We start from the raw sequence: 268227 nt of genomic DNA, 5'->3' as shown, positions 1-268227 counted from the left end.
GGTTTGCAGCTACTGTCGAGCTGACATGGTTAGTGCAATTAACTGAAATGTCAGGCACTTCTAATTCAGGCTATTTCGTCTGTCTGTTGTGGAAAGGCTGCCTTAATGGATCATTGGTTACCAATTCCACATGGAGATTGACATCCATTTATCCTCATTTTCTCTGCAGAGAGTTCTTCATTCCCGTCTTCCTCCTCTGCTCACGTCCACTGTTTGAGTCTCTCACTCATGCACCCTCCCAGACTTCAGTAAATATCACTGTCACGCTGTAGCATTATGTGAAGATTATTCGAAACTTCTGTGTGTGTGTGAGTGAGTGTGTGTGTGTGAGTGACTGTGTGTGGGTGAGTGTGTGGGTGTACTTGTAGGGAAATTTGTTTTTACGTCAATATGAGTTTAGAAAAAAAGGAAAACAGCAGATCATGAGTTTAATTCAAGCGCAAAGCACAGACGGTGTCTCAGGAGAGCAGATTTGTCCACTCAACCAGTGCAGGACTTCACTGAACACCTTTCTCTGAAACTCACATCTTTATCCTGATATTACAAAGATCTGTCAGTGCCGGGAGACCCTCTTTTCCATTTGTATTTAAAAAGCAGAGTTTAACAGCCTCACGCTGTTTTTCCTGTAATAATTGTTAACTCTAATTGAATTAACGCAACATCTTATATTTTTCTATGCTACATTTCGTGTATCAGCATAAGTTAATTTACTCCACAGCAATTGTTTAACATGATTATTGTTTAATAGAAATGCAGTGTGCTTATGCATGCACTTCTCCTCACTCTAGACTTATAAAAACAGACCAGTCCTGCAGTCGTCTGCATGTGGATTACAATCTATTTGCTCACTCTACCTTTGCAAATAGATACATTTGCCTCCTCAAGACTTCAACTATTGGATTTTAAGCACTGCACTCAGCAGAATTGGCCTCAGAACCTTTGAAATGAAGAAGTTACATTTTCTGAGATTATGCCTATTAGAGATTTTTCCAAGGTTCATTAAGGACGACATTTTCTAAGTAAAATTCACCATGAAAAGCATGCATCATTAAATATGGAAATCCAGAGTTACATTAGCAATATGCACATAGCCAGTGCCAATTAAATTAGAGAAAGATATCATTTATATTATTAAGGTAGAGTTCATATTGAATTTATTAGAAAATGCTGTTTTTTCCCACTTTGATTTATAGCATACAGTGCATTGTTCACAGACCCGTGTTAGACTGTGTTTTAATACAGAGGTTGTTTATATTGAAATGTAAAAAGCTGTAAGCACATCGCACTGTGGCTAAATTTAATTGTAAGGAGGCTCACAAAGAAACTCATAAGCAGGAATATTCCTATATTTCACTTTCAAATATGACTTTACACATACTGTGTGCAATACAGCCCTTTAATCATCTTTAATGGTCCCCTTTGTTCTTCGCTTCAGATGGTTTGAATTTCTGCTGCTTTTAGAAGTGGAGGCATAGACTAAAAATATGTAAAATCTGAATAAAATAAGTATGAATGGAATTTAAGTCATTATGAAACATGAAGAAATATTTTCTTTGCTTATTTTAAAAGTGGAACAGCAGATTTTTATCCATTAGAAAGAATTTGTAGTATATTCAAGAGAGCAGATTCATATTGATGCTGATTTCATTTACAGCAGATGAAGATGTTTTTGTACTAACCAGAGTAAACAGAGTGATCAGGAACATTATGCTGGCCCTATAACACACACACTATCTCATTCACAGAGCAAAAGTCACAACAACACCCGAAGAAGAAAGAAACTGGTAGAGGACCAGACCCACAGATATTGATACATTTCACAAAAGATTTAACATCAAAATGTAACAATTAAGGCTTCATGAAATTAAATAGTATTAACAGGAGGTTTCAACAAACTGCCACGGGCTACAGATGTGGGTTTATGTCACACCTAAAAGGCATTTATAGATTATTTTGAGGAAAGTGTTAATTGAAAATGACAAGATCCAGTTGACAGATGTTAAAACACTCATATACACTACTATAAAGGTTATACTTGACTTTACTCTAACCTTTTGAGTATGTATAAATTAAGATTTTTATTAAAGTATTGTTACACAATATAATTTAGTTTTATATACTCAAAAAACATTTTCACTTTTGTTGAAAATTCTGATATTTCTCCTCATTCTTCTTCATTTTTTTTTTTAAATAACATCATCATGAGCACATGTTTCATAAACCTAGCAGTCTGTCCCCTGTCCCAGTTGATGATGGCATGCACAGTGTTTGAATCATAGACTGTGAGAAACGAGAAAGTGAGGTCACTACAAAAACTGCTCCCCCTGGTGACTGGCTGCAGTACAGGTCAAAAACTCTGTCTTCCCTGTTCACGGTAATGGGCCGGTGGTCAAACTTTAAAATATAAATACAGCTCGTAGAAATGTTTCTCACTCTCCATTTGCTGTAGTGATGTTAAACTATTACTGACCTGCACTGTGTTTAAGTCTTATTTTTACCAAAATGTTTATTTCATTAGTTATTAGTTATTACTTAAAAAATAGGGTTTTACGTTACATTTCAGATTGACTGACGGCTGCTCAAGTGTAGGTCTTTTGGGAATAGTAAGATACATCAGGTATAGGAGAGCCAAGAAGACATCTGACTTTTGTCGTTGGTTTATATCTTGTATTTTAATAGAAATTGAGTTGTTCCTTTTGCTTTATACACTTTATAAGAACTGAGTGGGAAGGAGGAATGTTTATGTGCGTAAAGGGGCTACGTGAGGATGGTACGCTATGTGGGTACCACATATTCTCTACTCCACAGATTCTAGCTACAAATTTACAAGATGGCAGAGCTTCAGACAGGAGGGTATTTCAGCATCAAAACCATATCATGGTTTAATACAGAGTCTGTGGTTTGAATCAAGGTAACACACAGGGGGGTATCCTGATGAATAGCATAGGGTGGGATGGGCCCTTCTAGGGATCTGTCTGGCCACCACTCCACCCCAGAATCCTGTACTCTGATTGGCTGCAACCTTGTCATCAATGGCAAAACTTTTTGAATGTGCTGAAACAGGCTGCAGGTGACTGTTACATTTTTTCATGAGCACTTAACATAGTTAAAAAAAATAAATAAATACTCATTCTCAACTTTTTCACGGTGGTCAAGGGGTGTCCTCTAATTTTTAGGTTCCTCAAGATTTGTGAACCTATTTTGTGTCACTTTTAAAAGAACATCTGCATGACATTTCATTGTAGGCCATTTAAGAAGTTACTATTTGTAGAAGCAGACAGGTTATATAAGTGTTAATTAGCTAAGTGTGTTTATGAGCATGTTTAGACCCCCAGCCCAAGAGTCACTTCTCCAGCCAGGCTTCACAATCTAATGAAGTCTGGACACTTCTCTGGTTACAAGTAAACATGATGTTCATCTTAAAATATACATTTCTATGAGGTTTAAATTATTAAAATGTATTTTAAGTCCACTAATGTGCTTTGTAAAGGCATTACACTGTTAAAACAGTGCATTACAACAGACCTGCATAGCACACTGTTTTGTTTCCTCTTTATAATCTCTGCCAGGTAATGATTTCCTTTGTTAGAGCTCTCTCCATGAGATGCTCTTACAGGCTGAGGCCTGAGCCTGAGCGTACACTACAGTAGTTTGATTTAGTGAGCGGCAGTATAACGGAGCAGAGACTTCCTGTACTGATCTCTGCAGCAGCTCTCACTGCTATTAAGAGATGAGTCCTGAGTGGCCTTTGAGCTTAAAACAGTGGAGTTAATTAACATTTGATCCGAGCTCTCCTTACATCTTTGCAAGTTCATTTTCAATTTCATTTCCCCCCATTTTGGTGCCAGAAGATTGCTTTAGTATCACAATGTAGCCTCATCTCTGAACCGACGCTGGCTTATCATAGCTTGTTGGGCAGAAGCAGGCATGTGAAGGCTTGTGACAGGAGACAGATGTTTGCCTTACCTCTTAGCAGACGCGTGTCAGCAAGCAAGGGCTGCTTTTGTGCTGCTCAAATACACTGACACCAAATCTGAAAAAAAAAGAAACAGAAAAAAAGCTGTAAATGTCTGTCTCTGCATCTTTTCCTCTTTTTTTTAAAGGAGTACAAAAACTGCAAGAAAATACTTCAATATGCACAGTGCTTTATTAAATCAATTAGTGCACTTGGTCGTGATTCGAGCTCTTGTCATTTATTCTACACACTTCATAACAAAGTCTGTTCAATTTGCAATGCAAGCCACCACAGCAAACAAAGATCTAACTTGCAGGATGCAGCATGGCTCCATATAAAGCACTGAAAGGTTCAAAGTACCTTTATATCAAACTGATGTGATGAGAGCTCTTACATGTATCTGTTTACACGAGGTCCCTGTGGAGTTATTCTTTCTTACAGCTTGTTTTTTGAGGAATAAACATGTTTATCTGTGTGTCGTTCTGACAAAACAAACTAATAATGGAAGTGTGTTTTGGAGGCAGGGGTATTAAAACATGCAAACATGGCACCTGGCGCCCTGAATATGTGCCACAGGGCTGGAAAGTGGATCATGTGCCAGTTTCACTTAACACTCAGACTAATGTTTCCATCCCGCTGTGTCTGGAATAACAGGGAAGTTTACCACATGAAGAGGCTCCACTGACAGCACAGTTTTCAGGCATTGTGTTACAGTGATTGTCTGACAGCTTAATAACTTTAAAAGATGTGAAAATATACCAATGTAACTTCTCATACATGTGTCTCCATAATCTGATGGTTTTATTTAAAGAGGAGAATGCAACACATGATATGATGTCTCACACTGACTGATCCATTCATCAGTAACTGGGCAGGATAGTCACCCGGTCTCACAAAATATCCTTCTGTCAATTGTGGCTTTAACCCTTTGAAAACTACTGTTTTTCTTACATTTTTACACACTGTAGTGCAATTTTTGGAGTGTTTTTATTTGAGCTGCATCAATATAACCCTAATATCCAAGTTTTAATAATATGTATTGACTTATGTCTTAACAACTACAATAAGTTGCTTAAAACGGTAAACAAACAAAATCATTCTTTGTTTCTTTGGAACCACAGGAAATTTGTTTAGAGTCTGTACACAAGTTGCTTTTTGAAATATAGACAGTTTTGTAACCCGGCTGGTACATTCACTGCAGTTTCAGTTCAACTCTCCCCTTGTTGGTTTGTACACAGTGTGTTTAACAGGACATGATGTGCTGTTGTCATGAACCAGTGGTGGTACTCATTGTGCGTCCTTGAGTCAAATTGCTTCCTGACTGGTTATTGTTTGGTCATATGAGACATGAAATATCTTAAATATGGTTGATTATTAATTTTGTGATTCCGCACCAATCTTCTTTTAAACTGATCGGGGGAGTAAATTAACAAACCTAATACCACAGAAAAATCTGGCAAAATTAAGGACTACCAGAAAATCATGCTTTTCAAAATTTTTGCCAAGAGTCAGAAAAAAAATAGCCTGATTTTTTTTAAAATCATGTTTACCCCACTCGAGAAAGAAGGGTTTTAAGCACCTTTGTTGTGGGTTTCTGTAAGACACCCTGAGGTTTTATGCTATAAGGCGAAAAAGAACATTACAGTATGCTTGCAAAGACCGTGTTTTTATGTTTCATGAACAAAGAAATGCGTTCAGAGCAGATATGTTGAGTTGTAAATGCTCTTGATGAATTCTGAACAGTTAATTCTGGCTGATTGAAGGAGTCAGTTTTTCAACAGGTTTATGTTCCTTCCTTCAAGCTGCAGCAGCAGTCTGTCAACAAACAGCATAGAGAGAAGTGAAAACTCATCCAGGCTGGCTGCCACTGACTTTTTAAATGACTCTCTCTGCTACTGTGTGGTGGTGTTATATAGTAAATACAGTAAATTTTTCCTTTGTACTTGTTTTATTTTTTAGTGGACTTTTATCTATTTAGTGTCATCTTTGTTGTATCTATTGTTTACCCCTCACAGATAATAAAGGTGAGACATTTAATTTAAATCTTAGTTATTTTTAGCACATATGGATTAAGCAACAAAGCCTCGTATTTTCATCCCCATTAGCACAGTGGACTGAAAAGATGTTGGTGTGTTTGGTCTGTACAAAAGGAACAAGTATCTTTAAATCCTGAACAACCTTAACATGTACAAGTTTTTCTATCAAAAATAAAAAAGTCAAAAACAACAAAAAATGTGCTGAATTCAGTGTAAAATTATTAAACTGAGTCTGTTTACACTGGACAAACACATCACGCGTCAGAAAAGGTGCTCAGGAAATCAAGATCCATCTGATATAAGTCCTGGATATGTCTTCCTTTCCTCTTAGGACTAAGGTGTAATGTCAGGACAAATATTTGACTTCCCTTATGTTCAGGGTGGGTCATACGTTTCCATACATAGGAAAAAATAAACATTTAATGTTGGACAACCATTTTTAGTTATTTAATGTGCTCTATATGAAAACAGTTGTTTGGAAAACACATGTTCGTTAAAGCCATTGTGTATCAGTTGAAGAAGACATGAATCGTCTCAAGGACTGTATCACCAACACCATTACAAGCATAACTTCAACTGTGCAAATGCAAGTTCATCAACAGGGGAAAACGGATATTAATATGTGTTTTACAAACAATGATAATCATACAGAGCACATTAGATAAATAGAAGCATTTTTCCAGCATAAAATGTTTATGTTTCCTATGTATGGGCCCACTCTGTATTCATCAAAAACATCTAAGATGCTGACATGCATTGATTGCATGATCTTTTTCTTGTGGCTTCCATATTTTTATTATTAATGTAAATGAAATGTTCTGTCCTCCAAAGAGCTCCAGGTTTTCTTCTTTTCCTCACTGTCTAATGTGAGTCTCACTCTCTTGCTTTTTCCAAGATATATATCCTGACATCCCAAACAAATGATCCTGTTGTCAACTTCTGGAAAAAAGATAAAGCAGCTGAACCAATTTGTTATCCAAGATTAGGCATGCAGGTCATTGAATGAGTATCCCAGACAACAGTCGAAATCCATTCAAAGGCTTCAGAAAAGGTGTAAAGTGACAGGTCCATCTTAAGTGACAACATGTTTGTGACTGCACTCCTCTGATGTTTTTTCTAACTAAACATAAAACGGCTTGTTAAGTACCGTTTGTTACACTCTCTCGTGCAGGAGGATTTAAAGAAGGACGACGACATGCTGAGAAAGATTATCAAAAGCTTCTGCGAATAGAGCCGTTTAGAGCTACTGAGGAAGCTGTGCAGTCAGAGTTATATCTGAGGTGGATAACCTGAATGAACCTGACTGTAAAACCTCATCACTGTTTACCGCTTCGATAGCTCTGAACCTCAGAGAGGATACAGAGAGAGTTCAGGAGTTATTTCTATATCTTAGCACCTTTTTTTCCAGCTGTACACATATCCAGATCACTGCTCAGATGTTTCTGTATGTTCTGTATGTTCTGTATGTGATAACCTGTCTCTTTGTCTCTGGGAACCATCTGCTGGCTGCGTTTGCTTCTTTGTGTTGCAGTGTGTGCACTGTGCAGGAATAATGAACTAAGAACATGGCCTTCCCAAGCTGCTTCCTCTGTTTGACTGATCTCAGCCAGTTTTTAATCAAATAAGACTATGAAATGTTTCAGACGTCAAACCAAAGCTCAGAACCATGTGCTCTTACAGTATGGTCTGATTGTCAACAGGGGATGAAGCTTCCTCTGAAAAATTTCCACAGATGGAAAATGAAACCAGAGAAGACAACTTGGACCTGAAACATACAGTACAGCTACCATCTTTCTGAAGTGTCAGCAAAACTGAAAATGCAGGAGCTTCAGTATTAATGCTGATTTTTAAAACTGCATCAGAATTAGCTTCACTGGAAATATCATTGACAGTGATACTGTTACGTTTCATCATCAACAACTCAAGTTAAGTCTATTTTACAGTCACAAAGGAAGAGTCAGGAAAGGAGAGTGTGTCAAAAAAATTCAGGACAAAATATTGTCCCAAAAATGTTGCTGATAAACGATATTATTGTCAACATTATTTTGAGATCAGATTAAGTGCTAATATAGCCTAATGTTAATATATCATAGTAATGCAAGCACACCCTTTAAAATGTTTTAACTTTTATTTCTCATTAGTTTTTTTTACCACTATAATTGGAATGTCAATAACTATTAAATTTCCTGATAAATAATAATAATAATAATAATAATAATAATAATAATAATAATAATAATAATAATAATAATAATAATAATAATAATCTGTTGTAATAAAATAAAAATGGACTTTCTCTGTTAGAAAAAATTGCCCTTAAATTTAAAAAAAATGTTCCAAAGGGCAACATTTCTTTTTCAATGTAGTGAACTACACTTTCTGTGTCCATGGACATTCTCACTAATCCAGGTCGGAGTTATTCTGAACGTTCAAAACCAGGCAACTGGACTGTTTACAGTGTGGGAAGACGTTTCACTTCTCATCCAAGACACTTCAATCAGTTTCTGATGTTCCCCAAAACTGCAACCCTCACTTTAAATGCCTTACGTGGCAGTGCCAAATTTACGACCAAATTATTCCATTGTTCATGACTGCCAAACTTACACCAATATTATGAGTTTTATTTAAAGGCATGAGTGATTTCACTTATGGGTGAGCACCCAGGCCAAAAAGCTCCCTCTTTGCCTCATCCAAACTTGACCAAAGTTGAGTTTAATATTACCAGTACAGCCCCTGTTGACAATAGGCTTCAAAACTCTGCATCAGAAACAAATGGACGTCTTCACAGAGACTACACCTATATATTGAAAGGTATAGTCCCTCTGTACTCCTGCCCTGTTTTCTGTGTTATCCACTGCCCTGTCCTGTCTGAATAAAGACATAAAAGGACAGAAAGTTAATTCAAAGGTGCTACTGACAGTAGGGCTAGGATGGTATGGTATTGTCGCATTTGATTCTTGGGGTATCTACGTTTTTTGTGATTTTCAGATTGCTTTTTGAACACCAGACCATGGGAAAAAGTTGACTGATGATGACGATGTCTATAGACTATATCAGGAGTCATCTTTTTCCATAAAATGCACATCATGTGAGTCAGAGAGAAACATTTCACCCTGTGCTGGAGAAAAGTGGTAACTTTTTTCTAATCCAGTTTATAAACAAAGACTGAAATTAAGAATTTGAGAAAAAAAAAAAAAGATTTTTGACAAAGAATCACAATTTTAATATTGTCAAACAAAAAATCCAAATCTATCGATTTTTGATTTTTTCTCCCAGCTGTAGCTGACAGCCTCACCTGAAGAATAGTACAGTAGGCTAGCAAAGACTGCTGTGCTCAGCACTTCTACAACTACACACTCACACACACAAACACAAACACACAATACTCTTCTTAGCACAATATACTCAACACAATATCCAAACTTTTTTAGACGCTCTACATCAAGTGAGTGGAACTGGCAAATTACTTGGTTTAAAGTGAGAATGAATCCAAAAAATCAGCAAAAAATCATCATCAGAAGAGGCTGATGTTTCCTTAGTGATAACTTTGGACAAATCATGAAACAACATGATTTCCACAGAAGCAAATGATGTCCAATTATCTGTTTTTCAGATCACCAATCAGCTCTACTGCAGAAGTTCAGTAATAAAGATGAAGTCAACAATATGACACCAACGACTCTACCACTGTTTAGCATGTAACAATTTCAACACTTTAACAATGATTTCAGTGATTCCCATCAAATCTTGTGACTGGTTTAAACGTCTGTTAAGACTGACCCTATGAATGTGCTACCTTTAGGGTCACATTCACAGTATCATTGCTAAGTGAAGCTAGCAAAGAGCTGAATAAGTGTAAACCGAGAGGACAGTTATTAAGTGTTATAAACAAAAAGAGTCTTGTGTTTATTCAGTGAACACAGCATAGTGTAAAGATACACGATGAGGCAGTGACAGCATCTCACTGTATTTCACAACAATAAAAATGTTCATTTTACTGAAATATCTCTGTACCTAAAATTTAGCACCCAGCTGCTTTAATTCTGGTAATTACTTAAAATAATGGCTAATTTTTGCAGCACATCCTCCCTCCTCCATGCACTGTCTTGTGCAGTGTGGTTGGAGGCTACATTGTGTAATGGGAAGTCATTAGCTTTTGGTCTGATGCAGTTTGTTCTCAGTCCCTCGCTGCTGCATTTATATTTCATATCTTATGTTTCACACTGTATTAACAGCTGTGGCTTGTTTTTGCCATCTGCAGACAATTACTTTAGTTTACTCGGCTTTGTAATAATAACATGTTTTCTCCTTGCTACTCTCTCAATAGACAACATACTGCAAATTCTTGACAGGTGCTGAGGCATTTGCTCAGGAGACACGGTGAGGAGGATTATTACTGCATTATTTAGTTCTCCTGAAATAAACAAACACATTCCCTTTCTGGCATCATGTGCGACTACACCACGTCAGCATTGTGTTATGTTGCATCGCTCCGGCTCGGAGCAGCCAATTATGATTTACGTCGACTACCGAGGAGAACCTCAGTGCCCCTTTTCACTACCAACAAGAGCCACTTAGTGTCGCATATTTTCCCTCCCTAACCCTCTCATTTGCTCAGTGTCTCCTCCTTTTATGACCTTTTTACATTCACCTTGCCTTGTTTCACCTACTTGCTATCACGGCAGTGGCTCAGGTTCCGCTCCACAGTCTAGTTTCAGTATAATAACTTGACACTTCACATTGCATTAGTCTTAGTCCCGACAACAAGGTTATGTGACCTATAGTGTCAGGGAGCATACACCATACTTGCCTGGAGTAGCTATTTATCAAGACAGCTTTGGGCCACCTATGATTCAGAGCAGAACAAATACAGATGTGAGGCGCTTGTACGGAGGACATATTTGTCCAGCAACCACAGTTTTAGCCGAAGCATCATCACAGTTTTCTCTTACAGGGACCTGAATGCAACAATTAATCCTTGGACGCTACCAGGATGCATAATCAATGCACTGTTGATATTTTTGATTAACTCGATCGTGGTGAAAACTCTTGAATCTAAGGAGAAAACAAGTATTTTTTCATAAATACAAACTTTTATTTTTTTCACTCTATCGATTAAAGCCGTATTGATTAGTAACACTGTGGAGAAAGGCTACTGCTAAGTGTTGACAGCCATGTACAGAGAGGATGGGGAGACTTCAGGCTGCAGAGAAAAGAGGCCGGCTCCGGACCCCGAGGAAGTCATTAGGAGACCAGTGACCTCACTGGTGCAGCGCTCAAAAAAGCTGCCCACTGGCATGATGTCATATTTAACATGCCATCAGTCATCCTAGCACCCCTGGCCATCAAACCTGACGAGCATAAAGATATTGACCACTCGAGATCACAAAGAGGAAACGTGTTAAGGCGAGCTTGCATTTATTGTTTCATTACAACAGATTTACGATCACGACTTCCAGACTTCTTGTCACTGTTAATGCAGTGATGTGCAAAAATCAAGCCCTAGGCAGCTTCACAGTACACATCTGGCCTTCATAATAATCCCTTACACACGTCAGTGAAGTAACAGGCATGTAAACTGATTTTAGACGTGACAAAGTGCCTCTATACACCCAAGATGGTGGACCACACCTTAACCCAGTGCTTGGTTCTACTTAATAGAGTTAGTTTGTTTTGTCAGGAAATATCACTTCTGAATACATTAATTATAGAGACATACAATACATTATTATATATTACATGATATTCAGCATTTTGACCCATAATGACATCTGCCTTTTTTTTTTTTTTTTAATCTGACAGTGGATAATAAAAAAATGGAATATTTTGTTGAAAAAGTTTTGCTGAGTGGAGAAGCTCCAAAGAGCAGATACATGTTTCAAAGGTAAGTTTAGGCAGCAGATTCTTCCCGAACTGAAACAAACACCTCAGTCTTCAATAATTCACAAGTACAAGTAACGTAATATAAAAATAAGCGCTGCTCTCTCGCAGTCCTTCAAGATAAGTCTGTCAATCACTTAAAACAAGGTTGCTGGGAAGCACGTTGAGGTGCGCTGTTTAGCTTTTAGCGTAACGTTAGCCCACTGGTCTGCTGTTCCTCCTCTGGCTCTAGATGCTCAGCAGGATGGGGAATGCAACCATGGGAACTGTAAAATAAAATTTCAGTTACATTGAAATGCTGAAAAACTTGAGGTAGCTATCAATCTTTTTGAGTTTTCATTCATTCATTTCAATTTATAAGTTGAGTAAATTTCTGCTGAGCCTTTAAGTAAAAACAACAAAAACAACAACCACATATGCTGAAAGGCATTGAAATGAAGTAAGAGGAGTTTATATTGTTCAAAATTTTGATGCCAATATTTTCACTTTTGCTGCAAATGAATATCAGCTCCAAATATGGGTAATCAGCCTCCTTGACTGGTAATCCTCTATAACTGTATGTGCCCTGAAAAAAACATATCAGCCTATCTCTAATTAATATAGCTTATCATCAATGGATGTTTGATGAGACCCACGCACGAACCTTTAAGCTGTAGCTTAAAGCTACATTTTTCTTATTGTCCACTTGAGATTAGCCCCAAAAACCAGAGAATCCCAACCAGAGCTCATATTCTAAGACTCGTCTTTACAGCTGAAGTAAACATGTCTACATTTGGTACAAAAATGGTCTTTCGGCCTCATTTCTTAATTTGCAACAACTGCACAGAGACATGTATTCTTGTCTAACTCATCAGTTTTGATTACACTTAGGTGAAGAGTTATGTTTAATCAAGTTTAATTAGGTGTCAGATTTGACTGACAGGTGGAAGCACAGCTGTTTACTGAGCATCTCACAGTTATGGCCTCAGCCACCTCTTAGCAGCTTCCTTGATTAGCCAGAATAAAAGTCAACAATTCAAATATAGAAACCACCATCTTTGTGCTTCACAATGACACACATGTTTTAAACAATCTGTTACTTTGCCCATTTTAAAGCCAGAAGACATTTTGGGCTTTTGAGCCATTACAACAGGTAGATGCAATTTTACTCTCACATTTTCCAATATCTATGTTGTATTTCTATAAGTCTCATAGCACAACACACTGTTGACCTCATACAGATGATGTCTGAATTATAAGATAACCACTCTGATGAAATTTGATGCAAAGTACATGCAGGCTGAAAACATAGGTAGAATGGAAATGATGATCTAAAGTGAATTTTTAAGGGCTTTTAATATGATAAGGAGTATTATACTTGCACCAAGTTGGGGTGTATTGAGTTGTAGGTTAAAACCCAGCATTAAAGTAAACATGATGCAACCAAAAACTGCAGATCCTCGAGTGACCACTCGAGGCTCACTGTGAAAGTCTAGGAGATCTAATCGGAGCCCTTATTAAACATTTTTACAGCAGAAATGAACAATAACAGGCTTGTTAGAGCCCAAAACCAAGAACAACCTAAAATTTAATAAAAAGAAATGTAATAAAACATGAATTGTAAATCTGGCCCAAAATGTAGCAATAGTACTGAGCCAAAAATGTAATTAAAATATGTGACAAACCCCAAAATGTAACAGCTGACCCAAAATATCTTAACACTTTGTCCAAAACTTAACAACTTTTTTTTTTAAATTACATTTCAGCTTGTTGTTACGTTTCAGGCTCTAACAAGGCTGACTCAAAAAAGATTTCGGTGAGAACACACAATAAAGAGAGAATGCTATTCATAATTCATACATAGTAAAGAAACTGAATCAGGATTAATTAGAGGTGTGGCTGACTTGACTGAGGGACAAGCAGTTTGATGCAAGAAGCTCAAAAGCACACTTGGGCTCTACCTCTTAGTCTTTAATGTAGTCTGTTAAAATGTGTGAGCATGTCCAATTTGGCGGCAACTGTATTTGGACTTCAGAGCCTTTTCGGAAAACAATATGTGCCATCACTGTTTTCTACATTTCATGTAACTTTGTGTGTACAATGTGTCTATTAACTAAATATTTCCTAAAGTTAAAAATCCCAGTAAAAAGTGACTTACTCAAATTTTCTGATGCAAATGTTAATAGATTGTTTGACTCAGATTTTATTTGCTGAAGTTCCTTCACAGTCAAACACCAGCTTCTTTCCATTGTGAACAGCACCACACTAAAATACAGCCACCTTTTTGTGGTCAAACATTGGCTTTGAGGGTCAGAGATTAAAAATTAACTGTTAGCTTTACAACAAACCAGGAGGTGGCACACAGAAAAAAAAAAAATCTGTACATTCACGTTTACAAAAACCCCTGAGACATTTTCACATTCCACTGCAATAAGCCTCAAAGTGCTCAAAGAATCACCTCAGAGAGCATTTTAACCTGAGTGGAAACCGTGTTGATCTGTGCTACAATCTGCACCACTGTGCTGCATAATTTATTTTATTGCAGGAGGAGTAAAGCCCGATCACTCTCCCACACAATCACAGCCTTAGTAAATGTGTTTATCTTGTTTATTCCCCTCCCTCCCTCTGTCTCCCTCTCCCTCCCTCTGTCTCAGGGTCTCTGGGGTCCGTGTGGCCCCTGTCTGCTTCCTGGTGGTGTCTGGGAGCCCAGGTCTGTGAGGCACCAGGATCATTTTCCCTCTGTAGCTGTTGTCACTAGCGTGGACCCAGCTAATTCATCTTGCTAATGGCAGGTGGGTCAGTTGAGCGCTATAATTGTGATTTCCTCTTCTCTCTTTCTCTCTTTTTCAAGGCTGTTGTTCCTTGATCTAATAAAAATAGCAGAACCAGCTTTTAAAGACATGTTGATGCTGTCATTTTACCAAATCATTTGGAGGATATGTAAATTTAGCTGCGCTTTCAGTTAAAAGCAGGGATCGCAAACTGTCAACAGATGCCATGCGTGTTTGGAGGAACCTGTTTCGGATGAACTGCATTTTTTTATTTATCTTTTTACAAGTCATGCTACACCAAACTGTGGAAGGATTTAAGGTAATTTAAGACTTTGCATTCTCCTTAGATTGTTTCTGCATGCTGCTGGTTATGAGCAGCATACAGCAGTTTTTTTTTTTTTGTTTTTTTTTTTTTTCAGACTAAATATAATGAACTCTCTGCTTTCTAAAGAGTGAAGCTTTTTTTTTCCTCCCCAGAATGAAGTCAGCAGTCAGTTGGAGTCACTGGGGCATGAATCTCCAGAGAGCTGCGGACATGGAATGAGCCGAGGCTGATTTCAGTCAGGAGGAAGGTCGTCACCACACAAATGAAAAACATGAGAAGTGGTTCAAGGTCTAATCAAGTCCTCAGACTGCACTCGCTGGGAGCAATTAAGTTCCTCTCTCTGCCTCAACATAGGTAACCAGATCCTCCTATTGACATTCTCAATAAAAGGTCATTTACTGTATGGATAGGATGATCACCTTCCATTGCCTTAGAACTTTATCTGCAGAAAATGGGCTTGAAAATTGTGGTCAAAGCTGCAACCAAAAATAGCATGATACTGACCAAATTGATACAGGCATAAAATCGAAGGGGGATTCACATAGAGGAAATAAGCTTATGAAATAAATTCATCCGCTGTGTTCAGAATCTACACGCAGGATCTTCACTGCATGAATTTCAAGATCTTGGCACTGAGTCCGACCAAACCGCAGGAATTCATTACCATCACTGCAACTCTGACACAAATGAAGTCCTGCTACTTTCCGTAGTGCCTCTCTGACCACAATGCTTCATCATAAGTCATCTTTAATTTGTATGGCCGTCGCCAGCACTTGTTGTCAAGTCTGTTAGCTTGCAGCTCTCTTTGTCAAACCTGTCAGGACGGCAACGACTGGCAGGAAGACAGTGACGGGATTTCCACACTCTGATCCCTCCAAGAAAATCCAGCTATGAGCCAAAATGTAAAATATGGTCCAAAGACTTGTGTTCGGTCTCCATTCATAACATCTGTAATAAACTACACAATGAGGCTCTTGTGTGAGTGAGACCCTGCTGCAAACAGGATTTTACTGAGAGTGAGAGCATGTTTCTCTCTCCATTTTTCTCTCCCCCCTGGAGGTATCAACCTGTCTCTGTTTCTTCTCCGAGCATCTGGTTTTTACAACACATCACCGTTCAAATTAAATGCAACGTTGATGCTAACCAAGTAGAACTGAGAAAGAGCAGTGAGCATGCTAAACGAGAATAAAAGAGCTGTGATTACGCTTTTACACAAAAAGTATCACTCATCAGGTCTGTCTCTTTCTTTAGATGGGAGATCTAACAGAGTGAAAGAGTCAAACAACCAGGCATGACTTCATTTCTTGTGGGCAGCTTTCAGGGTTAACGTCCTAGGGAGGAATATTAGAAACAGGGACAGAAAGGGAAAAAGATTCACCCCTTCTGCATCCTAACCACGCCATATGTGGGGATGAACATACTATCCGCAGAGTCCCATGTGATCTGTACTAAAGGATATCGTAAGAGAAAACAAAAACGAGAAGAAAACAAAACAAAAAAAATCTCTGATACTGGAGAGTCAGACATCATTTTCACTTGATGATTTTGTGCTGCCACTCCTCAATCTCTGTTAATTACTTTCACAGCAATTCACAACTTCCCCCAGGCTCTCTACCAAAAAGCAATAAACAGGGGATCACACTGGTTCACCAATTGGCAAACAACTGCAACAGACACAAGAACAGAATTAACCAATTAGAGAAGGAAGCATCCGCCCTGAGTGGTAACATCCTAGCTTCAGAGTCAGAGTCAGATACAGGTTTATGGTCATGTACATTTTTCCCATCCTGCTGTTTTAGTCAATCAGACAAAAAGACAAGGAACAAGTTTCTTCTGAGAGTCTTATAATGTCTAAGGTGCAAATAGAACGATGTCAAGTACTGACTATCAATCAATCTATTAAATGAAGTAGACAGAGGGCCTGGTTCACTCAAGGATGCATAAATTTTGTGCCCACAAAATGTGTGAAAAAACATGCAGACTGTAATTTCCTTATTAACAAAGTACATACATAGGATCAAATACTCAACAAACTGCGCTGCAGAGAAAACTGCACCTCTATTCGTCAGTGTTTCTTGCAGTTTCAGAGTGCGCCCCATGTACGGGGGCTGTGGTTTACTCCAAACTCTTGCATTTGTTTCCTGTATCTCTGCTCTACACATTTTCTGTCTCTCTTTGGGGGTCCTTTCCAAAAAAAAGGTAAAAAAAAAAAAAAAAAGCTACAAAAATAACTTAAAAAGAAAAAATAGCTCTCATAGGTGCAGGCTATGTGAGATCATTGAAAGCTGTTTATTAGCTCAGCCTAACACATAAAAGAAAACAGGGTAAAACAAGTTTGTCCTTTTTTTTTTTTTTAGAAAATGAAAGAATGATTTCGATATCCAACAAAATTAATTTTGAGGTTCCATTGAGGTTGACATCAGACAGCTGATGGGGAAACAAATAATGAACGTACAACCAAACTAAATGCTTCTTATTGTTTTGACCCAACAAGCAGTTTCTCTGAATTTAACGCAAAAAATAAATCTATTTTATTTCCTTTCTTGGTTTGAAATTGCTCCATAATGTTGCTATTACAGTCAGAAACAGATTGAACAGTTTCTTCTGTTAGTTCTCTGGTCATTGTTTTAGGCTACGATAACTACTGTAGCCTTACATTTAGCAGATAAACATGCGTGAAGCATCGCTCTAATATCAACTCATAACAGGAATGTTTTAAGGTGTTAACATTTTGTTTTTGTATTTATTCAACGTGAAAAAATGGCGTCTCTACAGTTTATCAAAGGCTCTTTTTTCTCCTGCAGTAACTGTGTCTGCCTTTAGCAGCTGTTAGCAGCTGTTAGCAGTCTGAAGTTAGCTTATTTGGCTTGAAACCAAATCTAAAGTCCACAGAGGACAATTATCATGTTTTCTATACTGAGTTTCCTCAGCAGCTAGTTTTGAATTATTCAGTTTTTCCACATTCAGTGGTTTCTGTTTTGTCTTAGATTTAGGTAATTTAATAAAGAAGCAATAAAGAAAACATGAGAGCATTTTTTTTACAGAGCACAACACTTTTTGGCACTCTGACTTACAGTGTGCCAAATCACACTGAGCAGTTATTACATTACAGACAAAATGTTTTCCAGAGCAATAAAACAAATTCACTTTTCCATCTACAGTGTGTTCCTTTATTTGCTGATTAATTGTTTACCTGTTTGCAAATTGATCTACAAGCAGGTTTTGTCTAATGCACTAAGTGAAGCAGAGAAGCAGCCGCATACAATGAGAACACAAGCCGGGGCCAAGAGGAAATTTCTATTTTCTTCATTGTTTCCTATCATTTTAAAACCCAGCCAGCTGCCCAGCAGGCATTGTGAGAGCTAACACAGAGGATATTGTGTACTTTACACAGTAAGTGAATCTGGTCCAACTTTACCGTGAAGCAGACAGTGCTCTGGCTGAGTTTGCGTTAGTAACACAGTAGCAGACACATGAAAGCCAAGTTGTCTGTTTACAAGTTAGCACTCACGTCCTCACGTTACCATCCAGTTTGACCACCATTTCAAACTATGAGCATTGTGTTTTTGTTGGGCTGTGGGAACAGGGTTATAATAAAGCCATGGAGGGGCAATAGCCTCCCGTAACAGCTCCGTGACAACAAAAGAACACTTTGAGAAAAGGCTGTTCGCTGGTTAAAGATTTGGCTTAAATTTTTTCAAACAGTTGTCGCAATAATCCTTTTTAAAACCTAACGCATTGTTTATTGTTGTTCAAAGTTTATTTTTGTGCATTTCTTGTATCTTTATTTAGAGAAATAGGACAGTGGATAGAGTAGGGAACAGGGAAGAGAGTGATGACTGGCATCCAGCAAAGGGCAACAGGCCTGACTAGAAACCTGGAAGCTCTGAGGACTGAAGCCTTTACAAACAGGGAACATACCAAACCACCAAGCCAAACCAGCAAACCTAGCTACTGCACTGCTACAATGTTTAGGAAATGCTGTCTTTCTTTCAAAGATGAAGAGACAATACCAATTTTGATGGCAGAGTGGTCTGGTAAATAAACCTTAGGCGAGTGATGCTGATTTTGCCAGTTCATACAGAGTAACATTTGCTGTTTCCTCCTGTTTCTACTTTTGCTATAAGCTGAACTAGAAATTAGCTTGGCTCAGGGGAACACCACAGCTTTAAGTTGAGCTGGGTTTGGATTCATGACATCATAAAAAAAAGAAATAAGAAAAAACAAACCCTATCTTGTTTTGGTGCCACCTATGGAGAAGATTTCTCTAAACAGATATGCTAAAAAACACTGCATTCTGCATGCTAGGCCTGTAGTTAGCACTATAACTGTCTTGTCCAGAAGCTGCTTGGTAGACCTCCACCAAAGTAGAATTGTGGCCGATCATCTGGTGTATTGGTGAATGCTAATTCCAGAAATGGTGCAACAGATGCACATTTTGTTGAAAGACAGTCAGCAGATAGAGCAGATTGAGCAGCACAAGCAGGACACGGTAGTCTCTGACGATCGTAACGACAGTACTGTTGTTCTGTTGTATGCGCATGCACAAGTGGTCAGCGTTTCCACTGAAGACTCCGGCTTGCTGTTAACACGAAAACGGTGGCTGCAGTGTTTCAGAAAAATTCCACTCTGAAGGCCGTTTTCAAAAGTTTCCATATAAGGTCGGCTAGAACACTGTTTCCATGTAAACGAGAGACTGAAATGCAACATACTTATGCGTTTTATCCTAAAACTATTGTTGTGTTAACAGCCCCCAAGAGAATTCCAATCTGGCTGAGGTGCACCCGTTCATCTCTTCAGAGAGTCTCAGTTTCACAGTAAATAATAAGTTACACAGAGACTGCACTTTGGCTTACAAGAGCAACATATTCAAGACCAATCGACAGTAACTAACTTCTTTTTGAGTAATTGTCCAGGTAATAATTCTGGATGCATTCCAGGAAGTGTTGGAAATTGCACCTAACATTGTTTGTCACTGATCGTTTTTCTGAGAGCATAAAGTTAATCTGTCGCACCAGACAATTTGAACCCATGGAGTACATGGAAAGCAAGTATTTTTGCTTCTTTGAGTCAGTTGTACTGCATCGTTTATGACACATTCTGGTTCCATGCTTTAAGGACTCAGGATTCTAGTTTCTATTGAATCTTGCGGTGGCTTAATTTTGTGTTCGGTCTAAACACACTAAAATATCCAGCAAGAACACACAAAAACCTGTTTCCAAATTATATATTGGTGAAAATGCCTTGTTTAGAATGGTACACCATTGGTATTACCATAATGTCTGTAGTATTCAGCAGAGGAAACAGCTTGGCCTTTTAAATTTAGAGACACTTTTGCTAACAAGCTTAGGTTGGCACTTTCCACTGTGAATCATGGAAGTGAAGAATGGGGAGTAAAATGAGTTCACAAATCCAGTGAGATGAACGATAAAGACGTAAGAACAGGAGCAGCAGCTAGTTAGAAGTGTTTGAAAAATCGTCCTCCTCTAATTATTTATGGAATAAAGCATTCAGAGTAATTGCTGAGGTGTGGCCACAAAACAAGGGAGCGAGGTTTTTTATGAATTTATCGTCCATGAGGACTGGTTCCTTTTGAAGGGCTTCAATGGAAATGTGCATTTCAGCAGAAGGTGTCACCTCATACATCTTGTTATGCGGTCATAGTGCTTAGTTGCAAAGTGCCATTCTTATTCATGTCTGAGTGGGCATATGCCACACAAAGGGCACCTCACACAGTGGGTTCTGGTGACTGTGAGCACTCACTGTAAGCAGCACCGACGAAGTCGTCCTGATGCATTGACATGACATCAAAGCAAACATCAACACTGGCTATCTTTGGAAAGTGATGATGATCTTAGCTGTGCCTCTCATCAACCCTGAGAAAGATTGCAATGTACAGCTGTCTGCACGCTGCATCCATTTGACATGTTGACACAGTGGGTCCTTAAAAGTGCATGTGTCAGGAACTCGGAACTAATAGTGCAACGTCTAACTTCAGAAGATTAGCCAAGCAACGACATAAGCTGTGGCTGCTCTGGTGTTTAGGAGCCGCTTTTGAAAAATGTGTGTGGCACTCGTACGTGAGGTGAGAGAAATGAAGGAGACGGAGGGAAAAGGCTGTGCAAGAGTGGAAAATAAGTGAAATGTAAGTCACAGGTAGCAATATTTTGATAAAGTAATCACGCTTCAGGAGCAAAGCTCGGACGCTGATATCAGCCTTTGGTGATTCCACGGAGCTCCTCTGAACGTGGCAGCATCAGATTTACAAATTGAAAATCATTAATAATTCTAACCAGGATGTGATAAATCTGGAATCACTCCCGATGAACCTGGACACACTTTCATAAATCAAAAAGATTACTTGGAAATTTTTTAAAATCTGATGTCAAAGTGTCAGGCTTACTAATGGTTTTTGTAGATCTCTCGCCGTGATATATCATTAATCTGGGATACATTTGAAGTGTGTCACCGGAGCGGTATGTGATCCCTCTAATATTTGGAATATGCTGGTCTGTGTCAATACAGCAGATAGGGAGGATAAAAGCAGGAGGGGAGAAAGTTGCCGTGGGTTACATTCTGATAAGGTGATGCAATGAATATTTCAACTGACCTTAGAGGCGCTGGGGTATGAGCAGTTTCTGCTGGTGGTGGTGTATCATGATAATCAGGATGATAATTATGATCAGCAATCCAAACAGATTAGCTACAGTAGAAAGGAGAAAGGAAGCTCTGCAGTGTGTTTCCCTCCTAAATCCTGAGAATCTCCACTCTGTAAAACGCCCAAACACCTCCTTTATTCTGAAAGCAGTGTTGCTGAGACTTAGGAGTGCTATTGTGAAGAAGGAGGTATTGACCGTGATGGTGAACAGGGCACCTCTGTAATCTAAATGTCATTCCCTGAAAAGCATCTCCCACACAGCCAATGGCTTTCATCTGAATGTGCCTCCAAAAGATTCAATTACTTTTTCTCTCCTTCTATTTCTTTCACCCTCTGATCTGCACCCTCCTTCCCATGCACTAGTTGCTTATCTGCTGTGATTATAGTCATTATGAAGCGGCCGTGTCTGCGGTGAGATTTCATCAGGAGCAGACATGCTCAGCCAGCTGCCTCTGCAACCAGCTCCTGTTTAGTAAAGGAGCTGTATAAAGGATGTTATACTCCATCTTTCTACTACAGTCCTGGGTTCGCTGGAGACTTTTCTTGTTGTGGCACAACATATGAATGAATCTCTAATCAGAATGTATTCTACGCCTTATATTCTGTAAACATTCTTCACATAAACACGAGCGGGAATGCTCATCTGACTGTATTTCCTATTCTGTCGAGGCGAGGAGAAGTACGGCAGCCCGAGGATAAAGGGCCGTATCAGACAACACAGCTGCTCTTTTCATGTTCAAAAATCTGTTTCTCGCACGTCTCCGTCTAGGTTTCAGCCGAGGGGGTGGAGTTTAAACGCAATGGAACAAAACTCATTTTTTGACAATGACATCAAAGGCGACGGCTGCTTTTGTGTTTGAAGTGGAGCATGTTTGAAGTGTTCTGAAGACAGTGGAGTGGTAGGGCAAGTTCATTGTTGCTTCGCTCCAGGGATGATTATCAGCTGCTATCGGCGCGAATCTCTGAAACAACTGTCAGCGTGACATGTGAATAATGATCTCCCTTTTTCACCTGCTGACGTCTAACCGACTCTGACACCCAAATACCTACAGTACTACTTCAGTTCAGACATCTGTTTCTTCTTCTTTTCTCTGGCTGCTGCTTCAGACAACTCTTCAAAATTACTGAAATTACAGCCACCCTGCTTTGTACTCATGTTCACTTTATAATCAGTGAGTTAATGCTTTTATTACAGTCATCACAATGAAGGTATAAGTTGATGTAAGGAAAGTAGTATGAGTTTATTGAAGTCCCATGACCATAGTTATCATTCCTGTATGAGGTATTTCTAACTGGAGCATGAACACTCAATGAGCACTGGCAGTAACAGAGCTGTAAACACTGATAATCATTAGGGGTGGGAGGAAAAAAAATCAATGTATCAAAGTATCACAATTTTTTATTTAACGATTTAAATAGCGATTTTTTTGTTCAAAAATCTTTTTTGTGGGTGTTTTTTAAATTTAAATCATTCATCTTAGTCTTTGTTTATAAGCTGGGTTGGAAAAAGTTGAGATGTCAGATCCCCTGAATAAATCTTAAAAACTGGCTCACATGTGATATGCAATTTTGGGGAAAATATGGCTCCTGATATAGTATGTAGAAGGGCCTGACCAATTAATAGGGCCGATTATGCCTGTCACCAATCAACATCGGCCAAAATGTAGCCGATTATAAAAATTTTTGCTCCACGTAGATTCTGTTGCTCCTGCTCCTGTGTGTCTGTGTGTTGGGCTGCACACTGCCCCAAGTGCCCGCACCCCTTCGTCCACCATCGGATAATGTAGGACTCTAGAATGACGTTTTAACATCGTGTTACTTGCTTTTATGTGAGAAAAACAGAGATAAATGCTACTGATAATTCACACGTCCACCATCATCTAATGTAAGACTATAATACAGCGTTTTAATGTTGTGCAAGTTCCTCATTGTGTGTTTACATTTTTATTTTTTTTCTCTACTTACTGTGTTTAAAGTTTGACTTATTTATTTAAAGTGTTTACAGTTTGACTTCTTTATTTATTATTGTGTTTACAGCTTGTTCTTATTTATCATTGGTTAACACTACAGTTCTTATGTTGACAGTTTTATAATTAAAGTTCCTCGTTTTAATCTAATAGTGTTCTGTCTCTGTCTTGAATCATATGGGTATCATAATGATTTGTGATTATATACAGTATATGCCCTGTGTATATCAATGATTATTTTATATATATCAGCCGATACATGGTATATCAGCCTACATATTGGATATCGCCTTTTTTTTTGCCCTAAGTATTGGTATCGGCATCAGCCCCAAAAATCCCATATCGGTCCGGCTCTAGTATGTAGACATCATCATCATCATCATCATTCAACTTTTTCACATGGTCTGGTGTTAAAAAAGCAAACTAAAAGTCGCAAAAAAAGGGAATTATCCAAGAATCACAATTTATATTGAATCGACACCTCAAAAACTTTTAAAAAAAAAAAGGTCGAGGAGAAAAGCATATTGTCCCAGCCCTAATAATCATGGTATAAGCTGTTCCTCTCTAAATGAATATTAAACATTTTGTTAGTAAGGCATTTTTCAGTGTATTGATATTTGCTTATGATGAGTAAATGTCTGAGACAGACTTAAGCCCAACTTGTTTATGAGCTTCTAACTTTAGAAAAGTGTCTTTTTTAGTATGCATGCTTTATAAATGATAAAAAAAAGTGATTTGAAAGAACTAGTGAGCATCCTTTATGTCTTGTCTTGGATGTACCAATGTATCCATTAAACATCTGCGTTAGCCATTATTTGCCAAATGTGACCAACAACAGGCCACTGGCAACCACTGATGCCAATATCTAATGTTTCTCTGTATCTTCTTGCATCTTACCTTTACTTTATCAATTCAAAGCTAGCACACCTGTCTGCCGAATTGAGGAAGATTTTTGTGTAAGAAGTCACCTGATGGACAAACTGGGATTCATTTTAATGGTCAAATGTTAAGAAAACTTTGTCACAGAGGCAGTTACATAGTCTCTAAGAAAGAACAGCAACATACAGTTTGCAACACTTCCCCCAGCGACAATTCAAGAGATAGGTCAACATTTTGAAAACATCAAATGAGACAGGCATTAATACTTTAAGAGATGTAATGCAAAAAGCTTTGGTATTGCAATCAGTGATTGGTTAAATTCTTAATTTTAACTTTTTTTTTATTTTCCCTAGATTTTAACAGTTGGTGTATCTCTAGCTTTATCCTACATTTGTATTTGTACAAGTCTTGTTTTCCTCTCCTGTGTTACAAAACTAAAGTCAAAGATCTTTTTTTATTTTGTACGTTAAAAGGAAACTGTGGATCTAACTGCATAACTTTCCAACTGGTTTGATTTTCTGCATCATAAATAACGTATGACAAATTTTGAGTTTGTTAATGCTGAATTAAGTTTAGATGTTAGAACATACATATATAAAGCTTGTAAAAAAAATAAATAAACGTAATTAAAGACTGTAGTAAAATAAATGCCCATATGTCTGAAATGTTCTTATAGATAAAAGTTTAATTTTACAGTTGGACTACATCAGTATTACATTGTTCAGCTCTAAGATGTCTTTAAATTTGCTTGTATGCTGACATGACCCAAGACACAAACAGATAAGTGTTTGTCTTAATTCACTAGGTATAACTGCAAACTTAATCATTGTGTGATAGAAATTGTCATCTAAATCACTAACTATCTAAAATTTCAGTCAAACCATAAAAAATCATGTCACAGTCACAGACTGTTGAAAGTTTCATTTTTTCCCTGTGGCTCTCTCTCATAACGGGTTAAGCCAGAGAGTAATAGCTGACTCTGCCCTTGGATATAAAGCAGTCTGTAATATTAGCCATCATATAACTGTGTGCCCTTAATGGTTACATTAACCTAGTAAAACAGACAAGTTAACAGTCCTCCCAATACACGTAGTGAGCTTTAGATTTAGCTGGGCCTCTAAAATCCTCCTCCGCTAACTATTATTGTACATGGGTTGGCAGTCTATAGTCCAGCCTGTAAAATCTTTCAGGAAGGGTCATTAAGGATATTTCATTATCTCCATATTGCCAAGGTCAGGTTGTCCATATATCCACTTTACGGCTGCTAGGGGAATATGCTGCGACTGTAGTATAATAGACCAGAAAATGTCCACACCAGGAATGATGGGAAATCAATATTGGGCCCAGCTCATCAATACAAACCCCATTTTCACAAGCAGGAAGAAGGTACTCTGGAAAAAAATGTGGAGGGAAATAGATTGAATCAGAGCGAGAAAATGAAATAAAGCAATGTTTTATTGTTAATAAAATGTTTGTTTTTCGGTGCACAATATGCTGCGAGAGTCGTCACAGAAGAGGTTTAAACCGGTTTGGCTTGATTTTGTTTTAATCTGCCAGCAGTGGATCAGGCAGTCCATAAATGTCCCGGCACAGTGGTGTAACCACGTTAAAGCAGAAAGAAACATGGGTTGTGACAATGATTTGCCCCATTTGTTACAGCGGTGGCGGGGGCCCCAATCTGCCTTTGGTTTGTTAGAGGGATGTTGATGCGTTTGGTTTATTGCAGGGAAATGGCAGAGGAAGAAATGTAAGATGCCGACAAACAAAGGAACATTTCTATCCTCACAACTCAGAGCGGGAACATCCAATCAAACGATCCCGCTATCACACTTGACAGATTTCTTTTTATTTGCACAGTTTGATCAATTATTTAAAGCTTGAAACATAATAACAAACACAATACTCTTCTGAGGTAAATATTATAAGGTGAAATATTCATTCCATGTAGGCTATTTGTTGAATAAACCTAGCAGAGCATGTTGTGGCCCAACAAGGAATTTACAATGTGCTCTGGTGGAGAAAAGAGAAAACAGCCTGTGGTTGTTTAACCAGCCAGTGGTAGCCTTGGGCGTTGTTTGTTTATGCAGCACAGCTTCCAACAAATGAATATCACACTGGCAAACTGATGTTGGGAAAAAAAAAGGACTGTGCATACAAAAGCTTCACCGTTTCTTTCCAAATGAATTCTGGCATCAAAAAAAGCCAAAATAGTCCAAGTGATGCCTCGTACTTCTTCTTCTCTGGATCCTAAAAGCGAGTGTTTGCTCGAGAGTTACTGTATGGCTCAGTGCCGTTACTGTACACTAGACACATTGTCTTTGTGTGAACATTATATTGTCTGCTGCATGTTAATGGCTTATTGACCATGTATGGCGTAATGAGACCTTGGGTGCAGGGGCAGCCATGATGTATGAGGGTGAAAATTGGCCTCTGCTGCACTGATGACCTAATTTCAATATTCAGGGACTTGGGGATGGAAATGACACTTTTCACATTTAAGTGCTTTGTATTAGCCCCTGGCTTTACTGTACCTCTGTCTAATCCCAGTCCACAGACACAACCTGCACACAGAGAAGACAAGAGAGAGAAACCCGCCAAATTACGACCATTCATTGCAGACACAGCAAGGTGCACGGCGTGCAAAGAGAGAGAGAGAGGGAAGGAGGCTTCGACTCGCTCTAAGAGTCACCTTCATCTTTTCCGTTCAGCTGACTTGATGCATGCATTGAAGAAAATAAAGCAGAGGCAGATTCCAAAAGGGCTCTGTCTTCAGAGATAACCTTGAGGATGTATGGCATTTAGCATTCCGCTCAACCCCGGTCATGGCTTCCTGAGAGCGGTCACGGCTTCCCTTAAGCACACATCCTGATCCCCAGCCTTACGTGGGGGAACATTAATACCTTTTCATGCTAAATGGGAGACTTTCCTTATATTTCTCTTCTTAGGGAAGTGGCTTCAAAGGGGAATTTAAAGACTGTCATCGCATGTTAGGGCAAAAGGGGGATGAAGCTCAATGACCTATTTGCATTTCTGTCTAGGAGAGGAGGAGAGCAGGAGGGTGAGGTGTACAGCAGAAAGGCTGTAAAAAAAAAAAAGGTGCAGACTTATTTATCATTCAGCCTTTATTTCACTTGTATTAGTGAGTGGAGGTGTCATGTTTGGCACGTCCAAACTCTGTGTTCTGCCAAAGAGATGTGACGCCAAGAGAAATAGGTGTTGTTTTAACCTTGAGCCTGATTTAAGCAAACATGAATATATTACTTGCTGTATCCCTCATCCCCCGGCTGACGTGCTCACACTGTATTCTTGCTCTGCTACTGTATATTAAGAGCAGTTTTTACTGCAGACAGGAATCTGAGGTGTCAGGTGCTGCACAAAGGACAGGTGAACCACAGCATGACAGCTTTGCTTTCTTCACTGACGAGAGAAAATAATCCAGAAAGATGCTCCATAAGCTATAAGGACGGTAGATATACATAAATACAGAGAGAGATTAAAAGAGAGATGGATTGAGAAAAGCAGGAAGAAGAAGAAGAAGGTAAATAAATAAAATAAAGGGAAGAGAGGAGAAGTGGAAAGTACAGAGAGATTAGAGTAAGGAAAAATGGAAGGAGAGAAGAAGTTAGGGTAAGCAATCAGGAGAAAGATGAGTGAAGAGATAAAGAGGAATTTAGAAAATAGAGATGAAGGAAAAGAATAAGAAAGGAGATAGAGGTATAGTATAGAGATGTTAAAGAAAAGGAAGAGTGATAAAAAAAAAGATAGAGATTGGGTGAAGATATAAAGATGACTAGAGTGTTCATTAAAGACTGACACGGAGCACCACAGAGAGGTAAAGAGATGTAGTTCTAGGATAAAAAAACAACAACTAAGCGATGGATTAAAAAAGAGGTAAAGGAAAAAAAAATGAAAATGAAGATTCAGGAACTAAGTGAAGAGAAATATTTTTCCATGGAGAGGTGGAAAGAGATACAAAGTGCAAAAAAAGATAAAAAATAGAGAGAGAAAATAAAAAAAACGTGTTAAGATAAAAAAGAGAAATAAATACGGAAAGAGAAAAACAGGAAAAAATACACAGATATGAAGAAGCAGGATAAAGAAAAACCCTGAGATTTGACACCAATACAGGCAAAGAGGCAGATACAAAGATATGAATCAGAAGATGAATATAAATTCGAAATAAAGAGACAAATTGAGATAAAAAAACAAAAACAAACAAAAAAAAAAACAGGAAAACTATACCCAGATAGAAAGAAACAATAAAATTAGATAGAAATAGAATAAGGGGTGGAGTCAGAAAGTAAGTGAAAGGAAAGACAAATGGAGAAAAAAGTTTTAAATAAGCAAAAGAGAGAAAAAAGGAGAAAGTTAGCATAAAGACGGAGTGCTAAAATGTATAGAAAGATGTTCTTAGACAGTTTAAAATACAAGGAACCAAAAGGGTGGATTTATTCTACTCTTGGATAGATTGACAGAGAAAAAGATCATGTTCAAATACATAAAAAGAGAAAGGGACAGGATTTAAGTAAAGGGAAGAAGAAATTGACACTGAAATATGAAAAGAGGATATACAGAGCGAAACAACAGAAAAATAGAGTGAAATAAAGAGAGACAAGATATAGAAAGAAAGAAAGAAAGAAAGAAAGAAAGAAAGAGAGTAGCAGCATATGCATAGACATAAGAAGGAAAATAGATACTAAAGATAAAAGAGAGGCAGATTAAATACAGAAAAAGAAGTAAATTGTAAACATCAATAGATACACCAAGATAGACGGAAAAGAAAGAAAACAAAGTGAGAAAGGAAAAAAAGTTGAGAAGCGATAGATAGATAGATAGATAGATAGATAGATAGATAGATAGATAGATAGATAGATAGATAGATAGATAGATAGATAGATAGATAGATAGATAGATAGATAGATAGATAGATCGATAGATAGATTTGCTCTCCTGAGATGCCTTGTGAGAGTACTCTTCATGCCACAGTTTGTGTTTTCAGTGTTTATGATTTGTCTTTGTGTGGTTGTGGTTGTGTGTGGCTGTGTGTGTGGTTGTGTGTGTGTGTTTCTCTGTGCCATAGGGACAGCGCAGTAGCTCACACAGCTCCGACAGGTCCACTGTGTGTGGCGTTCTGCAGCATCAGCAGCCGGACAGGGGCCAGACGGTGGATTTATGATGCCAGCGAGCGGAAATGACCTGCTTCTGTCATTGGGTGTGTGCCCCATCACGAGAGGCCCTAAACTATATTGGCACAGCGCTGACAGACATGTTTGTCATCCAGTCACTTTTGAAGATACCAAGCAAGGGGTATTAGTCGTTTGACAAGCCCTTCCACTCAATCTGAGTTTGAGTATGTGTGCAGGTGTGTGTACGTGCTCAATTCTGTGTTGTCTGTCTTTTCTGCTCTGTCTGCGTTTTACCCTAAGAGAATATTTTGTTTCTTACATAACAATGAACAGATAACTGATCCATATCCTAATAGCTTCCACAAGTTGCATTATAGTCCTTACTATCATGGATCAAATCAGATTCAGCCACAGTCTTTTCAAACTGTATGAGGAGGTTGCTTTCCAGGAAGTGTTGCGTGAACAGTGACACCTTCTGGTACTCTGAAAGGCCAAGTGTGACTGGATGTAAAACTTCTCACATTGTCTGTTTCATCTGCATAACACAAAATAATACACACAGTCTCTAAACAAGGACAAAGTAATGCTAAGGAAAAATACTGACTGTATTTTAGAAAGTCAATAACATCAGGACTCAGAGTTCATTGTTTGAAACAGAGGCAGGAATTTCTTCACATGGAGGGGTTTTGTATTATGTAAAAGCGAGGTGGTATTAGTTTGTTGAACATTTTATGACAAGATTTTGGCTGGTTATGAATCAGACTAACATCAATACTGAGAGCATTGTCTCCAGGTTAAAGAATAAACAGCTTTAAGATGAGAAGGTCATGTCATTTGCCAAATTTGACCTTCAGTTGCAGCTGTCCCTGTCAGCTAGGTTAGTATTTACCTGAACAACCTTACAATAATAACTCAGTGACCAAAACCCCACTGCACCTGACACTGAATCTTTAAGTTCCGAAGCATTGTTTTTGGTGTTTTTGGTATTTAAAAACTTAATAGTTAAAATGAATATCAACTTCAGTAATTCCATATGTACTCATTTTTAGTCTTTTACTCAAAACATTACCAGCCTCATGCCACAGTAGGACATAGGTTATCATCTGACACTGGTATCAGATCAGTATTGGTATCAGTCGGTTCCTATAGCACAGGACCATAAACTGTATATAGAGTGGACAACGTGACACCGCCATTTACCTTTGTACAGTTTTTAAGCCAAAATTCCTCCGTCACAGGCGCAGCCAGAGTCTGTGTAGTAGAGACTGTGAGGGATTCTGGGAGAATCTGAGTGGAGCTAGATGACAAAAACAATATATTTTTTTTCTTTTGAGAGTCCTATCAGTTCTTGGCTTTACCTCCTGATATGTGTTACAATCCTGGGAAAAAAATACACAAGAACGGCAGCTGTCAATCATCGTTAAACCTTATGTAAAGCCTCGTTTTTAACTTCGGAAAACTAATGAAATGAAACTTTTCAGAAAAAAAGAGGGCCTGAATAAAAGACAGCCAAATGATATCTTCAAATCACCTCAACAATCAGACGTGAGGAACATTTCTACGAGGTGTATTAATTCTTTAAACTTTGACCACAGCCCATCTGGAATGGCTGGAAAGACAGATTTTTTAACCTATAGTGCAGCCAGCCTCAAGGGGGAGCAGTTTTTGTGGCAACCTCACGTCCGACCGAGCAAGATGACGTCCACTTATTTTACAGTCTATGATCAGGACCAGGAAAGTTGGATTAATGTATCCCTACTTTATACCATCCCTCTGGTACCCCCGTAATAGCTTTCCATAAATAACTGCTGAAAAAATTTCTTTATGTTTCTAGCGATGGTGTTTTCTGTTATTGTTTTGTTGTTGTTGTTGTTGTTGTTGTTTTTGTTGAATTTTTTGGAAAAGAACAACAGCCTCAAGCCTGTCTGAAATGGAATAGAATATTTCTTTATTGTCTATCAAAGTGGGAAATCGACTTTGCTGTCTTTTTAGCTGCTGTCTCTTTAAGGCTCTCAAAGGCCTCCTGCTCTATAACCCCCGCCCCTCTGATTGGCCAGCCCTCTAATTGGAGGCCTGTCAGGAACAGAGCTAAGGGCAAGTCTTGGTGTTTCAGGCCAGCCCTTCTAATGTGTCGAATGTGTCATGATCTAATCAGGAGATCTTTCTGCAGTGATCTCATCATGTCAACAAATCTTGAGAATTTTATTTTAGAACTGACCAAATAGGTGGTTTATACAGAGATTCAGGGATTTGCCTGTGGACATACATTGGTGTGAAGAATTTAGACTGAAATGATGTTTTCAGGTGGTCACAGTCATACCAACTTTTGCCGTGTCATTTGTGGTCACTGTAAAAAAAAGAAAAAGAAAGAAATCTCTTCTGCAATAAAAGTGTCAGACTTGATGGAATTTCATAATTTGTGTGTAGCTCCCATAATCCTGCAAAAAATGGAGGTCCTGAGCTGTTCACTGTTTTTGATTGCAATATGTAATTGACTAAGATCAACTCAGGAAATACTGACCTTTCTATGGAGACATTATCTGTTCTAGCTTAGAAATAATAATAGTTATAGTCAACTTTACCACAGACAAAGGTACATTTATGTTAAAGATCATACCTTTTCTGAAACGTTATGTTTCAGGCTTGTTTTGTTAGGACTAAGGACAAAATTCTTTGCTGTGAAGATATAAATCTTTAAAATGAGCTTTGTTTTGTATTCATAGGTTGGTTTCACAAAAGGCTGTGTTGTTTGTTCTAACACACATCAGCTATGATTTGATTTGATGCTAACTCTGAGCTGTCCATATCTACAGTTTTTAGCAGAGACATCCTGCGCCTGCATCTCCATGCCAAAAAACAATTACCACCATGGACTCCTGAGGACACTAGCTAATTGCCTTCGCGTTTGTGTTTTAAAACCTCATTACTCACCATTCATTTTGTCTGCCAATTATCGGATCAACAACACATTTTGATCCCAATTTGGTAATGTGCTTTTGTTGTTTATGTTTTTCTAGTCAAACAGATTCAAGACAGGCTTATAGAGGTCTGCTGGAGGAGGTAAAAACACAGATTTAAGAGGTGAATTTAAACGTCTGATCATTGGGATGATTTTGCAATGTGGCTGAAGAGCTGTTTAAAGAAAGCCCTAAATAAAGCAAGCAACACAGACCACAGACTGCCAAGTGTGTAATAAAGGATCCAGCTGTAATTGAATCACGATCATATCTTAAATCAATCTTTTGTCAGTGTGAAATGGATGAAAGATGCCGTAACAAAAGCCATCTCACAACACTAAATCACTTGATCAGCTCATTTACTTGATGCACACCATTTATTAAGGGACTAAAAAAAGCCTTTGTTAAATACTTTAGTCCAAATCTTTGACGGCAGAACAAAAGTCGAACTGATTTTCAGCAGTTCTGGCCTTGGATGTCTGACCTACTTATGTGATTTACACAGCAGACAACAAATTCTTTCTCTATCCACTTGAACTTCCAAAGATTTCCTCCATCACCAAGCAACCATCTACAGAGCTTTGCCTCAGCCATCCACTCCAATGAATATTTTATAAAGATGCAAAGATTTCCTCCTTCTCACTGTGTAATCAAATGCACACAGTGCTGCAGGGATTTAAAGAAGAGATATAAAGTCACATCTCCAGGAAGAAATCCATTTTTCTCTAGCCTTGCATTCATTTAGGAATCAATGCGCCTCTCAAGAGACTGGCTATTTGAATTACACACACACACACACACACACACACACACACACACACACACACACACACACACACACACACACACACACACACACACACACACACACACACACACACAACCTAAACTTTTGTGGATATTATTCTGATCTTCTGGGCTTTATATGCTTTTAGATGCAAAGGATGAATGGACTGCAGATATTTTGTAAACAGATGCTATAACACTTAACACTATCACGTTCTGGTGCTTAACTTGAAGCTTATGACACAGAAAATAAGGTCAAAACAGTGAACTAAGCATGATACTCAAAGCTGTATAGTTATTCAGCCTTTTCAAACACACACACACACACACACACACACACACACACACACACACACACACACACACACACACACACACACACACACACACACATATATATATATATATATATATTACACATCATAGTCACTCTGCCGTTAAATCCAAAATGAAACACCTACTGTTTATGACTTTTTTTTTTTTTTTTAGTAAATTAACAAAAGTATAAATAAAACAGTTTCACTGTTAACTCTCCCTGGTTCATTCATGTTGTCTGAAGAGGACCTGATGCATATTTGCCATGGTGCTAAAGCTCAACAAGTAGTGGCAACTACTGGCGAGGAGGACTCACTCAACACAGGACTTTTTTGCCTTAAGTATCGGCTGCTGGTACCGGCTGTATTCATGAGTACTGATACCTTGTAAAAAGGCTGGTATTGGCCCGATACCAGTCCTAGCCCATCCCTTATAAATAAATACATATGTATAGATTATGCAACTTTATATGTATAACAGTATCTTTATTTAAATAGGAATAAGTCATTATCGATAAAATTGTAAATCTTTGCAGTGTTCAGACAAAAATGATCCCTGCTGTGTTGGGGCAAATTAGGCACCAGTGATACTTGATATTTTATTTATCAATGACTAGTGACTCTACAGTGCTGTGCTTGGTTTTTACAGATAAAACAAGTGACGACATGACACAATTGCATAATAAGCATAAAAGTTATTTGCATATACTTGCTGTAAAGGCTGAAGAAGAGGAACAATATCCTATGAGAGACAAAGCTCGTAAAAGAAATGAACTTTCTTTGGTTGTTTTTTGTTTTTTTTTATATCAAAATAACAACCCTTCTCCACTATATTTGAATGCAGTTTCCTGCTCTTGCTGCCACTGAGAGAGAATCACAATCACAAAATCACAATGGCCTTTATTCACCAAGTATCTTCAAGAATACAAAGAATTTGACTCCGGTTTGAACTGGACTCTCTCTATACAATTATTGTGAATAGACACTTAAGTTACAAAAATTGAAAAAATAGAGTTTAAGAAGTACAAAAAAAAAAATGATGGTGATAATTAAAAATATGGATAGGAGAGTGGCTCAGCACCCGCTGCTTGTTGAAAAGCAGCAGGTGCTGGAGATCAATACATGCTTTCACGTCAGTCTCCGAATTCCAGAAAGGCTGAGATTTGTCGCTAGCAGTTTAAAAAAAAAAAAAAAAAAATGTCATCAGAGAGGTCTGAAAGGTCTCTAAATACAGCAACAAACACTGCTTGTGTGTGTGATGTCAGCACTATGTGTCACGTTAAAAGTAGTCCTGGTGGAATACCATTCTTTGAGCTTTAAACTAATACTCAAGGTGGAGGAAATTCCTTAATCATTTTTTGTATTCAAGGTACTTCAATTATTTGGAGAATCGTTTCAGCCCTAGTTATGAGAAACAGAATAACCACTGGGAGGGACCCTATTGTCCAGCTTCAAAATATGATAAAACAAGCTGACACTTGTCAGCAAAGCTGTGTTCTTATCAGTCAACTTGTGGGTGAAGCTCCCATCAAACGTGTCAATTCATTTTCTTTTTGCATATCAGGTGCAGGAAATAACAACAAGTCCTGTGTAACGTTGATTGATTAGTCTAAAACAACCAATCCAGTTGTTCACCCAAACAAAATTGAACATAACAGTAAACATATAACTCAAATTGTTTACTGATGCTTAGAAAGATAACATTTTTGCCACAAAATCAACAGAAATAGGAAATGTCATAAACTATGTGTGCTTAACTTTTTCTGCTGACTGGTTTGATACGAGGAGTGGAAGGTGGTTGTCCCTGATGTCGCTCTTCCTATTTAAAAATACTTATCATCGTTGTGGAGTTTTGAAAAATCAGCACCAAGCCGTAAACAGTTAGTGAGAAAGCTGGATAAGAAAGTTGGTGCTATGTTTGAAAGCAGACAGCTCTCACTTTATAAACTGAGTTTGTGATTGATCCAAAATATGTTGTTTGATTTTACAGCCATTCCAGAAACTAAACCACAGGATAATACTAAAAAGAGATGGATTCTATTCATATACATTTTTTTATTTTATAACTGCATTTTTTTCTGCTTTGCCACATTTTCATTATAGAGAACACAAAGCTCTCTGCATATCTGATACAGTGTTTTCCCTGCAACTATTGGCACAGTGTGCAATCCATTTGGGTCCTCTTGTTATTTTTATTGTCATGTTTGAAATGCTGTAAAGCTGAACTGTTTTAATTAGTACTCTGCACTTTATGGAGATCATTGTTCACGCTTGCCTAATTATGTTTGGATGGCCCAAATCTCCATCAAAGGAAGCCATTATCCTACATCGATGGTAAAGCGACGGGATTCCATCTTCACCCCCTCGACAAGGCTATTACTGCTCTGCCTGGGCTTGGACACGCTAAATAAACACATCAATTTCATAGGTCTGGAAAGTTAGAGATTGTTGTTATCAGCTGCTTATGGTTGATGATAGAGATAGGGTACTGTACATCACAAGTGTTTTTCACTGAGTGGATCGACTGCTGCAGGAAGGTCTGAGATTCCTCTGAACGCTGTGAGACCACAGAGCTGTTTTCTGAAGGGAAACTGAGAGAAAGAAATGAAAACCTAATATATTCCTTTGTAATGTCTTCCTAATGGTGGTATTTAAGAGCAGCGGGGGAGGGGTATGATTGGCGCTGTAGTCTTTTTTCCCTTTTTTTAACATGCATCCTCGCCTGAGAGCCTAGCGAATGTGATGGTTTCAGATTTGATTAGGCAGCCCAGGGGCCTCAGCAGTCCAGCCCTGCAATAGGCCAGCAGGGGCCTTGTACAGGCGTCTCATTGCTCACCATGCCTCAGTGGTGATGTACACATCGAGTGTGACCGCCCGCTTGATTTAAACAGCAGTCCAGCCTCGGTGTGGGAGTGCACTCACTCAGTGCAATATTGTGGCCCATTCATCCAGTAACCACCGGACATTGGTCTCTGCCAAATGCAGCAGGCTTGCCACCACATTTGTGTTTGGAGTGAGAGAATCGATGGAGTACGAGCGCCTTGAGACTCTGTGCTTGTGTGCCATGTTCCCTTAACACAGCACGAAACAAATCTCAGCACATGTATTGACAAGGGCAGATTCAGTGCAGTGTCACTCTGTTAAAGCCAATGAATTCAAACTGGACTGGGAAAGAAACTGCTCCCTGGTTCTCTTTTGGGTTTTCTCTGAGTTTTTCTCTTTAAAGCTCCAACCTAATTTGCTTTTAAGATGGAAATGCAAAAGAATACTAGCTTGGGGGAATCATCCTTTCTATTCAAACAATATAAAGTAGCATTCTTAAGAGTTAAAGCACATGTTGGTTGACTTCAGTAAGTCAGGTTGTTTAATTTAAAGTCATATCTCCTGTAACAGACTGTAACAATAAGCTACAATGCATTTCTCTCTTGTTAAGCTCACCTCTGTACTGCAAAATTACAAGTTTTTGCACCTTTACAGGTTATGCAATTAGGGATGGGTACTGAATTAGGTACTTTTATAGGTACCAATTGAATTCTGTCTGTAGTACTCAGTACCGATTCACATGGAATCAAAAGGTACCATGTTCAGGTACCTAAATGCACATTTGTGACTATGAGAGAGTGAAAGAGTGGGCATGTTTCCATGCTGGACATAAATAAAGCATTGCAAGTTTATAAATTGAGAAATAAATTTGTACAATTGAATAACTATGAGTTATATCATTAAACAAATTAATATTTACTACCACACTAACACACAAAAAAGTACAGCAAATTGGTACCGTTGAGTACCGCTACCAATTGCCAGGTAGCAGGCATCAGTACCGTATCGTGTTAAATATGAAAGCGACCCACATGCAATACAACAGACCTCATGCTTTCTATCCAAACAGCACACTTTCAGGGTTTTCGCTGCCTGACATGTCGTGGGGGGACTTATGACATCACTGATAGCGAGTACTCATACTTGAAAATGCTCCATCTAGACCAGTTTACTGCTGAGGATTTCAAGGATTAGCCGAATCTCAGACAATTGTGGGTGGCTTAGAGATACACAAACAAAAAGAGCATTATTTTGTGATGTGAATTTATGAAAAATCCAGCAGCACCTTGGCAAATATGGAGGTCAAGCTCTGCAAACTCGCATAAGAAAGTCTGTTTTCCTGTCCCTTCTCTATAGCCTCTTTTATCGTTATACCTCACTGTCTCTATGAAGGCACAGACTGAAGGTGGAGCCTAAAGGTTGAAGTTATTATGGTGGTGTGGTTTAGGGTACAGAGGCAGAGTGAGTTTTGTTATATCCCCACGGTATAGTCTTTGCAAATACATCTGAGCTGTACAAGTAGTACAACTACACACATGAACATAAAATTCATATTGTTACTTCAACTTCAACGTAGACTCATTAAGCACACTCACTCACGTCCCCTCTGAACAGTAGCTCACTACAAGCTTGACTTTCTGATGGAGGTGGTGTCAGAGTGAAGAATGCTAAAGAATATTGTGAAAAGAACAACTCGTTTCAAACTAACCGCCAGCAAAACGTTCAAGAAAAGATGTGAACGGGCCTTTAGGTAATGAAAACTTTGAGTTAAACTTTAAAAAAGGACATCCTCCATTTAATCTGGTTAATATGTAACAGGTTGGTAACCTGGCTGAGTATAAAAAGGGCTTCCCAGAGAGTAATGGTGTACCTCTTCCCACTTTTTCTTCTAACGTGTCTCGTCAGAACAAATTCCTCGGTGAAGAACTGCAAAAACTCTGTGATTTTATCCCCTTTAGTTTGTGACTTTACCAAAGATACAGAGAATCTGGAGAAATTATCCACAACAGTGGTGAGGGGCAAAACCAGAACTGGATGACCCTGGTCATCAAAAACAGATATGACTCTGTAGTGGAAATCACTGCATTGGCTCAAGTCTGTAAACAAAATTTATTGCTTCATCCACAAATGGAGGTTAAAACTGTATCATGGAGACGGAAACCAAGTGTAAGCCTGATCAGGAAACACCAGTGACTTTTCTGGGCCCATAAAATGTGATGAAACAGAACACAATCATGAGATCTGTGGAAACAACACACAGGTCTGTTGGACGCAGACCTCCCAGACTGTAACTTAAGTCTTTACATACATCTTTTCGACTCTTGTAGATGTTGTTCTCCATGGCGGTGGCTTGTACTCAGGCTTGACAAATGTCATCAGTTCTCTGAAACCTTGACCTTCCACAATACTTAATGGGAGTATCTCCAGTTACCATTTTAGTTATTTGTAGGCAAATTTTCTCTGCTCTGGTTTTGTCAAAATGACATGCTAACAGGGCTAGAAATCGACATGATGCGAGACTGCCTGTCTTTCCTGTTTTCTCCTTGTGCTTTGAGTGCATGTGGTTAAGCATAAGTAGTCAATCTGTGGCATGGAAGTTGAACGCCACACATCTTGTACTGCACATCAACTTCATGATTTTGTCAAAGTCCAGACATTGCTTTTCTTGACCAACGTGTCGCAGGTGTAGCAGATAGTTCTGCGTTTGTTATGCTTCTTTTTTTGGTGTGATAACATGTTCTGAGAGAGTTGCTGGAGCTGCCGTAAAACAGTTGTTTTAGCTGAAATCTGGCTCAAGTGCTGAAGCTGTGGCCGGAACAGTCACACGTTTGTATATTCCGTTTGGCTAAGACAAAAAGGTGAGTCACACATGTAATGCTGTGTGTGTTAAAGTTATGTCGCCAAAAGCAGCGATTGCACAGGTGTGCAAATAACAAAATGATACTCAAATAATGGGGTCGACGGCGAAAACCCCATTATTGGTACCCATCCCTAATTAATACCTAACATATTTCAGCAAGACAGTGTTTGCATTACAACAGCATGGATCTGAGTGGAGACTGGGCTAAACTGGCCTGCCTTTAGTCCTGACTTGTCATTTAAAAAAATTCTTGGCATCATTAAAAACAACAACAACAGCAACAACAAAGGAGACCCTAAACTAAAGAGCAGCTTATATCCAGTCTCAGTCAAAAATGGGATAGATAATATTTAAGTTTAGTTTAGTTTGAACATTCTTGTGTATTGTCTTCCACTCTCAGTTAACCATAGGCTTAAATGTCCTGCCAACCAATAACGTTTTTCACAGCATCCTAACTTTCGGGGGACTGTGCCGTTCATTTAAAGTTATCCACCATGGCTGCTCACAAGCTTTATCCACCAGGCTAAAAACAACTGGGACCATTTTTGCCTCAGATTACCCATAATTCTCTCTCACTTAGGTAGTCACGCACAGTAGGGTTTGTTTTGCCTGTGAAAAGGAAAGAGGCATTATGTATTTCTATTTTTCATACTTAGATTTAAATCTCTTATTTATTGCTTTGGACAAAACAATTATTCTATTTGCAATTTAGGCCCCTTGTAAACTAGCCCATCACACTATTTCTTTATGTGGGAGCGAAGCAGCCTGTGAGCACTGAAGTTATATTTAGAAATTCAATTCTTTACACAGACCCTCAGCCTAAAGGCCTCTGCTTTCCACAAAATGAGCAAAGTTATTTTCATTTCCTAATGGTCACCACAGCCCAGCAGTAATGAGCAGGACCGAGGAGGATTGTTATTTTCTTAAGGAGCAAATTAAAAAAAAAAGAAAAGACAGAAAGAAAGAAAAGAGAAAACCCTGAGTAGTTCCATCATTACAAAGGGAAGCCTGGAGGAGTGTTTGCAGTTCATTAGTCTCCACGCTTGGTCCTCCTGGTCCTACAGGGTGAGGGAGTATGGGTGATAAATTGTGCATCCATTCACTTCCACTGTGTAAGTTGTCATTAAAGGCCCAATCTGGAATTGGAGTATAGTGCCACCTCTGTGATCCACCTGCTGCTATAGCTGTGTTTGTATTTATTTTGTAAGGCTGGAGACTTTTATAACTCCCACAGAGAACAGCTGAGTCTCTGAAATAAAGACTACCAGGTATGTAATAGCCTTTAAAAGTGTTTTGAAGCTCGAATGATTTAGCTTTGTAAGTTTTATAAACACTAAGAAAAATAGATTTTTTTTCTACTTCTGCTGTTTATAGCTGAGTAACAGGCAAATTTCTTTATATCACCCATAAAACCTGGTGCATAGCATTTATACAGCCTAAGACACTGGATACACTTTACATTACTGGCCCTGGTTCAGCTCAGTGGCTGTCATTGTTACAGGATAAACCACCACAGGTGACGCTCTTCTGTTGGAGGTACAGCTGCCAGGTGCCTGCTGTAGTTTTTACACTTTCAGACCCTTCACTGCATGGCTGTGATGAGGGTTGACATGTGAAGTATGACATCATGCCAGTGGGCAGCTTTTTTTCAGCTCTGCACCAGTGAGGTCACTGGTCTGCTAATGACTTCCTCAGGGTTCAACCCCGGCCTCCTTCTCTGCAGCCCATGGGGTCTCCCCTGCCCACCCTCCACCCGGCGCACAGCTCACCCAACACAGGCAGCTTGACGCTTGGCTAGCCTCCCCGCTCATTGTTCTTAATCAAGAAATGTGAGGCATAAAGACGCAGCAAGTCAGTCCATGCATGCCCAGTGGGGTCCTTCTCTGTCAGATGGTCAGATGAAGCAGAGCAGAAAAAACTCTTATACTGCTCAAACATTCACAGACAGAGGGATTGTGAAAGGAAATGATGGTTTCCTCTGGGTGCAGAATGTGAAATTATCACATGCTCAGTTTACATGAATGTCCGCGTTTTCACATTAATGCGTATTGCTAACAGTTGTACATTGTGAGATTACACCAGTGTGTCCCCAGATCTTCAAAGCAAAGAATTTCCAGCACACTGTGTGTTATTCTTTGGTCCAAGTAATGGACCACAGGCCTGGAGTGATTTTTTTTCCAGCTACTTGTGCAACCAAAGGCAGGATGAGAGGCATGTAAATCAGGCAGCCCATGTACTTCTTTAATATTTAACATAGGTTATTAGACAGGGCAAAGATTTGACCCCCAAGCGCTTCTGCACATCACATGAATAACTAATGTTGGCTGATTATGTTAATCAGCAGTACTAGGCAGTGATGACCAGGAACGCAGCAGCACTGCTGCAGGAGAGAGCTATAATCTCAGACGCATCACCAAAACAGAGCCTGAGCCCATCATTAGCTCAGAAACACAGCCGCTGCATACTGTGTTCAGCACGGGGTGATTTACACTTCACATGCTCAGCTGGAATTTTCCTTTAATATGTATACTGGAGATAAACATGCAGCAGTTGTGAAGCTACTAGCTGTGATGTTCCTTAACAGAAAATCAAATATTTGCATAATGATAAGGACAGTGAAGCTACACCAGGGACTCCGACAGAAAAAGAAGACACAAACTGAAAATGTTTCACTTTCTGGAGATCATGTGATGTGATTGCAACTCAGACCCTGTACTTATAATTGTAGATGAATCATGTGAGCGTGTGTAACTCAACTTGAGTTTTTGGAACCAAAAACAACAGATCAGCAGAAAAACATCCTACACATTTAGCATCACTCACCTCTGTTCTTTAACCTATTAATTACTACAACTGAAGGGAGGTTTCTGCAGTAAAATGTCCTGCGTGCATTCAACAGATCTCACATTTTCTCTGTGAGTCACTGTGTGAACTTTAGCCGAGCTCTTCAAAAACGCCTACAATTTTATATTTTTTTTGTCCAAAGACGACTGCTGATTTTAAAAGCTTATTGCTGCGTCATAAAGCAAGCGCCTGTCTGCTCTCCTGTTTGTTTTGAGCCAAAGATAAAAACATACTCTTGGAAAGCCATTTAGAGGTAGAAGCGGCGTGATCGTGGCTATATTCCATCCCCATCACCAGAGTTCTTTGGCCTCCACCATAAAGAATTCCAACGAGACAATTTTGCGCAGTGTGGGGTGAGCTGACAGGGAGTGTTATTAAAGCGCAGGGTGCTGACCGCTCTCAAAGTTATTAAAGTGCTGTGAGATTGTGTCTGTGATAGCCCTGCCGGTCGGGGTGTCCTTCACACACACAGGTACATTACGGCGGGGATGCGGTCATCGCAGGGAGAGAGGGGCGGGGAGGATGAGGGGGGGGGTATAGATAGACACAACAGGACCCACTATGGAGTGCTGTCACTGCATTCAGTTGTCCATTAACGATAAGATTCCCACTATTGTCAGTGTAAATAACTTGGACTGATAGCCTCCTGACATGATCAGGGTTTGCACCAAAAAGAAAGCAGAGGACAGTTAACAACATGATCACTGTCTTTGGATGAGGCATGCATTATGAATCAAACGGTCTTAACTTGCCACATTTTTAATGCATTGAATAAATGTTACCTGGGAGCTTTCAACTCGACACCACCACCCATAAAAAGTTCAATGTAAGACACACCTTTTGGTTTTAGGATGAATAGAATAAAATAGTAAAGAAAAACTTAAATTTTCATTAATCTAATGAGAGATAATTAATAATACTCACGCTAGTATGCTAATTTCAGGGCTACAGCTCTTAGTTGGAACAATGAGTAAAAACAGACTATAAACAGATGGAAACAGTTAGCAAAGCACAGCCAAGAGTTCAAAAGAATAAAAAACAACAATAATGAATACTAAATAAGTTGCAACTATTATTTGTTTGTGCAGTGGATATAAAAACATAATGTTTTTTTTTTTTTACAGTGTGTCTGACCAGTTCTGGTCATTCCCTTAGATAAGCATACATAAAGATGGCTCAGCTAATAAAAGAGGTGTCATATGAAATTCCAAAAAAGTGAATATCATTCATTTGTGGTTCAACCTTTTATAGTATAATTCAGCAGGTAGACTCTAGCTACAGACATAACTACTAAACCCTAGTTTAACATGAGAAACTAGGATTCAGTCGTTATATCTGTAGCAAGGGTCAAACTTCCAAATCTTAACCCTAATTCACACATAAAACATCTACAGTCCAGGTCTCATATGATTGGCTATGGTCTTTTGGCCACAGGAAGTAAACAACTAAAGGCAGTGAAACCTTAAATTCTTCTCAAAGATGAAAAAAGAATGGCAATGGTTGTTGAAACGCCTCACATAAGTTGTTTTGTTTTACTAGTTTCCTCATGGGAACGTACCTTTACATTTTGCTAAAAACTACAAAAGAAACAATCTGCATTATTAGTCGGTACAAGCGCACATTTTCAAAAGTTATGTTCTCGATAACTATTGATGATACAGTCTAAGAGTCACTTCTTCATACAGCCGCATCCAGTATGAATTGGTGCACACCTAAAAACCCTGGCACTGCAATCACGTATAAAAAATCAAAGGTATTATGATAGTTGTAGAGGCAAAGTCACTGCTTTATGCCACTGAGGCGCTACACCTGGATAATACCTGACGAGTTGAATTTTGCCGTTAGATGAACAGAACTCCACGTTTTGTTTGCTTTTTCAGTGATCAATCGATTTCTTTTACATAACAAACATTCAACGCGTGAAATGCAATTACCACTGTTTGATCACCCTCCCACAGCACCATGCTGCCTCAGCAGCATGAAACACCTACCCACACCAACAAGGCTCTGACCCTATAAAGAATTTCACCCTTAATTACCTCAATTACAAACAAACACAAATATAAACAACCCCATTCATAATCTGCTCCTACAATACTGTATCCTTCAATTAATCAGATATATTCAAGAAAAAGACCTGTAACAAAAAATAGTACAAAAAAGTTTTAAGACAAGTGAAGGATGACAGAAGCACAAGTTGCAATTATTGTAAATGAAACCAGTGAAAAAATATATGAAAACGTCCAGTCATGATTAGTAAATGTATAAATCAGGCTAACAAATAAAGCCTTAACTGGTACACTGGATGAGTTTAAGATCTGAACGTGGGGGCAGCTGCCTGTGTAAAATGATAGTCAAATGGGAGGAGGGCTAATGGACTGATTCTGTGGGTTTTAGAGGAGAGACAAGAAGCCTGCGACATCAATCTGCTGTCAGCTCCCTCTCAATCTGTTTCAGCTCCACTCTGACATGACAGCATGGGGGACTCCAGCCCGCGATTCATCACAGGGTCTGGAAATAACAGGACACCTCCAGTTTGTCATAGTAGATTAGTCTGTGGCCCGTAACCACTGTCCTTAATAGAGTCTCCAGCGTTTCATCTGAGGTGTCCACTAGACCACCACTGTAGACCTCAGGGGGAACACAGAAGCTGTATCGACATCCCCTGTTCTGGCTTACATGTACAGACTGGTGCAGTGTTTTTCACCTCTACTGGATGACTGGACAGGGGGAACCATTTCCAGCCTCTGCCATTAAAAAATGTAATTCTTTGGATGAGGATTTGAATGGATCATATCAAAACTGACCTGCATGAAACAGCCTATATCTCAACTCAGTAGCCTAACGAACAACGCTCCAGAGTCCATACCCTGCACATAAAATCAATTGATTGTGATCCATAATATTTCTTAATTGGCGATTATCTGTTACTTGGTGGAGCACAGGTCCTGGCAGTGGAATTAGCCTCAGTCTTTAATATGTGCTTGACCAGCTGATGGGGGATATAATGGACAGTACAGGGTTAGACCAGGACGGTGATACAGTAGCTCCTCACTGCTTCCCCCTCTGACCTTGACTGGCAGTATAGCTCTTTGAAAATCTAAGTGCCCATCTTACAATATGCCTGAAGCAATCTAGAAGTCCATACACATTCATATAAGTCCCATTTATTGATTCTTTTGCTGCTGTTCACACACAGTCTGGCAATGTAGAGTTTCAATTATCAGGATGTGACCTGCCATTGTCCGGGAAAATGTGATCTATAGGCAGGGGATGTGAAAGTCTGCAGGAAAAAAAAGGATTTCTATAGCATCAAAAGCACCAGCATGTATTCAACAAATAGGTGTTTTTTATCTTGTATATATGATGTAAAGCCATGGACCTAGTCTCTAGTTTGGCCACTTTAAGTCTTTCATGTAGAATGAGCTACAAATGCTCATTCTATTGATCATTTTGCAGGACGGACTCCGAAGGTTGTGCACAAGTATGTTAACACCAAACTCAATACTTATGAAGAGATTTTAGTGTAAGAATACACACTTTGTCACAGAAGTGATCGGTTTCTTTGTGATAGAAGATTTTTACAAAATAAAACAGTCTGTATGAGGGGACGAGAGGCAGAATCAAGAAGCTACTTTCAGGGTTAAAAAAATGAAGCCAGGGCTGAAATGAAAAAATCTGCAGTTCCTCAAGTGTCCACTTGAGGCTGACCCCAAATGCCAGTGTTACTTCATTAACAGTCATATTAGAATTACCATTTTCACAGCAGAAAAAAAACATGTTTACAAGTTAGTTAGGTCTGAGGTTTGAGATAGTATTGTTAATACTGCCTGCAATATGTGTAACACATACAGAGAAGTAAAATTATGATGCTCAGAAGTCTAAGATGCTACAGTAAACATCAGTAATAAGAAAAGAGAGTATAGTATAAAAAGTATACTACACAACTGTGAAAGTAGAGACTCTTTTGTGAGTTCTCACACATACCAGTGGAGAATATTCCTACTAACAACATATAGGGCTGCAAGTCTACTGGAATGAACCGGGCAACAGAACTTCATATTTTTACATTTGCCTACAATCATCAGGGATTTTATAAAGAGGTTAAGTGAGATAGTGTGCTGGTGGTGGTCCCTGTTTTACTTCTTTAAACACCTAGAAGAATGTAAGATCAGAGATTTGAAGTGTCCTCCAAGTTAATAACTCTCACTGGAGTGAGCTGAACTGAATATGTGATACATTATGTTAGTTCTTATTTTTTTGTTTTTTTATTTTGTTGCGTTATTTCTTGCTGCTCTATTAACATATCTTTATCGATGGTTGCTAATGTTAGCAGCAAAACAGGCTAGCCAGGACTGACACTCCTCTTACTGCAACTGTGACCAAAAGCCGCAGAAGCTAAAAAAAAAATAAACAACTAAAAAAAATATCTTTCTAAAAGGTTTCAAATCTATTACAAGTTGTAAAACTTAAAAGCTATGATTCCAGAGGGAATCATTTTCCCCCTTATTAATAGATTCCTAAATTGCACAAAAAAAAAAAAAAAAGCTTCCCAGTTGATATACTATCAAACCAAACATTTTTCAACAGGTTCAAAGTCTCATTTGCTAGTTCCAGGTCTTCTTTAAGATAGCATGATGTCCACTTTGTAAACTATGGCCCCATTTGGAGTTAAAGCTACAGAATGCTTCAGGGTGTGGTGAGCTGTGACTGAGAGGCTGCGATCATGGCAGCCTGTTACCAAGGTTAGGGATACAACAGCAATCAGTCATAACGTCCATATATGGTCACTTCATGTCACTTCTGGCTCAGAAATATTCAAGATGGTGTCAATTGATGAAAAACTTGAGGGTCCACACAATATTTGGCGACATCCTGGTGGCTGCTTATTTATCCTTACAAACCATATGTATATAATATGGTTAACTAGCCATTCAACATGTATTATATTGAGGCTGACCAACAATTGAAGCACCCATTGTTTGAAAAATTCAAAATAAGATAGACACAAAGACCAGTTTTTATTTCACCAAGGACTAAATCCTTCCTCCACATATCTACTGTCAGTATTGTCTGCAGATGTATTCAGGCAGCACAGTCAGGGCCCCTGATGGATTCAGGACTGTGGAGGGGCTTGCTTATTTGGTCTGGGATGATGCGTGCTGTCTGCTGCTCCAGAGGCCGCCCTCTTCCTGTTTACCTGGGAGTCCTTTGGGGTGAGGCTTGAGCTGAAAAGCCCAGTCGCAGCCAGTCAAAGGGAGCGTGGCGCAGTCTTGACCCTGGCGCTCCACTCATTGTGTAGTGCAGCGGTGTAATGAGGCCCTGTGTGGATATTGATATGACAGAACAAAAGGCCAAGGTGCAGTAAGGACAGCAATCCACACGTTTCACACCATTTGTTTTTCACACCGTATCCATCACATTAATGGGTCACCTTTCTGTGACAGCTCATGATTACCTGCTTACCCATGGAGAGAAAAGGGGGAGAGAGAGCCCGGTTGGAGCAGAGAGGGAGAGAGATAGGCAGGAAGATAGGGAGCGAGGGTGCTCCAGTGCTGAGGGTAAAGGGTGAGTTGGGGTTGGACGGGGGCTCAGAGAGTGTGGGGGGGATGGGGACCTGGTGCCATTTTTTTTTTCTTTCATGAAGATTGGCTCCGGCCCTGTCATCATCCCCACAGAGTGAATTTATGACAGGTCAGCTCTCCATGTAGTCAACTGATGGATGGAGAACATCCAAGTTTATTTGGGGCATAGTGGAAACGGCCAAACAATTCCCCAAAGCATACACAGATTTCTTTCTCCTCTTTGAGTGAGGGGAACACTTGACAAGGAGAGTTAACAAAAATTCATCAACATTTCTATCATATATATCTTCTTCTTTGCATTTATAGTCTTGCTTCCTAAAGCACCTTCTTTAATTGTCCACTTTATAAGGAATCATGCGAGCATAATGCATCTATAATGTCTGGTAAGTGAATCATTATTAGCAATAAAATAGTGGAGAGCAAAGCTTTTTCTCCCATTGATCACATTTCTTGATATGAAGTTTCATAAAATATGAATGTTTGCTTTGTTTTTATCCGTCTCTCTGTTGATTATTGCCCATGCATGGCTCGTTTGTTGTAATGTCCAGCAATTCCAAATGCTGAAACTCTCAGACTCTTGATGTTTTATTGCCGTAACAATGAGTCTGCTGCTGATACTTTAGGAGGAAGAATCAAACAAAATATTTCTTTTTTTCTAATGAAAGCTGTTCTGACACTCACACTGGCCTCACTTGGATGTTACAATCGAATGCAGAAGTGTACTTAGGTTTGGTTTTTAAGGAATCAGAGCAATGTTTGGCTTCAGAGAGCCAGAGGAGTAAAATGAATACAAAGCAGCTTTTCCCCCGCTCTCATTATTTGATTGTGTTTTCATCTGTTGTTTTACTTGCATCTTGTAAAACACAATTTATTCTGCTTAGCCCAACAGCTATCGATGCCTTCCATTCCCAAAGCACCGCCACCAGTGTCATCTATGAAATCTAAGTCACTTAAGACAAGCACTCAAACATCCAGTCATCGCTTTGAAATGGCAAGATCCCATTTTATGATAAAATAAGACTACAGCCATGTATCTTTGGAAAGGCCTGAGCTCAGCACATCAGGTGAGGCAGGGGAGAATGAAAGAGGAAGAGAGATCACTTTGTCCCAAATTAAAAGTCAGAGTGTCATCTCTCCGTCTAATTGCCTGGAACCATTATTGGACACTGCAAAAAATAGTGTCTGCATATGCATTTATTTTGTAATCCATTGATGTACTTCACTCTGAGGGTGGTCTACGGGGGCCAGAGGCCCCAGCATGCAAACAAGCTCTTTTTGTATGAATGAGGGAAGGATTGCGGTGCGTGCTGCAGAGAGACAGTTTGCCATATGTCATAGCACCCAGCAGATATGAGGTGATGGTGTCAATACATCTTGCGTCTGCCCAGTGGAGGCTCACTCTGCATTACACTAAAACATGAGTTATACGAGTGGAACAACGCTGTGTTGGGCCGCCACGTAAATCAGAAGGGAGAGAAATTGCTGACAAGTTTTGCTATTAAAAGATAATTGTAATCAAGGTGCAAGACGAGCAATGAAGTGGTGATAGCAGATAGATAGACAGCTGCGAAAGATGGATTGTTTTAATTTGCACCAATTAAATTGAAGTTCACTGGATCATCTTCCTCAATCTTCATGAATACTTGATTTTCTGGCCGCTACAAAGCTATTAAAAAGAGTGATTGGACTCTAACACTTGCTATACCATATTTTATGCTATACTTTCATTAACCCTTTGTAATAATACTCTTTTTAATAAGTGGAACTAGCAGACATACTGCTAAGCACACTATAACATGCTTATTATGTGGGGATTATTGCCTTGTCTATTAATGTGTCATGCCATGAGAAACAGTGATGACTGACAGATCTCCAAATGATCACTCTCTGTGTTGGAAAATATTTTTTTTCTTTTAAATAACATCTTTACATCCTCATTTATCTTTAGAAAATATTAAAGAATACATGTATAGAAACAGAAGCGTAATGTTCTGTGTTTTGGACTCATAACTGATCACCAAGCTCTCAGGTCTCAGAAGATGAAGGGTGAAGTTTTATTTCCATGTAAGGCTGAATGGATCAAAAAGTAACTTTGTGCTTTGGTTTATTTTAGCTATCAGCATCAAACTTGGAGAGGCAGAAGAACATTGGTCTGAGACCATATTTGATTGCAAATTTAATACATTTTGGGCAGACTAATTCTTGACTAATTGGATTAATGTTACACTTCTTTAAAGCAGGATCAGTCCACTGTAAGACTGGGTCTCGTGAAAGTATTATACATTATTGTAATGTGGAAATGTGTCTAAATGTTTAAGAGGTCACTGTTGAATATGAACGACAGGAGAAGTGGCTGTACCTCATTAGAACATACATATATAAAACGTGATTTTATTTGGTGAGATGAAAATTAAATTGTGATACCCTTCTTAAACAGCAGAGGGCCCCACCTGCTTTTGACGTCTCTTGATTGACAACATTATGTTTCTTACATCTGTAGCTAATGAGAGACGTACAGACAAGGATGGCAGTGGATGAAGACCTCAGAGCTGATGATCCATGTCCAGTTTCCAACATAAATACAGATTCTTTTTTTTTTCTTTTTTATGTCTCCATTCCATTAAAGTTGACAATTCAGTATCAATGAACTCCACAACTCCTGCAGGTAACAGGAGAAGGAGACGTCCCAGATAACTTTATGACATTTAACTACAACATGGGGGCTGATGGCTCTCCTGAGGATGCTTTTATGTTCAACACTTTTCACTAGTGATGATACCTGAAGGGCCAATTCCAATTGTCACCCTGTACCCTTCCCCTTCGTCTTACCTCTTCTCCTTGACCTTCTGTTTATAGGGCCAAGATAAAGAGGTGAAAAATAGTCGTCGCTTAGAAACGAGACACCACTCAATCTCTGCTACGTCATCACCCCCCCAGACACTCGCTGGCTGTCGTAGGCAGAGCGACTGTTTGTTCACTTCCGAACCGAACACATTTTTAGTAAGTGATGATAAAACCATGTTTGATTAAGGTGATTAACTCACAGCAAACAGGCTTCACAATGATGTACTGCATTACATAAGTGATAAGACAGCTAAGCCACGAAAAGTGAAGGTTTGGCTAACTTACAGTATTCAGGAGCTATATTATGTAGCTTCTGAAAACTGTAACATTCGCCTTTCATAGCTTTTGTAGCTAATGCAGCTCCTGAATGCAGCTTATCTTTCTAATTATTCATGAAATGCAGTTCACTGTAGTGAAGTCCGTTAGCTGTGAATTTGTCATCCTGCTCTGACACTGGTGTAGCTACTATTAGCTATAGCTGTAGCTAAAGCAGCATTAACTAGATCAATATAATGAGTGATTACTGACGCAATCTTAAAATACAACTAGCAAAACATGGCAAATATTTACGTGGAGCAGCAAAAGATTGGATATCTGATAAGGAAATATTGATATCACAGGAAATTCGTCATACCCCTTGGTTTCAAGTGAGGTCCTGGTTTGTATTTGTTTTGAAGGGATGTGCAGCTCTTCCCCTTCCAATTTACTAGATATGCATGCGCAAAACCAAGGGCTAAAGGGTTGAATTGGGATTGGCCCTAAGTCCTCTACCTTTGTCATCTGGCTGTAATGTTTGTTTTTTTTGTTTTGTTTTTGCATATTGTTGTAATAAAAGCAGCTTTGTTGAATGAAAAACAAAAATTTTATTATGTAAAGGTTGAACATGAACTGGGTCCCTACACCAAAATTACTTAAAAGGTGTGTTATGAAGCCAGCATTTTGAGTCTTATCAAAGCTTATGGTCTCGTGTTGCATGGTATCGTAGCGTATGGTGTCCTATTGTATCATAAACCCCCCAGATTTTACAATATTATGCACAAGCGTTATCAATGATCTCCTCCTCTTGTTTCCTGTTTGGAGCAGGACAGTGACAGTAACAGTATCATTGGATCATATTTAGGTATAAGGTAAATTGCCATCACTTTCTTTAAGGAAAGCAGTTAACTGCACTGCTTCTTACTTTTCTGTATGGTCAACTAAAAAAGTCCTACTAGTGAAGAACGGCAAAATTTGACACGAGAAATCTAAAAAGGTATCAAAGGTTATAAGAACATACAAACTTTATTATGTGTTGGCATTATGTTATTGAAGATGCATGAAAAACATAATGGTTCAGGCTGAATTGTCCTAGGACTTGAATCAAATACAGTTCCCTTTCTGGGACATGAACCGTATTCTATGACAATCCAGTTGCTGAATTTCATCTTTTGATGGAATCTGGTGGTAATCTACAAACCACCCTTACTACAAAAAAGAAGGTTATGTGTGCCAGGTTTGACTTTTTTACTGCTTCACAACATATTGAAGAAATTATAAACTTCATCACAGCTAGTGAGTGAAACCCGGAAAAACATTGTATTACTTTCTCTGTTATTATTTCACAGGTTAGGAGAGAGCAATGTATACACATAGTCACAGACAAACACTTAGGATAAAACTCTCTGCATAGATTATTTGCACATTACATATCTGAGAATATATGTCAGATTTTAATATGTTGTTACTGCCCTCTTTGAACCTGTCAAAAACAGTACAACTTGAGTTAGTTAGTTTTTTCTTTTCTAAATGTCAATCCTTTTCTCATGGATGACAACATTTTCACTGTTTTTCACACTCAATTTAAAACGAATCAGAACACAGACACAGATCTGAGCACATTTCCCCATCTGAAATGGATCAGATATAGTTTACAGTGATCCTCTTATGATGGTAATGCTGCAGTTTATAAAGGTCAGCGATCTAAATGTTCAAATCTTATATATGTATAGTATGTGCAGTGTATACGGTTTCTCATAACCTCAGAGAGAGCGAGCACGGACCCTCTGGAGTGGAAATTTGATGTATTTAAGGAAAAGTTATTCCGTATTGGCAGATGAAAATTGACGTTGTAAATCACAATTTCATACACAGGAAAGGCGCAGAGTGCATGTGTGTGTGTATGCGTGTGTGTGTGAGTGGCGAGGCGTTCAGCGGGGGCTGGGAGCAATGTTCCACAGTGTTTGCTTCTGAGCCAGACTTGCTCCAAGGCAGGGGTGATTAGTGCTCGTTGGTAATTTGGCAACCTTGACCATGTAACCTTGCTAAAGCGGGATTAACATTTTAGCCTGGAAAAGCCAGAGATGCCTTAAAACATGTTCCCTTTTTTCCTGCTGCTTATTATGAGACAACAGCCCACAGAGGCTATTCAAATAAGTGCCCACAGTGCACTGCATGGGCACTCAAGGAGAAACTCTTATTAGACTTAAGCATGCTAAGTGTCAAAAAAATGTTGACATATCCATCTGATCACTCACTGAAAACATCACATCCAGATCACTTTACATACTGTGAGCACGTGAGTTACAAGGGTTAACGGCAGGGACGAATACACACAGTTTAAACATGAATCCAGTCCTGACCAGGATGGAATAAACACTCAGTGTTCTTCTAAAAGATAGCAGCAGGGTATTTGACACACTTTAACTGCAGTCATTTTTCATTAGAGGTTGTAAAAAATATTGTCATTGAGAGGGGGTCAGAAGTCCAAAACTGTAACAAATAATAATAGTTTAAAAAGATTACTGTTATTAAAGCTAAAGTAAGAAACTTTTGGCATGAGGCCATTTTGGCCTTTCCTTTAGTCATATCAGTATCTTTTTGTCCATCACATGTGTTACAGACCATTTTAAATGACAATCTTCCATTGATGTTTTTAACACTGTAAAACTTTACACCAAAGTTTATCGATAATATCTTTCTTTGAAGCATGCTGTTAATACTACCATCTGACGCCTCATAAGGATGCACTGATCCCAATCCTGGTATCAGGTACTGGCCTGGTCCACACCCTCTAAGCTGGATCATGTATTGAAGGTGAATGATCTAAACTAGGCACTAAGGCTGAATCATGACTCAGTTTGCAGGGTATAAAATTTAACAACTGAATACTAACAACTGTAAGTTCTGACACATTGTTTACACCAAACTAAACATCAACACTTTATAGTTTAAATGAATATCAACTTCAGTAATTCCATATGTGCTCATTTTTTTTAACCTTTTACTCAAAACATCACCAGTCTTATCCCAAAGTAGGGCATGCAGGTTATTATTTAATAGAGGTCGACCGATATGGGTTTTTTGGGGGCGGATGCCGATGCCGATGCTTTCCAAATTTGGGCAGCCGATGTATATGCATAGCCGATTTTTCCAATTTGATATTCAGGCCGATTGTTAAATAAATATATATTTATCACATTTTTGTGAAACGCAGCAATTTCTGAGCAACTAAAAGAAATCTATTACAACAAGCCATGTCCAGTCTTCTGAACATTTATTCAGCTTTCAAAACAATGAAATATTTTGTCTGAATAAACACACAATGTAACAAGCAGTAGTAAACATTCACACTCTTCTTAAAATGTCAAAAAAGAAATTTAAACTTATTAATATAATTTGAACAAAAGTATATAATGTATCCAAGTGGTTCCACAAGTTTGAAGTGCTCATCTTTTTTGTGCCTGATCAAAAATTGCGTCATTTTATACAACGGATCAAAAATCGTCTTTTTAAAAGAAAATATGGCCGATGGCCTTTAGAGATAAATGTCCAAATATCGGCCCGATATATTGGTCTAACTCTATTATTTAACACTGATATCAGATCAGTATCCGTATCAGTTGATACCCAAAACCCAGGTATTAGTATCAGGACAAGAAATGCTGAATTGGTGCATCCCCAATGCCTACCCCATTGCAGTGATTCCAGGTAGTGAAAGAAAGAAAGAAAGAAAGAAAGAAAGAAAGAAAGAAAGAAAGAAAGAAAGGGTAACACGTAACAATAAGGGTCCCTTAATTAACACAAGTTAAGGCATTATTAAGCATTATTTCTAGGTTCATTAAGCATTAAAATGTTACCCATCATTAATTAACACATCAGTTAAGCATTAACAAGTAGTTAATTAATGTCTACTGTTCAGTGATAACTTATACATTATTAAGCATTAAAAGTTATATTATGTATTTAGTTATCCTTTAACATCAGTAAGCTGACATAAACATCAGTAAATGTATAGGAGTGCCATAAAAGCATTACTTAACCACAGTTAACCATTACTGAGTGCTTTATGGACCCCTATTGTTGGGTGTAGCACATCTTTCCCTTAGGTAACACCCACGCTTGTTACACTTTTAATAACTACATACTATTTAGCATTTATTCAGCATTATTTAAGTATTAGTGCTTAAATCATCGTCTGTAAAGCATGAGTAACAAAAGCTAATGAGGACTTGAATCAACTGCAGTTCCCTTCCTGGGCTATGAACCATATTCTATGACAACCCAGTTGCTGAATTTTATCTTTTGATAGAATCTGGTGGTTATCTACAAACCACCCTTACTACAAAAATAGAAGGTTATGTGTGTCAGGTTTGACTTTTTTTTTACTGCTTCAAGACACATTGAAGAAATTATAACACATCTTTCCCTTTGGTAACAGCCATGCTATACAGCATGAGTTACAAAAGCATTTATTTAGAGATTTAACAAGACATATATTTTGTATTTATGTGCAATACATTTCATATTTTTGTGTGAAATAAATAAGCTCACCTTAAAACAACTCCAAAAGAATTCCTATTTATTTGTTCTGTTAAAATTGAATTAATGAAGGACTGGATAACTTATAGTGTATCTTAATGTGAAGCCAAAAGGATTTCATGAATTGTTAGCTGACAGACAGATGAGCAGAGACACACACGGCAAGCGGTATGAGGAGCGGGAACACACATCACCTTGTTCTGAGAGCTATGGACATGTTAACCAGTTTTTCAGATGAGAAGCCAAATTCAAATGAGGTGTTTACTTGTATTCTGCATTATCCCAGATAAAAGTAGTTGTGGACTCTGCTAAAGGGGAGTAACAAATGACGAGGTTTAGACTGTGTTCAATCCGACCTTCGCCAACTACCCCCCAAAATAAGATTACCCTCCTGTAATACTTCACAGACCCTCCCTTTAGTAACAGTCTTTTTGGTATTAATTGTTCTCTATTTTGCTTAAAGCTCTTCTTTTTCATTAAAATACAAGGTTGTTTGCTAATTTTTGAGTCCACCCCCTGTTTTTAGTGACATTGGTGTATCTTTGGTAGGTGGTACATTGCCCTCCTACCAAAAGCTCAGGCTTATTATTGAGCCTCTTTATCTTTACTGTAGCTAAGTTGTTAATTAGCTAGACCTTGAATTAGATTATTTGCATGTCTGAACAAGGGCTAAGGTATTAATGCTCCCTAAGGACAAACTGTAATAACCTCTTCGGTGGCTCTGAGCTCCCTGTGGAGGGGGCTGCATGGACGCCGGGCCCTGGAAGGAGGGAGAGAGCACAGCCATTTCATCCAATTAGCTGTGGATTATACTGCTCCTCTCCCTTTGAATCCTATTTGCTGTGATAAGGTGTTCTCCTACAGGGACAGAGCTGAGCTTCACTATCAGGAAAAAAATGATTAATTCACAACCCAATATTAAAATGCAGTGCCTTCCATTTCACACTGTCTGACATAGGAGGAAGAAACAGCTCAGAAATCAATACAGGCACTAAACAACCGCACAGGAGAAGGAGAGGTTGGACATGAAAGAAAATTCCCCCCAAGAATCTCCAAAGAAGAAAGCTGCATTTCATTCTACACATCACACTTATACGGCTCTCCATGGTGTGGTGTGTCCTTGAATTATTCAGAAGCTGCTAAAGCGTGGGAATGGTTTTAAGACTAATGTGGCACAATATCATGGTGGCTATTGTTATTGCATTGTACTGTGCAATTCTCACAAATATTTATCTCTTTCCTCTGATCTTCCCAAGGGCATGCGTTTTAATCCTACAATCCTCTGTTTCCTGCACCTCTTTGAATAACCAACATGGCCGCATATTGGAGGGAATCAAAGGGACATTTTACAAGGTTTCCATGTCTTTTCTGCTCCTCATGTGGGATAAGTGTGGAGAATCCAGAGTCCAGATTTTTATTTTCCAAGCCCTCCGACGCCGCACAAATGATGTTTAAACACCCAGCACCTAGGGTTTAATTAAGTCCCTCTAATCGTGTTCCAATCAGAAGCTTGGACTGATGGGCTGGAATTCCTGATGTGCATTTCTGTCAGTCTTAATTGGATAATTGATTGCCAATTTGAACCTGGCCACACACTGCATACACAATAAAGCGCCTGGCCATGTTCCTTGAGGATTCATTTTCCATCCGAATAAAGATGCTGCTTCGATAGGCACAACTCCAACTATTGGTCTCTCTGAAAAATAAGCCCTTGCTGCTGATGGAGATTGGGAGTCCACTTATGAATGCCTTTTGAATTTTTAGTGTATGAACAGGCTTTTTGTTTGCGTCAGTGCTTTTGTATTGTCTTCTGGCTCTTTGTATTTACACTCACACAGCAAACAAAGACTCAGAGGAGCAAACTCTATCAGTTCCTGTTTGGTAACAGTGATGAACACAAAACATTCACCTATTATCTTCTTTATGTAATCGGAAACAGTCTGTATACTTGATCCAAACACAGTGTGGTGACTTTCTGACTGGTTATGAAACAGGCTTGAATTTTTAATACTAAAATCTTTAGACTTTTTTTTATCTTGACACAGTCAAGAGTGGGCTTAAATTTTCTTTGTTGTTTTTTCCAAAGCCTTTTATCAATATGGTTGCTATGGTTATTTATTTACTTTTTGTGAAATCTTGCGATCAAGAGATTGAATTTTCATAATGAAACACCTCCACTCATTCCAGTGCAAAATCAGCGTGAAGTTAGACATATCCTTTAACAATGTCGAATCAACAGTCACAGCTGCTTTATCTCAACTATTTTAAAATAGTTGGTCTCGCCTTTTCTTTAGCATGTTTTAGCACCTTTACCATAACTATTAACTTGTATCACTTGCAATGTCCACTTCAACTTGTATTTGAAATGAAATGAACAAGTTACAATCCTTGATGAGCCTAAAAAAGGAGTACTGCTATTTTTTCTTTCTTTCTTTTTAAATCAATTAATTGATTTTCTTTTTTTTGTTTTTTCAGGCTTCTTAATGTCCCCTTGGTACTATTTTTCTCACAATGGTGTTTCGAAAAACGCCTATTTCAGCATCTGTCTAAAATGCTTTGATTGTTGCTGTTGTCTCTTTAAGGCTCCTTGCTCCACAAACCCCCTTCCCTCTGACTGGCCTGTCAGGGGCTGGGCTATGGGCAGACCCTGGTGTTTGAGGCCCGACTCTCCAACATGTCATAAACGAGTTAGGAGATCCTTTTGTGATGACTAGGGATGGGCGAGTACTGATCCCAGGTACTGGCACTCGAGCCGATATCAGCAGCCAATACTTGAGGCATGAAAGAGTTACCAGTTAACTGTTTTATTTTGCACTTTTGTTTTTTTTAAAATTACTTAGATTCTGACAGGTGTTGGTTTTATTTTGCACTTGTGTTAATTTATTAACAACAGGTTGTAAACTCAGAGAGGGTTGTTTGTGGTTTTTTTGGCCTTGATGGCAGTCTGACTGAGCTGTCTCTGTTCAAAATGATCAGCCAGTTAATTGAAATTTTATGTATCAAAAGTACAAGTGGTATTGGTACTCGGCATCAGAAAGTACACAAAAGGGAGTACTGGTGTTGGTCTAAGAACAAGAGTTATTGAACACCCCTCGTGATGACACAATTTTAGCTTGAAGATCTTATGACGATCTCACAAAGATCTCATGAAGAACTTGTGTTTTTATATTTGGGACTAACTGTTTTGAGCAGTTTACAGACAGATTGAGGGATGTCTACATCACATGAATATGCGGTGGTTTGAACATTTGCACATGTTTACAATGGACATTCAGCTTTGTAACCTAATATTCATAGTAAAGGCACAATGCCTCCTCTTTTAGAAAGGTGGGCACAAGACTCATACAGGAAGGTATTGTTTTATAGGTATTTCAGGTCCTAAATCACTGCTTGCCCAGAGACACATTTCTGTGGCATCCAAGGACAAAAGAAAGAAAGTTGAGCACTGATATTTTCTTAACACAAACTTGAGTGTTTGGGGAAAGTTTCTTAAATTAGATAAATTAAGTGGTAAAGTTGTCTCCATCTGTAGCAGTTGGTTGCCTAGCTTTTGCTCTGATTCTGTGGTTGCTGTATTAACGAAGGGGCCGAGCTGACCAGCATCCCCATCAGGTAATACACTTTCTACTGACAAGTACCACACACAGCCTTATTTAAAAGAAACAAATCATAATTTTAAAGCATCTCCTCTACCAGCAAAGCAACAGTGTTTATTGCAACTGTCCTATCTAATGAAGGTGATAAAGCCCTCCAGTTATGATAATAATAATAGAATTTATTTTCACAAACATATGAAGAATGAAGAAGTATAAAAAGCTCTGTCACAAAGTGTTGCCTGAGTAGACTAGAGTCCCTCCACACTCTATTAAAGTGTGGAAGTATTCACTGCAGGACTTCTGGATTGCACTGCGTTGCATCATAACAGGTGTTTCTGTTTTTTTTTGCTCAGTGTGTTTTGTCGCTGTATTTGTGTGTTTTGTTAATGCAGCAATAGCTAGGACACAGTCTAAAGGTGACGCTGAAAGGGGAAAAGGTGATAAAGACAAAAAAGAAGAATATTAATATTTATTAGAGGGAATACGAGATGGCAGTGAAGGGCTTTGAGGAAAAACATGGATAAAGTGTAAACAGTTAATTCTCTATGCAGGCTTTCATCACCTCTTATATACATCTACTGTTTATATGCACTTGGATATGATGTTTTTTTTCTAACTGTACTTTGGTATTTAAGTAGGATATCTAGTTACATTACTTCACAGAAGTCACATTTTTTAATAACTATATGTTTTTGCCAAAGAAGTCCATGTTTTCCTTAAAAAGAGTGTGATGAGTTATGTTGAAATCCTGCTGAGCTGTTGGCTGTTGAGGCTATTTTTTCAATGAAACACAAAGCTTACATTACAGTCATCATATTTGCGCCAGAGAGAAATTTCTAAGGGGTTTATGATTGTGTGAAAATTACAGTGCATGGAGCTCTAAGCATAAACCATGACACATCCGTGAGTCATGTCCCACCATGATTTCACGCTTTGATAATGGTGAGCAGATTTCTAAATTTCTCTCTGCAGTTAGGCACATTTTCCTTGTCAGTGAAAATGTCTCTGGAGATTCTGGAGCACAATGGTTTGATGGGAAACAGATTTGAGGAGTCTCCTCTGATCTCTCTCATCAGTGACCACATCGCTCTCTTTTGGGACATTTGCAGCATTTGGTTCCATTTAACCTTCCCTGCTGAAGTGCGCGTTGGACGGTGTCCTTCGCCATCAAAATGCCACCAAACGCAGCTCGATTTAATAATTTCTAAGAATAACATTTTCTCATCTTTGTTCTGCCCAGTGAAATTCTTGAAGCTGAAGGTGCCAAAATGTTTTGACATGTCAAGGCCGAAAGCTCTGGAGGCTTAATTTTGTTTGGACAGCCATGCTGGCCTGTGGGTCCCGGTCTGGGTGGGCTTCACTGACTTATTCCAGTCTCCCTCATCTACTCTACATTTTCAGCTCTGTTTTCTCACAAGAAATTGCTTTTTCTTTCTAAATAAGAATTCTTCCAAGGAGCCAAATGGCAAAGAGAGAATTCTCCTTTTATAAATGGCCTTTCTCAGCTCTGTAACCCCGCTCCAAGTTTTAGCTCGAAAGTGCAGCCCTTGGTGGGATTGGATATTTTGGCCACCATTTGTACAGAGTGAAGTTTCTTTGGAGTCTCCTTGAGACAAGTGACCAGTGCAGGGCTAAGTGAAGGCCTTATCAGTCACCCCACAATGGTGCCACCCCATGAATTATATTAGGGACGGATGTGGCTCGCCAAGCCACTGCATTGTGGACCATCTGGGTGACAATAAACATGTCGCCACATGGTTTCCTCCATCACTCAAGTCCAGATAGCAGATCTGGACCTTAACTATAGCTCACTATCTCCTGGATCTCGGCGTGACCTGTTAGAGAGATGGAGGTGAGGCTCAAGGATATCTCTCAGAGAGTCTGCTCCAACACCAGGAGGTTATTATAGCCATGCTGGGGGGAGGCAGTCCGTCTGTCTACTGTGCTGCTGCTGCACTCTCTTTCTCTCTCTATATCACACAAAGAGAGGAAGATAGTAAAAGAAAAATGTTATGGCACCACCACATATTCAGGAGAAAAGAGTATTGGCAGTTTATAAGGGTTTGAGGGGGTCAAAGTTCCTGTTGGCCTTTGGTGAACGCAAAATTATTTGTTGATATAAGTTATTTATGATTTCTTTAGTACTTAGGAAGCCATTTTTTCTTTTTAATTAATGCAGCAAATAATCTAAGTGCAAACAGTATAACATTATAATATTATAACCAATTCAATACGTAAGAACATTTTTTTAGCCACTGGGGGCAGCATTGGGGCTTGCAAACCAGCAAAGACAACCTCAAGCTCTGCCTAGATCTATAGCTGTAGAAAATATGGCTATAGAAGAACATGTTGACCTACTGACCATTCAGATTAGTTTGTGGTTTCCACCAAGCTTTAAATGAACAGTGTTTACAAGCCAGTTGTCAACTGTTACTGTTAGTTGCAAGCTACTTGTCAGGTATAAAACAGTTAGATTTTACAGATCTTTCCAAAGCAAAATAAATCACCCTAGAGAATGGTCAGAGAGAATAAATATGGGTTAGGTTAAGGCCAGGAGTGGCCAACCAGTCACAGACCAAGAGCCACAAAAATGACTTTCAAAGCAGGATTTATTGTGTTTGTAAGTGCGTTAAAATTCGTACTAGAGAAGAGAAACTGAAACTTAAGTATCAATCTGTATACCCAAACATTGATCAACACTGATCACAGCGTTTCCATCAATATATCAATATTTTAGATTGATCGGCACACCACTACTCTTGACTCTATATATATGTTTATCAAATAGCCGCACGCTTAAAGGCAAAGAGCCACATGCTGCTCCTGAGCCGCAGGTTGGCCACCCCTGGTTTAGGCTAACTTGGCTTAAGAATTATAAATAAGAAAAATTAGCTAAAGGATGCTCAAACAGTAATCAGCAGATAAAATTCTGTCTGTTGTTTCCAACAGCCCCTCGACAAACTCTACAAAAAGTCATGCTATCTACTGTTCACATATAGGCCTGTGACAATCTCATAGTAATCTCAAATTACTACCATTTCACTTTCACAATAAACCAGATATTACTGCACATGTATCATGTGTACACTGTTCACTCAGATATCTTTAAATGGGAGATGTTATTAGAAAAGATGTTGGCTTGCTACAGCTCTGACAATTTCTTTTCTTTTACAAATATGTGCATAATGTCTGTACTATGGTTGTTTTTAAAGTGACTTATTTCCCAGTTGGTGTATCATTTATTCAAACACGGACAAACAAACTTGTCTAAAAGCAAGAAAACACACAAAAAATGTTTAAAATTACATAAAAAATAGTATGATGTGGCTTAACACAACATCACAGAGTCTGCATGTAAACAACGTTGAATTGGCTCATCAAGTTTGGCTAACATTAGCCAGCACTAAGTCCTCCATACCAGTTACAGTCCACATACCTCTGTTGTTTAAGCGTTGCTTAAGTGCAGCAGTTATATGTCAGTTTTAACCAGACACAGTAAACACAACTTAGGCCCCGTTAACATGATGTGTCACCCCAAAATGCAAAAAAAAAAAAGAAAAAAAAATCAAAGTTTACATGGAAACACCGAGGGGCTGAAAACGCTGTAGTTAGCATGCCAGGCCTGTAGTTGGAACTGTGGCTGTTATATCTCAGAAGTGGCTTTTGGTAGATCCCTGATGAAGTAGAGTTGAGCTGATCATTTGGTGTATTGGTGAAACCTGAGGGCATATGTGGTGCAAAAGATGCACATTTTGTATAAAGACAGTCAGCATACTTAACAGATTGAGCAGCACAAGCACAACATGGTAGTCCGTGCCGATCATAACAACATAACTCTTGTATGCATGAAGTGCAGCGTGACATCAGCGTTTCCACTGAAAACCTGCCGTTTCTGTGTAAATGAGAGGCCAAAATGCAATGCAATACTTTTGCAAATAATCCTAAAACCATTGTTGTGTGAATGACGCCTTAATCTCTGATTAACTTGTACTGCACTACTAGAAGCCAATAGTCTGCGCTTTATTAAATCTGGGTTTTAGAGCTGTGTGGCTGTGACCACTAACTGGAGGTAACCCACCTAGTGGCAAATGGTTGCAAAGCTTTAACACAGACCCTAAACATTAATACCCAGTTTGACCCACTAGAAGTTCTTGTGCAGGCTGAGGATGAAATTTGACTGATGAGTTGACCAACTGTGCAAAACTCGAGTCTAAAAGTCATTATTATAGAGCTTTTAATGTTAGTTTGATCAAGTCTTTGAAAAACTATAAACCCCCTTCATCAGCCCTCCACTGAACCACACATTAACTACAGAGTTTAAGTCCCCTTTTTCTCTCTACTTTTGAAGCTTGTCAACAGCAAGCCAACAATTGGATTGTTCTGCAGGCTTAGACGCCGGGAACTTTAAAGTACAAGTTTTTGGTGTGGTTAATCCACCTGCCTGAGCTCACGGTTTACTGAAACTATTTCTGTTCTGCTTTTACTGATAGAGAACCCACAAATTAATCACACACAAGCAAAAAGGATTCAGCGCAGGCGGAGAGAACTTGAGGTTCCACGCATGTGGCATGAGGAAAAATTGCTTAATTTGACTTAACATGCTAACGCCTCAGTGATGAAACCTGAAGTGAGACTTAAATGAAGCGTGCTGAGGGCAGGCAATGGGGAAAAAAACACAGGAAAAGACCAATGAGGAAGTGAAAAGTGAGGCATAAACAATGGCATTTAATACGATTTCATAAAAGCACTTATAGCACATGACAGGGGCTCACATGTAATCACTGTAAGTGGGGACGAGGACGGGGGCCGTGGTGTCGTCGTCACGATGCCAGGACACTTCTCCATGACACGTCCCCTGCTTCTTCTCATTAATCCCCTAAGCTACATTCATTAACGGTCACTCCCTCCACTCTGTGAGAACGCACACCCCGCTGAAGTCACACTAGCCATCACAAAAATAACCTGCTGCTGCTGAAATGCAATGGGATAATTTGTTACAGCTTTCCAATCTTTAGACTTCCATTTTAATTAATTAGTACACACTGTTACTTTATTCATTATTATAAGATTTAAATGGAAAAGGGTATTATGCATGGCTGGGATCCAGGTCAGTTCAGAACGAGCACATTTGGACGGGTGTTGGGGAATAAACTGGTGTCCCAGTATTTCAGCAGACACAGAGTGAAATCCAGCTAACAGCTGACACTGAAGGACAGTTGTGTAAGGGCAGCAGTCAGGGGGGAGAGGTACAAGAGGAGATGATAAATACAGGAGATTTACAGGTCCGGGGAGTGTCAGATGCACTGTGGAAATAGTGCTGGCTGTGCTGTTATCGAGATGGGTCGGTTAGTGGCTTTTGGAGGATCCCCTGTTCTGAACGCAGGCTGGAGTTTGGGAGGGCAGCCTTTATGGCTCACCAGTGCACTGACCACAGCCCATTAACTCAAAGAGCCTCCACAGGAGCACTGGAGCAGGGAGAGGGGCCGTGACCTGCCCGAGACCATCTTATTACTTTAACACATTATGTCTCCCACTGCGATCTTTTTATTTAAGTGACTTCAGCAGAACGCATCATCTCAGGCCAAGTCGGGGACAGACAGGGGCTCCCAGACAAGAGGCGAGAGGAGGGGGTCAAATGATTTATTGGAAACGTCTGCTGCGAAAAGGGAGTGCAAGGATGGACAGTGAGAAAAAAAAGAAGAGTGGGGGGTGAAACAGTTAGTGATGAACCTGACTGAGAGCTGTTTATGGCGTTGGAGAGGCCGAGCTGACCCCAGAACAGCTCCACAGAGGATTCTCAAGTTCTCACTGATGAGCTTTTGCAGCCCCCTGATGGCCACACGGCTCAGACAGTAAGGAGTGGGAGGGGGGTGGAGGTAGTGGGGTGGGGGTGGGGGGTCTGGGGTCCAGGGAGTGATTTATTTTACCACCATGTCACTCTTTATGGGCCACACCACTAGAGATGGCCTCAAATGTTACTGTCCTCTGGAGGAAGATCAGCACGCTTTGCCTAAGTGTTACAGCAGGGCACACACACTCTCACATACACACACACCAACACACACACACTCTGTGTCAAACACAGTTCAACATGTTGGGCAGTTGAAAATAAAATAACAATAAGATGCATGAAGGTAGGATACCTGCCTCAAAATCGAGTCTTAAGATACTTTATTCATTACGAAGAAAGAAGATGAAAATGGCACAAATAAAAGGAACTCTGATCATCAGTAGGTCAGTTTTTAACAGTTACTTGTTCCTTGTTGTTAATATTTCTTGAACTAACATTTAGATTGTAAAAGTCATCTTGGTTCAAAAGTTATGAATCTACGTCCATATTAGTTTTGTTCCCGTGTGAAATTTTTCTGCCACTTGAATCACCTTCATCAAATGTTTAACCTGAGTTGAAGCATTTCCCAGAAGAAGAAGCTGATCGTTTCACCTCTTCCTGCTGTTAAACATCTCTATTATTGTGTCATTGTGCAGACTGTGTCATAAATTAGGTTTAAAAATGACAGTCGGTATACACATCCATTCTATGCCCCACCACTTGACCCTCACTGTTTGCACCAGAGAGCATATTCTCCTCCTTCCTGTCTGTGACTTTCGACAATATGGAGTTTTTTTTAGAGCCTCTAACAAAGAAAAGGTGCAAAAACAAAAAAAATTAGGTTTGTTTGATGGCTCTATGTCTCTATCCATCCGGACAATTAGATATGCAGAAGCACATCATGTCACACAGAGCAGATATGCTGAGTAAGAAAAACACCAACCAATGTAAATAGCCTGTGTAAACAAAGACTCTGTTTTAAATATGACTGTCTTATTTCCAGTTCTAAAGTGCACAGAGTACTTCTAAAGAGTACAGTGGTGTTCCTGGTCTGAAAATGTTAGTTTTATATCATTTGGCACAACACTTGGTGAGTGGTGGTAAGCATGGTTTTATACCACAGTCATAATGATGTATCAGTTTATAATTCAGCCTTAAAATCAAACTTAAGATGTTTTGATCTGACTTTATGACACTTTAAAAGTGAATCAATACAACTACTTGTCTAAGTAGTCTGGCCATATTATAACTGTAGGTGTAGTTACGTTAGCATTCAACAGATATCTAACTGTAACTGCTGCTTCTCTCTGAAGCATCTGAAAGAAACACAAAAGAAATGAGTTGTGATATAAAAAGTACCTCTCATGAAACCGTCATCTTAACATTCTGTCTGCTAAAGAGTTTGAATGTGGGCACTAACTCTAGGAAATGTTCACTTTGGCAGTAACTTGATACAGATCCTGCAGAGCTGCAGGAGCTTGGATAGTAAAGCTGGATGCAGAAATGTTTTCTGTGAATCCCTTGTCCTCAGGTGGTCTACTTGAATCTTGTATGTGACAAAAAACAAGTAAAAATGCCTTCAAAAACTGAGGACTTAACTTCAGTGCATTCACGCGTTCTAGAAATACATCACCATAAATCAAAGATCTGGTTTTATACTTCACATCTATGAGTGAACATCAGGCACATGCTGAAATCTTTTATCTGCCATGTTCAAATAAATACGTTTGATGAATTTAATCCTACAGAAGCCTACAGTCTAAGAATACAATCCCCACCCAGAAGAGCAGGAAATATTTTCTTTTTCAGCTCAGGATCTTACAAGGCCCCTCAGGTTCATGACATGGGTCATGGACATTCCAGCATGGCTGATTTATTTCAGTCCATTAAGGTTACAGAGACAAATCTGCAATCCTCACATTTTCAGACGCCGTCCCCGTTTTTTCACCCAGCCTCTCCCGACAAGTCACACATCAAAAGTACCATTACGTTCTTGTTAGTTCACACTGTCGATTAGAGAAGGGCAACATAGATTCATGCCAAGGGCTAAATGTGTTTATTCTAATTCCTCCCCCGTCTCTGCTTTGTCAGAGACAGACACCCACAAACACAGAACATCTGAGCAGCTCCAACAGCTCACATCAGAAGGACTCAATCCTTCAGGAAGTGGAAGTAACCGATTAGATTATGTCATTGCCACAATCTGTTACGAAAAATAAACACTGGGCCTTTTCATTAACCTAATGAAGACGAAGCACGTTGATGAGCTCTTAAGTCAATTAACGATATTTAAAAACAGGCGGTGCAGCCCCAAGGTAAATTAGCATGCAGAGAGTGAGGAGGACCCAGGTTCAAACAAATTGTGCGTGGAACCCTCTGGTTCAAGCCGCTTGACTCCCTCTTCCCTAATGTACACCCCTCCTCTTCTGCTCAAACAAGCTTTCATTAGCCGTAATTAACTGCACGCTTTCTGTCTTTGCAATACCAAGAGAGCCCAAGTGGAGACTGAGGGTGAGGATGTGGAGGAGGGATGCTAAAGTGTGTAGCTGTAGCTTCTTTAGATACAAACCTTTTGAGCTCCTCAGTCTTCGTTTGGTTAATCGAGAGAATGAAGCATTTCATGATTCCTACAGGATTTCAAAGTCTGCGATGGTTGTAGTCTGAGTTGCCTTATATTTATAAAAGCTTTGTTGGAAAAAGATCTTTGACACCTTTTTTTAAATCTTACAGATCATGGAGGTCATGATTTTACCACTAGCCTCTTCATGTTTATTTTAACAATTAATTAATTTTATTATTTGTATGCTTTAATTTTTTTGTTGTGAGAGAACGGGACAGTAGACGGAGCAGGAAACAGTCTGACTCAAATTCGGGCCACCCACCAGGGGGCAACCCTTATGGGGCACCCCCAGGACCTCTCGGCAAAATCTATGACCAAATTTGTTTGGCATTTCTGCCAACATGAGCCAATTACAAGAGTTGACGCTTTACATTCTCTTGCGCCTTAATAGTACCATCATTCCCTTAAAACATAAACACGTTTTAAACTCTGCTCTAGAAAATGAGCATTTTAATACAGCCCCAAGTGGACACATAATGAATTGCAGTTTAATGCTCTGAAGCAGTGGCTCCAGTTTCAACACTTATTTTTTTTACTGCTTAAAATATTCAATACTTTCTTTTATTATTTGTTGGTGTATCATAACTGTAAAAAACAAAACTTAAAATTGTTGGCCTGGAAATATTTTTTGGTTAACAAAAAATGTTTTATTGTGTTGCAAACTAATTCAAAGTAGTTATGTGAACTACCCCTATTAAGTTTGTTGTGTAAATAGTCTCATTTCATAAATTGAGTTAGCAAAACTTAAGGTATAGGTTTGAGGCTAAAACTGAAATATTTGATTATAACTTTATAAGTTATATTAGGTGTGAATAAAAGTTATCTCAACAAAAACCTTAAAAATCAAACTGTCCAGTGCAGACTGTGTCTGTTGCAGTGAATTATTGGTGCTATGTTTTGTAGCTCCTGCAATTATGAAAAAACTGCTTCAGGTCGTCACACAAATTATCTCTGCATTAACACACAGCTATCTTTTTTTTTTTTTTTTTTGTCAAACAAATAGTCCTGATTTATTGTACTTTGATTTTTTTCTCTCACTCCTAGTTGATGGCCGACAGAATGAACTGGCTAAATGGCTGCCATGTAGATGAAAAAAATAAAAAAGATTAATAGCAAGACATCAGGTGTTGTGTTTACGGATTTACAGATTAAGGATAGACAACAAAGAGCCTGATACAGAGATGATCTTAAAGCAAGGCACATGTTGGAAGCGTGTTGCACTCCAAAGGTATTAAAGACAACATCACAGACAAAAGGGTTTTAGTGTTTTGGATATTAAAGAGCTGAGTTTGGGGATTTTCAAAACAACATGCACCAGGGTAACAGAGTAATTGTTCAAATGTGTGGAAGGCTGATGCAAATGGACAAATAGCTCAGAATGCACACAGGCTGGTCGAATTTAAGTAAATTAATGTGCGACAAGGGACTTGAGGATTATCCCTGAGATTATAAAGAGAGCAGACTGGTTGAAATAAGAGCATCTTGACTCAGAGCTCTGCTTTCTTTGTTTTCATGGCGCCCTCTTTTTTTTCTCAGTAAACTTATTTGAAATCCTCTTGGGCTTTAAACCTCTCTCCCTCTTTCTCTTTCTATCTCCTTTCCCTCTCTCTCAGTTGGTCTCTTAGCTGCAACAAGGTCTGAAAAGATTGCAGTTCATTTCGACCCACACTGGATGGAGGCCTCATTTAGTGGCTGCTGGCAACTCAATCAGCCTGCCTCACACTGATGAGTGAGTGACTACTTTCAGAGCGCCAGTCAATATGTGTCTGCTGTGATAGAATGTCAGCAGCCGTGCCCTGTGTTCTCCTGACCCAATGTTATGGCTTTTTTATTTTGTCTAATCAATGATATATGAAACTACACGGACACATTCCAACAATAGATCTTTTTTTTTTCTCCTTCTCTCTGCACATACCAGAGATCAGTGCTATTTCTGTTCACCCTCAAATGAGAGAAGATTTTATTTTGAATTTTGGAGCTTTGTTTAAATGCTTTTTTTTGAAAAAGATGAAACATACGAACAAAGGACCGTTCTGACTCCCTTTAGGTAGCTGAGTTGATGCAACCCAAAGATTTTACACAAATTTAAACAATCTGCAGACAATTTGAGAACTCCTGTCCAATCAGAGCCACGTGCTTCACTAGGGATGGGCATTGATAAGATTTTATCGATATCAATGCCCTTATCGATTCTGCTTATCGATTCAATTCTTTATCGAGTCCCTTATCAATTCCTTCTTTTTCGAGTGAATAAATATGTAATTGGTCACTGGATCTGGATATCTCCCAGCATAAATATAAAGAAATAATTAAAACTTAAAAAGGCACGTCATGTACAGACGTTGATGTACAGTTTTGTATTGACTCAAGTAAGCCATCTAGTGTCTTGAAGTGGTTATAGCATTGGTCTAAGTTGTTTGGAACCTTGCCGTAGTTGTGAAGCCTAACTTTTCTTTCATTTGCCTTAAAGTATTCTGACATTTTGAGTTCTCAGTTTTCTTTAAAAAGAGTAACTGTGATATACCTCTGTGATGTAAGTTGATATTCTACTCTAAAGCCAAAGTTGTACCGATGTATGCTAACCGTTAGCGAATCAATGCAATGTCCCGTATACATTACCATCAGGCTAGCACTATTTTGTTGAATGTATTGAATATGAATCTCGAAACGTAGAGATCTTTGTGTTCAGCTCTTCAGTAAAACTTCAAGCTGGAAATCCTGAATCAGAGTTTTCTTGGGAAATGTTATCTAACTCCTAAGCTAAGAAAGCTGCGGCAGACATGTCACATAAGGTCTGGCAGCTCTGGCATAGTGTAAAAAATCGATAAGGGAATCGTTAAGCACAAAGGCTAACAATATCGATGGATTAAAAAATTTCTTGTTGATTCTCAACAGGAACCGGTTTTTGATTCCCAACCCTATGCTTCACAGAAACACCAGCATAAAGGTTAGGGCAGGCGCTACCCATACCTGCTACTAGTCACACCTCTTTCCTTATGCCAGTTAACATTATTGCCACACAAATGTACTATTAACAGTATGAGTGTTGCACCAGGGGATAGCTGACCAACTGCTGAAGGTGACTACAGAACGGTACTTTAGAGTACATCACTTATCATTAGTTGCCACCAGACTTAAGTACTATTCACACAGGACCTCTGGAAATTTCATGATTACCCCCTGACGTCAGTTTTTGGTGTGATGCTTTCATACAGGACAAGCAAAGCCTGTAAATAACTTGCTTCTCATGTTTCTGATTGAAAACGCTGCACAGACTCAGCCAGCCGTACATTCTGAATAAAGAAGAAGACGTTCACGTCCAGCTTCAGTCAAACGTTATGCAATAAAAACTTCTGGATTATCTTATAACAGAATCAGTTCTCATTGAGTCCTACCCCTAATAGATTTTAATTAAATTAAGGCTCTGAGACGGCATGTCAGTGCCAACCTGTTGTGTGTAAGTGAGATACTCCAAAGATATTTCAGGCTCTGTGCTTTTAAATTTCTAAGGGTTATGGAGCTGCCTAAATATAAATATTTTATTATTTAAATATTACACCCAGTGACATGCGTTTTTCTCATTATATGTACATTCATAAATTAGACTATTCACAACCTATTTATCAAGGACACAGGGGGACCTGGAGAGTCTCCTTCTATCTCTTGTCTTTCAAAGTACTGTTTAAATTTATGTTTGGGATGCCCAACACTGAAATATTTTTGAGCAGAAAAGCTGCAGAGATTGTCTTGAAAAAATATTGCCTCCGGAAATTACAGAGATTCAGACAGGACTTGTATTATCAGAGGACTTACGTGTGTCTCAAAATATGGTCGGTGGTTTGTCCAAGAATTTTTACTTTACAAATTACAGACATGGTTCATGCGATGCAAATGGGTTAAATAAGGCAGACGGCCTCCACAATTATTACAAATTATCAGAGGTCCCGAGATGAAATCAATCGTGTGCAAATAGTGCTTTACTAGTCAGCTACACTGACCACAACTATTTTATTTTTGTAAGCTAGAGTTGCTGCTCATATGTTGTGTCTATGTGGAGAATGGAAATGTTTGCATCAGGGCTAATTAAATTCAGTTTTTATACCTTTAATGTGGCATCTTATTGAAATTGACCAGAACTGATGTCAAGAGATTAACAACTTGTACATCTACTACATATGTTTTATTGTAGTATGTGTCTCAAACCTGACAGTGGACAAATAATGTAATACATGCAAAAACACACCTTAAGCCATTACATCTTGCATCTCTTCTTTGTCAAAGCTACTGCGACACTAGGTATTTTAAGACCATAACATTCACAGAACGATGTCTAAGAAGTCCTGGAAACTGTTCTTATACAACTGTAAAAGCACTCTCCTCTCATAGCAGGGAGTGTTGCATATCTATTACCATCCAACCAAAAAGGCCTCCATGCTTTGTTGTTCCCTCTGAAATACAGAGTGTAGATATTTCCCTCTCAGGTTTGTTTATAGTGTTTCCTGTGCTGTGAGTAAAGAACAGCCCATATTTGAGTGTGCTCAGATGAGCCGGGCTCTCTGTCCCCTGTGTCCTTTATTTCACACAGCCCGCTGCACATGCTCTGCAGTCTGCCGACCTCTTGACCCGCCTGTCACTGTGATGGCCTCTGTTATCTGGAAGTAGTTATTTCATATAGATGGTCTCCCTCACTGCTGCTCTTTTATTGAAAATAATCATTAGAGAGATTACCCCTGGAGGAGTTTGAGCAATGGACTTTAAAGTAACATTGTACATTATAAAGATTTTATCTCAATTATGTATCATCTAAACACCCTTATAAATCCATTAACAGGAGATGTTCACTGAAGATGGAAATTTACAATGCTATCCTTACCACCTTACGTTTTCAACACTTTTAGATAGAAATTCCAATTCTCATTTGAATTACACTTTACAGTTAAATAACATGTTTCTTTATTTATGTAAGATTTTTTCCCCACTCCTGTTTTGGCTATTTTTTAGTTGTTAGGGTTTTATACATTGATCCATTTTACACATGAATAAAAACAAATGATGTCCATGCTAAGTATGTGCAAATTTTAAAATGGCTTCATATTGAGATGTAGAAATCCTTGAATCTGTCTCTAAACTCTTTAAAATCTACAAAACAGCACAAGCCCATTACCAGACTTGCTGAAATGATAGGGTCGTGGATGATGATGATTTCTTAACAGGTTAATGAACACCTGTTTGAAAAAAAAAAAGGGATTTCTTTTGTTTAAAAGTCATGTAAAGCTATACTACTAGAGGAACAGTATAAAGCCTAAAAAAAGTCAGATGTCTCCTCTTTGAGGTGCTGATGGAAGTGTAATATTTTAGTTTAACATCAACAATCTTCACATTTGCTCTTGGTTGATTTAATACTTTTCATTGTCTGATGCAAATTACAAAATGTTTTCTAGAGGTGCTTCAGTGTGTCAATTAACTATGTTCTTTTTAAATAATAATGGGATTTTTACCATTATTGGATAGAACAATCAGAGAAACAAGGATAGGTGGTGAAAGAGGAGGTTGACATGCACCAAATCAGGTCTTATAACACAGCCAGGCGTCAAGATTTTGATCCAGAGACTCAAAATCCAGTTGCATGTAGAGTAAGTGGACTATAGCCATACTATATTGATGCAAGATCACCACAGTTTTGTGATCATAAACCCCCAGAGAGGACTGAAGGCTGGGGTTCAAGCTCTGCTAATGTTAGCCACACTCTGCTAACGGATCTGAAACTGTTTACCCATAGACCAACAAGAGATAGGAATAATGTGAAGTACAACAGCTATCCTGAGTGAGGCCATTACTTTTAGAGCTCCCATACTGAATGGCTGTGGTATATATCCTTAAGCCAATGTCCTCCATATAAACAGATGGGAGATGGATCGAACTATAAGATTAAAAAACATGCGAAACGAGTTGTTCTAAAACCACATTCCTTTCACAGCTGTTACTCATTGTCCGAGTTTTCATTTTTCAGTCAAGAGTTAACGAGCTTGTTGATGTCAAAATAATGATTGACTGACAGCTCTGCAGTGTATCATCAAAGTGGATAACAGTAAGAGTAAACATGATCAACACTCAAATCATTCATCATTTAACTTCACTTATGTGCTGTATGAACCTGCTTCTAGGTCCTACGAGTAAAATATTTAAGTATTGATACTGGCTACTACAGAAATGTATGGGACACATGAGGCAGAGGTGGAGATGACACAAGTGGAGTCTGTGCGACTCATCCAGAGGACCTTTAGGTTTAATTGGGTATTACCTGTAACAGGGAAGCGATGATGAGTGCAGACATGCAGGAGAAGTCAGAGGGAGAAGTCACAGGTCAGGAAACTGCACGAGGGAGACATATGTACAGGAGGAGAGGAGGGCCATGGACCAGTGAGGCTGACATCAATGTCCAGAAAATCTACAGATTACAACAAAATCAGACGTTCAGACACTGTGCACCTCTAAACGACTATAAATTGCCGTAATATGACTGCACGACAAAGGGCTATAGACACTTGACATTTAGAGGCCATCACTTGAATTATTTGAAAATGTAAAGAGTGTTATATAAAAACCACATCTACAGTGTGATGTGCATACATGAAAGCCGGTTATTAAGATACTGATGGAGGAAAAACACTAATAGATAGTAAATCAATCAACTTCTGGATGTCCTGCCTTCCTTGCCTGTCTCCTTTAGTGTGTCTATCAGTAAACGCGTTCAGCAGAGATTTTCAATTTATTTCTAATCAAGCTTTATCTAATATTCGCCCGACAGGCAATTAAAAATTCAAACTAGCCTGAAAAGCCATTGCTCACTTTTCACTCTCTCCCAGTGTTCATTTAAGGGTGTTATTTCATTAAAAGCTCTTGTTGATGAGTTTCAGGTCATTTGCAAGCACATTTGATTATCAGATTGAGCATTCGCCATTAGCATGTTTCACCTTTTTTTTTTAATTTGTGAGAAAAATTTTATTATTATAATACGTGAGTGTAAAAACCTGTCTTCAGACTGGATCGGAGGACATTGGGAAAAGAACTACACAGTCATAGGAAGGACAGCAGTCGTGTCCCTGTTGTTGTTAGAGAGTAGATCACCGTCCTGCATGGTGCGCTATACCTCAGCAGGTTTATGACCAACTGTGCACAAGCTGAGTCCTCTCCACACAAGATAGAGCTTTGAAGTGGCAGCAAATAATTGAAAGGGAGAATTTGTCATTAGGAGTCATAATGAGATTCTCCTGTAGGACGGGGCTCTGTTTGGTGGTGTGAGAAGCTGCTCTGTTTTAAAACCTCATAAACAAAATGTCACAAAGTGCCTTTCCTTTCTCCAGACTTAGCCGTACAGTCTTTTATTGTACACATCATTTCAATGTGTTGATTCAGAGAATAATAGTGTTCTTGTTTCTCCTCTCAGAAGTGAATAAAGTGTCTGCAAGTGGTTTAGCAACGAGTTGGATGCACTAGGATTAATCCATGGATGTTAGAACATATAAAACTGTTTTCCTGACGTTTTATGGGCAATGGTTTGATTTTGATCCTCTGTTTTATTAAGACATCGGTCAGAGTGTGAGGTGTTTTTGTCGGAAAAAGTATATAAATTATATCTATATATATCAACAGTATAGAAAACATTACATCTTTAACCCAATGTTCAATTCAGACCAAGGCCAACTTCTTGGGGCTTCTTGATATTTCAGTGGCTGTGTATTAAAGAACCCAGTGAACACCACCTTGAAATTCATAGTCATAACTGATAATCTGATGAGCAATCCAAGAATCAAAAGAGTTGTACTAAAGAGACAAGGTCATAAGACTCATTTATGCTCATTTTTTGTGATGCCCGTAAGGAAAGTGTCTCCTGGCCGTGCTCTGTGCCCGTCTCGTTCTTGTCTACATGCTTTCTGGGAGTGCACAGATTTAGATCAACCATTGCAGTACCGCTGAAAATTGTGAGGGCAATGTTGAGCCACATGGCCCATGGTTCAAGTCAGACCAGTAAAATGCAATAAAGAAGAATATTTAGCTGGTAAGGAATTATTAGAGTATGGTATATGATGATCGCTCATCCGTAAACATGTACAGAGGATTGCCAGGAAAAACAGGTGTTTTTCCTCGAAGAAGACTCCATTTCCCATGAGCACTAGTGCCTTCTGTTGTGAGGACGTGACTTACCACGGCACAAGTTTTTTTCTGAAGCAAATGTAAGGAGAGCAGATCCTTTACACCACTTCTATTTGTCCAAGACAACTTTTTACTGGATTCAAAGTGATGAGGTAAGGTACTTATAAACAGTTACATAGCGCTATTGTTTGAAACAGTACAACTAGCAAACTTTGTAAATTCAATTTATGCCATAGTTTATTAGCTAGCTGTATGTAGTGATACTCACAGCCCGGTGCTCTGGGATGCATTCATAATGTGTCAAGTTAGCAAATCCTGGTTATGTCCTGCCAGTTATCTACCTAACAAAGCTAACGTAACCTCACTCTTCATTTTATTGATAGACTCTCAAGTTTAAACAGACCCCTACAGAACAACTGCTGCATGTAGGTTGGAATCATAGACTGTAAAACACGGACGTCATATCCCTCGGCCTCGAAGGGAAGTTGCCACAAAAACTGCTCCCCCTGGTGTGAAAAATGAATGTACCTCATAGAAATGTTTCTTACATCCGTATGCTGTGGTGATTTAAAGATACTGTTGGGCTGTGTTGTATTCAAGTCCTTTTGTTATGAAAAGTTTCTTTTTCATTATTATTAGAGGTTAAAAACAGGGTTTTACTTCACATTTCACAATGATTGACATATTCCATTTTTGTGATTTCTGGGAATAGTAAGATGTGTCGGGAAGGAGAACCGAGAAGAGATTAGACTTTCAAAAGAAAAAAAACTTATTATTGTCTCCCAGCTTTATTCAGGTTTTCTCAGAGTTCTTCACAGTCTCTACTGCACAGACTCTGGCTGCATAAAGGCGGCACCTGAGACGGGGGTAGTCTGGCTTCAAAAGTGTACAGTGGTAAAAAGGTGGAGCCACACTGTCCACTCTGTATACAATCTATGGTTGGAATGAACATTATTACAAATTAGAATAGAATAGAATAGAATAGAATAGAATAGAATAGAATAGAATAGAATAGTCTACTCATCCACCCTTTTTTTCTTTTGACTCCAGTGTCCAACATCACTACAAAATGAATCATAGAAATTGTTTTCAGCGGAGAAAAACACAGATCTCTCTTCTCACTGCTGAATTTTGTGAGCAGGGGTGGTGTTGCTATCTTCTACACACTGTAAGTCAATCCATTCCTGAACAACAAAAAACTGAGAAATGTCATTTGAAAATCACTTATTTTGGTGCTGATAATCTCATTTCAACTTGTGGATTACGGTCAGGCATGTATCTAGAACTGAGACTTTTTGAAGATCACTTAGAGAGTCCTAACAGGACTTTAATTTTGAGGCTGTGTGTACAGGGACAGAAAGTTCAGAAGATAACCAGGTTGTATTAGTGACTGTGATATCACTTGGAATACTTAAAATACTAAAGAAAAGACATAAAGGTGATGTATCATTGTCTGTCAATTGATATTAGAATTTCAGGTGCATAAATTGGTATATCTTGATATACAAGATCATCAGCAGATTATATTCAATGTTTGTGCAATTTGATCTATTACATAATTGCCCTAAAACTGTATCCATAATTGTGAATTTCTGATAAATTATAAGGTATAAAGAGCTGAGCAGTCTTGGTTGCCTATGATCACTCAGCTTCTTTGATTTTCTGCTCTCCACTCAGCTGTAATGCTGATGGTAACCGGGGCTTGTGGAGCCTCCAGCTACTCTGGAATAAATGCCTGGAAGGGCCCTGATCAGTATGTGCTGGAGGTGCCTGAAAGAAGGAGAAGAAGAAAAAACACATGGAAAACAAACCTCCCTTGAGTGCTGCACGCTCTCCGCCTATTTAGGGCAGCCATGTCCAGCAGTGGATTTGAATATGCATGATGATCCCAGCTACCCTCGCAGCACTGCTCTGTGTCCAGGCACCAGCCTTTTCACAAAAAGAAGATGCATGCATCACATTTGAATATGTTAAAGGCCCTGTCATACACAATAAATACATGTCTGTGAAGAGTTTTTTTATTTGGTAAATGAGGCTGAAGCTAGCTCACCCCCTTTGTAAAAGGAAAAATCTAAACAGATTGACACTGAGTATTTACAGTAGAAATGTAGATGATTGTCAGAGCTTTAAATAAAGATGTATTCTCCTAAAGTTGTCCCCTGCAATTCAGTGAAAGATGTTGTTCTGGCTGACCATTTTGTTAAACATTAGGGGTGGCATAATATCAAATTTTACACTCATGATAACTGCAGTCAAAAATTTGAGCTAGAGATGTAATTTTATTTATTTATTTATTTTTATTTATTTAAAGGGACAATGCATACTCATGAACATCTCAGCACACACAGCACCCATGTAACTATGCCAGTTAGCCATAAGACTAATTTTCATCTGGGGTCCCTGGAAATCTTAAAAAACAAAGGTAGACAACACTTCAAGAGAATAAAACTATCAGTTAGTAGGTCCATTGTGTTTATGATTAAAGGTAAGGGAAGTGATAATCAGAAATACTTTTTTTTATCAACATTATAAGCAATGTGACAGAAACTTTTAGCCAAATGAAAACTGCCCATCTTTGTATGTGATTTAAAAAAAAAATATATATATATATATATATATATATATATATATATATATATATATATATATATATATATATATATATATATATATATATATATATATATATATTATTATTATTTTATTATTTCAATTATTATTTTATTCAATTTGTTTTTCTTTGTTGTTATTTTTTTTTTATTTTGTCTGCAAACATCCCTACTTTTTTAACCAAATCCAGTCTGAAACTGGAAAAGCTGGGGGAGTTTCATGCAGGTAAGATGCTGCAGGTTGGATTCCAACCAGGGTCAGTCTCATGCACAACCCAACTGCTAGGCCTGACTGGCACCTGCGTAGCTAACTTTCATCAATCATCTCCTCTGATGGTGTTTGGGCAGCAGGAGAAACCATACACTGCATTAAAGGCTAGCTAGCTAGTTGGTTACAGGGTTAATTTCTTTCACTTCTTTCGTTTTTTTGAAAAGGTGGAGTATTCACAAAATAACACTACGAACGATCAGTAAGCCAGCACTAAAATCTTTTTTTTTTTTTTTTGCAACACAGTTATATTATCTACTTCCTGATGTCAAAACAAAAACAGTTACTCAACCAGTAGTTGGTTCATGTGGTGTTTCACAAAAATCACTCAAAATTTATTTGAAAAGTGCAGCCAAATCAAGCACATTAGCCAGCAACGATCACAGGAAAAGCACAAAGAATCCTGAAGTGGCTAATCACTTTCAGCATGTGTGGAGAGCAGCTGTATATTAGTCAATGTTTTTTGATTTTTGAGGTATTACTGAAAGTCCATGACTGGAATTCAGTGGTCACTGCAACAAGGACTTCAGCCTGTGTATATGAGATACAGCTTTAACTACTGTAAGCTAAACCAGTGCTCAGTATTATCATTTTTTAAAACATTATGTCTAAAATTAGTATGTTGCTCAGTCAAAGCATCACATCCCTTTTGAGCACAAGGTTCAGATGCATTTGCATGCTAGCTTTGAGCCAATCTGAGAGAGGCCAAGTGCTCATTTTGCACCTCTGAGCCCCAGAGTCTCTGCAGACAATCACACTCCACTCCAAGCAACAAGTCCTCACACTGTATTTCACATGAGTTGCAAACCAGGCAGCAGGAGACCTTCAGTTACATGTTGGAGACTTGGAAGGTGGCAACATGGTGGATGTGCAGCTATCTTCCTGGGTCCCTGTGCTAGAACGGCTAATTAAATACTAAGGAAGGAATAAAATCTTAATGAGAAACACAAGCTTGTTGTGGTGTTTGGCACTGACCAGCTCCCTCTTATTACGTGTACTTGCCCATATGTGCGCGGGTGAAGTGCCCATTAGAGCCTTCCCTAATGGATCTTCATCCGTGGCACCGAGATGCCGGTGGAATGTACATTTCGGCAATTTCCAAACTTGGCAGACGAGCGGGGCCCTGCGATGAAATTTCTTAGCCACAATAAATATTTTATGCAAATTAAAATTAAATTCTTTGCTTAGTTGAAGCAATTTCTCCTGTAAGTAGAGTATCTGTGAAGGAGATTACAACATTTGCCGGTTTGTTTATAATTTAATTTTTTATGTTGTGGCTGGCGGTGGGGAAAGACAGAACACCTGTGAGTGTTTATAATGTCCCATCTCCCTCACAGCTGCTCCTTTTCAAAACACCTCACTGGTGCAATAATTTCATAAAATTTCATGATTTACCATCTGGTAGACTGAGCTATAAGCACATGCAATAAGCATTTGTATGGCGCCGGTCCCAGAAAGGTACAATAACTGTATATTTTAACTTAATGGCTTTTCGGGGCATGCAAATTTCCAGCGAGCAGATTGCAGAGATGCTACAATGTAAGTCTGGTCCCGTCTGTCTGCCTCCCCCTCCCTCCAGCTCTCCCCCACACTCCCTCCTATACAGTACATGCCTCCTCGTATCATGTGCTATAAAACATCCACATGCAACAGCCCTGTGCTGCGTCTGTCTTTGACTGTGAAGCAGCCCATGTCACCATCTAGATATCAAACTGAGGAGAAAGAGAGACACAGTAGGAGGTACAAGCAGATTATTTTCCTTTTAGCATCTAATGTCTCTGCATTTGGGTAATTAAAATGATTACTACAACAATTACACCAAGTAATTAGAAACTAATTACACTGGCATTTTTTGTGATTACAGGAGCAGATGAAAATAGTGTTCAAAATTAAATTCATTGCATATTCATGGAAATGAAATTAAATAGTGCTGTGTGGATGAGATAATAGAAGCTGGGAGAATGGTGTTCAGAGGGTTTGGGGAACCGTCTGTGGCTAATGCTCCAAACGGGCATCCTGTTAAATCAGTGATAATCTTTTAATGGCCTTAAAAGAAGTTCATATTTAGAATAGTGTCAAACGCACTAAAAGGCTGCGCTGTTTTTTTTCTCTTTCTGCCTCCTCTCCGCTCTGTTCGGCTCTGGGAATGATTAAAGCTTTCAGCTGTACGGCACAATAGAAAACATTTAATCATTATCTTCTCAAATGAAGGAAGAAGCAAGACTCTTTATGCCTCCTTTATGTTGCTTCACGCACAGTGATTAAATTAAATATCCATCCCTGAATTCATTTTTTTCTCTGTGCATCATCGTCCTTTCTCTGCAAGCCCCTTCCCTTTCGCTCTCCCCCCCACCCCGACACCCTCCTACCTCCCATCTATCGACAATAGTCGAGGCTTTAGCTGCTGCCATGATCGTGTAATGAGATTCTTCAGATTAAATAGATTTCCTGTTAAACTTGGGGCTTGGTAGATAGGGTGTCAGGAATGAATGGTTATTAACATTTAAATATATCACAGAATAAGAGAGAGCAGGGTGTGAGTGAGTGAGTGAGAGCAGGGAGAGGGGAAGAGAGACAGAGAGGGATGAGAAAAAAAACAACAATATGAATTTTTCATTGTTATCGAGTATGGATTTTCCTCTTCACCAGATTTCTGTAGGACCTGATGAAACCAAAGTAATTAGATCGACACAAGTGGGGCACCTAGGAGCCATTACAGCGAAGACAGCTCATTGTTTATGAGGAAAGCCAATACCGGTTAGAAAAGTAAAAAGTCCATTCTTGTTTTATCTGCTATCCCATGCCTGTGCTGTAGATTATTACACAATATTAACAATGTAAATTCCTCTCTCCGGCCTGCCTGTGAGGAGACTCGTGGTGAAATTGATGGTGTTGTGATCTATCACCATCCTGTCAGCTCTTCTCATGTTTCACTGTTCCTCAAAGAGAGGATGAACCTTGAAAAGGAAGAGAGAGTGACTGTAGTTCAGAATCAAACCTGGGCTGTGATGGAGAATGACAGCATTTGTCTTAGCTGAATGCTAATAGAGATTATTACAGCAGTACAGAGCGGGGATAAATTCATGCAGTGACTCTAGACGTGGAGGGTCATTATGTGTCAATCATGTGTTATAATTGATAACAGAAGAGCTGGGAGAGCTGACGCACTGAGAAAATGTTGGAGGAAAAACAATTCATCAAAAAGAAAAGAAGGAAGTCTGCTTTTACATCAATTAACAGTAAAATCAAATCAAGACTTTTAGGCCAGGTGCAGATGAGACGACTTTTAGGTCTTAAACTTCTGAGACCTCACACATAAAGACAGTTCAGACTAATTTTAACATGACAATTCTTGGCCTTCTCACACAAAACAATTCAATATGGCCACTAGACCACACAGTCAAAGTGAGTGGAGCTGATTCCTGGTGTGTGTTGTCATGCCACAACAAAAATGAGGAAAAGTCTTTATGCAATTTTCCGCTGGGCTCTGGATACAGTCGGGTTTACATCTGCTGTCATGATCATGAACTGTAACACCCGCTTCATGCCGCTTCCTTATCTGCTCCTCACGTTGGTTATAGCAGGTATGTCATAGCAGCAACATTAAATATTCAACATGTTTATTTACATTTTCAAATTGAGGGTTGGATGCGGTCAGGAGCATAGACTGTATATAGAGTGGACAGCATGGCTCCGCCATTTATCATTGAATGGTTTTGAAGCCAAAATTCCCCCCGTCACAGCTGCAGCCATTGGTAGCAGTTTGGAGCCAGATTCTGCGCAGTAGAGACGATGAGGGATTCTGGGAGAATCTGAGTGGAGCTGGATGACAAAAAAAATAAATATTTTTTTTCTTTTGAGAGTCTAATCACTTCTTGACTCTACCTCCCGACATATTTTACAATCCCCGAAAAAAAATACACGAGAACGGCAGCTGTCAATCATCGTTAAACGTTACGTAAAACCCCCTTCTTAACCTTGTGTAACTCATGAAAACAAAAAAAGAGCACTTAAATACAAGACAGCCAAATGATATCTTCAAATCACCACAACAATCTGACGCGAGAAACATTTCTACGAGGAATACTAATTTTTTAACGTTTGACCACAGCCCATCGGGAATGGCTGGAAAGCCGGATTTTTAAACCTATACTGCAGCCAGCCACCAGGGGGAGCAGTTTATGTGGTGACCTCACTTTGAGCCGAGCAAGATTATGTCCATTTTTTTTACAGTCTATGGTCAGGAGCAGTAAAAACAGTTATATTGACCATACTTGTGGACCGTTTGGACAAATAATCCTTTACAAGGAGACTTGAATGAGACCAGGCACTCCCAGATTGATCGGGGAGGCACATCGGGCCTTAAAGGTGCAGTGTGTAGAAGTTTGCAGCATTTTGCTAAACAGAAACTGTGGAAATGAGGTACGATGTTCATTCATGTATGTAAAGTATCTTCAAATAAGTGAACAATAATCCCCATAAAACTTTTGTTTTCTCTTTATTAAGTTAGAAAAAAAATCTTTTAAAATTCATATCACTGTAGGTCCTGTTCTCAGAGGCAGACATAACAGAACGGCCAAGTTTGTTTAGGGCAGATTTTCAGTGACAGAAAGAGCGAAACACGGTTTTCAATACGAGTCTGGCCACTAGACCTGAAGTCAATCTGAAAGTCAGGCGGAGAAGATGAGAGGGGTGGTTGTTGTTTTCACAGTAGCAGAAGATGGCGATTGTTGTTAAAGAACAAGGGGGAGTGTTTTAGTTGTTTTGCGCCAAATAATTTGTAATGAGAGTATTTTATGATGGAGAATCACAAACATGCATCCTGTAAGTTTAAATCCATCACATTTTTGTCCAGAAAGATCAGGAAAAAATGAAGTGAACCAGGGATGGACAACGACTAAAAGGAGGGTAAACATCGGTGTGGAGTTTTCGAGCTGGGAGTCATCAATGAAAAAGTTTGGTCTGGAGGACGACGCTAAAGTTGGCTGTTTTCTGCTTCACAGGTAAAGATCCAACAATGGGTTGTGTAAAGTTTATGTAGCAATGTTTATTCATTGTAAAATGCATTGTTTGTTGTTCATCGTATAGTCTAGCAAATGTAACCATTTCTATGTTCAAGTGTTTTCTTTTATATTTGACAGACAGATCTGCAAAGGCTTACGTCACTGAGTGGTGTGATGAAAATCTGGACACTCGATGTCACAGAAATTCTAACTTCTACACACTACACCTTTAAACGTGACTTAAAATTGCTTAGTGTGTGGCTTGCCCAAAGGACTGTGAGGGAATTATTCAGAGTCAAGAAGGAAATTTACTTATTCATTAGCCTGAGAGGGGCCGTATTTAACTTTTTTCTAAGAGCACTAACCGTGGACTGTTGGACCACAGTGTGCATGTTCCTTCAGCAAACAGTCAATATCAAACTACTTGGATACAAAATGTGAGCACTGTCTGGCTATTAGTTAGTCATTGGTCTGTTAGGTCATGTGACTGATCCAGGTCAGTCTTCAAAGGCTCTTTATGCTTTAGTTATGGGCGCATGAAGGATTTCTCAAACTGCTTCTTTCCTGCTTCTACTTAGCTAAAGTAAAGAGTAAACTGTTCGCCATGACGCCCACAGTTGAGTGAAGCACCCTTCAACACAGTGGAGGATTCAGATACAGGAACTTTGTGTAACCATGGTTACATATTCTACAAACAATACACTGTTACCAGAAATAAACATTTAGCAGACTCACAAAAACCACTCCTCAATACGAGGAAAAAGTTCTCTCTTAAAGTACATCATATCACTTTTAAGCCAATGTTTCAGTCCCTGTGAGCTTAAAATACACAACCAATCAAACATGTCAATCAAGACGGGAGAGGGTTCATGAGAGCATGAAAACAGTGATGCAAACTCCCAGATTCCACATCTGTATGATTACCTTTTTCTCTATGATATGATTTTGATGACGAACAATTGAGACACTGTCATGAGGTCAGCATCTCTGCAGACTCACCGTCTAAGGAATAAACAACCCACTCCCACTCAACACAGCAGAGTTTTGCACAGCACTGAATTTGGTGGACTCTCCACGCAATGCAACAGGTCTGGAGAGTACTGGGAGAGGTTTTAGAGCCTACAGCCTCGGCCGTCTCTCTGTTTCCTCTCCATTTTTTTGCCTTAGTGAGTTTTGCTTGTAAATGTTGTTCTTACCATTCATTATCTCAGAAAACCAACGTCTTATATTGTCTGCCCTGTGACATTTAGATACTGAACTTATTTATGGGGTGACGCCACGTTCACTGTGGAAGTTTTGATAGCTTTATTGCTACACTACATCAAAAACTAAGCTTGGGGTACTGATATCTGTATCGGGCCGATACTAGCCTTATTTCAAGGTATTGGTACTCGTGAAGGCTGTTGATACCAACAGCCAATACTCAAGACAAAAAAATACTACATCAAGTTAGTCCTCCTTACCAGTAGTTGGCGCCACATTGCCGCAGTTTAACAATATGGTAAATGTGTGTCAGTCCCTGTTCGGACAACATGAATGAACCAGGGAGAGGTAACATTTAAACTGCTTTATTTTAAAAAATTACTAAAACTCTCAGTTGTTAGTTTTATTTTGCACTTTCTTGATTTATTAAAACACATAGACTCAGAGAGAGTTGTTTGCACTTTATTTAGGACTTAAGTGCAGAGTGACTGTTCTGTCTTTGTTCAAAATGATCTGTCACTGTTAAATGAAATTTCATGTATCAAAAGTACCAGTGGTGTTGCTACTCTGTGTTGGTGAGTACTCAAAAGGGAGTATCTGACAGCAACGTGCCGATTTGTGAACATACACACCAGGGACAGAATGGTTGCAATAATATCAAACATCACGTTGACTGTTGAAAACAAAAACCTACTTCACTTGTAATACATGCATTGTTTTAGGTGGGGTTGAAAGGATTGTGCTGTAGCTTCAAAGATTTGTATTCCTGGTCAAATATGAAGATATTTGATAACTGTCGAAGTCAGATTAAGAATCATGGAGTTAAATAAGTTATGCTAAGGGTTGCCCGCATTCTAAAACATAAAGTTCACACCAGGCCCTAATAAATTTCATGCAGCACCTTACAAATATCCTCACAGATGCTCTGCTTATACAATTTTTCAGCCCCAAAAGACAGATTTTCCATAAGCCGGGGCCGTCAGCGAGCGGACAGGTGTGCTATTTACATAACACTGCGACTGGCCAGCAAGCAGTCTCTGTAAGTAAATGTCACATATCGGCTTCTAGCTGAAGTCTAGCAGTCCCAGCTGACATCCATCAAAATTTAGTCCAGTCCAGTCTGTGATGTGTCTGTGGCCGCTGTCATTGTTCACTGAGTAAATAGCAGGTTTGGTATTTGATCCAAAATGGTCAGAAGTAAATGTTGCCTCTCATATTCACAATTGTCATTCTGAACAAGACCCTGGATTTATTCTTTCAATAAGCAGGGCAGGCTGTGGCAGAGGAATATGTAGGTTATTCTTTTATTGTGTTGTTAAATGCAAGCCCTCATATTCTGTTTACCATGACACCACTCAGAGGGCTACAGTGTAAAAGCCACTAGAGGGGACTTACGAGACCAGGAGTCGGCAATTCATTTTTCAGGAAGGGCCACATGAGAAAGCTGAACTGCACCAACAATACCATGAACTTAATTTTGCTCAAAATGAACTTTCTTCCCACTGTGAAATGCACTTCCTGATATGATGTGAAATTGTGGTGTAGGTCAAATGGGAAAATACCCCAATAGAAGTCATAATCAGAAAAAAACAATCATAGCAAAAATGTTCATTTTATTTTTATCTTGTTAGTTTCTACAAATACTGAAAAACTATAACTACTTTATAGATACATATAAAGAATAGAATAGAAAATACTTTATTTATCCCCAAAGGGAAATTCAGGAGTCACAGCAGCAATCAAGAAAACAAAAGTAAGAAAGTGTACAGAGGTGCAAAAAAGCCAATAACGAAATAGATGGTGACAGCTTGTCCATCATTCGCCAGTCAGCCAGCCTCCACCTCCACAGGGTCCAGGACTGAGCTTCTTCAGTCCTGGACCCTGCAAAAATAATGCAAACGTTACACTTTTCAAAATAAAATTAAAACAACGGTATTGCGTACATACATTTTTTTTCTGTCTATGTTTTAAATAATGAACAATGATTGATTGATAAACCAATCATAGCTGTGTAATAATAAATAGCACAAAAGTATATATATACATTTTGCTACGACACATTTCTTTGTCCACAATTTCAAAGTCCGGGTAACAAATAAGGTACTGTTATAGGTACCGACCAAATTCCGTCTGTAGTACCAAGTACTAGTGCCGCACGATTTGGGAAAAAGGTGCGATTTGCGATTAGGTGGACAATATTGCGATTGTGCTTGCGATTAAATAAAAAAAAGTTGTGTCATGATGAGTCTACAGACTTGCTTGGTTATCATGGAGAAAAATCTGAATTGCATGTGCTGACATTGCGATTGCGATTGCGATTGCGATAACCTCTTTTGAGATTACGTAATTGCATGTGCTGACATTGCGATTGCGATTGCAATAATCGTGCAGCCCTACCAAGTACTGATTCACATAAAATCCAACCGTGCCATGTTTCGGTACTTGAATGCATCCTGTGACTGTGAGCAAGTGGAGAGTAGGGGATTTTCATGAACACAGAATTGCAAGTTTAAATATTGAAGAATAAATGTGTAAAATTGAAAAACTTTGATATTTTATTATTGAATAAATTCATGTTTATTGCTAAATAAACACACAAAAGTACCTAAAATTGGTACTGTTGAGTACCAATATCGATTGTCATGTGCTGTATCATTTCAAATGTGAAAGGTACCCATCCCAATGCGAGAGTCTGGTTTCCATTTGCATCATATTGGTTAACAGTCTGGGTAAGGAGTGGAATAACTGGAACTATTTTTTTTAAAACTGTATACATTAATAGTGCCTAAATGCTCTACTACCCCGATGTAAACAAGCACAAATGTTTATTTTCTGTGTGCGGCCTAAAGGTGGATGTGTAAAGTTTTCATTTTGTACCGGGAAATTCAGAGTTTCAAAAGATTCCCACTTTCTGTCCTGGTCATCTGGGCAGTACAATGGACTTTCCAGAGACGACCACGTGAAAACACAATAATCTCAAACACAACAAAGCTCAGTGTTAAAGTCTGTGTTCTCAGTGTTAAAGTCTGTGTTCACAGTAGTGATGGAACTGACGAAGACAAAGCTGCAGAATTCAGCTGTTTTGTTGTCCTGAGCTGTACACTGTTGTCAGAAACTCTCCAATTTTCAGACAAACAAGACAGGGAAGTGGCTGCCTTTCCCTGGAGTTCAGCACACTACAAGTCATCCTTCATGCTGGGCTGGTCTGGCTCTGAGAATGTGGAAGCAGGTGTGGTGGCAGGACAGTGGAAGGCCCCTCTCCGGCTTTGCCTTCACTGCTGCCCACTTGTTAATGACCGGGCTGTGGGAAGCGAGTCCTTTGTGTACACTGTTATAAAGCACTCAAAGCCTCCAGGATGGCAGCAAGCTCACTCCTTGGCCCCAGGGCACTCTGTGGAGAATAAGACACACCTCATGCTTTGTTTTCCTGCTCCACGGGATCCCACACCAGAGGAGAGGCTGAGTATAAAAGGAACAGAGGCTCAGGTCTTCCTATTAAAAGGATCTCTGCTTACACACAGGTCAAGACATTGCTTCCTTCTAATGCATTATGTCAGATGAGTGAAATCATTTACAACTTAACTTCTTGTAACATCAAAACACAAAGGATCTCCTGTACTTTTACATTGACCCTGACAGATTATAACTTAGAAGTTTGTTCAGGAATATGAGACCTAACACTGGCCCAACACTAACCCTTAGGAGATTTTAGGAACTGTATCGTGAGCTTAGCATTGCATATAGATAACTACTGTATCTTATCACAGAGGGGAAGACATAGTTCACCCTGGTTGGGAATTTTTAAAGATTCAATTTAATTTAATGTCATACTGTTTCACACCATAATTCAATCAAGCCATATTATATCATGATTTGTACAATGTGTTGAATAATATTGTCATATTGTGAGGTATATGGTGTTTGGTATCAGATTGTTTCTTTTCATATCGCATTTTTGTTTTGTTTTTTCCCTTTTATTTTTTAAGTACCACAATGTTTTTTTTTCACTTCACTATATAGTGCACTATATAGTGAATACGCCGTTTTGTAGTGCTGTCCGAAATCTGAGTGAGAATGGTCATTCACTATATAGTCCACTCAATGTATCACACAATGCATTTTGAGAAGTAGTGTATTAGCGATGCTCTCTATATGAGCAATATATACCATCATGCAATCCGGTTCAAACTAAAGTAATGGCTGATTACATGATTAATGATTTCTGATAACATTAAAAAACATAAACTGTCAGAGAATATCACTTAGCTTTCTGTTAAACTCTCAGACAAGCGCGACTTACAACTTCAAGCAGAGAAACAAACAACACGGACGTTAGCCACTAAACTGGCAATTGCGGGTGAAGCATTCACTGGACCTTGTAATTCTCAAACACATCATAAGTTGCTGCGCAAATATATGGTTTATTTATGTAAAAAATGACGTGTAATGAGTATTTCTATTTTATTTAGCATTTGCGGAGAATACACTAAGTATAATATTTGTTATGACTGAAATGAATACCATTTTGCAGTGTTTGAGAAAAATTATAACTGTAAATCCCCAGCCGTCCATGAGCTAGACTATATGGTCCACCATATCTAATTCATTATATAGTGAGTAGTGACTGGGATATGAGTAAATGATTTCGGACACAACCATAGTATCGCTTCTGAATCCTTTGATGAACAATACTGAAAGTGAAACAGTACAGCGTCTCTCAATGGCTTAAAGTAACTACATCATCAATCTACACTGGTGCATGTCAACTCAAAACACTTGACTTATTTTGACTTATTTCTTATATCTATTTTAATACCAATATAGATTGAACAAAATATAAGTAGAATGCAAACTATAAATACAGTTACTACACGCTATTAGTCAAACAGTAAATGGAAGATGGCAGTAACATGTCTCACTGTAAATAAGCAACTGTGATTAAGGTGTTGACATGTTGGTGTTGTTAGTTGTGGCAGGTTTAAAAATTAGTTTTGTCAGATGTTTATTACGTATTTATCATTTCCTGTCAGAGAGATGGAAACAAAATCTTCCCAGTTTCTTCTCCCCAGTTACAAACCCAAGCCAAGGCAAAAAAGGGAGGTCTACAACTGCAGATCTGATGATCTGATGATGAGGTAGTGACGCTGTGTGGCATGGCGCTTCAAAACTGCATGTGCCTCTCACATTTTCTCATTTACTGTGGATCAATATGAGTTTCTGTACAAGTTCATTGTGTTCAGCTCCAGTTTGGTTTGTTAACCTCCTGTTTTTCCATCATAGACGGTCTATATAGAGTTTATTCAATTTACATTTAGGCTCTCAGAATTACACCCATACATTCATTTGACATTGTTATCAATATTTATCGCATTTATCACACAAACATACAGGATTTCACTGGTCAGTTACAGAGACAATAAGACTGCAGACCAAGAACTCATAATATTTTGGTTCCAATTACTATTGATTTTACAATTGGTTTGCAGCAGGATGTTGTTTTATTACTAATATATTTAATGTGCAAATCAATAAGAACACTTGCTTGGCTCAGTCAAAGCATGGCTGTAAAATCAGAGATGTGGGCTTCAAAGAGCTGGGGACATGTCAAAAAAGGGGCGCAGAAGACGCTTAATGCAACAATTAAAAACGTGGGATGCTTAAATGATGATGAAAAATGTGTATTCCTTCACAAAGCAGGTAAGATGTGCATCTGGCTTTAGGTTTGCAAGCTGTCACATGTTACAGAGCACTGTGGCTCTGTTGGCTTGTAGTGGCAGCTAACAGAGCCAGCTGTGGGGTTTATCCCAACAAAAGACCATCAAATGTAAGTGCAATTACTGCCACAAGCAATAAAACAGCCACTGCATTCCATAGCAACGGTGAGAGGGCGCCCAGGAACCTGAGCGCTCTGCTGGCCTTCCCGTGTGGGCCTCACTTTGAGTGATGACGGCCCAACATGATGGAGTAAGGCGCGGAGAAGCAGGCCGTGTGGAGTACATTTATAATGTGTAATTGATAATGTAATAAAGGCTGTGAATAGGCTCAGAGTGACTTCTCTCTGTCTGCAGTCACTGTCATGGTGGAGCTTGTGTTTTTCATGCCCGGGTGGAGGTTGCTTGGTGATATGAGTTCATTCTCCTAAAAATTACCAGCGTTTCTCTCCATCCCCTCCATTGCTCTGCTTTCTGTCAGCTCGCTCTTTATCACCGACCACCTCTACCTCTTTTTTCGCTCCGCGGACTGTGTGACATGGAATTGACATGTAGGTTCGCAGGCAACCCGATGCTATCGAGCTGTGATGTAAAGGTAGCTACCAGGCTTCCTAAATACATCCATGCTAGAGTGGGCATGGAGCACGGGGAGCAGGCAGGCCTCAGCGCTGGGTTCTAGCTCAGCTATAGGCCTGTTAGAGCAAATGAACCGCTCCATGCTTCTACACCAGCAAGGTCAGGCTGGGGACCTGAAGTGGAGGAGGTCACGTGAGCGTGTGGGATTTGAGGCTGCTGAGATGGAAGTCAACATTTATGGGAGCTGACAATGATTAACCACAGAGAGGTGTTGTCACATAGAGGGGAAAATATGGACTTTCAGAAGGCTGCATTGAAGTGACACAATACACGGCGCTGTTATGTAATTGGAGACATTTGGGTAAGATGCCTGGGACGTATAAACGATCATTAAAGGGGAATGGCGCACAGCTGTGTGAGTGAGTGGCACACACTGCCAGTGGACTCTTCAGAGGCTGCTTGCTACCTGACAGTGCGTCTCGCTAAAGTGTCGAGGTTGGGGGGTGTCGGTTGTGGGGCTCTAAAGTGAGATGGAGGTGCATGCTGGTCAAATCGAAGGGTAAAGTGGGAGCTTTGGCTGCACTCCTTCTCTAATGCCCTACGGCACCTCCACCATTAGCATTCCCCGCTGCGACTTGAGTTCATAAGACTAATGGAGTTGCTACCTGGGGACATTAATTGTGCGTGACACCACTCGGGGGCTTTTGTGCACTCACACTAATATCACTGCGTCTGCCTGACAAAGCGCCCGAAAAGATTACAAACAAACCCCAAATAACTGCCAGAGTGGTGTTGCTGTTTGACAGCAGAGTAAGTGTGAGTTTGGTGTGTGTGCATGTGTGTGTGTGTGTTGAGGGTTTGGGGGGTCACAGAGGATCAGGTTCACTTACAGGACGCTGCAAAACTTGAGGAGTAAAGTGATACGGTAAAGAAAATAAGTGTCTCACTTGAGTGTACGTATGACCTCATCATCGCAGGACGACTCCCTGACAGCGTTACAGCTCGCATTAAACTTCTCCTTCCCTGTGACACGTGTATGACATCATCCAATAAAAATGCAGGACTGGCCGTAAGCAAAGGCTGCATGTGAAGCCCCCAAGAGGGTCTTCAATCCACAGGGCCCACTAGGCCTGGTGTAATGGAGGAGGAGTGCAGAGGTGTGCCTCTGTGTCTGTGAAAGTTAAAGTGTATTAATGTACACGGAGCTCCCAGTGTGTTAGGGCTACCTGTACAACTTAATGCCAGCCATGTTAAGTGCCCCGCAATAAATCCCACTGAGTCGTAATAATGCTGACGCTGCTTTGGCTTGTTGATACTGCGTCAGTCCACTTTTGTTTTTAAAGAAGGTCCTCTTTATGTTTGGTTTGAAGGTCTAACTTTGTGTTCATCCTCACTAACAACTGGCTGGAGGAGTACAACAATCTAAAGGCTCTGTATGCCCACCATTAACCGCTGAAAGAGCCACAACGAAGTTTTTATAATTATTTGAATTATGTTACAAAAGTTTGAGCACATGCTGAAACAAATTTCTTACATATTAAAATATTTATATGATTTTATTGAGAATTAAACTTTCAAATGACCATGGAAAGTTCATTTTTCTGATCTCCAGCTCTGAGATTCAAATGCAGCTTGTGAAAAATTTTGAAGAGTTTAAGTTTTGTAATTCAAATGATTGTTGGGTCTTATTTTGTTTAACATTACTGAACATTAATCGTTAAATGCTGTGACAAACAGCCCAGTTAAAAAGAAATGTCTCTTTGCACAAGCTCTGCACAGGGATGAATCTTTTCATCGTTATTTATAAAGTTTTTCCCATTTAATGGCACAGCCAAGTGGACTGATAGATGGGCACCCTGCAGCCATCTGCAACAAGGTTTAAAGAATAAGTTCGGTTTATACAGCTTTTACATTGTTTATGGAATGAAGTAGAACAAAATACTCCCCCAGAAGGTTTTCCTGATTCAAGCAGTGCTTCGGGAGATATTTAGATCCAAAATCGTGCAGCGGACGTCCGTATAATGGGATCCATCGGGGCATAGACAGCGCCGCTCCTAAAACTGCATTAATCGTCCAAAAACTCGTGTTTTTCACCAATATTCCATCATAGTCCGCTCCGGGTTAGTCCCCTGCTGCAGTCTGTGTCACTCCAGACAGCGCTGTGTGGCTGTACTGACCTCTGAACTGATGAAGACTTTGTTTACGATTGCCCCTCTGCACGTCGTCATGTAGCCTGTCGTCTTCCCCTGAAACAATGAGCCGCACTGCGCATGCGCGGAGGGGCAATCGTAAACAAAGTCTTCGTCAGTTCAGAGGTCAGTACAGCCACACAAGTGCTATCTGGAGTGACACTACTGCAGCAGAGGACTAACCTGGAGCAGACCATGATGGAATATTGGTGAAAAACACAAGTTTTGGGACGATATATGCAGTTTTAGGAGCGGCGCTGTCTATGCCCCGATGGATCCCATCATACGGACGTCCACTGCACGATTTTGGATCTAAATATCTCCTGAAGCACTGCTTGGATCAGAAAAGCCTTCTGGGTGAGTATTTTGTTCTACTTCATTCTATAAACAATGTAAAAGCTGTATAAACCGAACTTATCCTCTAAGGGATTTCCTTATCCAAACTCAAAGTAAGGTAGATTGAGTTTAGTATTTTCAATGTGACTTCCAACGACAAAAGGTTTCGAAAACTCCGTATCAGAAATAAATGGGTGACATCACTGGGGCTTCATCCACGTATTAAACAGTCTATGGTCTGCAGACAACTCCTATCTAAAGTTTTCCAAACATGACGCCTTTATAATGGCATGGGCATCTTGTGACTTGATCAAGATACAGAGGCTACAAGGACTGTCAGTTTGAAGTGGATTGCAGGGACACTTTTGGCAGGAATCATGTGCCGACTGCCATGATGGCATGACTTTTAACAAGTGGTGTGTTTGCTATGAAAAATAAAATAGCATGTACATATCCATTTTAACACTACTGTTCTGTGTTCGACAACTTTTTACCTGATACAATGTGACAAATATGAAAATGTATTTATTTTAACAGTTACGTAGCGCTGTTGTTTGAAACAAACAAGCTTCGACAGTTTGTGCAATAGTTTAGTAGCTGTTTATATGTAGTGCTACTCACAGCCCGGTGCTCTGAGACATGTCTGTAAGGTGCAAAGTTAGCTAATCCTCTGTTAGCTTCGCCTCTGTGTTAGTCTTTAGCTCCTGTTTTAGCCTTCAGCCTGTATTTTCGCTTTAAGCTCGGGCTGTATCACTCTCCCATTTAGCTTTCTTCTGCTCTTCTGTCCTTTTCAGTCTGACAACTTCTTCACCTTTAAAACACTTAGTTTATTACCAGGTTCAGAGTTTGCTTAAAACTTTCTTCTACTTTATAATTCCTCAATTTTTAGCTGACACATGTGCTCCTGTAGCTCAGCTCAGGTACAAGCCCACAGTACAAATGTGGTGAAGAAAGACAAATACATATCAGTTCTCATCCTGCGCCATGCTGTGAGGAGGTGATGACACAAAAGGGAGGGGGCCACTGAAAATAGAACATGTGTATCTTTAGAAAACAGAAATGAATCACTTAATGAGAATTCTTGTGTAAAGATTTTTTCCTTAAAAAGTTGAATGTTCTGTAAATTTATGGAGAAGAAAAGGATAAAGTGCAGTGGCCTCTCTCCAAAGAGTCAAAGCAATTTACACTCCCATAATTACATTTGTATTTACATTGGCGACGCTGGAAGTTGATTTGTCATTTCTGATCCACTTTTTTTTTCCCCCATTCTCTTCATCACTGGCACAAAAAATCATTATCCTCCTTTTGTCAAAGCATGTACCAGTAAGCCACAATAAAGCAAGAGTCATGTAATGAATGTCAAACCTATTTCCATCAGACATTGTGAAATATGGGTTCAGAAGAGCCATTCTCAGAGATAATATGATAATTTGATTTCTCAGATAGGCTGAACGGAAATGCCTTGTCTGGACATTTTGAAAAGCAGAATCCATTACTTCTTCTTAATTCACCCTGGCATAAATTAAAGGATTTCTGCAGGCCATTAACTCATCCATTAATACCCAGGGTCAAGATTATTGAAGCCCAGGGTAAGGCAATATGAAGGGCTATTTCTTCAGGATGTGTCATCTAATGATTACACTAGGGTTCTGAATCCTCTGCCATTAATTGTAAAATTATCTCCTCCTTTTGCTGCAGATAAACAGCAGGCACAGATAATGGTCACATGGGTAGATAATCCTGTTGCAAAAAATTAATTTCCATTTCATTTGTTTTGTTATGTTTGAGGCAATTTCAAGGCTGCGCTTGATTGTTTCAGAGGATATGAAGTGTAAGAACAGGGGAAACTACCGAAAGGAGGTGTAAAATTAGGTTTGTGTCAGCACAAAATTGAAACCCGCTGAGCTATTTTTAATTTAGAGTGTTGGAGTGTGTGATGAAGGTGGCTGCAGATGCAGGGGAGTATGAAGAGATAAAAACAGGGTGCAGAGGCTCCGCATGTGCACAAATTGCTGTCCCGCTTGCTCTTGACATAAAATAAACTTCTGATTTGTTTCATACGTCCCCACAGCGAAACGCAACTGTCAGAGTCTTATTCCATTTCACTACGAGCCGTGGATATGAATCCGCAAGAAGACAAAAAAAGGAAGCTCTGTGCATGTGCTCAGGTGTTCAGCAGCTCTCTCACGATTTGGGACCTGTGTAAAAGAAGATGAAATTAAGGCAAATAAAAATCATATTAAAGAATATTACAGCCTAACAGCCATTAGTCTGCTGCTTCCTGTCAGCTTTTGATGGATTCCTCACTTAGTTCAATGAATGGTCTAATGACATTGATAAAATCACTCGCAACCAAACAGAAAGGCAGCCTAATCCACTGATGCACACATGATACGCAGCGCAAATTCACTTAAAATGTCGACAATTATTCATGCTTTCCAAATTTTTACACAATATTTACATGAGAGGAGGAAACGTAAGGCAAACACAACCCCCACTGAAGCAGAAATGTGCATTAAAGCAGCTTATACCCCCCCCCCCCCCCACACACACACACACACACACACACAACTCCAAGGATCCTCAGCCACACTCTGACACACTAAGGGGAATTAATTTTACAAGCAGGGAGTTCCTCCTTATTGCTTCCTGCTAGTGCTGAGGCGTCTGGCTTCAAAAATGATCCTGACACACACATGCACAATAGATGAGCTGCACGGATGCTCACAGCACATGAATACAGAGCCGGACCTGCAGCCAGAGTGGAAACCCTTCAGTATTCACTGACCTCTTTGCTTTTTCATCCTCTCTCAACTATTTTTCTAGTTTGGGGAAAACACTTTCTATCACTGTCAGCTTGGGCAAGGATAAAAACTCTCTACGAGAGGATTAGCTGTCTGCCTGCTCTCGCCACTGTAGCGCAGCAATAAAACACAGGCTTCTTGCACGGCTCCCTTACCTTTAGTTTGAAAGCTGGATTGGGAATTGGATTTATTTTGTTTCATAATTTTAGCAGACAATGACTCCCTCTGTGATCGAGTGTCTGATTGTGACCGAGCAGGTTACGCAGACGTGCGGAGGATTTACAGTAGTAGTTTAAACATTCCCGGCCTAAAGAAGGAAGAGAAGCTTTAAAAACCATGCTTTCCCTCCCTTTTATTACACACATTACCCGTGAACGAGCTGCCTCACTCTATTTGTGCTTAAAAAGTTGTTGAAATCATGAAGATAAGGTGGCATATTCCTCTGCACCCTGCAACGTGACAGTGCAAAAAAAGATATGAAAGCGTTCAATCTCTTTAATTAAGACAGCTTAGTAGTGGCACCCGGTTGCAGGGTGTTTAAGCTAATTACAGTATTAATTACAACATTAATTAAATGACATAATTGCCTTTCAAAACAATGACTCCTGTATCCCTGGTAAGGTAAAGGGTTAATTTACTGTGGAAGCAGGCATGCATTATTTACATGCTCGGATGAATAATACATTTAAGAAGTGGGCTTATAAATTTACTGGTACAAAGAAAAGCAAAGCTAAGTCGCTAAGAAAGGCTGATTTAAATATGTGTCCTAAATGAATATTTCTTTGAGTTATGGTCACAGCACACAGGGGTAAATCTGTTTGTTCGCTATCTGTGGGGGCACCAGGGAATAAACTTCACTGTGTGGAGGAATCAAATGTGTGATCTCATTATTCCCAACGCTGTGTGTACATTCAGGACTGTATGATAAATTAAAATCTAGTTTGCAGATGTAATAAAAGACACAGCTTCTTTAATTCTGAACAGCCTGACAGACTTTTGGAGAGGTATTCTGTATATATATTCAAGAAAGTCTTTAATTTAATTAAAAAATTCATCCAGGAAGTCCCCACAGTTTGAAGTTTTTAATAAAGTCTTACATCTGGTGTGTTTGAGATAATATAAGGTAGAAAATCTTCACATGCTAAGAAGTTGAAGGTAAATAAAAGCTTTTCAAGAACTGCAGAGGGAAGCAGGCGAACAAGAAAAAAGAGAGAAAAAGGAGTAAAAGGTAGAGCTGTGAAGGTGCCACGCTGAGCCACAAACACTTTCAATTTCCATGTCGCAGACATACCAAGAAAAAAAATTACATCTCAGTCTGACGAGTGACTAATCAAGGCGAGCGAAATGGTGCTGCAATAAATTACTCCACTGTGAAATAAACCACACAAACAGACTGATGATAATAAATGTAAATTATTTCTGGGGAGAAATTTCCCTGCTACATGAGTAATATGAACCATCAGGAAGGAGTCTTCCTTAACATTAATTACAGAAAATGACAAGTGAGCTGACAAGCAGGAAGGCTCATTATCTGAAAACATATTCACAACTTCGCAATTTGCGCAAGATGGACTCCAGCTAAATTAATCTCCTTTTTTTGCATGAGCCCCTTCTAATTTTCATGTTATTAACAGGTTTGCAGTATCACTCAGTGCTTGTCACCCTAATCAGGTTTTTCGGCGTGTTCGGGAAACCGTGGTGTCATTTGAAAAGGATCAGGCCTCATAATGTGCTCTCCATCACGCGTCTGCATCTACAAGGTTGCTTTTAATAAGGTTCCTTAATCATTTCTTCTTTTTTGCTCAACTTTTGGCCCGCTTGGCTGCTATTATCACTCTTTTCATGGTGAGGGGCCATTAAAAGAAGAGCTGGCTTATCTGAGAACAGCAGGACTGGAGAAGAAACTCAATGGGTCATTATGTGATTGAAATTTCTTGACTCCCTCTCACCTACATGAACATGTATTCTTAGGTTTTATTAGATCTGCCTTTGACTGTCTGAGATTTCTCTCTGTAACGCTTAAACAAATATATGGAAATTATTTCAAAATTATGACCCAGAAAGGATAATCTCCAAATCCCTTTTTAGAGTTTAGCTACATTTGAAAACATTTCTGCCCAATGCACTGGAGAAATGAGCAAGAACTTAAAATAACATTTGTCAAAATAAGTCTTTGTCTCCCAACAAATTAACCACCCACATTAAAAACACATATAATCAGATTAAACACAAAACTGCAACAACAAACTCAACAAATATGAGACATTTTCTTTGTATCTCTGTAAGATTAATATGCAGTATTTTGATATTTTGGCTTTTGAAACCAGGATCTGCAGAGAAAAAAGACAATGTGTCTCAACAGCTTGTGCATGGGTGGAAACTAAACACTTCAGGTCAGTCTTTTAAACAGCATCAACAGCCCTGTTTATATTTACGGCATGCAACAGCATTTTAAAGGAGAACTGATTCCCTACAGATAATGTTCTCTCACAACATGATGAGCAGTTCCAACAAATTGCACAAAGCAGGCATCTAATTCTGCAAAATGTAAACAAAGAATGTATTTACAATGTGACTTTATCCAGGAATTAAGAACTGGAAGAATTGCTTGTTTCTGAGGATCATGAAGAATTTGAACAGATAGAAAATGGGCCAAAGTGGATAATTAAAGCCACTATAGGGAGTTTTAGTTGATTCTGAAAAAGGGGCACTTTAATGCTGCTTTTTCTGATGGTAAAATGACATTATCAGAAACAAAATAAGTTTTTTGCTATACCTAATTTCATCATGTTTGGGTACGATTTTAAAAATAGATAACTATAAATAAAAAGTAGAAGCTGAGTCATCAAAAAGAGCCTATGTTCAAGCTTTCAGAAGTGAGTTAGCAAGAAGGGGAATATTTTCTCCGAATTTTTTCATGCACAATGTACTATACTCATGACTGGTACTACACTGCAAAAACTAAAATTTAAGCAAGTGTTCATCTTTATTTTAGTAGTAAAAAAGAAAGTCTTGTTGGAGCTGTATTCACCTGACAAGTCAAGAAAAAATGTTTTATATCAATCATAAAACAAAATTGACTGAATGTAGAACTGCTTGTAAAAAATAAAAAATGAAAAAAAATGTTAAGTGTCTTGAAGACATTTTTCTTATTTCAAGAAACTTGAGAAAATTTTCACTATTTTTCACACAATTCGGCATTGCTTTTGTCTACCTTGGTATTTCTGGACTCGTCAGGTAAATATGGTTTATATTAAATCTATTTAGAGTATTTAAAAAAGCCATCACCTGCTTGGATTAAGGGGGGAGGGGGGCAGGATTTGCAAAAGTTGTTTTAGTAAGTGTTTTGTCATTGTTTTAGTTTAACCTTCTGACCTTTTATTTCTTTGGACACTGTAGCAAGCATCACATGAAAAGGTTTGCGACAGGTAATTTTAAACCAATACATTGATCACCTTTTGTAAGCTAACTAAAAGTAGTTAATCCGAATTTTTAACCAAGTTGTGTTTTTTCAATTTCGTTTTATTTTTTTTCTGTAGCTTCAAATGAATTCAGGACCTTGTCATTTTGCCTCCTGCAAGTCTTTTTTTTTTTTTTTTTTTAATCTTAAAATCTGTTTTTTTCTTAAAATCTTTTTTTCAAATCTGTTTTAAAATCTACTTTAATCTTTTGTTTTTTTTGTTTTTTGTTGTTGTTTTGTTTTATTGAAACCTTTTTAATTAATCTAATTTTTAATTGAATTTTAATTATTTTCTATAATTTCTTTTGCCTGTAAAGCACTTTGAATTACCATGCTGAAATGTGCTATAGAAATAAACTTGCCTTGCCTTGCCCTTTTTTAAGATCTGTATTTCCTTTTGTTGTTTCCATAGCAAACTAAATGTCAGAAAGAGCTATGTATGTGAGTGATAGTGCTCATTTGTAATGCCACCTTCATGATGGAGAAATCAAACAAATTTCTTCCTGAGGGGTCGCTGGAGTCAACACAACATCAAAATTGCACATCATTACATTTTCTTAAACACTTTGTCAAAGCAGGTAGTTTTTCTTGTGCTTATTCATCTGGAAGTTCAGTCTAATTTAGTGGCTTATCTGATAATGAAAAGCAGAGACGTGACATCTTGATTGACAGCTCTGTTGTAAAATGTGAGCACCTGCATCAAGCTTTAGCTGTTTATGAAAGTAGAAGAGACACAGAGAAAAAAATGTAACTGATACTTAACAAGACGCACTGAACCCTCTTTAACTGTGAATGACTGCTTCAAACCAACACAAGAACCAGCTCTGCAGTGGGCTGTATCCATTTTACCATTTTACATTTTACCGCTAAGTTCAATGTGTGCCTCTGACAGACACATAGCTGCAGCAAAGGCTTCATCACTAGTGTAGTGGTCATAATCAAAAGACAATTTTGGCTTCATTTTCACACAATAAGAGGAGACTGAGGAGCAATAACCACATTTATAACGGGACTCTGCCTTTACACAGAATTATGGGCAATGATTTGAATAGTTATTAACATTAAAAAAACTGAATAGTTCATGTGACGATGGCTTTGTACTGTCTGCAGCAGGTCACATATTTTTGATGGATGCAAGAGCTATTACGCGCCAATTTCACACAAAAGCAGGTCAAGCAGGACAGGAAGTTGTGCACCGGAACCACCTAAAATGTCCATTGACTTTCAAATAGAACAAACTGTGTCCAAACCAGATTGTATCTAACTTGACTACAGCAACAAACTCAGGGAGGAGGAAACTCCTTAAAAAAAAAAAAAAAAAAAAAAAAAAAAATTATAATTTATGCTAGCCTGCAAGGTTAGGCTAGCATAAATTGGAGCACATTTGATGATCGACGTGCAGAGGAAGCAACAGCTCTCTCCCTCTTCATCAAAGTGTAGTGTTGGCAGGTATGTGTATGTTGGGGGGTGGGGGGGTGATCTTCAAACAGTTACTAGCGAATAATGACTATGGCTTTTGCATGAAAAGCTCATCCTTAATATCCAATTAAGAGGAAAGGCATCTCCAATGAACTGTTGTAACTGTGCTGTTTGGGGACAAAACTAAAGTCATAAAAATCATTTGAATTATTATATCATAATTTTTCACATCCACTGCCTGTCACTTTTTTCCACCTATGTGAAAAATATGTTATCTCTTCTTTTTTATCAATCAATCTTTATTTAATTCATTTTATATAACACCAAATTATAACAATCTGTTGTCCAGATTAGAAAAAAAAACTTGTAGGCACAGAGCAGTTTATTTATGTGTGTAAAGCTGCCCTCCTGGCTTTAATGAAGATATCCATCCGTGATCATGGAGGCATTTAAAACACAAACACCGTTCATTTTAAAGGTATTGTTGCATTTATGGCAACTAAGCTGTTCTGAGAAAATTCCCTTGAAGAGAAACCTATATTTTAAGTATCTTCTAAAAACCCTTCTTCTACCTTCCAACACTCCTGATATTTGACAAACCAATGTACACAAAGCCTCTGCAACATCATCTGGTTGTAATTTTGTGAGTTTTGTCTGCCCTGAAATATAAATCATAAAAAATATGAGATATGCATGCATGACCAAAATGTGATGTAGAAATGTGCTGTGTTGTAGGCGTGCTTTAATTTACAGGTAGCCTCATGATAGCTGAAGCAGAAATACAATATGTCATGCAAAATTAGTTCAGAGAGAATAAGTTTCAGGGGGAAGCAAAATGTTATGAGGGAGTCTATAATGGCAGAGGCAGCTTTATCTACACAGCTCTCTCTTTCTCACACACTCACACACACACTCTAATTACATTTCACAGATTGTACCACAATAGCTGCTGGTAACCTTTAGTGGAAAGCCTTTTCAATAATGCAAAGTACACATTTTCATATCTATTTTTCCCTCTGTGCTTCCCATTTATTAATTTGCTGAACACAATAAAACAAAGACTCGCTGTAATGCGCTCCTTTGCTCAAAAGGCACCATACCAGATAAAGCACAAAGACGTCCCTCTGTAATGAAGAGTGGGCTGGCATGTAAACCAACAGCGTAATGTCTGACGTTTGCAGTCAGAGAGGCCGTTTGGTGGGTTACTATAAAAAGATGAAAACCTCCAGGTTGTGCTGTCATGTTTCAAGTAATTTGTATGCTTTTCCTCAATTTCATACCTCTAACATTATGGCATATTGCAATGTATACAATTAGGGATGCACAATATTATCGGCACAATATCGGTATCGGCTGATAAAAGCTTAAAAACAAGTTATCAGTATCGGCAGATATGAAAATTTCTGCCAATAGGCATAGCTGATAAGTGTTATTTTCCATCTGAAAAAAGAAGTTCCTTAAATAAAATGTAGCACTTCATGTATTTGCACTGCAGAGCTCTGTGTCTGTCACCAGGTTGTTACAGTAGCTCTAAAATAATCAAATGCTACTTGGTCATGTTTAAAAATGCATTGTACATTTAAAGTTCATGTGATCTAAAGAAATTATTTTTCTGTATTTCAATACTGAATGTCTTGAGTTTAAAAAAAAAAATACATTTCTTATTTATGGTAAAATCAAATGTTTTTGTCTTGTTTTATGTGTATTTCTTAAACAAATAAGACTGTCACAATAAGAGTAACATATAAATTCCAGTACAGGATAGACTTAGCTTTCTTGACAGTGACAAAAACAAACAAACTTGTGATTATCGGTATCGGTATCAGCCAAAAGGGGTTTCGATATATCGGCATATCGGATATCGGCAAAAATCCAATATCGCACATCCCTATATACAACAAAAAACAACTATACAGACTAGGCCTTACACTTCTCTGTCATTGAACTCCACCAGTCAGACAGTGTTTATGTTTTTTTTTGGAGAAGAGCTAGGTGGATTCAGTTGGATACTTTGATACAGTGGAAAAAAAAAGAAATCTTATCAAGTGTTAATGTCTTATTTTCAGGATAAAATGCCTTTATAGACTTAATATGAGCCACAATCACCCGACCAGTCCAAAAAAATGTCTTATTTCAAGTTGTTTAAAGTCTAAATTGCTTATAACAAGTAAAAAAAAAAACTGCCAATAGAACAAGAGAAAAGATACTTTCATTAAGACATTCAAGTTTTGAGCAAATTTTTGAGGACATTTTTCTTGTTCCATTGGCAGATTTATATTACTTGTTACAAGAAACTCAGACCTCATTTTTGTCTTAAAATAACTTAAAACAAGACATTTTTCTGGATTGACCAGTTGAATATGGCTCATACCAAGTATAAAAAGACAATTTTTTCTTGAAATAAGGCAAAAACACTTGATAAGATTCCGCTTTTTTGCAGTGTGTAAGTGACACTTTGGATATCTAAATTTGATGGTTATCTGTATTAAGGAGCTAAGAGTAGCATTCCCATTAAAATGTTTTGTATTTAGGTATATGAAGGTATTTGCATCCAGCCACACATAACATCTGTTACCATTAGCAGTAACAGGATCACTGTTCCATGATTCATTCAGCTAAAAGCATTGGTTATAAGAAAGAATAGAAGCAAAGAGTTACCATGAGCATGGTTTAAAATGTTACAGTCTGCAGGTACAACTCTGAGCAGAAAGACCAGATTGTGGCCTTTGGGTTTAACAATTGCCTCATTCCACAAATAACATGTTCCTTTGATCCAAATCAGCTATGGCAGCTGCTACAAGGGCTTTTTAATTGAATGATTATTGTATTAAATACTTGCTTTTAATGGAGCGTGCACCTCTGCAATTATTTCCGCTTTAAGAAGCTGAACCCTGGGCAGGTCTTTACAGCCAGGGGCATCGCTTTGCTTCCAAATGAGTGGTCACTGTTTGGTGTGAAGCCAGCCTTTCATCAGCAACAGGAAACAAACAGCAAATCGAGGCTAACACAGACACATTTTTGTATATACAACAAATAATCTATACACTCGTACTGTACACAATCATTTATGTAGCACCCTTTGTCCACAAAAGCTTGGCAGTGACTCCAACCTGGCAGCAGCAGTGAACAGATTAACAGCACAGACGGCCCTTCCATCTATTATCCCTGTCTTATTCTTTTACAAGTTTAAAAAAAGACTGCAATAACTACTAATAGAACAAATCTGAGTAACTTCTCTAATCCTGTGATATTTTTCTCTGATAGGATCAATATTTGCCAGATCAGTCCTCTTATCCACACAGCGTGATGAAATATTGAATGTATGAAAGAGGTGATAATGATAGCCGGAGTCTTTTCTAAAGCCCAGCTCAGATTATGGGATCACTAATGAAAGATTCGGCTGTTGTCTGGGATGATATTTTCTCTGACAGCAGGAAGATGGAAAGCTCACATGATCAAATATTTGAAAGAAAGTTGCTTACTTTTTTTCAGAAGCACTGAAGTGAGTTTCACTGCTCCATTTTTCTTCATCTGGACTTCCATTAGAGAGTAAGAAAGACCCGGAAACTTCACACAAAGTTACACTCATATGCCTGTCAAATACCATGTGCAAGTTCCTTAGTTTGTTCCTCATCAGAATGTGACAAATTATAACTCTCCATGAAGGTATGAACACCATTAATAGCAGTGTTGTCCCTTAAAGAGGATCACACTTCATTTCTGTGAGTAAACTTTGGTTTCTCTAAAGTCCTAGTGCTTTGTTTGTTATTGTCACACGAGCTAATAATGTCTGAGTGTAAGAGCAGGAGATTGCTCTCCACCTCCTTGGTTTTTAGTCCTGGGTTTAATAAAGACAGATAATTAAAGAGCAGGTCTGCCAATAGCCCATATAAAATAATGCCCATATCAAGTTGTCTCCATTTTTTTGCATTTGATAAAAACAATTCAGCGATAACATCAGTCATTCCATGTACTTTGTAAAACATTTGACTTAAACAATGCAGGCCAATAACATCTTCATATCAACACAGCATACGGATGTGAGAAACATTTCTATAAGGTGTATTGATTTTTTCAAGTTTGACCACAAACCCGTCTGGAAGGTACGAGGAAATTGAGTTTTTGACCTCTACTGTAGCCAGCCAGTTTTTGTGGTGAACTCACTTTGAGCCAAGCGATATGACATCCATTTTTTTCATGGTCTACAGATGCTACTATGCCAGTAATCCCTTTGGTGCTGAGTTAGCACAACTAGCTTGTCCACCATATTGCAGATAGATCTTAAGATGATAAGAGTGAATGGAAGGCCAGGTAGAAAAAGAAATACAAGGGATGTTTGATGACACTTTTTTTTCAGACCGATACAAGTGGGAGTACTCCCTCTAGAGTACTCACTGATACCGGGTCCCAATACCACCAGTACTTTTGATGCATAAAATTTTACTTGTCACAAAGACCTATCATTTTGAACAATAACATTTGTTTCTTAAAGAAGCCCTTAGGTCCAAAATAAAACACAAACAACTATCTCTGAGTTTAAGGCAAATTCATTCATATCGTCTTAACAGGACCTGATGCATTTGATGATTTGCTGTGGTGTCTAATCACGGTAGTGTGGTGCCAACTACTGGCCTGGAGGACTTACTCAACATAAGATTTTCTCACCTTGAGTATTGTTAGCTGGCACTGGCAGCATTCACAAGTACTGGATACATTGAAATAAGGCGAGTATTAGCCCAATACTCATACCTGGTATTGATACTCGCCTATCCTTAAAAAATACTTCTGGTTATGCTATAGATTTTAGAACATGACTGATATCTATGTTGAACTACATTATTCTGTCCACCATAAAATAATTTATATCAACAGCAGCCATTAACTGTTTAGAGGGAACATGAGGGGAAGCCGCATAGCTTGATAGCTGCCACACTGACAGCGCTGCCTGCAGTGGCTGCAGACATTTTTTTAATCAGTCTGTGAGTTCAGTCATCGGCTGATGCTGACTGTTCAAAAATGCCATTTGTCGGTTTATATTCCCTCCACCCATGAAAGCATTTATTGTGAGTAAAAGCCGAAAACAAAGAAAAATCTGTATTTATTTAAAGATGACGTATTTTTACTTTGTTTTCCATAACAAAGTTGAAAAAATAGACGCTAGACTTTCTTTGAAAACAATGACTTTTGCGTGTTTTTATACTTCAGCAACACATTAGAAATAACTTCATGCAACTTATGCAACATCATCAAATTCATCATCTAACTGAATAATCCCCTGCAGGATCTGTATGCTGAAACCTGCTTTTCATGGGAGCACATCAGTGATGCACAAACACTCAAGGAAGAAGACATGGTGACATCGACTGAACAGTTCAAAGTTGGAGCCATGCTGTGTGAATTCAACCTTCTCAGCTGCTCACTTTAAAATCTTTACCTTGTAAAACTTCATCTGTTTCTCTCCTTTTTCTTCTTCCTTTTAACCACAAAACAGTGGAGGAACTTTTATCTTGCCTCACATCAAAGCTAACTCATTTGTCTGACAGGTTTAAAATTTAAAAGGGTAATGTTAAAGTAAAAAGCTGATTGTCAAAAAGAGCCATTACGTAAATGCTCATTTTAATATATGATTCTTCAAGGAACAGTTTCAGGAAGTGATGACTGAAGAGCTTCACAAAAGAAGGTGTTAGTTGCAGCCCTGCACTGAGGTCTGTGCAGGACTGAGGCTGTGGTGTGTCATAAAGACACAAAGCCAACCTGGTCTTCATTCATTACTTTACCTTTGACTCATAAAGACACTAAGAAGGAGGAAATGACTCCAGAAGATGTTTGAATTCAGGTTTAACATCTAAAAATATGAAGATAAATGCCTGATACACCCTAACGTTTAGATTTATGGTATAATATTTAAATCTGGTGACCAAGTGGCCATGTCAGGTAGAGTGGTGGTTGGTGGAGCAGAGGTAACATTAAGCACAGACAATATTATTTCCTTCCTACATATCTCGGGGTCAGACAGGACCCATTTCTCATTTCACTGTCTTTGATTTAATAACGCAGCCATTCTCTGGAAAATGAGAAGCACGAGTGATCGCTTTTTTACTTTTCTCTGAAGTTAGCTTGTCATCGCTCTCTCTCCTCTTTAACAGCGCTACCCAAACTTAAGTCCACCCTCTTCCCCCAGCCACTCGAAAAATCCATCACCACACATCTCTGTCAGCGCCGCAGAGACTCTGAGTCGGGTGCACTGAGTTGTCCATGCTCACCCAAGCACCAGCGGACCTCCGATGGGGGGGAAATGCTTGGCTGCAGAGAAACCTGCACGAAATTAAATTCTCCACTTGGCTGACTAGGGTGACTCGTCCTGGTCCGCCGGCCTGTTCCTTCATTATTCCTGGGCTGATAACTGACTGAACGGGATGTCTTGTCTGTTTAATGCCAGCTCAGCTGCTTCATGGGAGGAACGGGCTTGTCACTCTCCGCTATAACACACTGTATTACCATCTCCACTTCATTTATTTGGCTCAGATTTCCTGCGCCCGTCAAGGCACACACATCCCCCCCAAAGACACTTGCAATTCACCACTAGTCAACCTCCTGCATCTTTTAGGAAACTATTCAAAATAACCTGTCTAAAATTTTCATTAAAGTGTCATTTAGATGTCACACCTGCGATTTAGATTGGAAACAATAAAGGTGACCTTAATTGTACTTTTTCATACCCAATCTGCCGCTCAGTGGAAAGCATTTGGGGGTTGGATTCTCCTAATGTGCACCCCGTTATTCTGCGCTTGTGTTATGATTTGGTGCTATATAAATAAAAGTGACTTGACCTTTTATCGGCAGATGGAAAAACACTTTCTCCTTGCATTAAGCACGAAAAGCAGAACCATGAAAAATACCCACTGACCACAACAAACAGTGGCGCAGAGGTTGCAGACGGGAAGCTCTGCCTGCATTTATGAGCATTGAGTTAAAGGTTTCTGCATGAGGGCACTGCATGATTGAACATTGTGATATGGAAACACAGGCAGGCAGCCACTGTCAAAGACACGGCTCGCACTTGACCCCGCCAGCACTCAGCCCCCCACTTCAACACCCCCGCACTCCTCAACCACCCACTTTAGCGTCTCCAGAAATGGCTTTCTCTCCTTCTCAGCCAGCTTTGTGGCATTTGCAGAATTAGAATGAAAACATCCCTTCCTAATGCACTGGTATATAGTACACTTATCATAATTCATACGCTTAATGCAGGCTTTTAAGTGCACACGCTGGTGTTGAGTCCTTGGCGCTCATTACGGCTAATCAATGGCTAATGCTATTGTCTTATTGGCACGCAGTCACCCAACAAAGAGCATCAAACATAATCGAAGGCTTGCTTTGGAGCAAAAACCGTCTCAGAGTGAATAGTAATAAGCGTTTGAAAAAAAAGAGAAGAAATCAGTATTTGGAAGTCATTAAACATCCAACGCCCACTCCTTCTGTGTAACCACAAAGCCAATAGCATTGTGGGACAAAATGCTTTCCAATGTGACAATTGATTGCTGTTTGAGCTAGTTGTTGGTTGATTTCATAATTGGTATAATTTTTCACGACTACATGAGTGTCACGCCATGATGGGCTTTGGAATCCTGGTAATGCAATGGCCCGTACTTCAACCTTAAGATCAATAATGTATTAAAACCGAGAGCTTATTGAAATAATAGAAGGGCTTTTCGCCAGGGTGGAAAGGCAAGGAGAGAAAAATGCAGCAAAGAGAGGAGCCTTTGATTCGACGCCAGGCCTTTTCACTGTGAAGAGCATTGTTTTCATGCCAGCGCTTTGAGAAGAGAAAAGGACAGAGAAAGTCTTAGTGATGTGAAAACTCTGGACTCAGTGTTATTGATGTACAAGAACAATGTGCGAATGGAATAAATAAAGCAGCACTTGATAACTCAGAGTCCAAATGAACTGCAACACCAAAACTGTGAACACAAACTGTACTTCTTTTTTTCTGATCTGGAAAGCAGTCGGCGTTGTTGATGAAGCAAATGATCCCGGACCGTTTTGCCCACGCAGGTCATCATTTGCAGCACCTGATCAGTGTGTAACATTTGGCAATCTGTGGCTCCCTGCTGCTATCTCTTCCTGTTGGATCTGCGTGTTTTGACAGTGTTTGAGAGAGGAACACTCTGTGAGGTGTCAGGTGAAGACTATATGTGACAGATTTGGAGGGGAAATCAAGAGAAGACAAACAGGCAGCTAAATGCCTGGGAAATGTCTCAGCGCTCAGACAGGAGGCGATAAGTGCTGTTGACGTGGACATGACAAGCTAGCAACAGTAAACCTCAGGACACGCAGTCCCACCGGAGGCCCGCGACTGGACACGATTCTCCATGACTGCTGAGTGGGCTGAACAGAGCTTATGAAGAGAATTATCAAGAAGTAGAAAGACCCCCCCCCAAAACCAAACACACACACACACACACATACACAGACCTCAAACACAGCCAAACACATCCAACTTCAACCAGCCCTGCCTTTCTACTGTAAGCTCTTTGATGTTTCCCTGTTCCTCCTCGACAGTCAACTTTGGTTTTGATCAAGGTTTGATTTCCTCTGACATATCTGATACATAAAATGAAAGCAATACAAGCCCTCACAGAGAGGCAGGGTGTCTCTAAACTTTAACTGTTGCAGAGTGGGATGCCAAACAGGGCAATGACAGAAGTACATCTCCTTTCAAAGATAATAAAAAATAAAATAAATCTGAGCCCAAGAAGTCATATCAGTAATACGAATGTGTAAAGTTTCCTCACACTGATGTTGATTTCTTTTTAAAGTGGCTGTACACTGTCAGAAGAGGCTGACAGAGGAAAGAGAATATTGTGCTTTCATTGTAAAACATCAGAGGACCTGGTGTCTCTGTTGTAAACACAGGAGTACAATGAAAACCAGAATCACATACGTGCTTAAAAATAACCTGTTTTTTAGTAGCCAATATGGGTGAAACAGCAATGAAAGCAGAATGTCATCAGCATACAGGCAAATACAGATTTTCCTTCAATGTGCCAAGTTCTTTGTGTGTTATTTCTGTTCTTTATTAGGGGTGGGAGAAAAAAAATCGGTTTATCAGGATTTTTTGGGGGGGGGGTTTGACAATATAAAAAAATTGTCTTTTTGTCAAAAAAACTTTCAGTCTTTGTTTATAAACTGGATTTGAAAAAAGTTACCACTTTTCCCCAGTAGGGGGAGAAATGTTTCTGACTCACGTGATGTGCATTTTATGGGAAAATACGTCTCCTGAAACAGTCTGTAGATAATTACTATCATTGTCCTACTTTTTCACATGTCTGGTGTTAAAAAGAAAACTAAAAATTGTAAATATTGAAGAACCGCAATTTAAATCAGATTGCCAAAAATCAGAATAAGATTGAATTGCAAGAATAGCTTATCGTCCCAGCCCAATTCTTAATGCAAATTTGATTATTATTAATAATTTTATTAAATATGAAAATTATGAAGCCTTAAACACCTACCCTACAACATTTCCAATACTATTTAGTTATCAATCAATCAGCATTACTGTAACTCAACTGGTTATCACAGTGATCACTAGTGCAATCTATCCTGCCGCACTCTTTTACTTTATTTATTTATCTTTTCATTTATTAGGGTCTGAGCCCAAGATTGGGGCTAAGGCCCCCTTGAGATGGTTGACATCTTTCACACAGTTTTAACAACACACAATTGTTAAAATATCTGACAGAGGAAGAATAAAAAAGAAGAAAAATTCCAACAACTTCAGTAACCATTTATCCTTGTGATGTATGATAAATGATTTAACCAAAGATTACTTAGTCTTTTCTGGGTTTTACTTACAAAAATATATATACACGCACAAAATAAAATTTAGGAAAAAAAACATTATATTTGCATTGTACTGATTGAAGCAACCAGGTACTAGGGATAGACTGATTTTCAGCCTGGCCAATTATGGGGGCCGATATTTGGCATTTTGAGGCATTTCGGCATCTGCCTTTTTTTAAATCCAACAGCCGATAAGAAACAAATTAAAAATTGTGTTGTTGCAGCTCTGATGCAGCCGCCCTGCTGTCTGCAGTCACTACTCAGTCCCCAGCACAGTCCCACCCACAGTACCATCTGATAGTTACAAGCAGAGCCATTACTTGGGAAAGAGCCAATCAGCAGTGCAGTTATTACAGTTACATTGAAATTTTGGAAAACTTTATCTACTGTAGAAAACTTTAGCTATATATTTTTTTAAGTTTAAATTGAACTTTATAAAACATGCTGCTAAGCCTGGGAGCTGTTTGATAAAGTGATGCTTAAAGGTATTTGAATGACTTTAAGTGTTAGAATTTGTATTGTATAAAATTTTGACACCAATATTTGCACTTTGACTGCAAATTAATATCAGCTCCAAATATCGGTTTTTGGCCTCCTTGACCACAAATAATTGGTATCGGCCCGGAAAATCCATATCGGAGTTAACTGGCTTTCACTCAGTTAGCTGGACTGCTAAAATGCAGACAGTCAATGTTAATGCATCAGCTGTATCATCTATTACCCGGTTTCCCTCCCTATCCATGCTGTGTCTGTTTTTTTTTTGTTTTTTTTTTTCTCATTGCTAGGCGCTGCCCAAGTAGTTGCCTGTTGCAGCAGCTCTCTCTTCTTTGTTTGTTTCTTGTAATTTTTGTCATCTCTTTTTCGTAATCTTTGTATTTGGAGTGGATCATTACTTTGTCTGGCTCATTTGTTGGTCATGGACACCAAACTTTTTGTGGCTTCAGTGATATTTTTATTACTTTTTCTCCTGTGTTTGACTGGAGATCCTACATGTAACCATGGCTGCATTGTTTACATGTGAAATTAGCTGTTAGCAGTCTGTAGCATGTCAATGCTAATTAGTGGAAGGCTTGATTATCTCTCAAGGTGAGGAGAAGGAGGTGAAGACGACGTGCTGGTTCTCGGGTGTGAGCTGGGAGGTGACAACGTGGACCTGTCCTTCCATCCATCGTTGTTGGGAACGTGGGATCTATCTCTGGTGGGATCTATCTCTGGTGGGATGGTCGAGCTGGCTGTGCTAACCCAGCGGCCGAGGGGCTGCCGGAGGGCAGAGTGGCATCGTGCTGTTCACGGACGTGGCTGATGGAGCTGACATCGGACGCCGGCGCCACATTGGAGGAGCTTCGCCTGCTGTGAGCAGACTGGATCCAGGAGACAGAGAATGAACAGACTGCTGGGGAGGCTCAGTCCTGGACCCTGTGGAGGTGGAGACTGGCTGGGCTGGAGAGTGGTGGACGGGGTGTCAGCATCTATTTTCTTATGGACCTTTTTGCACTTTCTATACACTTTCCTACTTTTGTTTTCTTAAATGCTGCTGTGACTCCTGAATTTCCCCTCGGGGATGAATAAAGTATTTTCTATTCTATTCTATTCTATTCTATTCTATTCTATTCTATTCAAATACTGATTCTGATTGATCAAAACCAAATACCAAAGGCTATTATTTCTCAACAGGCACAGATTTGAGATCAGCCTGAGGAGCTACAGGGCTCAAACCATCTCTGGTAGCCATCACCTTTTCACTATATATTATGTCATACTTAACCCCACACCACAGTCTTATAAGTGAATTTTAATGTTTAAACTTTATTTGTCGTGCTTTGTTTTAAAAACAGTCCTAGTTCACTCTTAAGGCTGTTATGGCCAACCACCTTACAAATCTAAGTTCATTACTGGCACTCTCTTTAAGTTTCCAGCAACGCCTGTTAAAAAAATATCCAACTCTCTAGGATGATGATTACCCGGCCAAGGAGGTTGTGCTTTTGGTGCATTATGTTTTCCTGTTTTCTTATCTTTGTCGAGAGTCAAACTGGCAGATTTTCATAGCACTTAGTGGAAGTGTGTGACTTTGGCAAAATAAAAACCTTATTGCATTTTGGATAGGATCTGAACCACAAAAAAGAAATTTAGGACTAGATCAGGCCCATAAATAAGCGATTTCGAGGAAAGCTGGTGTGTAAAAAATATCATGTTTTTTTCACGTTTTTTTTCACAATGTTACACAATGTTTTGTAGCAACAATTTCTGACAAGAAGCATCAATTGTCATGAAGTTATTTCCGTTAAATGTGACGGGTTTTCTACATTTGCATTTGTAAGTTTTAGGGTTTTTAAAATCTGTCAAATCAGGAACATTTCCAGTTTTAAATATCTTACGCGCACACTTCAGACATGATTTTTTTTTTTATGCAGGCACCACACTCTGACATATCTGGTAATATTTTAAGATGGCTTTTCCACTATAAGTGGGGTTTTACGATACTCTTGCCACTGCTGCTTGGTTTGAAGATAAAAAAAAGGTGCCAATACTTAACTACGTTTCCACCATGTTTCTGTGAGCATCTCAGGGTCTTTTCAATAACACCCACATCCCACAGCGTTCACCTCAGACGCCACAGCTCCATCCACATAAATAATGCCTAAAAAAGAAACGGATGCATACCTTGGTTCAAAATGTCTTCTCAGAATTGTATGCTGAATCAAAATTGGGATAAAACATTTGAATTACAGAACACAACTGTGATGTCTCCCCTCCTGGACTGCCAGATCATGAATATATATTGCATTATGAAGATGTGATGACATTTAGAGCAATCACATTTAACCCTCTCCTCTTGTGCCTCTGTTTCTCCTCTCTCCACTAATGCATTTTGCAGCAAGGGATGCATCTTAAAAGATTCAGGGAGAAATGTCAGCCAAAGCAGACGCTGCTTGAGAGCCGGGGTCATTTCAGACCGGTTTCTGAATTCTGGAGAGCACACACAAACACGCACAGACACACAACAAGGGTGCTCTATCCTTCACATCCCCCCTCCCCCTCTTTTTTTTTTCCTATTCCTTCTCTGTCTCAGCCCCACTCTAAATATTTCTGTTGGTTTACCCTTGTCCAGGCGACTGTGTTGGAGGTACGAGCACGCGAGAGAGGGAGAGGCTTGACCAGTTGGGCGCTGTCTCCCACCTCATTACCAGATGCAAATGAAACGGGTACACATGTTTAATATTTAGTGGCAGCAGAAATGTCAGGCTGGCACAAGATGGAATTAAACAGCACTGTCAGCGCAAGTGAACTCAAGGCTTTCTCAGCTATTTCACTTCATATTGAGTTACTGTCACAATTTATTTCACAGCAGCAAGACGACTAGTGTGAAAATGTTCTGTGATGCCTTTAAGGACGGAGGGGGAATCAAGGAAGAAGTGTGAAGGGTATTGTTCAGATGAGGCTTTGTGTTTATTTTGGAGCTCTGTGACAAAGCTTTATTGTCTTAACAAAGAGCTGCTATTCATCACGACTGTTTTTTTTAGATCATAGAGCCGGCATCGCAGTTTTTTCTTTATTGGATACTTGTCTGATTAAACACAAAAGTGAGAGCTGCAAACTCAGTAATGTTAAGTACAGTTATATTCCGCAAATTGGACTTCTTAGCGGTGGACCTCCCAAGAGAAGGCTGTGGTTTAACTAATCCTGATCCATACCCGTATCAAATGTGTCATCCAGGCCACACCGAGGAAGCATGAGGGATTTAAAGCAATGTGCTTCTGCCTTCTGCTGCAGCTCAAAGAAATATAAATGCTCTTAAAGTGGATACAGAAGAAGATGCCCAGCTTGATTTTTAGCACTCTTGTCACCACACACAGACATACGATATCAGACTGAGGGCTAAAGCAAGTTAATGTTCAGTCTAATCAGCACGGCAGATAACACTGGGACCCACAGGGACCTAATTAAATATACTGTATGTGAGGTTTATCTTTGCAGCTCTGGTAGACGTTCCCACATCATTCTGTTCTGGTAGGAGGCAGAAACCAAGATGTCTCTTTTTACATCATTTTACAGCTGTTCATCTCCCGCAATATCATCAATCTATTGTTTCAAAGAAAACTACAAACTTCAATCATTGGTTAAAGGGATGTACTGTAGTTTTTCATATTTAACAAGCAAACATTAGGTCAACATGTTGAATCTAAATACTGAAAATAAGAAAGGTTTCAAACTATGAGGTAAACGTGTACAAACTTTACATCCTGACAACTTTTGAAACGAGAGTTGGGGTGCAACAGATATTTCTCATAACTGGCTGTTTCAAACAGATTTTGTAGCAAGGCAACAGTGGATGATGATTCTAGAGTGCTGAAAGGGTTTTAACAAAATAGAGATTGTTTGGTTTTTTTGTTGTTGTTAATGTTGTTTTGTTTTTAATTTCAAGGACACTAATTTGAGATCTAAAAAGTTTCTCTCCTTCACACACATATACACAAATTGCATATTTTCAAAATAAATAATGGTTTTTTTTATTATATTCAGCTGTCATATTATAAATACAGAAGTTTTTCCTTAAACCACTTTACATGTAAATTTGGCTCCTATTAACACAAGAAGATAACAAACAGTAATCAACATAGGTATGGTATAATTAACTGTCCATCCCAAACTTCAATGTTTTTGCATGAAATTGCAAGACATGTCATGATGGTGACACCCTGTGAGAAGTATTCTGACAGGGCTCAGTCTAAGTGACATCTAATATCTGATATCCCTAACAAGTTTAAAAACCATACAGTTATTATGTAATTTGGTATAACATGACCCTTGATTAGTAAAAAGAGGAGAACAGTATCATTTTTTTGTATCAAAACATAACTCAGATGATCTATTTGCATTACACATTTTGTCAAGCGGCACAGTCCAATACAAAGCTAGGTTGTGATGTTTACACAGAATCTAGTTTTTTTATCAGCTGACTGTCAAGACAAAGATAAAGACATAATGACGAGTAGGGATGGGTCCCTTTCACATTTGAAACGATACAGTACTGATGCCCGGTACCTGACATTCTGTATTGGTACTCAATGGTAGCAATTTTCGGTACTTTTGTATGTTTATGTGGTAATAAATATTTATTTGTTTAATAATAAAATCTCAAAGTTATTTCACCATGTATAAACTTGCAATGCTGTGTTTACGTTCAGCATGGTTATTTAATTCAGTACCCATCCCTACCCTTCACTAACCAACAAGGATCTTCCAAATGTTGATTTTTTTTAAAAAAGTTCCTAACCTTGGAGAAATCATATCCAGTTGTGACTTGAGTAGAAAGACACAGAAACAAAGGGCTAATCTAGACAGGATCCGATTTTGTTAACATTTTGTGAATTGTGCTTTTGGCAATTGTATGTACTAACTAGGGACGCACTGATCCGATCCTGGTATCGGGTATCGGCGCCGATCCAGCCACTTAAAGCTGGATCGGATATCGGTGGGAAAGGATCGGTCCAAACTTGACACTTAGGCTAAACTATGATTTAGTCTACAAGGTAAAAAATTTTACAATCCAATAGTAATTTCTGTAAATTCTGAAGCATTTTCAACCAAACTGCTGTTAAACATTTAAACAAATATAGTTTAAATAATTATTAACTTCAGTTATTACATATGTACACATTTTTGTCTTTTTCCCAAAACATTCCCAGTCTTATCCCGCAGTAGAGCATGAGGGTTATTATTTAACACTGGTATCAGACCAGGATCGGTTATTAGTCAATACCCGAAGCCCAGGTAATGGTATCGGTATTGGGACCAGAAAAGCTGGATCGTTGCAACCCTAGTGCAATCAGCCCACTGGACTCATTTATTCAAAAGCAGGTTAAGTTCAATGCAAAAACTGGCATGAATGCTTGAAAACAAGAAGTTTAGTCCCACATTTCTGACCCTATGCCTTGAAGTTATTCTTGTGTGACTATACAGCTTTAAAAACATGTTTTTGATGTGAAGCCATAAAGTTTGTCTCCTCTCATAGAGAGAAAATTTAGAAATCCAGATAAATCACAAAGAATGAAAATCCCTGATTATTGTGAAACTAATTATTATAAATGTGCTTTGTTTGAAAAGACCTCATCAAAGGGCATGGCATGAGGTGAGACAGAATACTGATGGTCAGACCTCAGAAAGCTAAAAAGAAAAAGTTTTAATTGATTTAGTATTATTATTGTACTATAGTGTGTGAGTGAAGGGGGAAAGGAAAAAGTTTTGCTGTGGACAGGCAGTCAATGAACTCCCACTGCCTTCTCAAAAAAAAAAAAATGAAGCATTTCATTATTCCAAGGTGAGGGCTTTAAAACAGCATTTTAAATGTTACCCCGCTGTTCAAGATCATGAAAACCTTTAATTTCATGCAAATGAACAGCAAGGAGCATGGAGCTTAATGTAAACGAATGCTTCTTTTGTGCCGCCGTGGAAGTGAGCCGGAGAGAGGGAGGGAGAGACAGAGGGAGAGAGAGGCCAGGAAGAAAATTCCCAAGGATTCTTTAATTGCTATCTGAAATTATGTAAATCCCTCTGCTAGGCTGAGTGCAATTATCCAGCGCCTCTCGCTGCCAGCTTTACTAATGTCTAACAAAATATCGGTGGCTGACATTTAGACGTGGTAATGCAAATGAGAATTAATTTTTCTTCCAAGACAAAGGGCAGTGGAAAGATCACACCATTTTATACAATAAAGGCTGCAAAAAGTCGGGTTTGCAAGATGACAAAAATGTTGATCAAGAAATGAGCCAAGCATTGAAGGCCATTTTATATCAGTGCAGCATGATTCTGATTAAGATTATTCTCTTATTCTGCATTATTTATCTGCTTCCACAGCCAATGAGAGGTGTGCTGCAAGCAGCAGACATTCATTTAAGCATGGAATTAATTGCAGAGCGTGTCTCGTTTTTAGTAATGATATGGGGAATCCTCACTGCTCCCCATTGTTAGAGCTCGCTGCTGCCATTGGAGTGATGTTGGACTGTTTGGGTCACATTTTCCCATTTATCTCCCCAGGTACAGAGATGGATGTAGGCCAGGCGCTGCAGCCCGGTGAGGCTCCCCTGTGTGCGGCTCAGAACACCTGTCCCGCTGTGAGCCGGCACCCCCAATCTTTACCAGGCCAAGGAGGAGCACCATCTCTCTCCATAACACTTTCCCCGACCCAAAGTCTCTTGGGAGCCCAGAGGAGCAGGATGAGGAGGGACCCGGGGACCGGGGGTGATGACTGGGAGATCCGGCGCCCAAAACTGCATTTCTTAACCAGAAATCAAATCACAACCTGCTGACGTAGAGGAAAAAACAGCTATAAATATTTTAGCATGGATACCGTGAGCAAGACACCCCCAGCTGTGCGAAGGAGGGGGAAAACATCCTGACACACCAACAAGTGTGTCTACAGTGTTTCCAGCACACCGGCATAATCCAACAAAACGACTCATGTGGTAGCAAAAACACAGACTGGCTAATGATGCACACATGGAGTCAACAAGGTTACATGTAGTGAAGCTATTGAGGGAGGGAAAGCTAGTTATAGTAATAACTTATGGTGCTGTCCAAGGCAAAAAGTGGTGCTCCAAATCTGGTGTCACAATTAAAAAAACTTGATTATTTTTTCCTTCATGGGCTGAGAAAGTATCCCTACTTGTAAAGCTTAATAAACCGGTTTAATCCCAGTGGATTAGCTGGAGGATGATTTGTCAAAGCTGAAAACAAGGCTATTATTCTCAGCTCTGGAAAGTTACATTTTAGAGTTAGCCTACATGTTTGTACAGGGAAGTAACAAAGTAGCTTTAACCAACTATCTCTCAGCATTTCTGCAGAAAATCTGATGATTAAACTGTCATTGAGCAATACAAGATCGACATGAGAACAGAGATGGTTTCACAGTTTGATTCTCTACCCTGTGTTTGTTTCCTATAACGTCAGCAGCCTATATAGCATTGCATCATGTGTCAGATTTTGATGTACAGATATTCTGATTACCTCAATGACTTTCAAATTGCCTATTATCATCAGTCTGTTTCATATAGAGAACAAATCATCACAGGTCATAAGAAACAGCCTTTGAAAATTCACCACACAGGGCTTTTATTTTGTTTCGGAGATGGCCTGTCCAATTGGATGCTTTATTGTGCATGCTAATGCTATCTCAGGCTCTGCACCTACTACTAATGTGCTGCATTTGTAGGTATTTACTATAGTATATAACCCCCGCCGCACCTCATATCACCCTCCTTCTCCTCCTCATCTCCTGCGTTCTAACCTCCATCTTCCCTGCCCCTCCACCACCTGTACATCCATCAGAGTGCTGTCATGGCAGAGGGGCTTCAACGCTGTTTCCTGATGCGGCCATCAAGGCCCTCCATCTAACACAAGCCGACACATCATAATAACAGTAAGAGGCCTTTCCTGTCCAGTGTCATGCTTGGGGAGATTAGTTCCCCTCCACAAAACCCAGGTAATTTGCTTTTGCTGAAACACATTTGTAGATCGTATTCTTTCGGGTTAACTAGTTCATTGGAGGAGATGAGACACTTGCTGCACACTGTTTGCTTCTTTACGCCGTTATTCCCCTCAGCTGTTTTATGTGCAAACCAAACAGCTTTTTTTTTTTTTTTTACACGTGCCTGTGTTGAGGTACATGCATATACATAGACCTTTAGTGCTTTACCTTTTCACACCTGCATGATATGTGAAAATGTGAAATTTCACTAAGTGGTGGAAAAAACAGATAATTATTTCAGTGTACACCAGCTGGAAATCACTAATTTTAAATCTATCTGTTCTTAATGCTTTGCATGATTACTGTTTGTAGTATGTCCCTTCTGAATACAAAATAAATCCCCCCATTGTTTTTTTTTTTTATTTATTTTTTGTTTTAGCTGTAACTTCAGCAGACTGCATCCAATGAGTAGAAAGCACATTGGAGCACAATCCCATGGATGAAATGCAGGTTTAGTAAGTGAGAAACTATTATGTGTTTCCAATAAAAAATGTATTATTTATTGCATGGTTAAAAACAAACAAACCACACTGTGGTGTAAAGACAATGTGATGATGATTTACACAGCCCTTATGGTTGCTGTATTTGTAAAGCTTGTCAGTCAGTTCACACCTAGGGTCAGGTACCTTTTCACATGTGAAACGATACAGTACCAATGCCAGTATCTGGCAATTGGCATCAGTATTTAACGATACCACTTTTCGGTACTTTTGTGTGTGTTTATGTAGTAATAAATATTAACTAAAAAAAACTTAAAGTTTTTCAATTTGACACATTTATTTCTCAATAATAACCTTGCAATGCTGTGTCCATGTACAGTATGGAAAATTCCCTTCTCTTCCACTCCCTCACAGTCACAAGGATGAGTTGGGATACTGAAATGGGGTACCGTTTGACTTTGCGTGATTCATTACTCGGTGTCACAGACAAAATTCAGCCAGTACCTACTAGGGCTGGGCGATTATGGTAAAAATAAGAATCCCGATTATTTTAAGTGATATTGAAATCACAATTAATATACACAATTATTCATTTATTCAAAAACTTTAGTACTGATTTAAACACAACTTTAAAGAATCAGCAAGTGGCACATACAGTATTATTGATACACATAAGTCACACACACTCTCTGTGGCTGCACATGGAACACAAGAGCTATGAAGCACAGGAACTTGCATACATTTACACTGTGTGGCATATTAATTGTTTTTCTTCGATTATATTGTTTTTATGATTGTCAGATGACAAAATTGAAATCACAATTATAATCCAATTAATTGTCCAGCCCTAGTACCTACAATAGTAACTTATTCGATACCCATCCTTTTTAACACCAAACCTTTGCTACCTGTTACAAATTTATCTTTAAAACAAGCATCATGTCAACACCAAAACAGTCAATTTGTGTCTTTAAAAATATTAAGTGATGGGTCAGTTTCACTGAAACAGCTGACTGTGAAAGAAGATAACCACCTGTCAGTTATTTAACAGATGTCATAAGTAAAGGTCAAAATATCCATTGGACTTCATAGTGGACCTTTGTGTGTAAACAAAAAAACAAAATATCTTAAAAAATCAGAGTTTTTGCACAGAGTAAAGATTTCTGAGCAGCTAAGAGAAAAACCCAAAGTCTTAACTCCTGCAGGACTAATGTCGATCTCATCCTTTATTAACCACAGAGGAGTGCTCTAAATCCCCCCTGTGTATGAATGGGCTGTGCTCTGTGTCTTCTCACATTTGCTGCATGATCATATTTCATAAACACTGCATTTGAATTTTTATGTACAGAGTATGCAATATTCATGATAAACTGAATATGTAAATAGGTAACCTTTATTTATGAGTCCCTGCCAGACTCGTGCTCTTAAGTATTACTTTGGATGATAAGATGGATGGACAAAAATGTTAGTTAAGGGAATACTTGTGTGGCTGTGGAATGATTGATAATTAACAGCTTCATCTAAACATGCTGGATCCTCTGGTTTTCCTGAGAGTGGGTTTTTTATTTATATATCTGGATAAATAAATTATCTTACATATACAGAATATACATATTTGTGATTCTGCACAATGAAATGAAATCTGCTTTTAATAATTCCTCTGATAGAGGCACAAAAAGATGTGCTTTTATGCTGCATGCTGACTTCTATTAGGACGTATAGTGCAGCTGGAGCCGGAATTTCTGCACATTTATTTGAATGAATCACCCGAGAAAGGGTCCAAAACTAGTCAAGTCTGTTTCTTTTAGTCACACATTTAATCCTAATGCTACATTCCATTACATTTCCAGCCTGTAAGTGCCTTAGAATTACACATCCCATCCTGAAGGAGTCCTTTTTCCTTTTGTTTAGAGAGTGGTTAGCATGCCGGGGATGCTCCAAATACGATTTTACATCCACTTATGGAAATCCATTGTTCCTTGAACATTTCCACATACAAACCAATATATGCTTTTCTAAGAGGTCTAAGACCTCAATTACATCAAAGGCAGTTTGTCCTGCTGCTGGGCTGCCGGCTGAAGGGCTTAAACAACTGTGTCAATGCTACCCCCTTGTGACCGTACTGCGGCAGGAGCTTTTTCTAACAGATATCTTCCTATGCAAGGAATACTGGAAGAAACAGTCCCTGAAATACAAAGAAACACAATACAGAGAGAAAATTTTAAACCTATACAAAACATCTTCAAAGACTTTTATAATGTAGACATTTCTGCAACAAAAATGTGCATGATTCTGAACTCATATTTCTGTGTTACACTCCTTTCTTAGCGTTTAGTCTGTGTGATAAGCCTGGTTTAAAGACATACCGTTAGATGTCTTTACTGCAGTTTGAGCAGTGTATAATACAGATTAAAAGAAAGTTCCAGTGATTGTATTTGCACAATGAAATTGAAATGTGTCACCACAGCACCAATTGCATTTCTACCTTCCACATGTCTTTCATTAAACCCAGAGACGTCAGAAAGTTGCTCTGCTGACGTGCAGACAGATGTGCATGTCAGAGGCATGAGAGGGAATATTTTGGAGGGCACTCCTCCCGCTGTCCTCGCCCCGGGAGGAGAGAAAAAGCATGCAGTCTTTTATTGTATGGACTTGAAAAGAAATAATTAGACACACAGCTATATAATTCTGCAAAGCTGCATGGCTCACTTGTCACAAGTGGCAGATAGAGAAAGGAGGCTGAATTCTCTCAAGTGCAGTTTGCCACAGGCCGCCACTTTTATTTCCCCAAGTTTGCTTTTCCTTCAAAGACACAAAGCTGGTCGGGGAAGTTTCAGCGTGTGGGTATTTACTTTGTTGTTTTAGAGGAGCTCTGGGAAGCAGGAGAGGGGTGAAACGGAGCAAATATTAGCATTTCATTTGAATATCAGGAAGAATAAAAACCTGAGGACCTGTCATTTAGGATGTAGTTTAGAGTATGTGCATTATTACACTTCACAATAAATATGATAACTTTGGCTGATTTTAAAGATCATGTTTTAAATTTAAATTGTGATATTGGAAGTGTTGATTTCAAGATAAGATGATTTTATTGTTCAGAGGTATTTAAGATGACATAAAGTAGTAACTTCACTTTTAAAAGAGGAAAAGTAGCTCATGAATCAGGAAGGATAAGTTGGAATTTACCAGATCTGGTGTTTTTCTGAGATGGTTTTAAGGCAGGCTGGGAAAAATGTTTCCAAATTACCAAACAACAAAACTCTCAACAAGACTAGTCCTAGTTAGTGACATTATTCAATGTGAAATTTCAATCAAAGTAAAATACAAAAGAAAATAATTAGGGATGCATGATATTATCGGCACAATATCGGTATCGGCTGATAAAAGCTTAAAAACCTGTTTATCGGTATCTGCAGATATGAAAATTTCTGCTGATATGGACAGCTGATAAGGTGCTATTCAGTTAGGATTATAATTATTTTCCATCTGAAAAATAAGCTCCTTAAATAAAATGTAGCACTTCATTTATTTGCACTGCAGAGCTCTGTGTCTGTCACCAGGTTGTTACAGTAGCTCTAAAATAATCAAATGCAACTTGGTTATGTTTAAAAATGCATTGTACATTTAAAGTTCATGTGATCTAAAGAAATTACTTTTCTGCATTTCAATACTGAATGTCTTGAGTTTGAAAAAATAATACATTTCTCATTTATGGTAACATCAAATGTTTTTTGTCTTGTTTTTATGTGTGTTTCTTAAACAAATAAGACCGTCACAATAAGAGTAACATATAAATTCCAGTACAGGATAGACTTAGCTTTCTTTACAGTGAAAAAAACAAACTTGTGAATATCAGTATCGGTACAGGTATCGGCCAAAAGGGGTTTCGATGTATCGGCATATCGGATATTGGCAAAAATCCAATATTGTGCATCCCTAAAAAGAATGAATTTCCCTGTGTTTACCTGCTGTTTTTTTATGTTTTGAGCACTTTTGAGATTCTATCTAACAAACGAAAAAACTTCAAAATATTATACACTGCTTAATTGGCACCACTCATTCTGTGAGTGGCTAATAGCTGAGCTCCAAATCAGAGCATCAGACTTTCCTAAGAATAGCCAGGCCCACATTTCATGTGTCAGTATTTAATGAGACATCAGTGCTTGTTTCCTCATATTTTTTTTCTCATTAAGTTTGGTTAATTCAGACTTTTAAAATGTGCATACTCATTTGCAATTTATTGTGTATCCCTTAATTTTTTTTTTTTAATCCCTCTACTTTTTCTTGTTTATAACATCTTTTTAGGGTTTGCCAATACTAACTGGTATCTACAAACAAGCCCACACAATTAAAATGAAAGCACTTGATTGCCCTGCCAAACTCCACAGTAAAAGAGGTAGAGGTCACATGACCGACAGTACACTCCTGGCCCATAATTCACAGTGCTCCTTCGAGGCGATGTCGGCTGAGGCCATATACGGAGGCTGCCCCGTGCTGACATCTCCCACAGCCCCCCAGGTTAGGCCATGTCAATCACAGGACATGTGATTGCTCCAGTCCCCGCCTGCCCTCTCATTGACACCTCCCATTGACTTTCCTTCACGCAGATCAGTGAGCCTAAACCATTTCATTCAGGGTGACCCACCGCCCACACACTCACACACACTGGACAGGTTGATTTGTGCCTCTCAGGCTCCTCCACAGCTCTGACTTTTATCCACTTAAGTATGTTCATTCTACCTGACTGTATGGTCTCATCTCTCATTAAAAGTCTGTGCACACCGCAAAGGAATGCTCCAAGCACCATGTATACACTACCCAAACAATGTTCACTTCAAAAGCAGTGAAATAGTGTTTGAATTATTTCCTCCCCTGACCTTAGGTCCCTGTATGTAAACATGTGACCTAATATCATGCTACAGCGCTGTTATTTATGTCATATAATCATTTCAGCTCCCTCAGGACGAAGACGGCACACAAACATGACCAAAATACATATTTAGATTTATTTGTCTGCAACTGTCCAATAAAACATATCCTTTGCTTTTCCATCTCTGGGCTTTGGTCCCAGTGGGAGTTTGCTGGCTGAGAAATGTTGTGCTTTCAAGCTTCAGGGAACAGCGATGTGAGCAATGTTCAGCGTGGAAAAAAAAGGAAAGAAAGCGGTACGCTGCCTAAGTGTTGTACTATAAAGAGAGAAGAAGTAGGTTTTCACGTTCCAAAAGCCTCCAAGGGTTTTAGCTCAGCAGAGGAATGTGGCTGCAATCATACTCATCTCAGGAGAGACTCCAGCAGCCTCTCCACCACTCAGTCACTCTTTGTTTCATTTTGTTTTTATTTCTCCGTCTCGAGCAGCGTTTTGTGGCTTCTCTAAGTTTGTCCATCCTCTAATGCGCTCCCTCTTTCAAAACAAGCCATCTCACAGGCATGTTTTCTATCAAGGGGAAGCATTCTGAAATACCCAAATGAGCCTTGCTTATGTCATTCCTACCCGTGGAAATAAAACGTAAGGCTTTGTAATGAAACAAGTCGATTGTAAAAGGCAGAATGAAATATTTTATGGCGTGCTTATGAAGAAAAGAGGAATGTCTTGATGAGAGCAGTGCCCTTGTGTGGATTGTGGGTTTCATCTTCATGCCATCCACACATGTCTGAGGGTGTTTGTGGCAGGACAGGCACCCCCTCCTCCTCCTTTTGTGACCAGAGTCATAAATGAATTACTATAAAAAGGGTTACACAAGGGCTGAATGGCTTTTACGTAATTGTGCCGTGGTGAAAGGGGGTACGGGTGTTTCCATAAAATTTCAATAAACTGTGCATTCTCTCGATGACTTGTTGCCCCACTGAACAGAACAGTTAGAACCACCAGACTTGGAGAAATGGGGTGAAAATGTTGGCAAAGGCTGTGCAATTTAAAAATATGAAATGTTAAAAAGGTAGCAATATGCTTTTATTGTATGTGCATATTTAAGCTTATTTAAATGTCATTAGAGGTCGTCTGCATACGTGACATCTGTGTAAAAATTGAGTGCTAAGTGTGCCTCATATACTCACAGAACATTGCAGGGCTAAATGAAATTCATGAGCAGACGGCTGATCTCCCCTGAGTAAATCAAAGCCTTTCTTATTTAACCTGCTTTAACACAGAGTTAACTGTGTTACAATATCATACATCTGTACTTGAATTTGTCTCATTTAAAACTGAAAAGATCAATCATGTTTTTAAGTAAAGGTGAGTGATAAATTGAGATGTGCGCATTTAGTCAACTTCATGATGAATCTTAAGCTCTCTTGCAAGTAAAGCCAAAGCACCAACCTAAAATTTCAGTCATATGTTGGGTCTAAACCGTCCCAGAGCCACCCACCAATATCAAGGGCTGTTGATCTGGTAGATATGGGTCATAATTTTCAGACAAATGTTTATCTACACTTAATTAACCCCTTAAACCCCCCCAGAAATGCCAAGAACACCTGTAAAAAGGTATATCCAAATTGAATTAGATGCAGTTCTTGAATCTCTTTGGAGTACATACAAAAGCTTGGTGTCTCCGTAAGGTAACACTGAAATTTTTATCTCAGCAACCAAACTTATTATAACTAGTATGTAGTTACTGAAATAAGAACACAGAAACCGAAACCTTTTTTTTCCCCTCCCCGGATTTTATTTATTTCTTTATTTATTTATGCAGCAGCACCCTAAAGGGTGACACTATGTCATCCAAACTGAAATGAGAGCACACGGGTGTCCGTTCACACTGTATCATGCTTGGGGATATTATCGGCTTTTTAGGGACCACTGATCGACCGTCTTGGTCAAATGAGTTGTCAATCAAAAGGACAATGTTGACACTGGAGTATTGTGATTCGAAACACCTTGCAGAAGCAACAGGGCTCTGTACTCAAATCGAAGTCAAAATGGCCTGGAGGCAAGCTGTCGGTTAACTGGTTAAAAGAACTGAATGTGTGTCACATATAGTATACATTGTTTTACCTTAATTTTACAGCTTTGAAGGGGCAGCGAGAAGATGGGCAAAAAAGAAATCTTTCTGCATTTCTTGTGGTGGTTGCAACATTATTTATCCCTACTCTTTTCTCACTATACAGGGAGGGGTCTCCTGCTGGTGCCCTGAGTCAGGACTAAACACTGTGAGACTGCAGTCCAGTTTTATGCCCCCAAAATCAGGAACAGTCTTCCAGAAGATGTGAGACAGGCCTCAACTCTAACAATGTTCAAATCCCAGCTGAAAATAGTTATGTTTAGCATAGCATACAACAACTGAAAGTATTTTATCTGAGTTCTCCTCTTTTAATTTAATTAATAATTTTAAATGTTTTATGGTATGGTTTTACGCAATGAATTTATTTTGCCTATTGTTATTTTATTTATTCTAGCAAAATAAAGCACTTTGAATTGCCATGTGTATGAATTGTGCTCTACAAAAAATCTTGCCTTGCCTTACAGTGTGCTAGTCTGTGAGTGTGTGCTCACGCATTTGTGTGTCTGTGTGCATCAAAGTATAACTCCGCCATGCACGATACAGACAGAAGAGGAGAATTGCGAACGTGTGACCATCTAGAGAGAGAAATGACATCCCGCCTTGTAAACAGGTTAAATTACGTATAGTGATTTAGTCTGTTAAGTAAAAGAATAAGGTATAGACCTGATCTTTAGAAGAGGAAATTTAAATTACTTCTGCTTTGATATGGTGCTATACAGACATAAAATTAACTATGCTTTCTTAAGACCCTTGCTAACCTCATTACCAAGAGTGTACATACAGTCTGAGAAAATAGACTGAACACTGATGTAAAATGTCAACATATTGTCACTGCTGCATCAAGGAAACTCCATCAGCAGCGCCTCATCCTGATGCTGGTTACTGTTACAGCCACACAAACCTGTGTCCCATAGAGTTTACTATTACTATTATCAATTATAACTGTAGCTTAAAATGCCCATTCCTAAGCTCCAATTAGTGCGTCACTGCTCTACCATCTGGATGTAAATAAGCACAGATAACAGACGCCTTTTTGTAGCACGGCACGGTTTGGCACTATCTTGATCCAAAGAATGAATTTGAAGTAGTTTGTAAGCCTGGTTCAAATGACTTAACCACTTAGCGGTAGCAATGCATTAACAGCTTAGCTCAGGCATGTGGGCATTAATCTGCAAGGAATGAAGGCTGATGATGCTAGCTCTGCTAAAAAAAAATGTCTTTTTAGAATAGTCAGCTGCAATTTAAATTCATTTTCAAGTGAAATAATACAATAGTAGTGATTAGACATGCACTGATGGATAGGTGCCGATTTCCTAAATTTCGGGGGATAGGTGATTGGTGATCAGGGATCAGGGATCGGCCCATCCTTACACATAAACTTCTGATCTTATATACCACCAGGAAGGCCTTTGTTACTTTTTGCTCAGACCTAAAACTCAGGACACTTTATTGGTTGTTTAAGTTGAAACATAATGATTTTATTGTTTCACATGTAGTGTTCAATGATTTTCAATAAAATACAATTGTAACATTGGAGGTATATGCTGTCAGTTACAAAAAAAAAAAATTGGTATCGGCAGGCCAGTTTTTTAAAGATCGGTGATTGGTGATCACCAGACAATTGTGATCAGTGCACCCCTAGTAGGGATGGGTACTGAATAAGGTACTTTTATAGGCACCGACCAAATTCACGCAAAATCAAAAGGTACCATGTTTAGGTACCTAAATGCATCCTTGTGACTGTAAGGGAGTGGAAGAGTAGTTGATTTTCCATGCTGGACATGAACACAGCATTGCTAGGTTATATCTTGAAGAATGAATATGTTAAATTGAAAAAAATATATATATTTCATTTTTTAACAAATGTATACTTTTTATCACATAAACACAAAAAAGTACTGAAAATTGGTACCGATTGCCAGCTACTGGGTATCGAAACAGTATTGTTTCAAATGTGAAGGGTATCCATCCCTAACCCCTAGTAGTGCTGTTTACCTTGGTTGCATGATGACAATATCTGTATTGGGATAAAAAAAAAAAAAATTACATAACATAGTAGCCAAAAAAAGATGGGTCATGAAAATATGATCTTTCTTCATCTCCTTCAAGTTTGATAAACATGTGCCTTAATGTTGATAGGAGCAAGAAAACATGAAACTTGGAGCTCCGCCTACTATATCAGGAAAGAAGAAGACAGAAAATACAGAAACCCTTTAATGTAACATGTAAGATACCCTTGACAGATTTCTTTGGATTTAATGAAGGACCCCAACTATTGTAATAGGATGCAGATTAATGAATTGGATCTCCATAGGGTCTTTAAGCTTTCTATTTTTGCATCTAAAACACAATGCTTATCATTTTTCAATCTGACTGACCCCATCCTACCTCCCTGAAATGGTTGGCAGCTGCTCTCTGACTATCCAGAATATTGGTTTCTTCCACTTTCTGTAATTAGCCATGATCAAGAGGAATTATAAGCGGCAGCTAACAACATAGGATTCCTCAATGACCCTGATAGATGGTCAATTATAATGATCAGGTCGTGTCGTTTATTGGATTTAAAGTGGCAGTGATGGGCCCTTTTGCCCCGGTGTGGGTAATTATCACATTTATGCATGATTTAAGGCGACAGTGTAGAACGAGGAAGACTTGACTTAAATTTAATCATTTTCTTATCTATGTATTTATGCAAGAGTTAACAATGGAGGGCCACGAGTGGAATAATGCAATGAGACCAGGATTAGTGTGATATGCACGTAGTGTATGGCTGCTGTGCAGGACGTGTCATATCTGAGGCTGGAGAGAAATGTAATGCTGCTGACAACTTGTGCCAAAACAGGGCTCTTTGTTTGGAAGCATCTTGTTTTTTGCTCAGTGAATCCTTAATCCACCTCAGTGTCACAAATGTGTTCTTAAATTACGCCAAAACTTGAATTTAACTTCATTTTTCCTGTGTTGAAACGTCCACAAAGAGCTTCACGTTGGAAGAAAAACTAGACTCAAGCACCTCATGGTCAACAGCCTGTAGTTCTGCTAGCAGCAGGAAACATGCCAATACATTGCAAATGCCGTGCAGTGATTACAGCTGTCAATAATCTTTTCTCCTTCACCCCATCATCTATTATTCTCTGTCCGTTCCACAGAAGAAAAGGCGTCTTGCAGCTCTTTCTTTGGCGCCCACAGACAGCTTTCTGAATCCAGACACCTGAATATGATCAACTGAAAAGCTGCTGCTCAGCTCCTCTGGTAAGGCGGGGAATACATCAGTGCCTTGTTTATTTACTTTTCCCACATGCCAGAAAAGGTCAGAGTCTGAGGATTATACTGCACGGACCAAGTAGAACTCAATAAAAGCCCTGCAATGAAAACAATATCATCCATATTTTAAACAGCTGGCACCAAGCTGAGGGAGCCTTACACTAGGGTGCCAATTATTCTACTTCTCAGGGTTTTTGCTGCAAACCACAAAAGCTCAGGTGTAACTCAGAAATCAAACCATTATTTCATATAGTTTGGGAAAAATCCGGGATAAGAAACAAAATATGATGGCTATCATTTACATTTAAGTCGATTTGGATCGTCAAGCACTGTACACTTAAAGCTGAGGAGGGAAAACGTAGATTTATTGGTGTTTAAATGCAGATGTTTTTCAGCCAGCGAGTGTGGTTGTTTTCATAGTCTGGGTTTGTTTTCCCTCCATGGACTTATTAAAGTCAGCGCAGCACAGTCTGTGCTCTATAATCCTGATGTATTATTAATCATGTCTTCCATTGCAACTTGGAGGAAAAAAAGTTCCCTTTTTGATTTTTGAACGTGAAAGCGCACTAAATTTGAAACGGAGCCAAGTCCAGGGTGACAGGATGCTTTATTTTCTCCCAGTTGCAGAATCCAACGCGGGGAAACACAATAGCAGCATTGTTTGCTGGTGGAAGTAGTATTTGGCACAGTGTAAGCTGTGTCTGTGTATGGTTTAACATGTGCATGGAGCACGCTGTTTCTAGCATCTACTATTGTAAACTCAATGGTGCTGTCATGCTACAGAGATGAGTGTGACAGGTTGGAAAATATCGCTCAAAAACAACAAGTACTGCAGCTGATCCTTCAGCTCGTGTCTAGAGATTCCGCTTTTCTATTAAATTGTCATCTAAACAAAAGTTTGCTTCTAATAAGATCTAATCGATTTCAGAGGACTAATGACTTGTTTCATTCATATCTTGTCAAATGTTTCTCATGGGAACTTTTCAAAACGCCATCTGCTGTGATGCTAAAAGCCCACACTTTGCTTCCACAATACCCGAAAGCACAGCTCTCCTGTGAAAGATGAAGGAAATTGTGTTTGTTTGAAGCTTCAAGCTTTGTCAAAATAAAGAAAAAGAGCAGCGACATTGGAATTGAATCACTCAAAAACAGATTTTTAGATGACAGACTGTCTCAGTGACATCCGATGAGTTCTTTTTATCACGATCCCTACACTAATGACACACGTGTCAAATAAGCTGAAAATATTTTCCCTGAGTCTGATATGTCTTCTCTTGTCATTGTTCTGTAAATATTTCAAGAAAAAGTGAATCTCTGTCGAGTAAGTGCATTATTTTCTGATAATGAACGTGTGGATGAATGTATAACAGAACGCAGGGTGATCACTGCTCCTAATAAACAACTCCACGACAATGAGACAGTGACGCACACACACACACACACACACACATATCCCACCCTGCCACCATGGCAGGTGCTCATGGCATTTTTTCTCTCTTTCTTTGCCTCGCTTGGGTAAGATGATAATCCAAGCCTAGTCCACTGACAGACTGCAACATGATTCACTTGGACAGTGACTGACTGCACATCCAATTTGTTTCAACTCCGGAGCAGCAGCTTATTATCTGAAATGCATGAGATGTCTGTGCATGAGAGGCGTGATCAGCTGGGGCATGCGCCGGGGCTGCTGGGAAAGTAATCAATAAGGGATTGTCTCTTGTAGTTTAGGTCGACACATTATGACAGAGCTGAAAATTAAACAGGCAGATATTAATAATAATGGAAATCAGAGGCTCACGGGTGAGACCAGGGGGGGAGGGGTGAAACTCAAAATATGTATCGCATTGAGTTGGCTGTGGGTGTGTGAGTGCAAGAGTGTGTGTGCCAGGGTGGGTGGTTGAGTGTACTCGTTTATTTATTTTTTATTCTCTGGAATTAAATGAAATATTACACTAGGGTGTGGACGGTGGTGACTGAGTCTGTCAAATACTGGCACAGAGTCCCTCTCCTAACCTTTCAGATAGAGTCTCTCACCCCAATTATAAAAAGCGAACACATGAACTCGTCTTATGGTGTTTAGGGTCATAAAGTTTAGCCTTTTTGAGGGTTTGGCATGAAACTGATCAATAAAACAAGGTATATGCTAAAATCCTGAGGTTGATTTCAATACCTTTTTAAGACTTTTTCAAAAACCTTTAAAAAAGTTTTAAGACTTTATCGCAACTTTCAGTTGTTGTTGGTATCCACTTGTTAACAGTTGTTTACATTTTTACAGAAATGATGTAAGCTAAGGAGGGATAAAGCTTGAAAGAACAAATGAAACTAAAGGCAGGTTTATCGACACTCCCACAACAAGAAACAGCAGTTATTCAAGGACAACTTGCTGAAGAAAATGAGAAATTATTTAATCATTTTTAAAATCTAGGACATGTGCTGGAGATTGTGGGATTTGCTTTAATGTTGTATTTAATTTCTCTTTATGAAACTAGAAATGACGTTAATTTATACCTGGTGTTTATACGGCTCACAATCCTAATTGTTGTATTTTATTGTAACTAGAGTCTTTATGTATTTTTTAATTCTATTCTTTTTTATTTTTGTATTTTTCACTGACTCCATGAATTTCTGCTGTTAACACAACAATTTTCCAGTTTGGGATCAATAAAGTAACTCTATTCCTTTCTATTCTATTCTATTTTAGAACTTTATTGGCTGAATGTTTAACATCCCAATCAGGGGACAGTTGCAAGGAGGAAAATAAATATTCATGGATATTTTTGGGGTTAAAGCTTGAATACCTATGAAACTTAACACCTCTAAAACCACAATGAAGACTTTTTAATACTTTTAAAGGCCTTTAATTTTCCCAAAATTGATTTATCAACTTTTAACACTTTTTAAGACCCTGCGGACACCCTGATAAAAGTACATTTAAGTTAGGTGCCAAGGAAAAACAACAGCTGAGGTGACACAAAAGATATGATCTCAATCAGACTGCATCACATGCTTGTCTCTACACTAAATATGAGCTTAATAACTTTCAGTTTGTTCGTCTGCTCCCATTTCTTTATACAACAGCTTTTCAAGTGTTGGAAAACAATAAAAAAGTCTCCTGAAGTCACGAGCAACACAGAGGAACAAAGAGAAAGCTAAAGAGAGATCCCCCTGCCTTATCAATTAGCCGCAGCAATCCGTTTTTATTTTTTGAGCAACACCGTGTCTTCCTGATTGTGGGGGGGTTGAAGTAGAGGAGTTAACAAACTGCATTACAGGCCATTTCAGATGCAGTGTCATTGATTATTTATACCCTTATAAAATGCCCCTGCTCCCTGGTGGACGGAGCCTGCTTGGCTAGCCCTGATAAAATGTTGCCTTTAAATCAGAGCCGAGCAAACAACACATTCAGATCCATGAGAGGCTTGAGTGACAGTCCTGTGAGTGTAATAGATGTAAAGATCACGGCATAAAGAAGAAATAATGGAACATTTGTGATTGCTTAGGCATATCACCACATCTTATTGAACTTATAACTCTTAGTGTTGCCTCTTTGTGTTTTTCCAGCTCAGAACTGATACTTAATGTGTGTGATTTAAAAGGTTTTAAATGGAAGGAATCTGTTACCGTAATAGGGAACTTTATTAATCCCCAAGGAAATTCTGGTGCCTGGTTGCTCCAACATTACAGAGCAACATAAAACTAACTTAAAAGAGTGCTAAATACAGGTGAATTATAAAAGTGTGATATGAATGATAACATGTTAAAGGATTCAAGTTTATATCCAACTTTACCAAAATATAAATCTGAATTAAGTCAACAGATGTACAAGTTTTACTATATAGACTATATGATTCAAAACCTAACAGTCAGAGATAATGTGAAAATTATTATTACAGACAGAACATTGAAAAAAAAAAGTAATGTCGCACATCATGTACTTAGCAGAATAGTAGAGTCAATAATATTTTTACTTTTTATTAAAGGTGTATGAGCCATTTCACCCACATTGTTTTTGAATTTTGTCTTGTCCTTTGCTCAGTCACCACAGGGGGCACTCTAGGTTAACAGGCGGGTACATGCTACAAAGGGGTACAGAAGAAGCCATGGTCTCAGAAACGGGAAGAGCAGACGCTCTTTTTTTTTATCAATAATCATGAACATTACACCCCTCATCAGCCATATCACCCTCAGAGTAAGGTGTCTGTACTTGCTTTTTGAAGCTGAGTTTTTCTCTCTAAGGTGCCTGAATGTGGTGAAATGATTGATTTACGTAAATAAAAAGGCACATAAGGTTTTTTATCATTTGTCTCAAACTATAGCGTTTACATTCAGTTTAGTACCTTCAATTAAATGCAAAAAGCAGGTGACGAATGTTAACTGGGTAAATACATCACCTGTAACAGCATCATGTATGTAACACCAGCTCAATGAACAGGAGGGAAAGAAGGTCTGTGGCAAACATAAGAAGTCTCCTTTGCTTATTTGGACATAAAGGATGTCACAACTCCAGCAGTTTTTGTCAAAGCCATCCAGTGAAAGTCATCAGTTCTGTAGAGAGCTTTTAGCTGTAACCTTCTAACTTTTATCAAGAATCTCTATAAGCCAATCAGACCACCAGGAAACTCACTTTCCATACAGCTTTTTTTTACTGCCTGTCTCCACTGTTAGGGTAGACTTTTGACAACAGGTTCGTCAGCACCCAGGCTACAGAGGCTTTTGTTTACAATTTCCACAGAGAAGATTCACAGTAAAAAGACAAAAGACTTTTGATTTGTCTCACTCTGAGGAAGTTTGGGACTACTTTGTTCAAATTTCACCTTGAGTTGCCAAGAGTTTCTCTCTCTTCTTCAAACCAAAGATTCTGTGAACTCTAATGTTACAGTGTCTGTCTTTTCACTGCCTCATCTTAGCAATGTCGCAAATGTCTTTTTATGATGACTGGAGTCATTATCATCATTACCTTGATTATCAGGAGAACTATTTTGATTTGAACTGTATTTATCTTTTTATAAAGAAAATCTTTAGTATAAAGTTCAACAGTGCTACTTCACAGCTAGGCCATACTGTTGCCCTCCGATGATTCTTCTTTCATTTTTCTGCAGGCCAGACTTCCACACTGGGCAACTATTACTAGAGATGGACAGATGTGTCTTTTCAGAGCCAATACCAATTTTTAGTAGTTAAGGAGGCTGATTAGCAATATTCAGAGCTGGTATTCATTTCAGTTCAGTTCAGTAAAACTGAAGTCTAATACAAACTCCAACCTTTGACTTTATTCAAATGTCTTTAAGCATATATTTATTAGACAACTCACAGGCTCAGGAGCATGTCTCATAAAGTTGAATTGAAAACTTAAAAAAATAAATAGCACCCTAAAGTATAGTATAGTATAGTATAGTATAGTATAGTATAGTATAGTATAGTATAGTATAGTATAGTATAGTATAGTATAGTATAGTATAGTTAAGTTTTCCAAAAAAAAACAGCTCTTTGTGTAACAAATCAGATGGTACTGTGGGTGGGACAGAGCTAGAGATGTAGTAGTGACTACAAACAGAGGTGTGGCTGCATCATAGCCATAATAACACAGTTTCATATAATGACAGATTAAAAAAAAGGCCAATGCCAATATGCCTCAAAAAGCTGACCAACAGTGCAGATACACTGGCCCAGCCATTAATAGGTGTATCCCTAATTAGTACCTTTTCGTGGTCATTTTGATACTTGCTACACTGGATACAAGTGTTCCTCTATACTTTTCACACACATCTATTTTTGGTTGCAAATGTACGGGCTGCGGGTTGAGCCACTGGAAACTGATTTCAAATTATTAGATTAAAACTGAAAAGAATGACTTGAAATCAAATTTAATTTGTTTTGAACTGAATTTATTTGCTTTGAAGTGAAACAAACAGCAACAGCTGTGAAGTCCTGTATTGAACTCTTGTAATGTGAAAACCAACCATGTCAAAAGAAAACAGATTTTAACTTTGGTTAGGAGCGACATGTAGAGGATTTCCGTGAATCAGTGCTCGACTTATCTTCCTCACAGGCGTAGATGGCGTAATGGTTGGGCCACACTGAACTGAATCAGAATTTTGCGAACTAAAATCGCATTTTGTATTTTTTTAGTTCTAGAAGTAAAGAGCTGAATTTCCATGTTGCTAAGAAAGAAAAAAAGCAAATAAACTCAATGATTTCTGATGGGAAGCATCAATCTGTTTTTGTGTTGTAGAAAGTAGAGCAGTTACACAGCCTGTATGTGTTTGTACTGTGGGGGAAATAAGACAGTGGATCCCATCCCTCTTGGACATTTGCTCACAGTTGATATTTTGCATTAGTTAGCAGGGGAGCAGATGGCTGCAGTGCTAGCTGTGCTCAGGCTCAGCACTTTTTTGAACTTTCATGTTGTAGGTGTCTGCTCAGAGCAGGACCTTCTCCATCCAGTCACCTCACCCTGGGAATATTCCTTCCCAGATATTAATGGACGCCCTTGCCGAGGCGACCACCTCAGCACAAAGCCCACTGGGACACAGGGAAAGCAAACGCCACACCTTTTTAGCAGCCTTGCCTCTTAATGACACTACACTGACATTGTGGTGCCTTCAAAATCTCCCTGAAAAACATATCTCCACCGCTTAGTCCACTAAAACTCTGTGTATTAATTTGACACCCTGCCCTCTAAATACGTGCTATCAGTAAGATATATTGCTGCTCATAAAGTGCATCCTTCATCAAACAGGTTAAAGGTGCAAATGCCAGATGTCCCATAATGCAGTACAGATAAAAAAAAAACATGAAAGTAATGCAAGCTGTGTCAGGACGGTGACAAACGCATGCCAACTGAATTGCAAAAAGGTAAAGTAAGTCCATATTGGACACACTTCCCAGAGCACGGAAAGTATGAAAGAGAGGACAACATCTTGTATCATCTATCTTCCTTAAACGCTGAAGCCGTGACAAAGTGGATGGAGAAATTATGATAAATGATAAGACGTATTTAGTCAATATCTGTAATTCTCTTTCTTCACTGTGCCGTGGTTCAAACCGCACGTTGTGTAGTTGGAAAGACAACCGTTCATTTAAATAGCACTTTGAAGGCCAGATTGTGATCAAATTGAAATGGGCATTGTACATGTTAATATCAATATCTCCCCCCAGGAGATGGATTGTCAACGGGCCTTTTTGTGATTTTATATCTTATTCAAACAGTGAGGGGGATAAATCTGGAGGTGTGTCTTTTAGCCCTGTTCTCCAGAGAGCACAAAGATGGAACACCAAACTGTGTTTGATATTCACACACATGAAGAAAGATTAACCATTAAATCCACTTCAAAGAAATCCACATTAACCCATGCAATGAAAAGAAAACAAAGATTATCTTATCATCTAAGACAAGTAGTTAACAGTGTTTTTGATACAATTAAAAAGGTAAAAGAAGGTGAACACAAAATATATCACTGACAGTGCTGAAAAGACCTGATGGCCGTGAAACTGTAAGAGTTAAAACGTGAATAAATGAGTATAAAAATGGAAAGACATAAAGATACTACTGTGTTTAGAAATTTATTTACAGTAAACAAATACCTATATCTAAGATGCATATTACTTTGATCATCAGAAAGGAGAATTACACCAGCACAAAGAAACACCTAGGTCAGACTGGGGATAGGTATCCTGCAAATTAAGAATTTCTTCTTCAGGAGCGACTCGAGGAGGGAACTTTGAAGGAGTTATGAACACTTCTGCTCACAAACGTATAGATTTTGTGTGTTTCTTGCTAAAGTCACACTTCTCCCAAGCAGGTACATGTGTGTCCGCGTGTGACACCCTAACCCCCTTCATTCAGAGGTGGGTGTGTTCAGAAAAACACATATGTTAATGTGGTGCAGACAGACAGAGAGCAATGAGAGACATAATTGTTTCAGCTGATCACTTCATGCTTTCTATGAGCTCCAACCTGTGAGCTGTAAACATGAAGCTTCACAGCACTGCATGATGGCTAATGCACATAAAATGACCAATTTAGAAGACTGGGATGGGACATTGGGATAAAGCTCGGGCTGTTTTCCAAACCGCCTACCATACCAGCAGTGCCTACTGATTTGATGGGAATGTAGTATTTAGTGAGTCGTATGTGGAAAAAAAGCAAAATCTGCAGTATGCCAAAAATTCCTGTTTGTCCTACAAATCCAGAAAAATGTCTTAATATGCAACAGGCTTGTCTACCCTGCATTCTATGTTCCCATCTTTGCAGGTGGCACTCAAGTTTGGGTGAATTATCGCCACCCACTGAAAAGAGTTAGTATTACAAATACAATACAACAACACTAACGTTAGAGTCCATCTAAACCACATTTTCACTTTTTTTGAAAACCATGCATGAATTCTAATGAAGCAGTTTTTCCATCTGATTTCTTTTAAGTTAATCCATTCCAGATTTGTTTTCTAATAATCAATACAACTTTTGATATATAAAAATCAAATATGATGAAATCAGCTGTATACTTCTGTGCATTTCCATTGTTTTATTCAAAGTACAGGACTCTGAAGTCTCTCCCTGAGTTTGTTGTTTTTTCGAAATGAAATTTAACTTAAACCACTGAAAAAAAGAAAGAAAGAACTAGAGCTGAAACGATTCCTCGAATGATTCGAGGTACTCGATTACAAAACTTACTCGAGTAATTTTCTCCGCCTCGAGGAACCGTTTCATTTTAAAAAAAGATCTTACTCTTACCCTAAACCTAATCCTCCCCAAACCCAGGCCTAAACCTAACCCCCCTAAACCCCAGGTCTAAACCTAACTCTAAACCTAACCCTCCCAAACCCAGGCCTAAACCTAATCCCAGATCTAAACCTAACCCTTACCTTAGTCCACATTGAAGTAACCCTAAACCGAACCCTGGGCCAGGGCTGAGGCCATATTAAAAGAGTTTTCAGACCCCTCAAGCTACCTCTTATACAAAATAGCAACTAGCAACAAATCTAGCTTCTTTTCTGGAGTTTGGAGACTAACGGGTCATTCTACAAAACGGCTGCCATTTGGGTCCGCAACATTTGATGAGAGGTACAAGGCACAAAAAATGTGTCAAAGTGGGTTTACAAATTTTGGAGCTACCAAAGCAAGTGCTCTTATTGACATGCTGTATCAGAAAATTCTGTTTCTTAAAGAGAAAATTTTTCAGTTGAAAAATAACTGCTCTCCAACTAAACAAAAATGTATTTTATCCGATTACTCGATTGAGCGATGGGATTTTCAGTAGAATACTCGAATACTAAAATATTTGATAGCTGCAGCCCTAAAAAGAATTATTCTTTGAAATGTAATGACCACTTTTTTTCTTTGGCTTAATTGTATTAATGTTTTTATTACTTTTAATCTAAATCGTCTTTTACTGTATTGTTTCTGTATCTTCCCCACTGACTGAATTATGTTATGTTAAATAATTTTAGCAGTCACAAATTAATAATCGAAATGTTAAAATGTGCCTATGGTTTGTTTGGAAATTTATAATAAAGTTAGAAAATTACATCAGCTGTACTTCCACTCTACCAAACTGAAAACAAGTGTAGCATACTACATGAAGACCCCACAGTATAGTCATACTACAAACTACTAGCAGAAGGAAGTATGAAGTCAGTGTCTCTTACATTCATATGTAGTGGTTTGGAACCAGCCTAAGAATCAGTGAAAGTGTTTTCTTTTTTTGTTTTAGTTCGATTTAAACTATATGTTATAGAAGTTCAAAAATCTGAGGTGGTGTATCTCCACTATACATGGTTTCCTGCTGGTCAGTATTATAAGCTCCAGCTCTCCTTCAGCTACGATGAGTTTTAATGTGTCTATTTGTGTCAACTTTTCAGAACTGGAGCTTTTTCACACCTTTAATGACCACATTGTATTGGTAACAGATAGTGGCTCCATGTAGCCAGAAGGTTAAGAGGAAGTGCTCAGAGCTGAGTGAGGTGTGTGTCAGAACAAGTGGCCCTGGGAACTAAGAACATGACAGGAAGATGAGTGAAAAGTACCACGCAACACAATGCAACATCCCCTCCGAGGAGAGGCGTGATGGTGACTCATAATGTGTAATTTCATGTTAGCCTGCACACACACACACACACACACACTTACACACACCTACACTCAACTACTCAGAATCCATCGAGAATTTCCATTTGGAACACAAGGTGCCTGAGAAACATCTAATTACACGACCGAGGCTTGATTGAAGGCTGTAGTAATGGGCTGAATGGTGGCGCTGTGAAGCACCTTGTTCCAAACAGTTTGGTGGAGGACATCCGTCACTCTGCAGCAGAGAAGCAACAGGTAGCTGTCCGCACAGTTAGCGGACCCCGACCTCAGTGTGCTTTAACACACAAAGTATAAGAATCTGGAGGCCAGAGGACAAGGATGGGGACAAGTCTAAAAGACAAGGGGATCATACTGCCCAAAAATGTTTGCAGAGTGGATATTGAACACCGTTGTTGAGGTTACTATTTATCTCATGCCAGCCAAGTTGGCACGCACATCTGGCGCTGGGTACTTAGTGCAATTATTTATGATTTCCTCCAAGATTTAAAAGCTCTTCGCCCGGCCTTGTAATGCAGTAACTGATTGCACTGCTAATGTAATTAAGGGGAGATTATGATGTCCACGTGGCACACCAGATGGTGGCATTCACAGCGATGGGGGAAGGCACAACTGGCACACCACTGCACAAGGGCAGTGAGGCGCAGTCAGTCGGAGCAGTCCAGACTCCCCACCAGACGGAGGAAAGTATATGTGTGTATGCATGCATGTGCATGTGTGTGTGCATGGATGCATGTGGGTGTATGGGTGTGTGTTTAATAAGTTAAGCAATAAAGTAGAAGCTGGTAAGAGATGAGTGTGTTTTAGAATAGTACCAGCGCAATTACTCAAGCTCCCCTGACCACCTCCAGATGCACAATGGCCACAAAACTATCAAAAAAGCCACAAATAGGTCAGCTTAAACCTGCTGTTTGATCTTGGGAGGTTAAACTTGTGAGAAATCTTCTCTTTCCTGGATTTGATTTACTCTTAACTCCAAATATGAAGAATTACAAAATGAATCTGACAGTTCCAACATTTTCAACTTGTGCAATTCAGTGCCTTAGCCAAGAAAACAGATGGCAGAAATGGAAAATTAAATCACATTTGGCAAAGCCATCATGCTTCAGGAGATTTTTCAGCCAAGGCAACAATGAGACTGCACCAAACTGACCTTTAATTAGAAAAAAAGCATGATATTATAGAGCCATGTGAGGCTGTTTCCTACGGGGGCACTAAGGGTAGGCTTCTTAAAGCTTGTTATTATAAGCTATTCAGGACACACAGGGACAGGAGTGAGAGGAGGAGGAGGGGGGTGAGGGTCATATATGAAATGAGACCTGCAGATTTCTACACAGCCTATAATGGGTTCACGCGGGTGACGGGGACATTGGGGCACAGTAGATTTCCCAAGTTGAGATAGGGATATTATTACTCTCGGGGTGGCAACACAGAAATCTCCATCTTCAGTCCCCAGACTAGTGTCAGCAAATTACACAACACAGGGAATGACCTTTACACATGAAAAGAAAACCTTTGCTGTTTTTTATCATTTGGGTGCAAAGTCGCTCACTGAGGTATAATTTTGGTCCAGAGGCTCCTCTGTCATCCTCTGATTACCCATCACTGCTACAACATTGTTAAGACATGCCGGGATATGATATTCTGCACTAGATAGGATGATCCAAGGTTTATGGGGTCGGCTTGAACTGAGATGTGTCATAAAGTATACATGAAACAAAGCGTGAACAAAGGAATCACAGTTTTAATGAACCTTTTCAAAATGCCAGCTGTAATGCTATGCATCCTACTCTGACTGCTCCCCCACAGAAATCTGCCACAGCCATCATTCATCTTAGCGCACAGTCCTCAGCGTGCAATGTGGCGCACATTAAAACACTGTAATAGCTGATGGCTTTCACAGTTAGCATGTGTTGCTGATATCTCCAGACTCCCGACGAGTGTTTCATCACCTACTCCATAATTAGACCATTACTTTAGCAGGTGTACCTCTTCTCAGCCAGAGCATGTGTTGTTTCTTTTTTTTTTCTTTTTCATCTTTTTTTTTTTTTTTTCACTGACACCTGAGATTTTATCTTATCAACTCTGGTGCTGCCACATACTCAACATAAAATGAGCATGCCTGTTTTAGTAGCTTGTCAACACCTTGATGTGGAAGCATGTGTTTGTAGGAGTGTGTGTGTGTATGTGTGTGTAGTCAATGGTAGTGATGATGATGGGTGTTCCAGCTGCTAAAAAAGGAAGTCCTTTGTCAGAAAAAGACAAAATTAACACGTTCTTTTTTTTTTCTTCCGTTGTTTGTCAGTGATATTGAACAACAGTACACTACAAAAACTGCTCTGACACCTTAAATAACTTGTGCTCTGTTCTAATGAACGACTGCTCTGACTTATTGAGGACTGAAAGGCCAGAGAAAGTTTTATCTTAACAATTTATAACACAGAACAGTTTGATGAGAGGCCCACAAGTTTGCTGAAATTAGCTTATTTGCCTGAAAGTTGCTTCATTTTTTCAGTACCATAAACACTCAGCTGCAGGTTAGCTTGGCTTGTAATACCAGTATAAACCGGTGCTATTGCCTCATGGTTCCTACCCTAACTGGTTTCTAACTGCTGTTATGTTTACCTTATGTCAGGACTTGTTCTCTGTTTCAGCCACACAACGCTGGCAAAGGTGATTAAATGTGTACAAACTAAGGTGCAACATCCATCTTAGAAAAATTAAGCCTCTGCTGTTCATCGAGAATCCACTGGAGAAAGACCAGAAGTCATGTACACACAAAGTCAAAAAAAAAAAGACTTTTACAGCATTAACGCACGTAATTACAGTTTGAATTTTTTTTACCTCCATAGGTTAGAAGATATTAGGATCATTTGATTGTCCAATCAGACACAGCTCACCTCACGTGACTGACAGGCAACCTATAGCTGTTAGAAAGGTAGCTCAAAGCCAGCGTCATATCAAATGTGGCTGCGTCTGGAGATTGACTTCATTTCACTGTATCAGGAACTGACGGGTGATATGGTGGAGATTACATCCATGTTTTATACAGTCAATGGAACAAATATAAGTTGAGTTGGACTCAAGTCCATAAGAGCTAAACAAAAATCAAAACAATAGCTCCATGCTCAACCCCGTGAGCCATCAAGCTCACAAAGAAGACAAATTTCCGAAAGATATCAATCACTTACATTAAGATCAAGTTTTCATCCAGGAAACATTTGGCTAGAGCTCATCTATACAGCACTGACAATCTACCCCATAGAACATGGTTCAGCCACTGTTTACTAAAGAGCTGACTTGAACTTGCGTGACAAAAGTGCACGCAAGACTTATCCAACCAATACATCTATGGGTTGGATAACTTTTATACTAAATTATCTGACAAAATAAGGATCTCTGTCCACAGTTACACAGATAAACAGCAAGGTAACATTTTTATTTGGGTTCATGTAAAACAGCTGCTTAGCCTGTGTATCTGAAATACCCCTTCATATTTGGGGCATCTTCAGGAAAATACTGCTTTATTTGTCGCTTCCTCATGGCCCACTGGTAACACTAGGTGACAGGTTAAATGTTTTTCGTGTTTTCACAACGTGTTTTCGTGCTTTGCAAGCTAATCAGTAATCTGTTTTAAGCGGATAACAAGAATACAGCATAAGGTTGTTCTTTTGTTTGTTTGCTTTTGTTATTTTCATGGAAAAATACAATTACATACAACATTCAAAAGGGAAAAAGGAGACTCAATTAGCCGAAGTGAAGGATGATACTCCCATCTCAAATGCAAAGAAAACACCAGCACAATCAACTTTGTAAATTCACAGCGTGAACAAATTCAAAGCCAAGGAAGTTAAAGTAACGATACAAATCTTGAACACGACAAAAAGCAACAGACTCTGTCTTCTTCGGCTGTGGCACACACAATGAAGCACATTGAGCTCACAGCAGTAGCTTGCATTAGCCAAACACAAAAGGCATACAACTCAAGGTGGTCTTTGAGCGCTCAAAGCAAACTTACGGTATTGATGAGTCGTCGTCGTCCTTATCACCGTCCTTATAATCCTCAGTATACGCTCTCCATATCATCCACTGTCGGCACTCGTTAGCTAGAGTCCGCTATCATCACCGCGCAGTCCGCTGTTAGCGCCAAAGTTTGTTGGTAAAATAAGGAAGGAAACAAAACTGAAGCTGGTTAGCTTCGATGCGTCCGAAGTTTAGTACTTTACATAATCCGTAAGAGGAAGTATCTTCGAGACTTCGAGCTTTCAGATTAACTTCTGAGAGCAATTTTACGACACATTAGCTGTGGTCAGTAGGACAGAGGAACCAGCCAATCAGTGGGCACGGTAAGAGGTGAACGGATGGGGGTCATCATCAGTGGCAGTCTGGGAAAAATGTAGCAAAACTTGCAGTTTTATGGCAGTTCGCTTTTTTTTTTTTTTTTTTTTTTGTGCAAATGGTGACCCACATGTGTCGTTTGTGGATGTCCTTCATCAAAATAAATAAATAAATAAATAAATAAAAAGTGATGTTTTCTGATTTTTTTTTTATTATTATTATTATTATTTTTTTTTTAATCAAACTGAAATCTTGCAAAGAAGAACTACCTTGCAATATATAAATTTAGCCAAATAGATGTAACACTTGAACTACAGTGGGCATATCTGAAATTAGGTCAATTTTATTTGTTAGTTAAGAGTAGAGGAAAAGGTTAAAACATATAATAATAATAATAATAATAATAATAATAATAATAATAATAATAATAATAATAATAATGATAATGATAATAATAATAGCCAAACAATTTCACAAAACTTGGGAAAGTTTTTACCACTGCAGTCAAAATGTGGAGGTGATGAAAGTTAACAATCCTCTGATGATCTATTTCTTTTCTAGACATCGCTCTTCTTATCACATAAGCATTTTGGAGGGAAAAAAAAAAAAAGGATCTCCACTTGTGCAGACATGTAAGCCTATAAATACACTTCACAGTGTGTGGCTCCTGTGTAGACACCATGCTGGCATATGGCACCATGTCACAAAAGAGAGCAACAAGTCTTTGATTGAAATAATTTTGGTTTGACAGGGAAATGACTCACTTCTTTGGTGTGAGGAAAAAAGGAAAGCATCTGTTGCACTGTTGTGTTTTGGATAGTCTACAAAGAGGCTTTAAAGTTACCTGAAAAATGTACAACCTGTTATCACAGAGCTAATACTCTGCTCTTTATCTTGCTCCTGTCTAATTATAGTAATGACGTGATGATAAGACAGACAACCAACTGAAGTCTTGACCCTTAGATATGTTCATGTAATGATAGTCATCTGATGAAGCACAACCCCAACTCAGTTACCAAGCCAAATTGGATTTCAGGTTATTGCAAAGAAACACACCCACAGGTCAATGTGGTAGTGTCGGCCTTGGCCCTTTGTCTTCCCTTGCACATGCTCACATAAGACTGACAAATCAAAATTACACTCTTAGCATACGGAGAAGCTTGCACTTTGCTGGTCCTGACAATAAATGTGTTTTTTTAATAATTAATTGATTGTAGAATAAGTAGTTCTTCAGTATTGCACTTGCACAGCATTCTGACTTTAAAAGTTATAGGAGCGAGTAAAGAAGTTACGATGTTTATGTTTTCTGGTACAGCTCTAAATGTAGCCAAAAGATGTTTTGCTCTTAAATTAAGAAGAATAACTTCGTTTATATGAATAATAACACAGACTTTAAATTAATTTAAAAAAAATCTATTTAAATCCTTATTCTGGAGCGGGGAGGGTAAGAATTTGAAAGAATTTGATAAAAAATTAGTTTGCTATTATGTAAATATTTGGAGTTAGCAAATCATTATGTTGATCATTCAAGCTGTACCCGGAAGTATTTATCACAGATAGAAAAAAAAAGTCAGGCAGTTGACCGGCGCGAGCAGGGTTAAAGTCCACAGCTGGAATGATAACGTCACTCTGGAGACGCACACTTTTCAAACAGGTAAACTCAAACTGAATGATAGCTTTGATGGGTATAAGTTTTTACCTATGGTTTTTACTAAAGGACACGTAGGGTTTATTTTTTACTAACAACGCTCTAAGTCGACAGGTCACTGTACATTACAGGTATGTTTGCTAGCATAGTGCGCAGCTGCACCTGTCGCGATATCTCACGTCTAACGCTCTCAAATCAGAACATCATCTTACTGTGACTCCAAACTTTGTGGGTATGTTTCCAGAGTACTATTTCAATCATCAAAAAATGGATGACAGTCAACTAACGGGAACGTCACAGAACACGCCTCGGTGTTTGTTATGTACATTCAGGTGGCTTATCTGTCTTCAAGTTGTCCGGCTCCGTTAGGTTAGCTTACTCTGCTTACAACTAGTGCATGATTCGTGATTAATATCTGACTCCCCAGAGAATTCAAGGTTGTGTATCAACAAAATTTGAGCTGGAAATGACTTTAGATTGATGTGTCTTTGGTTTGTCAGCCCGTGTCTCTAAATCCTGATTTTCTGCTGGTAAACAAGGCTCATTTTGAACAAACTAATGTTTCAAAAGAGATACTTTGTCCTATTAGCTAATTTGCTATCTTGTTTCATTTGAATAAGTACAGCTTGCTAACATTTGTTAAGGAGACAGCTGTTTCTGGAGCAAATCCTCTAATTTGATCAGCTTAATTGCAATAGATTTCCTTAACATCAAGATTGAATGCTGCAACTTTGTCAGTTTGTACAAGAATGCTTTAAAAGTAATCTAATCAAATTGCATAAGGGAACCATTGCAAAGCCACTTAGACTGTAAAAGGCTTGCATAGCCATTAGGGAAAAATTCCCTTAGACAGGAATGGATAGCAATTGATTGGGACTTCCTTGAAAATATGTGATCACTCCCCCCTAATTTGTAATTTGGTGAAGCCATTCTGTGGTCTCCAAATGCTGTTTGGTGGTCGGTCTCACTTGTCATTTGAGCCTGGATTAGGTGGACAATTTTTCTTCTTGATCCTAATAAACCTCATGAAGAAGTCAATAATGTGGCCATTTTAGACAAGAAAAGCCTTGTCCATGCTCCACCTACTGACCCCAAAGAGAGCAATCTTCATTTTGTTTCATTATCTGCATTTTAAGGCATTTATTTTAGGTTTCAGATTGAAAGCAATCCCTCTTGTGTGTGGAAGAGAAATCTTTTGTTTTTCTATGTACCATACATACTAAGTATTTAAATGCCATGCCTTGGATTATAGTTTGTGCTCAAAAGTAATTTTCCTTTGCAAACAAAATGTGGATCTTTGTCACATGTTTTCTCTGTTAAAACATTAGCAGAGCGACTCCTCTTGTTCTCTTCCACAGTTTCAACATGTCTGCAGTGACCAGCCAGCAGCTCACAGAGCCCATCTCTGCAGTTGGAGTAATCTGTTCTCTTAATAAGGCCCCTGATGGCTACTATACTGTGAGTATTCATTTTAAACTGCAAGGGAATCGTTTTTCTCAAACAGGTTGATTCATAAGCTTTTATTAAGGTAAATGAAATAGATAACAGGGGCTTGTAGTTATGTTTTTAGGACAAAAATTGGACCAAATGAGTATCCAGTATCCACAAACTAATATTAGGAATTATCTCACTAAAATCTTCTCTGTACCTCCCACTCATGCATATTGCGCATCTACAGAAGGAAAAACACCTTTTAAGACACCAAAACCTGTTTTTGATAGTCAGCAGAGATGATGGTGAAGATGCTATGGTTACTAAAAAAGTTGGTAATGGGTTACCAGAAACATAAAAATCATTTTGCTTAACTATAAAACCCAACAGTATTACAGCAGTTTTATAGTAACTGAACTTACATTTCTACCAGGTTCTCAATCCATGTTTCTACTAGGAATGTGCATTTTGTTGACTAAACAATCTGCTATGGTCACCTTTACAAGCTGGCACAAAAATAACTGCTCAGTCAGATTTGATCAGGTGTTAAATTCACAGCTGCTTCCTAACGATGACCCTAAAAAATACAAGTCAGTGCAATTGTAACAGATATTGTTAAGGAATCCACGGTGAAAACAAGGAGGGGGAGGACACAGTTGCAGATTATATAGAAAGGTTTATTTAACTAACTCAAAAGTCCAAAACTCAAAAAGGAATCCAAAAATCATACTCAACAAAAAAGACTAGAAAATCTTACGAGGGCCAGGAAACACGCAACAATAACTCAAGACAACCACAGCAACACGACAGCAAACAATGAACTGACAAAGAAATAAGGAAACACGGGCTGCATTTACATGCAGTCAGTAACCCTTTTAATAGTCCGAATACTAGGAATAACCCAGTTGCGCACAGCCATGTAAACACAACAACTATAACCCTTTTTAAGAAACCTAACCCTAATAATTGGTCATGTTTACGCAACTTGGGATATCCCCATCCAAAGGAACGTTAATTAGTGTTCTGCGCTGATCTATTCACAAGGAATCTTGGTCTTTTGAGTACAGGAAGTCTGCCCTGCTGCTGCTGCTGTTGTTGTTCCAGCTGTTGCTATGGATACAGGAAGACAAAGCAGAAATGACACGCATTGTGTCATGATGTTCTCTGTGTGTTGAGATGTTGACCGTGTTTTGCTGTTTTGATCAGGGTACTACGTAAACAGGAATAACTGTTTGCTCACATGTGTAAACAGGTTATTCTGAATGTTCCGAAAACCGTAATATTGGCCTGAACCCAAATATTGACCGCATGTAAACGTAGCTACAGAGACAATGGCCATGTCCACATGTAATTAGGTATCTGGGAAACCATATACATTCACATGAAACCGCAGCTGTACGTCACTAAAAACAAGGTTTTCTGAAAACTCCGGCCAAATTGAAGACTTTGGAAAACTCTGGTTTCATGGTTTCATGTAGATGCCAGTAAACAGAGTTTTCAGTTCTGTAACGTCACAGCTGAATGACAGGAGCTCATTCTGATGGATGACACAGGTTTTACGTCAGGAAAACACTGCCAGATTTGGGTTTGGGTTGGCCACACTTGTCAGCAGATCTGCCCACTGCGTGTGCCCGAATTTTTTTTTTTAAACAAATGGGGACAGTCAAACAGGAGGGAAACACAAGGAGAACTAAAACATCATGGGGAAACTAAAGATTGAGACAAGATTATTCCAAAACACCGAAGAACTAAGAATAAATGTAACAAAAATACTTGCATATGTCAAGAACCAAACCAAAACCGAAAAGAACAAGAACTATAGAAAAAAACGGGAAACACAGAAAACATAAGACAAGAATCCTAAAGAATCATGACCAAGGAACTTAAAATACACAAAACACAAAAGTGAATCACGATTATTCCTTCATCCTTGTGAATGTATTTTATGTGAGTGTCGTTAAAGGGTAAAATGTTATCCAACAGAATGTCTCATCTGTAATAGGATCCTCTTTTGGTTAGCTTTGCTGTTGGTGCTATTTGTAACTGTTAACTGACTGTGTAGCATAATTCACATGCAGGATGTTGGCAGTCTTCCAGGATGTTTTTTGGTTTGAGCTGTTAGATGACTTATTCATAAAGTTTACTTTGATGATTAGGAAGATTCCCTTCCTGACATTGTTATTGGTTGCCACCAGAATTACAGACACACTGGAGGGGATGGTTTAATGATGTTTGCTTGATGCCCACCAGAGTCTTTTAAGTTTACCCCCATGTATTTCTTACTTTCAAGTCGCACCAACTTCAGCAAGAGAGTGAGTGTGTAAGGGTGTAGTGCAGGAATCGGTTGATTTATGTGAACCTCTCTTTGTTTTGTAAGGCTTGGAGGGAGTTAAAAAGAAAAGAGTGTGTGTGAGAGTTAGACAAAGCACAAAGCAAGCTCAAGGGCAGATCTCTCTTCCTCCATCTCTCTTCCTTTTCAGACTTCTTCTTCTTGCTCTCACCCAACACCCACAGCCCCCCTTATTGCCTGAGTTTTTATCTCTTCCTGCTCCACCCTGCACACCCAGCTCGTTGTAATCTCTGGCAGATGATGGTGGGTTGGCATCAGAAAGGAGCCACTGGCAGGAAAGCTGCGTGTACAGCACATGGTAGTGACAAAGAGAAAGAGAGAAAACCCCTTTAGACTTCCTCTGCTGCTGCTCCACTGTGCCAATACATTTCACATGATGTGCAAATACTGTGTTTCCTGTAGGGCTACAAGCAAAGAGTGTTACTGTTTTGTCTCAGTTGAAGGTGTTCTTTATAAAGTTGTGTATTATACAGGTTTTTTTCAACAAGAAACTAGTGCAACAGTGAGTCAGAAATTAAAAATATTTGAGACATTAAACTCTGGGTTGTAAAGGGGATTCTTGGGTTTTTGGAATTGGCCTCTAGTGGACTCTTGAAGGTCTGCAGTGTCTTCATATTTTAAAACCTGAGATTGAAACTGTGACCAACTGAAATACATCCACTTAATGTGTATTTGATGACCCCACGAGCACTTTTTCGTGCCACTATGAGGTTATTTTTTATTTCATACCAAAAAAGTCTCAGTGAACAAAGTCTAATACTTAAAAAAATGATTATTATTACTTTCAGCATTAGCTATACTTTCTGTTTGTATTACTGAGGACAAGTTAGCCTGAGTATATACTAGGTGTGAAACAGTTTATGTAAAAAAATCAGAATCGATCTGTCCACCTAACTCGGTTCAGGGCACATGTGTGTTCATGTTTTTCTTTTTTTCTTCACTTCACTTCTCAAATTGAAGTGTACGTGGTTCCAATCACACACATGTGCAATGCGAGGCAAAGGAGTACAGTAGGACACTTGTGGAGGGAGGTGTGTGTTGTATACATGGCGAGTGGAGAATACAGAGTTAGAGGATGTGTCTGTGGTATTGTATTGTTCTGCTGCAGACGACAAATCTAGCGACTTTTCAGGAGTTTGGAGACCGGCATGTAGGGATGGGTACCAGCTTAGGTACTTTTCAGGTACCGACCGAATTCCGTCTGTAGTAACCAAACCAAAAAGGTACCATGTTTAGGTACCTTAAAGTATCCTTGTGCGTGAAAGAGTAGGCGATTTTCTATGCTGAACATAAACACAGCATTGCAATGTTATTGAAGACTAAATATACCAAATTAAAAAGCTTTGAGATTTTATTATTAAACAAATTAATATCACTGCATAAACACACAAAAGTACTGAAAATTGGTACGGTTGAGTACCGATACCAATTGGTAGGTACAGGGCATTGGTACCGTAACGTTTCAAATACTAAAGGTACCCATCCTTACTAGCATGAAAGCATGTTTTGGTCTTTCTCTCCTCAATGAGCAGGGAGTGCTGCCCTGAGCACCTCCCCCATCCAAATTACAGACAGACAAGCCCTCCTCCTCACAGTGGTCGCCTCCTGCTGCTGCAAGTGCCTGTCTCTTTTGGGTCACTTCTGCTGGTCCCACACCTGGATAAAGGAGGAGGGCTGATATTTTGAAATAATAATAATAAAAAAAAACAGGAATTGACAGAAGAAAGTTTATTTAAAGTTCTTTACACTTTTTTACCTGCTTTCTGTCTCTCCTACATAATTCCTCTCTCCTACAGTGTCCATGACAATTACATGCAAATTGCTTATTATGCAAGTTAGGCGATGGCGACATTTAGCGATTTTTAGCGACTTTTGACTTCTGGAACAGCCAAAAGAAACTTTCCTTACTGAGGAGTTGGAATGTTGAAGCTAGCAATGTCTCACCCAGTTCTAATGATGTTTTAAATAGCAAACTGCCTCAGTCTTTCACGTTTCACATGACTATGTATGACTTAATTAATTAAAAAAAAAATCTGTTTACGGTGGATTATTGAGACATATGGTATTGTGGGAAGTTAAAAACAATAACAGTGAACACCAAACCAAACCAAAAACTGTGATGAAATCTGAAATGTGGATTTTGTGAACCGATCCATCACTAGTATACGCTGTAGGTTTTGTGAACATTATACCTGCTAAAGAACCACAGTCATTGTTAAATCCTTTCTAGTGATTAATTTCAGCCGGAGTTTGTTTTGCTCAGTAGAAAAAAGATCTGTAAAATAAATCCTTCAAAGGAATGAAATATCAAAATCGAATCCGCAAATAAAAAGTCAAGTACAAGTTAGCCTTCGAGAAAACATTCAAGGCTCTCTGACTCAGCTCACGATTTCAGATGCATTTGTTCCACCTTCAAGAATATCTTTGAACATCCCGATGAGATCTTTCATGTGCAGACAAACAAAAATACCAGAGCACTAATGCAGCTCTGAGAAGGGGAAGTCTCAGGATATTACGCTGTATTGATTTTCTTCTCCTTTCATACGGGGCTTCTTTAAAAATTCCTGCTCGATGCTGACTGCTTTCCATACTCACCATACTTTTTTTATACGGCAGATCAAAAGCCTGATTAACTCTTTTGCTCTCTGATTCGAGGCGCTCACATCTCTGAACTTGAGCAGGTTGTTCCAACACTCGAGAGCACAGGCCCAGATCAAACACCGCTCCGCTGGGATCAGGAGCTTTGCTGAAGCACCAGCAGCCACCCAACATCAAACGGCGAGAGCAGACTCACGCACACGCTGCTTCTGTGCATGGGCTGCAGAGTGGATAGGCGTGTATATTTCAGATTCACCTGAGAATCTGAAATCTTTCACTTATAAACCCCTTACTTTCTTTAAAGAAGCCTGTTACCAGCGTATGAGCGAGGATAACTTCAAGTCCCAATAGCTGCTTAACCTTTTCTTATGCTGAGCTATTCTAAGGTTTAAGCTAAAGCTTTCTATAGATTGACATCTGGATGATTGCAGCCTAAATGTAGACACATCTATTGGCAAAGACTAGGGCTAGAGCATCTAGCATGGTTCAGTACGGTTCATCTTGCTATGACATGCATTTTGTGGCATTTCCACTGACTAATCCCCGGACGGATCCCAAAAGTACTGAGACAAACCATCCCACTTTTCCGGACCCTTCTGTTGGGGTGCCAGACTCGACCGATACAACCCAGAAGGTGGAGCTAGAGCACTGCAGACGGTTGATTGGTTGAAAGAATCGTCACTTACCGTGCAACAGCAGCTGCTGTGTTTCTCCTGGCGGCACACAGTCTTCTCTGAACAAAGCTTGATTGTGCTTTGTGACAAAGAGCCACATGGAAATCACAAAGAAGACGAATTGCTCAATGTCTTCCATCATTGATCTTTGTTTACTGTGTTGCATTTTTCTTCTTTCTTTTCTTCTTCCACGCTATTACATAACTGACGTGGCTATCGGCATCCAGCTCACACGCTGCCTTCTAGGAGTGGGCACAGTTGGCTGTGGTAAACGAACAGGATCAGGCTTTACTCGTCCAACCTGTACTAAACTGAACTGAACTAGGGCTGGGTACCGAGTTAGGTACTTTTATAGGTACAGACTGAATTCTGTCAAAAGTACCGTGTACTGATTCACATAAAATCAAAAGGTACCATATTTAGGTACCTAAATGCATCCTTGTGACTGTGAGGGAGTGGAAGAGTAGCCGATTTTCCATGCTGGACATGAACACAGCATTGTAAGGTTATATAATGAAGAATGAATATGTTAAATTGAAAAAAAATATGTATTTTATTCTTCAGTAAATTGACATTTTTTTACCACAATAACACAGAAAGTAACAAAAATTGGTGCCGTTGAGTACCGGTACCGATTGACAGGTACCGGGTATAGGTACCGTATCGTTTCAAATGTGAAAGGTACCCATCCCTATACTGAACTAAGCCGAATTGCTTGGTGGAAACGGAGCTTTAGCAAAGATGTCCTCGAAAACAGTGATTTACAACCTGACCAGTCTATAAGACACTGTGTTATTGCACGGACACATCTACTTTGCATTTTTTACCAACATAAAGCTAAAGTGAGCTAAAGAAACCCTAGCTTTAACACTGACTCAAGTTAGCCATTAAGAACAGAATGCCAAACTTAAACTGAAAGTCAAAGACATCAGTTGATGAAGGTCTTTGTAGTCAGCAGTCATTTCAGTAGAGAGAAATAATCTGAGCCTGTTTTTTTCTATTTTCAGTCTCTTTTCTTCACTGAAGGGCCTGGTTTGTTCTCCGTACCTCTCTCATGTCTTCTCCACCTGGTTTCCCTCCCCTGAGATTTCTGATTGTGTGCTTTCAGATCGTTTTATTCACAGCTGTGCCTCTCATTGCTTCATAGAGAACTTGCTGGTGGCGTCTGTCTCCAGAGATCCTTCACAGCAAAACTCAGCACCCCCTAAAGACTTGTTTCATAGGTGGGCTTTCAGATCACCGTAAGCTCCAGATTTTAGGAAGTGGCAGTCGAATCTGTCATCACATGTTGAATCAAATGATACAAGCATATTTCAATATCAGAGCGTGACGTCTCTTATCAGACATGTGGCATTCTCCCCACTGAAGTTGGTGTAATGACGGCGCCGTTCAGTGGCAGACTTGAAAGTGCAAGGGAAGAGCCATGGCAACTTTACACATGCCTCTCCTGCAGTGGCTCAGCAGTGTGCGTTTCACATTCAGGGTGCGTCGCAGCCTTGCTGCCGGCGTCTGTGGCAGGATGATGCCTGAGGTGCCTCGGAGGAGGACCGTGCCCTCGTTACTCCTCAACTTGACTTTGGGTTTCACAAAGCGAGCCCTTTGTTTACGCTGACAGGATGCGCTGGCTACTGACCTGGAAAAAGTGGCCAAGACGGGTTGTCTTGTAAGGAAGAGGGAGGCTGGTGATGTATAGGCTCCTTCTGGGACCTTTCATGGAACTGCTGCTGGAGACGCCCCGCAATCTCTCCCTCTCCTCATCTCCTGCTCTTTCTCTCCCTCTCATCCCGCTATCTATCTCTGTTCCCCAGTCTACTCTCTGCTCTCATCCCATCTAGTCAGTGGTGGTTTTTCATGAATCTCCCCATGCCATGTTTCCCCCCACCCAGTCACTGAGGTCATTCATCATTATTGTCAAGGGGGTAATGTGTGTGGGTGGGTGCAGAGATCTATGACTTCTTCATTTGAATGAACCTCATTAGATTGACTCTTCTTTGTAAAGGATCTCTTTAGAAAATAACTCTGGCAGTTATTTAGGTGATTCTCACATGATAGCCAATGGAACATGACGCTTCAGCCGAGTGTATTTGCTGGAACGATGGAGGAGTGTGTGCGATGCAGTCGGCAGGTTGTGTTTTGCTTTATCATTCTGCCCTGCACACCTACATTTACATAGCAATGCAGTGTTGGACCTTGAGCATGACTTGTGGTGCCTACATGCTGTCAATATGGTGCACTTCATTATTTTTACTGACTCCACTGATCATTTACAACTGAGAATAGGCCTATTGTACAAGGACGAGCTGCTTAGGTATTTGGCTTTAGAATTATTTATGCATACGCACAAGAGAGGTTTAAATCTTCAGTTTTTTATTATTTAAAGATTTGACTCATAAAATGTTTGGAGGATCCATACATGGAGGTGTGGAGTGGTAAAATATTTCAGGTGCATGTGAATTGTTCTCAGTGCAGCTCTGTGATGCTTATGGGATGCTATGTTTGGCTTTTAAAAAAGACATTTCCACATTTTACCCAAATGTTTTCCCCCTGCTTTCCCACAGAAATCCACTCAAGTTTGGTTTCCTTATTAGAGCAGATCCTTGTCAGGGCGTCTTTAATCAGCCAGGTCCCAAGGGATGATATTTTTAGCCACCTTTTTGGAGGCTAAGACTCCTTTACCCAAGCCGAGCACTAATGAGATGGAGCGCGAGTGTTGGCAAGCGTTAATTAAGGCTAGTGTGCAAGGGAAGAGGCAAAAGCAACACGCTCATGGCATACATACATTAACTTTATCCCACCTCCTGCATGTTTTTTTTTCCTTCCCTTGTTTTTTTTCACTCTCTTTTTTCTGCACGTAGGTTGCACAAACAACAGATGGCTCTGACGCCGACCTGTGGAAGGACGGCTTATTCAAATCCAAGGTCACTCGCTACCTCTGTTTCACCAGAAAAACTGTAAGTGTGAACGTAAACTTCTGCCTCTCCCTATGCATTCTTCTCCAACACCTCATCTGCACCACCTTTTGTGCTTGCCAGCAGTTATTAACTCAGTTTTCTGCTGCCAGAATATCTTTATGCACTTTGTACTTTGATCAATAAAAGTCCCTCCTAAAAAAAAAGGCCAGAGTTGGCTGTGCAGTTTTGAACTTTTACATATAATGAATCTGCATGCATATTCCAGATGAATAATACCTCGTGAGATATTTTTCATGTTGTACATCCTCCTGAGGATATTATTTATGTTTATTCATGAAATAACAATGAGCTGTATTTTAACTATTCCAATTTATTCAATCAACAGCGTCCCTGTAGAGAGAGCTGTAACCAACCAGTGATACTTGAAAGCTGATGCACGTATAAATGTGAATATGAAAATATTTCTCTTTAGGTAGTTGATCTCTCCATAAAAATGAGTATGGTCACAGTGCTGCATGTTTAGAGCCTTAAACCTCCCAATTTGTGCAGCATTGACTCTCCTGTGGCTCAAATCAGTGTTTCCCACAATGCTGTTGGGTCATTTTTGAACCCATCTCCTGCCTCCAGCCTACAGCTGCATGGCTGTCAGGAGCTATGTGGCCATAAATACTCTTTCTTACATCTCCAGCATTATCAGCCTGTCTAACCTCAGCTCATTCAGTTTACTCTTGGCTGTCTCTTCATTTGTGCCCATGTGCCAGCTGAACGGAGGAAATGCAGACAGTGTTGTTAACAAAACCTGCTTTTTTGTTCATATTTTGCATCAGTGCAATGTTAAGACTTAATATAGCTGCTCTTATTTGTTTTTAGTTTTTTTTTTTACTGTATGTTGCCTAACAACTTGCAGTCTGCTCTGCACCTAAGCTCAATCTGGTCTTCAGTTCAGTACATAGCATACAAATAGCCTTCCCCTAGTTCCTGTATATCATCTTAAAATGTGTGTCCACATTGTTTTTAAGACTTTGACACAAATAAAACATGACAGAGCCATCAACAAAGGCTATTTTGTCTGCCAGTCAATGGAGCTCCCACTGTAATTGTCTATGACAAAAACAGATTCTGTAAAATTAGCCCCTGAATTACGTGGGGGGAAGTAAATAGTTTGTGATTTATCATACTCTAGGTTGGAGGTAGAAAGCCCCTTTTGTCAGGCACTGATGGAAGAAATGTCTCCAGCAAAAAAGGGGAAAACACTAAAAAAAAGGTTCCATGCATAGTAATAACATTCATCCATATTCCTCCTTAAGTCGGTATAAAAACTATGAATAAAAAATGTCTCTAATGGTAATGACTGTCGGGCAACAGTAGCAGTGAAATTCAGCCTCTTCGGACGCATCCAGTCACGCCTGGCTCGCCCCACTCTCTACCGCCGCTGTGTATTATTGCAATTTATTATGGCAAAAAATGAAAATGTAATGGGAGGCAGGGAAGAGTCATGCTTGAAAATGTCAACTACACAGTCCCTGATTGTTTTTAACCAGTCCCATTCTGTTGATTAGACTCCTCTGTCTCCCATCATCCTGCAGCTTCTCACCAAAAGGTTGAGAATGATTACAAGTTCACAGATGCGTCCTCTCTTAGTAAAAAAAAAAAAAAAAGCTATTAGAGAGTAATTACTTCAGCTATTTTGTCAACCCTTCTCTTTAGAGACTCCCTGAGCTTTTAGTAAATCATTGACTCTTATTATCTCCACATTTTCCTTGCTGAGCCCTCCAAAAAATGACTAACCTTTTCTTTTTCCTGCTCTCTGTCCTTTTTAAGAGTCACATTTGCATACGTGGCTTTAAACACCCTGCCTTCGCTTTATCTTAAAGGGGCCTGAGGTTGTTGTGGACATGAAGCTGATTGACATGAAGGACGTGTTGCCAGAGGGCTTCACACCTGTGGAGGAAACAATGGACACAAGTAAGTAAACAGATAATACTGTCCACCCGCTCGGTTCTCTCCTCTGTTATTTTTTTTTAACCTCCTCTCTCCGACCAGCTTATGCAGGAGGTCCTCAGGGGCAGCTTTGCTTGAGATAGTGAATGTTTTATGGGTGCAGGTTAGCTTAATTTATGGCAGACTCTGGGAATAAAATAAACATTTTGCCCCGGAGGTACAAGAGGAGAGAATCATGAGTCATTGTTTATCTCAGCTGGAGCTGTGCTTTTCTTTATGAGCGGCTTATTTATTTATGTATTTATTTGGGGAGAGGACGAGTGGATGGGGGTTATCTAATATTAATGAAATGCATTCCCCAATGCTTTAGTGCTTTTTGAGTGCTATGTATTTCCCCCTCACTATCCATGCCTTGGAAATGTAATAATATTTTGGTGTGGGGAGTGAGGACAGCTTGTTTATTATTTTTATTATCATTGCATTTACACTGCACTTTCTAGTGTTGCAGGGGAAATAAATGAGCGCAGCACGGATGCAATATAAGAAGGCATGGCAAGCCTTTTTTTTTGCCCGAATAAAGAAAAGAGATTATGTTTTGTTTGGCTATGGTGTAATTTAATGTTTTATTACTTTATGTGAATCCATGTTTAATGTATACATGTGACATTATGTATGAGCTCCTATCTAGAATATGCAGTTTAAATCCCTGCTGTGCACTAAAGCTGATGGAGGATGCACTTGCTTCTGTCATTTTACCTACTAAAATGATAAAAATGATAATAACGCATGTTGATTTTGTGGCTTTCTGCTGTCCAGTTATTTCCCTTTGAGCACAAGCAGAGACTAATATTAGCTCATCTCCTATTCTGAGGCCAGTAATGGCTAAACAGCACAGGCTAAGAGGGCTTTGAGAGTATGTATTTGTCCTGGAGCTTCTATAGATTTTTTTCACTCGAAACTCAGAGATGACGGAGTTGGATAGGGGATAGAGAATTCTTGCCTGACATGCTCATGTGTACCTGATCACCAGAGGAAACTGCCATGAGGAAGAGGAGGCTATGTGTGAAAATGAGCCTTCGTGAGGCTGCCGAGGCGGCCGTATGTGACATCAAAATCACAGCCAAGTCCAAGCACAGCCTTGTTAACTACACCTGCATGGGGTGAGCTCTTTGGCACCTGGGATCAGTGAATTCATGGTGCTTCTTTTCTGTCAATCACCAGACTGTTACTATACAAGATGTCCAATTACACAAACAGTGATTGAATTTGAAAATATCATCTTGTTTTTTTTGTTTGTTTTTTTTTCCCAGTGAGATAAACAACATGGGGCTCTGGTATCAAATGGGAGATGTTTCCCACCAACGACCAGCCCAGCAAACATCCAGTAAAGCCAGCAGCGTGGCTCCAACCAGCACTGCGAGGTAACATTTGTGCTCGTTGACTGTTTTAGACATTTATAACTGTAGATCTATAAGTTGGGGCCAGTTTGACAATCTCTTGGCTCTGCATTCCTCCGGATGGCCAGCAGCAGGTGGCGCAACCAATTGCATAAAAAGTCTGATCCTGTTAGGCAGATGCAAAATCAACCCAACCCCTTACCTGATTTGCAACCTTAACACATCTTTGGTTACAGTCGCAAGTTTCAAATTTCAACTCAGTGAAGTAATAGTTTTATCAAATTCACCTCATTTTCAATAAAATCTGGTACTTCGTATGGATGCAACCAACTGTAAATGATAGGCAGCTACCATGTGGGTAGAAACGTGGCAATGCTTCCACCCAACCTGTTGTCCAAATATGTTCAGCTCTGATCCCAGACCATCAAGACTGTAAGCGCATATGGTAAAATTCATGTTTTTTTATGGTAAAAATGCCTCTCCAATCAAAAATTACATTATTAGAGATCCATCATGGATTTTCCTCAAGTCAAAAATGTACTCACAACATTTTACCAGCATTTTTTGTAAGACAATATCTAAATGTTAACTACACTCTCAAAGCATTGGTTTTGCATTGCAGATAACCACAGCCACATTCTTCCTTAGAGAAAATGCGGCATGCATTTAGTGATGGGTTTGGCTCATTATACCCTAAGTCCTGGTGGAGTCACCAAAGGAGAATTCAGATTGAGAATCTTTAAAAAATATATATTTTTTACGCCCACTTTCATAGATTTTACATAGATTCTAACAACAGTATTAATACGGCAAAAATGTTTATTATGATCAGCATCTGTAGTAGCATGTATCTTTTTTATGTTGACTACTGGCGCTACTCAAATTAGCCTGTGTGTATGTGTACTACTGTTCACAACTACTAAACTAGTTTCATCCTGTTTCATTGGTGTGTGCACACTCTGCAGTCTCATGCCTTTAAATGGGCAGTAAAGAGGTGTGTATCTGTGCAGCATAGGGACATCAAGATTCCAACCTGCCTCCTTCATTAGTTTAAGAAAAGAGGTGAGAAACATTCTGCTGTTTAAAAAGTGTTGGTGAATCTGCTATGCAGCACTTTGCAGGATTTTTAAAAAGTGTTAGACACAGATGGATGATGTCATCCTGTCCTTTACGGTCTAATGTCACTCCACACACTCCCCACCATAATCAGAAGTACTTCCTGAAGTTTGACTTTCTGTTCCCAGCTGTCCTGTTTATTTTATAGCTGCATACTCTTGAGCTTTTCGTGCCTTTCTCTACTATATGTACCAATGAAGACACCAGCCATTGATCATTCTCGGGCAATCTACCGTAAAGGTTGTGGCCGGACATCGAGGCAGCGAGGGTGAACCGGAGAGACAGGCTAACTAGACAGGATCTCCTGAACAAGAACATGAGTTCAATGAGGGCTAAACTCCTGCTATTTGCGGTGTGTCCCAGGAGGCAGAAGCAGGCAGGTCTCTGCTCTGACTGTGTGCTGACAGGAGCGTTGTACTCTGCAGACAAAGAGGAGGAGATGTAGCCTGGAGAGCGAACGACAGCTGCAGAGGAAGGGAAGAAAGCTCCAAGTTCTCCGCCGTGCTGCGGTGTGTGTGCGTCCCCCTCCTCTGCTCAGGCTTCCTCCCCCTAAGGCCTCAGCGTGAACGGAGCAGCCCTTTGTACTGTGTCCAGATCAAACAGCTCAATTATTTATTGCGCTGAAGAACTGAGGGATTTCCACAGCAAATTGTAAATAAACAACTGAGACTCCTTAGGTGTGGAGAGGGGAGATTTGGCACTGGGTGCAGACTGGTTTGCCAGCTTGAAGTGCTACGCTTTGCCATCCTGTGCTGGGCTGAGTAAAAGCCACTTAAAAGCCACAACAGGCCAGAGCAGCAGAGCCAGCAGGCAGATTCAAAACAGAGCTTCTGTTCTCATGGCCACTCAGCGGGACGAGAACAATACAGCAGACAAGGCCTGAATTCAAAACCGAGGTTCAAACCGGGTCTGGTTTTGTGGATTGTCCGTATTTTTGCCAGTCAATGGTCAATAATCTTTGATGGTTTGAAGCGATGGTGGGCGCTCGGGCTCATGTGTACGCCTTCCAAACTCTTACCGGTAATCCTCGGTTCTTTTGAAGCCCACTTTCAAGTCGGAGAGGCTCAGAGGTTGGAATAAATTGCACCTCGGAGCGACTCACACCCCCTCCTGATGCCTGCTGAGATCACAGGCTGCTGTTTTTGTATTAACATTAAAATTCATTCCACAGTCAGAGAGGCTTCTTTTCAGAGTATTTCCATCCATAATGCTCTGACACATAAGGACGACACTGTGGGCAATTTAGACAGCAGCAGGTCTTTGACTATTTATCCGGCATCCTTTCTGTGTAGTTACATGCTCTGCAGACAGCCATACATGCACTTTAAAAGTATTTCTTTAAAGTGCTAGATTAGATGGTTTGACATAGTGATATATAAACAACTCTTCAACACTCACTGATTGCTTAAGCACAGTACTACAGTGTAACAGCGTGTGTGTAGTACCACCTCACTATACTTTATTCATATTCAGCAGAGAAAACTCTCTCCTCCATGCCTCCTTCGGGCTATCTATAACAACTTTATGGCCTTTGGAGAATAGCACCTCTTAAATTTAAGTGCTCTTTACAGTCAGTGGAAAAGATGTTTTAAATACAGTCAATAATGTGTAAATTTTTAATGACCCTTATAATTTTGAAAGCTGCAGTGATCCCTCTCGAACGTTGAGTTGCCTCAGGCAGCGAGAGCTTGTTAGAGTTGTGTACAAACCTAAACTGCAAATCAGTTCTCTTTCTTTTTTTTTTCCTCTCCTCAGCAGCGTGGGGCTGCAGTACACAGTAACTGCAGGGTGTTGCATCATTATGGGACGCACACAGTTACCACATCAAGGCTGAGGTGCTGTGTTTGAATTGTTTGTGTATTGTTTTGTCAGCTAAAAACAGGGCATCTGCAGGTCTTAAAAAGTTTTAAAACTTTGAATTCAGTTTCCTCAAAAACAGGCCCCCTGTAGGTATCATGGAGGAAGTCTTCAGCTTTATTCACAGAAGACTCATACATATCGACTTTTCTCTGCCTTAAGCTGCAATTTTACTTATAAAATGTTTGTATGTGATTGCAGTCTGCGTGAAGACAGCAAACTGAAGAGCAAAAAGTTGGATTGTTGCAAACTTCAGATAAGCTAATAAGCAGCTAAATCACCAAGGTTGAGGCTTGTTGTTAAGTTATGAGCCAATTATGATATACAGAATATACATGTTGGTTTTTGTAGGATTAGTTTTTGGCTTATTTGGCCGTCATTGAGAGGACAGGACAGAGTCCTGAGTCAGGAACAGGGAGGGGAGAGTGGGGAGTGACGCTCTGACCACAGGGTGGTATTCCAACTCATGGCTGCTGCTTCAGAAGCTCTTTATATACAGAAAATTCACAACAGCACCGTAACACTGCTCCACTTTCAACATCTCCTTGAAGTTTCAAATTTATCCTAAAAAAATGGTGTCCCTGTGTGTGTGTGTTACAGCAGTAGAAGAGGGAAATGCTCAGCAAATACTCCATACACATAGACGACTCAGCCAACTCACAGTGGTCCCATCTCACTCCTGCATCGGCTACGTCTTTGTTAAAGGTTAAAGGTGAGGCGTCATTGGGCTTAAATATCGCACCCTGTAGGACAGATGGTTTAGTGGTATAGAATGCGCCCTGAGCAGGTGGCCCAGGTTTGAGTCCAGCCAGTGGCCTGTTTCTTGTGTGTCATTCACCCACTTTCCTACTTAAAGGCGTGAAAAGCCCCCCAAAAATAACTTACAAAATCGTACCCCGAACTGGAAATGTAAAAGTGTGCGTAAAACCTGTAGCTTCAGTTCACAGCGCTTACACACTCAGCTAAGCCAGCTCTGCACAGCCCTGGCTCTACCTAAAACAAAGAGTTATGGCTTCATAATATGTTTTCAGCTTTTCCATTGATCTGTTGATTTTCTGAATCAACCAGTTATTTATTAAGTGTAACAAATGTCTAAAATTAATGACAAACGTCTACAAAAACCTTCCACAGCAGAAGGTGACACTTCAAACTGCTTACATTGTAACTTTTACAAAATAAAACTCAGTGTTTTTCAACAATTAGTACCAGAAACAGTAAATCATTCCGTTTAAGCGGCTCAATCCAGCCTCTTTTCAGTGAGTGTAAATGTAATAAATCAAATATCACAGAGTTCCCTTTCTTTTGAGTATTCACCAAATAGGCAGCTTGAATAAAAATGAATCATTGTTCAATCGGTCTGGCCATTTTTTGCCACATTTCTAGGTCTGGGCCCCATTAATGAAATTAACTTGACCAGAGAGGAGTTACTGCCATAAACTGCTTCAAAGTGCTGAAAAACGGTTAAAATGATTTAGAATTCTCAGTAATGTTAACTCCTCTGTTTTACAATCAGATGCTGATTCTCAAGCAGGCCTGACTTTGAAACTGGCTTCAGATTAAACACTTTGTGGAGAGAAGAAAATCTCAGGAAGTCTTTAAGGATTCTTTGGGAGCCCTGCAGAAACTCAAGAAAGAGGATGGAGTAAAGGAATATAATGTCCTCACCTCCACTATCCTCCCTGTTGAAACAGGATCAAGGATAAATACTGAATGTAAGATAGTAATTTCTTATTGGCTCCGGCTGTCACACCATATTGAGCCACTAAAATGGTTAGGGTGCAGACCTCTTACGCAGCCGGCTGTGCAAATGCGTTTCAACCTTGTGTGTTTAATGTCTCTTTATCAGGTTTGTCTAAAGAGCTTCAAGCAGCCGTGGTGTTGTGTTTTGATTCATAGCTGCAGCTTGATGTCAACCACGTTGGCTTGTTCTCTGTCAAGATGGACCGTATCAGCCGCTCCCTGACTTTATAATGTGGAAAACATGCGCCATCCGGTCAGCCTTTTAATGTGTCCAGTAAAGTATCCCCCTCCTTCCTTCTCCAGGCCAACGCTGCCATTTGTTCTCCTGATAAAACTGTCATTGCTGAGGCTGATATCTGACCTCTACACTGACTGCTAGCATAAATTAGCCTTGTCCTAATATTGCAATTTCTTTCGCTTTCACTCAGAATCAAGGTTTTTGACATTTCTCTTAGAATAATAGGCTATTGTACACACTGGCACTTTTTAAATCAAACTGTGCAGCGATAAAAATGTCACCGCCAAGTGTCTTTTTTTCCTCATTGCATAGCATAGTTAGCTTTTTCACAGGCACACGTGAAGCCTAGAGAGTCATCAGTGTCAGGATTGGCGTGCATATCGATACGTTTCGGATTCTACCTGTGACACTCTGCAGGAGCATTGTAGCAGCTTTCATTGCTCACTGGTTAACCAAGACTTCCCGCTGCACACGACTCTGGAGAACGAAAAGACACCATGACTGTCAGCGTGTCGCTGGAGAACAATCACTCCCTCCTCAATCTTCCTCAGTACTTTGTTGTCTTCAGAAAAGTTGCCAAAAGTAGCGGAGATCAAGCAAAGACGCCGCACAGCGCTGCCAGGAATGATCGAGTGATCAGCAGAGATCTGATGGGCCCCGACTGCTCCGTGATTTCTGCGCCATATTCATAGAGGGAGAGATCCTCCTTTTCAATACCTGACACCGAGCTTAAAGGAGGATAATGATGGGTGAGAAAGCAGCTCCCACAAAGCAGCACTGTCGGCACATAGAGGAAGGTGTGGAGATGTTGTCACGGGAAAGGCTGGATGTGTGTCAAAACAAGAGCTTCCAGCACTCTGTATCGCAGCTCGGGCTCTTCAGCGATATTACTCTCATTCTCATCTTTACCTCTCCACTGACTCCTGCGTGTCTGTCCTCACTGCCTTTTTTTTTTTTTAACAAAGACAACTCTTTCCTTCCCCAACAAAAAGAACACCATACCAAAAAAAAATCTGTTGAACTTCTGATTATGTAAACCTCTGGTGTTATGGTTTGCTTTGCTGCACTAATATCATTTTAACTTCCCAGATTTCCAGGGAACACAAGACTCCTGATCTGCGTCGTAATTGCGTAAATCTACCAGGCCGTGTTCCCAGTTTTACCATAATTTGATGAGGAACTACACCATAATTGAATATTCAAATTAGGAATATGTGTCAATATGGCTCTCCTTGGCTGAAATGAGGATTAATTGTTGTCAAAACTCCAGTGGCCGACATAATACAAGCCCCCAACACTGCCGTTGATTAGCAAATGCACTTGCCATGTTTTTGTTTTAAGAATTAGTTGTCTAATTGATTTGCCATATGTTACCCTCTCCAATGCAGCTAAAATTGTATTTAGAAATCACCAATTTGGATTGAGACAGTTTTGTGCTTCAGACAGATGGGAAAGCAGCCCTGGAGGTTGCCTGTAGAAAAAACATTTCATGAGCACATTTTCCTCCTTTAGCGCCAAGAACTACTTTCACTTTTACACATCCGTAGATAAATACCCCTGTTTTCTTTGTTTCTTCTAAGTACTAATTTAACAAGGCAAACACAGACGCCATAAAAAGACATCAAAACCGCTCCCTGCACTTTATCAGTCCCTCGGACGTATCCACACATTGAAAGATGTGTACGGTTCTCCCTCAGCAGTGGAATCAACCTTTGAAAGGTAAAAGAAGTCTGCGTTGAATATGGCAATCGTTCCCACAAGATTGATGCCAACCTTTTAAAAATTCACCATTGGCCTGGATTTAACATGGCCAAATGCTGATGTAAATGAGGAGGGGAAAAGTCGACCCTTTCATTGCAAATAAATCTGAGTTGCAGGCTTCAGCTCATAAATACCACAGCCTGTCAGAAGTCTTGTTTTATTGCTCTTGATGGAAATTATTGCTTTTATTTATCTCATGCGAAGAGATAAGGCTTTGAGCGCTACAACTCATGCTCCACAGCAAACCTGGAATATGCAGATCTGCGTTTAGTCTTAAATTTTAGGAGTTTTGATTTAACACACCTTCAAACAAGTGAGGAATTATTATTTGATGCATAAACAGGAAAATAAAGAACATGATGCACAAAACACACTTTATTGTTTGCAGCCTGTCATCGGCTCAGCCTCTAAGTCTGTCTTGTCCTTTTGCAGTTCAGCACGGTCTTCTTCTTTGTCTCTTGCAGCAAACTTTCACTCGGGCATGTCCTCCAATCAGCAGTCTTCTTTTTTTTTTTTTTAATGATATCACCGACTACTTTGCATTGTCATTAAGATCGTTTATTTTAAAATGCCATCCCGGAGCTCATTTTACCTCCAGAGCATGTCATGTTATGCAGCTCTCTTGAAGCCGTGCATTTTTTCCCTCTGCTTGCTGTGGATTTATCGATCCGTAGGGGTGAGTCACAGGGTGTGATTCATGATAGCTTGATTGATGAGGATTTCAATCTTATATGGTTTGTTAACTTCAACTGCCCACAAAGTGCATTCTGTGCTGTTTTCTGTAATACAAGGCCATGAAACGGAGGAGAAAAAAACAGACTTCCCTTGAATAATGGAATCTCTCAGTTCCTCCAGAATTAACAAGATCCTGCTCTGAACCCCCCGTTAAAGGTCTGTTCGAGCCCCTGGGCAGCCGAGGCACGGTTTAACTTTTATCATATTCCTCCTCTTCACATTCATCTTGTTATTTCAGCTCTGTGTTTTGCCTTTGGACAGATTAGAGGAGTCTTCTTTTATTGAGGGAGTTTCCCGGCTTAAATGCTGAAACAAAATCTCTTGCATTAGAAGTGCCTTGAGAACATGGTGGTCCTTGTCCAAAAAAGCAATAAACTACATTTGAATATGTTCTTTTACAGGATAAGCTTTATAAAAACCCACACTGATCTGTTCTTATTCTCTTTCTTCCAGCAGGAAAACTACAAACAGGCCGTACTACGAGCACCAGAACAGTGGAATTTACACCCTGACAGGTAAAGGTTACCTGAACTCTAAGCAACTTAACAGTTTAAGCTAAGTTATGTGTTGCATTACTCTTTGAAGCTTCCCCACAGTGCACACAGTTAAGTTTTGACTCATTGTGACGTCATATCAAATCCTCCAATCCTCACAGTCTTTAAAACATATGCTGAAGGTTATGGACTTAGATGAACCTGAGGACAGTGTGAAAAGAGAAATGATGAGTTAGTGCCCTAAAAGTAGCACAAAGGCATACTTTTATTAGCAGAAGATTAGTAAGTTATTGTGATTCAAACAAATCAAAAAGTAGGAGAGATTGGAGAGGAGGAAACAGGAGAGATTTTTTTTACATCATCAGAATTCACTTTGCATATTTATATTTGTAGGTTTTTGATTGTTTTTAAAGTGTGAGGTGCAAAAGATCAGTTGCTTCATGTGTAAAACAAATACAGAAGTATAGGGTTGTCTTTCTTTGGGTATATCTGTGTCTTACAGCCATGATGGTTTTATTTACAAAACTTGAAATTGGGATGAATTAATAGGTAATGAAACTTTATCAAAGATGAGTGATGTTATATTGTGACTTGATCTGATGTGTGTCTGCAAATACACTGACATCTGTGGTGATCATAGTTTTTATTTTGATTTGATTTTGACTTAATCACACAAGTGATTGATTTCAGAAGCTTAGACAGAAGATTCTTCGTCTCAGTCGTTGTTTTGTAAACAGTGTTTGTTCATAGAAAAGGTTCAGTATGTGTGCTTCTCACGTGAAGTCTGAAGCCTCAGCTCCGTCGGTACATAAAGGCAGCTCCTGTGGTACTTGATCTACAAACGCTCTACGTCTAGATCCTCTCACTGATGGATACTGTACAGAGCTTTGCTTATCAGAGCGAACGTGACTTCCCAGAGGAGCGACGCATTACACTCAAGAGAACATTTAACAGCTGCCAAAGATGATCCATCACATGCCATACTTACATATGTACCGTGCATGCACTGGACGAATTCCCCTCTCTTTTGTCAGGGAGAGGCTCGGCTAATAGCACAATGCTGCAGGACTGAAACAGAAGAAAGACTAATTCTTTAGGAAGCAGAGCTTAGCAGTGACAGCCTCAGAGACGTGGAGAGTCAGAGCCGAGCCTGAGACGCCTGAGACGCCTGAGACGCTCCAGTCTTACGGAGTGTGTGATCCACATGAGGTGAAGGAGGGAGGCAGGTTTTTATCCAGCTGGAGAGAGACACCATGTGGTGAGGATTCCTCCTGCTGCGAGAGCTGAGGCACACCCAGACCATGGCCATGTTACAGCAGCCTGCTTTCTTAATACAAGTGGAGCTATTAAACAATGACGAGGTGCATGTGATGGAGAGGAAAACACCAAGTACAAATCTGTTTTTGTTTACGTTTAATACATCTGTTATCCAAAGAGAATAGAAACTAACAGCCTAAATGATAAAAAGTTCATGTTTTAATTTTTTTTCTTATCTTACTTGAACCGACAAAACAATTATTCTTTCCTCTAATTACTAAAAAAAAGATTAATCCATCATGGTGTTGGTGTGACAGTCCTGTTCTAAGTTAGTCAAGACAACTGTGCAGAACGTGGCCCTGAAGGAGTCGACATTAACACACAGCTGAGTGCTTTGTGGCACTGGGTGTGTGATTCCTCCGCTGGGACGGTGTTTGAGTGACAGTGAAGAACATGCACATACTGTACAGGACGCTGCCAGCACTCATCATTTACCTGCAGAAAACTGTCCTTTGCAGGCGCACAGACTGCCTCTCTTCTCCTTTACCTTCATGTGTCCCTTCATGAGGTTTTAAAGAAAAGGGAGGATAATGGAGTTAGCCCGAGACGCTCCATGGCTTTATTTCTTCAGATTGTGTACTCGTCAGCCGTATAGCACCACGCTGCGCATGTGAGGGAACACAACTTCCCTTCATTAACAACGTGATAGCCTGCAGACCAAGTGTGAGGTCGTAGCCGACAGCCTATTTGTGTTAATTGTTAGCGCTGGTAACTCTAGTGTGTGTGTGTGTGTGTGTGTGTGTGTGTGTATGTGTGTGTGTGTGTGTGTGTGTGTGTGTGTGTGGGGGGGGTGCGTGGGTGGTTGCATGTGCCCACATGTGTGTGTGGGCTGACAGCTGGCCAGGTTCGAGTTGGTCTAAAACCATGTGCGCTCTGTCAGGGTTGTACAGGCGCCTTCTTTAGGATTGATGAATTGCCTGCTTTCTTGATTAAACCCTCCGTCACTTCCCAACAAAACAAAAACCCCAACACACACACGCACACACACTCAAAAAAAAAAGAAGCGGGCGAGTTGAGGGGAGGAGAGGTAACATGTCTGGGAAATCTGTCATCTGCAGTCACATCATGTACAGATGTGATGTGCAGGCGCTTTGACATTTATTACCAGAATATTAAAAACTAATCCACATTTATTTTGCAGCCCTCCTTCACTTGACAGTTCAAGCTCATTGGAAAAGTTATCAAGTTCTCATCGCAGCCCCGAACCTTTTTGCTTCTCTCCCGAACGTTTCTTTGATCCACGCCAAGTCACTTTGCCAATTAGGTCTGTTATTCGCACATTGACAGGAAAGCAGGATATTTTAAAGGTAATTACTTTTGCATGCATGAAATGTGTCTAAAAAGCATATGTTTGGTAAAAATAAAATGCAAAAGTCTGGGGGAAAAAAACCCTAGAATAAACCTGTGTGACGTGCAGTGAAGTCGCCCTTCATTACCCACAGAACAACATACAGTATTCAGCAGACATCCGCCTGATAAAAAGGTAAACGTAATAAAAAGTAATACATTTACATATCTATCGCATTAATCAAAAATAAATCCTGACATTGGCCCTGATCTAACGTAATATGGAGAGCAATTATTTCCCTATCCATTAGACGAACTTCAATTAACAGACGCGAGACAGTTCATCCTTCAGAGGAGGAGGGAAAAAATAGGAGGCTCAAAATTAACTTGGGTTTGCAAAATATCTTGGCAGGATGACAGTGATTTTTGATTTTCAGGAAACAATATTAGAATTCTTATTAAACTATGTGCATCTGCTTTTAATTTGCTGCAAATAATTGGAAAATGCAATGGAGCTTTCCAATTAAAGCTCCACTTTATGCTGTTTAATAATACCCTCATAATATTATAGCTTATGAAATGACAGGTGAGTTGGTGTATGAATAAAACATAAAGCCCCGTAATAAGAGACAGAAAAAAAAGACGAGACAGTTGTTGGGGGGCTTTTAAATGCTCGACATAATTTGCATATATTAATCTCCTCTTTTCAGCCTTATCAAGTATTCCACTGTATTTGAAGTTAAAATAGTCGTGACAGGCAGGGGTACGCTTCGTTTTTCCAAGGATTTATTACTTGTATAATTCTGGATCTTTAATAAGCCAATATGACTGATCCTCTGAGTTCTGTGGAATTTGGTTAATTGTTCCAGATGGTGCTCACTGATTATGCAAAATTACTTTCTTTCTCCTCTTTTTCCCCCAACTACACCATTTTTTGATTGACTAACATGGAGAAAAAAGATTATTTTTGGCGCAGCACTTTCATTAAGAGGGTTCTCATCAGGTTTCAAACAAAAGTTCCATCTTATCTCCCCGTGTAGTTCTGGGCGAGGCTGTGCGGAGGGAGGAGATCAGCCCCGCTCTTATCTTAAAACGTGATGGATCTCAACCGCTTCTGCACCGCTGGGGTTATATTTTAGAATAACACAATTCTTTAGGCTGAGGGATTAAAAAACACGACCTCTGGATTGCCACAAAGAAAAAAAAAAGTTATTATTAGTGTATGCTCCTCTCCTCTTTCTCTCTTCTCTCCTCTCCACAGAGATTGATGAAATTACTGAGCAGCAGGGTTGGTCCTCCCCGGTGCAGCTCGGTCTCGTCCACAACTCACTAACATTCTGTTTTGCATCAGCTAAACTGAGCTGAATGAATCATTTATGGAAGTGTTATGGGGGAGTATGGGGCAGATTTACTGCCGAGCTTTTACTTTAGATGGAATGGGATTTCTATGAGGCCGATCTTGATGTCTGAAGTAATGCCAAAGCTTACATCAAGACATGAAAGGAGCGCTCTTAAAACCCACGTTTTGCTTCTTAATTCCCCTGGTCAGCAAAAGGCGAACACAGAGAGACAGAGGAGGGGGGGAGTTCAGCAGGAAAATAGTATTTACACCTAATGTATTCTCACACACACGCTCAAAATCACACACACACACTCACACAAGACCTCAGAACGATTACTGCACCCAGCATCTAATGATATAAAGGAAGGCTGAATTTCTTCTTTGCAATTTAATGGCTGGCAAATTACACAGTGTTTAAATTCTCCTTTATTTATATTTAAGTTAGAGCTGCTCATGCATTTTCCACACTGATATTGCAGAAATGTTCTGCAATGAAAACTGCAGAGTTAAATTAAACATCAAGCCAGAAACCACAGCAGCAGCAGGCCTGGAACAGAAATGTATGCTGTGAAGACAAAAACAAGAAAGACAGAGCACTTTTAAAAGAGTTATTGTGCTATCAGAAGCGTCTGAGGACATCTGTGTTCTTTTCTGTGCGGTTTAATCGATTAAAGAGAAACAAACTTTGAATAGTTTTTGATGTCATGACGAGCTTGGTCATTTTTTTGTTTCCAGATCATGAAGTGATTGGATTCAGATGAATGGAACATTTGAGTCTTTAGTTTGAGAGTGTGTGTTTGTGGTTTTAGAAAACAAAACATAAGAAAAGACATCTTAACCCAAGTGCTCTCTGCGGATTAAAGTCCTTTTTAATCTTAAAGGAACAACAATAGCAAAGCAGCTGTGATTCCATGCTCTAATTTATGACTCAACTTATTTCAGACTGGGGCAGAGCCAAACCTCATCTAAAAGTCTGAACTTTTCATTCAGCACAGAGAGCACTCCTCTGTCAAAAACAACTGAAACACTCTTTAAAGACAATCCTGTCCTCATTACTCCTCTGATGCTTCAGAATTCTGCAGGAAAATCTGAGATATTTTCTAAACATGATCCATCCTGTGGCTGTGCCGTTCAGTATTTGGGGATCAATCCTGAGTGAATCGTAATGGAATTTCTGACTGGAGCCTGGAGGCCCTCGGGCATTTTTGGACCTTTATTACAGTCAAATGAGAGACTTTAAATGGCTTTGCATTTGCAGGCCAGACTGGACTCTGGAGTCTCATCCCTCATTGCTTTCTATCCATCCCTGAGATAGAGGCAGTGCTCCATTAGTTTCAGTGTCCAGACGTGGACAGCCTCAATGGATGGGCCTGTCACTGCTCCCTCATTTGCCCCATGTACAGCAGGGTTTGTTATCACACATCTAATTAGAACTTGATAAAAAATATTTCACAAAAAATCCAGTCATTAAATATAGTTTAAGGAGATTTATGGTGGATTATGCCTTAAAGATCTTTTAATGGCTCTGCTGACTTGTTAAGTTTGTAATTAATGATCTTCTAATACATACTGTGGTGTGATTTAGAAAGCACAATGAGATTCTGGGAATGAAGTCGTTTTGGAAAAGGGCATCTGGGGCTCCCAGAAGCTGTATTAAATAGTTCTGCTCAGACTGGTTTGCTTAGAGGCATGAAGTCTGCTGTGAAAAAGTTCAAACACATCAGCGTCTTCACACGGAGAAGCTTCTTTTTTCATGTAGGGGTGAAAGAAACAGCGCATGATTATGGAGCAGTTGCTTTGTCATTTTATAATGGTCAATTAGTGAGTACAGAAAAGTCCCATGCTCCTCTTTAGTTGTAAGTTTTTAAGGTGAGATAGTTTTATTACAGAAGGAAAAAATCTTTTTAAAGTTCACGTTTAAAAACGTGGTAAAACTAATGAGCAAATGCATATGTACCAAACTGTAAATGCATTACACCAGTAACAGTGGTTTCATCAGGAGAGTAATGGCGTCCTTATTAGCATAATTAATGACGAATGGCAGCGCAGCATTGGTGGATTGGTTCTAGGGGATGATAAATCGGTGGATGCCCAGGTTAGTGGCTGCCAAGGAGGCCTCTTTGGCTGTCATCCCTCCTGCTTCCACTCTGGCACAGTTCATTACTCACCGTGTGAGATGCCACTTTACATTGCCTGGTACTGTGAGCATGGAGAACTTAATAACGCCACCCAAAACCACACAGGGCCTGCTGCTTTACCCCAAGTCCAAAGGCCAAGCAGCTCAGCCAGGGTGAGGGGCTTGTGGGGAGCAGGGCGACCCGGGAATCATCTCCTGCAGCAGTAGCTCCGATCACAACAGATCGTGTATCAGTCTCTACTTTAGGGGAGCCGGGGCCATACGACTCGGTCTCCAGTGCTGGTGAGTGTTTCTTGTTAGGATTTCTGGGGCTCGCCACATCCCTCGCATCATTACGGGTTAGTTTGCCCACAGAACCGCTAATTAAGAGGGGATTTGTGTAATTGTGCCTTCTGCTGTGTCCCATCCGGCACATGCAATTTACTGTCAGCCCTCTGCCAGCTCTTACACTTGTCCAGAGAGGCGTACCCCATTTATACACACATTCTGCTGCACATTTACCAGCAGCCACAGCTGGGGATCGATGCCAGTGCCATGGCAATGTCTTAAAAGACTCTGTGCTGCTGATTAAAGTCTGATTGTCCATTTAATTTCATGAGAGCTCTCAATAGCGAGCCAGAAATTGGGGCTTTCCCAGTAATTCTCCAGCACTGCTTTTAAAAACGGCTAAGGGGTTTTTGTAATGACAAATCATAAATGTGGAACTGTTATTAACAAGCTTTTACATCCATACTGTAAATGGGTGATATACCCAGTGTGGCTAATGTGGATAAGACGTAACCGCACATGTACGCACCTCCTCAGAGGAGTCCGTTTTATGCAGAAGTGTTTGTGGCCAACTCACCGTTGGTGTTTCTGGCTCTGCCCACTTTCTGGAAGACTGATGGACCAGCTCCCGACTGGGACTGCCTCCTGGCTCCCGACCCACTACCAGATTTCGAGGAGTGCTTGTCACAGATGGAAAAGTAAGTGGGTCATTCTGCATAAGCTTGCTGTTTCACGTCCAAAAGCAGGTAAATTTTATCATCTTTTTACACACATTAATCTATGTTTGAAGTTTTTTAGGTTTCCTCAATCTGTGCTTTTTTAACTGTTCAACCTGTGACTTTAAAGAACATTTTCTACCTGTAAGCAGGGTTTGTTTGTCAAAAAACTACATTTCCTAGACTAAAATTATTTCGAAACAACCTTTTTACCAAAAATTGTGAAATTTCTTTTTGAAAATATTCATCGAAGTGGACAAGCGGCAAGCTTATGTAAAATAATTCAGCTTCTCTTCCACTCCCCTGGTGCTTCTCTTCTGTTTTCCCTCCACAGCCTCTTTTCATAAACCATCTCCACCAGCGTGAGTGTTTAGCAGCCCCAGACTCCAGTATGTATCTATAAGCACATTAATTCACTGGATGTCTTGCATACTTCTCTAAGCATCAAGAAACATTTAAATTTGTTTACTTTTTGAACATTTGGATGGGATATGATGAATATTTAAGCGTAAACTAGCTGGCTCTCTGTCGAGAGGATTGCAGCAGAGAGTTGAACACACCACACTGAGGCTGTGGAAATGAGCAATAGATAATCAGAAATACTCAGCATCATTTCAGCGAGTCATATTTTGGTATCAGTGTTATGTGCTTTTTCAGAATCTTAATTAACTCCCCAGTAAACATTTAAATAATTCAAAAGTTACACTTCCACTTTTGGAAGAGAGATTTTTAATACACTGAAAAGTTTTTTCCTTTTTTTTTTCCTCGCTCATGTGTCGAGAGGGCTTGAAAAAGTGGGAAAAGATAAAAGAAAAAGAATGGGTTTCATAGAGCCATAGTCATTAAAAGAATCTGAAAATAGCAACTCGCTATCATCTGTTCTCATAGCACGGGTCAGGAGCTCTGACACCTCCAAAATTCCTCCTGTCAGGGTAGGGGGCCATTTGTATTCTCTCTCATTAGGCAATTTGACTAATGACCTGCCGCGGCTGCAGAGCTACTGAGGGACCCAGAGCCTCGCGCCCTCTCCCTTGCAGCCGCCTGAACACACACACCCTCTATTGGAATGGCACAGATGGCATGCCCGGGCGACAAAATAAACTACAATATGTCTCCGAGATGCTGTCAGGGCTGGGCACTATTCCTCATGTCAGAGTGGGGCTAAGGGCTGAGTGGGCATAGGGGGTCCTCCTCCAGCTCTCTGTTCATCTACTCACCATTATCTGCAGAGGTGACAGAGAGCGGGGTCTGCAACTAGAATAGCATCTCCATGGTCTGCATAAAGAATCCGCCTCAAATTGAGAGTCACTCCGACAGAAAAGGTATTGCACTGTCTAGCCTGGCTACACAAAGAGGAAAAGGCAACATCCAATTGTTTGGAATATGAGATACAGCAGGATTCAGATGGAGCGCTAACCTGTTTTTTCTTTTTTTGTTGCTTTGCTCATTATTTTTTATTATTTCATGGTACATAACAAAAGAAATCAGCTCAATCATGAGTAAAAAGTTGTAATAGATTCTGGTTTACACTTACCGATTATTGCCCGGCTGTGACTTTCTCACTTAATTCAGGTGCGAGACAGATTCACCCGAGTAATCGTGCCAGACAGAGATCAATGCAATTCTGCTGAATTAGTGAAGTGTAAAATAAAAGTTCATCAACATTCCTAAAGTGTTACTCTTGAGTTGTGGTTCAGGTAATACGTGGTATGCTCGATCACCCACGCATATTTTTCCATCAGTCAGTGTCGGAGCACAACTCGGTGTGGTTTATGTGTGTGTGTTTGTACGCCTGTGTGCATGGCCACGTCTGTTAGCACCCTGGAAAATGCAATGTATGGCGCCGCCGAAGTCCTGGGTGACAGTGCATCCAACAATGGAAGAGTGAGGGATTAGTGCTCAGCCCAGCGTACGAGGGAGCCCTTCCCGCCCTGAAACAGCCATTCATCTGTGCCCAGGGGCTGCAGATGACAATGCAGCCATTGCTCATCGCACCTGACGGAGCCATTAATAAGGCAATGATCCACACGGGCCCTGTGCTGACTCCGTTCTTTACACTACAATCACTCAAGCCACAGGGTCCTCCTTACTTAACGCCACCTCTGCGTTCACCGCCATCATCATCATCATAAGCATCATAGCCGCTGTACCAAAATTCCTGCCAGATGTTTTCATATTGACTGCACTCACAGACTCCAAAGCCAAATCAGAGCCCAATTCCCTGAGCTGCAATACAGCCGTGAGTTAATGGACTGAAGCCGGGCCATTTGAGCGGCCAGAACATGCTTCATAGCGAGATTCCTGGTCAGAAGATTGGATTTACATTATTTCTGCCCTTTGCACCTTTTAGATTTCTCCATGGTATCCATTTCTTACCACCAAGTCATCTCCGGTGCCTCTCCATTTGTCTGGATGTGAGATAGCTGCTCCAGTATAGATGGTGGAGGAATACAAAGTAAGATCTGGTTTTAAATGTAATCCTTGAGCAATAAAGAAGCTCTCTGGCCTTCAGCGCCGTGCATTCATCTGTCCGTGCCACGCAGATCCATCAGCAGCTACAATCTCAGCATCCAGTAGCCAGCTCCTGGTTCTAATGTATTCTCTCTGCCTATCTCCGCCTGGTGTTGGTGCTCGCAGCGACACAGGACTGCATGTTTATGCGCTGTTTTTAGGAGCTTTAACAAGTCAGTGTTACCACCCAATAGACTCGGGTTTGCCTGCTGCTCCGGATAGCAACTCATCTCCAAGATGATTGCAAAAAGAGCCAGGGTTTAGCATCTCAAACGCTTTTTGCCATGCTAGCAGCACTGCTCCAGAGATTAATACTGCTGTCTTTGGATCAGTTTATCTTTTGGTTGAGGAATCCAACACTGTCACAAATTGCTTTATGGCAATAGCTTTGGATTTATTCTAATGAAACACATGCATGGTTCCCAGGGGATAATCCAGCCCTACAATGAGGTAGTGGTTTAGATTAACATTTTTCAACAACCGTTTGATGGATGCCTGAATTTGGTTACACACACTTGACTTACCTTTGAGATCATCTGTGTAAACAGATATCTGCAAATAAAAGTCAGGTTGGAGGACCAGATTTTTGACGGTGAAAGTGTTCTTTTTTTATGTTATTTTTAGTCCCATTAGTGCCATCCTGTCGTGACATTTGTTTTGAAATTTGTTTGACACAGGGAAACACTTTGTTTGGAGAGTGCAAGTGTTAGAACATGTTCGCCATGATGTAATCGGCTTTCATCAGAAAACAATGGTGCTTCTTATTTGACTCTTAAATCAGACATCTTCAAACGATTGCAAGGTTTAAGCTATTGATTTAAAAGTCTCTTAGTTCCACTTTTCTTTAATCCAGAGTTTCAATTGTTGGCGGTCTCTTCCATGGGCTTAATTTGAGAGATTTCAAAGTTGCCATCAAAATCATTCAAGTCACTTGGAAGATGACTTAATATTAACTGTAGTCATAGACTAAATTAATCATGAACGTAGTCTCAGTCAAGTCAACCAGCGGTGTCAGACAAGGTGTTTTGATCTTGATGACTTATTCTTACCTTAGGTCATCCACATCCTTAATTACAACCAATCAAGCATAACTTGTAACCCTCTTAAGAGAGAATCACAATTTTTTTTTCCCAAAATTCAGTAGAGTGTGACTAGATGAAATCTGTTCATACTAAAATATTTATACCAGGAAGTAAGCATGTTTATTTCTGCTCTAGGAACAGACATTGTAATATGGACATTAATTAGATCTGTTTGGTTTTTGCAGCTGCTTCAAGTGGACACTCAAAAAATTGCACTTTTTTTCATCATAATCTATTCAATATTTATTAGCCTTAATACTTTGCTTCACAGTTGGATATGTGTCAAAGGGAAAAATATTCATATCGGCGTTGCATGAATGCTCCCTGTGTAGCATTAGCCTGCTAGCCTTTTTTTATTTAAACATATATGCTGCTTTTGCATTGAGTTAAAAGTACAAGCTCATGAAGCTGATAGTGTCGTTATGTACTCTGAACAGCTTTACTTTTACTGTGAGAGATGATTTGAAACCAAATTAGGAGGGAAAATGTGAGCGGTAATTTGCTTTTGTAATTTTTTGTTTTGTTTTGTTTTGTTTTTTAAATTAATTTTATATATTTTTTAGCAAACATTACAAATTTCAGTTTCCCTGATTGATTTTTCACCAGTTAATACAAAAGAAAACCATTACAATAAGGCTTAGCTGAAATTTAATTGCTATATAGCATATGCTAACATATTTGCTAATGTGGGATATGGTAAGCATTTCATCTGCTTGGCACACATCTGATTGAATAGGCATAATTAGCATGTTAGCAAGCACGCATTGAGGCACATAATTCAGCGAGCCTTCCAATAGTCATGTTGTAATTACTTCATTGCGCTCCTAGTTTTTTGTTGCTAGTGCTATCAGCAGCTCAACTTTTTCATCATCTTCAATGCCTTAGCTCTAGCTAATATTATAGTTTTACTTTGCAAAAAGGCCAACTAACATAATATACTGATGTGGGTAGCATGGTTAATATTTTATGCCACATGAGCCTCCTGTTGGGAGCATGTCAGCATGCTAACCTAGCATTTCATTTTCAGCAAACCTCACAGAGCTGTTAGCATGCTGTAAGACTCTTGTAATGTCAACACTTCCACTGTGGGAGATGAATTAAAGCCAAGACTCTGACTTTGCTCTCCTGTGGCCATGAGGGTGAGGGTCATGCTTTGGTTACAGAGATCACATTGTTCTACGGAGGGGTGAAAAGAGCCAAACCGTGGATCTGTGTAATAACCGAGGGAGCGAAGCGAGTCACAGAAGTGTCAAAGTGTAGGATGTTTTAGAATTTCATACTTTTAAATATTGCTGTGAACAGGAAAGACCAAAAGGGGTGTCAGCTCCAAAATGATGACTCATGAACAGTTTGGGCTCAGCTTTATGAGTTCCTTTTCCTGTGCCAGCGGCCTGATGGACTGTGGGTAAAAAACACCAGTTGGAAGCTTGGCCTCTTGATATTTGGTGCTCCTGTCGAAGCTAGCGGCGGCAAGTTTTGTGCCTCCAGATTTGGGAGTTTTATAATGAAGCCGAGCAGCTGCAGTTTTCCCTTCAGTCAGGAAACGAGAGGCTTTGTGTCCCTTGTCACCCTGTGTTAATTTGGGCCCTAATGTATTTTATAAACAAAGGGCTGCTCTCTAGCCTGACAGTCGTGACACCTTGATTCCAGTGCAGGATGCATGCAGTACGGGGTTACACCATTAATAATCAACTGGCAGCCATCACACCATTTTAACCACGATCATTATGATAAAGGGCATACACTTAATTACAGGCCTGCTTAATTATAGCTCTGTTGAAGCTCGTTTGTTTGGTCAAATGCTAATTATACCACCACGCTCTTGGCAAGTCCTCATTTCAATCCACTTTTTGCCCGCTGAACAGTGTGGCTTATTTTCATGCAAATTTGATATCTGGTGAATGTTTTGTCTCTCTTCTTTCCGCTTTTCTGTGCCTAGTGTGAGTGTGTCTTTGTTTCAGAGGTGAACATCTCTCAGACAAGACGGAATCGGGAATAATCAAGAGTAATTAAACTGGAGGGAGGGTTGGGAAAGGGCTGGGCTGGAGGAGAGAGTGGAGGTGCTCAAATACAGCGGAGAATAAAAAAGCCTTTCATCTTCCCCTCCGTAGACGGAGGGAGGGGAGGTGTCAGGGAGGCTGGGGATGTTGATAGCTCTGCTGTATTATAAACCCACGTTTATTCTTGTGGATATACCCAGGATCAAGAATAGGGAGTCATATTTCTTTTATTTGTCTTTGTTGTTGTGTGAAAGTGACTCTTAAACTTTGTTTTTTTTCCTCACTCTTTCAGCTCTGGACGACGTGCCCTTTGTGATCTCTGAGAAGTTTTGTGAAAAAACAAGTCAAGAGGTAAATGTCTTAGAGGGACTTGCAGCAAAATGCCATATATTTGCTGTATTAGAAATAATATAAGAGAGGTCCTGATGGCAGCTTTAGCGCAGCCTGCTCTACAACCTGTGGTGCAACTTCAGCCACATTATCATCACCATCAAGTCTGTTTCCTTTTCAAGCTGTACCGTCTTTAGTTTCTTCTTCCATCTCCTCTTGTCTCCTCCTGTCCTTTCCTTTCTCTCCTTTCCTTTCTCTTCTTTCCTCCAGACTGAGTGATGAATGCGTGCAGCCAGGCAGAGCTGGCTCAATGCAGTCCATTTGGCTGGCTGGCGGCGGTTGTCACTATAGCCCCGTTTGTATTGACACCAAGAGGGAGAGGATTAAAGATTTTAAGCATGCTTACTTAGCCATGAGCCTAACCGCCATGTTTCTTGTGTGTGTTTTTTCTTCCTTCCTCCTTCCCCTCCTCCTCACCCCCCACCTCCTCTCTGTGCTTTTGATTTCAGATGCAGCAAGTCAATTTAATGGGCATTACGATCAAATCCCTGGCAGAGATCGAGGAGGAAGTGAGTAGAGGCTGCAACGCTCGGCTGCCGCTGACGCCGCTGGCCCAGAATGCAAAGCAAACGGTCTTGGGGTTGTAATTAAGTGTCTGAGACAGCGAGGCCCTGTTGGCTCCACTAAGCCCCAATTGAATAAAAGCATGGCCAGGCGAGGCAGCCATTCTCTCTTAAAAGCTTCGTCTCCGGTTCCAAAACACTTGACTTTTATTCCCCAATACTTCTCTCAAACAGCTCAATCTAGCATGTACAAGGCCGCGCTGCAGAGCTTCCCCTGGTCACATTCTGCATATTTAACTTTTTCAAACAGCTTCATCTTCAGTAGAGGAAAAAAAAAGTTAAGAGATCATAAGAGCAAATAAAAGCACTACAAAGTCCTCCTCATTCCTGATGAAACACTGTAGCCTGCAGGCATGTGCGGGAAGAAAATCATGTGTGCAGCCCCGTCTTTAGAGCCCATGTGTTTGTGAGGGAGAGGAAAAGTCAGTGTGTTTCTGCGTCCGTGCATGTGTGTGTGTGTGTGCTTTAAAGAGAGTGACAACCCCCCTTCTCTCTCATTAGCACGGTATCTCGGTATCAGAACTGCCAGGAAGTGACAGACCACTGTAAAAGAACAGGTGCTGTTGGGTTTGAGATGTGTTACAGAGCAAACACTCCCTCATCAAACCTGGTGTCTGTTCTGCACTCTGCCTCTGTCTTCTGTCACATACTATCCAAATCACACCCAGTCGCCATCTTGTCATATGGTCATCTGAATGAAGCTCATTGTCAAGCACAGGTATTAATGGCGTGTACGTGTATGTGTGTGTGTGCTTCTTCCAGGGTGGGAGACAGGCTGGCTCCTCATCCTATATGCTCCTGTCTTTTTTTTTCTCTCCTCCTCCTCCTCCTCCTTTCTGCTCTCCTCCTTCCTTTCTTCTCTGAGAGTGTGATTAGCAGCAGGACACATGGTGAGCTGAGCTGGGGAAGGGAAGGGAAGGAGAGGGGGCATGAGAAATCATTAATTACAGCCGCGCTGGAGCTGATGAAGTAAATGTGAGATAGTGTAACACACAGGATTTAGTGAAGTGGACGACAGCACAAGATTAATGGTGGGGCCAGGCTGATGAGGATGAAGTCACAGCTTAGCTTGATAATTAGTTTCCAAGTGGAAACATCCCTCACCATTGTGTTATTTTTACTTCTCTCTTCTTATTATTACAGCACAATGATATCTGCAGAACAAGAGGGGGAAATATTGTTAGAGATGTTCTTCCAAACATATTGGACAGCAAAGGTGTTTCTTTCAGGAAGTGAGGATGTCTGAGTGTTGTTTCTCTTTCTTTTGTCTACTTCTGCACATTTTTAAGCCAGGATTTGAACACTGTAAATGAAGTGTTGACTCTTTTTTTTATAGTAAGTTTCTCCAGCAGTAGAAGCAGCTCATTCTTGGTTGTTAAAAAAAAAAATCAAAAGTTTGAATCCAGAGGAAGCCTTTTTATATAAATGGGAGTCGACTTCGTTATCTGTGGTTGAGGATTCTTAAAAAAGCTGCTGCTCAAGTTTGGTGATTTGAGACAAAGAGTCTCCAAATTTGAATTTCAAAATGAGCTCCAGTTTTTGTTAACACTGCTTTTCTTAAGCTTCCTCCTCCTTTGTCCAGAAGAGGTCACTGTCTGTGCTCTTTTCTCTCTCCTCCTCCTCCTTCTCCTCCTCAAAAACTGGAGGCTTTTCTGCTCACTGTCTTAATTGCCTCCTTTCTAAACCCATTAAAAATATAGATTCATGAAAGAGATGTACTTTGCAGTATTATACATATGCACATGTAATTGAGGAAAACTGTTGTAATCACAGCCACAGTTGTAGATAAGACCATTTCCTAACAGGCATCACTTAAGCCGTGTCTGGGATGATGTTGGTTCCAGCAATTAGGCATTCTTTTCATTTCCCAAATGACTCACAAAACTTGCGGATATTATAATTGCTTTTAGCCACGCATATCTAATTTGTGTCTTTTTAAGTGTTAATTAGTAAGCGATTTAAAGTGACGTCTTTATGTAGTTTGCTCTGCTGAGAAATGTTGTTGGCGGCTGGCTAATGATTTTCAGAGGGAGTGTGTTAGGGTGTGTACGCACACATGACAAGATTTTCATTAGCACCTATGTATGATGGGCTTTCAGTGTTTGCAGGAAGTTATCTGAGCGTGTGTCTGTTTCTGCGCCTGCTTATGTGAATGTATGGAGGGACAGTAGCGTATGTGCGAGGTGTGAGAGGGAGAGCTCCAAATAGAGGTGGAATTAATGAAGACAACATGTCACATATTTTTGGCAGTGCAGCAGGGACAGGAAATGAAGCCGGGCTCGTCTAGGTGACTGCCGCCCATGTTCCAGTGTGTCACTGTCCTGTCAGCCTGTGTGTAAAACTGGCAGACATTGATACATGCTCTCCCTGATAACACCCCATTCCCCCATCCATCATCCACACACACACACACACACACACATTTACACACACACACATACACACAGGATTATTTATTTACTGTGCCAGATGTTGAGAGTGAATTTTTGTGTGTTGGGGGGCTGGATTTCTTCACAACTAACAGGCTTGTGATATGTGACAGGTTTTTGGGTAACTTGCAGCTTCCCCAGCAGCAGATGAGAATCAGGATGGAGGTGTTTTGATCGAGGGAAGCTGGTTGGAGCCATTGTGGCTTCTGGTGGAGATCTGGAAACTTGTTTCAGTGATCATACAGCATCACCTAGTGCCCTGATGAAGAAATACAACTGTGTCCTGAAGTGATATGAGCCTCACTGAATAACGGGAGTTCACTCTTTCATTCAGTGGAACCAGTCACATGACGCAGTATTAACAGACGTTTCAGACGATTATTGTAGATTCTCTTAATGACGTTTTTGTTTCATTTTTGATTTCTTTCATGATAATTTGGGTTCATTGAATGAAATTTGGGAATTTACTGAAATAAATCAGAGCTTCAGATACAGAAACCTGAAGTTCACATACATCCATTTAGCTAATGTATTCTCATTTTACCCTGGTATTGAGTGAATGCAGTTTATTTTCTCGGGGGCATCAGGCTTACTTTTGAAAGATCATTGTTGGATCATACTGTAAAATTCAGTGGATGCAACTCACTTTTGGTAACTTTAGTGCACAAAGCCTGCTGGGTACAATAATCATACACTCAAAGGATATAATCTTTGAGATAATCATACATTTGGAGGGAAATAGTGGTTCACTGTTTACTGAACACTGTTTAAATTAGTGTGTTGAACTCCAAAGACTCCTTTAAACGATCATTAGAGGGGTCAGTGAGTCTTTGCCAATTGGTGGTGAGCAGTAGATCAGTTTTTACCTCACAGCTGACTATGTGACCATCAGTTAAGCTCGACAACCATATATGAAGATGGCAAAATGGAAAACACCCGTCACTAGAAAGAGCTACACATCTGCATAGAAACAGTGCATTTCTGAACACTAAAGAGTTATTCTGTCTCTGTTAGGCTGTTACCCAAAGAGCTCTTAATAGGGTAAAAGAAGTAACATAAGCCAGGTGTTAATGCAAATTAGGAATGTTAAATGAAAAGAATGGCAGAAGGGAAAACTGAACTGGGGTTTATTTATCAAATTAAATCTGGTTAACAAACAACTTTACAACCGAACTTGGAGGGGATAACAACTCTGAGAAAAGTCTCTACTAAAGAGCCGAGCTCAGACGGGCCTTTCGGGCGACAGACCACAGCAGGTCAGCCGCTCCCGCGTCACTCAGAGACGCACACTCAGCAGCCCACACCAGAGACTGGGACCATAACATAGGCCGTCAAAAGCAGAAACCTTTTTAAACCACCCTGCCACTGATAGTCAAGGTTTTTGTAAATCTGTTCTAGTGGTAAAATCAGCATGGTTACTAACAGATAAAAAGGGAAGTAAGAATTACATGTATTTAAATATATATATATATATATATATATATATATATATATATATATATATATATATATATATATATATATATATATATATATATATATATATATATTTATTTATTTATTTATTTATTTATATACACACACACACACACACACACACACACACAAATATATATATTTTTATATACTTAAAAAAATACTATATATACTATATATATATATATATATATATATATATATATATATATATATATATATATATATATATATATATAGTATTTTTTTAAGTATATAAAAATGACCAAAAATAACCCATTTGGGGGAAAAAAAATGCTATGATTTTTGTAACTCCACTTGGGGCTCCTGTAGTCCTTGGTAATTCATAGAGCTGCAGAGTTTAGAGGGATTATAAACCCAACTTTTCTCCCTCTTGTAAAAATTCGAGTGACAACAGGGAGGAATTATCCGAAATAAAACTTCTGAAACTTCCCTACATGGAATGTAAGTAACACTTTAGTGCAAAGAAACTTTCGGCCTGAAACTGCTGTGGGTCGATAATCTTGCTTACAGTGTAGCTGAGGGTTGAATCACTGTTTTTTTTTTTTTATTTAAAAAAATAAACTCTATTGATGTGTATCTGTTACATCATGGCCTCTCAGTCTGTCTGAGGGCCAAAGAATTCTAGGAGTACTTTTGACTTTCTGCTGTGCTAATGTTCAGTTTTTGAGTATTTCCAAAAAGACTGAATTGGCCTCTTGCATCAGTATTTGTTCATTCAACCCTCAGTAATGAATAATCTGTCTAAAAACCAATACACGAAATGAAAAATGAGATTTTCTTGAAAGTTAATGTTACATAAGACGTGAACTGTTAAAGCTTTTCTGTTTTCCAAGGTGTCATGTCAGGTGTCTAGCCACAAGGGGGAGGTGTTTGTTTGAATTTCTTTATCTCCACTCTGGTCCACCTTTTAGTCACTCTGCTGAGGGACACTGAAGGACACTGAGGGCATGTAGTTTTGACACAAGATATGTTTACAAAACATTGATATTTAATGAAAAGTGATGTCTCTTAAAACAGTCAGAAAGTTCTTTTAAAAATGGTGATAGTGCTCAGGGTGGGGATGTTTTTATGCCTCTGTAGTATTTTAAAATGTCCATATTGTATCCCTTTATATTTTTTTAAATAAGGTTTGTGAAGAGTCTTGGTATTTGTCCTTAAAAATCTGTATTTTAATCAGTGTTCTCTTTTTTTTTACCCCCCTCTTACAGTTTCACTACAACTTCACTACAGAGCGGAGCATTGCTGATTAACTTTGTACACAAGACCAGAAACACAGAAGCACCAGGACTGAAGCTCTGCAGAGTGAATTGTCTGTAAAATAATTAACTGATGGATTGTGAAAAGTGTAAACTATGTCATTTTAGTCAAAAATGTTATTTTTAATTAATATAATTGATTCTTGAATTATTTTAATAATGTACAACTTTGCACATTCCATTTAAAAACACACTATAAAAGTAACTTTTTTTGTGTCATTTTACTCAGAGTGTTGAAAGATGCTCACAGCAAGTTTCACTAAGTGAGCCCATCAGAGTAACATGTCCATGCTGACAGCGAGGGGCACTCAGGGAGGACAAACAAGCTTCTCTGACGTTTGTTTTCTTCCAGAAGCATCTTTCTATCACAGAGGTTATCATGAGCAGCGAGCAGCAAGAGCAGGCAGAGACTCAGGAGGCTCTTACCCCAGACGCCCACCCACGTCAGGTCCACAGAAACAGAACACAACACCATGTCTGATCTTTTTAAATACACATTACTCCCATATACAGTTGTACAGTGTTGATTTTCTCTCTGGCAGACCACACAACACTCTGCTGTCAGATCCAGAGGCAGAATTTACACTTTGATACCAACTGTTTCCTCACTGCTGCTGCTCACACGTGTCATTTTCTACTAATTAAATTGTCAGAATCCATTTGCACATTTTTTTTGTGTGTAATTAGTATTAGAATCTCATTAATGGATTAATGCACTTGTTGGTAATTAGACTTTCCTCCTGCTAAGTTTGTGAACTTGTGGATTGTGCTAACAGTGCAGGTATTTATTTATCCTCCTAACCAAAGTTCTCATCAGAGTGGCTCCTGGTGTTCACAGGTGTTTAATGAAGCGAACAGAAAGATGACAACCTTCTGTGAGCGTTTGCGCTAACTCCTCTCGTTATGCCGCTGGAGTCGGAGCGACGGCCTGGATCGCGGTGTGCAGAGGGAGCAGCTTTCACACTCCTTCATGAAGGTGACACTCATGTCAGTGCTGCCCTGGAGCACAGTGACAGGCCTCCACAGCCCTCCTCCCCACTGTGCAGAGAGTGTGCATGTACAGTACGGTGTGACATAAAAACAGTAGATTTACACACAGTCAATGCACAAGTAAAAGGAGGAGATGTATCAACTTTTGATTCTTGTGTAAGAACAGCTGCAGAAAATCTGCAGAGGGAATTTCAGGAACATTTTCATTCCTTTGACCCTTCGACCCTCTAATGTTCATTTCAAGATTTAAATTGAAAAAAAACTGTATTATTATTATTATTATTATTATTAATAATAATAATAATAATAATAATAATAATAATAATAATAATAATAATAATAATAATAATTATTATTATTATTATTATTATTATTATTATTATTATTATTATTATTATTATTATAAATTAACACCAGAAAGCACTAAATCTATAAATAAAACAACAACAAAACAACAAAATATTAATACAACTTCCATGCTGTGAAGACAATCCAATCAGTTTTAATTCAGTTTAACATATATTTCATTGTTTAGTTGTAAAGACTTAAAATTGTTATATCCAAAAACATAAGGGCTTATTGTTAGTTTGGGTGAATTTTTATCTACAGACAGCATTAGTATTGGTAAAATGTGTTGTGTAAAATGAAACAATATTAAGTAGAGATGCACGAGACCATAAAAAGACCAAAACCATTAATGTAAGAATCTTTTCCACAAGTTTTTTTTATTATTTTATTTGTAGTATCTTGCAGTCTAGATTCTTCCTCAGTGCTACGGACTGCTTTATAGTCCAAACACATTTATTATTTACTGTTACAAGTCACAGCTCCTTACTGTGTGACTAGTTTATTACCATCAAACAGAGAAACTGTAGTCTGTTTTGATTCAATGTACACATTTTAACCTGTGATATGTTTGGGTCTGGGAAACTACATTTCCCAGCAGTCTAAGTGAATTATTTAAATTGTGCATTCTTAATCTGTGTTACAGTACTGACATAGTAAGAAGTAACAAATAGGGTTTGGACTAAGTGATATACCACAGATAGGGTTGAGGAATATCAAAACAGCACAACATTACTCGTGGGTGGGTTTGGTCTTCGTGTGAAGTATTATATTTTAAAAACATTGAATACTTCAAGAATTACTCATTTAAAATATCTGCCTTGTGAAGTTACACAATAAGACTTCACTGTCTGATCAAACTGATGCTGAAGTACTTTTAGTGTGAGCAGCATTCAGGCTCTCTGTGGTCACAGATGGTCTCTGCAGATCAAATTAGAGAGTTTGAATAAGTTTATCAGTTGTGTTTTAGGTTTATTGGAAGAGAAGTAATGTTACACGACTTCTGATGGGTAACAATCAGCCTACCCATAACAACCCAAACGCTGTGTCACATAGTTTCACTTTTCCTCTCTGTCTGTGTCATGTTATGGAAAATAATTATGGCTTTCAGAAACTGCGTTTTACAGTTAAAACTGAAATGACCTCTTTATTTCTTCATGGCTGCTTTGTTTCTCAAAGCTTTCCGTACTGTATGTTACACTTGACTTCTCTGTTATCTTTGACCCATCAGACCCATGTTTGACTCCTCAGTCTCCTCTGTGTTGCTAGGAAGAGGTTTTTTGTTTCTTGTCCATCTATGTTGAGCTAAACTGCAGAGCAGCACATCAAAGCCCCACCCTCTGTGAGCCCGCCAGATGTCCCGTGGTCATTTTTAAACTCACACCCCAGCACATGACATGGAGCAGTGTGTAAGCATGTAGACAGAGGTGGATGGGCTGCTTGGAAATTGGAAAAGGAAGCCTGTATTTATGAGGTGGTTTGAGGTGCTGTGTTAAGACAGGCTTAGCCTGCCACTCTCCCCCTGACAGCCCTGTTTCCCCCTGAGCTGGGGTGACCAGAGACCCAGAGAGGTGAGGGAGTGAAGGCAGGAAGCCTGTCAAAGCAGGTCCAGACCAGACCTGGACCTCAGCAGACTTGCAGGCAGGTGATGCAGCAAATCACACTGACAGAAGATGTAAAGCAGCATCTAATGCGTGCTGGATTTATTTTTTCCTGAAGCACAAACAGGAAACAGAAACTGTGTTTCCTCATGTGACTGCTTCACTCGGTGCATGCTGGGACAGGCTAAACTTTTCATGACCCAGGAAAAGATTTGTATTTGTATTTGTAGCTAAATGATGTACACAGAAGTTTAAACACCGTATTGATCAAAAAATCTGAGCAGTACGAGTCTTGTTCAACGTTTTACCTGTTACCTCCAGCAGCCCCGTGTCTCTTCCTCCCACACTGACGTCATGAGACGTTGAAGAGCCCGCTGAGATATAAAGTCTGAGGTCGGACGTGTGGTCTTCTCCTTACAGCCGCCTTAACAAGCCCCCGGGCTGCCCTCCGAGGGGAGCTGCACATCAAATCTGTCTCGGGGTCCCTCAGCCTGAGGTAGGATGAGTGATCTCCCAGAGCAGGGATCCCCTCTCCTCCCCCACGCAGCAGCTCTCCTCCTGCTCCCTCTCCCTCTGCCACGGCGGCCGGCCCATGTGAGTCAAATTACTGTAATTGAGCAGGGATGGAGCTGGGTGTGAGGTGATCTCTCTCTTCATCCCCTCCCTCCTTCTCTCTCGTTTTCTCTCTCAGATATTTCTGCACATGTTGTGGAATGACCAGCAAGCATCCCTCTCTTTTTTTCTTCCTCTTCCCTCTCACACTGCCTGTAACACACAGATCAATTAACTCCTTTCAAGTCAGATCAAAGGCCCAATACACCGTCAGGTCTGTCCACAAACCTGTGGGACAATTAGCTCTCCCTGTGGACAGCGACCATGCCGGACAGATGAGGGGAGGGAGGCTGCTGCCACTGTGCATTTAGTGTTTTGATCCTGTGTGTTGTCATTTTAAAGCTCTTGAAGTTTATTTCGTGTAAGAAGTTGTTTTGCGCTCAGTTTGTAGTCGTTTCTCCTTTTTGTTGCTTTGCAGTTCATGGTCAAAGTGATTTGAAGTCCTTCAAGTACTTCGCTTGTTGTACTTTTCTGTGTTTGTGAAGAATTTTATATTTTTTTAATGTTTTCATGCTTTGAGTGCACAATTTTTGTGTCTTTGTTGTTTTGTGTTTGTTTATTGTTGATTTGCATGTCCGTGTATGACTTTTGGATTTGTTTGCAGTCCTCTCCTGTTCTGATGTTGTCATTTTTATATTTTGATGGTAGTTTTGTGATCCACCAAAGTTTTATTGTGTCATCAAAGACTTTTACAGTCAATCCGTGGCACCTTCAGTGGTATATATTTTAAACTTTTTGCTTCTTTTTGTCACTGTGGTCGCTTTGAGTGTATCTTGTGTTTTGTTTTTCTTTATACTTTTTTGTCTTTTATCTTTTTGTGTCTCTGACTTTATTACAGCTCTCTCGGCTCGGCCCCTGATCCATTGAGTGTCTGGTCCCGCCTCAGGAACACGCGTCCACTAATGCCTGGATGGGCACGGCGGTGGCACAGCTAAGAAGTGTGACTTAAACTAAGTGGAGCTTTCGTCCACAGACAGGTGCACTGACCCTGTCCACCCCTGAAGGTGCCACTTGCGTTTTATTGGACATTTAGGGCCGGCCAGCATTTTTTAACAGCCACCTGGATGCAATAAAGGGCCAGCTCCTGAGCTATGGCTGCCCAGAGGATTTCCCAGCAGCCCCCGTGGGACCTCTGGCTAGTTAAGATGTTTATTAAGCTGAAAGTGGTCCAGTGGGAAAACACAGCACTTCTGAGAGATTCGGGCCAGCAGTTTTCTTGTTAGTCAGAGCGCTCCCCGGAGGATTGGGTTTCTTTTTCTTTCAAACCTCGGAGGGAGGACAGGGTCAGTTCACAGGGCACGAGGTTGACCAACTGGTAACTAGGCACATGAACCCAGGAAGGGAAATATCTAGAGACCATCAAGGTCAGCTCTGAGCAATTCCCACAGTTCCCAAACTTAGAGCGTCAGCTATAGATACTGCTAGCTCCCAATCGCAGTTTTTGAGCCATGATTTTTTCAGAGTTTCCCGAAAATAACTATGATAATGTTTTGGTTTTGTTTGTTGTTTTACTTCAGAAAATATCCTCTCACAGGAGCTTCATACTTTCATTTAAATTGATTTTTAATGGACTCAAACAAACGTGGCAGTGCAGGCTGAGGCTTCAGTGCTTGAATTCTCTTTCTTTTTTAAATACAGCTGAACTCTTTTTGCAGAAAATATTCATCCAGATCATTGTGATGTTGGCTCGGCTCACTGTTTGACAGATCTTGACCTCACTAAGCTCTGCTGGACCTCGAGTTCAAAGCACTGGTCTGTAGCCTGAGGCGCTGGGCTCTAATAACTTCAGTTAGACTTTTTTTTTTTTTGCCTTCCAAAAGTTGAGCAGCCACTCTCCGCTCACTCTTTAACTTTATTTAAATGACAAAGAAACAATCCTCATTTTCACAGCTCAGCTTGATAGAAACGACCTCGTTCTTCTTTCATTTTGAACTCAGTCTGGCGAGCCCTGTGGTTAGCACATGCGGCCGGTGATGGTTTTTAGTGCTCTCTGCCTAATGTTCAGGACAGATTAGAAATGTTCGCCTGTGACAGATGCTGTCTAGATCCTCACTACCAGATCCACCCAGCTGCAAAACATCTGGAGGATTTCTACCTTCTTCTCTGAAGTGCAGCCTATTAATGACACACCCGCAATCAAACATGTGGACGCACACTTTCTTTAGGACACACAAAACACACTCAGGTGTATTTTATGGAGACAGAGAAGAATCTGATGTATGCAGATGTTTGAGTATGAGTATTTTTATTCCTGCTGGGCTGTAGAGCCACATAGGTTTGCATATTCAGCTCCTTGGAATAATTATTTTCTTATTTGTGCTTTTTTGTTTCATCTGTTTTGATTCCTGCAGAGCAAGGGACATGCAGAATGAAGAGTTAAAAACAAGTCCTGCAGGTTTTGAAGGTAACGTTTGGTTGTTTATTTCTCTAGTTGTCTTTTGAGTATCTCTCACGACTTGAGCCACACACTCTGTGAGAGCACACACACTTTATTCAGCAGAAAGAGAATTTATGCATTCCACATGAGGAGCGGGTACGCTTGTTGTTAATGGCACACATCCTAAAATCATGCTCCTGGCCTCCTGCAGCCTCCCCTCTCCTGTGTCAGAGGAAACATTATTTCTGCGGAGACAAATCCACTGAATAACATGATCGTCTGATGAAAGGCCTGCAAATCTTCCCTGAGCTCCGAGGTTTTTGCTAATGATGAAAACAGTCACGTAACAACAAATTCCACGTATCCCACCGAGGCGATGCTGACTATACGGCATCAGTTTTGTATGCACACGAGCCAAAGATTTTCAAGTGCTCTCTGAGGCCAAAGTATTGTTTTGTTTCTGCGTCGCTGCTCCACTCAGCACCTCTGGGTGGGGGATGAAATGTTGCTCGGTTGGAGAGAGATTTAAGATTTCTCAGGTGCTCATCAGCAGTCAGAGAAGGTCACAGATACTTGTGGGTGCGTTTCTCTCGGGGACATTTGGAGCCCAAAGTTTAATTTAGTTTGAAATGACCGAGAAAGTTTAAGTTGTTCCTCATGTGTCTGCACAGCTTAAGCTCACATGAAGATGTTTGGCTGTGGCCTGTGTGTGAAGTGAAACAGAAGGGATGGGGAGATCCCCACATCACAGGATCAAGAGCTTTAGTTATTGCTGTGTTTCATAATGTTTCATCTGTTACCATCTGTGACTCAACTTTGAAAAACTTTGTTGAATGTTTTGAAGATAATCCTCTGGAAGAGGAAAAGTTGGTTTCAAAATTTGCAAACCTTTTTTGTTTTAAATTACCATTTTGACTGTGGGCCAAAAATAAAAAAGGCCCCACTAAACTGACAACTCAATTTTTTTATGACAACAACAACAAAGTATAATCATATGAAGATCATGAATTATGACACAAAAATGCTGTTTTAGTCATTTGTCAAATGTCTCTGGGGGATTAAAAGCAAAATAAGAATAACTTAAAGTTTAACACTAATGGAAAGAATACTTTTATGTAATAGTTATGTTTCTTCATATTGTTTTCCTTTTAGATGTTTGTCATTTTTAGTTGTAAAACATGAAACAGGGAAATTTCTTTTTAGTGTTTGCTGCAAAATAAGTGCAGATCTTTTTAATTACAAAATTTCAAAAACGTGACTTTTTTTGTTACTATGGTTTGTAAATGCAAACACTGCATTTGCACTAAATGTTTGTGCTTATACTTGTGCTTGATCTTCTTATGACACAGATGGAACAAGCTAGCTAAACATTTACAGTTAAAGGTGTTAGACTGGTCGCAACATGTACAAGTAAAAACAAATATGGCAATGAGGAACATTAATTTAAAAAAAAAAAAACTACATTTAATTTTGTCAGATAATAACAGTTGGATTATGTTATTTGTAATAAATTTAAAAATAAAGTATTTTAGAAACAGTAAAGTCCTGTGATGGAAAAACTGTTGTTCAGTTGCATATCAACCAAAAGATAAAGGATACTTTTTTTTTGTCATATTTATTTCCTTTTTTCTTCTTTCTTTTTTTTGTAAATAAATTAAATATCATCAGATTAGTAGAACACCATGATTCTCTAAATGAGTATACACAGAGTATATGTCATTAGTGTAAATAAAAGTAGGTGATTCTTTTGAATTGTTTTTTTAAATTCTCATCAAGCAGAGTTAAGAAAACTAAAAACCTGCTTTGGAAAGTAATTCAGATGTAGTAAGAGTTTAGAAAACAAATTAATTTACACTTGCCCAAATCAAAGTCATTTAAACAAACTTGAGAACTATGTCAAACTAATTAAATAGAGATTTGAACAAAAGAAAACTTTAGAAAACTCCAGAGTCAAGAACTCTGAGTTTTTGGAATAAAATATCATGGTGAGATAGCAATTTTCTTTTCTGTTCATTTTCTAATGTTTTTTGTTGTTGTATTTTACTGTGACGATACTTTTTTTTTCTCGTTGATTTGCAGTTGAGTCGTGAGTTGTACTGCCTGGTTTTGTCCAGCAGGGGGTGGTGTTGTTGTTCATATAGACAGAATCTTTCGCGTGGAATCCACCGGCGGTCTAATAGATGGTATCAGGACAGCACAGTGAGATAATGTGTGTTCTGACTGAGTCAGGGGACATGGAGAATAAATCTGACTGCATCCTGGATCACTGTCACCACATGAGCCCTCACTTTACACACAGCTCTGTGTTTCTGTGAGGACGTCCACTCTGCAACTTTGACTGAGGCAAAGACAGTAAAAACATTGTTAGACCTTTAACTGAAGCAGCCAAAAAGTACTGTGATTTAATAATTATACATATTATAATCATTTTAATTTTACAAGCATCATTGAACAATTTTACCTCTTGGATTTAGACTTAAAGTAAAACCCAACTTTAACTCATGATAAAAGCAATTTATTTAGGCTACTTAGGAGGCTGGCTTACAAGTCAGTATATCCTTTAAATTCCCAGTAAATCCACACCCACCCACTATCATGATCTATTTTAATAACTGTATGATAATCTAAAAACATTGTTTAAAAATAGTCAGCAGGGATAAAAGCACTGGTTGTAGTACAGGTTTTGGTATCATTTCACGTGTATTTTTTAAGTCTTTCATTGTTGTGTTTGAGGTCTTCATTTTTTAATCTCACTTTAATCAGGGCTCACTTTCAGCCAGTGTTTTAACAAAGTGCACAGCTGCAGGTAAACACTTTTCAGTCGTGTGTGTCAGCTCTGTCACACACAGACTCTGTCACACCATCTGTCAGGAACTCAATAAATTTGTCAGTGAAAAGAGAGAAAGAAAAAAAAGCTGAATCCAATAAATCATAACATAAACAAATCACAGCATGGGTTGACAGTGCTGTATTATACTTTGGCCTAATCCCGTGGGAGTTAAGATTATCCTGCAGTATCATTTTTTTTTTTTTCGTCTGAGGAAGACGGGTCATGTTGCTCAGGCGATAAAAACAGAAATGTGACAGAGTGGAGAGGGAGGATGTTAGCTCATTATGCTGACTCCATCTGTAAACTCAATAGTAGGTATTTATTGCGTGGAAATAATGCGTATGAATTCCCTTCAAATTAAAAGAACACAATATTTAATTTATTTATTTTCTAGGTTTAAATCAAAGCAGTTGTTAATTCAGCATATCCAGGGCCCTCTGGCCTGTGGGGCCCTGCTCCTAACCTCTCATTAATATTTTTAGAACAGCTCACAGAAGCTGATTTCGTCTATGGATGTAAAAATGTACATTTTTCTGAGCTGCTGAAAAACTGCAGACAGCACAAAGACTCAGCAAAGACAGATTCAATTACAGAAGTGGCCGATGTGCAAACCTTCAATAAGCTGATCCAGGAGCGGTCAGAGAGTCCGGACTGGACGATGAAAATGATCTGCCCTCAAACCTTCAAGCAGGAGGCAGGATTTCTCAGAAAGTCCGGGAGAAAAAAAAACAACAGTGTGCAATAAAGAAGATTATATAAGAGAGAAGAAGTTTAAGTTTCTGAAGCATCAGAAACTCTACTGCTGCTGCTGCAGACGCTCTGTCAGTTTTCTGAAAGCTGTGCAGATCTGCAACAAACAATTAAAGGAGCTTTTAAAAAAAGCATCACGGAGAGCTTCGGAACACTCATTAAAAGATCAAAGTGAGTTAACTATCAAAGTCCTGTGGCCCTGCAATTTGGGGAGCCATTATGTCTTTGCTTTGCTGACTTTCTCCTTTAAGTGCAAGAAGATTTCTTTCTGTTTTCACATTTTTTTCAATAATTCTAATTAAAGCGTTTTGGTTCAGTCACATTTCAAAGTGCAGGAAACTTTAAACGCTTCGTCTAAAAGCAGTGTTGTGTCAGTCCACATATGCAGTGTAATAACAGGCGGGTTGGAGGTGAGGATTATTTCTGTGTGGTTTCTCGGTGCATTGATCAGCCTGAGGCTCTGAGGCCTGACTCACTCCTGAGTTTCTCTCTGAGCTGATAATGAATGGATCCTGCGTGGCCTGTAAACAGCGGGAAGTTAATGTAATTAAAGCAGATAAATTGTCTATATGTTTATATTCTAATTTGATTGATGCGTTTGTTCAGAGGAGGCATACATCTGAGAGAGGGCTAATTTGATTTATTTATTGCGTCGAATTATTAAGGCTTAGTTTGGTTCAAGTCTTTTTTCGAAAATATCTTTTTAAAATAAACTTTAAGTCAAAATGACAAATTTAAAAAGGCGTCAAATTTAATTGAGTTGATGAACGTTTTATATTTCTAAGTTTCCTCTCTGAAATGTTATACTAACTGAGTGTTTAAACCGAAATATTCCAAAACATTCATAAAATTCTTTTTTGTTTTAACTACCGCACAATTATTTAGACGCATTTTTCACTTATTTAAAGTCATCTCTTCTGCATTCTTCCTTTCATAATCACCGTCCTTAAACCGAAATTTTAATCTTATTTTGAAGGCTCTTAATCCGAGTCGCAGCTGTCCGCGAGGCTTTAGGAATGTGCGCAGCTGCAGCAGCGCGTGCTCTCTTACCTTTTCGATGGACGCAACAGTTCTGCTCACTTTAAGCTAATTTCTTAAACTTTTTAGTGGAGCGTTTCTTCCCATGCTCACACCTGCTGTAATGTGTGCGTGTGTGTATTTTATTTTCCCTCCTCCGCACAGACGTGAGGGAGGGCACGTCACGCAAACGCTCATTAAAAAACCCGCGAGCTAAAAGTTGGCGGATTGATTTATTGAATGAATGTTTGATGTCCTCATTCACACGAGTGACCCGGCCGATACCTGCTCAATGAACGCGGGAGCTGGGGGACTACAAGCAGGATAACACAGGCTTAATACAAATATATATTTTAAGAATGCATTGATTATTTGATATTGATTTGGTTCAGCTCATAATGCTGCTTATTGCTGAGATAATCCAATATAGTTTGAGGCGGAGGGCTTTGACCCCATGCTGTCAGAAAAGCTGGACACTGGAGAGACAAAATCTAAGCCGGGGGAGGATGACTTCATGACTGGCAGGTATGGAGCGATTCAAATAAAGAGAGAACACAACTGTGTTCTTTTGTGTAATATATACAGAGAAAACGTAGTTTCTTTATATTTGTTTACTTTTCTGTGACTACTCCTTTCTACGGTAGCCCAAAGCAGACATTCAGCCACACATTTTATTGGGGACTTCAGGTAGTTGTGAGGTCTTGGCTTTATCAGATGATCATAACTGGTATCTCCAGAGTTTGGAATCCACAATAAATCATACACAAAATAATCCTAATTTACCTCATCAGTGTGAGCCATTGCAGCATGGCTTGTTATTGGTGTGACTTGTTACTTGGGGGACCAGTCTATTATTTTTTTGTATCCTCAAAAAGTATCAAGAAAAAAAGCATTTCATCAAGAAAATGAGATCAAATAATCCATTACTACCCTAAGATGATTCTAAAAAAGTGTATGATCTTGAAAAACGGCAATGAGAAAAATTGTATTTTTAACCCTATGAACAAAATGAATCAGCGGAGACCTTTGGAGAAGAAAAGGAACCACAGAAAACCAATCTATTTCTTTTATCTGAAAAACTGAGTGAATAAAATGTATTACCTCTTAGGGCTTCTGTGCAATTCTTCCTAAATGTGTCCTTTTGTGAAAATACTGAAAAATTACTGATTTTCATTCAAGTGTTGAGCTCCTGTGTCATCCCTGCAGCAGTACCCTGTGTGACCAGCAGAGGGCGAGGGTAGCAGCAGAACTGTGTGCACGGATCTGGGCTACAGGTCATCGTCTGGAGGCTTCACAAAGACTCAGAGACAAAACAGCCTGTCCTTATCTGAGGTAAACACTGACTGAGACTTAAAAGTAACCTGTAGAGGAAGAAAATGTAGATTTTACTATACTTTTTTTTTTTTTAACTTTCAAACGATATTTATTCAATTCTTTTGCTGTTAGCAATGCTAAATAGGCTATTTGACTGATTTATTTCTCAAATTCATTTTTTAATATATCATTAATACAAATATTATATTTTGACATATTGTTGTTAATATTGTTATCATTGCTGTCAGTCACACTCGCCTGTCAGAGTTGGTCTGTATCATGTCTTTGTGTGTTAAATTGAGCAGCTAATGTAGTTCATTATGAGGCCTGCTGCGATTTATTGCAATGGATTAAAACCCTTATTAGCATTAGCTCCTTTAACTGTGTAGCATCTCTGAAGATGCATTTTAATGACTCCAATAGCTCCCTCTCTCACCTCCTGCCTGTAGCTGTATGCTAGCTCATTTAAAAAAGAAAATATATAGGCTAAGTATAACCTTTTTGTCGTGTGGTCCAAACGCAGGGCGTACCTCCATCAGCAGACCTGATATTTCAGACAGGCCTCAGTGCAGCACTCCCCGTATCTCTGCTAACATCTAAGCCACGGTACATGAATATCTGGTGATCATTTATCATACCGTGATCAACGTTCGTGCCCATGCGTGAGTTAAGTAAACTGAAAAACCTAGAAGTCTAATATTAGCTGATTTTCAGGATTTTACAGCAAAAATACGCACACATCCCACGTAACAAGCTAACAAAACGATCCATACACTGGCTGATGCGTTCCTGCAAAATAATCAAGCACACTTTGTATTTTTTTTAATCATTTATTTTTTATATTCTTATAATATTTTTTGCTAGTTTTCGACGTAGAGATAGATATCCACGTGGTGTGTTGGCCCTGGCAGCGCCGGGCAGCGCTGTTATCACTCTGATCGCCAGGTGCATCAGCTGAAAGGAGACAGCAGCTTCCACTGAAAACAATACACAGAGAGCATGAGATGCTCATCTGGGCTCCACTGCTGAGCCAAATACAATAAGAATACAGACCAGTCATATACCTGAAGGCTTGATATTTTTTTTCTTAAACGGTAATTGTGTTGTAATTTTTACTGAATTATTTCCACGCATTTTATTTTTTATCCTTTATTTTTAAAGAGAAAGCGTATCATATCACATATAAGATAACGCATAAAAAGAGATTTATAAACGTTTTTGTGTCACGTTTGTTGTTAAAATCAGTATGAAAGGAGCCTAACAGTTGTTATTATTGTTTTGTCTCTGCCTTTACAGTGTCTGTAAAATCTCATTTTTTCTGCTATTGTCTGTTGACGGTCGGTTGCTCTGTCTGTGCCTCTCTGTGTCTGTATGTGTGTGTGTTGTTATTGGACTGTGTGCAGCGCACTGTACTCTGCTCCAATCGCATCCCAACGGCGGTGAATGGGGGGAATGAAAAAAGTGAAGCCATGCATGCAGGAGTGGGAGGATCCACTCGCTTCAATCTCGATCTCAGACTTTTGCAGCGACAGGAGCACAAACCAACCAACCGTCCGCGTTACTTCCAAAGAGTTACTGCCGGCTGGGACATCCCTACACACACATACACTGCTTTTAGATATTTTTGGGGGGATTTGTTGACAACTTTTTCTTCTTCGCCTCATCCTTGACAAGGGTGTAATTCCGTGCAGAAGTCTCCCCTAGCTTTCTCCGGTCGGTTTGAGGACGAGAAGATAGAGCTTCCTCAGTGTCTAATCCTAACAGGTGACTGTTCAGAGACTTTTACACCTTTATTGTTTGCTTTCAGTCTCCACACTCTGCTCCCACTCAGCTGGGATTTATGCAGCCGACTCAAACTGTCGTTACTTAAAAGTACCCTGAGCCTAAGTCGACAATTTTTTGCATTTCTTCCACTCAAGCTCATTTTCCATTTCCCTCCTCCGAGCTGCAGGCTGAGTGTATCGCGCGGAGCTCAGACGGTTTCAACAGGTCTCCTCCGCGTCCTCTTCTTTTTTACGCTCCTCTTCCTCCACACAGACAGACGAGCAGACAGGCAGGCTTTGTGGATCTCCCCTTGTCACACGTCTGACTTTATCGTCTTCTTATGGATATTGCAACAGGTCTGGTGTCACTGGAGCGCCTCTCCGTGGGAGAACAGTCCGAGACGTGCATCATGCTGGACGGCATAAAAATTGAAGATCATCCCCTTCGCTCGGGACAGGCCACGCTCGGAGTCATGCTCGGTAAGGCTCTTATTCTTTTCAAAACTGCATAAAACCACTGTGGAGTGTTAGAGGGAGTCTGTTATTTGTGTGTGTGGATAACACCTTTGTGCATGCATCCTTAGTGATTCCGGATTTCTTTAAATTTACGCACGTGGAAACCGGATAAATCCACTTTTACGCACCCAAAGGAATACAATCGAAATGAAAAATGTGTGTTATTTGTGTTATTTTTTTCAAGGAATTATCAGTTAAATAAATCCTTGGTGATGGAGTAATCTTCAGGCTGGATGAGTGATGTGCTCTAGAGGCCTTGTTTAGGAGAAAATATCAAATTCACTCTTTAATCTGCGGTTTTTATGTAATTAAACACAATAAAACCTACATTTATTTACTCAAGAAGCCAGTGTGTAAATATTTAACGCTCCACGTATTTGGAAACACGTTGAAGTCATTAATTCAGGCCTTCTCTCTCCCATAACTCCTCTGCCGCTCTTCCAGGCAGCGATTGTCATCATCCCTCCGTGTGTGAAGGATGCCAGCGTCCCATCTCCGACCGCTTCCTGATGAGGGTCAACGATTCCTCATGGCACGAGGAGTGTTTGCAGTGCACCGTGTGTCAACAGCCTCTCACCACCAGCTGTTACTTCAGAGAAAGGAAACTTTACTGCAAACACGACTACCAACAGTAAGCACAATATCTGCTCCCCTGCTTTCTCTCCCTCCATGCTTGTCTTCAGATGGCTCTGGTTGCTGTGCAGTGATTTGAGAAAAAGACACTGAGATGTCTGTGGCTGGCCTCGAGGCCTTGTATGTGTGTGTGTGCATATACACATGTAGGTGTGTATTTACGTGCGCTGTCCACAGTCTGAAAGTCTGTCAAGTAGTTGAAATTATGTTTGATTTTTTTTCTGGGTTTAATGAAGTGTAAAAAATATTTTTTCAACATGAAGGTGTGACACAGTTTCACCTGTTCTTACCTCTCGTAACTGATGAATGCATGTTTGACATTTTGCTTCCTTAAATAGTAAATTGATAATATCAAAATTAAAATAAGGAAGACTATTTAGATTTTAATTTGAGCTTTTTGCACATCCACAAATTTTAAATAAGAAATTTAGAATATGTGCAGCTCAGAGCTCACATTGGCTGAACGACGCTCGCATTAGCGGTCATATATTATCATCATGTTTGGGTTTTTTTATTGTCACGGTAGCCCACGGTATTTTCCACATTTGTTTCTAAGGAACCAGAGTGTTTTTAGCTCTAAAAGGATGTGCTGCCGCTCAGGCCCGAGAGTGTGCAGGCGTGCAGTCTCGGTTTTTTATTCCGCTCTGTCACATCTGTGTGTCTGTCTATTTCCTGGGTGCATCGCGTGGCCTTTCCCCATCACCACAAACCGCTGGTTGATATTTTACAAACTGGAAAATAAAAAAACATATAGGATATATATTTTTTTCAAAACAGTGAATCTGAAGCACAGGGTGGATTTAATTTTGCGATAGTTTTTTTTTAAATTATAATTTTTATTACGAAAAACTAATTTATCCTTGAGCCTCAAACATTCGACTTTTGAAATAACCTTACTTTTTTGTCTCGCGCATGTTACGTCATCAAACTTTTTTCTTTTTTTAAAAAAATCAAAACCCTTAATATTGTAATTTTATATTTGAGAGTATTTTATTTTCCTAAATAAGTTCAGTTTTAGCACGCGGCAGGAAGCGCCGTCACAATTTTCCGGTGTTATGAAAATATCTGTCTCTGGTCTGATATGAGTCATACGTCGGCCCAGCAGCAGAATACGCTCACTTTGACTCATTCTTAAAGGTAACAATAATAACAATTTCGAAGTTTTGACGTTTGCACTCGCGCTACACGCACGCACTCACGCGCAACGTGGATAAATAATTTTGAGGGCATTAATAATTTAGTTTCATAATCTGGAATAACTTTGATAGAAGCTGCTACATTAAGTGTGATTACAGCTTCTGACGGATATTGTGATTGAATATAGATTAATTTAAATATTTACTTCTCTAAAATTACACCAACATGTTCACTCAACAAAAACAGCATTATTAATATTCTAGCTACTAAAAATAATAATTTTATGAATTATAAATACATAGTCATAATAATAGAAGTTATGTTCTTAATGTTTAATATTGCAATACGATAAAGTTTTACACTCTAATTAAGGCTTATTAAAGGTGGTAAAATGTCAGCCATTATCCATGGAGTGAGATAAATTAGTAGATTTAATTAGATAATTATCACATAAAAGCAGCAGAGAGTGCAGTCAAAGTGAGCCAAATATTCTAACAGAGGTAACAACAATGCTGAGGGTGGCTGTTTGGCCCTGCGAGGATCCTGGGGTGCCCCTGTGTTTCTCATCACATGAGCGCTTTTCATGCTTGTCACTGAATTTTCAGCTTTTTGTGTGCGGCCTTTTCAACAATTCTACTTCGATTACCGGGACATTATAGCTCTCTGCTAGATACCTCGCCAGCAACAAAGGGTTACATCTATTGCCATGCGTGCCATTCATCCGGCTCTGTGACAGGAGTGTAGTGGGCTGATAACAATGGAAAAATTCATAGCGGTAACTCAGGGATACCGGAGTCACAGCGTCACAGCTCAGAGGTGGCTGGAAGCTGAAAGAGGGAGAGGGATCTCTTTCCTCGGCCTGTTTCGACACTGTCCACTTTTTTTTAATTTCCTGGGCGTGTTTCAAGAGTTCACGGCAGAAATAAACACGCAGAGGTGGAAAGGAAAGATTTATTTTGCCTTTGAGTAATTTTCAAACTCACACCCATGCTTGTGACGCTCTGTATTTGCTGTGTGACTCCGTCTCCTCTGCTACATTTGCTAATTTGAATGCTGTGTGTGAGCCTGTGTGGCAACCCGGATCACCCCCATCCAAACACAACAACCTGCTGGGCGACAGCCTGCCCTCACACTCTGTTATCCATCACATCTTTTAATTCTTCACCCTCCTTCTCACACTTTTTTTTTTTAAAACCCTCCCAGGTTAAATGCTAGCTGCAGGCCCCCTCCCATCACGCAGACACAAGTATCTCCTTTTTTGTTGTTTATTCTGTTTGCATTGATGGGATACTTAAGGATGTAATTGGCACCTTTTTGACTTTTATGACACCCATTTAAGATGCATTTGTCAGCCCACAAACTGCTCTGGGCTGTGAAGAGAGCACCTAGCCTTGCAGAGGTCTTCGTGCCTAATTACATTCCTACAGCAACTGATTCATGCCCCGTAATCAGCTCTCACTGCCTATAATAAATCAAGGAATTGGCAAGCAGTCTTTTTTGGCACCTTTGGAACAGGTTTAAGTGCAGACGGGGGAAAACAATTGTGTACTGTGTTATTAAACCTCCCACCAACACAGTTCAACACATCCCGCTCCATATAGTGCAATTATATAGTAACAAGATTGGATTTTATTAGCCTTTATCCCTTATGTTTGCCTCCGTTTTACGCCACGCGGCTGACCTGTGTTTATCCTCGCTTTGTAGGTATTTTTGTGAATGAGGAGTGTGTAAGATTTAGGGCCCCAGAAATAAATCAAATGTGCAGATGTCAGGCTTATTTTCCACAGGGGGCAATAAAACAAAATTTATGCTAAAAGAGGAGAAATGCTGGGATCCAGAGGAGCTTTTTGTGAGGGTATTTCAGCGCAGGTTTGATAAAAATTGAAGGCAAAAAGGCAGAGCTGTCAGTTGGACGGGAGCCATAGCCGTAGAGGAGGAACAAGCTCAAACGAGACGGGCGGTATGTAAAAGGTAGAGTGGAATTACACCACACTGAGAGAGTTTGTTGTGCCCTGGTGTTTGGAGGTCAATTATACATCATTAGAAAGAGGGAGATCTTTTCCCTGGGGAGAGCTCTCCTCTAACCAAGCAGATGCTTTGAAGGGAGCGAGTGTAATAAGGCCTATCACAGGACGACACCCCTGTAATGGACTGCCTTGTTAGAGAACTGCCACGGACTCCTTCTATAAGAAACATAACATTAACTAAATATACCATACGGCCTGCTTTGGGTCCTGCTGATGCATTCCACTGTGGATACTTTTCCACGCTCTATAAAGTTTTACCGTCCAGCTAAATTTTATTTTCGAGTGTTTCATTTGTAACTTTTCCCTAAGCATCAGCGTGCAGATTTTTTTTCCTACATTTATTTTTTATTCACGTAGCAGTAAGCAGAATGAAATTGAGGTCATGGTTGTATGAGTAGTAGAAAAACACAGCAGTGATGAAGCCATAAAAAGCAGAGCTCCCAGAAACCTGTCTCACCTCCCGTGCACGCTGCTGGACGATCCCCTGGTGTGCTGAGAGCTGCTTTTTAGAAACTGTTTGGAGTGCCCTCCTGTGAAATTGTTGTTTTTTAATTAGCTGTGCTTGGGACGCTGCTGCAGCATTGTGTGTGTGTGTGTGTGTGTGTGTGTGTGTGTGTGTGTGTGTGTGTGTGTGTGTGTGTGTGTGTGTGTGTGTGTGTGTGTGTGTGTGTGTGTGTGAATGTGTGTGTGTGTGCTCATGCTGGAGAGATGCTGACGGCTGCAGGGTTCCTGTGTTAGCACACCGTACATGTGTGTGTGTGTGTTTTTTTTATTCACTCTAGGACACTCCCGCGTGGCCTGGCACTTTGTGAACACTCACATGCACACCAAAACAGAAAAAGGAAAAAAAAAAAAAGCCAGGATGTAGTTTGTGTTGTCAGGCTAGCCGGGCAGTTTTGCAGTTAATTAAAGACCATCCTCGGTCCTGCTAAAGTATTTTAAAAGCAGCTCTGTGCTGTGGGTGCACATTTCTCTTCAGCAGAGCTTCCTAACTTTTTACTCCACTTGTATTTTTTTTTTTATAATTCTCCCTAAAAAGGATAAAAACGAGTCTTTAGCTGCTGCTCTTGGGTAAATAAAAGAGGACCTCTACAGAGAGACAAATCTAATGTTAGAAACACTAAGCTGGATAATATTGCTTCAGCTTGCTGGGATTTTTTAGTGCTCGGCGAGGAGCTGGCTGAAGCTGGCCCCGCTCCTCTGTAAGGAAGTATTGGGTTTTATGTCAACATGGCTCGGCCTGTCCCTGCAGCATACGAGGATGCATCATCTGTCATCTCATGGTTTGCAACCCCACCCCACCCCAACACACCCCAACATACCCACTCGATGTATTTACCCATTAAAGGACCTGTTAGAGTCACATTTATTTGCATCTGGAGTAAAATCCTCGTACCTCTATGTTTTTTTTTTCCTGGTTCAGTGATAAATATTTGATTCAAACATATTGTTTTACTTGAATATATGAACAGAGCTGTGATAAATTTCACGCCACATTCATGCATAAAGCGTTGAGCAGTCCGCTGTTTGTATTCCCTGCATGTTTCCTGAGATGCTGCCGGTAAATCTGCTGTATTATCAGGTGACTTCACAAAGGTTTATTTTTGTAAAGGCATTTCCGCTGTGTGTTTTAGCAGAAATGAGTGGGTGTGTGTGTCAGAGAGAAAGAGAGAAAGGGGGGGGGGCTATTAGGATACTTGGAGCACAAAGCACTTTGCAGGACGCTCCGGGAAGCCGCAGAGGCTCAGCCACGGTAATGCCCATCACCACTTTAGAGGCCAGACTGGTGGCGAGGGATGTGGAGCGAGGTCTCTGTGGCTTTGTGTGTGGGGGTGGGAGGAGAAGGATCTGCACTGGGATCTGCCTGGTGTGCTCACATTACACTGGATGATAGCAGAGGGGTGCAGAGGAACTCAAGCATGCAATTTGTTGGTAGCCACAATTTAACCTCATCTCCTAAAGCCGGCTGTTAGGCAGCCAGTGGGACATGTCAGTCAATCGGGAATGCTAATCAGTGACGGTGGAGGGAGAGCCATCGGCCTCGGCAGCGTACTGATTTTCATTACTGGCTCCAAGTCCTCGGGCCTTCAGGTTTATTTTCACAGCATGACAACTCTTCATAACAAAAAAGGAAGCCTACCACAAACCATTAAAGGCAATTTACAAATTAGATTTTGGCCAAATCTGCGAAATACTATAATAGGCTTCTTAGAGCGAGCAGCAGAGAAATACACACACTCAGCAAATGTTTTCTATTTCAATTTGCCAGATTACATGTTTAAATCAGAAGGATTTAACATTTTAAGCGCTTGCAGTTTCGCTCTTCCTTATAAATATCATTTACGGTATGTCTGTGTTGGCAAAATTACTCCTGCGCATTTTTCATGTGTTTTTAATCACATTTCAGAATCTGTTTGTCTCGTTCTGCTCCTTCGTCGCTCTCTGGAAGTAGCCCACACTTGTTTCTCCAGGCGGCCCCCAGTCGAACGTGCATGAGAAATTGAGACATGGCCTCTGCCGCTGGCTCGCAGTATCGCTGCTGGCCCCAACTGTGTATACGTGATCCCACTCTGGAATGTTTTTCCAACACGTAGGCTTTTCACAGATACACTAGAGAGGACTGGCATCATAGTGGCAAGTGCTGCATTCAGACTGTTGTGTGCCCAAGGCTTACTCTCACACTCACGTCACACATTCTAGCTCTACATGGGAATGGGCAGAGCTGTGTGTTTGTCTACATACACCCCAGGTTTTTGTGAGGGTGTGGGCGCATGTCTGTGTGAGTGTGAGTGCGTGTGTGTGTGTGTGTACACTTGCTTCCTCTCTTCTTTCTTTGTCTCTAATCTAAGCTTTTCCACTGTCTCACGTTCACTCTGGATCTTAAAGACACATTTCAGCACACCATCTTTGTAGCTGTTTGTCACATTTTGTTAAATTTGAGAGATTTTTTTGTCCAGATGCTGCATTTCTTTGTCTTTCTTTTTTTTTTACTCCTTTTAATCTTCATCAAATGAGATTAGCCCTCCAAATACCGGTATTCCTGCACAAAGTGACTGACAGAGATTTGCACTTTTATCATTAAGTGTGACACTAAGCTGGTCAGAGCTTTGTCTTGAATGGAGGGTCTGACGGAAACGGGGGCTCCTAATCCTTTTATTTGTGTCAGGCCCAGAAAAGGGGGAAGAATGGGGCCAGGGTGGGATGGGGGCCGCAGAATGCCACGGCCCTTAGTCCCCCTCCAGACCCCGGCCTCCACAGCCAAGTGAGCATGAGACTCATCTTATGTGGTCTATGCACTCGAGCGGACGCGTACACAACCAGGCGAGCGCGTTTGTGCTTCTACAGTATGTTGAGATGTTTGCTCACACACACGGTCACAGAGACATGTTCATCCCGTCACAGAGGCGCAAATACCTGTGATTCAGACGGGGTACCTGAACGCAGCAGAGCATGAGTGTGTCTCTGAGCTGAGCGCGGTGGCGGGAGGTTGAGTCTAGGATGAGATTAATAAAGTTTGCCGGTTTCCCTGGTCGAGGTCCAACACCAGGCTTTTGTCCACGACTCACATCGGGGTTGTGGGGCTTCGGCTCCTTTTGTGTGTGAACCCTTGTGGTAATCCATCTCCAGCGGGAGTCCCCTGGGGCACTTTATTTACTCATTCAACTGTTTGGAAGTCTGTTAGACTGCAGATCAGATGCAGTGAAACCAATGTGATTACTTTAACCAGCACTTCCAGATTCCTGCCCAGCTTCTCCTCTCACTCTGAGCTGCTGTGCTCTGCAGGAGGGAGGGGAAGGTCCGCACGGCTCATCCCTCTCTGTCTGTCCTGTTTACCGGCCTGCTTTGAGGACCAGTCCAATATTCTGTGTTATGAAAATTCTGCCGTCGCTGCTGAACCTCCTGTGCCCACACACTGCAGAGCTGCTTTGATTCTTTCATTATCCGTGTGTGTTTGACTTTGTTATTTCTTCCCTCGCGTTTCCAAAATACAAGTTCCTAAATCTGGCGTCTGACTAAGTTTGTGCATTTGTCAGGTCTCTTTCCTCTCTAGATCATAATTCAGCTCCGTAGCAAGTGTGGTGTCACAGTGTAAAAACTAACATCTATGTTTTATTGCAAACAATGAGAGGGATTTGGTTATCCATCCATCAACATAAACCCAGAGCTATGTATTTGGGGCTAACCCCCCGTGTTAAACCGTTGCAGGCTGTCAGGCTCTCTGAATTTACTCTCCGTCTCTTCCCGCTGGTGCGGCTGGGGAGTTATGGTGGAAATCAGCTGCCAGGACCGGCATCCACAGCCAGAGCTCCCTAAACTCTGTTCTGTTTAGAGCGGCCCGCTGATTGGTGATGCTGTCTTGGCAAGAAAAATAACCCATGTATGAAAACAGTGCAGATTGAGTTTCTACGTGTCAGAGCGGCCCCCGTCCTCCATGACCGGCCCCCCCACGGCAAGCCAGCATGATTTGTGCATGAGGTCCCGTGACCCATGGAAGCTTCAAAAAGCAGCGAGGGGAAATATTTGGATGATCCTGATGGGGGGGGAGTGGAGATGACGGGGGCTTGGTAAGAGCAGGGCTAAGCGGTGTAAGAGGAGGCAGATGTGGAGAATGTGCAGCGATGACAGCGGAGTGTGTGAGGAGAAGGCCGCTGTCCATCATGGATTCTTACGAGACACTCACCTCCACCGACGTCCCAGAGGGCTGTCCGTAACACAGACATCATGTTGTGCATAAAAGAAGGTGGCAAACAGTAGAGACGTGTGTCTGAAGGAGGCTTTTTATCATCAGGGAGCACGGCCGTGATACTGAGTGTCTGTACCTCACCCCCTGCTCACCCCTCTCCTCTTCTTTTACCTTCCCTTTGCTGGCTCTGTATTAATATTTCCCAGAAAGCTCCAACAATACATCTTCTTTGGGAAATTCCACGACTCCTGAACGCTGCAAAATGATCTGGTGTCTGTGAAAGGGATGGATGGATCAGGGGATAAAACATAAAGATTTTTCAGAGTGTTTCTGTGTGTCTGCTGCTGCTGCTCTCTGGATAGAGATTTCTCCTCGCTTGACTTGATAAGAAAAATGTGTTGCTGCAGGTAGAGGCTGTGTTGTTTGCTCCATTCATCTAAATTTTCCTCCTCTAGCCGATAGTGTTGTTTGATTCAACCTCAGAGCACATTATTTATGCACAGAATCTGCCTCTGGGGTCACTTCAGCGGGAAACCCACTGAACAGAAATAGCGGGCGTAGGTGGAGGAGGATTCATGCAAAAGCTAAACTCAACTTTAAAAAAAAAAACAGCAGAGCGAAGTCTGAAGCGACCCCAATCATTCATTCTTTGGCCTCAATGCTTGTCGCTGGCCTCCCTCTGAGAGTGGGTGGGTTGACTGACCCCCCTAAGTGTCTGTCTGTCTGTCTGAGCGCCGGCCCTGCAGGCCCAGCCTCGCAGGGGGAGCACACTGCGCTGCAGGCCCAAGTCGTGCTCTGAAACCAGAGCTCAAAAGTTGTGTTGTGATCCCAGCTGGAGAGACAGCTCTGGCTCTGAGAGGAGCCCTCTCGCAGCGTGCGGCCGGGGTCGCCGCTGGCCTCTCAACCTTCACCACTCCACTGTGCTTCTGCTCAGCACCGACTAGAATCGTGTTATTTATTGACCTGCAGCTTTCCCTTCTTCTAAAACTCGCAAAACCGATTAGAGATGTGAAGTTTTGATGAGGTCCTGTAATCAGTCAGGTCTGGCTTCAGAGGTTAAAGTTTCCTTTGCCTTCACTGCTTTCTGGATGAATGTTTCTTATGACTTGGACTGTCAGTGAAAGCGCTCAGTCAGAGGAAACAGGACGAGGCCGTCATCTGTTATGTCTGCGTTGGATGGTTTCACTTCTCCACTTTAATCTGTAAAGTAACCAGAAAATCTGGTTTGAGGGAAAATGCCACTTGGAGTGTTTGTGGTGTGAACGTGTCTTTATGTCTGCCTCTTGACACACCATGTTGATCTCCTCTCTCAAAGGCTCCAGCTTTACTTTGCATTGAAGTGTGTATTTTGCATTCCTGTGTGAATGTCCTTGCATGTGTGTTACCATGTGTGTGTGCAGCATGCCCACTTGCATGTGTGTGTCAGTGGGCCAAGCGTGGACGTGCCTTTAGCAGGCAGCACAGTCTGTGGATTCTCCTCTCCATGCAGAAAGCGGTGCGTGCCACCCAAACCACCACCCCACCCCACCCCTCTCCATCATCAGCAGGCCGACCCGCTCCCTGCTCTCCTTGCTCTCCTTTTCCTGGGCCCCAGAGCCTGGGCTGTGGCCTGTGGATGAGTGCTACATCCTGGCTGTCAGCACAGGGGTTAGCTGGGGATTGGCCTGTGGTGGAAGCGCAGTATCAGGCCCTGTCTGTCAGCTCCTCGTTCCACTTCCTCCCGCCCCTCAGCTGCAGGCTGCAGTCAGCGGCTCAAACATACGGGCGAGCTGTGACTGACTCAGATCTCTGGCTTGGAAATGAAAGGATCTCCCTCAGAATAGGCATATTCATAGCCATGCCAATGAAAAGAGGCTGTTTAAAACCCCTAAGTGCTCGGGTGTTGTGTTTTTAAACAGACCGCGAAAGCTTTGACAGAGGGTTTACTATTTCACCCAGTATTTCATTTCAGGTACTGTTAACTGTCGCTCTCTGACTTCCGAAGAACAACTACTCACCCACAGCGTGTATCTGAGTACAGTTACAGCTGACCTACGAGCTGCTCCGGAAACACACACTCCCATTGATAAGAATGATAAAAGTTTGAAAAATGGCATTGGAGAAATGTAGTTTCTCTCCTGTGAGTCAACGTACACTCTTCCGATTTAAGATTTTGATTGAAATCTTTTGGTTTCTTCAGCCCAGAAAACAAAACTCCTCATCAGAGCTTTATAACTTTTCGATGAGGCACCAAAAAGAGAAAGCTGTCAGCCAGAAATTTAAATACTCAAGCCCAAACTGTCTTAAACCCTTGTTTTAAACAATATGACTGAACCGTGAAGGATTTTTCCTGTTTAACAGCTACGATCAGCTGCAACTTAATCCACTTAGGCCCAAAGACAAAGCTTTAGAAAAGTGTTGATTTTAACTCAGAAATGCTCTAATCTGCTCTAGTTGCCAGGTTTGTTTGAGAGAAGACACCTTTCTGTTTTCTTCTGTCATTCAATTTAGGGTTACGGATCCTTCGACTTATCGATTTTAAGAGGCAATCCTAAATTAAAGGTCACATATGTTTCATAAAGCTTCTGATTCTGTGAAAAAACTCTGAGCTGTACGCTCACTCTGTCAGCAGATCACATTATCAGATACACACAGGTACATACATGCTTACACACACATGGACGCACATCTGTACTGCACATGGCAGCAGGCAGGCTTACACATGTCGGAGGATTTGCGACTATAATCAGATTAATTGGTCCATCTTCCCTTGGAAACATCACACACACACACACACACACACACACACACACACATGAAGGCCTCTGGTAGCTTTCAGCTGGATGCTGCTTACACTAAGCAGAGGCCAGGCAGCAGGCGCGGGGTCGGCAGGGTCACAGCACGCTCCCTGGCATCAGCATCGCCTCATGGCTTTACATGTTGGGAAAATTATTACAGCCCCGTTCTGTGTGACAGAGAAGGAATTTCTATCTCTTCCTCCTGAGAGTCCTGGCTTATTTGAAGCTGCACTTTTTTTTAAGTTCGATTTGACCCAGAGTTTTTTTTCTTACAGTATAAACATGAAGGTTGGTGTTGCTTGGCAGAAGCTTTCAAAGACGGTGGCAAAACATGCCCAGCTTTTGCAGTGTATATTATAAGTGCATTAACCATAATCCTTATTAACATTCTCCGGGCTGCATGCAGGTTCAGGTCTTCACTACCAAGTTTATGTTTTCCTTATTGGCCACAAGTATGTCTACGCAAGAGACTATCCACACACACGCTGCCGTTTGTGATTTTATTATAGGTTTCAGCTCCACCACAGCTTCTACTTAGGAACGGATCCATTTTTTCCACAAATATAAAAAGTACGAGTATGCTGGTGCAACCACTGCACGAGTGATGAAGTTTATTGTTATCTTACCCAGAAGATGGCGCTCTGAGAAGTACGTGTCAGATTTGCATGCTGGGATAAATAGAGAGGTATAACAGGCTCAGATTAGACAACATGCCTTCAACATCCACTCGAAGCGACCTGGGACAGACATCACAACCTTTGTTCGTACTACATTCGACTTATGGATAAAACTCTGAGGATCCCTCAGGTCAGCACGGCCCACAGAAGAACAGATTCATGTGTTAACCTTGAGCTGACATCAGTGACTGTGGAAAACTAAGCGACTCTTTAGTAAGTGATTGAAAGTTCTGCACTGGTCAACAGAGCTGTCGGACAATCATCTTTTCAACATCAAATAACAAACTGACAACACATTTCTGTGAAAAATCAACCATGGAACACAAATCCACATGATAAGATAACTACAAAAACTGAACACATTACCTGTTTTAAATTTTACTTGTTTTTAAAATCTATACTTTGACTAATGTTCCACCTTTTTGCTCTGAAGGACGCTGAGTTTATACCATGTCTTGGAGCCAACCAGTAGAGGGAGCTCTAAATCTTGAGGCTTCACCAACAGTGTGCACTTATAGTGTCCATTTTAATGTACATGTCATGATTATACATCTAAAAAACATTTTCAGTGAACCATCGGGTAAATCGACCCTGTGTCCACTTTGTTTCAAAAGAGCCCTGAAGTTTTAAAAAGTGTCCAGTGGATGTGGGTGGCATAGGGCTGGGTAATAAAGCCAAAATTAAAAAAACATATTTTTTTGGCGTAATATGGATGTGACTTAATATTTATCGTAATAAAGTTTAGAAATGTAAAAATCTGAACCAGACCAAATTTATTTACATTATTAACCAGAAAGTTAATCTAACAGTTAAATAAAATAACTTTTCCTTGCAGGTATTTAAAACTAAAAAAGTTGCAAAATAAAAGAATCCACTGTAGCAAGCAGGGTAGGGGCTTTTTAACTTACAATATTTAAAATTGACAATTCATGTCAGACAACTCTTGGAGGTATGCTTTTCTATATTAACAAAATTGTTAATACAGTTAAATAATCAGTATTAGACTAAAATAAATAAAAAATATAATTAACATGGCCCAAAAATGAATCAAAATAAATACAGTTTTATGAAAAAAATCTTCAATTAAAAACAAAAATAAGTTGAGAACAGTGAATGCCATATAATGGCTACAAGAGCTACAATGGCAGCTGTTGGGTCTCTAGCAGTGAAATCTTGCGAGAAAAATTTGAAGTAGTATAAAAAAATAAATAAATAAATGTTCCTCTTTCTATCCACGCATCCGTACCTCAAAGCCATCAAATAATGACTCAGAGGCACAGCTTTAACAATGTTGAGTCTGACAGTATATTCTGAAATTTGAAGGAATAAAAAGCTGAAAACTCACAGAAAATTGGTTGAAATGAGCCAGTTGGCTAAAAAAATACACAAACAACAACAAAAAAAAATCATAAATGTTTGACCATTAGTCATCAAAGACGATACTCATGGTTGAATAAGCTTGCTAAATACTGTGAATAAAAGAATGAAAAATAAAGTCATTGGTAGCACACAGAGGAAGCAGCTTAAAGCACGCCCATGAGTAAGCTGTTTAAATGCCTTAAATAAACTTCACAGGGTGACCAAAGTGCCCCCCATAACCAAACCATTCTGTTCACTGACAGATGGACTGGATGACAAAATATTCTGCTATCCACTTTTATGCTAATAGCTAAATCATATCCAGATTGATGTTTAAATGAGCACAGTAACAAATGTCGTTCATGACCCGGCACATGAGCTCTAAACTGTCTGAAAAGAGTCATGAACCCTGGAGTTAGAGGTCAGAAATGTGATATTTCTGCACACCAGCACAAACTTCCTCCCATAAATTAATGGTAGGGGATGGCTTGTTTAGTGTCAGCTCTTTTATTCATCTTCAAATAGCAGTGGGATGTGGTTCAGTAGATCAGAAAAATTCCCAGAGTGTCAGAAAAGCTCCAGATAAGATCATCCTTCACATTCTTTTTTTGTGATTGTCCAAATGTTCTGTCTGCCTGCTCTGCTTCATGTGGTAAACTCTGCTCTCTGGCACTTATAACTGGCAAAACAAGCCGTAAAAAGTGTATTTCAGGAATACTGTTCTGCCCAGCTCTGGTTTTTTCACACATTCTGGCGCTAATAAGCTCTGACACACCCTAAACAACCAGCCTCTCAAAGAGTACATCCAGTGTGGAGCGGCGGTTTGGTGTCCAGGGGAAGCCTGCGGTTCTGGAGCCAGAGTAGGAGTCGTGCCCTGCCGTCCCACAGAGATGACAGGAAGATAAGAAAGAGAGGTGGCCTCTCCGCACAAAAACATCCCACCAGGAACTAACCCAACCTGGGGGAGACGTGGAGGGCTTCAGGAGCCTTGTCAGAATCTATCCTTACGGGAAGAAAACACACAGAAAAAACACGGTTTCTGGGAATGCTGCTCCAGTAGCCGTCTTTTAAGATGCTGTGGTATCACAGATATCCATATTGAGTTTAGACTACAACAACACGCCGCTGTATGTCACAACTTTGGCTTTGTGACATGGCTTCTCCCAACCAACAGCCACAGAAATAAAGGAGGAGAGAGGGAAAGGGGGGAGAAGAAGAGGGGGGACTAAGTGTAAGCGACAGACTCTTGGCAGACACAGCCCCTGCAGTTACAACTCAGAAAACCGCTTATAGTTTGCAATATTTGAGAAGGCGAAGTGAAGAGGTAGCCATTTTTCCCGTAGACGATGCGTAATGAGGGAACCGTAGGGAGAGGGAAACAGCGAGCGGTTTGGTGGAAGCGGCACTAACACGGGGATCAGCGGCATTAAAAGAGATTTACACCCCCAGATCTTAAACAGTTTTCTTTTGCTCAATGGTTCCCTCTTTTACAGATATTTCAAGGAAGTAATAAACTGCACTGACAAGCGTTCGAGTGGCTTTGAAACATCCCTCATGGGCAGCAGAGCTCCATCACTTCTATCACCGTGCCTTGGCTCTGCATCGCTCTCTCGGCAGCAGTCAGCCTGTTCCTCTCTGTTAACAGCATTTGGCCTCGTCCTGATATTACGACCAGCTTGTTGTTGTTTGTATCAAAGAAAAGTTGCGTAACTACCTTTAATGCATCAAGCATTACGTCCTCCCCGAGGGTGACTCAGTTCAGCGTCTATCTGGTTGTGAGTTGTGGTTCGGGCCGACAGACTGTTTTCTCCTGACGGTTTACTTCTTTTGAAGCCGTCTGCGTGGCTCGCAGTGAGGCCCTGCACAGTGTAAGATGTCATACTCCCACTGTGCTGACCAACGTGCTCTGTGGGGCCTGATGTGCCCATAACATTTAATGGTACTTTGGCAAATGCTAACGGAAAATCTTACTAGCAATCGCGTTTGGTTCTCGTCTCCCTGGTTGCTCTTTTATTTTTTTGTTCAACGTGATTATGCCTTTGCCTCTTTGATATAATAAGTACGAACACATGACATGCAGAGAAGTATGCGTTATCTGCTAATTATTAAGATCAAGGTTGGGATAGATAAACCAAAACGAAAGGGAACATTTGTCTCCAGTAAGGCTCGGTTCCCTACAGCGCCGATGTTTGTTGTTTCGCCGGGGTAGAGGAACATCACAGAGGGTCTCTCTGGATTTGGAGCAGGGACCAGGAGTGGTGAGGTACTAAAAAGGGGGGAGAACAGGTCATGCCATGGCACGTACGCGTCTCAGTGTGAGATGGGGAAACATCTCGACCTCGCGCAGGTTCAAGAAGAAACGGCCTGCTTCTGATTAGTCGCTCTGATCTGCAGTGATAAACAATTCCTGTGGTCTCCTGCTCGCAGAAACATCGCTGGCAATGGCTGCGTGTTCACGGGTGGTTTGTGAGTGTTTGTATGTATGCTCAGACATGCAGAGTTTGAGTGTGTTTAGTGTCTCACCAAAAATAGCAAGAGTTTTGATGTGTCTGTCTCATTGAATCTGTGCATCAACAGTCTAGACTGACACGGGAGTTGTTATTATTTACAACCCCAAATAATCAAGTTTGGTTGATTTTAAAAGTGAGAAGACAACAGGTTGAAACAGCAGAAGAGTTTTACACAGACATGAGTTTTTTAACAGTCCAAAACCCATAACAGGAGATTTAAAACCTCTCCCTCAGAGGGTCTGCTGTCCTCTGTGCCCCTGCCTGTAACTGGCAACTTTATCTGTAGCTGCACTTCCGCGCAGATGCCTGGCATCGAGCCTCCAGGTGATAAAAACGTCTTCAGGAGGCAAGTGTTTACGATGAGGATCCATGAGGTTAGCAGGATCAAAGCTCTGTTGAAAGGACGTAAAGCAAAGACACAGGACGAATAAACAAAACCGCCAGTTAGTCATACTATCGCATTTATGACATCTCAAGACCATGTCAGGGAGACGTAAGTCTGAAACAACGGGCTAGTTAAGTAAAAAGAACAATAGCTAAAGGGAAGGCAGGGGAGAGTTTGAGATTTCACACCACAAGTTTACAGTGGATCTCTCTTTGTGTGTTAGTTTCTCATCTCTGTCCAAGATGGAAAATAAGTTCCTGATTGGATGGAAATCGTGTTTGACTTTGTTATTTTTGGGGAATTTTCCCAGTTTGTGGAGGAAATGCTCAGCAGCCTTGTGTCTTTCCTCTGAAGAAACATTTCAAGCTTCAGATAACGGGCTCGTACACATCATAGCCTGCAGTTTAATGAGGTACGTTCAGAAATGCCACCTGACAACTCCTGATTCAAGATTCAGCTCAGTGAGATCAACAGTAGATTTCAGTTTTTATACCTCAGTCTGTCTTTTTTACGTGTTTCGTCTGCTTTTCGTAAGCTCTGTCCCCTGGTCAGACAGGAGGATTTTTTTTCCTCTGATAGCCTTTAGGAGTCCCACAGAATTGGGAGTGGGGCACCACCCTGGCCTGCCATTCCCGCCCTGTCCACTCATTTGCTGGAGGCTGCCGCTTTAAGTGGGAATTATTACTCTGGAGATAAGTGTGGAGATAAGCCGGCTCTGGCCTGCATGATGTATGAGGTGTCTGGACGGTGCGAGAGGTGCACCTGACCTGGAAATGAATGGTAAGAAGGTACAAGTGCAGCGCATCGACCTCCTTTTTCATCTGGCCTCTGACTTTTAACGCCTACGATCTCGACAAAGATACCAGGAGACACAGATGTAGATTAAGAGAATTATAAGATTATATTTGGTGTTAAGGTTAAAATAACAGATCTTGTAGAAGAGGAAGGGACACTGTTAGGGAGTGTGTGTAAATTATTAGTAGAGGGAAATTTAACATTTTTTTTAAATAATTATCCTGCAAGCAAATAGAACTGATCAAATTAAATTCAAAAATATAAATCTTGGGTTGGAAACATTTTGAAGGGGATGTTGTTTTTGCTTTAGCAGGTAGAGAAGGCGCCCCATGTACAAAGGCCTTGTCGCACACCCCCACATATCCTGTCCATATCTCACCCAAGATGTCCCTTTAAATACAAGAAGAATGCTCAAAAATAGTTTTTAGATATGATTTTTTAATCTCTTCCAAAAGAAAACTACAATCCAATGGTTGAAAATTTCATACAGTCCCTATATTCTTTTTAAGCAGTCGACATATTTATCTTCTTCTGATTCAAATGTGATTCATGTGGATGCCAAAAAAAGTTTCTCTTTAAGTAAATAATGAAGATAGAGAAATTGCCTTTGTATCATTCTGGTTTTTTGTTTTCAGAGGAAAAAAATGATCATGTTGCTGCCTCACTAAGGTGTGTGGGAGAAACATTCCTCCTGCCTGGTATGTTAATTCGCAGCTCGGGGGCCTGTACCAGCCGTCATTCTTTGAAGTTTCTCCTCGCGTTGCCTTCTCCCCATCAGGTGAACTTATGGCCTCTTAGCATTTTTATTTATTAGACAATCCCTCACATGTAAAAGATGATAAAGTTGACGTTTTACAGGCAGCCGACGCCTTCGCACCTCTAGAAGAACGCTTTGTTATACACCCCAACAAATTTGAGCTTTAAATTTGATGACACTGACATGCCGAAGGAGTTTGCTCATTGGACGGCTGCCAAGAGTGCAGAAAAAAGAAGCCAGACCAGATCATTATAATCTTACAGTGTCAGTGAAGCAAAGTGCTTACAGGATCATGGGTATTTACCTATCTCTAGCACTTCTTTGATTTACAAATCCCTCCAATCCGTTTGAGTCATTGTTGAAACGTGCTCAGTTCAGTTCATGCAGATCATTTCAGCTGGTTAGCTACCTGGAACCATTCCCCTCATCTGCCAGTGTTTCCTCCTCCTCTCCTTCTTCTGTACTCACAGTCATTGTCAGGCAGCCGGCTAATGTCCAAAAAAAAAAAAAAGAAAGGTCACCCGCTGTTTTGATTGAAGCGAGCAATGGCGCTTTGACCTGCTGCACAAAGAGTTATAGGTGGCTGGTCAGCTTGTCAGTCAGGTTGGGTGGTTTTTTAATCATTTCATCTTTGCTGGGGGGCTCTCTTGAGACCCCTGCAACGTTTAGCAGTCTGCGGCTCAGGACCCCGGGGCTCGTCTAAGCCCTGCCTGTATCCGTGCTGCCATTATTAGCTCTGCTCTCCAGAGCACGCCGCTCATCTCTCCCCTGAGAGGGCGGCTGAGAAATGAAGCGCTGCTGCTGGCTGGCTGGGCGCGGCGAGCGGAGGGCCAATAGCCCGACATGGAACAGTAATTACTCCATTGATATTCCTCGCACAATAACACTGTCATCTCTCATTTGCATAACCTCGCTCGGGCTCGCCACACCAGATGAATGCATATGATCTCGTCAGGAGGCTGCAGGAGTTTTTGGAGCGGAGGGGGGTTTTTCACCCTGTTTCAGGTGCCAGTTTTGTTTGGATCACACAGGGTGAAGTGTTTGATTCTGATCATGGAAACCACCTTTCTTCTCTTCCTTATACTCCACAGAGCTGTCTTTGTGCTATCTGAACATGAACAACACAACAGGGGCAGACAGAGGGAGAGGAGGCTGTGTGTATCAGCTTTGTATCAGTGTGTGCATGTGTGAGTCCGCCTGAGAGAATGAGAGTGTGTTGAGGGGGTGGGGGTGTCAGTGGATGTCATAGGCCCCTGTCTCAGTCCTCGGTTAATGGCCATTGGTCATAGGCTGTCTCCCTTTTATTTCTTTTGCTCTCCTGCTCTATCCTTCCAGGTCTCCCACTGGAGCAGCGCCCTCAGGCACCGCATCATTTATTGCTGTCAGGAGTCACAGGGGAGAGGAGGAGGAGGAGGAGGAGGAAGGAGGGGTTGAAGGGGAGAGGGGGGGTGCTGCAGAGAGAAGCCAACAGAGGCGATGGGGAGAGGCAGGCACGCTCGACTGTCAAATCTCAGCCGTTGAATATTTAATGGAGCCTGGAGTGTTTATTTAGTTAGCCTGTCGATTTTTACCGCTCTGTCAATAGCGGCTCCCGTGTAGCCTGCTGATGATCTTTAGTGTCTCTTCCCCCAGGAGAGGCCAGGCACTAAATGCAATTATGGATTTTCCTGCACCGCAATGTGTTTGATATTTTTACTGATCTAATTTGCAATCTGGTAGTTTATTGTTTGGCATTTTAGTGGCGCTCAAGTGGCGAGGCAAATTTGATTTCCCCTCATAATTCTTTATAACTTCATTAATGCTGTTAGCACATTGGCACAGATCTTAAATAAAGCAAGAGAATCATCGCATGGATGAATGCATTCCTCATTTTATTGTCTCCATGCCCCGTTCTTTTTACTGATTCTGGTCCTAATTAAAAATCATCCTAGTGGTGTGCTGTCTTTGTGAAATATGAAATCATAATCCGATTTGAATGGCTCCCTTCACAGAGGCATGCACATTCGAATCAAACGCCCAGATCTGTTGTGGGCAGGAGGAAACAGAATCAAAACAACTTTCTTCCAGTGGCATTCGGCGTCTTCCAAGACGAATGAGCGTATTAGCACCAGAGCAACAAAAGTAACAGCGGCAAAATAAAGCGGGTGATTGTCTCCGAGAGAGACGGCTCAGATCCACGTGTTTGTGCAGAGCCGTAGGATTTCCAGCCCTATGACGGATGTCTTAGTTAGAGGGGCAGCATTAGCCGTAATGCTGTTAGCATGTAGCCGCGTGAGTGATGTGCTAGTTAGATGCCCAGCAGTAGAGCTAATGGTGTTAGCGTGTTGAGCCTTCAGAGGGATGCAATCGGTTAGGCCGTGATGGATGAGTGTCGTGCCGCGGAGGCCTGCAAGCCTCCTCATTCGTGGGGCTGTCAGCTTCTTAAGTGGACGTGCACAATTAGCGCTGAAATCAGAGGCTGCTTAATCTGATGGCAGGCTTAACGTTGGGCAGGTAAAACGTCTCATCCAGCCAGTGGTGAGTGAATGATTGTGGCTGTAAAATAAGAAGAGTAAGAGCAGCGTAAGAAAGAGTGAACATACAATAAGTAGGGCGAGATGCTGAGAAGTCGTCTTGGCTGAGAGGGCGCTGATACAGGAGAACTTTATTCTGAAATCCTACTTCCTTTCTGTGTCAGTTTGAAGTACAATCATCCTTAAAAAGCTCTTTTAAAGTGATTGAATGATCTCTGAGTGCCACCGATCTTTGCTGCAGACTGACTGACTGACAGACACTGTCATGTGTCATAGAAAAGCAGAAAACACATTTTACCCAGGGGTAACGAAGAGGGCACACCTTACACTCGACACACACGTACATATGAGTGCGGGACATTTTCACGCATTGTTGAGTTTCCAAAACAAACAGAGGAAATATCAAAGGCAGAGGCGCTGCTGCCTGGCCTCCATCACCTCCTTTAAATCAACACAACCTGTTCAGGTCCGCCCCGGTGCTCTGCACAGACACATAGCTGTCATTACCGCCCAGATTAGCAGCTCCGCTCGGCTGTGATGAGAGCAACCACAAATTACATTACTGTGTGTTTGTGATATCACGTTCGCTTTGCTGCGATCTAATGGTTAACTGTCATCTTAAGAAGAAATCTATTTAGGAGTTGTTTTGGATAATTGAATTAAAACTCTATGGGGGACTTTTATTTTCCTGATTACTCTTCCATCTCATCAATCAACTCATTACTTTGTTGTGTTTCCATATAGTAAACAAATACGATTTTGAAATTCACATGAAAAGGAACGTGATGATTTATTCCTCAAGGCAGATTTGAAGACGAGGATTTGACTGAGGTTAAGACACTCTCTACACGACAAAGAATTTATTTACAGCAGCTTTCTCTTCACAACACATTGCTCTTATTTGTAGTAATCCCCGCTAACACAAACTTTTATTTGGGATGGACTTTCCTGACAGCAAAGTTCCCCTCTCTAACTGAGAACTGTCATCAAATCAGCTGCAACCCTCGCCCTTCCCCTCTTGCGTCACTTGCGGTTTCGGAACAACACAAACCCTCTCAACCGCATCTTGATGGCATGAGCCGAGCTGAGTGATGTTTGTACATGGGCCATGTATGAAATTCATGGTCCTTATCAGCTGAGATGAGAGGGGGGAGCCAGGCTGAGGAGGATTCCTCTTGGAGCAGGAAATGTCATTTCTCTGTTATAGTTTATGATTCATCCCTCCACCTTTGACTAAATAATGAGGGATGACAATTAAAGCGGGCCACGGGAGGAGGAATCAAAGGGCTGAGATTCCCCCCTTGGCAGAGTCAGGGCCCGTCTGAATGTGCTCCCTGCAAACTGGATCCAGATGTTGGGGTTTGTGCTGCTGCTGCCACACAACAGGCTCTTTCTGGCAGCTAGCTAGCTAGCTAGCAAATCTCCTGGCCCCCATGCTTACAAACATGACAGGAGACTCACCTGGAGAGAGGCTGGAGCAGAGGCCCTGCTTGAACAAAAGACCTTTAGCTGTACGGGATGCAAAGAAACATTTTTTTCATGCTGTGATTTATTTGACTCTCACTTTGTGTCTCTGCTGTGTCTTACTCCTCCTTCATCCTTTAGTCCAGTTTTTTTTATCAAATTTCTGTGCATTCCAAAGGGGAAAATATGTGTAGTGTATTAACAGGTAGGCTGATTCCTGTATTGGTTTCTGTATCAGTATCTGTGTTTTTATCCTGTGTAAACACGTTCAATTGAACACTTCCATTTGAAGCTTTTGAACAGAAATGTGAGTGTTGGCCACTCTGGAAAACAGCGAGCACTCTTTCATGAACCAGTAGGATCTGAGAGTCACTGACTGTTGTGTTTTACGGCAGTTGACGTCAGATTACAACACCTAGCAGGTATCTGGCACAGTTTTCTCCAGCTGTTGTTTGAGGGATTTGATGAACCAATCAAGACAGATGATGAACTCAGATGATTTTAGAGAATGAGTAGCTATCATTTTTTGGTGTTAGTGTTTCTTCAGCCCATACAGAGTATGTTAAGCCATTTCTTTTACCACACAGATTTGGTCTTAAAATCAGAATCTTAAGCCGGATATTCAGCCAACAAATTAGAGTTGTTTGTGTTTCCAGATTTTTTTTCGCCTGTTTGGGATTGGTATTGGGATTTTCTTGACTTTTAAACTTCATATCTGTCCTTTATTATGGTAGAATACAGTAACTCATTCAGAATGTGTGAATGTGAACATTAGTAGTTCATGTTAGTCTGCATTAACTTGAAATTGAGCTGGACAACTTTTAGTGTGAATAAGGGTTGCAAAATTGTAGGAACTTTCTAAGATGGAAAATGGGAATATTCAGAAATTGATGTAAATTTTCAGGAGTTTATATGAACCGCATGTATCTGGTCATATACATGTATAAATACAAAAACATTTTGTTTGTTATCATCAGACATCATGCAAACACGTCTAATATCTAATATTTTTAAATGTCAAATTAAATTCAAGGGAACTTTCTAGATTTTTTTCTTATTGAGTCCGTCATAAATATTTATCTGAGCTGGCTCAAATTAGTTATACTTAATATATTCATTACTGTCATCCAAACTTACCTTGACAGGATTTCTGGACTCCAAATCTAGAAATGTGGTCTCAACAGAAACACTGTAGGCTAGTGAAGTAGTGACTGATGATGATCAAAAGTGGTTGGAATTGTTTGCAAATGTGAGTCATGGTATTGATTTACATTCAATCATGTTGTTTTAACCAAGATCTTATTTTATTATTTTATTTTATTTTATTTTATTTTATTTTATTTTATTTTATTTTATTTTTTTGAAAATTTCCCATGAAATTTCTAGGAAACTGGCACAACATCCGGTCATGTAGTTTTGTATTGGTATTTGTAGTGGTATGGGTAGTGGGTTTTTTTTTTCATTCATTTATTTGATTAGGACAGTGCACATCAATCAACAATTTCGATAAACACGTCATTGTAAATATGCCGGAATTAGCACAATAGCTAAATTTCATCCGTTGTCCTAAGGTATTAGGTATTAAGGTATTTTGGTATTAGTGTCTGCATCCATATCTGTATCTGTCCCTGTATCTGCATCAGTATCTACACTGGTATTAGGTTAATATTTGTGCTGCACAATTATCGCAATCGCAATCACAATCGCAATGTCAGCACATGCAATTCCAATTTTTTTCTCCATGACAACCAAGCAAGTCTGTAGACTCATCATGACACAACTTTTCTTATTAAATCGCAGGCACAATCGCAATATTGTACACCTAATTGCAAATCGCACCTTTTCCCCAAATCGTGCAGCACTAGTTAATATCAATACGAGCTTCTGATATGTATGAGCTGGTTTTAGACTTGAGGAAAAAAAAAATCAGTTGATTTCAGGTTAAAAAAAAATATGCAAAAGTAATAAACATTCCTGAGTAGAGTGTAATGACAGTCAAAGATAGTTGAACTTTTAAATCTTGCTCCTGTCAGATGGACTCTCGTGATGGAAAAATTTGAACATTTTGATTTTGATTTTTCAACATATATCACTTCTCCAGAAAAAAGGGTCCCTGTAGGTCTCCAGTAATCTGATATGTGTGTGTTGGCGTTGAAGGTGAAGGCTTGAAGTCGAGGGGGGTCAGCTGTTGTCACTGTGCGTGGTGGCTGAATCAATGGTCCAGCATGGCAGAGAAAAGGCCAGCACCAGCAGCGGCGGCAGCAGCTATTGATATGTTTAACAAATTAGCCTTGATGACGGCAGGTGTGATTGTGAACAGCGCTCTGGGGTCAGCTCGTCATATGGCGGCTAACAGACACGATATTGCTGCGTGTCCTGATCTCTCCATTCCCTCACAATGGCATTAGGGGCACCCCAGGGAAATAAAGAGTCCCACTCCCCTATCCCCAGTGCTCTTCAAATTAACTCCCCAGAAGGTTAAGCTCCCTGATTCATAATTATTCAAGCCCAGCACCACTACCACCAGCGGTCCTCTCCACATCCACTGTCTCCCTCTCCCTGCCACGTCTCCTGAGTGGCACTTGGCTTTTTGTGGGAAAGCCCAGGAATTAGATTAGCTAAGCCTGACCTGAGAGCGTGCAGCCAGATGACGGGAGCAGGATTGGACTTGATCTCTGCCTGTCTAGCTGTCTCTCTATTCAATCTAGCTGTCTGTCTCTCATATGCTGTGTTATTGCTTGTGAGCGTCCCTATGGATGGGGCATTTTCAGCCGCAGCTATTCTGTGAATTGCATATATAGCTCTCTGAGGAGCGGCCAGTGTCAGGAGTACATCTCACTTGCATGGACATGATTTGAATGATGCGTGGTGCGATTGGCCTTCAGTTCCCCCTCTGAGCTGGTGACGGTCTCAGGGCTGGTCGGGCTCATTAAATAAGTGCCAGCTTCAAACAAAACAGAGTGACTGTTGGAGAAGAAAGAAGGACAGTCTCCCGACAAACAGTTGAGTTTGAGCTTCTCTTTTCTAGCAGCACTATTTTTCCTCTTAATATCTGTGAGGAATGTTGGCGGTCTCTGTGCTGCTTTTAAAAGCGGTTTAACTTAGAACGAATGCAACAGGATTATTCATGGTTTTGGGGGAATTTGCTCTTCTTTGAGTCCACTTAGACTCTGGGTTACACTGAAAACAAAAAGAGCCGTAGCTACTGAGCAATTAAAAGAAATTTAAGACACAAGTGTCAATTAAATCTAAAGCCCACAGAGAAATCTCATCAACTTTTTCAAATTAGCACTTTTTTGGGTGCAGCAGGGAAATTTATCAAATCTCTCCCAAACGAACACATAAGAATTGCTTCAACTTCAGTGTTTTGGTTTTTACCTCTATCTATACCACACCAGAGTCCATGCATAATCAGCTGTTAATAGTTGTCACACCGCTCAATCAGTGCAGCTCTTCTGTGGACCAGCCCAGCGCCTCTGAAGTCAATTGGGCTCCTCTGGAGGCCGTGGTAATGTAATGAGGGACCTATCTTACAGAGGGCCCGGGCTCCACTTTCCCTGCAATCACATAATTAATCTCCTGATTCCACCACTCACCGTGTCATGACAGATACGTTTGGGTTGGGTGCATAATGGTGAGGTGTTCTGAGCGTCCCGCGTGCCTCTGTTTTGGAAAAGGGTTATAAAAGCCCGTTCCTTTATGGCCTGCAGAGGGTTACGCACAAAACAACGCTCCCTCTGGGCCCTATTAGGAGAACAAAGAGAAACACACACTTCTCAAACAGGTACCCTAATAATATGTCGGCAATTTAGATAATGACTGGGAGTGAGATAAACTGAAGTGAGTATTACAGGTAATTGGATCTGCAGTGTGTTGGCTACCTAAGCATATATGAGGCTACAAGGAGATGGACTGTCAGTTATAAGAATTATAAAACTTCCAAACATATGCAGTAATGATTGCTGATTTGAGATTTTTTTTAACCCACCCTCACCAAAGATACCATCAGAGCCAGAAGCGAATCAGAACTGGCTCCAGATATCTCTCCGCCCCGATGAGGAAGACTTTACATCATTTCTCCTCAGATCCCCGTTTCTCGTGAGCACGTCCAGTTAGTCGGAGGATGACAAATACAACACCCGCGGCTGTCAGAATGATCAAGTTGAGAGAGTTTTTCCTCCTCCGAGGTGAAGCCTGGAAAAGTTGGAGCCATAATGAGAGTTGTCAAGGCTGTGAGGTGAAGCGCAGCGTATTCTGCGTGAAGGGGTGGGAGCGGCGCGAGGGTGCCTTGGGGGGCCTGGTGGGCTGCATCTCCCCGGCCTTTAAAGAGATTACCTTGGCAGAGTAAGGAGCAGGTCTACCCAGAGGGTTCAGGAGGAGATAGGCCAAGTAGGCCATTACCAATACTGCAGAGGACCCTCACAAGCTTCATTAATAATCTGATGATGAATCACTTTAATTGGGCCTTTATAGCTGCTGTCTAATCCCAAATCCCATCTTCTCAACTCTCTTCTTAATGGGCTGGTAGTTTGTTTTTATTTCACACAATAATCATTTTTATAATTGATTAAGTTTTTGTTACTTACTTCATGAAGGATTGGCTCCATAAACAGAAATTGTTGCTAATGGGACACCTCTTTAACAGAGCGCTTCTTTCTTTTCAAAATGCTTCATTTGCGTCTTTGTTCAGATACGTCCATCTGCTTCAAAGTCTGTATTAAGACTACACACAGGGTCAGATTTCTCCCACTCTTAATTAGATGAGGGATGGTCTAATTAAATCAAATTCATTATCCTCAGCTCCAGAAATCAAGAGGCTCTATTGGAAATAAGGTTAGGCTCCCCCTCATCCATCATGCCCTAACTAACCAATTTACAGGCCAGCCGTTTGCATGAGGCATTATTACCTTGTCATAAACACTTACCTTTAAAATCCTCAAATCAAGCCGCGATATGCTAAGCTTTTATCACATTAGTTTGTGCTACTGTGTCAGCCTCTTTCTGCCTAAGATAAAGTAGGCTCCCAATAATTATATTAGCCACATAAGGCGGAGACAGTGCAAACGACGGCTGTTTAAAGCTGGCTGATAATTCTGTATAATTAAGACATAGCACAGTTGCTCACGCAGAAGAGGGAACGGAGGGCGTTTTATGAGCCAATAGAAGAAAAACACAACAAATAGCTCTGCTCTGTATTTCAGCTTTTCCCGTTCAGGAAAATAGGTGACAAAAATCTAAAAATCATGTTCATCTGAAGAATTCCTCGCTCTGTTTTGACTGCGTTTAAATCCGTTAAGTATCATTTGGCCGCGGCGTGTCATTCCTGCAGCTGCGAGTCACGAGTCACTCTGCGTCCATTGTCTCGGAGACACAAAAAGCTGCGATCATGATTATTCAGATCTGAGCTGATCTATTAGAGAAGAAGAGCCATTCATCATCCGGCTCGTCTTTGATATTACTGATGCTGAAAAATGATTAAAACTCTGTCTTTTAATAAACTGTCTCAGCACTCTTTCACAGTTTGGATCTTTGAATATTTACATCTGATTAGCTCGGGGTTTAGCATGTGAATGGTGAGCTAAAGATGGGAGGATGCTGGTGGATGAAATTTATATCGCTCCACCGTCAGGACGCAAGCCCCTGTAAATGTGGCGCGGTGCTGGAAACACATGAGGCCTGTCCTCTGATCTGTGTTGGAAAGTGAATTAGTAAGCTCCGCTCTAAAGCCGCTGATCGCAACGGGCTGAGAGCAGTGATTTGTTGGCGGTGTATATTACAGCCCACGGTCAGGGAGGGAGGGACCAGAGAAGTGTGTGTGTGTGAGTGTGTGTGTGTGAGGGATAGGACAGGGGGCCTTATCACTCAGTGTTTACTCACAGTAAATTGAGTTGAAATAATAGTCTTTCTCTGAGGCCAAACAATGGAGCAGGCTGCAGGCCGAGGGCCCAGGCTGGTGCAGAGCCGGCCCGCGCCACTTCAAAATGAAAGGCTGAGGAGCCCGGGGCCATGAGGGGAGGGGGGCATGGCAGGAGAGCGGGGAGAGGGGTGGCCTTTATGTGGGCGGCTACACCAGTCACAGAGCAGACACCCCTCTGACAGGCACCTGGGTAGGACAACAGGGAGCGGAGAGGAGCGTGACGCTGGTGGAGGCTGGTGGGAGAGGGGGGTGGAGTGACGAGGCCTGAGGCTCTGTCATTAGGGTCGCTGGTGAAGAGGAAGATGGCTGCCCTGAGGACGGAGCAGCGACAGGTCCCGCTGGGACGGGGACCACAACCTCTCAGTCCCCTGGGTCTGTGTGAGACTGGTGGGATGTGTCAGCGTGTTGCCCCCTCCCCTCCTGCTTCAACATGCTCCTGTAACCTCTGGCTATGTGTGAGCTCCAGGAGTCTAACCTGCAGAGAGAGAGAGAGAGTGTGTTTTTGTGTGTGTGTGTGTGTGTTTGAGGCACATCCATGCAGCACAGAGACCCTCCTCTGCCATTGTTTCAGCGTGTGTGTGTATGTGTGCTTCAGCTGCACCTCAGCTCTGCCTCTTCCCCTTCATTTATCATCGGGCTGCATAAAGTGCTGCCACAGCGTTATAGAAACAGCTGCTTTTTTCAGAGAATGGGCCGTCCTCCCTGCACACAAAGACACTCCTGGACGTAAAGAGAGTGTAAAATTGGAGGGTGAATACAAACCTTTTTCCTTGCTGAGAGGGGCTGAACGCGGGTGTCACTGCAGCGGGGGACATTGTCACTGATCTGAAGACAAATAAGCATCCATATCGGCCCCATCATGTGTACAATGAGTGGCAGGGGCACCAGTGAGATCGGCCTTGTTCAAAGCTAAATGTGCAGAGCTACAGCTGCTGCATCACCCTCTCTGGAGAATTCACGTCAGGCTGTTTAAGCAGCCGTTATATGCATGAGCCATCCGAGCAGAGGCACCTGTATTCCTGCACCACAATACAACGCCAATTCATGGGCTCAAAGCACAGTGTGACAAACCCCGTCAGCACTCTGTTAGGGGTCATAACGCACTCACTAAGAAGTCACAGTCAGACCTTTAAGTTGACTCAAGGTAAAGCCTCAGGGCCGCACAGACTCACCGCAGGTTCGCAGGAAACCAGACGTGCCGTGCCATGCTTCGCCATTCCACTCTGTGCCTTAAAGGCTCCACGTGGAGAAAAGGGAATTTTGTCGAACCTGTTCTCTTCCAACTGGAGAGAAGAGATTTTACACTCCGCCAACTACATGACAGAGACACACTCAGTGTGGGTTGTTTGTGTTTGTGTGTATGTGTGGGTGTGTGAGAAAGACCAGAGGAAAGAAGTGAGAAAGAGCAGAAAGGGCATCAGACGACTCTTCTGCCAGACCTCCCGGGGCAATGTGCGTGCTGGAAGACTTGAAGACATGAACAAAATAGTTTCAGAGTAACATTAGCTGCTTCAACGAGGAGAGAAATTCCCTCTGAGGATTAAAACCACACACACACACACTCATACACACACACATGCATGTGCGCACTCATGCATGAACAAACACAGGTTGCAGCATGTCCGCATAATTCATTTATTGTTCTTTCAGGTGCTGTGTGTGGAATGTTTGTGCACGATTACAATGAAGCAATTATCAACAATAATACCACAGCTCAAAGCTCAGAGGTAAACATCTTGTTTTTTAAAAGACACACAGACATAACAGTGAATTCACCTTTCATGACCTTAGATGTGTTGAGAAATCAGATTTTTACAGCAACTGATGATGAATGTAAACAACTTTTCCAGACAGAAGTGTACTCTATAACTACACTTTAAATGTCTGTTTGGACAGTGTGAAATAAACGTTCTGATTATTTCCTAAAGTAGAGGTAGCTGCACTGGGACATAGCCCATGAATAACAAAAGAAATAGGATGTGGTCTACACTTCAAGACATTACGGTAATGTTACATGTAGTACATTGGATATGGTGGAATTTGATTATTTGTAGCTTTTTTGTTTTTGTTTAGGTGATGAGTAATAATATATTCTGTAGGGATGTTTTCAATAAAATGCTCCTTACATGTTGTACATTTACATGTTAGGACTAGGTTTTCCTTTTGTTAGGTGTAGCTGACTGAAGAGGTTTAAAGAGACAACATTGTTACTCTGAGTTTAAACATATCTGCAGGCCTTAGGTAGATTTGCCTATTCAGGAAAAACAAAACAAACAATAATTCAGTGTTTCGAGTAGTTCAACCAGATAGATCCTCTGACAGCTGTCTCACGACCTCTTTTAATATCTTCCCTTTCTCATCACTGATTCCAGCTCACACATCCTCATGTTGTATTATTTCTAACGTACAAGTTATCCGTCTTTTAAGACATGAGAGGATGAACTTTTTGTTTTTATCCCTAAATAGATAAACAGATCTACACTTTTAAATATGTTCCTGTTCCCTTCTAAAATTCCCAACATATGTCATTTAGAGCTTTCCTTAGAGCTGGACCTTAGAAGTACTCCTGTTAAATCTGTGTATTAGCTAGTCCAGGGTAATCTGCTCCAGTTGGGTTTTTTTTTTAAGTTACTTTTTATTTATTTTCACCTTCATTTTGGCAGTTGAGAAGAGACAGGAAATGCAGCTGAGCGGAGATGACATGGAGCACACTTAAACTGCTCGCCCCAAGTTCCTGCTCTTTGATAGCATGTTTAATCTACTTCCTCCTCGCTCATATCTCACCTAAAGTTCTCCTCCCAAATGATCCTCACAATCTGACAAAGACTTTTGTAGCTTGTTAAAGGTATTTTTCATCACTGGGTTTGGCTTTTACAAGTTTTAAAATGGACATCAAATCTGCATATGGAAAGTTTCTTATTCAAGCAACAAAAACAAAAAATGTGTTTGATGTTAGAGCTTTTTTTGTAATGCCACTTAGAAATGTCACTACAGTAATGACCAGGCTACATGTGCACTTGCTGAACAGCTGTGCCTTAAAGATATGATTAAGGATGTGACGGGAGAGACGGCTGTGGAATGGGCAGAGTTAAAGCTCAGATGCAGAAACTTTGTTTTAATGAAGATGTTCTTTTGTGGCATTCATGTGTGTGTGTTTGAGTGTGTTTAGACAAGGTGAGAGAATTTGTTGATATGAATACATGAAACCTGCATGAGGAGGGCTCACTGTTTGTGTTTCTGTTTCCGTGTGTATATTTACCTCTAATGGATTCATGTTTGCTCTTAATTTAAAGTCTCTACCTCGTCAGTGAGTAAGGCTGCAGTTTAAAGCTGATTTCTCAGTGAATTGTAGATTAGGAGTGTGAATTAGCATTAATGGAAACAATTCAGTTTCTATGAATAGTGTTTAAGGGATGGATTTTTTAATATCGGCCCTTTATAGTTTACTCTTAGGGGGAAACAGCCCCACACACTGAATAAGTATTTGTCTGTTGTTTGTGAGTGTGTGATTATAAAAATAGAAAGTATGTTAGTGCTAAGGCTGAAAAATATAAGGTTCAACAAACATAGATCAGTGTGTTTTAATCAGTCATCAAAAACTACTTTGATTCCTTTTTCATACCATGCATGTAAGGAAAGATCATGTAAACTGCCTTAAACTCAACTGGACTCTTTAGACAGTAAGTGCACACTTTGTGCCCACAGATTTGAACATCGTCTGCCATGTTTTACGCCTCTCTGCCTCCGTGTCCTTGGTTTAGAAATAGCAGAGTGAGCCATAGTGGATAAAACGTGGAGCACTTGGCATTTAGCTTTTTTCTAATATAAATTCATCACTTTTATGCTTGACTCCCTCTGCCAGAGTCTCTTAAATCAAACTAAATGGGAAAGAATGTATGAAATCAAGGCATGATTGTGCAAAATGACCTTTCCTTCCCTCTTGACCCAAAGATTTCTGGGATTTGTAGGTGGTCTCAGTAATGTAGCCGATGGTCTTTAGTGAAACAGCAGGTTTTTGGTTTGCTCTGCGGTGTGTGTGCGCCCCTCTGTCTGTTTGACACATTCCTACACTGCACCCCTCTCCACGGCTCCTAACTACCAGCCAGTCGCCATGGTTACAGCCATACATCCATGCCAGCCCTTCACACTCAGAGACATATTTGTTTGGCTAGTGTAGCTACGTTGCTGACAAAAAAACACAGCTTTTTAGCATAACACCTGCTAATCTGGGGGATTTAGCTCTTTGAAGAGGATTGCTGATCAGAAATTCAAATAAATTATTTGAATGCTAATCTGAATGTTAATCCCTGGCCTCCGGGTCTTAAAGCATCCTGTCTTTCAATAACAATGTTTATTTTTCATTTGCTTTGCCTCTTTCATTTTCCCACACACACATACACACACAAACACACACACACACCATCCCCCTGCCTGTTAATAAGCTCCATCGTCTGTTCCCTGTGGGACTTTGAAGGTGGACTCGTCTGTCTGAAGTATGTGGCAATTTTACAGCACAGATGATGTTGATGCAGCGATAGAAATGAGTCAGTATGATTTGCTTAGATGAGAATTGAAGGAGGAAGTGCTTGGTATTGATCCTCCTCACTTGATGAATGCTGCCTTTCTGATGCTACTATCCTCATTTCTGAAAGATGTAAGACTGAGATCTGCCTGATTTCAAAACTTTTGCTGCACTAATGTCACATAAACATGACAATTTCCATTAAAACCAAATTTATTTATTTTTTGCACACTTTAATTGCTTTCCCTACCAGTTGATTGTTTTATTTGTTTTTCCGAGATTTTTTGTTTCTTTTTTATTTTAATAAAAGCAAAATGCTTTTGCATTGAATACCCATACTTTTTTTTAATTTATCTTATTTTTTCCTTTTTTAATCAAAATCTTCCTATTTTTTCTTCATACTATTCCTATTTGTGGGTATACGCATTTTGTTTTTGTTAAATCTAAAAATATACTGAAGGTATGTGGCCAACATTTTCTAAAATCACCATTGTTGGATCAAAATCCGTCTTAAACTTTCCATATTTGGCACCACACACATAGAGATTTCCATATATTTGATTTTTTTTTATCACATTCCCCCCACACTTTTCATCACATTTTCTTCACAATCTTGCACAATTCATCACTGTCTGCACCATTTTCATCACAGTAGTCTATTGTCCCTGCATACGTATCTATTTAGTTCAGAGTAAAATGAATTGTTCTTTACATTTTTGTTAAATTTTCAAAATGTAGCTTTAACCATCTTAGACTCAGAACCATGCAACGTTTTCCAAATACTATGCACAATTCTTTTTTGCATACTATTCATTACATTCTTGTCTATTTTCCTGCCATTTGTGTTGCTATTTCCTTAGATTTTATCTGCATGATTATGTATCTGTGTGACTCAGTGTTAGCATCCACAGGAGATGAGTGGGTGTTCTTTAAATTATGTCCTAGTTTGGATAAATAAATGCAAAGAAAAAAAAAGAGAGCAGATAATGAAAGACAAACCAGACAAAATATATACATCCTTATAAAAACTACCTCTGCTTGTTGACTTATGTTAGGAGCTAACATGGCGTACATTAGTCTATAATTGCCAAGCGTATATCCTGATCCAGAGCTGGGTTTTCTTTTGATATCTGCCTCCTCTATACAGCTGACTCTTGTCTCAGTGGAGACGTAGACATGGAGAATCAAGGGCAGCAGGATCACAAACACACCAATCCGGATCTTGTGAACAACGTCTAATTCCTGGTTGCCTCACATTCTCTCTCGGCAAACTAATTTTGGGCTTAGACTGAATCTCTGTTAAGTAAACAGATCCCCCTCATCCAAGCAGGCTCCATCACAATGACGTCCAGATCATCTGCGCCCATTAAAACCTGCGCAAACACTTTACTTCACGCCAGTATACTTCAGATCGAAGGGGGAAACACACAAGGGCTTTTTTTTCAGCCTTTTCCCAGATTGTCTCTCTTTCTCCTTCGCTACCTATTAATCCAGTATCTTTCAGCCCTGGTAAACTCCTCAAGATGGACACTGCTTGGTTCAGGGTGGAAAGGGGTCAAGCTCCGCTGGCCCCCGCACAGAGCTGTGGAATTTTTCATTAGTGCACAGCTGGGTCACAAGTGGCTCCAAAGCCGTCTTAATATTGTGTAGGCCCACAGATTAGAGAGCGGAGAAAAGAAGCCAAAGCGTGATGCTCTCCACCAGACCCTGTCTTTGCATATTTGCAGACTTGTGCTTTAGAACACCTCATATTACTGTTTGTTTTATTTCTTAGACCCAGAACCTCTGGGTCAATAGTAATTATAAAACCCTCCAGTCCAAATGTTGTTTTTTAACCATTCCAGCGCTGAATCTGTAAGACGAGTCCATTTATTTTCTCCCAATAAAGAAAGTAAAGTATCTTAGCCAAGCACTGAAGCATCTCCTGTTTTATCTCCTGTTTTTTTAAAGCCGTCTCTTACTCTGACAAACCATCACAGCTGTTTTTATTCCCTAAAACTGATACGTCTCCTGTAACTCTGCCTCTCATTTAAGAGAAACACAAATAAAACAATAACCCTTGTGTATCTGTGGGCAGTTATCGTCAGCCATAGCTCTATAACATGTGATAGCCATTACACTTATTGTAGCCATCACTCTCCCGGCTCTCCAAGCTCTCCTTCAGAAGCTGCAATCACTCGCGGTGGCTTGAAGAGCGGGCCAAGCTCTTAATAGTGCAGCTCTGCTCCACCTCACACTGATTAGCATGGAAGGGAAGAACAAACCTAGATAGAGCTCTAATAAATATATTAAATAAGTGCGGGTCATTTTACAGCAGAATTTAATGGCGGCCATATTGTGATATCTTTTTCTCTCTTGGCACCTTGCTCTGAGAGAAATGGCGTCGTAAACATGTCACATCTCCAGCAGTGGATACAGAACAAACTGCTTCACTTTTTTTTTTTTTTTGTAGCACACAATACTTCAGGCTTTCATTTATTTGTGCTAGGATCTACTCTGCTTTGGGAACAGGTAAAAAATAAGCCAAAAATGCAAAAAAAAAAAAAAAAGCAGACATCCTTCCAGTCCTGGTTTCCTCACCAGAGTATTGTTTGTTCTGAGCTCTAAAAACTGAGCCCAAATGTGATGTTGCACTCATTTTACATACTCAGGAACACCAGCTGTCCAAACAGCATCATGTGTGCCTGCCTGCTTACTGTTGTATTTACATTTGTGTACTTAGCCTCCTCTGCTGCCCAATACACTGTCCTTTTCTCTCCATCAGCTTTGTTCTACCTGTGTGGCTGGGGAGGATTATTTCCACGCTGTTTTTCTAGTGACTCATTAGCAGACACATGTGAGGAAGAAGCCTCGCCTGATGCTGCGAGACAATTCTCAGCATACCGCCGTTGCCTTTGGAGCTTTGCACGAACACGTAGCCTTATCGTATATATTTCTCACATCTCATATTTTAGCCCTTAACAAGGCTTGTCAAAAACTATGATGTATATTCACATAATTTGCATGTTTTTCTTTTTGCAGTCAGTTAGGGCTACACATGCAAACCCCATCCTCTCCAAACGTACTCCAAGTGTTGAGTAATCTGTGAAACACACGGCCCCTGGAATGAGATCATTTGAATAACGACTTAAGGGTTAGGATTTCTTTGTGCAGCTGTGCAGTATAGCGTTATGCACAGATCTGCCTCGGATGTCTGTCTGGCCGGGGACTCGTCTGAGGAGCTGCACATTCCTGCACATAGGAGCTCATGCTGCCATAGAAATCAAGTGGCCATATTTATTTTCACAATAGCGGTCATGTGGGATAGACAATCTTGGAAGCTCTTCGCTCCACACTAACTGTGAGCAGTGTCCTTTTAAACATCCACCATAGATACATGCAGCAGCTTTTACTAAGTGTGTCCCTCTGTGATGCAGGGCAGGTGCATATGCACACACTAACACGACCAACACGTCTCCAGTATTATCTTTGCGATGCCAAGTGCAATCAGCTCGTCTCATCCCTCCCCAGCGAGCTCGCAGGCCGCCGCTGCTGCGCGTCAGAGCAGGGAACAAGCAGAACCCTGTGGCCAGAGCTGTGTGATGAAGAAGGCACCTTTGGGCCATTAGTGGTGTACACATCTCCCGTTAATGTGTTTTACTTTTACCTGCTGGGAGTTTAATTAAAAAACAAAGAGCCTCAATTTAAAGGCCATTATTATGCTAATGTAGTAAGCACGGGATGGTGATTAAGCAGCTTTTAGAGCTGACTGGAGCTGGCCCTTGGGAGCAGAAGGATGGCACTTTTTATTTGGCTTCATTACTCTCCATGAATCTATGCTCCAAAGAGAAACGCTGATACCATGAAACGAGGTCAGCTACTGAGATCTTTTATGGATGCGGTGTTATGGGTCCCTCTTCTTTGTGCTGGAGGAGCCACGCAGGCGCAAAGTTTGTTTTAACCTCATCTTCACAGAGGAGAAATGAAGCAGGAAATGCTTTAGCTGCTCTTATTTACACTAGCCCATCATGTGAACAAAAAAAAACCGTTCCTCTGCAAGCAATCAAAAAACTGTTCACTTAACTCAGGGTGCTATTTTTAACCAACACCTAGTGTACGAGAGCAACATGTCCGTCCATAACAAAGTGATTTTCATGAGGTTGAGAGAAAGTTGAAAAGGTTTGCCTTCCACATCTGGGCATCAAATGTTTTCCTTTTTAGCTAAAGCTCTTGATACCGTTGCAAAGAACCAATTTTCACATACTGAGGCGTGTCTCATGAGGAGCTGAGGAGAGGCTGTGCAACAGTTCAGAGACCCACTGCCTCTTTAGGACAGATATGTTTGTTGTCTTTCCAGAAAAACAGATCCACATAGCACTGAAATTAGTTTAAAAATGTCTTTAAGGTGTGTACACTTTAGAAACAGATGTACAGCACTTTAAGGACTGGGTTGTCTTATATTTGAGTTGGTCGAGAAGTCCAGTTTTTTTTAATAATCTGTTATGGGTTAACAGCTGTAGCTGTAAGCTAATTAGCTTGGCCTAGCATGAAGTAACACAACATAGCTTTCTGATCCCTGCAAATTGGCCATGATGCCGCTATTTACATTTTTTTAAGTAGTTGTAAAAGGCTAGCATTTAATAATTCTAAAACTCAGTGCTAAGCTATGCTAAGCTAAGCTAAGCTGAGTGACTGCTCATCTCTGGCAACCTCAGCAAGAACTCAAAAGCTAACTGTTGATTCAGAGATTTTGTACATGCAGTTTACTGTCTTTCTTTTTTTTGTGCTAAGCTAATTTAATGCTACATTGTTTATATTAACAACCTGAAATGTGTCGTCTTGAAATCTCACTCCTGGGTTTAAAAAATAAGTAATATGTGTCCCAGTGAGTCCACTTGTTTCTCCTGATTTGAAACCTTATGCTAAGCTAGGCTAAAACGACTGCCAACTCTTTTATTCATAGTAAAGATTGGTCCTGACTTTCTTATTTAAATTTTGGTAAGACACAACAATCTTTTTCCCAAAGTCTTGAAATATCTCTATGAAATTGTTTTTATGTTTGTTCTGCTCAAGTTTTAGATTTTATGCTAAGCTAACTTAGCTAAATAAGCATTTACATTCAGGAATCATCCTCCTTTGTATCAAATTATTGGTAAAGCATCATCATTATCTGCTCTGAAGCTGCAGAGAAAGGATAATGAGGATGTATCCTATCAGCTAAATCAGATTGCATCATGGGTGCACGTTTGACCGGCTGCTACGCTCACCCTCCGCCCTCCGTCCTGCCTGGAGGCCCTTCTCTGACCTGCCTCCCAGGCCTCATCTCTCGCCTCGGCAGTGATTGGCGTGGCCACAGGTTTCCTGCTCAAACACGAGAGCCCATCTTCAAAGTAATAGCTTACAGCTGCTGCCTGGCTAATCCTCATCCCCTCTGTCTTTGAAGAGACGCGGTGACATAATAGCCCTGGCTGCTCCTCTCTAAATTGTTTTGGTGTTTCTCTCGGTGTTGTTCGATAGCAAAAAGGGGAGAAGGTGAGACTGTTGCACGTGTTGCTAAATGTAGCATGATTATCAAGCGCCATAAGCAGCTCCATACTCCCAACCCTCCCCCTCCCTTTTTTTTCTTATTCTTCTGGGTTTCTTTTATCCCGCCTCAGTCCTCCTGATGCTATCACTGCGGCAGAAGCATTAAATGTAATGTCTGTAGAAGGGAAATCATTGGCAACATGTGGTGAGAGCTTAAGATGTTGTCACACTTTAAGTTGCCTGTAATCTGTTCAAAGGGAGAGTGCATAGTTCTCCAAAGTGCCGGGAAAGGGGGGAAGAAGAAGAGCAGCAGAGAGGCCGTGGTCTCTGAGCTGCACTTTACTCTGCTGAAGCGTTCATCAGACAAAATAACAGTCGCTCCCTGTTGACTTTTGTCTTCCTCGTAATGCTCTTTTTTTGTTCTCGGTCTGGGTTTTTCTTTTTTTCTTTTTGCATTTTCTAAAAACACATCCTGTGGCGTTACAAGCCTCAGCAGTGTGATAATCTGTCACGGAGAAGAGGAGAGAGCCATAGATAACGTCAGAAAGAACAGGCGAGGGATTACAGGTACGCGGACGCAGGATTAAAAAGAGGGACGTAATGATTCCTCTGGGATGCAGCTATGTGCTGAGACCGGCTCTTTTTTCCATTTATGAGTCCAGTTCTAGGGAGGCCTGGGTAAATATTGACAGTTCCCTCTGCTTGAGATGCGGCCATTGATCCACACAGGAGGGTCTCATCACTTGATCTGTGCGCTCAGGTGTGGGAGGAGGAGGAGGAGGAGGAGGGGGTACGAGAGCAGGGACACGCTGGTGGTCTTCTTTGTGGTTTTTCTTTTAAACACAGGCGAGCTTAAAAGGTGCTGATCAGGCTGGCTCTGCGACACTGGGAGTCATGTTTCAAAAGCAAGTCCAGAAAGTGGATTTAAGTCAGGTCAGTGGGATCAAGTAGAGTCAGAACGAGGTAAATAATCACCTAAACCACTTTACGCCTGATTCCACTCACACCTATGGCTCCTTATGTCCTAGAGGGGCGTCACGTGAAGGTGTGAAATCTCAGATTTTCTGCTAAACTTATCAACTCCCCCTGTTGATGTGTTTTCTTGTTATAAAATCATCATTTACATCTCCTCCTCGGTCTCCTCCTGGCCCTCCGGTCGCTCCTCAAACCACTAATCAGGTAATGTTGGGGAGGTTGAATGGCGTGCCTCCCCCTGGTCAACCTTCACTGCTCACACAGTGGTGTTGTTTTAAAGAGCATTCTTTAGCAGCTGAACTTGGAAAGGTATTAAAGTGGGATTAGGCTCCTCCACAATCCACTGCTTGTGTCATTCAGGGAGTTTGTGTTCTCCTCTCCCCGCCGCCACCTCCCCACTCCTCCTCTGTTTGATTGTGGCTAGCCGCAGGAGTGGGACCGACTGTGCCTTTCAAAGGAGAGGGGTAGGGTTAAATCCCTAGTCCACTGCTCCCTGCTAATTCTCCTTGTTCCTTAGAGAAGGATTTACTTCTGCTGCCAGCTTCTCAAAGGCCTTCTCTGCCCATCCGAAAAGTCTCCGTTGCCTTCCTGTGGAGGTGTGGTTGCCATAGAAGGGGCGTCATGCATGGCTATTCCATCTGAACCCCGCTGAGAATGGGGACCGGGGACTGAAAACAGGCAGAAAGTCCGGATTAGACCCGAGGACAAAGCAGGACAGGAAGATTCCAGAAGGGACGAATAGGAATTACAGCAGCAAAAATAATGCAAAGTGACAGAGAGGGGAAATAGAAAAATAATGGCTTACAAGATTAGACTCGGCGAGGAGAAAGAAGAAAGGAAAGAGGGCTGAATGAGAATGTTTTCATCTAGATGAGAAGATTTGAGAGAGCGGTCGAAGGTGAATGTGGAGTCCTGGACGTATCAAAACCGTGCTAACAAGTCATTTCCTCAACTTTTTTGCTCTCTTTCTGAGCTTAAGCCGGCAATCATTAGCTACACATTAGACTTCGAGCTGGGAACCGGTCTTGACAGATTCATCACCTCATTTCCCAGATCCCAGCATGCTAACACGCTAATCCCTCTGAAAACGAGGAGCGACTCCCTGAATATTCAGCTTATCTTCGTAGGAGTTTGTTGACGTAAGCTTTCTGTTTTTTACATTTTGTATTTTCCCTTCTTTTATCATTAAGCGCCTGAATCTTGTTTTTCAGCATCCAAACTTTGAGGGTTTGTTTGGAGGACAGAGCCAGGTTGGCAGGTCACAAAAACCAGAACGCTGCTTGTTTGAGAAACATGCCAAAATTTCTTTTTCAAAGGATTATCCTTGAGTTTTTTTCCATAGTTGAATAATAATCTTCTTAACTTATTGTAATAAATGAAAGATTAAAGGATTTGATGAACCTTGTGAGGGCCAGTTTTCTGATGTTGTTTTGCTGCTGTAAAGTAGACAGGCCTCTGTGACAGCTCTCCTTGTTTCACTGCTGATGGAAAGAGTTAGTAGAATAATTATCTTTAGATTTAAAGTGATGAAAATCAAAATTCTAGCTCTTTAATCTACGGATTAAAAAAGTGTTTTACCTTCGAAAGCAGCAAAGACAAACCAGAAACCACACCACCCTGCTCCTAGCGTGCGTACAGCTGCTCACACAAGTGTGAACACACGCGCACACACTCATACACACACAGCATATCAGCACTCAATCAGCACCTATAACACCATTACCATAACAAAACCTTCCTTTGGTCTCCCTGCGCTCATATTTACACATTATATTCATCACTATCGCTCATCCCTGTCCCCAACCAGCAGATGATGTCAATCGCTCCTCTCGCTGCCTCCCTGCCTTGCACAATGAAATAGATGTTCACCACAAATAGATAGGCGGTTGCCAGCTGTCTTCCAGACCAAGGCAAACAAAGAGGACGCTAATAAATCCAGCTTCACGGCTGGACAAGATCAAACCACACTCCCTGCCTACTTGCTCCATTTAATGTGGCTTCTTGTGAACAACAGAGGACGAATTAAATGCCTCACAGTCACCAATAAAACAATGCAAACATCTTCCTGGGAGCATATAAAAGAAGATGGAAGTGTTGTTGGGGATATGGAGATAGAGGCGGTGCAGTGGTGATATTAGACAGTAAAATGACACATGGACAGACCAGAGGGTGGTTCAGTAGTCGGCAATGAATCATTATCTCTGATAAGATATCTGATGCATTTAGAGGTTCTGGGTTATGAAAGAAATGTCAGCAGCAGCAGCAGCTGGATCAGGATCCTCATGATTCAGTGGTCACTGCAGCAGTAAATGACCTCGTCTCTTTTTGAGAGATAGAGGGGTTGTTGTGTGTCTGTGACTGTGTCCACTTGGAATGACGCAGGGCTGGACCCACCCTAGAAATTTTAACAGATGAGCTGCTGCCAAAGGAGTCACCTCCTTGGCTGCACACGAAATCAGCAAGCCAACTTGACTCTTAATCCAAAAACTCTTGATGGGCAACTCAAAAAAAAAAAAAAATAGAAGAAGAAAGAAAAAAAAAAAGGCCGTGGGACAAAGTAAAGACACACACCGTGCCAAAGAGAGGCACTGAGGGTGAGAGTTTGTGACTTGTGCTGAGCAGCAGCTGCTGTTGTTACCACAAGTAACAATTACAAGAGAAAGGTAAATAATGAAACAAAGTAGTGCAGGAAAAAGTGATACAAGGAGCTAAAGATTGCCTCCATTCTGTAGAAAATTGTTTCTCAAAGTGGGGTCTGCAAACCAAAGCTTGGGAGTAATGTAAAGAAAAAATCAAAAGTGTGCTTTATCATTGAGAAGCATATCAACAAACTTGGATCTCTTGCACCAATAAAATCAGCTTTTTTCCAATACTCCTGCCTGATTTAGTTTTGTCCCTTGGGATCAACTATCATATGATCCTGACGTGTCCATCACTTCATAGTGTGTCACAATAAAAAAAAATATACCAGAACAAAAAACACTTTGTTGCAGTGGAGTGCACTGACTTTTTAAAGGGCAGGGTTGAAAAGAACGGGGAAAAAGGCACATACAGCGTGCGTTTTTGTCTCCCAAAACGGCAGTTTATTGAGTTTCGTCAACCAGGAGGGCACTTTGGGACACATTTTGGCTCCTCAGAGGTCACTTTAGCGTGTGTTTTTGCTCCCAGGAGGATCACTTAAACATGTGTTTTTCAACAAGTGGGCTATGAGGGGGTTGACCACCTTCCCGGCCCCCCTCTGTGCACACCACTGCCTCAGAGTCAACATTTCTCAAAGTTTACAAAATTGAAAAGTATAAATGAAGCTTAATTCTATGGTTGCAAAAAACTATATAATACATTATTAAAATGTATTAATATTCATCTAATTATTGTTACAATAATGAGGGGTCCTTGGGAAAATGTCTAACTTAAAGGGACCCTTGGTCTAAAAAAGTTTAAGAACTCTCGCTGTAGTTTTGTAGAGTCATTTGTAGATGAAGAAAGGCTGAATCGATCAACCCTTGACTTGACTAATAAATAGGCTAACATTTGGGTCATGCTTTTTTGTTTGGTTAACGTCATGTTTAAACCACAACTAGGAACAAAAGTACATAGATCACAGGTCATGATCTTTGTAAGATCTGCAAAGAGATGCTTAAATTTCTCACCAAAATCTTGTGGCTGCACCCTAAAAGTGTATTTTCTCTTCCTGCAGGTTATTTGCGACTAAGTGCAGTGGCTGCATGGAGAAAATCGCCCCCACAGAGTTTGTGATGCGCGCCCTTGAGTGCGTCTACCACCTGAACTGCTTCTGTTGCTGCGTGTGCGACCGACAGCTGAGGAAGGGCGACGAGTTTGTCCTGAAGGAGGGTCAGCTGCTCTGCAAGATCGACTACGAGAGGGAGAAGGACTTACTCAGCTCGGTCAGCCCCGATGACTCAGACTCAGGTGAGCCCTCTGCACCCTCTCACACAGGAGCGAGATCCGCACCCGGGTGTGATCATCACATGGCGCCTGGGTGTTGTATTCTGTGTGCGCTGCTCCATCACTGTGGCAGCCAGCAGACAGTCGACATAATGGGCTGGTTTAAGTGATATATTAATGGGATTAAAGGAAAAAAACAATAGTTATTTTTCTCTCACTGGTTGCCAGAGTTTTTTTATTGGGCATGTGGGATTTTCCGGAGATGTCGCACGCAGCCCTCATGGTAAAACTTCCAACATGGCACCATCTGCAGCTTTACAATGGCTCATTTCCTATCATTTGAATTCAAGCGTTGAGCGTAGGTTTATAATACAGTAGGAAGTGGAAACAGGACGAAGCCAAGCCCCCCTGTATTAATGGCTCTCTATGCGTGGGCTGGGTCTGGTGCTGGAAAGAATTAAATCACTGTATCATGATGAGTGACAGAAGGATTTGGGGCCTTTCTGCAGAAAAGCCTGCTCCTCCACTCTTATCAGCTCCAGTGTTCCTCGCCCGTAGCCTCCACACACACAACGAGGCATCTCGCCAAGCCTCACTGTTCACCACCATCTGGCTCACATTTAGACATGCACAAAAGCGAGGGAATTTGTCAAATACATCTGTGCCTGTGTCAACTTTTGTCAACTTGTGGGAATATTTGCTCTGCGTCTTCCTCGGTTGGGTCTGTGTCCCGGCGTATTGCACAGGCATGTCTTTTGTGTGTGTGTGATGTCCCCGGATCATCGAGACGGAGAAAATGTCGACATGAGTGGAGGTTAACCTCGGCATGTGGAAGATGGAGTGTAGGTTTTCAGACGAGAAATGTAGATACTTATCAGATAACGATGAGCCGTCATGACGGTCTCTCCTTACAGAAACTAGACCCCACGTGTAATTTGGAATCATTAACAACGCTGCTGGTTCGGATTTGGAAACGGTTGTTTTCAGCCAAACAAAGAGGGAGGTTTGATTATGCATTCATTTATTTTTCATGTTCTGGTTGAATAAGTTTGTGGCCTTGATGACAGAAACTGAAACATGGCCCAAAATGGATTTTAGTGTTTCAAATCAGAGGCCGAAACCACTGTTTTTTCTTTAACCCTTTACATAAAGACAACTTTGGACATAGTTTGTTGCAAGTTTGCTCTTTTTTATGCTCTTTTTGGTAAACAAGCATGATTACTATAGCATAAAATTTTAGAGTTATCCTAAAGTTTAATGAAAAAGTCATTTCAGAGAGTCCTGAATGTGTTTTTGGTTTTACTGTAAAGGATAAACAGTTTTTTTTTCACAGTAAGAAAAAGTTATCTTTATGGATTAAAAGCAGTTTGTTGTTGAAAATAATAAGAGATGCAGATATTTTACGATAAAACTGTAATATCCTGCTGCCAACAGTAAAAATCTAGCGCTCCATATGAAGGTTTTCATCCCTTTCGAGGGAAATGAAGAAAAAAAAAAGAGTTGGACTTCCTTACCGTGTCATGGGAGATGCATTTCCCGTTTGTACTCGCGTTGCCTTTTTCATGTTGCACTTGATGTAGTATTCTTATCAGAGATTGATTTAGTGTAAATCAGACAAAGCTGAGCGCCATAAATTTCATGTGACGCAGCGTCCACTTCAATGACAAATGTGCATATTTCACTGTTCTCTCCAAGAGCCCGAGCCGCAGCCTCCTGTAAGTCTGATCGTACATGTGGCCGTTTTCCTTTTTGTAATAAATTGATAACAAAGTATCAGAAACACATGTGTCTCCTTTGATTATGCACTTGTGCTGTGTGAATCTTCCAGAAATGGGGAAGAAGAAGAATATATTTATCAGCAGGCTGTCACAGAGGAGGAGGAGGAGGGTGTAGTCAGTTCAAGCTTGTAGTTACCGAACAGAAAAATGATGTCTCTTTCTTTCTTTTCTTTTCTTTCTGCAGAGAAAAGTGACGATGAGGAGTTGGACATCAAGCCAGAGAAAGGCATCGGAGGCCAAGGGAAGGGGGATGATGGGAAGGATCCCAGGAGGCCCAAAAGACCACGAACCATTCTGACAACTCAGCAGAGACGAGCCTTCAAGGCTTCCTTTGAGGTGTCCTCAAAACCCTGCAGAAAGGTGAGACAGCTTAGGAAATCTGCTGCAACAACACAAGCAAGTCTTTTCAAACTCTGGTTTGTATTTGGCGTGGTGGATATTTAGATGCCAAACACGAGCCCTACAGTAGTTTCACAAATAAAATTCTCAAATTAAAACAACTCCCCCACCTCAGAGCCGGGCTTTGAAGTGGCGAGCAGCTTTCTGTTCTGTGTTAACTGAGGCAGGCTGCTGTAACGCGCTCCGCCTGCACAAAATATCATACTGAGATAGGCAAACTGCATCTGTAGCCCCGGCCTTAAAACAGGCGCTGCACCCGGGCCAAGGCTTTGAAGAGCCAATAACCGAGAGGTCCAAAAAGACCACTGTGTTCATTCCCAAACCCCACTGAAACCAGAGCATATCAAAGAGGCAGGGTGCCTGTTGGGAGCTGTGGCAGATATCTTCAGAGCGCTGTTTTGATGTGGGATGCTGAATCTTCTGACTGTGTGCTTTCAGGTGCGGGAGACGCTGGCCGCAGAGACGGGACTCAGCGTCCGGGTGGTGCAGGTGTGGTTTCAGAACCAGAGAGCTAAGGTGAGAGCGGCTAACGCAGGATGAATCAGATGAAGTGTCCACACACAACAGCCTTGTTCCATCTGAGTCCGACTAATAAATCAGCACAACTATGTGTGTTAAACTTATCGCTGCATTCCTTTCACAAATGTACCAAAAAAAAAGGAGCAGGAGGAGTTGCAAATCTAGCTCACTCTTGCATTAAATGTCTACGCCCTCCTCTTTTCTGATGATTATCTCCTGAAAAGCTTTGATACTTGACAATGAAGTGCACTCAGATACCGAGTCCGCGCGGTTCACTCGAGGGTGAACAGCGAGGAGCATCCTTTTTAAATTAAAGAGCGCATGTTAGTTTTGGGGGCTCCTCACAACTTTGACTCCTTTCGTTTCAGATGAAGAAGTTGGCAAGAAGACAGCAGCAACAACAAGAACAACAGAATTCTCAGAGACTGGGCCAAGGTACCAAACTGCACAAAGTCAGCACACACAGGGGGGGATTATTGTCTCACTGCTCTGTGTCTGGGAAATTTAACAGGAGCTTCATGTTATTTTTTACACGTCAGCGTTTTAAAGGTTAAATTATCACAGAATTTGTCTTAATGTTTCTTCACTTGGTTGTGCAAGCTCATATGAATTAAGCTCTGTAAAGTTAGACTTCAGAACAACATTTCACTTTCATCTGCTTTCCTCAACTTATGTCTTAGTGAAATATGTCACATAAAACTTAAGTCATTGCCTCTCAGGGTCTGGTAGAAATACACATTTATGACTCTTTTCTACAAAAATTAATGGGATGCAGTGTAAAGTGTTGAAAAATGTTTCATTGCTGTTTGGGATAAGTGAGACCTAAACTTGGTCTTTGTGAAGGACGTTATTGGTTTCATTCATAAAATATGGAGATGATTACTACCTTTCTGTTTTTTACTTCAGGAGCTGATGTTGAAGACGTTTGTAGATATTCATGCCGTCTTGTTTTCACTTGACTCTGCAATGTTGTGATATCAAAAAAAGATGAAATGGGCAGAGGCCCTAAACGTGGCTTAAAGGCCAGAGTTTTTTATTTATTTATTTATTTATTTATTTATTTATTTATTTATTTTTTAATATATTAAGTATCATGGGTCTGAGAAGCAGAAGTGTATTGTCCTTATTAAGGATGTTCGATACCACTTTTTTTCAGACTGATAGCAGTACTAGTACTCCCTCTCTTGAGTACTCACTGATACCAAGTACCATTACCACTCGAGCTTTGGATAAAATTTCAACTAACAGTGACAGATAATTTCGAACTCTCTGGGTTTACCGTTTGTTTTTAACAAATTCACAAAAGGGAAAAATAAAACTAGCAACTCTCAGAGTTTTAGTATTTTATTAAATAATAAACTGAAGTGTAAAATAAAACAGTTTAACTGTTTACTCTCCATGGTTCGTTCATGTTGTCTGAACAGGAACTGACACACATTTGCCGTGGTGCTAAACTGCAGCAATGTAGCGCCAACTACTGGCGAGGAGGACTGACTTGACACAATTTTTTTTGCCCTGAAAATCTGTTATTGGTAGCGACAGCCTTCACGTGTACTGATACCTTGAAGTACAGCTGGTATCAGATACTGATGCCTGATACTGGTACTCACCCATCCCTAGTCTTCATATGAGTATGCAGGGCCCCAGGAAGTTAAGATGAAGTGTAAAAAACAACACATTAAATAGTGAAAAAGAAATAAACTCTTTTTTTAAAGATAAAGAAGATGACCTTAAAGAGTAATAGTAAGTAAAGATGTGAGGAGGTTTACCGCTCTGTGAGAGCAATTTCAGATTAATGTTCTTGAGAAAACATTGAAAGAGTTTGTGGATTTCATCATCTTTAGAAAGTTACTTTATTAAAAGATTCAAAAATGACAAGGCCTAAAGCAAAAGAGGATGGCCATGACCTTCAGATCTTCAGGCAGCACTGTATGAAAATCTGACATGACTCTGTAGTGGAAATCGCTGCACGAGGCCCAGATCACTTCAAGAAATTGTTGTTTGTGAGCAGGTTGAAAAGGTACAGAGAGAAAAAAACTTTGTTAAACGTGACAGGAAAAAGTAACAGAGGGAAAAAAAATGAATATACACATTTTAAACTGAGTTTTAACTTCTCACACAGCAGTGTTGTTTGAGTTAAGCTGTGCGTTAGCAGCATCGTCATTACAAAATACTCCATCAGCTTCCTCCCGTCTCTCATCCAGTATGCTGCGGCTGTAAAGTCAAATGTGTTGTGAGAAAAGAGTTCACCACTTTGATAACTACACTGAATAACAGATTGCAGATATGTCTCTGTGTAAACACCAAGCTCTTCCCATCAAAAGTGAGTTAGAAAATCTGTCCCTAAGCCAAACAAAATGAATGCAAGACGTCATCGCGCTAAGCCACGGCAAAGGAAAATGCAGGGGGTGAGGGATGGTTTTTTAGTGATAAAGCCACAAGAGTTTAGTGTCCCTCTCACAAGTCAGTTACCCAAGAGCTGAGCTGTTTGTCGAGGGAATTGTGGGAGAAGCTGCATGGGGGAACTACTGTAGGTTTCCATGGGAATACTAACAGAAACCGGCAAACAATTCAGGTATTTAGAGCGAGAAGTCAGATTTAGTTAAGCCTGTGTTGATGCAGAATGACAAGGTATGAATGGGAAACTACCAGGGAAGAAACCAGCGCGTACGGTCTACGCCTTCATCATCCTGCTTTCCCTCTGGTCATTTGTAGTGCGTGGGTTCATTTACATCCTGCAGACTCATCCCCTGTGGGTTTTGTTTGCAGCTCCTGTAATGGTTTTTTCTCTCTTTGCCACATTGCAGAAGTGATGTCCAATCGCATGGAGGGGATGATGAACTCCTTCACACCGCTCGCTCCGCCGCAGCAGCAGCTGGTCGCCATGGATCAGAATGGCTACAGCACGGACCCTTTCCAGCAGGGGCTCACCCCCCCACAGATGCCCGGGGACCACATGAACCCATATGGTGAGCATCCACAAACTCCCACCCACCCCTCTCTCTACCAAAAAAAAAAAAACACCCACTCATGCTTTAAAAAAAAACACACACACATGCCTGTCCCTTGATCAACCTCATAGCTCCCCAGTGTGGGACATGTGTTCTAGCCGCAGCCCCCCTGATTGAAGCTGCCGCTCACAGAGACCGGCTTCTCCTCCCACATGAGATAACACCCAAGCAAGTTGGTTTTCGAGCTCATTTTAAAATCTGTTTAATATGGTTTTAACTCCCCGCCTCTGCCTCTAAAACATGCCCCGTAACTGATGATGTTTCCCCGTGGTGGTGAAAACATGTGGTCAGTGCGGACAGCTGTAGATAAATACAATCCAAACAGTGATTGAGGGCTGTGTGAGCTAATGAATCAGAATGTGAAAACAACATGTCCTTGATTTCTGTGTGATACAGGAAAGAATTAAAACGCAAACAAGGACAGAGGGGGGGAGAGTAAGTCAATCAAGAGTTAGTCCACAGGATGTAACTGGAATAACACATTTCTAAGTGATGTCCTCAACAGGCCCCACAGGGACCATTTCCTCAAGTTCATAACTTCCTTATAATTTGCCTCCATTTAGTTCTTCTGGGTTGTAGGAACCCAAATCCCCGGTCTCATCACTCGCCTTTGGTTTGGGGAAAAGAACAATATTGGCAAGGCATTAAAAGATATGTCTCAAATCACTGTCCCCATTTTGTGCAACACTATCATTAAGATCCAGAGTGTAATAAAGTTAACTATTCCCTCCAGAGAAATAACACATTGAGGTTTTATGAAAGGCGGAAACAGTTGCTATTAACCAGATCTTTTAGGAGGATGCCCCTTGTTTACATGCTCCCTCACAGACCGCAATTGTCCCAGCGAGGGCAGCAAAAAGTGAGCTTTGATGATAACTAACAAAACACTTCTCCCGATTGTGATGACATGCAACAGCAATTCCTCAAAGTGACTATTAGTAATTATAATTTCCCAACGCTGCTATAAATCCTGACTACAAGATTGCACGGGTTTCATAGTCAGAGCGGGGCGCCGGTGCGCGTTTTTGAATGACGCCTCTGCCACCGAATCCTGACGGCAATCTTCATATCCGCTCTCCCTCTCTGTCTCCGCAGGTAATGACTCCGCTTTCCATGACATAGACAGCGACACGTCTTTAACCAGCCTCAGCGACTGCTTCATGGCGTCGTCAGAAGTCAACTCCATGCAAGCCCGTGTGGGGAACCCCATCGACCGCCTCTACTCCATGCAGAACTCTTATTTCGCATCATGAAAGAGAAAAAAAAAGTGAAAGAAAAAAAAAACACATCAGCACAGAATAAACTGCCCATCTCAACCCTGAAGCGCGATGACCAGGAGTTTCTCCTCCAACTGAAACGGACTCAACAGAAGAAACAACTCCTCGCTGTGTCTCCTGGTTATGTGCTGAAGCTTACTCAAAGATAGTGAAACCACTTGTTGTAGCACAGTGAAGAATCCTGGGGGGTAAAAGACTTAAATATTGTTAGATTTGGTAGGATCGTTGTCCTTCACAGGAGATATAACTCTTTTCTTTGTTCACTTTAAGAAAACAAGTAGATAAGGAAGCCACTTATTACACAAACCAAATAACGCAGTGAGTTTATACAGTGCATGATCAATTGTAAACTAAAACTTTTTGTAAGCCCCGCCCCCCTGGTTAAGATGTGGTGTTTGGACTGTTTCTTCTTTACACTACATGGATCCCCATGTTCACCGTTAGCATTTTGATCACTTTCAATAGGTTTAGATATTGTGTTTATAGTAAATAGGTGCAGCATGTCTGCAAGAGTGACTGTACATTTGTGTATGTATGAGAGTCTGTGGTGAGAAAGATCTGTTCACAGGAGAAAAAAAAGGTGCAGAGACGTGGAGACATGTAGGATCAGTGAAGTGTAAATACTTTCCCCAGGCAAATTGGATGTGCATGTTAAAAATGGAAAGCATTCTATTTATTTAACTATAACAGGCTCTTGAAGGTGCATATTAAAACTGAAAAGCTTTATTTAAAAAGGAGAGCTATTTTTTTTTTTGTTGAGCAATTAGTGAGTTCACGAGTATCACAACTCATCTGTATGCCTTTTTAATATGAAGATTAACCCTTTGTTTTGTTTATTTCCTCAGCCAAGCTGTAAATGAGCAATGTTGCTATTTATTTCGTACAGACCATAAACCTTTTGTTGTCATTGTCATATGTGCATTCTCAAAAATGTTAAAGTTGCTAATTGACCAAAGTTGACTGGTTTGATGAATAAACAATGTCTTTCTCCTGATATCATTAAATAAATGCCCTTCAGTGATCATTCACATGGTAGCTTTTCAACTTTCACATACTGTCACTGACCTCACTTGACATCAAAACGCTCCCCATCATTCCTTCAGTGTGGCTCTTAAATCACCAAAGCAAATTAGTTCAAGCGTTTATCAGTTACTGTAAGTTATAAGCCGAAAAGAAAAATCCCCATTTTTCTTTCAAGGGCTGAGGGAGTTGTCCTCTTAGCACCTCTAACGACTGTTTGAGAGCAGCAAACAAGGAATAATTTCAGGTAATTGATCTTGTGACACTGGCAAACAATTGTGAGGTGCAAATGGAAAATGTAGCTTTGGTTAGAGTGAAACTGAACTTCTGTAAGGTTTGAACTGAAACACCCTGTCTCAAGAGACTGAGAGCTGAGCTGCTGCTGCTCCAGATCAGCTTGTTTCAAGAGATGCTCAGTTTTACCTATCCTCCATCAGGAGGTTTTTTAAGAGGTTAATAATCCCCAGAGGCCACCTTCTTATCATCTTATCTTATCTTATCTTATCTTATCTTATCTTATCTTATCTTATCTTATCTTATCTTATCTTATCTTATCTTATCTTATCTTATCTTATCTTATCTTATCTTATCTTATCTTATCTTATCTTATCTTATCTCTTCTAGGTGAGGATTCTTCACTTATCATTTTCCTTATTTTGTTTCTGATCGTTCAAGCTGCAAACTACTGATTGCATATTGTTATGGATGATGAATCAGCTCCCACTGAAAAAAAAAGAGACCAAAATATGGTCCCCACGCTGACAAAGTATACCGATGATCTGTTCTGAGAGTCAAGGACTCTGCAGGAGTAATCTGGCAGGTAGAGCAACTAGGCCGCATCAAAGCATTAAACTCAAGTCCTGTTTCCACCATTCAGTCTGGTTTGGTACAGGTCCGATCAGCAAAGCCTGACAGAAGGGTCCCAAAAAGACACGACTCATCTCTGTTATTTGGGGATCTGTCTTGGGATTAGTCAATGGAAACCCCACAAAATGTGTGCCGTGCCAAGATGAACCAAACTGAACCGCTCGGTGGAAACGAGGCTTCACTGATAAAATGTCAAAGATCCTTCAGGTCAGCACAGTCCACAGCTGATCCGATTTTTATGTCAGTCATTGAAATCATTTTGGGTTTTTTTTTGTGATATCACTGTTCTACCCTGCTGAAGAACAGTAAATATGCTGTGGGAGCTGCATTTGTCAACAGAGCTGTCAATCACGGTGTCACATCCCTCCAGTTTGGCACCGACTCTTCTGACAAATGATCATAGGATGCGTCAGCTTTCACATCAGAAAACACGTCTGAGAAAGATTTATTTGACGTATATTTTGATTTTTGAGTTTAAACCTATGTCCCATTTGTTTCAATGGAGGCGAAAGTGAGCCTTAAGACCTTTACTGCAGCCAGTCACCAGGGGGAGCTGTAGACAGTTCAGCTTCAGTGGAGCCATTGTGCCGTCAGCGTAAGCACATCAATCATTGTGATCCTCTGACTTTTACGCTAACCAACAGAGTTTACGGACATTTCAAGGCCCTATACTTTTTGTCAAGTGCTTCTGGAGTTGTTAGCATGGTATTCCTCCACACAAAGATGAGATAGAATATACAGACCTAAAATAACAGGTAAAATGTTAGTGTCGTTTAGCATTAAGCAGAGCCAAAGTATAGCCGTTAGCGTGGCTCAGTTCACTCCAGTCCTCAAAGTTTACAACTCATCTCTGAGCACATTTATGTAATTTGCCTATCCAGGTTTTATGAGACTTTAACAGGTGACCTCATACTCGTAAGTTCACAGCCTTTCCTATACGTGACTCGTCTGTAAGGCTCAAACATGAACATGTAGCGAGGGTGAGGTCGGAGGAAAAGTTCAGGTGACATACCAGCTGCACGACTAGCGAGTGAACCCCACCTATAACCTGAGGGCTCGTCGGGCGGCTGCTTGGAAGTACCATCTGGGTGCTCCTTCATCTCTCTGACAGCTCCTCAATGTGGCCCAGCAAGCCTCCACCCACTGTCTGTGATGTCACGTGACCACACAGATAAACAGAACATTGATGAAACCACTGCTTAATGTGACTGGATGCACTCCGAATGTCCTTCTCATGTCAGGGTTTAATGATCTCAGCTGTTACTGGTGAGCAGGAGGAGCACGTGCAGGTGTCAGATCAGTGAGGATTTAGAGCATGAGATCAGTGTGCAGCATACATATAAATATGTCTCTGCTATCAAGGCTTCAATCTGACAGCCAGGTGTTGGACTTGTTGGCAAGGTTACACCGCCATTTGTCTTAACTTGTCACACAAGAAGGTGAGCAACCACACAAGCTCCATGCGGTGACTTCATCTCAAGCTTGAACATGATTGGATGAAATGTGGGTGACTAAATCCAACTCATGAAAGGAGTTGGTTATTCTTTTTTCATCCAAGACACATCGAGGAAAACGTGATCGTATTAAATATTCTATGTATGTGCGTGTGTGTGACAATAAGCCAAGTTCAGGACAATGACCGGTTCGCGTCAGGTTTCTGGTATATTTCAGGATTAAAGAGTGAAAGACTGAGCACACAGACACAACAAAGGCTTCCATTTACAGTAAACAAAGACAGGTCTGCCACGCACATGTCATGTTTGCATGGGATAGACAGCACAATCAGCCCGAACCTCTCCCTTTTCAGGGCAGGACAGGTGAGCTTACACAGAGGTGTCTGGGTACAGAGGACGACTTCAGGCTCTGTGCTGACATTGTAAAAGAAAATGTAAGTAAACCCTCAGAAACCAAAAATTCTCCTACATATGTGCTGAAATATCTTTGTTCATTTTGTCTCATTGAAAGCTGTAGTCCTCTAATTGTCAGACGTTTGTGAGGATAAATCAATTTTTTAATGACACCAGATCGCTATGCTGATAATCAGGTGAGGGGGGGGGGGGGGGTACAAACACAGTGAAGCTCAAAGCTTGTTTCAGTTTTGGAAAGGGAAAATGAAAGATGGAAGATCAAGTTGGGCAACATGTTAACACATGCAAATACAAAACAAACAACCGACCCATTAAAATGATTTATGACTAACCAAATATTAACATTTTCTCATCTTAAAGTTCAGCCCCTCCTCAAACTGCTGCTGCTCTGTAGACACATCAAAAGTTGAGTTTGATTGAAGCACAGATAAAGTGAAAACTTGTTGGATTTATTAAAAAAAGGAAAAGTTAAAAGGAAAGTAAAGGCTCTGAAAGAATCTAACATAGCAACAAAAAAGCCATTTCTGTTACTGCACAAAGCTACGCAAATCTGATTTAAACTTCCGAAAATTTCACACTTCAATTAGAGATTTATAGACAGTCTGCTTTGAATGAAGTCATTGGATGGAGGTTTTCACTTCTTTTGAGCGGGTTACTTAAATTAGGTCCAGATGAAATAAAAAATAAAAGTAAAAGTAAAAAATAAATGAACTCCACAGCTGAATTTTTTTTTCTGTTTCATCTTGAAAGTTATTTTTTTTCACGTTTTTTTTTTTTTTTTTTTTTAATACTTCACATCACATAAAAACACAACATTGTTTTCTGGGGATGCCAAGAAAATATTTTCTCCAATTTAGGTTGAAATGGGTTTAGGTTAGGAAAAAATGCTGTTTTGTCCCTTTTGGTATTCTGTAGTTCGGCTAAGCCACTGCAGGGTCCTCCTGACAACTGCTTTTGCCACTGCAACAAAAGTAATGACACCATTCTGCTTTTGGGTGGCACATTGCACCCAAATAAACTCCCAGACAACTCAGTAAACAAGACAAAAGCACTTTGTGTTAAATGGTTTTAAAATATCAAAAGTGTCTTGAGCTTGTTTATTGGTCACCTTACACTGTCTTGTGTATTCAGTCTTGCAGGCTTCAGGACTGCCAGAAAGTTGGAGTTTGGAGAACGAGGAGCTCCTTACTTAATGATGAGCCTCTCCTGGTTCCTGTTGGGCTGTATAACATAACTTGACTCTTGGCCTTGCTACATTCATTGTGCCAATTTGTTGTTACAGTCAAGCTAAATACCATCTGGTTTTGACACTGTTTGTTTAAAGTCACCAGACATTTCCAGGTGGTTCTTGTGCACAACTTCCTGTCCAGCTCAGTCTGCTTTTTGTAAATTAACACTTCACAGCTCTGGTATCTGACGTAAGTAAGAAACTTGTGCATCTGCTGCAATCTGCCGGAGCAGGGGCGCAGCTGGAACACAACAGGACCAGTCCAGTGAGTTAACGTGTCAACTCAGAAACTTATCTGATCTGATGCCATGAAAGAGCTGAGCCAGTACGGACACCACTTGGTGTATTTTGTCCAGTAGGGATGTCGTCAGGTTGGTAAGGTCTGACTGCGGGTTGCAATAGTTATATGCATTTAAAAGATGAATGTAACATAGTGAACACTGACTGAAAAACTGGAATTCCTAAAAAGTGTGTACCTTGTCTTTTCATCTTCACAGAACAAGCTCTTCGAAGTTTTTCTTTCTTCTTTCTTTGAAGTAGTTCAGCATTGTATGTTTCTTATAAAAAGTTACTTCACGTCCTTAAAATGCACTTTAAATCTTTTTGAGGTGCAAAAAATAAAAATTGAAATCAATAATATTTATTTGAAAAATAAAAAAGCTGTTGTGATTGACAGATAAACTTTAAAAGGAATTATAATTGAAAAGAATTTTCTTTTCTTCTTTCTTTTTTTTTAAGGTATTGTTGGGGCTTTTATGCCTTTGATTAAAGAGGATAGGACAGTGGCTAGAGCAGGAAACAGGGTGAGAGTGGGGAATAACATGCAGGAACAGGCCCCAGGCTGGATTCATACCTGGGCCACCCGTTCAAGGCCGAATCTCATGGGACACGACGAGCGCTAGGCTATCTGGGCCCCTGAAAACACCTTTTAATGGCTGCGGTTTAATGTTGGAAAATGCAAAAAAAATTATCAATATTTTACAAAAGCATCAAAAATGCCGGTTGTGTGTAATAAAACGTAGGGGGTAAGGGGTAAAAAGTGTTTTTAAAATATAAAAAATTAAAGGAATAAAAAGATACATCAACACTTAAGTACAGTAACTGTTTCCACTTCATTATGTCTGACTCCCGAGTGTGAAAGGCTCCACTTTGTGTCTTGAGCACACAGTTGATGTGGGAGTAGACAGGGCAAACATTGCACACACTCCTGCTCAGGATGCATTTTATTTTCTATTTTTACCTCCATGTTATACTTCCTCAGCTCTTTCCTCCTGTCCTGAATTTCCTAAAATAAAGCCTCCAGTTTGGCAAACAGTAAAAAGAAACGAGTGAACCCATGTCACTTCTGCTTGTTCACTGGCACTTGGACGTGAATCAGCCAAAGACGACACTCAGGGGTTGAGGTGAGTGTGGCCTCGATATGAAAACAGTCGCGCTGAAACCTGAGCCGAAGACACACACGCAAAACTCACGGAGAGTTAAGAGTCGGCCTTCAGTAAACTGTTCACACATTTACTCTTCTGCCGTTCTGGCACCACATAGGAAATGAGTCTAGTGACAATATTTTCACTAGATAACCAAAATCCTGAAATTTTCCACCTGAGACACAATTGGAGGTTTGTGATTCGTGTTCTCTCCCTTCACTGTTCGCTTCCCCGGCCCTGCCCATGAATAACACATGGAGCCTGATTTGTTATTAGTGGTAATTTAAAGCAAGATTCCCACCAGTTGTCTCATTAAAACACAGCATGACCACAGACAGTGGCTCAAAAGTTAGCAACATGAGTCCCTTCAAAACTGACAATCAGTTGGGAGCGGTTCATTCAATTTATGCAACACTTTTATTTTGAAATGCCCATTGTTTTAAATGGTCTGTACATGTAATTGACATTTCTCAACTTCACATTCACAACCAACCAATATAACATTTTTTCGACCAAACCAAGCCCAATTAATTGTAGCCTTGCAGAGCCAAAGACACTCAGACGTCTGTGGCTTCAGTACAGTCTAGATTTCTTCTCATGATTTCACAGAGTTCACAGGAGTTCACAGCAAGTCCCCAGTGGGAGTGCAGAGGAGGAAGGAGGGGGGCTTTGGGGTGTTTTTGTTGGGCATTTTCCATGCTGTGTGGTTAATTGTTAAGGGAGACTTTTTAAAACCATCGTCTGACACACTCTCTATGGGCCTTGAGGGCTTGTGCATAATCAAATGGTGGACTGTGCCGCGGTTTTGTCCATAAAGAGGGGTCACAGACAAACATCCAGGCTTGTCCTCACAGCGGTGAGTTGGATTATGCTGTCAGTCAAAAGAGTAAAACACGACTCAAGGAAGCTCTGTTGGTGTACGGCAACTCCAACAAAGATGTATTTACAGTTTTCTTAATGAAGTAAGAGTGCTAATTTATTACTGAAGTGCCACTAGAGATGAAATATACGCAGAGGAAAGTGAAGTAGCTGAAAAACTCACCAAAAAAAGGCCATGAACCAGAAAAATGAACTTCTTTGCCCTCCGTGTGACCATTTGAGGCATTCAGTCGGCATTTCTTGAATGTGTAAACATATTGCTGCAACTGTTTTTGACCTCCTGCTTCTGTTCCTGTGCTGAGAAAAGGATGGTGTGGGATTCACCTCTCAGCGCCCAGGGGTGCAGATAGAGCCCTGGATAGCGCTCGGTAATCCCCACCACTATTGGAGCCCATCTGTTTTGGTTTTCATTTTTCTGCATTATTAGTGCTTATTGGTACATGGTCTAGGAATGTAGCCAGGGTGTTTGAAGTCAAGGAGGAAGGTGATGCCAGGGGCATTAGTCAGAGGAACGATGACCTTAAAGGTCTAACACAAGTCAGCGCTGCTAACCTCCAGGAGACTCTCCCTTGATGTTGGAATCTAAGTCCAGCGCCAGGGACTCCACAATTTACCGTTTGGTCTGAAAAAGAGGGAATGTCATAGCCCTGAGAATTTCACCACCGTATGTCCATCTCAAAACTCTGCCGTGATATTTTCGGTGTCAACAGAATAAATAAACCAACAATTCAAATAAAAGCAGCACATATGGCATCGTGATTCTGAAATCACAATGGAAAGTTTATGTTTAGTTTCAGTGTTGCTCCATTTGACGCTCGGCTTTGCACATTACACCCTATTACATTATTCATTATGGCAACTTCAGTTGCTATGCACAATTCGGACAACATCAACAGTAACAATGGTGGACTACTGTGTTGTGTTTGTGACTCAGTTGTACCACTTCTGCTTTCTGTTTTGTTTATTATCAGCCTGCTAGACTTCTCTGTTGTGTGTCTACAGTTTTATCGCTAACTAAAGGCCTGGCATGCACACTACAGCGTTTTAAGTCCTCTCAGTGTTTCTTTAATGACAGATTTTTTTCACTGCATTTTTGCTTTTTTGAGTGAAATGTTGTTGTGTAAATGGGGCCAAAATTATACTGCGTAGCAGCTGCTACTACCTGTTAACAGAAGATAAGTCAAGTGTGGTTAGACTCAATTAAATGAAAGACTTGGATGCAGACAATGATCGAAATGCTTCTGTATGCAGTGCACACATATAATATCATTGTATGAATGGATGACATAGTGCCTATTAGAGTTATAATTACCCTTTAGTCAGAAATTTGGATAGCACATAAAATAATATTTGCATTTCCTCTTAGCATTAACTGCATTAGCAAGACGGCTAACATGTAAGCAACCAGTTTGTCTTTCCTCACAAATTTGGCTTTCTGATCAGTTCAGTTCAGTGGAAATATGCATATCTATTCTCTGTTTGCCATATCCACCATGGTATATTTTGCAATCATCCAAAACATACTAAAAAAACAACTTATGCGCCAGTTAGTTAATGGGTCAAAAGGCGTTAGGTTAAGCTGCGCCCACCAAAAACTGTCAGACTTTAACACTAGAGGGTCTTTTGAAAGCATTAATATATATATATATATATATATATATATATATATATATATATATATATATATATATATATATATATATATATATATATATATATATATATATATATATATATATATATAAATAAAACATTATTCACTCTGAATGGGAAAGAAATGTGAGCAATTATCTACTGAAAACCATCAACGGGTTGTCAAGACTTTCTACCTGGAGATCAAAGTCATCTATGTACATGCTGGAGAAGGAACAGACAAATGTACAATCCTGTGAGTGGATGTTGAGATGTTTCACCTTAAAGGTAGAAATATAAAAATCCAACACCATTCGTCCTTATATTTTCTGTGATATTTCAGCACAGAACCACAATGGTGGACCAGCAGATAATCTTATTGTCTAAGGATGTCTCAGAATTTTAGCACTAGACTCAGAGGCCCTCAAAGGACTGATGTTCTAATAAGCAGGGAAATGTTTAAAGGTGAACTTGGTTTTGTAATCGAGGTATTAGCTCCCGGCTTTAAAAAGGTGTATTAAGAAAGGTTAGAGTAATCACTCTGTCCTGTAGCTCCTAATTCCAGTCTGTTTCTTCAATGAGGAGCCAATGACAAAATCTTTCAATCAATACCACTAATATGAAGAGCAACCTGTAATTAGTATGCATATGTTTACCTATTTGTGACATCACCACCCAACTGACGTTTGCTCTGTTTTATTACCTGCAGGCAAATAGAGAGCACAAGGATTGACTAATAAAACTTTCTGTGAGCTGCATGGATGAGCATTTGTCAAACTGGAGCGTAGAATTAAACCTGTCACTGAAGCATATCAAGGCAGCAATCATGGTAACCACAAGGGTTGGATGAGAGTGCGCTGTGCAGTTCAGGTTACCCAGCAAATCTACCATGTCAACAAGGATCAACTTTTTATGTGTTTTTATTCCTCTTCCAAACATGTGTTTGCATATAAAAGAGGAACTGTATTGTTAGCTTGTTTGAGTTTGAATTTACAGCAACTTCCTTCTTTTCCTCTGTGGGTGAACTTTAAGAGCAGAGGAGGCCGTTCCTCCTGGATCAAACATGACTCTGGGCAGAGACGCTGTTCACAGCCGCTCTTACAAACATTACCTCTGGATGTGGGAGACGCTGCAGGACAAGGTGAGCCCTGAGCCGTATTTTGGAGCCTCAGATGTTTCGACAGAACTCACCTGTGAGGCTGATAAATCACTCGCAGTGTACTCTCAGAGTTGAGCGTGGACAGTAAATCTGAAAGTCAACAGTGGGTGAGGGCTAAACCAAACTGCGAGGAATTCTGCATTTGGCGCTCTTCCTGCATGTATCCCATATTTATTATAAACATTAATGGCTGCAATGAAACGCTTTCTGGAGGCTATCAACAACTTTGGAGACACAGATTTTCACTGAAAACAAAGCATGACCTCTGACCTTTAGTTATGAAAGAAGTCTGTTATACACCTTTGTTTGTTTATATGAATTAGCTCCAATTAGAGGGTTTTTATGAACCTGTAAATCAGTATCCAGTGATTGCTATGCTGAGTATTGCACAGAGATCCTTTAATGACCACTGGGCCACATTTGACCTCCAGCTATAACTTGATAATCAGTATTTTCAGGAGACAGGGGTTATGCTACTCTGCCCTGATGTGACCTCTTCCATTGTAGCAAGAAGCAACATGATTATCAGTTCATCATGGCAATTATAATCCATAAAGTTACATATGAATATCATTCGTCAGTTGTGTCTTTCTGGCTAATCCCCTCAGAGACGCAGGTCGTCTAATAGAGCTTTGATTTGCACTGCATTGATTAGCCCCGTGCCCTCCTCTAGTTAACAGCACACAATCATCCTTTGTCCCCACCCGGCCTTTTGCTGTGTTTTTGACAGTTTTATTATAAGGACTAAAATGGGGCCCAAATAAACCACAGATGAACAGCCTCCTCTCACGACCGTCTTCAAAAGGTTAGTAAATTTCACCATATAGATTTTTGGTGTCTCTCCCAAATGTCATGGCTTAATTATTAACTGCGGGGCCGTTTTAGAGAGAGAAAGGGAGATTTGCACTTTTACAATATTGTTGTGCCTGGTAAGGTTAAGTGTTGAAAGTGCAAGGAAGGCCATTGTCCCTCCTCCGTGTTTAATGAAGATGGATTTAGAGATGAAATGTTGGGTGTAATAAAGACAGTGTGACCTTTAAGGAGTTGTCACAAGTGGAAAAAAAAAACACAGCTGGTTTGAACAGACAAAGTTTAAGATTTTAAATGTACGATCAGGTTTTAACTGATTTGATTTGCAACTGTCGTTGCTGTAGCTAATTTAAAAGCTAGATATTTACTTACAACGCCATCCTGTAAACGTGGGTTGCGTTGCTCTAATTTTTCATTGAGCGTTTTTTTCGTCTCTCCAATAGATCAGGATCTGTGAGCTCTAACTCAAGATTACAACCAGTCACGAACAGCAAAAGGTCACGACCTCCCAGCATGGCCGTTATGAGTAAATATTGATCACACAACAGTCAGTCAGCTAAGTGGAGCCACCGGAGCAGAACACAGCCATGTACTGTGGTGTTTTTTGAAAGGAGTAATATCTGGCCTAATCCCAGCCGCGGCCCTGCCTCTCGCCCCGGCTGGTGCACTCCTCTCAGCTGTGCATATCAGCATGTGTGGCGCTGCGGCAGGCTCAGGTTTCTCAGAGCTCCTGCTTGGTGTACTCAGACCTGCACGGCACAGCGTCTGAAAAGGCTCCTGAATCTAAAAGTGCTCATTCTCCTGCTTCCTCTGAGAAAAGACTGACTGGCTCAACTCCCGGGGCTGGTGTGGCAGTACATGTGAGTTTAAATGTTCCTCACCTCCGTCCGCATACATGTCATCGGAGTGGCTGTGCCCGCTTCAATGAGAGCTCTCTGTTGACTTCCTCTGCTGACAAGTCAGAGGAGACCTGCTCCATGGCGTTGAGCGCTAACCACTGGGCCAGGTCTTAAAAGAGAATAAGCAAAACTCTGTTATGAAGTATGTTACCCTGCCAATTTAATGATATAGCCTGATAAACTGTGGCTTTCTGCTTCAAACTGCTGTTTTTCCTTTTTTTTTTCTTCTTTTTTTTTTAATAAAAGAAGTCAGTGACTTTGGCCAAAGATAAAACTATGATGAAAAAACATGTTTTTCCTCTAAATGCACAGCCCTTCAGACCATTTTTTTTACTTTCTTCAGTGAAGTTAAAAATAAACCTTGATACCACTCTGATATCTGTAAAGTAAATAAAAGGCAAACACATCCTTACTACACTTAAGCCCTCCTTGGCGTGCTATGAGGAAATGTAAACACCTATCTGTCACTAGTTAGCTTAATTTGAAATAAAAGCTAACAAATGCCTTAAACAGTTTCTTTTTTTTGTAAACATAAGGAGTGGAAAGTCTAGAAGGAGTCAACTGTGACCTTTCTTACCTTGACATTGATTGTTTCTCCAAACTTCAGTCATATTTAGCATAAGTGGTGAGCTAACACCAGTGTATCACAGATTAGCTTACTCAGGATGAGGCTAATAAATGTCCTGGTCAGTCATGAGTGTACTTACTGTGGAATAAAAAGTGGAGAGGGTAAAGTGTTGTCCAAATTAGCCATCATTAGCATAAAGAGCAGAAATGCTAACACCAGTCCATCTCAAGAGTGCTAACTTTAGCAAAATTAGCAGTAGGCTCACATAGGTTACCATGAGCCAGCTTACTTTAGCATGAAGATTAAAAAGGGCTAACTTACCCACACTTTTATATGCTTTGACGCTTTAGCATGATAGTCTGAGGAAGCTGCTACTTCTAAAGCTTTGCACTTATGTTTATTTATCCTTGAGCAAAAAAGAAAAAAAGAAGAGAGAGAGAGAGAGACAGACTGGAGTTTTATCATCCAGTGTAACTTATACAGACAGTAGGTGCTGTTGTTTGTTACAGTCAGACAAGGCTTACTGATCATTTGCTTACTCCATTCAGTCTTACTATGCTAACCTTGCTAACATCTTGCTACAACACTGTAGTCACAAAACCAGCAGTGGTATTAATCTTCTCACCTAATGCTCTACAATCAAGTGAATAAGTATGTTGTCCAAACTGCCAAACTATCACCTTAAGTATTTGATCCCATTTGATAAAATAGTTTCATTATTCATATAAATCCCAGCACAAAGGGCAGATTAGGAGCCATGCAGCAGTGGTGTCAAGCCTCAGACTGACAGAGCTGTCGGGTTTTCTTCTTCAGGTGTTTCAGAACCGGAGGCTCTGGACGAGGCAGCAAGCCCTGACAGAGAGCTGCTATAGCACACAGTAGAAACCTACCCACAAACCCTTGCCTGTGGCTTGCCCTTTGAAGGTGCATGTCTCTTCTTGACATTTCTTGTCATCTTGCCTTGGGAACATTGGAGTCTGTCCTCTTGGTCCACAGTTTGTGTTCAAAGAGTCTGGGATGATGCAGAGATATAAACCACACGAGTGTCATTTCAGGGAGGAACAAAGCCATTAATCATTAATCAAAGTAAATATTAACTGTTCCTTTAAGAAAAAAAAAAAAAAAGGATCATTGTGGTTTCTCAACAGTCTGGTCTGACATCTCGAGGTGAGGTTCAAAGTGCTGTGATGCAATGTGTCTGTGATACGCCCCTATAAAAAAAAAGAGATAAATCATCAGCGATGTAATGGGATGATGTTTCCACAGCGACATCTTCAGTCAAGTGTAACCGAATTAACACAAAACAAATAACACAACATGAACAGGATGATACAGGAAGTCAAAGGTACACAACTCAACAGAGATTATACTCAGGTTACCTTTAATCTCACCCTCTCTTACATTTATGGGAAGCACAAATAACTATTTTAAACATGTTTTCCTTGAGAAAACTTTAAAAACACTGCTGATAAAAAGACAATGGTCCATAATATGACCTGATTTATGGAAATGTTTATTATTCCTTGATAATGAATGTGATTGAACTTGACTCAACCAAGGGTTTGTCTGTGCGACAAAGCAGGGGCTACACACACATACACACACACACACACACACACACACACACACACACACACACACACACACACACACACACACACACACACACACACACACACACACACACACACTTTTTACTGTCATCATTTTCTTCAAATACCATTATACTTGAAGTAAAGGGTGGAAATAATCACATGAGCAATTGATGAGTGCACGTTTCTTTGTTGTGAGTAGCAAAATGCCAATTTATTTATTTATTTTTTTAATTAATTTTTTTTAAGAGAAAAGAAAAAGAGACAGCTAACTTTACCCTGAGGGCTCAGACAGTGGTAAGGACTATCAAAAACAATCCAAAAAAAGTAAACACTGTAAAATAAACACAGTTCCCAGTGTGACATTGCATTTAAGTATGTCAGACTTTTAACTCTTTTTATCTCAACTTTACAAAGCTTTCTAAACTGTATCAGACTATATTGATGTATTTTAACTTGCTACTCTCGCACTTTTAGAGAAAAAGGAATGATATGACACACACCACTCCTCAGTCTCATTTGTTCCTCCTACCGTCCTCCCACTTTCTCTTCTGTTTGTTGCATGCCCGAGCAGACAGAAACACAGCAGAGCTGACGGGGAACATGGCATATTTGTGTCACTCCAGCAATTGGAACAGAGCAACATTAATAGACCATGCAGGTTGTAACACAATTAAAACATAAATATGCAAAATACACAGGGGTGCCGCTGTTGTGCTGGATCTGCAGAGACAGGTGCCAGCCATCTTTAGTGTTTACCACAAAGATCCTCCAGCAAATGGCATCACAGTGATCAGACTGGATTAATATGTGATGTCTGGGGGCTTGAATTTCAGCATGACTTCTGCTGAAAACAATCTAAAATGGAAAATGATCTCAGCAGTAGGAGTCCTGATCTAGGACAATAGAGAAATTTGAGGCAGTCCTGAATTAAAAAAAAAAAAAACACTTACATGTCTCGCTCAGTAAGTGTGCTGTTAACTGTCAGCACTGATTAATGTTAAACTGAATGCTTTTTTTTTTGCACATAATGGCAAAAATCTGATAAAATTTACTGCTGTGTCTTCATATCAAATGAGTTAATGATATTTTCTGCGCTCTAGTTTATGTCTTTGATATGAAGGAAGGTGCCAAAATCCCTCTGCATGTCTGAACAGAAAGCGTTTTTGCTCTGAGGCATCAGCAACCTGAAAGCCGGCATGTTCCAGATAGTGAAAGCTGACAGAGTCCTGTCAGCTGAACTGATTCTGGCCCTCTGACACCAACGAGGCATTCACATTCTCTTTCATCAGTTTCATGCTTTGCGGTCTTGTGGTCAATTTGCCTGATTGAGCAGTCGGTTTCAGTTGCCGCCTCGCAATATATACTGATGTACACAAATTGTCAGTCAAGCAGTGACTGTTCAATAATATAGCCTTTACAGCTGATGCCCAAGGACCTGTAGGCCATTACAGGGTCATTACGAGTGAAATCCCTGTCTGGACAAGTGGAGGGAAACTAATGTGTTACTGTGACGAAAGGCTCTCATTGTGAAGGCTGCAGCAAGAGTTGAACAGGGAGATAGGATCGATTGCAAATTAAGCTTGGAGCTGTGTGTGTTTGTGTGTGTGCAGGAAGTGTGTTGCTCCAGCATTTATCATTAAAAATAGAAAACCGTAATTTAAGATGGCTCCAGACTTCAACATCAGCCCCTCAGAAATGCTGCAACGGTTCCCTCATCTTGTGCCGACAGCTGTATTTGTTCACATTTGTTACAAAAATCTGAATCTGCAGAAACATTTACAATGCTAATGATCATCTCACGCTCGTGGATTTGTTTTACATGCATGATGTTGAAGTTTGTATGATGAATGTGTTTGAGAATAAAGATTTATACAGTAGCTGAGTTTGGTGAGGAAACATTCAGCCGTATGTTGACAGCTGCCGACAGCTTGAGTCAAGTGAGGAATTAGGAATACAATCATTAAACTGATTTAGAAATCTTAAAATGACAACAAAAATCTGCAGTGAATCCTTTAGCCGGGTGGATTTGATAAATTGAGGTGTGCTCGGTTTTAATCACTGTTGAATTAGTGCACAGTAGATAGTTTTTCATCATGAAAATTAGCCGTCTAGACGACTTTATAGCTGTCAGCCTTAATTCTTAACTTCCACATCTGTCTTTATTTTCCTTTGGGTTTAAACTCGTGTCTATCATAGTGTGGTTTCTGAAAATTTCCTGGGTGTTTCTCAGTCAATCCACACAAATCTTTCCAACTCCAATAATAAATTTACTTTCTGATTTTTTCTTTGGTTAACCATGTGTGCTTTAAACTTTCTTTCAAATATTCTCTGAATAAATACTCAAAAGCATAAAAATGTGTCAGCTCCTTTTTATGTGCTCTGTCTTTTACACAAAAACAAAAATTGCACAAAAAAAAAACCTTTTCTCACTTCTAGTTGGAACATCCAGATTCGATAAAACCGTCTTTATTAAGTTTGCGTCAAACCTAAATGACCATGACTTTAAAGTGGTCAGCACTGGCTCCTCTGCAGACTGAAGCAACAGTGTTTGGTGCAGTGGGGGGTTGTGTCTTGGATTAATTAAGCGTAAGGAACTCCCAGTTTTTTGGGAGCTTAGCATGTGCAGGGTGATGTTTTCTTCAGAGTCTTTTCCACAGGGATAGGTTTGCACTCATCTTTGATAGTTAACCCCATGTGACCCTTCCGAGAGCCGGTCCCACTCCCACCTCACTGCTCCTGCTTCTCATTAGAGCCTGTCCACTCGTCTGACTTGGTCTAAGTAGGCCGCCACACAGGCCACTGACGCACTGGGTCCTTCAAAATTCTGCGAGTGTGTATGTGTGTGACTGTGTGTGTGTGTGTGTTGGGGGACTTACTGTATGACTGTGATAAAGACATCAGTGTTCATGTCAGATACAGGTTTCCACATTATATGTAGAAACATGGTGTACTATATTTTATATTCTGCTGTTATTTAGCAGTTTACTCTTATATGTGGTTGATTTTGAGTCCTGAGTGATTTCTCTGTTAATTCTTGTTAAGTCTTTAATTGAGGGATTAAAAAGATACATCTGTAGCTCAGTAGAATAAACCATTAAATTCATCCATAAGGCTCAAATTGAATTTTAAGGCTTTATACTACACTAAAAGTTTATACATCCAAAATAATGTTTGAAAATATATTCAAAACATTACTTGCATTTATTATTAAAGGTAAAAAAAGAATTACATGGAAAAAAATACTTTATCTTTTTCTTAATTTACATTGCTCACATTGCAGTGAGTATCACATTCACTAAATATAAAGAACTATCTGGTTTTTAAAGCACACAATCCATATCAAAAACATGCAAATAAGTCTGTCTGATATGTCTTCAGCCCGTAAAAAGATCAATATTAGCTGATCGCTCCTCATGAGATAAGCTGTTTTGATGAATATTTCTTGCAGCAGAGGCGACAGGGTTGAAATTGCAGCTGAGTCATTACCCTGTATCACTTCTATCTCAGTGTATGATGAGACGTGAATTTGTCTGACCTCCCCGGGGCAGCACAAAGGGCTGAATTCAAAGCGGGGCACCCAGGGGCCAAGCTGGCGGCGGGCCCAGCTGAGGAGCACCAGCCAGCCACCACCTGCATACTGCTGCTCGCCCAGTCTCCCTGGATATGAACCCTCCACCCCTCCCACCTCTCACCCCTCCCACCTCTCACCCTGTCACCCCCCCTCCTTCTCCTCCTCCCTCCTGCTCCGACAAGCCTCATCTGCATCCCAGTCATATCCTACTCCCACTCCTAATATCTGCTCGCTGCATCTGATCTGTCCATCATTCAGGCTAAAGTCAATGTGACGGCAACACTATGGCCTCAGCTGTGAGCACTCCTTTTATTCTGTCCCCGAGCTGATCTTCAGATCCTGCAGAGACGACGATTTGTGCGCTCTTTATCTCCCTTTGTGTAATATTCAAACATTGGAGCTGTTTTTTTCCACGTCTGCTAAATTTGAATATCACCCAGATAAGTTGATGTTAGCAGCTTCAATATTCAAATAATCATAATTTCCTTTTTTTTTTGTTTTTTTTTTTCAACCTGATGAAACTTAAAAGAGTGTGAATGTCAAAGCAGTAGCTTTAAAGTTCTTCTCAGAGATTTTGTCATGCTTGTCAAAAAAGGTGTAATCTTATTAAGCTTCACAGGGCCATTTTTGTATCCCTTTTTTGTGCATTAATGGTGGTTTATGTGACCAGTCTTCCCAGAATTACACATTCCCCTGCTGGTATTGGATTTAAAATGTG

At 40.2% G+C, this 268227-nt stretch overlaps 2 protein-coding genes and 1 long non-coding RNA gene across 6 annotated transcripts; 2 read left to right on the top strand and 1 right to left on the bottom strand.

Moving 5' to 3' along the window:
• Window positions 1-47269: 47269 nt before the first annotated feature.
• Window positions 47270-144670, bottom strand: LOC141790999 (uncharacterized). Its single transcript, XR_012598293.1, has 3 exons — window positions 144339-144670; window positions 73734-73880; window positions 47270-47482 (listed from the first exon to the last, which is right to left on the bottom strand). It is a non-coding gene; the product is annotated as an uncharacterized LOC141790999 (long non-coding RNA).
• A 1559-nt stretch (window positions 144671-146229) lies between these two features.
• mvb12bb (multivesicular body subunit 12Bb) lies at window positions 146230-187203 on the top strand. 3 transcript variants are annotated; one of them, XM_074670804.1, is made up of 10 exons: window positions 146230-146312; window positions 147665-147764; window positions 156215-156310; window positions 158146-158236; window positions 159243-159372; window positions 159523-159633; window positions 167513-167571; window positions 180502-180560; window positions 181049-181108; window positions 186300-187203. In XM_074670804.1, the coding sequence occupies exons 2-10, from the start codon at window positions 147672-147674 to the stop codon at window positions 186339-186341; spliced, it is 741 nt and encodes a 246-aa protein (XP_074526905.1). In that variant the 5' UTR covers window positions 146230-146312; window positions 147665-147671; the 3' UTR covers window positions 186342-187203. The 3 variants fall into 3 exon arrangements, with proteins under 3 accessions (XP_074526905.1, XP_074526904.1, XP_074526906.1); XM_074670803.1 differs by having other exon boundaries at window positions 167510-167571; XM_074670805.1 differs by lacking the exon at window positions 156215-156310 and having other exon boundaries at window positions 167510-167571.
• A 12477-nt stretch (window positions 187204-199680) lies between these two features.
• On the top strand, window positions 199681-250993 carry lmx1bb (LIM homeobox transcription factor 1, beta b). 2 transcript variants are annotated; one of them, XM_074669284.1, is made up of 9 exons: window positions 199681-199947; window positions 200304-200426; window positions 200907-201093; window positions 242797-243029; window positions 244968-245143; window positions 245621-245698; window positions 246070-246136; window positions 248509-248670; window positions 249808-250992. In XM_074669284.1, exons 2-9 carry the CDS (start codon window positions 200357-200359, stop codon window positions 249963-249965), a joined length of 1131 nt encoding a protein of 376 aa, XP_074525385.1. In that variant the 5' UTR covers window positions 199681-199947; window positions 200304-200356; the 3' UTR covers window positions 249966-250992. The 2 variants fall into 2 exon arrangements, with proteins under 2 accessions (XP_074525385.1, XP_074525384.1); XM_074669283.1 differs by having other exon boundaries at window positions 199681-200426; window positions 249808-250993.
• Window positions 250994-268227: the final 17234 nt, after the last annotated feature.

Source organism: Halichoeres trimaculatus, unplaced genomic scaffold, assembly GCF_033239565.1.
Source record: "Halichoeres trimaculatus isolate MK-OKI-2021-1 unplaced genomic scaffold, fHalTri1.1 fHalTri1_scaffold_5, whole genome shotgun sequence".
Classification (NCBI taxonomy): Eukaryota; Metazoa; Chordata; class Actinopteri; order Labriformes; family Labridae; genus Halichoeres; species Halichoeres trimaculatus.
This window is presented reverse-complemented; position numbering and strand designations above follow the sequence as displayed.

What these genes read in the sequence shown, in the direction of transcription:
- mvb12bb (XM_074670803.1), top strand. Translation starts at nt 147,672, where the DNA reads ATGTCTGCAGTGACCAGCCAGCAGCTCACAGAGCCCATCTCTGCAGTT. An exon ending in TCTGTTTCACCAGAAAAACT is followed by an intron (nt 156,311 to 158,145) that starts GTAAGTGTGAAC and finishes TTTATCTTAAAG; the next exon opens with GGGCCTGAGGTTGTTGTGGA. An exon ending in GGAGGAAACAATGGACACAA is followed by an intron (nt 158,237 to 159,242) that starts GTAAGTAAACAG and finishes CCTGATCACCAG; the next exon opens with AGGAAACTGCCATGAGGAAG.
- lmx1bb (XM_074669283.1), top strand. Translation starts at nt 200,288, where the DNA reads ATGGATATTGCAACAGGTCTGGTGTCACTGGAGCGCCTCTCCGTGGGA. An exon ending in CCCCGATGACTCAGACTCAG is followed by an intron (nt 243,030 to 244,967) that starts GTGAGCCCTCTG and finishes TTCTTTCTGCAG; the next exon opens with AGAAAAGTGACGATGAGGAG. An exon ending in TTCTCAGAGACTGGGCCAAG is followed by an intron (nt 246,137 to 248,508) that starts GTACCAAACTGC and finishes GCCACATTGCAG; the next exon opens with AAGTGATGTCCAATCGCATG.